Source organism: Pelobates fuscus, chromosome 9, assembly GCF_036172605.1.
Source record: "Pelobates fuscus isolate aPelFus1 chromosome 9, aPelFus1.pri, whole genome shotgun sequence".
Taxonomy (NCBI): Eukaryota; Metazoa; Chordata; class Amphibia; order Anura; family Pelobatidae; genus Pelobates; species Pelobates fuscus.
This window is the reverse complement of record NC_086325.1, coordinates 133,404,546-133,692,903: the sequence shown is the minus strand read 5'-3', so window position 1 is coordinate 133,692,903 and position 288,358 is coordinate 133,404,546. Positions and strand designations below refer to the sequence as shown.

At 42.3% G+C, this 288,358-nt stretch overlaps 2 protein-coding genes across 4 annotated transcripts; both read left to right on the top strand.

The window, feature by feature from the left end:
- Nucleotides 1-67,107: 67,107 nt before the first annotated feature.
- On the top strand, nucleotides 67,108-190,448 carry FIBCD1 (fibrinogen C domain containing 1). Of its 2 annotated transcripts, none has more exons than XM_063432446.1 (8): nucleotides 67,108-67,184; nucleotides 70,604-70,678; nucleotides 141,821-142,288; nucleotides 143,045-143,204; nucleotides 144,584-144,720; nucleotides 178,765-178,861; nucleotides 185,293-185,472; nucleotides 187,760-190,448. In XM_063432446.1, the coding sequence occupies exons 2-8, from the start codon at nucleotides 70,607-70,609 to the stop codon at nucleotides 188,017-188,019; spliced, it is 1,374 nt and encodes a 457-aa protein (XP_063288516.1). In that variant the 5' UTR covers nucleotides 67,108-67,184; nucleotides 70,604-70,606; the 3' UTR covers nucleotides 188,020-190,448. The 2 variants fall into 2 exon arrangements, with proteins under 2 accessions (XP_063288516.1, XP_063288517.1); XM_063432447.1 differs by lacking the exon at nucleotides 67,108-67,184 and adding an exon at nucleotides 67,810-67,858.
- A 36,170-nt stretch (nucleotides 190,449-226,618) lies between these two features.
- Nucleotides 226,619-274,176, top strand: QRFP (pyroglutamylated RFamide peptide). Of its 2 annotated transcripts, none has more exons than XM_063432448.1 (2): nucleotides 226,619-226,665; nucleotides 273,633-274,176. In XM_063432448.1, the coding sequence occupies exon 2, from the start codon at nucleotides 273,633-273,635 to the stop codon at nucleotides 274,047-274,049; it is 417 nt and encodes a 138-aa protein (XP_063288518.1). In that variant the 5' UTR covers nucleotides 226,619-226,665; the 3' UTR covers nucleotides 274,050-274,176. The 2 variants fall into 2 exon arrangements, with proteins under 2 accessions (XP_063288518.1, XP_063288519.1); XM_063432449.1 differs by lacking the exon at nucleotides 226,619-226,665 and adding an exon at nucleotides 272,363-272,426.
- Nucleotides 274,177-288,358: the final 14,182 nt, after the last annotated feature.

Here is a 288,358-nt window from a genome sequence, read left to right as displayed (position 1 = left end):
GCTCAGGTTCTACTTGCCCAGCACAAAAGTTGGTGCCACTTGGAAGGGCTGTGAAGGCCTTTGCAGTTGATGGAGACGCATTGTAAAGTGGTGAGCATTGTGTGTGGTATTTGTGGAGTCAGTGGCGTACACATGACCCATGGGGCCCCGGTGCGAAAATTGATCCATGCCCCCCCTCACCCCCCCTCGCGCTTACTCTGCACGGGCCGGGGCAGCAACACATGGCGGCGGGCACCTGGTCGCAGGGGTTGCAGGGCTGCGACCGCGGTATGTACGCCAGTGCATGCAGATGCACACACACTTAAAGGACCACTACAGACACCCAGATCACATCAGCTCAATGAAGTGGTCTGGGTGTCAGGTCCCTCTAGTTTTAACCCTGCAGCTGAAAGCATAGCAGTTTCAGAGAAACTGTTATGTTGCACTGAGGGTTAATCCAGCCTCTAGTGGCTGTCTCACTGACAGCCGCTAGAGGCGCTTTCGCCATTTTAAGACACTGAACGTCCATAGGAAAGCATTGAGTAATGCTTTCCTATGGGCGGTTTGAATGCGTGCGCGGCTCTTGCCGTGCATGCGCATTCGGAGCTTAGAGGCGGAGGGATCCCCAGCGCCATGGGAGTCCGGCGCTGGAGAAAGGTAAGTGCTGAAGACACACACACACACACTCTCACGAACAAATGCATACACACTAGCTAACAGACACACACATTTACTGACAGAGACACACTCAGTGGCAGACATACATACACACTCACTTACAAAACATACACTCTCACTGACAAACACACACTCACTAACAGACATCAAACAGACTCACTAACACACACACACAAACACACTCAGTAACAGACACACACAGTAACACACTCACTGACACTCACTAGCAGACACACACACTCTAACACAAACACCAACACTAGCAGACACACACACTCTAACACTCACTCACACACTCACTCACACACAAACACACACACACACACACACTCACACACACTAACACACACACACTAACACACACACACTAACACTCACACACACTAACACTCACACACACTAACACTCACTCACACACACTCACACACACTTACACACACTTACACTCACACTCGCTCACACACACTAACACTCACACACTTACACATGTTTTTTTTTTTTTTAATCCCCCCAGCCTCCCTACCTTTTGGAGTGCTGAGGGGATTCCCTGGGGTCCAGTGGTGCTGCTGGGCTCCTAGGCGGCCGGTCAGGCTGGCTGGTGCGCGAGGGAGCACTCTCCCCTGAGTGCTTCCTCTTCAGCTCCCTCGTGCGCCGCGTAGGGATGCCGGCGCCGGAAGATGACGTCATCTTCCGGCTCCGGTATCAGTGCAGTGCGCGAGGGAGCTGAAGAGGAAGCACTCAGGGTGGAGTGCTCCCTCGCGCACCAGCCAGCCTGACCGGCCGCCGGGTGTAAGCAGGGCCAGCCTCGGGGGTCCCTGAGGTGGCCGGCTCCTGGGGCCCCCAGGAGAAGAGGCTGGCCCAGTGGGTACATACAGGGTCGCAGGGGCGGCCGGGCCCCCTGGTGGTACCCTGGTATGTACGCCACTGTGTGGAGTCGAGCTGAGTTGAGTATGGGTGGTGGCTGTGGTGCGGTCGAGTGTTGGGAGCGGCTGTTGGTAGGGAGAGAGAGAAAGCCGTGAAAGAGGGAGGATGGGGGCGAAAAGTGAGAAAAGAGAGGAGAAAGAAAGGGAAAGGGGATGGGGAGAGGCGTTGGAAGTATGGGAAGGGGTTTACCTGGTCTTATGCTGCCTTTGCCAGGTGTAGTGGGGGCAGAGGTTACCCGATGTTAGGGGTAAGGTGGGTTAAGGTCCAATCCAGAGGCAGAAATGTTACGACTGGGTTGGTGATGGGGAATTAGGGTAGTTTACAGAAAGTATTTACAATGGGTAGTGAAGGTAGTTGTGTCACTGTGATCACATCTTAATGGTGTGAGTGCAAATTGAAGTGCTGTCATGTTACGACATATTGGGGGTAAAGTTTCAGGAGGGGTTTGTGACTGCTTTTGTGCATTATATGTCAGTCCGTATTTATGGACAATGGGTGTAATGTGAAATAGTAAGCGTAAGCCTGGTGTTATGAACTAGTCAGTGGCAGTGCAGTGAATCCTGATTTCCTTTTGGTTCAGGGGTCCCTTGGAGATCTATGAGTGAGTGCAGTTGTTGTTGTCTACTCGGGGTGCTATTGTGAGCTATCCCTGTGCCATTGTGGAGCGGGTGGGTGCGGGCCTCCCCAGAGTGTCATATGTTAAATGCTTTGCATGTGCCCTGGTGGGGGTGTGTATTGGGAGAGCTGGTATTGTGGACCTGTAGTGGATCTGACTGCCTAGACTGGGTCAAGTGAGTGTAAGTTTTAGCTCTGTCAGCTTTTTTTCTTATGGCGGCCTGTTCGACCCAAGGTGCACAACAAAACCTTATGATAACGTACTAATACAAAACAATATTACAAACAATATTTCAATGGCTTGTGGCTCAATTAATTTCAGTACCCATGTCGGGAATTTCGACCCAAAGTGCACAACAAAATCACAACCTAGAATGTTAACACAAGAAATAATACAAATAATATGAACACCAGTATTTTGTAGAGCTATTCCTGGGGTGACAGGGGATTTGAAATTGTCGGTTATAGTCTAGGAGAGGCATTGGTACCCTTTCCTCTATGCCACGGGGGTTGGAAGTTGGGCTGGTGGGTTATGGGCCCAGCTTATCGGATTTGGGTCGAGGGCCTCATAGAGGATGCCTCTCCATTCAGAGGCCGTAAGGCCTATTCCATGTGGGATAATGATAGGGACATTTTCAACCAAAGAGGTATATACATGTGCCAGAGGTGTTGGTAAGGGGCAGTGGAATTTTGCTTTGGTGCGGTCTGTATTAGACCCTGATCCCTGATGGTGTTGAGGGAGTAATGGGGTTGCCTATTGGCATGCTATACTTGTCATTACCCTGGTTGTCCTATATTCAGGGGTAGGGCAGGGGAGGGGGGTAATCTCCCTTGGTGGTGACAAATGCGGGGGCACCCTGGGGTCTTTATAGTGTTGAAATGCCTAGTGCCTTGGAAGATAGGGCAAACCTGTCTGGGTGGGAGACCCTTGGGTAGGATTAGAAATGCGGTAACCCCTTGAGTGTCAAAACCTGATTATGGGTCTATGTGGGAACAGCTGTTCCGTAGGTAAGTTAGTGCCCCTGCTCCAAGCCTTTCCAGGTGGCGACTAGAGGGAAGTCTGTATGTGCAGTGATGGGTCTTTTGCATTGCTGGTGGTAAGGTGATAAAGGTGCTTCAGAGGTGGCAGACTGTCGCCTCGGTTCGGATGGAGGTGGATATGTGAGAGAGAGGCCTAGGTGGGAGGCAAAGTCCGCCATGTCCGCCGGGTGGTGCAAGGTGTAGGCTTGGTTATCCTTTCGGCTTGAACGGGTGGTCCTGCATGTAACGCCAGCCATGGTTTGTAAGTGTGGTGGTGAGAGGTTTAAGTTCTCTGCATTTCCAGAGTGCCAATGGAGCCAAGTCCTGGTAAAGTGTAATTGGTGATCCTTTACAGAGGGAGGATTGTCTCTGGTCAACTTCATCAATTCTTCTTTAGTGGAAAAGTGCAGCATTTTAACGATGACATCTCTGGAGTTGGAGGGAGAGGGTGTTGGGGGACGCAGGGCTCTATGGGCTCTTTAAATTTTTAGCTCTTGTGCAGAGGACTCTGCTAAGAGAGACTGAAAAATTTCCCAAATGGTAGGGAGAAGCGTGTCTGCGCAGACAGTTTTGGGCATGCCCCTTATGCGTATGTTGTTTCTTCATTACTGATTGTCTAGGTCCTCCATTCCCTCTTCCAGTTGCAGGATTTTATCCTGTAAAATGGAAATATCTTGAGAATGGGCCTAGTTTAGTGTAGTTAGGCCATCTATGTGGTGTTCGGCCTGGTGCATTCTAGCGGTGAGCGATTTTATATCTGTTTTTAGGCCAGAGATTTGTTTGTCCAATTTTGACGCCGTGTAGGTTTTTATTTCCTCCGTGGCCTGTCTCAACATCCTTTATAGGTCTCTTTTGGTGAGGGGGGCATTTTGTCCCTCCACCATGTTGCCTTCCACAGAGTCAGTACCTGAGTTGGTTAGACCATGGGATAATGATGTCCAGCTTGAATCTCGTGAGGTTCGGAACATCAAAGCCACCGATGGCGTCTGCTCCTTGTTTTGGTGCCCCCTATAATTGTGGAGGTAAGTACGGGTTGCCAGTGTCGTCGCCAGGCAATATGTCGTTTTGATGGCTAATTTAGGTGAAGTCTGACTCCATTGAAGGTCAGGCTCCGCCCCCCATAATGAAATATTTTAAGAAAACCCGATTGAATTTTAAGAGCTGTGAACATTTAAAAAAAAAAACTAAAGTTTTACTTCATGTAAAATACGCTAAACGTTAGATATTGTACAGTTTTAGCAGCTTTTTGTCCTTGAATCCCTAGATTTCTTAAACATCTTCCATAAGTCACCTTTCACTTTCAGGTAGGTATTGGTTTCTTTTTAAATTCTTTATTTTTATTGTGCTTAGAATAACAAAACACGCTTATATTGCCACAACAGCAAGTACAAGCCGATGGAATAAAACAGGATTATCAGTAATGGCAATCATTATCAGCACATTTTTTTTTAAAAAACAAGAGAAGTCAGGCTAGGTAGAACAATCAAAGGATAAGGACACAATTCTATCATGTTAGGTATAGAGAGAAGCCAGAGTGCTGTGGAATAGAATTGCAGATAGATTCAACAGATAAGTAGTTACCATCCGGTAGTTATAGTTAACTGTGGCGGGTTAACTAGGGCATAATTACAAAATTAGCCAGGGTAAATCAGGGGTGGTGGCAACCTTGCCAGGGTTTGGGTTTGGCTACCTGCCATTGAAGACAAACATGCTAAATATAAATGAGATATAGTGTCACTAGAGGCCCAGAGTATCACAGTCAATCGCATAACATGGAGTACCGCATTTCGAGTACTGGCATTGTAGCTGCAGAGACTTGATACTGTCACGGAGCTGTTCAGCCGATGCCAGTGGATGGAGGAACAGGGACACATTTATGTGAGAGTCCACCAATTCGTGCCGGGGCGCCCTCCCAACTGTGAGCGTCGATGAGTGCCAGCTTTGTGTTTCCGTGGGTCCAGCTGTACACAGCCTGGGTAACAGGGTCTAGGGACCGTCTTCCTGCATGTGGTAGGCCTTGAAGGACGAGCATTGCGTAGTGGGGGGGTCGGTGCTTCCCAGAAGGGTAGATTGCGTCAGCACCCATCCGGAGTTGTGGTGGCTTGAAGTGGAGGTGAATGCTAGGTAGGGAGCGGGCACTTTGTCGCCGCTTGTAAGGACGGTTTCTCAGTTGGCGCCTCTTTGGGGAGCTGCCGATAGTAACCTCTCGGACCAGGTTCTGGTTGTTTCTTGTGCCGGATCGTAACGGCACCCTCCTGCTTGCTGTTTTGTTCCTGTGCGTCTTGTGCCGCCGCCATGTTGGGGCCTGCATTGTTCCCGCTGCTGTGGAATTGTGCTGCAGGGTAGGTATCCGCTTGTGAGGTGAGTAGGCAGATGGTTGTGTCTGGGCTTGTTTATGTAGTCTTTCCTCAAGCTTACTCCAGAATTCGCTGAAAATTTTGTCCAGCCTGGCCTCCCAGTCCTGCTTGCCCCCTGAGGCGTCGGGATCACATGTGACGTCTACCATTTTACGGGAGTCCCCGGGAGCCTCTGTAGCTGATTCAGTATCCCGCCAGTGAGTTTGTGCAGCCTAAGAAGTGGACCGGGATATCCCCCACCGGTCCAGAGGGGGGGCACGGGGCAAGTGGCACACCGCAGCGTCGCGCCAAGCAGGTGATCGGCCGTTTCACCCGTCCCGCAGCAACGGTAGGCCGCAGTGGGAACTCCGTGGGAAATTCAAGTTGGCAAGTCGCGTAAAGTCTCATGAGTTTTTCCCCAGAGTGCCAGACATGGTATGGAGCTGTGGAAGTCGTTTGTGGCGAACTGGCTTGCAGTAAAATAGTCGGAGTATGTGAGTCAAGCTGGGAGCTCACTCCATGTGCGGCCAGCAGCCATGATGCCCAAGCCCCGCCCCCCAGGTATTGGTTTCTTAATATAACTGTATTTAAAATACAGTTTTACATTTTACAAGGCCATCTAAAAATCCTCTATGTTAAGCCCATCACTACGTCACAGTACCCCAATATCAGTGGGTCCTACACTAATTTTAATTAACATGCCAACTCTCCTCAATCAATCAGATATTGCTTTAACCTATATGTTTTGCTAGTTAAATAGCCAGCTGATGTATAGGTGCTACAGCTATTAAAGAAAATTAATGTAAATAAAGCTCCGGGGCCTGACGGTATCCACCCACGAGTACTTAAGGAGCTAAGTGGGGAAATTAGTGAACCTCTGTATTTAATTTTTCAAGATTCTTTTGTTTCAGGTATTGTACCGGAGGATTGGGGGAAGGCAGATGTTGTTCCTATATTTAAAAAGGGTTCAAAATCCTTGCCTGGAAATTATAGACCTGTAAACTTAACTTCTGTGACTGGGAAATTATTTGAACGGCTATTAAGGGATAATATTCAGGAATTCATTGGGAAGAACTGTGTTATTAGCAATAATCAGCACGGTTTTATGAAACATAGGTCATGTCAAACTAACCTAATTGCATTCTACGAAGAAGTAAGTAGAAATATAGATCAGGGTGTTTCAGTGGATGTGATCTACTTGCATTTTGCCAAGGCATTTGATACGGTCACAATAGGTTAGTCTTCAAACTCAAAGAAATTGGTCTAGATGAATATTCTTGTTCTTGGGTAGAACATTGGCTTAAGGATAGAGTACAGCGAGTTGTCATAAATGGTACATTTTCAAGCTGGACAAAAGTGGTAAGTGGTGTCCCTCAGGGTTCTGTTTTGGGACCGCTTCTATTTAACATATTTATAAATGATCTTGAAATGGGCATTGAAAGCCATGTATCAGTGTTTGCAGATGACACAAAACTTTGTAAAGTAATAAAATGTGAGCAGTATATTGCCTTGCTGCAGAGGGATTTGGATAGATTGGGGGACTGGGCACTAAAATGGCAGATGAAATTTGACGTAGAAAAATGCAAAGTTATGCACTTCGGGGTTAAGAATGCACAAGTAATTTACACCCTAAATGGTAGTGAACTAGGGATAACCACACACGAGAAGGATTTGGAAATTGTTATAAACAACAAATTAGGTAGCAATATGCAAGAAAGGTTAAAAAATGTAAATCTCTTCAGTTTGGAAAAACGGCGTCTGAGAGGGGATATGATAACATTATACAAATATATTCGGGGCCAGTACAAACCATTATCTGGAAATCTATTCATAAACAGGGCTATACATAGGACACGAGGTCACACATTTAGGCTTGAAGAAAGGAGATTTCATCTAAGGCAAAGAAAAGGTTTTTTTTACAGTAAGAGCAATAAGGATATGGAATTCTTTGCCCGAAGAGGTGGTTTTGTCAGAGTCTATACAGATGTTTAAACTGCAATTGGATAAATACTTACAAAAACATAACATACAGGGATATAATTTCTAATTAGTGGGGTAATAGCTGCTTGATCCAAGGAGACATCTGACTGCTATTTTGGGGTCAAGAAGGAATTTTTTCCTAGTTTGTTGCAAAATTGGAAGCGCTTCAGACTGGGTTTTTTGCCTTCTTTTGCATCAACAGCAAAAGCATATGTGAGGAAGGCTGAACTTGATGGACGCAAGTCTCTTTTCAACTATGTAACTATGTAACTATATGCTAATTTGTACCTTGATACTTTAACCTCCAACATGGCCGCCAGCAATGGACAGAGCCACTGCACATTACACATGCAGCTACCATTCCCCCAAATGACACGCACAATATGCCATAAGTGGCATAATTGTATCTTTAACATCAACGCAATATTTATGCCATCAACAACAAAAAATCTATACCCTTGCTAGCAATTTGGGCAGCATTATTCATGATATATTCGCAACCTGTCATGTTTTTTCCTATAGGTGCGTTCTAATCTTTTTTGTTGTTGTTTTTGTACGATGCAAAATATAAGAAATAAATCTACATCTGAAAGCAATAGTGGCAATTCTTTTATTCAACAATGTGTGCCATATTGACCACAAAGTGTGTCACACTGATTACACTCATTCTGGAGCTGTCTTATTTGTTTTATATCATGTGCTTCATTTTATGAAAAAATCCTGTGCTTCCAAATTGTACTTGTATGATTAAAAATTGTACGCCAAAGATGTAGCTAGGATATTATATGCATACTGATACCTCAATGTTACATAGTCTATATGTGAGCAGAAGCATACATTATTAGATATTAAATTAATATTTTATCACTATATCCAACCTTTGCCATTCCACATGCCATGGAATATATCTCCCACGATGCTTAGCTTAACAGGACGAGTAGGGGCCCATACCTCTTGTTAAAGTAAATTTTATGTTAAAGTATGTCAGTGATGACATGTTTTACAGGACTGTGGGAATGAGGGTATATTATTTATTTATAAAGCTCCATGTGTTGAAGCACTTCACAGTTACAGTGCATATGGAATATAAAGGTTATAACAAGCTAATAAGAACACTTTATTGGCAAATTAAATGTCAGAATCACTAGTGTAAATGTACAATTCTTCTGGTGTTATAAACGAATAGATGTTTGTTTGATGCTGCGATGTAGGTCATGCTTTTTGTTCATTTTCTTTTTTTTTCATGCTCCACAATGTCTGTCCAGTAGCAAGCCAGACACAAACATTTCAAATGAGCATTCATTAGCATTATGACTTATAATTTGGATGGACGTGTCTGGGAAAAACCTCCGCTGCTCCTGCATACTGGAAGTAGGCCTTGAAACCAAAATAAAGTCATATCTTGCTTTTTAAATAGATCCATATTGCTCTATTTACCCGATTACTGTACTAAATTGCTGTCTCATTGGAGGCCTACAGGCAGTGGTGTATTTTGGATTTGTGCTGCCCTAGGCGTAAAAAAAACTCGGGCACCGCCTAATTTTCATTTACCCCACCCCTTCCTGTTGAGGCCAAACGTCTGCCTGTTAAAGACTAACACACACTTTGACTGACAGACACACACACTCCCTGACAGGCACACACTCACAGATACACTGACATACACACACTCACTGATTTGACACAATTTGACAGACACACACTCACTCACAGACACACACACACTCACTGACAGATACACTCACACTTTATGACAAACATGTATGGCGATAGGGAAATCTTGGAGGGTTGGACATCAAAGTACAAGAAGCATCGCAATGAGAGTGCAATCCTACATGAGTGCGTGCAGTGTGGGAGATAGCAACTAAGCAACAAGGTGGGAAAGTAGCAGAATTAGAAGGTGAGAGTTGAGTGTGACCCTTTAAGAAAGAGCAAGAGTCAGATTTTTTAAAATAAACTCTGGTAATTTCAATATTTCTTTACTGAAGTGCTGAAAGAGAACACTCCAGAGTCTGTTATGGATATCTGGTAAATAACCCATTCTCTACCAGTTTGAGTCTCTCACACAGAACCCATGTGTTCTCATAGGTATGGATTGTGTTCTTTGTATTGTACAACTTTTGTATTAAAGGGACACTATAGTCAACGAGGCCACTTCAGCTCATTGAAGTGGTCTGGGTACAGAGTCCCTATTGCACTTAGTCCTACAATGTTAAACATTATAGTACCAGAGAAAATGCAATGTTTACATTGTGGCACTAAGTCTGTCTCCGGTGGCTGTCTACCAGATAGCTACTGGAGGCACTTCCTGGATGTTACCGGACTTTTGGTTCGGTAACTGCAGCTGGACGTCCTCACCCCCTGCATGAGGAAATCCAGCGTCAGCTATTTCCCCATAGAAAAGCATTAATTAATGCTTTCCTATGGTGAGGCCTAATGCACGCACGTCACTCGGCGAACATGTGCATTAGTGCGCCGGCGTCAAGTGACGTCGGAGGAGGCGGAGCCGTGACCCAGTGCTGAGGGATATTGGTGCTGGGATCAGGTAAGTAAATAAATGTTTTAGAGCAAAAAAAAACGACAATCCATCTTTTTTAACCCTTTATTCACTGTTGCAGGGGGGAGCGGGAGTGGAGGAGCAAGGGAGGGAAGGCAGGGGGAGCTATAGTGCCAGGAATACAGCTTTGTATTCCTGGCACTATAGTATCCATTTAATGTTTTATTGTATTATTCCATTGTGAGAATGGTTAGCAGTGAAAGAATCATTCGAGAGTACAAATTAAAGGCAAGTGCTAGCTTAGTGAACAAGGCTATTTTATTTCAGCTCACTTGCAGCATGATTCTATTAGCGTGAATCAATGAAACCCTTACAGGAGCTAGAGGCATCCTAAAAACAACAGGGGTTCACCGCTGATTGCTTATCAGCAGCATTTTTTTTGTTATTTTGTATTCCTATGGGAGACAGTTGCAAATAGCTTCAAGTTGTATTTTTTTTTGCTCTCTTTTATAACATCAGCAGAACGGGTAAGAGTATTTTACTGTGTTAATATGAATGTAGCATAACATACTGGTACCAGCTCAATTTCTCATCATTGCACTTCCCAGTATTTCTACACATAGATATGAAATCTATTACAAATAAGTTAATGCTCTATTCGAATAGCAATATAGATACGTAGTTATCATTGGCTGTAATCAGAACATTATTATTCAAGTAACAGAGAAAACGTATTGTGTTGTTTATTCATTGATTATGTTTTAATATAAATTTTAAATATTGTTTTTGTTTTTTTCAATAAATAATATTTAATAGATTACAATTTGTCATGGGTTCATACAATTGTATCTACTTCTGCTATCTTAGCTCCACCACCTTGTACAACACTCCCAAAAGGAAGTGGTGAGATATTAACAGTGTACAACTGTATGTTTCTGTAAACCAGCGTTTCCCAATTGGTGTTCCGCTGAACACTAATTGGGGTTCCGCCCAAAAAATTTGAAAATACAATGGCCGCGGGCGGTGAGGGAGCAGTAAGCAGTGATCTCCCTGCTCAGCTACCTCGCACGCACAGCAGTGATGCTTGAGCCGGAATATGACGTCACTCCAGCATCACTAAGAGGCGCTAGAGGGAGCAGAGCCGGGAGATCAGAGCTCCCTCGCCGCCCGCCTCCACTGCTCACCTGTCTACCAGACCTCCCGACTGCCCGTCCGCCAAGGTGCAGCCAGCCCCAGTGGACCTCTGTGGTCCAGTGGGGCTGGCTGCACCTTGGCGGATGGGCAGCCCCACTAGACCCCCACTAGACCCCTGGGCCTCCATGCCAGCACCCCTAAAGGTAGGGGGGCTGGGTGGAGTAAAATGTAAAAAAAAAATTGTATGTGTGTCTGTTAGGGAGTTTGTATGTGTTTGTGTGTTTGTCAGTGAGAGTGAATGTGTGCTTGTCAGTGAGAGTGAATGCGTGCTTGTCAGTGAGTGTGTGAGTGTATGTGTTTGTCAGTGAGAATGTATATGTTCTTGTCAATGAGAGTGTATATGTGTTTGTATGTGTGTCTGTAAAAGAGTATGTATGTCTGCCAAAGAGTGTGTGTGTTTGTCAGTGAGAGTGTATGTCAAAGAGTGTGTGTGTGTGTTGTCAGTTAGAGTGTGTGTCTGTCAAAGAGTGTTTGTATATGTGCCAGTATGTATCAGTGTGTTTGTATGTGCCTGTGTGTGTAAATCTGAGTGTGTAAGTGTGTATCTGTGGGTGCAAGTGTGTGTATGTCACTGTGTGTATCTGAGTGTGTGTGTGTATTTGTGAGTCAAGATGTGTGTGTATCTGTGTGTAAAGGTATGTATCAGTGTGTATCTGTGTGCCAGTGTGTGTGTATATCTGTGTGTCAGATACATATACACACTAACACAGAGATACACACTCACACTGGAACATACAAACACAGATATACACACCTTGGCACACAGATAGATACATACATACACACACAGATACACACTGTGTGTCAAGGTGTGTGTGTCTGTGTGCCACTATCTGCCAGTGTGTGTATCTCTGTGTCAGATTCATACACATTGGCACATACAAACACAGATACACACACCTTGATATACAGACAAATACAAACACAGATACACATACTTTGAAACATAGATACACTCACCTTGACACACAGATACATACACACACAGATACACACTGTGTGCCAAGGTGTGTATCTGTCAGTGTGTATCTGTGTGCCATTATCTGCCAGTGTGTGTATCTGTGTGCCAGATTCATACACACTGGCACATACAAACACAGACACACACACACCTTGATACACAGACACATAAAAAACACAGATACATACACATACAGACACATACAAACACAGATACACACACTTTGACACACAGATACACATATGTGTGCCAGTGTGTGTGTGTGTGTGTATCTGTGTGTCAGATATACGACTGGCACATACAAGCACAGATATACACACCTTGACACACACTGGCACATAAAAAACAACAACAAAAAAACGGTGCAATTGTAATTTTTTTTCATGAAGGGGGGGGAGGGTTCCACAATGTTGATACACTATGTCAAAAGGTTCCACAGGAAAAATTAATTGGGAACCCGTGCTGTAAACCATTGCAATGTCTAATCATTCACATCTGTCCAGGCAACTTTTGGCATGAGGGGCAGGTACAAATTAATTACCTGTTTTTGCAGACAAAATTTACAGTTTTCAGTGTGATTGGAGCATGCAAAATATATAGATATGGGGGATGGGGGAGGCTGGCTGCCAAACTGATTGGTCGCATGCAGAGTGAGCTCTGACTGAGAATCGCTGAAAATACTCAAATTTCAGAGCAAAAAAAAAAACAACAATCCATGAGCTGGAGACAAGCAGTTCTGCTTCAACCCAAAGCTTTACCGATGCCTGACAAGCAGCTTGAGCCTGAAATGCTACTGGGGGTGAGAGTGTAGGGGAAGCGTCCGTTCTCCCCACGAACTATCATGCTGGAACAAGCTGACAAAGTATGTGATCCTCCCCCCCCCCGGCCACATCACCCCAGCTACACTTACCGGTCGCTGGTGGACCTGTTGCCAGACACAAGCACGCACATGCTGGGGCATAAATCCTGCCCTCTCAGCCAACCCAAGATGGTTAACGCCGGGCCCTTCACCACACCACAAGAGCTGACCCTAACAAAGCTTGACATTATCTTTGAAGTGTTCTGGCGAAAGCTCGAGGAGAGGCAACAAAGGGAAAACTTGCTGCATCACTCACCTCCTGCAGCTCAGCACGGCGGAACGGTATAGCCCCTTCCTGAAATAAACAGGATCTAGTCTATATGCTACACCAGGGGTAGTCAACTTTTTAGCAGCACTGTGCTGATATAGGATTGTGATGTCCCGTAGCGTGCCGGTCCAATTTTTTTAAATTGAGGTGTGTATGCTGCCGTATTCTGCTTGTGTTATTTATACTGTAATTGCTTTGTATCGTTGTATTTGTGCGTATATTAGCTATTATATGGCATATGTGTCACGATAGGGACCCCTTCTCACAGAGTGTAACCCAGAACAGAACGTATACCGGACCTTAGAATGGCCGGACTAACGTTTAGAGTAGTCAAAAAGGATAGCCAGAGATCAAGGGAGTATGGAAGATGGATAAACGATATAACCTAGCCAAAGTACGGGGAGCCAGAGAGTAGAATAGTCAAAAAGGAAAGCCAAAAGTCAATAACCAGGGAACAATCACTTAAGAAGCTTAACAGCACTAGAGGAACCAACAAGAACCACACTAGGGCGCCTTACAACTGTCAGGGACGCCCTTTTATAGTGTGGGGTATATTACTTTAAAACCACGCCCCCAAAAGGTCCGGGGGCATGGCCGCGTGCGAATTACGTCGGCATTTACTTGCCGGCTACGGCGAGCATGCGCCGTATTATAAAAACGAGCGGTGTGAGCGTCCGGTGTCAGAAGGGCTGTGCTGCTCACCGGAAGAGGATGCCTTGCTGCGCACGTCCGAGGAGGAAAGGTAAGGTATCGTTACAGTACCCCCCCCTCTAGAACCCCCCTTAGGGCAGGCAGAACGCCTCCTTTCAAATAAACGAACCAGGCGAGGGGCGTGAACATCAGATGCGTCCACCCATGAACGCTCTTCGGGGCTGTAACCTTTCCAATCCAATAGTTATTGAAGTTTCCCTCTAGAAACACGGGAATCTAAAATGGACTTCACCTCGTATTCGTTTTGGTCCTCAACAACAGCAGGAAGAGGTGTCGAGGGTCTTCGAGTAAAACGATTACATATTAAAGGTTTGAGAAGGGAAACATGAAATGAGTTAGGAATCTTCATGGTAGATGGCAAAAGCAGTCTATAACATACAGGGCTGATGCGTTTAATGACCTGGAATGGTCCTATAAAACGTGGTGCAAACTTCATGGACGGGACCCTAAGTTTTATGTTACGAGTACTCAGCCATACTCTATCTCCGACCACGAATGTGGGGGCAGCCCTTCGATGACTATCCGCATTAATTTTTTGAATATGTTTAACCCCTAACCAAGTCTTCTTCATATTCCGGACAGTGCTGTCAACACTTGGCACTCCCGTAGAAGAAAAAGTACTCGGAAGAGTAGTAGGGTTAAAACCGTAATTGATAAAAAAGGGGCTGTGTTGAGTAGATGTGTGCACCTGATGGTTGTGGGCAAATTCTGCCCATGGTAGCAACTCAACCCAATCATCTTGAGGAACTGAAGTAAAACAGCGGATATACTGTTCTAGACATTGATTCATCCTTTCCGTAACCCCATTTGATTGGGGATGGTAGGAAGATGAAAGATTAAGGTTGATACCTAATTGTTTACAAAATGCTTTCCAGAACCGTGAAACAAATTGCAGGCCCCTGTCGGAAACAATATCTTGGGGTATGCCATGTAAACGGACAACCTCCCTCATAAACACAGAAGCCAGTTCGGAAGAAGAAGGTAATTTGATAAGTGGGACCAGATGGGCCATTTTAGAGAATCTGTCTATAATAGTCAATATGACGCTGTGATTCTTAGAACGAGGCAGGTCCACTACAAAATCCAGGGCAATACTCGACCAGGGTGTATCTGGAATAGGCAATGGCATGAGAAGACCAAAAGGATGGCCTTTGGGAGATTTAGTCGAGGAACAGATACTACATGCAAGAACGAATTCACGAACATCCTTCTTGTATGAAGACCACCAGAATTGTTCCTCAAGCAACGATTCAGTTTTATGTTTTCCTGGATGCCTATCAGGGTACCTGAAGTCTCTACCTCGGAGGAGGTTAGACTTTCTAACGGCCGTCCTCTCAGGGGGGCTGATTCACCCAATCCTCACAGCTCTCATAGCCGTTCACACGCCGGTCGCGATAACCCCGCTTCCTTTTATGACGCGGCGCTCAGGAGCCGACGTCATGACGGCAATCACATCCCGACCTGTCAATCTAGTTCTGAACAACGAATCAGGGCTCGGCAAGGGCGGAGTCATCAATTAAAGAACCAAGGTATAAAAGAGGGATGTGTGTAATGGTTCATTGCCCTGTCGTGGTTCTAGCTTGTCTGGTCACTCAGTGCTCTTATTACTATTGTCTATTTGGTTCTGACTCGGCTTGTACTTTCGTTCCTGCTTATCTCTCGTGTCCTTTGACCTCGGCTCGTCTCTCGCTTACCTGTTCTCTCGTTCCCTCGACCTCGGCTTGTCTCTGACCATTCTTTGCTTTCTCCTTACGTTAGTCCGGCCATTCTAAGGTCCGGTATACGTACCTATCTCCTGTTTGTATTCTGCGTGTTGGATCCCTGTCCCGATCCTAACAATGCCCTGCCAATTTGGAATCATGCACAAGGGATAGGATTCTATTTCGATAGGCTAAGGGCACGTACAATTTTCCTTGGGGAACAGTCAATGAAGTCCGATTCTGGAATTTAGAAAGTTCTTCCATCAAACCCAAAGAGATTTTAGCATCTACCATGGCTACTATGTGATCAGTAGGGATTATGGAGGATAATAAGTCTTTGGGGGGTGATAAATGTTCATATTGGCGGGATAGGGCTTCAGCTTTAGTATTTTTTGACCCCGGTCTACATGTTACAAGGTAATTGAAACGGGTTAGAAATAGGGACCATCGGATTTGCCTGTCAGACATTTTTTTTTGCTTCTCCGAAATAATAAAGGTTCTTATGGTCAGTAAGAATGGTAATAGGGACGGGTAACCCTTCAAGCAAGTGACGCCATTCTTTAAGAGCAGAAATAATAGCCAACAATTCCCTATCCCCTATATCATATCTTTTTTCCGTTTCAGTTAACTTTTTCGAAAAAAATCCACAGGGGTGTAGAGGTTGATCATCCGAAGATCTTTGAGATAGTACAGCTCCTATACCTGTTTCTGATGCATCTACCTCAAGTAGAAAAGGACGGGAAGGATTAGGATGTCTTAACACTGGGGCTGAAGAAAAAGCCTAGTTTAACCTCTCAAAAGCTCTTTTAGCCTCCATATGATTCCTTCCTTTTTTAGTCATGGCAGTAATAGGGGCGGTTATAGAGGAAAACCCCTTAATAAATTTCCGGTAATAATTAGCAAACCCCAGGAAGCGTTGGATGGCTTTAAGTCCAACGGGCAAGGGCCATTTCTGAATGGCTTCTAGCTTTTTTGGTTCCATTTGAAAACCAGTTTCTGATATGATGTAACCTAGGAAATGCACTTCATCTTTGTGAAACAAGCATTTCTCCAGCTTACAGTAGAGTCCATTTTTTAATAATTTAGAAAGAACTAACCTGACGTGTTTATACTGTTCTTTCATGTTTTTAGAGTAGATCAATATATCATCCAAATAGACTATTACAAACATCTGTAAATAATCTCTTAAAACATCATTAATGAAGTCTTGGAAGACTGCAGGGGCGTTACATAACCCGAAGGGCATAACCCGGTACTCGTAGTGACCATAGCGAGTATTAAATGCAGTCTTCCATTCATGCCCTTTCTTAATCCTGATTAAATTATATTCTCCCCACAAGTCCAATTTAGAAAAGACAGTTGCTCCTTTCAACCTGTCGAAGAGTTCAGTAACTAATGGTATAGGATAAGCATTCCGTATAGTGCCTCTAGGGGGCATAGTGCCGGGTAACAAGTCGATGGCGCAATCGTATGCACGGTGAGGAGGTAATTTTTCGGCCTCTCGTGGTTCAAAGACAGCTTTAAGATCTGAATATTGTTCTATTGAATATGGATATCTGGGTGGTCAAAGGTTCCATAGTAGGTATATTAATCAGACCTACTGGTTTGATTAGGGTAATACACTTTCTGATACAAGAATCTCCCCATTTTAGAATTTCTTTTCTTTTCCAGTCTATTGAAGGATTATGCTGGGAGAGCCAAGGGAAACCAATAATAACAGGAAAGATAGGAGAAGTTATTTGTTGCAGGGTAATAACCTACGGACAATACCAGTGGAATTGTTTCCTGAGTGATCAGAGGTACCGACAGTGGTCTACCATCTATGGCCTCAACGGCCAAGGGTGCGGATCTACTTTGAAATGGGAGAGCATGTTTTTGACCGAATTCGTGATCCACAAAATTCTCGGCTGCCCCAGAATCTATTAAAGCAATGGTTGATACCTTTTTTCTTTCCCATTCTATAGTTACAGGTAGAAGAAGCCTAAGATCTTTCTTTTCATTGAAGGAGGACATACACATAACACCCAAGGCCTGTCCTCCTTGAGGGCTTAGGTGCAGGAGTTTTCCGGCCGGTTAGGACATGTAAAGCGGCAATGTCCTTTCTTGCCACAATACAAGCATAACCCCTCCCTTCTACGGTATTGTCTCTCTGTCTCAGACAATCGTGTAACTCCCAATTGCATTGGCTCTGGAGGAGTAACCGTTGTTGTCTCAGACGAGTGATAAGACAAGGCTAGGCGTTCCGGCACCCTTCTAGGTCTCTCCCTAGTGTTTTGCCTATGCCGGAGTCATTCGTCAATGTGAGCCAGATAAGTGATTAATTCCTCCAGAGTATTAGGTAAATCTCTGGTTGCTACTTCATCTAAGAGTTTGTCAGATAATCCATTCATGAATACATCTACAAACGCTTGTTCGTTCCATCTAACCTCAGCAGCAAGAGTACGGAATTCCAGAGCATAGTCAACTAGGGAACGTGGGCCTTGTCTCAAATGTAACAAAGCTTTGGCAGCGTTAGTCCTTCTCCCTGTGGGGTCAAAGGTTCTCCTAAAAGCTGCGACAAATTCAGTATAGTTAAAAACTATCGGGTTGTCGTTCTCCCACAAGGAATTAGCCCAGACTAATGCTCGCTATACTAATAGGGTGATTATATAACCAATTTTAGCCCTGTCAGTAGGATATGCTCTTGGATGGAGTTCAAAATAAATGCTGACTTGGTTCAAGAAACCTCGACATCCCTTAGGATCACCCCCATATCAAAGAGGGGACGTAGCCGGATGGAGATGAGCAGTAAGGGGTTTGTAAGGTTTTTACGGCTAGAGCGATCTGGTCCATACGATGATCCAGTTCCTCAAACCGATGTTCAGGTACTGGCCCAAGAGGGTTAACACCTGCAGAGTCCATGGCCCTAGTGTAATGTCTCGATAGTGACCCCTTCTCAGAGAGTGTAACCCAGAACAGAACGTATACCGGACCTTAGAATGGCCGGACTAACATTTAGAGTAGTCAAAAAGGATAGCCAGAGATTAAGGGAGTACGGAAGACGGATAAACGATATAACCTAGCCAAAGTACGGGGAACCAGAGAGTATAATAGTCAAAAAGGAAAGCCAAAAGTCAATAACCAGGGAACAATCACTTAAGAAGCTTAACAGCACTAGAGGAACCAACAAGAACCACACTAGGGCGCCTTACAACTGTCAGGGACACCCTTTTAAAGTGTGGGGTTTATTGCTTTAAAACCATGCCCCCAAAAGGTCTGGGGCGTGGCCGCGTGCAAATTACGTAGGAATTTACTTGCCGGCTACGGCGCATGTTATAAAAAAATGAGCGCTTTGAGCGGCCGGCGTCAGAAAGGCTGTGCCGCTCATCGGAAGAGGATGCCTTGCTGTGCGGGTCAGTGGAGGAAAGGTAAGGTATCGTTACAATATGTTCATGAGTAGTTTGTGTTATCGTGTATGATACATATGAATGTGGGCTGTGTATGGGGGATGCTTGTGGAATTGTGTGTGTGGATGGATATGTCACATTGTGTGTTTGGGAGTGTGTGTATGTGTGGGGGCTCTTTGGGGTATTGCATGTGAGAGGCTGCACGTGGGGTTGTGTGCATGTATGTGGATTGTTAACGCGTTACGTTTGTGCGGATTGTATTTACTTTTGTTTGTGGGCTGTTCGTATTATTTGTATGAGGGGAGGGTTTTTGTGCATTTCTGTGTAAATCTAGCAGTGTGGGTGGCTTCCCTGGGTTCCAGTGGGGACCAGGCTGGCCAGGGACAGGTAAAGGACAGGAGCTGCAATAGCAGCTGCAGGCTGCTCTACTATAGTGTGGGAGGAAGTGATCTGAGATCACAAGTGCTGGGAGGAAGTGATCTGAGATCACAATGCATAAATTGAGGATTGTCCTTCACTACCTTTTCGAAATAGCAGATATCTGAAGATTCACTGGGACTCGTGATAGGCCAGAGCCTGTTCACTGTAGCAGCCTTGAGTGCCGTGCAAAGACACCTTGAGTGCCGTGTATGGCACTAGTGCCGTAGGTTGCCTACCCCTGTGCTACACAGAGAGATGGTGGTGGTCAAAGTCGGTTAGTAGCGGCGGGACATGGTACCCAAGAAGGTTCTGTCCATCCTGTATACCCCATGCCAGGTCTGGAAAGGGACTGTCTGCAGTGGCCCACATGCGGCATAGGTTGAATCTGTGATCTTACCTGACTGCTGCTCCCAATGCACCGGTCGACAACTCTAGCTCCTCTCTTAAACGCTCCCCAGCCTTGCCGCACAGAGGACTCGGCTGATCCGGGCACCTGTGGAGCCTAATTGTCTTTAAATTATGTTTACTGGTAATATTCCTGCATGTAGAGTATCTGTCTATGCCATCCTGAGAGAGAAAGGAAGTATGTGACAGGCTTAGTAAATCGTGATCAGTAGCTGTTCTATCAAGATTTTGCTACATGCTACAGGGAGTGCAGAATTATTAGGCAAATGAGTATTTTGACCACATCATCCTCTTTATGCATGTTGTCTTACTCCAAGCTGTATAGGCTCGAAAGCCTACTACCAATTAAGCATATTAGGTGATGTGCATCTCTGTAATGAGAAGGGGTGTGGTCTAATGACATCAACACCCTATATCAGGTGTGCATAATTATTAGGCAACTTCCTTTCCTTTGGCAAAATGGTTCAAAAGAAGGACTTGACAGGCTCAGAAAAGTCAAAAATAGTGAGATATCTTGCAGAGGGATGCAGCACACTTAAAATTGCAAAGCTTCTGAAGCGTGATCATCGAACAATCAAGCGTTTCATTCAAAATAGTCAACAGGGTCGCAAGAACCGTGTGGAGAAACCAAGGCGCAAAATAACTGCCCATGAACTGAGAAAAGTCAAGCGTGCAGCTTCCAAGATGCCACTTGCCACCACTTTGGCCATATTTCAGAGCTGCAACATCACTGAAGTGCCCAAAAGCACAAGGTGTGCAATACTCAGAGACATGGCCAAGGTAAGAAAGGCTGAAAGACGACCACCACTGAACAAGACACACAAGCTGAAACGTCAAGACTGGGCCAAGAAATATCTCAAGACTGATTTTTCTAAGGTTTTATGGACTGATGAAATGAGAGTGAGTCTTGATGGGCCAGATGGATGGGCCCGTGGCTGGATTGGTAAAGGGCAGAGAGCTTCAGTCCGACTCAGACGCCAGCAAGGTGGAGGTGGAGTACTGGTTTGGACTGGTATCATCAAAGATGAGCTTGTGGGGCCTTTTCGGGTTGAGGATGGAGTCAAGCTCAACTCCCAGTCCTACTGCTAGTTTCTGGAAGACACCTTCTTCAAGCAGTGGTACAGGAAGAAGTCTGCATCCTTCAAGAAAAACATGATTTTCATGCAGGACAATGCTCCATCACACGCGTCCAAGTACTCCACAGCGTGGCTGGCAAGAAAGGGTATAAAAGAAGAAAATCTAATGACATGGCCTCCTTGTTCACCTGATCTGAACCCCATTGAGAACCTGTGGTCCATCATCAAATGTGAGATTTACAAGGAGGGAAAACAGTACACCTCTCTGAACAGTGTCTGGGAGGCTGTGGTTGCTGCTGCACGCAATGTTGATGGTGAACAGATCAAAACACTGACAGAATCCATGGATGGCAGGCTTTTGAGTGTCCTTGCAAAGAAAGGTGGCTATATTGGTCACTGATTTGTTTTTGTTATGTTTTTGAATGTCAGAAATGTATATTTGTGAATGTTGAGATGTTATATTGGTTTCACTGGTAAAAATAAATAATTGAAATGGGTATATATTTTTTTTTTGTTAAGTTGCCTAATAATTATGCACAGTAATAGTCACCTGCAAACACAGATATCCCCCTAAAATAGCTATAACTAAAAACAAACTAAAAACTACTTCCAAAAATATTCAGCTTTGATATTAATGAGTTTTTTGGGTTCATTGAGAACATGGTTGTTGTTCAATAATAAAATGAATCCTCAAAAATACAACTTGCCTAATAATTCTGCACTCCCTGTATACTCTCAACCTCTATAACTCTAGCTGGTGTACTGTTTTACTCAACTTACATCTCCCTACAGGTCTACGCTTCACCTAACGATACCTAAGTGTTTTCCTCCTCATGAGTATGCAATTGCATCACTAACACTATGTTTTTTATAATTTTTTTTTTTTTTTTTTAAATATAACAGCTTATATAAGTTATGTTCTTTATAACGGGTAGCATGAGACACGAGTCTAACTAATAAGCTATTACAGCCTGAATCCTAGCATATCTGCATGTCCTGATAAGCTCACTTTTGACAAGCTAAACACGGTCTAACGTTTAGACATGCATGACCAGCCTGAATGTTACTAACCCCACATTTCTGCAATGGCATCACTAATGTTACCTAAAACTACTCCCATCTTGTTTTACCTTACCTTAACAAAAAAACAGTGCAAAGTATCTCCTTGCCATGACCATGTGCTAGTACTACTATGTATGATTATATGTGTCTGTTGATGCTGTTGTGGCAACACAAACTTTCTTGTAACTGCATATTTTACCTGTGTATGGAACACAAAGTTGAGGTAATGTCATATTTGTCAGGAGTAATCGATAAGTTTTGAGGCTTACGTTAGACGTTGATGTATATAGAAAAGCAAATGGACCCATGTAATCAAGAAAGTAAATTTGCTTATTTGTAACAACTTAGGACTGCAAACTGAGCAAGCTATTAAAGAGATTTAGAGTTCTTTGTTGTCAGTTCTGAGTCCAACCTTGAAATCTGTCCTATTCTACAAGAATTAAGTAGGGAAGAGAAATCCAGAGTCCGAATCCTGGTTCGTCAACAGTAAGTCTAATCTATAGACTTGTAAAGGAGAAAGCATGGTTGATCTTGCCAGTATCTGATGGCACTACCATTAGTGCTACCTTGCAGGCGCTCTGCCTAGGTGTTCTCTTTAACTCCAACCTCTCCTTTTTCCCTCAAGTCCAGTCACTTGCCAAACCCTGCTGCTTTTATCTCAAAAACATAGCTCGCACCAGTCCCTATCTAACGCCAGATGCGGCCAGGGTGCTGGTCCATGCCGCTACCATGTCTCGTCATGACTAATGCAATCCGCTATTCAGAGATCATACGCATTTCCAGCTGGTCCCGTTAAAATCTATAATAAATGCGGCTGCAAGGTGATGTTCCTTCTGCCCATGCATTCCATTCCCCAAACCCCCTGTGAGTCCTTACACTGGCTTCCTGTAAAATATAAGTGCTCGTAGAATATAAGTGCTAGTGCTTGCTTACAAATCTCTACTTAATGCTGCTCCCACCTACCTATCTAACCTCTCGGATACACAAGTATGTCCCATCCAGGACCCTACACTCTGCCGAAGATCTGCGTCTATTACTTGTTCATACTTGGATCTCTGACACCCACCTTCAAGACTTCTCTAGGGCTGCATCATTCCTATGGGACTTCCTTCCCTGCTCCATTAGACTGTCACCCAGTCTCAGTTTCTTCAAAAGATCATCAAAAAAATCACTTTTTTAAGAAAAGCATATCATTAAACTTTTAATAGTTCTCCCTCCCCACACCTTGGTAACCCACCTTGCTTCCTGTATTACAGCTGTGTCATCCAAAAAAAGCTAACCCTTCTTTATACACTATTCTAGCAGCTTAATTTTTCCCGTACACGAAATACAACCTTTGCTTACCTCTTGTGCCACTTTACCTCATTCCCTCTAGAATGTAAGCTCGTTTGAGCAGGGTCCTCGGCATCCTCTGTTCCTGTATGTCCAGCTCGTTTTGTTATAAATGCATGTCTGTTAGTCCCCCTTTTGTACAGCGCTACGGAATATGTTGGCACTTATTAAGTAACAAAAATAATAATAATAACCAAATAATGGCCAATAAGGCATTCTTCATTAAAAACAAAAAGCCAACAAAAAGGGTTGCAGTAACCATTTAAAGTAACTGTTGGATAAAAGCAAACTATCAACGTGGTACAATGACACTCAATAATTGAGCAATGAACAACTGACTAACCCAGTTTTTATAGGACGTACAATGTTTTATATATATAAATAATTAACTCTTTCAGGAGAGAATTTTCTAATCAAAGGTTTCAAAGCTGATTGACCCTTTCAGGAGTGTATATTCTGACAGTGTGAGCTGTGCTCCTACGTGTAATAGAGCAGTAAATGGCTTTTTCATTCACTCGAGTAAAGTGGATGACAACCATTTACACAACAGAATAGAAGCCGCTGTAACTCCCATTCTTATGGTTATAGTGATTTTGTTTTCTTTCAAGTGAATGAGAAGGCACACACGTAAACTTTATTATTCTCAGTGGATTAGAGTGCAGGTTTGAGATGACTTGCACCTTTGCTTGCTTAGTCATTTCCAAAAGAAAGGTAAGGGGGTACAAAGTTCTGCTGTGTGATCTCATCCACTTTCTAAGCGACTTTGAAGATACCGGAGGAAGCTTAAAGCTTGGGGATGCGACATAAAAAAAAAAATTTTTTGATTTAATCATGTTTTTTTTTCTTTTGCATTTTTTATTGCTTTACATTTATAATGCATTTTATAAATAGTGTTGTAAATCCTTAAGGGAAACAGTTATAAGGAAATCTTAAATGTCACAAGTTGTAGCAAAACCAATTAAAGGTGATCTTTACGGGGTCTGGTATATACGTCGCAATGCAAATATCATCATATCCAGCTGTCAACCAAGGGAGTGTTTGAGAAACAGTGATTGCCGGATGAAGTGGATTTCACGAACGATACTAGTTGGGGGTGTAAGCAAAAGAACATCAGCAAATCAACAGGGGTAAAACATTCTCTGGAATAGTACAATGTGCTCAGAATGTGTTTGTACGAATATTTGAATTTGTATCTTCTATAGCAAAAAGGAAAACACATCATGAAAAGTACAATGGATGCTGGGTGGCTAAATAAAATGTTATGGAAATGTACAAATAATTAAGCTGGCATTTTCATTATGAAAGAGAGAATGCAAGCAAAAGGAAGCATGTTACATTAACAATGGCTTTTAACAAAACGTTGAAAATCTCTTACAAATTGTTTTACCTTTTTCGAGTAATGCTCTGTTTTATGTTAGCAGTACCATTTTATTTTTGCAATATAAAACTTACTAAAATATAAGACCCACATATATTTTAACTAGAAATATAGAAGAAACAATAAAACAACTAATACCGTAGTTATGGTACACTCCAGCTTATATGTATAGGGGATGTAGTATATGTATAAAGAGGATGTAGCATGTTTGTGTATAGGGGATGTAGTATGTGTGTGTACAGGGGATGTAGTATGTGTGTGTATAGTGGATGTAGCATGTTTGTGTATAGGGGATGTAGTATGTGTGTGTATAGGGGATGTAGTATGTGTGTGTATAGGGGATGTAGTATGTGTGTGTATAGGGGATGTAGTATGTGTGTGTATAGGGGATGTAGTATGTGTGTGTATAGAGGATGTAGTATGTGTGTGTATAGGGGATGTAGTATGTGTGTGTATAGGGGATGTAGTATGTGTGTGTATAGGGGATGTAGTATGTGTGTGTATAGGGGATGTAGTATGTGTGTGTATAGGGGATGTAGTATGTGTGTGTATAGAGGATGTAGTATGTGTGTGTATAGGGGATGTAGTATGTGTGTGTATAGGGGATGTAGTATGTGTGTGTATAGGGGATGTAGTATGTGTGTGTATAGGGGATGTAGTATGTGTGTGTATAGGGGATGTAGTATGTGTGTGTATAGGGGATGTAGTATGTGTGTGTATAGAGGATGTAGTCTGTGTGTGTGTAGGAGATTTAATATGCGTGTGAAGGGCATGTAGTATTTGTGGTCGAGGCAATATTGCCATAATGGTTAGATAACATACTTAGTAATACAAATCATAGTTAATAACACCAGTCGGTTGTGGTGTGCCTGTAATAAAGAGGGCCCATCTTAGAGGGTGATGTGAATAAAGGGAGTGATGGGAGTGGTAACTCGCCAGACCAATCCCGGTAAAGTGGTAGAGGATTGGATGCCCTTATAAACACAGAATTAGAACAGTCAATTACACCATACGCAGAGACACTAGAAATAGAAAAACACACGTAGCTGAGTCACACATAACCACAATGCAATGACAACCAGCTATTAGTATAGTAAGTGACAAACTGTAATAATTTAACATGTGTAAGAAATATGCACCCATGACATAAGCGGATTGTGAAATGTGAAAACATAATGCACTCTGAACATACAACATGCAAAACAAACCATGATTTTTTTTTTTCTTTCAATGGGACATGAAAGGTTGTGCCCTTTTCCCTTTTTTTATATACACACTTCATGTATCAAAATAGAAAACAAACTATGGGGGGATTAACAATTACAAACCATTTGGGAATATATCACACACACAGAACTAAAGTGTTCACAAGTTCCCGGCAACATGACTTATCAAACTCCCTAGAGGTTTGACCAATAAACAGACTGGTGATGGCAAACCTACCAGCTGGCTGAGCACCGAGAGTGCTAGATCCCATACCAGCCGAGCTCCATGCGAGTGGTAGACCCCATACCAGCCGGCTGAGCACCATGTGAGCGCCAGACACCAAACCAGCTGACTGAGCACCATGAAAGCGGCAGACACCAAACCAGCTGGCTGAGCACTATGAGAGTGGCAATCACTATACCAGCTGGCTGAGCACTATGAGAGTGGCAGACACCATACCAGCTGGCTGAGCACTATGAGAGTGGCAGACACCAGATGAGCTGGCTGAGCCCCAAGAGAGTAGCAGACACCAGACCAGCTGGCTGAGCACCATAAGAGTGGCAGACACCAGACCAGCTGGCTGAGCACCATAAGAGTGGCAGACACCAGACCAGCTGGCTGAGCACCAAGAGAGTGGCAGACACCAGACCAGCTGGCTGAGCCCCAAGAGAGTGGCAGAAACCAGACCAGCTGGCTGAGCACTATAAGAGTGGCAGACACCAGACCAGCTGGCTGAGCACCATGAGAGTGTCAGACATAATGCCAGCTGGCTGAGCACCATGAGAGTGGCAGACACCATACCAGCTGGCTGAGCACCATGAGAGAGGCATACACCAGACCAGTAGGCCGAGTACCATGAGAGAGGTAGACCACATACCAGCTGGTTGAGCATCACGTGAGTAGTAGACATCCTAGCAGGGGTGCCAGAGATCAGCCATGGCAGGTAGTGGATTCAGAGAGCTGCAGGTGACAATAGCCGACGTGCCAGCGGTGTGCCATGCTCAGTCCCAGCTTGGTGGGTACTTACCGCCGGCGTAAGGGGAGTCTCAGCAGCTGGCGCAGTCAGGGTGCTGGTGTAACCCGGTGAGCCGGAAGGGACCCAAGCCCCTGGTCCAGACAGCGAGCAGAGAAGCACCTTGCAGGCAAACTCACTGTGTAGCGATCAGACCTCCGTGAAGTGATGGTACAGGTAAACCACGTGGTGAAGTTTAGCGGTCGGGAAACGTGAAGAAAAACGGGCAACAAGCAAGGAGACTGGACCACGAGGATACAGGTTCAACTTGCCAGACCAACCACAACTACAGGTCCAGCCTTAAATATGTGTATAAGGGATGTAGTATATGTGTATAGAGGATGTAGTATATTTGTATACAGGACCCAGGATATACTTGAAAATGAGAGAAATCTCAATGTATCTTTCCTGGTAAAATATTTTATAAATAAATATTTTATAAATAAATATATGTGTAAAGGGGATGTAGTATATGTGTATAGGATATGTAGTATATGTGTATAGGAGATGTAGTATACTTGTATAGACGATGTAGTATATGTGTATAGGGGATCTTATATATTTGTATAGAGGATGTAGTATATGTGTAAAGGGGATGTAGCCTGTTTGTGTTTAGGGGATGTAGCATGTGTGGGGATAAGGGATGTAGTATGTGTGTATAGGGAATCTAGTATGTGTGTGTATAGAGAATGTAGTTTGTGTGTAGGAGATTTAAGATGTGTATGTGAAGGGGATGTAGTAAATGTGTATAGGGGATATAGTGTATATATGTATAAAGGGAATGTAGTATGTGTGTGTATAGAGGTTGTAGCATGTTTGTGCATAGGGGTTGTAGCATGCGTGGGGATAAGGGTTGTAGTATGTGTATATAGGTGATCAAGTATGTGTGTGTGTATAGATGATGTAGTGTGTGTGTGTGTGTGTGTGTGTGTGTATGTAGGGGATTTAATATGTGTGTGTGAAGGAGATGTAGTATGTGTGAATAGGGGATGTAGTATATGTGTAAAGGGGTTGCAGTATGTGTGTGTGTATAGTGGATGTAGTATTTGTTGTATAGGTACTCTGCTATGTGTGCATGGGGGATAAAGTGTGTGTTTATAGGGGATGTGGTGTGTTTAGGGAATGTAGTGTATGTGCATATTGAGGTGGATGTAATATATTTGGATTTTGCCAAGGCATTTGATACAGTTCCACACAAAAGACTAGTGTTCAAACTCAAGGAAATTGGTCTAGATGAAAATGCTTTTTCTTGGGTAGAACATTGGCTTAAAAACAGAATACAAAGAGTTGTCGTTAATGGTAAATTTTCAAGCTGGACAGAGGTGGCAAGTGGTGTCCCTCAGGGGTCTTTTCTGGGACCCCTTCTATTTAACATGTTTGTAAATGATCTTGAAGACAGCATTGAAAGTCATGTTTCAGTTTTTGCAAATGACACAAAACTTTGTAAAATAATACAATGTGAGCAAGATATTACTTTGCTGCAGAGGGATTTAGATAGACTGGAGGACTGGGCACTCAAATGGCAGATGAAATTTCATGTTGAAAAATGCAAAGTTATGCACTTCAGCGTAAAGAATACACAAGCAACGTATACCCTTAATGGAAGTGAATTAGGGATAACAACACACGAAAAGGACTTGGGAATTGTTATAGACAACAAACTATGCAACAATGTGCAATGTCAATCAGCAGTGGCCAAGGCCAGTAAGGTATTATCATGCATGAAAAAGGGCATTCATTCTCGGGACGAGAATATCATTTTGCCTCTTTATAAATCACTGGTAAGACCACATATTGAACATGCTGTGCAATTTTGGGCACCTGTTCTAAAGAAGGATATTATGGCACTAGAAAAAGTGCAGAGGTGGGCTACAAAATTAATAAAAGGAATGGAACATATCAGCTATGACGAAAGGTTAACAAATTTTAACCTATTAAGTTTAGAAAAACATCGCCTGAGAGGGGATATGATAACATTATACAAATATATTCGGGGCCAATACAAACCATTGTGTGGAAATCTATTCACAAACCGGACTTTACATAGGACACGAGGCCATGCGTTTAGACTGGAAGAAAGAAGATTTCGTCTAAGGCAAAGGAAAGATCAGGATGTGGAATGCGCCTGAAGAAGTGGTTTTCTCAGAGTCCATACAGATGTTCATACAGCTACTAGATGCATACTTGCAAAGACAGAATATTCAAGGATATAATCTTTCAATGTAGGGTAATAACTGCTTGATCCAAGGATAAATCTGACTGACATTCTGGGGTCAAGAAGGAGTTTGTTTCCTAGCTTGTTGCAAAATTGTGCTTCAAAATGTTTTTTTTTTTGCCTTCTTTTGGATAAACAGCAAAAAACAAATGTGAGGAAGGCTGAACTTGATGGACGCAAGTCTCTTTTCAGCTATGTAACTATGTGATAACTATGTAATATGTGTAGGGGATGTGGTGTGTGTTTATAGGGAATCCAGTAATTGTAGGTGATATAGTGTGTGTAAAGGAGGAAATTATTGTAGGGGGATGTAACAGTTGCTGTAGTGTGTGTGGGAATTTCTGTAATTTTTTTTAAGGACCACTATAGTGCCAGGAAAACAAACTTGTTTTCCTGGCACTCTATAGTCCTTAGGTCCCCCCCCCCCCCCCCCCCCACCTCATGGCTCCCCTCCCACTGGCCTGAAGGAGTTAAAACCCCTTCAGCCACTTACCTTACTCCAGCGCCGGGCTCCCTCGGCGCTGGTGACCTCTCCTCCCGCTCCGACGTCAGCTCCCGAGTCGAGCCGAATGTGCATGCACGGCCAGAGCCGTACTCGCATTCAAACAGCCCATAGGAAATCATTACTCAATGCGTTCCTATGGACGTTCTGCGTGCTCAATGCGATTTTCGTATTGAGTGTCGTGGAAGCACCTCTAGCATCTGTCAGGAAGACAGCCACTAGAGGCTGGATTAACCCTGCAGTGTAAACATAACAGTTTCTCTGAAACTTATATGTTTACAGCTGCAGGGTTAAAACGTGGGGGACCTGGCACCCAGACCACTTCATTGAGCTGAAGTGATCTGGGTGACTGTAGTGGTCCTTTAAAGTTAAAACCACCATCTAGTCCCCCTGGGCCCCTCATGCCTCCATAAATATAGACAAAATCTTAATGTATTCAAGCCTGAAGCTGTAACGCTGCATGATGTTTGCCTAAAAAAAACAAGCAGTCTGCTGACATCATCAGAAGTGATAGTGTAAAGGATTCTTTTATACAAACCAATAAGTTTGAATGACAATCTGTTCCTGTCCAAATTAGAAATAATAAAGTTGCGTGCACGCAGAAGTAAATTCACACTGAGACACGAGGTTCAGGTTAAATGAAAGAACTTCAGAAAATTTAATGGCAAGAGCATGAGAAGAGGGTGCGCAGACCATTATAAAGGCATTATTACATCACTGGAGAATTCAAGATAACATAGAATTATAAATCAGTAATTGGTTAAGTGTTAAGTGGTTCATTCAAATGCCCTCCCTACTGGGTGTGCCATCTTATGTCATTACTGTCGTCATGAAGTTCTCCTCCAGATTCCAGCACCATCTTGTTAGCACGAGGAGTTCACTCGATGGGAGGGGGGCTTTAGCAGCCATTTTGAGTAGTTGGCACGTTAGTCTCAAGGTTAGTTTTCAAGGCTTTTAGTAACTTCACATTTTATTAAGACTAGCTGCTACAATGTTTCATTCAATATGAACCTAACAGTTCCGCTGACACACAATTTCTATGAACAAAGCATTCTTGTAAGACTTGAACTATGAGGCCTAAGAAAGAAATATAAGGGTATAGATTTAAGGGGGCCTAATAATTCTACAACAATAGCTTGATCCAATCACAATGCTTTCTCATAGGATTGGCTGAGACTGACAAAGAGGCAGATCAGGGGCAGAGCCAGCATGATTCAAACACAGCCCTGGCCAATCAGCATCTCCTCATAGAGATGAATTGAATCAATGAATCTCTATGAGGAAAGTTCAGTGTCTGCATGCAGAGGGTGGAGACACTGAATGTTTGGATGCATTTTAGGCAGCCATGACCCAGGAAGGATCTCTAACAGCCATCTGAGGAGTGGCCAGTGAAGTTATCACTAGGCTGTAATGCAAACACTGCATTTTCTCTGAAAAGACAGTGTTTAGAGCAAAAAGCCTGAAGGTAATGATTCTACTCACCAGAACAAATTCAATAAGCTGAAGTTGTTCTGGTGACTATAGTGTCCCTTTAAGTTTAATTCTGCCCTCCTTGTTTCTACAAACTAATTAATTATGGAGAAAGGTGCAGTCTCTTTGCATTGACATTAGCCAGCTCAGAACTGTTCTGGTTGGCTAATGATGCTGCCGAATGTGGAGTTATGCTAACGGGTTAATCTCTGTATGTGTAGCATTTAAAAGCAGAACACTACAGACTTCACGCACCATGACAACTTCAATTTTCTGTGAAGTACCCTTTAAGAAGCAGGAGTATAAATATTGAGGAGTTTTGAACTGCATTTAGCACATCTATCTATGTGGTCAGATAACAACTTGCTCCATGGCAGAGGTTCTGAATGGTATACACTGCCACAGTCTTGGCAACAAGACAAACAGAAGATGACAAAACACATTAACCCCTTAAAACCGGAGGGCGTACTATTACGCCCTATTCTAAGCGGCTCCACGTGACAGGGCGTAATAGTACGCCCTCCGTTTTTTTTTTTTTCTTACCCGGTTGCCGGCGATCCCACGCCGGCGATCGTGTTTGGGGGGACTTCTAGGGAGTCCCCCCGCAGCAGATCCTGCCTCCTGCGCCCCCCCCCCCCCCCGGTCCTTGCGAGGACCTCACAATCACATGGCCCGGTTAGCTGCCTGCTGCATTGCCAACCGGGGGACTGCCTGTAATGACAGTTAGCCCCCCTGCTGGCTGGAAATAAAATAAAATAAAATTAAATCAGTGTAAAAAATATATATATATACTTAGATCATATATATTATATATATATATGATCTAAGTATATATATATACACATATACACACACACACATCCACTGTCTAGGTGTATTTTACTATTAATATAATTATATATATATATATATATATATTAATATCAAATTACACGTAGACTGATACTGATTAAATATATATATAATTATTGTTATATATATATATATATTTATATATAATATAAAAAATATGTAAATACGTTAAAAAATAAAATTAAAAAAATAATTAAAAATAAATAGGGGGCGGGGCCGGACCGCCATGCTGGCAGGTTGCACTACTGAACGGCTCCTGCTAATCTTCTCAGTTTTTCATTAAAATACGAATTAAACAACTACTAAAATGAGTGAAAATGGCGGACCTGCATGAGAGGATACCCTGGTTCCGGGGAGAGGCTTGCTGCACAGCTTAAGTCCCTCGGTGGGACGCTCTCTGTTTCCCGCGATGGGGAGCGCTCGGGCGGTGAGCGGGGTGGACGGCCGCCGCCCTGCTATCCTGCCCACCAGCGGTCTGACCGAGGAATGAGGCTAGGGGGGTCCGGCCCTGTTCCCCCCCCCCATGGGCCGGTGGGGGTGATCCCGGCCCCCACCCCTGACCCACTGGCGTGCAAATGCACCAACATGCCGGGCGACGACAGCACAGTTTCAACACTCAGAGGCCGCTCCAAAATGGCAGAGATGGCATAGTGAGCAACCGGAGCCACAGGGAAGACGGAAGCGCCCACCTTACACAAACAGACAACCGACATGGGCCACGAGGATGCCGTCAAACACCAAATAAGACTCACCCCGGGCCCAAACACAAGGTGTACGAGCAGCCGGAACCACACTGACTCAAGGATGGCGGCAGAGTACACAATTGGTGGGAACCGGAGCCAATGACCTAACAGTCCAAACCACCTCACAGACAAAGCCCTGTAAGCCGAGCAACATGAGGAGGCCGAAATACTTGGACCGACAGCCCGCAGCCACGAGGCCCAACCCGACAACCACCAAGGCTGCATGATCCTGGCTCCCACCAGAGACAAGCACAGGACTAAAACTCGCAAACATACCAAGGGGGGACTATCACCAAGCCATTTACCTGGACTGAGACTCACATGGCAGTACCCTGACTCCCGCCCATATGATGCCAATATACCTCACAGACAGGTCCCACAGCAAGAAACTACTGACCATTATCTGGCAGCTGGGGGGTTAACCTGGGGTGGAAAATCTTAAGCATGATTAAAGCTTTTGTGTATCGTTAACTTAGCTTGCTAGAATTAGTCCTCTAAGCATAGTGTGGCAGGGCAGTTAGTGTGCTAAGCAAACACTACGAATGTTCTTTTAATGCATATTGAGCTAAGATGCTGGTGTAGCTGAGTGGCATTATCTGTACGTTTAAACTCAGAGTTTTCATTTTATGTTTCCCACAGTTAACTTGCTAGCACTGTACTTATTTAGCGGGCACACTTTTCATAAACAGATTACGCTAGTAAACTCGACAGTAATGCGGAATCGATATAACTCACCGCTCTGTTCATGCATTTCTATAAAAAAAAATTGTGCACTGCTTAAATGCCATAAATGTACAATTAATGTCTACACTTGCGAATGCTGTTGTGGCAGAGTAAGCTGCTTTGTTTATTCATGCACTCAAATAATAAAGAATAAAAAAAAAAAAAAAAAAATGTAATAAATAAATAAAAAATATATAGATGTGTGTTATTTCATTCTAACTGTATTGTGATATTAATATATATATTTATATCAAAATACACGTAGAACGAAATAATATAAATATCTATATACATAAATATTTCTATATACATAAGTATTTATCACTATATATATACCTGTATATAAATAAAAATATTTTAAAAAAATTATATTATATACACATATATATATATACACATACGTATATATATATATTTGTGTACGGGATTATGGAAGGGGCGCACATTAAACTGTGTGTAATTTTAATATATGAGAGTCGGTTGAGGTGTGCCGAAACCGACGTGAGGTTAGGCCTGCAAAAGAGGGCCCACCCAGGTATAATGATATATGAAGAGGGTGTGGTGGGAGGGAATTTCCGAAATCGTCGCAGACAGGTGAGTAAGGGGATTTGCTGGGTTTAAATAGCCATAAAATCCCTCCCACAACTTCAGGCATACGCCTTCTATTTGTGTACGGGATTATGGAAGGGGCGCACATTAAACTGTGTGTAATTTTAATATATGAGAGTCGGTTGAGGTGTGCCGAAACCGACGTGAGGTTAGGCCTGCAAAAGAGGGCCAAAAAGTGTGTGACATTTATTAAACATAACAAACCATTTAGACATATTATAGAAAGCGAGCCTGATTTCTTTCTGGATTTGGAATGTACCGGTTGTATGCCGAGGACTTCCAGCGACCCATCTTCTCTACAAGATGAGTTGGAACTGGACGACTTGAGGCTGCTGTGGCGGCCCTAACACGGAATGAATGTCCTGAGAAGGAATTCGGATTGAGGCCAAGACTAACAAACAAGGAGCGAATGCATGGCATGAATTGTTTGAGGGATGTGGCAAAAATAGTACGAGCAACCATTATAATCGGAAGGCATTTATAATCTTGAACCACATACAATACTTACACATATCGTAAGCTTCGTAGAGTACGTCTGCTCAGCATTAGTAGACAAATCTTACCTGTGTAGACTCTAACTCCAAGCATGATCGATACCTTTTTTGACCTGCAGAGGAAATCCGGACTGCGTGTTCTTTTATGTCAACTGTAACGTTTAAGCAAGGACCGACTTCGGAAGTGGCTAGGGCGGAGGATACTGCAGGGGACTTGAGACGACAGGGTTAGCGTGTATCAAAGACAGTACGTTACCTGGACCTAGTTCTTGTAGCATGCTGTGAGGAGGAAAGAAGCGTAATATGTTTAAATTATACAAACTCAGATGCCCATTGAAATTCTCGTGTAGTGGAGCTGCTTAGCGAATGGGTACGAATAGGCGAAGATAAGGACTATCCTGTAAGAGTTGAGGCCGTGCCATAAGCCCTGTGTTTGAGAGAGGCCCTACCCATGATTTGGGCCATGTGGACTTGTACTAACTACGCGCAGCAGGGTGTTAACCTCTGTGGACAAGCGCTAACCTGACCACACACGTGTGATTACCTGCATTAAAACATGGCGAAAAAGGACTGTAACAGGCACCTGATGAAACTAACTGTGGTGAAGTGAACCGAAGAATAGAATGCAAAGCCGTGACTCACCGTAGGGAAATGTTTGCCCGAGAGAGGAACCTGAAAAGAAGCTTTGACTAAATTTGAAGACGATATGTGTTTGTATAGTAAGTACCCTATAGCAGTCACTTGGCAGGCATGAGATCGTAAAGATTGTACAATAGGATGCATAAGGTGTCACAACTTGAATCGAAACATCCAGCATGACCGAAAGTAACTCCTGACGGACTTCTTAAACTTACATGAAGTGAAACGTGAACAACGAAAATGCGTGACGAATGAATTGACTGCGCATGGAGGACCCTGTGAATGTCGAGCGTGCAGACAAGTCCCTAATTAGTAGATTAAGGATTCGAAAGGTGTTTGTTTGGCCAAAAATGGAGGCGGAGTGATGCCTCGGTGTTTGATATGAAACAAGTGGGGAATCTGTTCACCCGGTCCAATCAGATTGCTAAAGCCAATCCTGCAATGCTTGTATGAGTGACGCCGACATGAAAATTGAGTGATAGTATGAGTCGATAAACGGTAATTTAGGACTCAATGTACTAAAGTGCCCCCAAAATGATGCGAAGCAATAAAAATATATCCGTAATACGTGAGTCCGGAAGCAGTCACTGTACGTAACGTCAGCGCCTGGAGGACCCGACGAAGGTCCAATACGAGGCCAAACCTGTACAACGCGCAATGTGGAAGGCAAGGCGAGGCCCAACATACTTAGTTGACTGAATATATGTAAGAAATGCCTGAAACAAGTTGCAGGAGGAACCGCTGGCCCTGGTGTCTACTAGCTAGGTCTGGGCACGCAGTGTACGTGGTACCTAAGGATCACCAGTGAGGGACAGGTTGGGGTAATACATATACATATATACATATGTATCCTCGTACTGCTAGAACTAAGCATCTAGCACACCCGTCGCCCATAAGAGATAACGTATTGAAAGCACCGGATTAGCCGAGTACGATAGTTCTGAAATACTGTTTGTATCGCTGTAGGAGTATGTAACGCACAATCAAAACTAAAGCGGGAAATAAAGCGCCAGGATACCTGATGTGGTTATAGGATCTAAAACATAGTGATTATGCGTGATGGGTCTGGAGTGTGCCGCCCCCCCCCAGCTTACTAGGAGCGCGAGCATGTGAGCTGGCCGACTAGCTAGTGCCGCAATGCGGCGAAACGATTACACTAGGTTGGTGACGGGTGAGGCCCTGCTAGTTGCCAAGCGGCTTGAGAGGCTCTATCTATGCGTTGGCGTGAGGGGGTAGCGTGGCCACTGAATGAGGTGGCGGGGTGTCGGCCTGTCGGTGACAGTTAACATAAGATAGAATGGGAGTGACAGGTGAGGCCCTCTCTATGCCACAATGCGAGGCGACTAGCTATGATTTGGCCCGAGGGGCGTAGTACCTCCAAGTATGAGGATGGGTGTTGGCCTCGCGGGACCACTAACCTATGGCGAAGAAGCCGGGGAGAATAACAACTAGTGGACACCTAGGAACCTAACAGCCAGCAGTTGCTAACTAAGATGGAAGGGTAGGTAGTGAGAGAGGACATACTACAGAACGAAACGTGGGTAGCAAAGAGTTAGGATCGTATGGTTCGACCGAAACTGGAGTGCCCAGAGAGCATGTGGGGTCCGGATGGTCGGGACGTACGAACTAGAATGCATGTATGATCGTATGAATGGCCCTCGGGGCTCGTGGTGCCAGACCGTGGCCTTGATTCGAAATGCAATACGAATAAACGTGTATATCTGTTGTTATATGCTTAATATATATATATATATGCAGATCTTGTTCGTAGTATAGTTAAATGCGTACATGCCTTAGCAGAGGCTCGCTCACCAGAACTGCAATATGAAAGTAGATGCATTTGTCCAGTAACGTATGTGCTTGTCTGCGTAGGAGTACGCCGGGTTCTACACGTAACGCAAATTGCCGCACTGACTGAGGATGAATTAGGGCTGGTACAGACAAGGTTTCGTTTGCTGTGTGCATACATCGCTTCAAAGACCCTCACAATGATGAGCAGGTTAAAGAAAGTCAGAGCGGCGATCCCTCACGTCTACATATGCACCGCGCTCCTAAACGGATGCCGGCATGGCATCCCGTAATGCCGCCAGCTTGTGAATCAAGCCCTCTGTGGGGTTTACGCTTATCGCAAGGAGGATCCAACTCCGCCGAGGGAAGCAGTTACTCCGTGTACCGAAATCCACCATGGATCTGCAACTGTGTACCGACAATGGGCAGACAATGGGAGAGGGGGGGTGTGGGGAGAAGAGGGAGGAAACCTTCCTACCTGGTATACAGACGGTGTAATGTAGGTAAGACACTGCATACAAAGACTATCCGTATGCAGCGTGTTAGTGGCTCTGGCTGCACTGTGCAGGTAGCACAGAATGAGTCTAATAGTAATCTGAGACTGGAGAGTATATAATCAAACAGGTGTGCGGATCCATGTCATTTATGCAGACATGACTTAATATCGGAATACAGCAAGCAAAGGGGGGCACATATAACCCCTCCATGCCTCGAGCATGAATGCTACTCACTGCTCCGTATTATAAGACAAGTGACTGACCCGTACGTCAGAAAGTCACATTAATTTGCAGAACACGCGATCCATTCTGTTACACAGGATAGCCTGTAACCTGCTCATATGATCAGTCATTTAATGACGTCCGAAATGTCTTTATACATAGCTGAGCGGTGGACTGCAAAGGGTAATACATAACAGACAGTGAAAATAATGTGATCAAGCAGTTTTGGAGATATAATAAACTGAAAGTTGAATGATTATCAATGTCTCAGAACATGTAGACAGCAATATTTTCTCCTGTTATATTACATGATATTTTCAGGTTACTGAGCTAGAGAATTCTGGGAAATGTAGTGCAACAAGAACTGGAAAGCCAGACTTGGTATTCTATGCCCTATGTATGAGCGGGAAGATTAGCTTGTAACATGGTTCCCCGTGTAAGAGTTAACCCACGCTTTCCAGAAACTGGGTTCAAAAACCCCCACCACTCCCCTTGCCATGCAAACACACACACGCTGCCAGACCTCGAAAAAGTACACAATACAGATTCTAAAAATATATCAAATTGCTACTTTGTAAAACATTCGGTTTAGATTAAATAAAGACGTCTGGAGCAACATATATTGAGTTATAACGAACCACACACATCTCTCCCACCAGCCCCCAGCTTACACTAACTGTTGAACCCCCAGAGTCAGCGTATGCAGCATATCGGAGTCATGTCCACTGAGATTTGGAAATCGTGTTATATATGTTGCAGTATTAGAGAGAGAGCGGGCGTACGAAGGTGGAGGATCGGAACATGCAAAACGAAGAGCCAGGGACTCACTGGGGATCTCAAACACAGCCCACAGGGTCCTGAAGGCTTTGAGCGGATTTGAAACCTCTCACTGCCCGAGATGCCACAAATGCAGGTTAGGAGCTCCGCTCAGACAGGACCCAGTGACAGAATAAAGATCTAACAGACAGGTGCGGAGCGCCAGCCGGGCAGGCGAGCGAACGTATGCGTACAACGAAAAAATATTCGAAGGGACTTACAGTTTGGATGAACCGACGAATGGTTTGATGCGTACGCGTATGAAAATACTCACGAACTGGCGGGCAGTGTACGAGCGTCGCGGTAGATTGACGTCAGAGCAATTTCCGAAATCGTCGCAGACAGGTGAGTAAGGGGATTTGCTGGGTTTAAATAGCCATAAAATCCCTCCCACAACTTCAGGCATACGCCTTCTATATATATATATATATATATACGTATATTAATTCTACATATATATTTATGTAATATTTTTACATAATTAGGTATCTTAATTAATTACAATTAGCGGGACCTGCCTGACAACCCATACCGAAAGTATAGGGAATTTAATTTGCTAGCACTATATTTAACCCTATAACTTTCCAAGACACCATAAAACCTGTACATGGGGGGTACTGTTTTACTCGGGAGACTTCGCTGAACACAAATATTAGTGTTTCAAAACAGAAAAATGTATTACAACGATGATATCGACAGTAAAAGTGATGGTTTTTGCATTTTTCACGCACAAACAGCACTTACACGGATGATATTATTGCTGTGATACTTTTTACTGTTTTGAAACACAAATATTTGTGTTCAGCGTCAAATATAAGGCTTGTGTTTCATTTTTTTTCACATTAAAATTCACCAGATTGGTTACGTTGCCTTTGAGACCCTATGGTAGCCCAAGAATGAAAATTACTCCTATGATGGCATACCATTTGCAATAGTAGACAACCCAAGGTATTGCAAATGGGGTATGTCCAGTCTTTTTTAGTAGCCACTTAGTCACAAACACTGGCCAAAATTGGCGTTTTTTTAAATTTTCACTCACAAACAAATACTAACGCTAACTTTGGCCAGTGTTTGACACCAAATGGCTACTAAAAAAAGACTGGATATACCCCATTTGCAATACCTTGGGTTGTCTACTATTGCAAATGGTATGCCATTATGGGTGTAAATTTAATTCCTGGGCTACTATACAGTCTCAAAGGCAATGTAACCAATCTGGCGAATTTCGATTTAGAATGTAACACGCTATATTTGACCCAGTAACTTCCCAAAATGACCATAAAACCTGTACATAGGGGGTACTGTTTTACACGTGAGACTTTGCTGAATACAAATATGTGTATTTTATTGCAGTAAAAGCAAACAGTATTATGACATTGACAGTTAAAATGTCATGGAGAACTAAAAAAATAAAATTTCTTATTTTCTCCCATTTTTTTCATATGAAATTATGTTTCATAGCTAAATATTTGATATATTTGATATCTGAAATGAAAGCCCTGTTTCCCCTGAATAAAATGATATATATATAATAAGGGGGGGGGGGGTGCATTTAATATGAAAGAGGTGAATTACGGTTGGACAGACATGTAGCGCAAATGCCAAGTTTTGTTTATGTTTTGTTTTGTTCACAACGTGTACATTTGGCTCAGTCCTTAAAGGGTTAAAAAGTATTTTGGATTAAACACATTGTATGGGTTTAGGGCTGCCCTGGTATCATTTTTTTTGCGCAGGTGTGGGCAATGCATCCAATGTGCATCTTTTTCTGTGTGACAAGGCCTTCTATGTCAAAGCTTCCATCGATGTGGAAGGGAGAGTCACGAGGTGTTGTGACGCGCATCACTAGAGTGATCCGACGAATATCAGGTGTGCACGACAGTGAGACAACACACTGAATATGCATTAGTTTTGGGCAGCAGTTCATAAAAAGCACATTATGAAACTGGAATGTATCCAAAACACAGGCAACAAAATTAATGAGGAAATGAAAGATTTTACTTAAGAGGAAATGCTAGCCAAATTAGATTTGTTTAGATAAGAAAAGAGGCGCCAACAATTATTATAGACAAATATTTGTCAAGGTCGTAGCAAAGACAGCATAGCGGCCCATTTTCAATTCAGGAGGTGTCCAGATGACACAATGTGGTAGATTTTAATATTGCAGATCAGCAGCGGTTGATGGATTTGTGAATGACCAAACTGACTCGTCCTTTTTTCCCTCCTAATTTCATAAATTTTTCATTTGCTGGTCTTGGGTATTTTGCATGACAGTAGAATGTGGCAGATGCTGCTTTTACTGTAAGGCATAAAAGCTAGATTTTGGGAAGATAGTGCCTTTTAATGAGCTTGCTGAATTCCATTAGAATGCAAGCTCCTTGGATTACTTAAAGGGACACTCCCCCAATTAAAAATAAACAACTGTTTAGTAGATACACCCCCAATAAAAACATGCAATGCATTTTTGCATTGGTGATTACATATTACAACAACTTACAAAAGTTGCAGATCTCTTGTAAGTCACAAGCCCTACCACTCTAACCCAACCCAGACTTTCTGCAGCTGTCCAATCACAGACTTTCTAACGCAGCTCCATGAGAAGTCTTTGCAAGGCAGGTGCTCTAATCAATTTCCTGCCTCTGGAGTTTAGCTCCACTTAGCTAAACAACCAGGAAGTGGCAGGACCAGTAGTCTTATTGACAGCTGGTGGGTGTAACAAGATACATTTATAAAAGTGCCAATTTCTATTGATATCTGTATTTTTTGTAAAATGCAAAAATAGGACATACTTTCACACATAACCGATTTCAGCAAGCTAAAGTGTTTTAGGAGATCTTGAGTGTCCCTTTAAGCCTTTTCATTAGGCATGCAATACAAATGTCGGTCACTTACTGTGCCAACACCAAGTTCTAGTGGTTCTGCCCTGGCTAATATCCGTCTCCTAAATTGATCCAACCAAGTACGATCCAGCCACTCATGAACATTCTGCAGAAACACCAGCCACATTAAATCTGGCAACATTGTTAACTAAAAGCTCTGTGTATCAGTAGTGTCTCTCATGTAATTCTTTCTTTGTGCACTACTAGATACAATCAATGTTTGTGTCAATTATGTGAGCTCCTGTTTTGTCCTTGTAGTTAATATATCCTGCCCAATTGATATTGCCTGTTCATCCCTGGTATACTGTGTGCCTTTAAATAAAGATTAAATAAAAGTCTATGAATAATAATGGAGTAGATATAGCCCACTGGAAGAAGGGATGAACACAATAGGCCATTTTGACTTGGCTGCTTGATATTTATAACATAATATGAGCTGTCGTAGTTTAGTAGTACAGGAAGGAAACGTTTCTCCAAACAGTGTATTATGAAAAAAAAATTTATTGATGATATATATATACTGTATGTGTATACCATTTATTATAACAGTACAGCGGTCCCGTGATATAACACAGGAGCATAACAAGATCACAGGTCAATAACAGGAAGAATAGGAACTGTGAATGTGAGATGCAGTTATACAATATAACCAATTAACAAGAGAATGGAAAATCACGAACATGAGCAAAAGTTTAAAAACAGAAAAAGGGGGGCGGGGCCAACTGCCGAGCGGGTCAGACGCCATTTCTGACAGCTCTGTTACCTACTCCAATAACTCGCCTAAATCCTGACAATCAAGCTTGATCCCACCACCTCAAATATATACCCCGATCCGGGAAACTGCCCTGCATCGATAGATGCCCTTCTTTCAGAAAACAAAGACGCTAAAGCAGAAGCGCAGGCCCGGGGCCTACTCCGCGCACATACTGCCTAACCTGGCGACGCTTTACGGTGGTGCCTATCAGGACCTCCTAAGCATCCCAACCGCCGGAGCCTCACCCAACTTGGGAGACCCCATGCCCGCCATGGGGAGACGTTCCCAGAAAACTGGTACCCAGTCGGAAGGAAGGGACATCGGGGCCATGCTCCAGAGGCCAGCTAGGCCCAAACAGGCCTTAGAGGAACACCAGCCTCCTCATACCCACACGGCTCACGCTGAACGAGCAGAGAGAAGCGACCTATGTACAGCCCCACCGGTACCCCCAGAGGGTTCGCCACCAGCGACCAAACATGACCTACAAATACTCCTGCATGACTTCCACAAAATCCTGTCAAAGGAACTAGCGGGACTCAAAGCGGACCTACAAAACACAAAGGACAGGGTGCAGGCTACGGAGACTGACATGGCCGAAGTCACCACCAACTTAACAAAGGTACAAGACTCGGTACACCAGCTTCAAAAGTCCCACCACAACATGGCCTTACACCTGAATGCCCTTGAGAACAGCCATAGACGCAACAACATTAAAGTACGAGGCGTCCCCACAGGGGTCACCGCAGAAGAGCTACCGCACTACACAAGGCGGCTACTGGCTACTATTCTACCTCCAGCGGCGGCTAGAAAAATGGTGATCGACGGCATATACCGGGTCGCAGGCCCCCCAAGAGTCGCCCCACAAACAGCTCGGGATGTTATACTACGCTTTGCATCCTCCTCTGACAAGGGACAAATCATGACGGCGCTGCGGGGTAAGACCCCGCTAAAATTCGAAGACTCTAGCCTCACCTTTTATCAGGACTTGACTAGGGCCACCCTACAGTGGCGCCGCTCACTCCATCCTGTGACCCAACGACTACGTACCGCCAATATCACCTACAGGTGGGGAGCACCGGGCTCACTGCTCACTACTCACAATGGGACTACCCACACACTTACCTCGCTAGCAGAGGCCCCGTCCTTCTTGGAAACGCTGGGACTGACTATTGTAGACGCACAGGCATCGGAGGGCCCGGGGGACCCAGAAGACAGTACCCCCTTGGACTCGAGCACCGGCCAGACAGGCCACCTGCCTACCTAAACACAGCAAGCAGACTCAACACCAAGGACCCACATAGAGACTATAAGTATCCGGTCCATGCAGATAAAGACTACGTGAATGTTAATTGTTATGTGCATAAGTTAAGAAACCCTAAACACCAACGTTCCCAACCTGAGTGATAGGGCTTTACACCAGTATTCCTTCGACAAACGGGGACCCCCCCTAAGGGCACCCGGACCAACCTCAGATGACACCACGAGATAATAACCTTCCCTCCCCCCCCCCCCGCTGCTCCCTTGGTTAGGGGCATAACTAGCAAGACAGTACCTAAATGCCAAAGCGTGGCACGCAGAGACAGGAGTGGAGCCAGTAGAACCGTAACTATACTCCTGACCCTACCGCTCCACAACCGTAGACGGCAACGGCAAAACTCCTGCCCAGAAATCTTACAAGGTACTGGTCATTAAGGGCAGAGGTCCGAGCTAACTCAGACTCTAACACACTCTCTAAAATTTTCTTAGCTCCAAACCCGACCTCAGACCTCGAAATCTAAGATCAAATTCACCTCATGAGCTCCGACATGCCATAATATACGTGAAAAACACACACCTCAGCCTAGACATGTCCTATCAACTGCTGTAGATATAAACTGAAAAGTGCTGTATGACTGTTAACTGTTACCTATGTCTAACAAATGTAAACCTGTTCATAACCTATTCCAGCTGTTGTGGCAGAATAGGAAAATTCTGTTCCATTATCGCACGAATAAATAAAGAATTTAAAATAAAAACAGAAAAAGAAAGACAATGTAGGAACTAGTGATGTACCGAACTGTTCGCTGGCGAATAGTTCCCGGCGAACATAGCGTGTTCGCGTTCGCCACGGCGGGCGAACACATGCGCGGTTCGATCCGCCCCCTATTCGTCATCATTGACTAAACTTTGACCCTGTGCCTCACAGTCAGCAGACACATTCCAGCCAATCAGCAGCAGACCCTCCCTTCCAGACCCTCCCACCTCCTGTACAGCATCCATTTTAGATTAATTCTGAAGCTGCTTTCTTAGATAGAGGAGGGAAAGTGTAGCTGCTGCTCATTTGATAGGGAAATGTATAGCTAAGCTAGTGTATTCAGTGTCCACTACAGTCCTGAAGGACTCATCTGATCTCTGCTGTGAGGACAGCACCCCTTTTTAGGGCTAGAACATAGTTACATAGTTACATAGCTGAAAAGAGACTTGCGTCCATCAAGTTCAGCCTTCCTCACATATGTTTTTTGCTGTTGATCCAAAAGAAGGCATAAAAAAAAAAAACCCCAGTTTGAAGCACTTCCAATTTTGCAACAAGCTAGGAAAAAAATTCCTTCTTGACACCAGAATGGCAGTCAGATATCCTTGGATCAAGCAGTTATTACCCTACATTGAAAGATTATATCCTTGAATATTCTGTTTTTGCAAGTATGCATCTAGTAGCTGTTTGAACATCTGTATGGACTCTGATAAAACCACTTCTTCAGGCAGAGAATTCCACATCCTGATTGTTCTTACAGTAAAAAAAACCTTTCCTTTGCCTTAGACGAAATCTTCTTTCTTCTAGTCTAAACGCATGACCTCGTGTCCTATGTAAAGTCCGGTTTGTGAATAGATTTCCACACAATGGTTTGTATTGGCCCCGAATATATTTGTATAATGTTATCATATCCCCTCTCAGGCAACGTTTTTCTAAACTAAATAGGTTTAAATTTGTTAACCTTTCTTCATAGCTGATATGTTCCATTCCTTTTATTAATTTTGTAGCCCGCCTCTGCACTTTTTCTAGTGCCATAATATCCTTCTTTAGAACAGGTGCCCAAAATTGCACAGCATATTCAATGTGTGGTCTTACCAGTGATTTATAAAGAGGCAAAATTATATTCTCGTCCCGAGAATGAATGCCCTTTTTTATGCATGACAATACCCTACTGGCCTTGGCCACTGCTGATTGACATTGCACATTGTTGCATAGTTTGTTGTCTATAACAATTCCCAAGTCCTTTTCGTGTGTTGTTATCCCTAATTCGCTTCCATTAAGGGTATACGTTGCTTGTGTATTCTTTACGCCGAAGTGCATAACTTTGCATTTTTCAACATTAAATTTCATCTGCCATTTGAGTGCCCAGTCCTCCAGTCTATCTAAATCCCTCTGCAGCAAAGTAATATCTTGCTCACATTGTATTATTTTACAAAGTTTTGTGTCATCTGCAAACACTGAAACATGACTTTCAATGCTGTCAAGATCATTTATAAACATGCTAAATAGAAGGGGTCCCAGAACAGACCCCTGAGGGACACCACTTGCCACCTCTGTCCAGCTTGAAAATTTACCATTAACGACAACTCTTTGTACTCTGTTTTTAAGCCAATGTTCTACCCAAGAACAAGCATTTTCATCTAGACCGATTTCCTTGAGTTTGAACACTAATCTTCTGTGTGGAACTGTATCAAATGCCTTGGCAAAGTCCAAATAGATCACATCCACTGCAACACCCTGATCTATACTTCTACTTACTTCTTCTGATCTATACTTCTACTTACTTCTTCGTAGAATGCAATCAAGTTAGTTTGACACGACCTGTGCTTCATAAAAACATCAGTCTGCTTCTTTTTTGTGTGTAATCTAATTGCAGTTGCCTGCCTGCCTGCCTGCCTGCCTGCCAGCTTCTGTGTCAGGCTCACAGTGAATACTGTGGCCACTTGCCCAGTGCCACCACTCATACCTGGTGTCACAATAGCTTGCATTTAAAAACAAAAAAATAGTTTTCACTGTAATAGATTAATTAGCAGTTAGTTGTCTGCAAGCGTCTGTGTGTCAGGCCAACAGCGTGTACTCTGCCAGTGCACCGTGCCACTCGTATCTGGTGGCACAATAGTGTGCATTTAAAAACCCCAAAAAGTTTTTTTCACTGTAATAGATTAAATAGCAGTTAGTTGTCTGCAAGCGTCTGTGTGTCAGGCTCACAGTGGATACTGTGCCCACTTGCCCAGTGCCACCATTCATATCTGGTGTCACAATAGCTTGCATTAAAAAATTTATTTTTTCACTGTAATAGATTAATTAGCAGTTAGTTGTCTGCAAGCGTCTGTGTGTCAGGCCAACAGCGTGTACTCTGCCAGTGCACAGTGCCACTCATATCTGGTGGCACAATAGCATGCATTTAATAACCCAATTTTTTTTTCTCACTGTAATAGATTGAATAGCAGTTAGTTGTCTGCAAGCGTCTGTGTGTCAGGCTCACAGTGGATACTGTGCCCACTTGCCCAGTGCCACCACGTATATCTGGTGTCACAATAGCATGCATTTAAAAACAAAAAACTTTTTTCAATGTTATAGATTAATTAGCAGTTAGTTGTCTGCAAGCGTCTGTGTGACAGGCCAACAGCGTGTACTCTGCCAACCTCTGCAAGTGCACAGTGCCACTCCTAGTTGGTATCACAATAGCGTGCATTTAAAACCCAAAAACTTTTTTCACTGTTATAGATTGAATAGCAGTTAGTTGTCTTCAAGCGGGTGTGTCAGGCCTACAGCGTGTACTCTGCCAACCTCTGCAAGTGCACATTGCCACTCATATCTGGTGTCACAATAGCGTGCATTTAAAACCAAAAAACGTTTTTCACTGTTATAGATTGAATAGCAGTTAGTTGTCTTCAAGCGGGTGTGTCAGGCCTACAGCGTGTACTCTGCCAACCTCTGCAAGTGCACATTGCCACTCATATCTGGTCTCACAGTAGCTTGCATGCATAGTACCACTAATCCAAAAAAAAAAGGCCGGCAGAGACAGGCCACCCCGCAGGGGCTGTCGTGGCCGTGGTGCTGTGATTCCCTTTTGCCCTAGAATAATGCCCAATTTTCAGAGGCCACGTAGTCTGAACTTGAAAGGTTCTGAGGACATAGTTGACTGGCTAACACAGGACACCCAATCTTCTACAGCTTCCGCTCGGAACCTTGACGCACTATCCTCCTCCAGCTTAGCTTCGGGCACCTCTCAAGATACCACTCACCCGCCTGCCGCCACCACCAACACCAGCACCACAGTCGCTTCACTTTATCTGTCAGAGGAGTTATTTACACATCCGTTTAAAGAAATGAGTGATGCGCAACCATTATTGCCAGAGGATGTAGATAACAGGGATATGTCTCAGTCAGGCAGCATTACACACATGGACGTACGGTGTGATGATGATGATGTTGTACCCGCTGCTGCTTCCTTTGCTGAGTTGTCAGATACAAGTGAAGCGGTTGATGATGATGATGCGTCCATGGATGTCACGTGGGTGCCCGCTCGGCAAGAAGAAGAACAGGGCGAAAGTTCAGATGGGAAGACAGAGAGGAGGAGGAGGAGACGAGTTGGAAGCAGGGGGAGGTCGTCGCAAGGAGCTAGTGGCACAGTCAGACAGCATGCATCGGCACCCGGGGTCAGCCCGACAGCACGCCAATCAACGCATGCTGTGTCCACCACCAGAATGCCGTCATTGCAGAGCTCAGCAGTGTGGCATTTTTTTTGTGTGTCTGCCTCTGACAACAGCGATGCCATTTGCAAACTGTGCCAAAAGAAACTGAGTCGTGGGAAGTCCAACACCCACCTAGGTACAACTGCTTTGCGTAGGCACATGATCGCACATCACAAACGCCTATGGGATCAACACATGAGTACAAGCAGCACACAAACTCAAAGCCGCCATCCTCTCCCCCGGTCCAGCATCTTCAGCCACGTCAACCACTGCTGTCCTCCTTGCCCCCTCTCAACCATCCGCCACTCCGTCTCTCGCCTTGAGCAGTTCCCGCTCATCTGCCCACAGTCAGGTGTCTGTCAAGGACATGTTTGAGCGTAAGAAGCCAATGTCAGAAAGTCACCCCCTTGCCCAGCGTCTGACAGCTGGCTTGTCTGAACTATTAGCCCGCCAGCTTTTACCATACAAGCTGGTGGAGTCTGAGGCATTCAAAAAATTTGTGGCTATTGGGATACCGCAGTGGAAGGTACCTGGACGAAATTTCTTTGCACAAAAGGCAATCCCCAACCTGTACTCGATTGTGCAAAAGGAAGTAATGGCATGTCTGGCACACAGTGTTGGGCCAAGGGTCCATCTGACCACTGATACCTGGTCTGCAAAGCATGGTCAGGGCAGGTATATCACCTACACTGGGCATTGGGTAAACCTGCTGACGGCTGCCAAGCATGGAATGCGTGGCTCTGCAGAGGAGTTGGTGACACCGCCACGACTTGCAGGCAGGCCTGCTGCCACCTCCTCTACTCCTCCTACTCCATCCTCTTCCATAACCTCCTCGGCTGAGTCCTCTTCTGCTGCTGCTTCTTGCTCCACATCAACGGCACCCCCCCAGCTCTCCAGGTACTATTCCACATCCCGGATACGGCAGTGTCACGCCGTCTTGGGTTTGACTTGCTTGAAAGCAGAGAGTCACACTGGACAAGCACTCCTGTCCACCCTGAACGCACAGGTGGGAAAGTGGCTGACTCCGCAGCAACTGGATATCGGCAAAGTGGTTTTTGTTGGGGGTATTGAAGTTGGGCAAGTTGACACATGTGCCGTGCATGGCACATGTGTGTAATCTGATCGTACAACGCTTTGTGCATAAGTACACAGGCTTACAGGACGTCCTGAAGCAGGCCAGCAAGGTGTGTGGCCATTTCAGGTGTTCCTACACGGCCATGGCTCACTTTGCAGATATCCAGCAGCGAAACATGCCAGTGAGGCGCTTTTTTTGCGACAGCCCGACACGTTGGAATTCAACACTCCTAATGTTCGACCGCCTGCTCCAACAAGAAAAAGCCGTTAATGAATATTTGTATGACCAGGGTGCTAGGACAGCCTCTGGGGAGCGAGTAATTTTTTTGCCACATTACTGGACGCTCATGCGCAATGCCTGTAGGCTCATGCGTCCTTTTGAGGAGGTAACAAACCTAGTCAGTCGCACCAAAGGCACCATCAGCGACATCATACCATTTGTTTTCTTCCTGGAGCGTGCCCTGCGAAAAGTGCTGGATCAGGCCGTAGATGAGCGTGAAGAGGAAGAGGAAGAGTTGTGGTCACCATCACCACCAGAAACAGCCTTATCAGCATCGCTTGCTGGACTTGCGGCAAAGCTGGAAGAGGTTTGTGAGGAAGAGGAGTCAGAGGAGGAATGTGGCTTTGAGGAGGAGGAGGAAGACCAACCACAACAGGCATTACAGGGTGCTCGTTGTCACCTATCTTGTACCCGTGCTGTTGAACGTGGCTGGGGGGAAGAACATACCTTCATTGAGATCACTGAGGAAGAGGAACGGGAAATGAGTAGCTTCCAACCTTGTGCAAATGGGGTCTTTCATGCTGTCGTGCCTGTTGAGGGACCCTCGTATAAAAAGGCTGAAGGAGAACGACATGTACTGGGTGTCCACGCTACTAGACCCCCGGTGTAAGCAGAAAGTGGCTGAAATGTTACCAAATTACAACAAGTCGGAAAGGATGCAGCATTTGCAAAATAAATTAAAAAGTATGCTTTACACAGCGTATAAGGGTGATGTCACAGCACAACGGGAATCTAACAGGGGAGGAGGTGAAAGTAATCCGCCTCCTCCCACGACCACGCCGGCAAGGACAGGACGCTTTACAGACGTGTTGTTGATGGAGGACATGCAGAGCTTTTTAAGTCCTACGCATCGCCACAGCCCTTCGGGATCCACCCTCAGAGAACGACTCGACCAACAGGTAGCAGACTACCTCGCCTTCACTGCAGATATCGACACTCTGAGGAGCGATGAACCCCTTCACTACTGGGTGTGCAGGCTTGACCTGTGGCCTGTGGCCAATTTGCGATAGAACTTCTGGCAATACAACTTCTCGCCTGTCCCGCTTCAAATGTCCTGTCAGAAAGGACCTTCAGTGCAGCAGGAGGTATTGTCACTGAGAAGAGAAGTCGCCTAGGTCAAAAAAGTCTAGATTACCTCACCTTTATTAAGATGAATGAGGGATGGATCCCGAAGGGACTGACAGTGGGCGATACATTCGACTAAAAAAGGCCTGATGAGATGAGCTGCCTTGGGCTAAAAATGGTGACCCTATGTAGGGGGAACAGTCCCTATTCTGCTCTGTGTCAATGTGTATCAGGGTCTCTGAGGACAGGTGTCAATCCGTATCTGCCAAGTGACCCTATGTAGGGGGAACAGTCCCTATTCTGCTCTGTGTCAGTGTGTATCAGGGTCTCTGAGGACAGGTGTCAATCCATATCTGCCAAGTGACCCTATGTAGGAGGAACAGTCCCTATTCTGCTCTGTGTCAGTGTGTATCAGGGTCCCTGAGGACAGGTGTCAATCCATATCTGCCAAGTGACCCTATGCAGGAGGAACAGTCCCTATTCTGCTCTGTGTCAGTGTGTATCAGGGATCCTTAGGATAGGTGTCAATCCATATCTGCCAAGTGACCCTATGTGGGGGGAACAGTCCCTATTCTGCTCTGTGTCAGTGTGTATCAGGGGCTCTGAGGACAGGTGTCAATCCATATCTGCCAAGTGACCCTATGTAGGGGGAACAGTCCCTATTCTGCTCTGTGTCAGTGTGTATCAGGGTCTCTGAGGACAGGTGTCAATCCATATGTCAAGGTGTCAATATGTCATATGTCAGGTGTCAATCCATATCCATTGTGATTTAGGAATGTTAGATGATTTATGCCCTTTATGGATTAAAACCAGACTCTGCATCAACTGTGTAATTTTCCATGGGAGTTTTGCCATGGATCCCCCTCCGGCATGCCACAGTCCAGGTGTTAGTCCCCTTAAAACAACTTTTCCATCACTATTGTGGCCAGAAAGAGTCCCTGTGGGTTTTAAAATTTGCCTGCCCATTGAAGTCTATGGCGGTTCGCCCGGTTCGCCGGTTCGCGAACGTTTGCGGAAGTTCGCGTTCGCCGTTCGCGAACCGAAAATGTTATGTTCGCGACATCACTAGTAGGAACACAAGGAGACAGAAATGCATAGAACACCCACCAAGGTGAAATTAGTCAATATGCTGATGGGCGATGGGTAGATCTCAAGCCAAGGGAACCAAACATTTAAGAAGATTAATGTTACATTTCTGACAAACATTTTTACCGCGTCTTGGTATGCGAGAGAGGATCCACAGTCTTGTCATAATACGAACCTACAGTTCTAACTTGTTGACTACATAGCAAAAGGAGGAACAGTATATTCTCTGATAAAATTGGTTAAAACGTGCTACCATCTCCATATTCAGGGCTCTCTATTTTTGTTTTTCAGATATATGTTCCTTTACAGGCTTCATAGTGTCTCTTTTACATGAAATAAGACAATTGGATTCCCAAGCTCCACCTCCAAAATAAATGAAGACGAAGAAGATGAAATATGGGATTTCCATCCACTTGCCTGGTTTCAAAATGCCTGTGAGATTAAATATGGGCTATGTGTGAATGCCCTTCCAATGAAATCTGAAAACAACGTGGACGAGGGATCTACTGATTGTCCCAAGATGTATTAAAGTAGCAAGTAGGACTTATCTAATAAATACTAAATTGTGATTGCATTGACAATAATCCATTCTGTAAAATTGACTGACATAGGTTGGTCTTATGACGTAAAGTCTTATAGATGTCAAAAACTATTCTTAAATGAAGATTAAGGAACAGCACACACACACAAAAATTGTTTAAAATTTTACAAGGCCACTTAAAATATCTATCAGAGCAAACAAATGTGGGGATTTGGTCACACCATATGGTTGTGTTGTGTTAGGCCTACCACTATGTCACTGCACCCCAATATCGGTGGGTCCTACAGTAATTTTAACATGGGAGATAAACATGCTAACTGCAATACATTCAGGGAAGAGATCTCTCATCTCTCTTTATCCACTACGAACTTTTCCCCTAACCAAACTCCCTCAGCTGTCCTACGCTCATTTGCACCCGCTACAGCAGAAGAGGTTTCTGCTCTGCTCCGTTCCTCCCACCCCACCACCTGTTCCTTCGATCCTATTCTCATCCACACATTTTCTCCTCCTCTTGCTCTGCCTCTCACTAAAATTTTCAATCTCTCCTTCTCCTCTGGCACATTTCCTCTACCCTTCAAACATGCAACCATAACCCAGATTCTGAAAAAGCCCAAACTTTACCCTAATTCCCCGTCGAACTACTCCCATATTGCGCTACTGCTGTTTGTCTCAAAGATCCTTGAGAGAGGTGTATGCAAGATTGACGGACTTCCTAGAATCCAACTCTCTGCTTGACCTGCTTCAATCTGGATTCTGCGCTCGTCACTCTGTTGAAACAGCGTTGACCAAAGTATACATTGATCTTATCACTGCTAAAGCCCATGGCCACTACTCTATCCTAATTCTCCTCGAACCTTCTGCTGCTTTTGATACAGCTTCTTCTCATCTACGTAATCTTGGTCTACGAGATACCGCTCTCTCCTGGTGCTCTTCCTACCTCTCCCAGCGCTTATTCAGTGTTTTTTTCTCTGGCTCTGCCTCTTCTCCCCAATCCCTCTCTGTTGGTGTTCCCCAAGGGTCTGTCCTTGGTCCCCTATTGTTCTCAATCCCTTAGTAAACTCATCAGCTCCTTCGGCTTCCAGTATCATTTCTATGTGGATGACACGCAAATTTATCTGTCCTCCCCTGATTTCTCACCACCCCTCTTGGTGTATCTGACTGCCTCTCTGCTATTTCCAAATGGATGACTGCTCATTTCCTTAAACTGAACCTGTCCAAAACAGAACTTCTGGTCTTCCCTCCCTCAAGCGTTGCTACTACCTTGTCTGTGTCCCTCAAAGTCAATAGCACTACTACCCGCTCTACGGTTCGCTGCCTAGGTGTTCTCTTTGACTCCATCTCAAAAACATTGCGCGCATACGACCCTATTTAACCTTTGATATAGCAAAGGTGCTTGTCCATGCTGCTGTCCTCTCTTGCCTTGATTACTGTACTCCATTTCTCAGTGGTCTTACGTGTTCCCAACTTGCCCTGCTACAGTTACTATAATGAATGTGGGGGCGAGGCTCATCTTCCTGTCCACCCGCACCTCCCATGCCTCCCCCTTTGTCAGTCCCTCCATTGGCTTCCCATAAGATATAGTGCTCAATTTAAGATCCTGACACTTGCTTACAAATATCTACACAATGCTGCTCTGACCTACTTATCCTCACTATTACACAAATATGTCCCGGTCTAGGCCCCTATGCTCTGCCGGAGACCTACGCCTAACCTTTTGTTCGTACCTTGCTCACCTTAAAGACTTCTCTAGGGCTGCTTCGTTCCTATGGAACGCCCATCCCCTCTCTGTTAACTCTCACCCAATCTCCACTCCTTGAAAAAATCTTTGAAAACTTACTTTTTTAGGAAAGCATATTAATTAAACTTTGAACAGCTTTCCCTCCCCGCACTCTGATTCCTCTCCTGCAACTGTCATCAAAACAAAACACTAAGCCCTCAGTTAATACTATCCTAGCAACCTACTTTTCTACCCTTACCTTTTGTGTCACTATACCCCACTCCCTCTAGCATGTAAGCTCATTGACCAGGGCCCTCAATCCCTCTGTTCCTGTGCGTTCAACTTGTCTGGTTACAAATGCGTGTCTGTTAGTTCACCCATTGTACAGCGCTACGGAATTTGTTGGCGCTTTAAAAATAATAATAATACTTACTGCTTAAAAAGTTTCCAGAGACTCTCCTCAAATGTATGCTTTCTTATGGTCAATTCAAAAGTGGCACTAGGTTTGAAGAGGTGGGGTGCTCAACCCTTTAAATGAATCTGGTCTGGATTCCCTAAACGGAATTGGGGGTCACATCCAAAACATGCATTTCTAGGCAGTGGTGCTGCTGTAAATAAACGAAATTTATTTTAAAAACGGTTTTCAATTTTTTATAAAGAGTTTTAGATGTTACAAAGCCACCTATTTTAGAATGGGTGTCTTATAAAATTATTCCTAAACCATAAATTAAGAATATTTTCCATACGATAGGTGAATTATGCGTCTCACTGTGTCTGAACCTTTATGGCTACTTTAGACTCTAAGAAAACTTGCGGATTGGCCAGGCCGCCAGGCCTATTTGGCTTAGACTGAAGAGATTTTGGTCATCTCTATTTTTTGTGTGTACATAAGATAAACATGACGCCTTTAGAAAAAACATCATGATTCCTCTTGCAAGCCATAAAGTTAAGGTCTGGGAAAGGTATAGATATTTTGGGCGTAATATTCAGCATCGACCCTGACAATTTGTTTCTTTCAACCAGTGATGTTTCCATTTAACCGGGATTTGTTTCAATTTAGATAAAAGTGAAACTCGTTTTGCTAGCTGCATGAGATGAAAATGTAACATTGTGTGTTTTGTGATAAATTTGAATGTAAAAGAGGATTTTCCCTCCTTTTCAAGTCAGGACGGAACGTGCTTTTATTTCCTGCCATCTGGTTCCTCAAATGGTAGCTACTGAAAGATTTGTGTCTTTGGTCAATTTCTGTGTGTAATTATATATCATAAGAGTGCTACTGATCACGCCACTAAAAATGATGAACAGACTAAACACTTTTTTTTTCTTTTGATGTGTAAAACCCAACACATAAAAATATCTGTTTGTTGTAGGATCATGATTATTTGTATATTTATTTAACAGTTCTTACTGTGCACTCTTCTCCAGAGAGTTTAAAAACATTTAGTAATTCATTTTTGGTGTTCTCACAGACAAAGTGGCAAATGATTAGATACAAAAGAAGTAGAAAACATTAACAACACATGGACATTAATCTTACATTTGTAGCATTTTTATATGAAGCTCTATGCAAGTTGCCCTATGAGCTTACAATCTATACTAGGATAATGTGTATTGAGACACAAGGTACCACGCAAGATAATAAAGTTGCTCAAGAAAGTGCCACTTCAGATTTGTAAATTGCTAAATTTGTGAGATAGCTAGCAGGTACAATGGTGGTGATACAACAGAGAAGCTATGTCAGCGTTACTTAAGTTACTACAGTGGGAATTGTCAAGAATTCAAAGTGACCACAATAAATAACCCTGTTTGTACATTGCTGTTTTGGAAACCAAAAAGTGTTTTGGGTTAGGGTAGTTACTGATGAATTATCTGACGCTAGATCCTTAAAAGAGTCTGTATGATGGTTTAGCTCAACATGGTAGGCAGCTCAAACACCTGATCTGGAGTCTCTCCTCTTTCCGGATAAACGTAAAGGGCTGGAACAGGAAGGGAGGTGTAGCGCCTTACAGTATTTCTCGGTGGTGTATGTAACACAGAATCAGAAAATGAAGAAGTATACAGTGTAGTAATCACGATAAAATGGAAGAAGAAGTAGGGAATAGATTTTAGAAGCATCTAGAGAGCTCCAATTTTATGAGAGTGAGCAGTGCAATCCCTGCTTATGGATTCTAGAGTAAGTTTCCTCGGTCTCAATCGGCAGTCCAGAAATATAAAACATACAGATAGACAAATCTAATGTAGTATATCTTGATAAAAGATGGATAAAATCAAGTAAAACGGAAATACACTCACGTGGTACGGAGCCTATATATTGGCTTTCAGAATATAGCATGGAGTAGTATGATCCCCACTCTGGGATGCTGGTGAGTGGATGTCCTCTACATGTATGGGGTATGCAATAAAACAGAAATACAAAATATAGTGCACACTGTGGTATTTTATTAGTGCATTAGCCCAAGAATAAATACATCCAAGTGGGTGGTGGTGTATTTATAACAATAAAGACAAAGTACTCATCCCCTCGCGTGCTCATTCTGAACGCTGAGAATTGGTCTGTTACCACGGCCATAACCAGTTACTGCCTCAAAAATATACGCTCCTCCAGTTGCTAGGGCAACCAGCTGGAACGCAAGCCACCGAGGCGGTCTCCAACTTTGGAGGCACCTTCCTGGCCTCGAGGTGGTCACGCACCAATTCTCAGCTTTCAGAATGTGCACAAAGGGGGTGAGAACTTTGTTGTTATTGTTTTGAAGGTATATACACACCATATTTGTTCTGTTAAGCTATGTCCTGATTAAAGTTTTGTGTCATGACTCAAACGTGAAAGTTTTGCTTTTCGAGCTAAATAAAATGTTGCGGTCACCGGCCCGCCGAGCCTCACGGTCGTGCCCGACCGGCACGACCGCTCCGATTACACGAGCTTACCTGCTCGTCGGCGAGCCGGGAACCGCGCGTGTAGTTCTTCCGGGCATCACGCCCAAATCCAATATGGCGCCGACCACGTGGTCGCGTCTATGGATAGCCCCGCCCCCGAGAATTATACTAACGTGTGCGTGACGTCACGACGTCAACGCACACGCACGTTCTGGGGTCAGAGGTCGCCCTCTGACCAATCATAGCTTAGAGAGGGGTATTTAAACCCCTAATTCACCCTAGTACTTTGCCATGTCGTGGTTTCAGTTTCCTGGTTTCCTGAAAGTGCTAGTTTCGTGTTTCTGATTTCCTGGTATCCTGATCCTTGGCGTTTCCCTGGTTATTCTGATCTCTGGTTTCCCTGACTTGGCTTGTCTTATCGGTATTGAGTATTTTCTGGCTTCCTTGACCTCGGCTTTCCCTTTGACCATTCTATGTCTCTAGCGTATTAGTCCGGCCATTCTAAGGTCCGGTTTACGCTCTGTCCTGTTATTTTTCCTTTTCTGACTTATGTATATGTTTACATAGATTCTGCGTGCTGGACCACATTACTAGTCGTGACATTACGACATGGCCATGGATCCTGCAGAACTATGAAAACATATGATCGCCTGTGAGAATAGGGTGGAGGATATGGACCACAGGTTAGACCAATTTGCTCAGGCATTTCAGACCTTGCTCCAGAGGACTGCCTATTTAGTGGTCCCTCCTGTACCACCTGTGGTTCCGCCACCTGTAGTGGTTCCCGTACCACATAAACCACCGTCCATAACTTTGTCACCGCCCCCTCGTTATGGAGGTGATTCTAAGGAATTTAGAGGTTTTTTAAACCAAATAGAATACCACTTTGAGGCCTCCCCAGGTTCATTCCCAACAGATAGATCTAAAATAGGCTATCTGATGAACCAATTAACTGGAAAAGCCTTGACTTGGGCTAACCCCTTATGGGAAAGTGGTGACGCAATAGCCCGTGATTACAGTACCTTTCTTACGGCCTTTAAGGCTACATTTGAACCTAAAGGCAGGGAGAAGAACGCTGCCAAAGCCCTTATGAGAATCAGGCAAGGCAGTCGTTCTGTAGCCGATTATGCAATAGAGTTCAGGACATTAGCGTCTGAGGTTGATTGGACCAATAGCGGTCTGGTGGCTGCTTTCTCTGAAGGTTTAGCTGAGAATATACAAGATGAAACTGCAGCTAGAGACCTTCCGGTTAGTCTTAATGAGTTTATTGCCTACATGATAAACATTGATAACCGGCTCAGAGAGAGAGTGAAAAACAAACAACGTAACAGACGTTCTAATTTGTCCATAGCTCCTCGTTTCTCTAACCCAGTGGTGAGTAGCCAAACGCCTCTTCCAGAACCTGAACCCATGCAATTGGGTAGTGCTAAACTCACTGAGGCAGAGAGACAACACAGACGTAACGAGGGGTTATGTATGTATTGTGGCAAGAAGGGACATCTAAGATCGTCTTGCCCACCTAAGGCACGTACGGGGACCGACCTTAGGTGTGATGTATATGTCCCCTAAATTGACTAAGAACCGTTTCCTGGCCAAAGTAAACTTATTTTTCGAGAACACTACTGTTCAGTGTGAGGCTATGATTGACTCTGGGGCAGCGGAGAATTTCCTAGACAAAGAGTTCTCTGCTAAACATCTCCTGCCCTTAAGACATAAAGAGAAACCTATAGCAGTCGAGGCCATTGATGGAAGGCCTCTTACCCAGCCTTTCATCACACACGAAACTCTGCCAATCACTGTTTCAGTGGGTATTCTCCACTCTGAAGAAATTACCTTTCAAATCATATCTTCACCTACAGTTCCGATAATACTCGGTTTCCCTTGGCTCCTGAAACACAATCCACGTTTGGATTGGATTGAAGGAGAGATTGTGAGTTGGGGTGAGAGATGCAAAGGTGTTTGCTTTAAGCAAATCCCACAACCTATTGGCACCATTAATGTTCCTGTTACACCTCCCTTGACCACACAAATTCCACAGCAGTATATGGATTTGAAAGAGGTATTTAACAAGGTCCAGTCAGAAGGGTTACCTCCTCATAGACCTTATGACTGTACTATAAACTTATTACCAGGGACTATGCCTCCCAAGGGAGGAGTCTATGCCTTGTCCCCCCAGGAAAATCTTTGTTTGGAGGAATATATTAAGGATGCTCTCAGAAAGGGTCATATCCGTAGGTCCTCCTCACCAGCCGGGGCTGGATTCTTCTTTGTCTCTAAAAAAGAAGGAGACCTACGCCCTTGTATTGATTATAGGGGTTTGAATAGGATTACCATAAAAAATGCCTACCCTATTCCCCTTATATCAGAGCTATTCGACAGATTAAAGGGAGCTCGAGTCTTTACCAAGCTCGATCTCCGAAGTGCCTACAATCTAGTCAGAATTAAGGACGGTCACGAATGGAAGACCGCATTTAACACCAGAATGGGACATTACGAATACCTGGTTATGCCGTTTGGATTATGTAACGCTCCAGCGGTATTCCAGGATTTTATCAATGATGTCCTAAGAGAGTACCTTCACATGTTCGTTCTAGTGTATTTGGACGACATTCTCATCTATTCCCCAGACCTAGAGACACATCACGAACATGTGAGAATTGTACTGAAAACCCTGTTACAGAACGGCCTTTACTGTAAACTGGAGAAATGCCAGTTTGACCAAACGGAGATACAATTCCTTGGATACGTTATATCTCCGTCTGGTTTCCAGATGGATCCTCGTAAACTGGAGGCAGTCTTACAGTGGCCATTACCCAAGGGCCTTAAAGCTACTCAACGCTTTATAGGTTTTGCGAATTACTACCGCAAATTCATAAGGGGATTTTCCTCCGTGATTTCCCCTATAACCAATTTAACAAAAAAAGGAGCAAATTGTATATCTTGGCCCAAAGAAGCAAGAGAGGCATTTGAACGATTAAAATCTTTATTTTCCTCAGCACCTGTCCTGACCCATCCTGATCCATCCAAACCATTTATCCTAGAGGTGGATGCATCAGAGACAGGAGTTGGAGCCATTCTGTCTCAAAGAGAGAGTCCTGATACGCCTTTACATCCCTGTGGATTTTACTCTCGCAAACTCACACCTGCAGAGAGGAATTACGACATAGGGAATAGGGAACTTTTGGCCATTGTACTTGCCCTTAAGGAATGGAGGCATCTCTTGGAAGGTTCCAAAGAGCCACTTTTGATCTTTACTGATCATAAGAATTTGGCTTATATTGGGGACGCTAAGAGACTGTCCTCTCGTCAGGCTAGGTGGTCATTGTTCCTCTCCCAATTCAATTTCGTAATTACATACAGACCTGGTACTAAAAACACCAAGGCAGATGCACTTTCTCGGCAGTTTGAGACAGATGAAGTTCCGGAACAGGTGATATATCCTATTGTACCTCCTGAATGCCTCATTGCCACTACAGTTTCCGAAGTGTCTTCTCCACTCTTCTGTGCCATAATAGCAGATCAAACTCAGGCACCTGTGGGAAAACCTCCGGACAAACTGTATGTGTCACCTCAGTTTCAAAAGAAGGTACTAGATTTGTTCCATGACAGCCTCACAGCGGGCCATCCTGGAGTCCATAAAACTCTCTCTGCCATCTCCAGGAGATTTTGGTGGCCTGCTCTTAGAAACGATGTCAAAGATTATGTTGGGGCATGTCAAATATGTGCTGTTTCTAAAGTTCCTCCCAGGTCACCTCCTGGACTATTACAACCACTGCCCATACCTAGTGCTCCATGGACCCACTTGGCCATGGATTTCATTGTGGATCTACCCAGTTCAAACGGGTTTAATACAGTCATTATGGTCATTGATAGATTCACGAAGATGGCACATTTCGTCCCACTTAAAAAATTACCATCTGCTCAAGATCTAGTTCAAATATTCTTGAGAGAGATCTTTCGGTTGCACGGTGTACCCAAAAGCATAGTATCTGACAGAGGTACCCAGTTTGTTTCTAGGTTTTGGCGTTCCTTTTGCAAACAATTGGGCGTCGAACTCTCCTTTTCGTCAGCATATCACCCTCAAACAAATGGAGCAGCAGAGAGGGCGAATCAGTCTTTAGAAGCCTATTTACGTTGCTTTATAAATGCCAATCAATCTAACTGGTACGAGCTTTTACCCATGGCTGAGTTCGCCAGAAACAACGCCACTCATGAATCTTCTAATCACAGTCCATTCTTTGTTAATCAGGGTTATCACCCCACTGTTTTTCCTTCTGCATTCTCAGACACAGAAATCCCCGCTTTGAACACCCGTTTAGATTCGATTCATGATACTTGGGATTCCGTCCATTCAGCTCTGCAAAAAGCCTCATTACGAGCGAAGGTCCAAGCTGACAAGAAACGGGGCGCTAATCCTGTCTATATTCCAGGTGACAGGGTGTGGCTCTCCACAAGACATATCAAGCTTAAGGTCCCGTCCATGAAATTTGCCCCTCTGTACATTGGTCCCTTTCGAGTTACCCAACGTATTAATCCAGTGACCTATGCTTTGGCACTACCGGCTCATATGAGAATAGCGAATACTTTCCATGTGTCTCTGCTCAAGCCCCTTACTTGCAATCGCTACACAAGGGTATCCACTCCTCCTCCGCCCTTGGTAGTGGGTGATCAAGAGGAATACGAAGTCCATTCTATCATGGACTCCAAATTATCCAGAGGTGTCTTGTCCTATCTCGTTGACTGGAAGGGTTATGGTCCCGAGGAACGTTGTTGGGTTCCTGCTGACCGGGTCCATGCGCCCCGTCTTATCCGGTCATTTCACAACCGCTTTCCTCTTAAGCCGGGTCCTTCCCGCTCGGTGCGCGGTCTTCGAGTGGGGGGTACTGTTGCGGTCACCGGCCCGCCGAGCCTCACGGTCGTGCCCGACCGGCACGACCGCTCCGACTACACGAGCTTACCTGCTCGTCGGTGAGCCGGGAACCGCGCGTGTAGTTCTTCCGGGCATCACACCCGAATCCAATATGGCGCCGACCACGTGGTCTCGTCTATGGATAGCCCCGCCCCCGAGAATTATACTAACGTGTGCGTGACGTCACGACGTCAACGCACACGCACATTCTGGGGTCAGAGGTCGCCCTCTGACCAATCATAGCTTAGAGAGGGGTATTTAAACCCCTAATTCACCCTAGTACTTTGCCATGTCGTGGTTTCAGTTTCCTGGTTTCCTGAAAGTGCTAGTTTCGTGTTTCTGATTTCCTGGTATCCTGATCCTTGGCTTTTCCCTGGTTATTCTGATCTCTGGTTTCCCTGACTTGGCTTGTCTTATCGGTATTGAGTATTTTCTGGCTTCCTTGACCTCGGCTTTCCCTTTGACCATTCTCTGTCTCTAGCGTATTAGTCCGGCCATTCTAAGGTCCGGTTTACGCTCTGTCCTGTTATTTTTCCTTTTCTGACTTATGTATATGTTTACATAGATTCTGCGTGCTGGACCACATTACTAGTCGTGACATAAAAGTGAAGTTTTATTATAATTCTTCAAGAAGTCCCAGAAGTGCTATGTTTATTTGCGACTTTAAATATATATGTGGAAAGTTAACATAGATGAACTGAAATGTTGACCATTGTTTTTGGATTTATATATGAATAAAGATGGTTTAATTTTTTTTTAAGTCCTTGAGTGCTAGCATAAATTTGGACTAGAATGTGAAGTGTTGCTGAGCGCTGGGGCAGGACTTTTCATGTAATGAAGTTGGAGTGCAGGACTGCCACAAGGGTGTATATATATTTGTATGTGTGTGTATATATATATATATGAAACCAAGAGCTGGATCTTGTATGTTGCGCATATATATATATAAACAGGCTATGCTAATCAAAGAATTAGTATTTTGTCATGGATGTACAGAGCTGCGTTTATTGCTATTTTTTGATGCCAAGGACTGTCTTTGCAACAGAACCATGTGTAAGTTGCATCAGGTATGCGACAGCAGCATGGTGGGAGTTGGATCTGTCACACTAGAGCTTTGAATGGTTTCCCTGCAAACGATGCTCCAACAGTCGGAGGTCTCGTGATTCAGCGTTTCAATCCTCAATTTGCAGCAGCATGCACTAACAGCCGCTGCATGGGTCAGAGCCTAGGTGCATAGAATGCTTGTAGAGGGTGTTTCCGCCAGCATGCCCGCTGCCACACTGGCTGCATTTAACTCATGTGTCCCCTGGTTGGAAATAAAGCATGGGGCTCCCCTGGATAGAGTATTTCTAAATGGTCCTAATCGACATCCTAGCCCCATCTGGCATTAAAAACAATTAACTCCTTCAGGATCAAGAGCACCGGAGAACTGTCATAATAACAAAGGATTAAATTGTCTGGCCTGGCGGAAGGGGTTAAGATACTCGCTGCCTGAAATCCTATAAGACGTTTTTATTATCTGTTATCTGTTAATAGCCCAGTTTAAAAGTAGTGCATTTAAAGGCTGGATTTTTTATTTATTATTATTATTTTGCCGCAGACTGTGCGAGTAGACACACTGTGCCCAGTCCATCTGTTCATATTCACTCCTGCTTAACCCGTTTCTTGATTAACATCAAGGTGATCTATAGTTACGCTTCTTGGCTTCACACTTAAATAAAGAAATTGGCAACTGCAAATTTTATTGCAGAACAAGCTACGTCCCTGGAGATAAAATAAAAGTGCTGTAAACACACTACGATGTAGATTTTTTTTTTTTTTTTGCGTTTTCTAGACCTGATTATTCTTTTTTTAGGATTTTATTTCTTCCTGTTTATTTTCACTTAACAATTGTGATGCGCTGATAAGTTGTCAAATAAAGCTGCAACATTTATGCCAAAATACCCAATTGTAAAAAAAAAAAATGAATCCCGAATTTACTAGAGTTTTTATTTATTTTTATTTTTTATTTAATGCGCGTGATAACAGGCAGGCCTGCGATACCACGACAGTAATGGCAGACAATGCATAAACAGAGATAATAAACATTAGCATGGCAGCATAAACAATGGCTTTTTTTTTTTTTTTTTTTTTTAGTAACACGTTGAAGATGGTGATTAACGTCAGGCAGGAAACCATATGTTAAAGTAAAGCGTTTAAATAAAGGCTTAAGACATCAGGAAGGTCTGTGCTGTGTTTTGGATAGTAGAGTAGGCTAAATCTATGCTGGTCTGTTCAGGCATAGTAACAGTATTATGCTGTATAGAGTAGGCATAGACATTGAAGTAATGCTACCCTGTCAATTGTTGCGTATAGTTTGCTAGATCTAGTTTCAGGCAGACATTACAAGAGGATAGGTATAAACGTGCTTGTCAATTCTAGTGAGCTTAAGAGTGTTAGTACCACTGGTGTTAGGAAATATATGTATATACTACAGATGGCCCTTCCTAGCAGTGTGGAGGCTACAGAGTGTTAGTAGAGTACATGGCTAAAGAGATCAAGTGGTCTGTGCTTGGGTTTATTCAGCCGATGCCTGTAGATGGCATTCAGCTGCCCTGATGTGCGGCATTCTACTGGGCTGAGGAGGGGAATGACTGTGACCACACGTTGCTTCTTCAGGGTGTACCTCCCTGCCGTACCCCATCATGGAGCCTCCGTTCCTTCTCGCTTCTCGTTGCAAGCTGCTCTTGGCTGGCACTCTCCGGCGGCGGGCTACACTCCCGGACAAATAGCCCCTTGTAAATCGCCGCGTTGGCGCGTGTCGACAGGGCCGGGATGTCATTTTTTAACGAGGCACCATCGGCTTCGGTCTCCAGTTCTTCCTCATCACTGCTGGAGTTGCCATCAAGGTAGACCGTGGGGATGCATCCTGGTCTCGGGTTCTCGGACCTCCAGGCGAGCTAGTCGCTGCACTGGCGTAGAGATTCCCCCAGAATTGGGCACATATGCTGTCGAACCTCTGTAGGTACAGGTCCACTCAGTTTATCAGTTGCGGGTGTGCAGGGTTCCAGGCATTGAGCGTAACGGTGGCCATTTTTGAGTAGGCCTTAAGCTTCAGGCGCGTACTGCATAGGGATGGACCGGGTAATCAGTCCAATAAGCACGACAGTGGTGACCGGTCCAAAGGCGGGGGGGGTGGAGGGGAGCAGGCCCAGATGAGACCCAAGACAGGTTCCGACAGAGGACCGGCCGCCTCTTTTTTCCACATTGTTTTGTTTGTGGCTTATAACTGCAGTGGTTTGTAAAATATGAAAATGCTGCAGCTTTAAATACACCTCGAAATACATCAGCAAGGCTTCCCTCCAACTTAGTTGGAGAAGAAATTGTTTGGCAAGTACATTTTGTCCAAAGTGTCACCTTCTCTGTGAAGCTCTGTCGTAGAGTTCTGAATAGAGGTTTATGGGATATGCTCAACGTTCCAATTAAAAACTGTAGGAGGGCTGTGATTGGCTCATATGTTCCCGCCACTTCCTAGCAGGAAGAAGCTTCACGGCACAAAGATGAAAATTTGCAGGAAGTTGCAAATATGAGGACATTTAAAACAAATGCATGGCACTTTGATTGATTTTTACAGTGTACTTATTAATTTCATGTTTTTTTAACCCCTTAAGGACCAAACTTCAGGAATAAAAGGGAATCATGACATGTCACACATGTCATGTGTCCTTAAGGGGTTAAAAAGCATTATAAAATGGAGGCCACCTCCAGCACAAACTGACCCTGTCACGTCCGTAAGGCGGTTGTCTGATTACCATATTGCTTTGTCGTTTTTCAAAGTGAGTCCTCACGTTTAACCATAGCAAGTATTAGAGATCATTTAACACGAGCACCGGTGGATTCCCTGATAACAATCTCTGTCATCACAGGAGACTGTCAAAACGTGAACGTTGAGAAGAACCGGCTTTGAGAAGCTACGTGTTAATGGAGACTGACATTGCAAACTCAGGATTAACAGGGCATATCCCGACCAGTCAAATCTACGATACGATCACATGGGAGACCTAAACGCAACATAGTTTTAATGGAAATCTGATTACGCTTACTACTAAGGAATATCCGCTGCAGCAATACTGTTTAAACCTTTTAATAATGCAGACCGTGTAGTGGTACCTACTGGTTTATTTACTAAACTGTGAATTGTGGTGATGGCATATAAAAGCGTTTGTACTGCATAGAAATAATTCCAAAATAAAGATTTAACTACTTTTAAATGTTGTAATTTGTAAGTAAGAATTTAAAGTGAATATTAAATTTAAGATCAAAATAACTGAACTGGAAAAATTTTGTTATTTTTTTAGTTTGCCTACTTGATTTTTTATTTTTTAATGCACTTTGAATTCTCACTTTACTGAATAACCCTACAAACTGCTTAGTGAATCCCCCCCATAATTCCTACATAAAAAAATGACTTCGCATTTAAAGGGGAAGTGCGTTGACTCTCATTTAAAGGAACACTCACGGCCTTGCTCATTGACTGAGAGCAATCTGCTTACACTTTTAGCCAATAAGCTAAGCCCTGCACTGCAGGTCCTGCTTGGGAACTTCTAGTTCAACAGCACTTGCAGTGGAGCGTGGCAGAGGTGCCAGGAGTACTTTGCAAAAAGTCAAACTGTTAAAAAATGGTTTGACTACTTACATTGTGGAGAGCACCAGGACATAGTGTTCCGTTACAAAGACAAAAATTATACAACAGAGCTACAGCTTTTGCAACTAATGTATCCCATATTGTTCAACCATCAATTTGACATCATGGGATTTGAGCATCATGGGATATGTTGTTGAAAACAGTTGCAGTGCTAAAGGTTAGCGGTCAGTCCTTAGGCCACCATGTTATCTCTTTAACTAGGATTTCAGGTAATTAATTATCTTGCAAACTTTAGGCAAAAATTAGCCAAACCGGAAAAAAACAAAAACATCTGTATCTGAGATTATTTACAATTTGGCTATTACGGCCTAAAAATACACGTTTCTCTGATCAATTTCCCTCTCTCTGTTAATGAAATAACTGCGATTGTGATGGGTTATTACATTATTGTGTGGCTTCTGATCTACTGTATTAACATTCAAGGTTACAGCAAAGTTGCTTTCTTTTAAGGCCTGCTACCAAACTAAAAATAGATGTTCTACGCACCATTATTTCAACAATATTGCCACACAATGTATGAAAAGATTGCAAATGAATACATCAAGAAAAATGGCGGCGGAAAAAAAGCACTTCATTCTTACCCTTTGGCAACTCATTGCTCACCCCAGAAGCATTAAGTCTCACTTTTATGTTTATTTTCTTTACTAAGCGTATACTTTACCTTTAATAGTACAACCATTTCCAGTCATAAAAACTAGCATTGCAACAAAGACTCCACTGCCCAATAGAGAGGGTTCTTCTAAGAATCCAGGGGCAACAAACAGGAGTCAGGGATTCCATTTTAAAATAGGACAGTGGGGTGCTATGAAAACAGATGACTTCTCTAATATCATTGTAATTGACAATTCTATGAGACCTTTTTTCGCTCTCTCCCTCTCTCTCTCTCAAGCTACTTACTCATCCCAGCACTGCCCCCTACCAATTCTTTGCTGCCTTTTCCAAAAGACATCTTTTCAGAAAAAGCAGAACCCTGACTGGGACAGGCTGAGATGGAGTGATGGAGACATCTCTCTGCATGTCTCTATCTTCACAGTCTATTTAAGAAGGTAGGTGGCTTCATGTCTCTGTTACTCCTGAATAATTATGACTCTCTCTCTCTCCCTCTGCATCCCTCCTGCTCTCTCCCTGTCACTCCACCGCTGGTGTCTGTGTGGAATAAAATGCAGACCTTTTTTTTTTTTGCTTTCCCTTCTCTTTGCATATGCAGCATAGTTGTGCTTAGGGGGGAGCAAGGCTGTATATGAGTTTCTGTAGCACAGCAGATCTGTGGGGGCTGCAGAGCTGGAAGGGAGCTCTGAATTCTGCTCATTAGACTTGTAGAGAAAAGCAGATTAAAGATTTGTGAATTAACAGCTGAGGTTGCTTTAGGCAGATTAAATAGGAGCAAAAAAAAAAAAAAAGACAGAAGTTGGGGCAGGAGGATATAGGTGTGTTAATATTACCACGGAACAAAAAAATATTGAGAATAAAAGAAGCAGGTTGGACAGCAGGCTTTAGATGTAGGACAGAGAGGGGAAGATTTAAAGGATGGAGAACAGGGGTCTGTCAGGGTGGAGGAATGGACATGGATATTGAACATAACTGACCAGGGCTGTCCCATCTGATAACACACAATTTTTTGAATTTTTTTTTTATTATATATTTTTTTTCTAATTAATTTCAATTGCAAATCCCAGAGTTAGAGTCACAGGAGCTCTCCACAGGAGCATGAGAGAGTCAGGTGAGTCCCAGAGACTGAGAATTAAAGTCTGTCTCCTATCCATCCAGCATCTGTGTATTGGAAGCTAATCATTCATTTAGTATCTGTGTACCATCATCTGTCAATTCATAACTTAGTATCAATCTGTCATCTATCTATGGCTGGCTATACATCCATCTATGTTTCATATCCTACAGCTATCTAGCTATCAATCTCTCTTTTCTACCCTCTCCCTATAGCTAGATATCAATGGATCGATTAATTACCTTTCACCCACCTATAGCTAATTGGCTATAACTTAAATGCCAACTGTCTATCTACAGCTAGCTATCTATTTAACACACCTTTCATCTGTCAGTAACTGGTTACCTGTCAGTTTAAATGTATATCTGTAATGTATCCACACAGTGTGTAGCTATCTATCTATCTATCTATCCATCTATCTATCTGTAGCTAGGTATCTAGAAGTATCTCTCTAAACACTTACCTGTCAATGTATCCACATATCTGTCATTCTGTATCATCTACCTATCTATCTATCTATCTATCATATTCTAATCTATTTATCTATCTATCATATTCTAATCTATCTAGCATAATCTAATCTATCTATCTATCATATTCTAATCTATCCATCTCTATCTTCTTAATTTAGATCATCATGCATGGTCTCAGCATGCAGTCCCCACATATACAGAATATCTATTACTGACTGCCAGGATGGCTTAACATGTGTATTGGATTTTTGTATGTCCTGTCTGTTAGATTTGTGCTGTTTGTTAGGCAGGCAACTCACAAATACTATGTTACTGTGATGTACAGTATGTGCTACCTCAGTGTATTGAAAATATGGTGTCTGTGATTAGTGAAGATATATGGCATCCTGTAAAATTCCATATTGACTGCATGTTTTGATTACTGTGGTATATGTTGCGTTGAAGTCATTTATATTGATCTGGTGATATATATTGCTTTGTATTGCTGGGTGCATCTGATTAAGTAGAAACAGGCAGTATGTGTGGGACAATATTTAATACATGGGTGATAATAAAAAGGTGATGGATTTTGAAATGGAATGGAATTAGAACATATATATATATATATATATATATATATAATAGACAAACACACATATATATTTACACACACACACACACACACACAAAGTTGCGTTAGGCACACGCGCACACATATATATTTCTTTACACACACACACACGTATATATATATTTACACACACATATGTGTGTGTATAAAGATATTTTTTTTGTATTTCATCAATATTTCATCACTGCGTGAAGATATCGGCAATAATCATTAAATATTACAGAAACATTCTGCGTTATTATGTGTTATTAGAAGTGAGCCGGGTGATTAGAACCACATTTGGCAAGCCGTTCGGGTTTGGGATAGATGTAGTTGGAGGCGCTTGGAATTTTGAGGGGAGGGCAGCTTTAACCCCCTATAGGCAGAAAGTGCTGATTTACAGTAATTATGGTTTATACAGTATCACAGGGTTCCATATATACAGACAGTGCATTGTATTTAATCATAAAGGGATATGGTACGTGTTTGTATTTAGAATGCTTGTTTATGCTTCTGTAGTCATGGTATAAAATAAGTCATTAGTGAGGATGCTTATGGCTTGCAAATATGATATGCTATTTATTTGCAGCGTGTAAATGCTCCATAAACTAGCACTAATGTATTCATACACTGGATTCTGGATAAAATAGGCGGTTTATTTTATTTATTTTTTTGTTTGGTTTTCTACAAAGGAAATGCGTGCGTGTGTGTATATATATATATATATATATATATATATATATATATATATATTTCTACAAAAATACCGCCACTCCAAGGTTTTCATTCAGGTACGATCTTTATTTGACGAATTCCAGCAAGTCTGAAATATTCGTCAAATAAAGAACTTACCTGAATAAAAACCCTTGGAGTGCCGGTATTATTGTGAATATTTATGAATTTGTGACGGGGCACCGAGTATTTTTATTTTTTTCTCTGTTGGAGTGCAAAAGTTTGGACTTGTGTGTGTGTGTGTATATATATATATATTTGCGATATATATATATTTGCAAGAAGATCTATGAAGAAAGAGTGAAGCAGAGATTTAGCAGGAATCTAAGAGTTCTATATGAAATATTTTAATAACTTCGGTACTAAATGCAACATTCTTTGTAGGCGCTATGGCTCCTCGGCTGCTCGAATCTATAAACTGTAAGGATAATTGTTAGACAGAATATTAAACCTGGATGGATGGATAAATAGAGGAACAGAGGGATACGTGGATGGAAGGAGAGAGGGATGGATGGATGGAGAGAGGGATGGATGGAGAGAGGGATGGATGGATGGAGAGATGGATGGATGGATGGAGAGATGGATGGATGGAGCGATGGATGGATGGACGGAGAGAGGGATGGAAGGATGGATGGATGGAGAAAGGGATGGATGGATGGAGAGAGGGATGGATGGATGGATGGAGAGAGAGAGAGAGGGATGGATGGATGGACGGAGAGAGGGATGGATGGATGGATGGAGAAAGGGAGGGATGGATGAATGGATAAATAGGACATCATTATGATAATACTAACTGATGACATATAACCTGTGTGGCTGCTATGGTTTATATTATTTTCCTACATTATCTTCAACATAATTGTCTTTCAATAAACACTGTATTTCTGAACGCTCAGTATGGTGATCAGTATGGTGATATATTTTTTTTTTATCCTGTTGTGTTGGCAGAACATGGGAAGTGATCGTTGGAAGAACATTGGAGGAACTCCACAGATGGAAGATACCGTGCAGGAAAAGTCCCAGGTAAGAAGCTGGGCATCAGATCTCAGAGCCAGTCTTCTTCAGGGTCCAAGACATTCATTAACCTAAATGTTTGGAATTTTAGTCACCTTGATTAACCCCTTAACGACACATGACATGTGTGACATGTCATGATTCCCTTTTATTCCAGAAGTTTGGTCCTTAAGGGGTTAAAGTAGCAGTAGTCCGTTACTATGGTCTTGGTCCAACGGTGTTCATCTTCTGTCCTTCAGATCAACAGAAAAGCATTGTGTTTTATTAGTTTGTATGTTTGTTTTTTATATCAATACAGTAGCACATTTCTCACTGGCACACAAAGTGACTCTCCAGGTCTGCGAATGCAGATCATAGATCAGTAGTGATGAACTGATAGCACATGTGTCCGTGGTGGATCTGAGAGGCTTCCGAAAGGCAATTCACTGTCTGAATACAATGTGGCCATAAATCATTGAGGCTTGGTAACTGTTGCATCTTAATGCATTATGGTACCACCAGGTAAACTGCCATAGTTAGAGCTGATATCAGCAACATCTAGCTGCAGATAGGTAGAAAGGATAATGCTGGAGAAAGAACTTTATTTATTGGGCATTCGTTGATTGATTACTTGCTTCTACAGAAGATTGGACACTTGGGCTGAAAAATCGTTGCCATCGCGATGATAAAGAATTGTTGGGAAATAAATAATCTTGGTTATTTTATTGTTTTTTTTACTTATTTGCAAAAAAACAACGTGACATGTTTTGGATTTTAGCTCTACCTGTCGTGTATCATTCTGAACCCTTCTAATAATAGCTATGTAAGTGACCTGCTTCCTCCCATTTGTAATAAAAAAGACTTTTGACTTAAATTTCAACCCTTGCCACTCTTGTCTACGCGCTGCCACTCCGCCTCCCTGGCTGAGATCTTCAAGATTGATGACATCAGCGAAGCATTGGAAGTCTAGTGCGCATGCACGGTAGATTGCCATTCTGTCCAATCACGTGATTTCTATGAAAAAATTATTTGATTGAAAACTGAGTCTGACTTAGTTCTCACAGGGGAGTGTCTCTAGTGGTTGTCAGGAAGACAGCCCCTATAGGTGTGTTCTAAGAAAAACAACAATCAGAGTTTTTTACTAAAGTGAGAATTGAAGGTGAAGCCAAAGTGAATTTCACATTTAAGGCCAAAGTAGCCAATCTGAAATCATGACTGACTGGGAGAACTTGTGCAGTTAGACTATTTTGTCCTTACATTTTTTTAACATTGCAGGGTAAAAAGCCATGGCCACTTCACCCAGACCATTTCATTAAGATGAAGTTGTCTGTGTGCCTTTAGTAATCCTTTAAATTTTCCTAACCAAACTATTGGAGAGCCAGGATTAGCTTTGAAATCTCAGCCATACCTTGGTTGAGAAAGATGTGGCAAAAGCATCCAGGGATTAATAGTGTCTTAATAATGTATTAAAGAAAAGTAGGTGTAAATCATCCCTGGAGTGTTCTTTTAATTATTTAATTACGTGTTAATTAGAGAAGTACTATACGCTTGCAACAGTATAGGCCTAGATCCTAGAACAGATTTAAAGCAGATCTATCACATGTGAGAATATTTTACAAAAGTGTCATTTATCAGAAATTCTTAGTGAATTCAAAGTTAACTTCAAATTCTAGGCCAAATTTTCCAAATTGGAAAACATCTCAAAGTCAGCTATGCTTTTAGTTTGGCTATCTTGGTCTAAAATTTGACCAAATTCAAAGTGAATTTCAGATTTTAACCGAATTCTTCCAGTTTGTCTTTTTTGGCCTGAAGTTTGAAATTCACATTGAACACATTGAATTCACTTGAGGGAATAACTCTGTAAATGTCCAACCAATCACACTCTAGTGAATAACATTGTGTGTTTGTTTTGTTTTAGAAAAACTAATAGCAGGTGAAATGCGTGGTCTGTGTTTAATACCTAATATTCATTAGTTGCACTCATTTTAATGCACATAATGCATGCTTTTTTAATAAAAAAATAATACTAACATAGCTCACTGGTTAATTAATATGAGATGTTTGGTAATATTTTGTTGTAAAAGTAAGAGTGCTATAGAAAATGTAATGGGATAAATCCAATCTATTTCCTTTATATTTGATAAAGAGCAGTGTGCGGGGTGGGGTATTATAAAATAAAATAGAGCACAAGATACATTGATACATAAATTCTATAATGTAAAAAACAAAAGCCCATAAAGCGCATCTAAATATTTGTTTTAAATTCCATGAACCCTATTTAAATGTACAGGTTCGTGGAAGAATGCATACTCTTCGAAGGGATATTGATCTGATCTGTATTCAACTTCAGAAAGAAGCGTATTTTATAATGCAAACAAAAAATCACAGGGACTAAATAGCAAATATGTGGTTGCTTATTTTGTAAAATGTCTGCAATATTCACAACAGAAAGTCCATCTTATCTCAAGATTGCTGTGCCTCTATATATTGTTGTACTATATAATGTTACTGTAATCACCTGAGTAATAATCAGACTTAGTATAAGTCTGTAATTGTAGATACAATATTTAAAGGGGTTCTCTAACCTACACCCCGCAACCTTTTTTCTTGTATCGCTGTCAGCCTATCACTGCAGTCCTTGTTGGACAGAATTGCTGTTGATAATAAGGTTATGGAAAATCATCCTTATCAAGTCACCACCTGACGATGGGGCGGTCTCTCTGCTGGGAGATCCCTGATTCTTACCCCCAAACATAAACTCTGCACATAGAGACGTTCGGAGATTCTAAATTATTAGATTCTATATTATTATTTTTATTTTTTTTAAAGCCTTTAAGATCTGATACTGCTTTGTGGTTTTTGGATCTATATATAAGCCTAAAGGCTCTGTTGACAGATTCCCCCATTAACATTTTATAAATGTTTATAGGAAAAATACAGATTTTCCTTTGAAATCATAGCGAGAATCAGGATTTCTATTGCTGAGTGAAACATTTTCTGATGTTTGCAAAAGCAGCAGATCTGACGTATATTCATAGCTTAGTGTCTTTTTTATGAGCATTTTTCTCTCTATTTTGTTGTGTTTCATTTCTGCAAATGTTGAAGAATACTTCTACACATTTTGAATTGGAAAAGGCAAATTATACACCTGACATATATCAGACACACAGAAAGCCATATGTTGTTAGAGATAACATATTGTGTCTTCAGAGAGATTCCTGTGATAAATGATCAAAGAGTGAACAATGAGGGAGAGGTAGTTGCACACAATGATTCTCAATCTAACTACCTGAGTACCTGGTGCTTATAAGGGGGGAGAGATTTCAACGTTCACTGAGAAAGAACTGATCAACTGAGTGAGGCATGGTGTTGTCTGGTTATATTCAATCTATGGAGATCATATTTGTAAATACTGTATTTACTGAAATCTAATGCTTACCTTTATTGGCAAAATAAAGTCTCAAAAATATAAATGTTATTCGGTTCAATGGCGTATTAGATTTGAGTACGATCGGCGCATTAGATACGACGGGCATTCAACGCAAATTTACCAGGGCAAAGTTCACAAAATTTGCATTAGCATTGCTGTGACAGGAATGCGAGACTTGGTTTCTGTGTACAGTAAAGCTGTACCTCGCATCTTTGTCGCAATGCGAATGCGAATTTCATTCTGGCGAATTCCCCACGGGCAAATTCTGTCCAGGTCAGAGGGCGGTTCTACCTTATCGACCTATATGTTGTATAGTAGTATCTTCTTGTACAAGTGCGCATTACATTTGCCAGCAAAAAAAATTTTCAGCTTCCAGGTTTCAGAATTTTAATGCGCATTACATGCAATGGCGCATTAGATTCAAGTAAATATGTAAGTTGATCAGAAGACACCAACTTTTTTTCTAGAAATCATAACAAATGAGAGATACACATAAATACGCGTATTCTGTAAAAAACTGAGAATTGCGTAAAATTGATGAAAAATTCTTAAATTCCAATATTTTTCTATTGTGGTTATTCTGATTTGTGATTTCCTTAATAGTTTCTCTAAATTTACAATTAGTGAATACACCCCAAAAGTGTCACTATAGCCAGAGGGGTTAGCAAGTTTGGAGTTAATGTAAGAGCCATTACTAAGGCAGTCCAGAAGTTATGTTATATGTCATCCTCAAGTTTAGTGTTCCAGTTCTGATCCAGAGAGTTAAAACTTGCCTGATAAAGGTGAAATCGCCACCCTGTATGTGGATAGGAACCTCTGCTTCCGTGGCCTTTGGAATATAATGGAAATACATTCAAGTCTGTGATGATGTTTAAAGGGACTCTCCAGTGCCAGGAAAACATATCCCTCCCACCCCTCATCCCATGAGCGCCGATGTCCCTTGGCGCTGGGTCAGGCTCCGCCCATGCTCCTCCCTCACCAACGTCAGCCGGCGGGGAGACCTAATACGAATGCACTGCAATTATTCAATGCTTTCCTATGAGGATTGCAGCGATGCTGGAGGTCCTCATGCAGAGCATGAGGACGTCCAGCCTCGTTTAAAACACTTTTTGTGTACTAAGAACATAGACAGTCACTAGAGGAGGACTTAACCCTTGCAGGGTTAAGGGTGATGGGAGTTGGCACCCAGACCACTCCAATGGGCAGAAGTGATCTGGGTGCCTGGAGTGTCCCTTTAACTGCATACAGATGCCAGTGAGCTAGAACTGTATAATTGGTTTCTAAAAGGAAAATACAAAACTGTATTCTTAACACTAAAGTGTTTTCCTCTTTATTTAGATGCAGGATCCCCTAAATTTAAATAAAACCTGCACTAAAGGGTATTACCTTTTTTTCTCACATCAAGATCGAGTCCCTGCAGCCACTCAACGAGCCCCCGTGACGTCACTCCAACGCTTCTCGTAGCATGCGCGGCCATTGCTCAATCGTCCAATGAAATTTAGGTTATTTGTGAGAGCTGAGTTTGACTCTGTTCTCAAAGCAGAAGCGCCTCTAGTGGCTGTCAAATGGTAAAGTTTTACATTTTCAGGATTAAAACTAAAGAACCATCTGTACCCAACCCAGACCACTTCACTGTAAATTGTCTGGACTTCAACAGGGCAAATTTCACACCAAAATAATCAAGAGTGCTGAGGACGGACAACAGCTCAATTAGCCTGCCCTTCGGTGGATCCCCGCTCAGTTCTCAAGCTGGTTTTAGCTCATCTTGTGCCATTACAAAGAAAACCAGACCATGCATCTTAGACTGATTCCACCCAAAAGGGCAGAAACAGATCCAAAATACAGGCCGGCTCTCTCTGCACGAGAGACACAGCAACCCCAGACGATCGTTTTAGCCTTGTTAGGCATCATCAGTGAGGCATAGCTGATATCGCTCTAGGCACCGTGAGCAAGGGGTCCACGTCTGGATTACCCTTTAAGCTTAAGGAGAGCAAAAAAACAAGTCGCAAGAGAAGGGATAATCCAGACGTGGACCCCTTGCTCACGGTGCCTAAGGAGATATCAGCTATGCCTCACTGATGATGCCTAACAAGGCTGAAACGATCGTCTGGGGTTGCTGTGTCTCTCGTGCAGAGGGAACTTGCTGGCATTTCGGATCTGGACTGCCCGTATGGGTGGGACCAGTCTGATATGTTTCAGAGAAGTTCTCTCTGTAATGGCACGAGATGAGCAAAAAACAGCTTGAGAACTGAGCGGGGACTGACCGAAGGGCAGGCTATTTCAGCTGCTGCCCGTTCTCAGTATTCTCTTGCGACCCATTTTTACTCTCCACAAGTTTAAAGGGATAATCCAGACGTGGACCCCTTGCTCACGGTGCCTAGGGAGATATCAGCTATACCTCACTGATGATGTCTAACAAGGCTGAAACGATCGTCTGGGGTTGCTGTGTCTCTCGTGCAGAGGGAACTTGCTGGCATTTTGGATCTGGACTGCCCGTATGGGTGGGACCAGTCTTATGTGTTTCAGAGAAGTTCTCTCTGTAATGGCACAAGATGAGCAAAAAACAGCTTGAGAACTGAGCGGGGACCGACCGAAGGGCAGGCTATTTCAGCTGCTGCCCGTTCTCAGTATTCTCTTGCGACCCATTTTTACTCTCCACAAGTTTAAAGGGATAATCCAGACGTGGACCCCTTGCTCACGGTGCCTAGGGAGATATCAGCTATGCCTCACTGATGATGCCTAACAAGGCTGAAACGATTGTCTGGGGTTTCTGTGTCTCTCGTGCAGAGGGAACTTGCTGGCATTTCGGATCTGGACTGCCCGTATGGGTGGGACCAGTCTGATATGTTTTAGAGAAGTTCTCTCTGTAATGGCACAAGATGAGCAAAAAAACAGCTTGAGAACGGAGCGGGGACCGACCGAAGGGCAGGCTATTTCAGCTACTGCCCGTTCTCAGTATTCTCTTGCGACCCATTTTTACTCTCCACAAGTTTAAAGGGATAATCCAGACGTGGACCCCTTGCTCACGGTGCCTAGGGAGATATCAGCTATGCCTCACTGATGATGCCTAACAAGGCTGAAACGATCATCTGGGGTTGCTGTGTCTCTCGTGCAGAGGGAACTTGCTGGCATTTCGGATCTGGACTGCCCGTATGGGTGGGACCAGTCTGATATGTTTCAGAGAAGTTCTCTCTGTAATGGCACAAGATGAGCAAAAAACAGCTTGAGAACTGAGCGGGGACCGACCGAAGGGCAGGCTATTTCAGCTGCTGCCTGTTCTCCGTATTCTCTTGCGACCCATTTTTACTCTCCAGTTTAGTGAGTTAACTTAATGGTGATTATAGTGGTTTATTTGCAGAACTGCACTGGAGAATTTTCCAAATCACCTATTTTTTTTTTTATTGTTTTCAATTTTCTACAATTTGGAGTTTAGTGTACAAACCTCTGTGAACATTCATATATCTTCTCCCCTTCCTCCTAATTGAGATTTGTTTCCTTGACCTGTTTCCATTTTGTGAAATACATTACTTTGTCTCAGAGATATTTTTTTACGCACTATCAATTTATGCGTTAAACAAAGTATTTTAAATCCGTAATGAAGTGACACTTGGGATGCAAGATCATCACGCAGTTATAACAGCAAGTGTACAGTTATATTCTCGTCAAATGTATGATTGTAATTTATGCATTTATCATTTAATGTAAATGCATTTATTATGCATTTACTTTAGACACAAATTAAAAATGAATGCCACATATATCAGATTTTTTTGGACTGTAGTTTTCTCTCTCTTTTTTTTTTTTTTTTGCATCTCTAAGTTGTGGCACCAAACATATCCTGTCAATGACCAATCACAGATGCTGATTATGATGTCATGTTGTGTGATGACATCAGATGATCCTTCTGGCCTCATTATTCGCGCAGTGATAATACTACAGTGCTGTTATTTAAGCCTATTTTTTTTAAAAAATACATTTTGCTTTTGTAACAAGAGCCTATATTAGGAAGGATTGATGGTAAAGAAAGACATAGTGAAAAAAGCTTTTTACACACGATATCGCACACTCTTGCATAGTGTAACTTAGTAAATGTTAAAGTCATGCTAATAATGGTGACATCTCACACTCTTGCATAGTGTAACTTAGTAAATTTTACAGTCACGCTAATAATAGGAATCTAACAGACCTCCCTCGGTAAAAAAATAAATAAATTAAAATTCTAACCACATTTTTCTGTTTGAATGTCAAACATATGCTAAAATATTAGCTGACAAATGCAAATAACAGAGACATGTTGTTTAAATTCACCCAGAGACAGATTCGCCCTATAGTATCTATTGCTGCGACAACTGATACAAAAAGCAAAACAATCCATTATCTATCAGAAGCATCCGCTGTCAATAACCAATGCTAATGCTGGTACCGTGGTCTAACCGGGGCATTCATGCATACTAGATCCAAAATGATAGGGAGGTCTGTCAAACTGAATTTATTATTTTATTGATTTTTTTTTCACCCCTATTAAAGAGATATAGCTTCCTTGTCCGTGAACAAACAATACAAACACAACAAAATTGAGAGGTATAAATATATAGTAAAAGAAAAAAGAGAACTATTGGTACCACAAATAGCAGAAATCAATGGATTAGATTATCTTAGCAGACGTTTGCTTTTCAATGAGAATTTAGCCAATTAATGTCAATTTGTGATGATCAAGAGATGGCATACATGATCAGTATTTTTTTTTGTAAGTATCAAGGAAGAATTAGTGACTTTATGTTTGTCAGTTAATTTTCCAAAAATGTCACATCGGACATTCTACTGGATTACATATCAAAGTGCAAAAGCAATTAAAAAAAGTTAAGATAGAATGCACGCCAGGGACTGACTGGTACACAATAGACCTGTGTGTTTGACAAGTGTGTTGTGAAAGTAATTTGAAGGGCAATTAAGAGATGCATTTCAGGAATGGGTTTAGAATAACAATACAATTAATATCATTGTTTTAGGAAGGACAGATCCTAACATACTAACTTAATTGCTTCTTATAAAGAGGGGCGTAAACTTTAGATCAGAGTGTTTTGGTAGATGTGATTCCTTTACATTTTACTCAAGCATTTGATATGGTTTGCTCTAAAGGCTGTAAGAGATTGCCTTGAGGAACATTCTTACAAATTTGCTTAAAGGTGGAGTATGTAGCATTTTTGTTTGAAAATTCTTAGATTGGGCAAAAGTGGTGGATATAGTATGCTCTGGAGATTTGGTTGTGTTTATTAAGGATCTTGCAGGGTTTGTTGATAGCCATTTGTCACCGTTTGACACAAAAGTAAGTATTTGGCAGAGGGGTAGTTGACAAATTGGTGCATGGGGATTGGAATGTCAGATAAGACTCAACTTAGACAAAGACCTTTTGGGGAATAAAATTAAACTTTCAACTTGTTTGATGAGTGTTTATTTTTGTAAACACATTAAATGATAAACATTTGAAAGAACTGTACACACAAAAAATACCTGTGCATAATACCATTATTGAGATCAACAGCTTTGAAGATGTTATTGCCATAAGTAAATTTGTATCTATCGAAATCAAAGACAATCCATATACTTGATATGCTATGACAGTCTGCTATTGGAAAATATTTTAAAAATTAGATTAAAAAGGCAATCGGGGCTGTAGAATTAATAAAAGGTTTTGTATTATGATTACAGTTTTGAAGGGAGGCTAGTAAAGTAGTTGTTTGCACTGGAACAAGGGATATGATAACATTCTAAATACATTTAGAGAGAGCAAATACAAAAGACAGGATAAGAGCTAAAAAATCAATTACGGTAATGTAAACAGTGAAATACATTGCAAACACTGAATGTAAGGAATATCCACAACACCTTACTGACAAGAAGAAAAACAATGCAAAACACAAAAAACAGGTTGCGCTGAATACTGTGTACATTAAGTCCAATAAAACAATGATTTCAAAAATTCTGGCTTGGAATCGTCTAGGCTTTAGTTGGTGAGGAGTATATGTAACAAAACAGAAAATAAATAATAATAGTGCTGATAGTCAAAAACTTAGTGTAGGACACACAACAAGAATATGTGGGATCGCACTCACATTTGTTAGAGCTAGACCAGCTCTGAGTTAAACTGTGTACAGAGGTATAATACCCAGTAGTGGATATATAGCTCTTTAGGGTTAAGACTCACAGCATCCAGATGAATATAAAAAAGTAAAACATAAAAAGCAAACAAAAGTGCCTACTGAGAGAATAACGAAAACAGGTAAAAAATATAAATGGTAATTTACTCACATTTAATAGAGCAGTAACACCGCTCAAGAGATTGATATAATGTTGAGTAGAGTTTCCTGAATGAAATCCTTGCCATGGATTGGATGTAGAGTAGAGTTTTAAATGTGTCATAACAAAATACAAAATAATAAAAAGCATAAAAAGTACAATAAATGGTCTTGCACTATAAAAAAGGTGTAAGCCAAATAAACTGTAATGCTTAAAAACAATATTAAAAGACACACAGTGCATTTTGCCAAACAAAGGGCTTCTCCAAGTGTATCTCTTAATGCACATAGTATTCAGCACAACATATAGAGAGAGGGCTAATACAAAGAGCTGACAAGTGGTTTGTTCATTGATGGGACAGTACAAAGAACAGAACGCCATCCTTTGAAATTAGAGAAACTTAGATTTCGTCTATTTCATCTACAGCAGGGGAAATAGGTCTATACAGTAAGCATAATACATATATGGAATTCACTGTCCAAAAAGTGTCCTATTAGACTCAATGAACACATTTAAAAATTGCTAGATTTGTTTAGTTCTCTCAAGTACGTTATCCTAAGATACCGTGCATCCTAAGATAGGTTGTATTTCTTTATTTACATTTTTTGTTGGTGTATGTTGTCATTATTCTAAATAGGGTTTACTTGGAGATGGCTTTGGAGTTATGTGACCTCATCTTAGCAGCCTCGTTCACATGAAGTGTTTCTTGGAGAAAAATTTGCTTTACGTAGATATAGAATGAAGGTTTTTCATTTTGCAGATGGAATGTAGATGACGAGATTGTATCCAGGTGTAAAACATACTCCTTGGATAGTGGGAGGGTTAAATCTAATCTTCTTAAGAAACATATTGCAATGAATTTCTCGTGTTCTGATTTTGAGAAGTACACTTGTGTATTGAGTCTGGGTAATTGCTAATTTAGATTTTGCAATAAGAGTCTGCTACTGTAATATTTCTTGTTTATTTGAAGAGAGAAATATTTTAGCTTAGTCTGTATATTACCCATTCTCTGCTCTATTCTAGAAAAATATAAAAAGATCAATAAAACATGAGTGATGAAGAAGATAGACACTTGATTGCCAAGGCAAAGTTTTCATTTGCGACTGCGGAAAATAGATGGTTAGCTTTATAGAGGAAAAACGAGATCACGTGCCAATTATACAGCAGGTGTTGTCAGTGGGATGGAGTTATGATAGTAAAATCCCCAAATTCTGCTTTTTTAAAGTATGGGATAAATAAGTGGTCGGATATCATGAACTATGACAATGTTCATTGAAGACATGTTTTAGTCAATATCGGATGTATAACGCATGTCTCACACTAATCTGCTGTAGACAACTTTTGGCAGACCTCAACACTATGTAGAGGACATATAACATTCAAATCCCAGCATTACAAGTCATACTCAGCATTACTTTATATGCCACTGCAACGGCTTGTGTTTTATTGCTTTATTATTCCTGTATGCGGGAGGATCATACAAGCTATTTTGTAACTTACTGTCTGGCCCAGGATAACTGATACAAATAATGCAGACTGTTTTCTTGTTTGTTTGTTATTGTATCATGTAGGACCAGAGTTTACACTGAATATTTAATCGTAACTGCTTTTTATTCATAACTTAAAAAGTAATCCTGTGCGATTATTTTTAGATATGATAAATACAGTGAGATGCTTTAGTGCGTAGAATCAATAATGATTGTGTATAATGAGAAGACCCTCCCCCATACTCTTGAATAAAAGGTTGGAGGTGCTGTTTTTAAGGGGGCTCATTGAATTTCTAGCTGGAAGGAAAGCATGAACAGGTGGAGTAAGAAGCTATTTGCAGGATAAACGATGAAAGAGGGCAAGAAGAGGAAGGGTGAGGGTATCCTGTAGAGGTTATGGTCCACTGTGGTGGTGTGTAGACCACGGTGAGAAGTTTGAATGATCTGTTTATCGATTTAAAAAGTATTTTACCAGGAAGACTACATTGAGGTGTCTCTTGTTTTCAAGCATGTTGTGAAAAGTGTAGACAATACATTATTGTTACAAGGTTATTTAACATTTAACATAAATAGATCATAAACTACGAAAACCATTAGCATTTGTTGCATGTTTAGCTTGACTGGAGATTGATAAAGGGATGCTTCCAGTGTGTGTGTGTGCGTTTGTGAAACATCTGATAATTCTTCTAGGAGGATATTCAATAACAGTTGAACTTTGTATGTTAAGGCTGCTTGAATGGTAACTGAAGAATACAGTGCTAAAACTGGACCCGGTTATATTAAGATCTCATTTTTAGATTTATTAAAGTGATACTATAGTCACCAAAACAACTTTAGCTTAATGAAGCACTTTTGGTGTGTATATCATGCTTGTGCAGTCTCACTGCTCAATCTCTCTGCCATTTAGGTGTTAAATCACTTGTGTTTCTGTTTATGCAGTCCTAGGCACACCTCCCATGGCTGTGACTGACACAGCCTGCACAAAATATTTTTTAATTTTCAAGCAGATGTTAACTTACTTTGGACGCTTTTACCTTATGCTCTGTAATTTGAACTTTATTTACAGACAGGGTGGTTCTTGGAAGGTCTAGCAAGCTATTAACAGAGCAGGAAATTATACATTCTAAATTAAACAGACTGTGCAATAAAGAAAGTGTAAACATTAGATCTAATTTAACAGGAAGTGTTTAGTAACACTGCGCAAGTCACATGCGGGGGGTGTGACTAGGGCTGCATAAACAAAGTGATTTAAAGCCTAAGCGGTAAAGAATTGAGCAGTAAGAGTATAGAGGTGTGATTTATACACCAACACTGCTTAATTAAGCTAAAGTTGTTTTGAGGACTATAGTGTCCTTTTAAATGTCAAGTTATCTACAATGCTTGGTGGATGGCCCATTGTAGTGTCTAAAGGTTTGCCCATGATGTAGTCATACTTTTCCTGTGAATATTCAAGCTGGGCTGCGCTTTATAATTTATAGTGGTGACAAAATGTTGCATGGTAACATATAATTTATAATCCAAGTAGAAACAATGTTCTGATGGTTTTAAGGTCCTTTTGAATCCAAGAAATATATGGAGTGTATCATCCACAATGTCCTTCACACCATTTTAATGGTTGATTATATGTGAGATTTGAGTGAGAATATACCGTAAAAATATCACTCGTACAATCTTTATTTGCTGTTGATGGTTTATGGTGAGGGTGGTGGTTAACTACAATACGTGGTCTGTTTGCTTGCTCTCACTGTGAGTTGACCATGATCATACTATGATGATTATTAATTCTGATTTATCAGCATTGATTTTAAGGAGGGATTCCTTACCTCATTTTGTGCCTGTACTTAAGTAATGCTTGGTATGGGTATGATATGTCTCCAATGTAGAGCTGATTTTATCAGGTGAATGAGGTCTCTATCTCTGAAGATCCGTGAGAGGGGCTTAATATTTAAGTTAACGCATTACAGATAAAAGAGATGATCCCTGCTGCTCCCTAAATGTTACCTTAGTGGCTAGGGCAGATTTGTAACCCATGTTCATTGCTTGGTTGCAGTCGACCATGAATGAGGTGATCCAGTTTAGTGCTAACCCTTAGCCATCCTACTTCTTCTACATGTCTGACTCACATCCCATGGTCGTGGAATGGTGGAATGGTCATGGCCATTCCAGGGTGTTGAAAGCTGCGCAGAGTCCTTATAGAATGAAGGAAATAGCCTTACTTTCAACTTGGCGATGCAATACGTTGCCCTTTTCTTTAACCAGTATCATGGTTTGGCCTCATTCCACATTGTAGAGTGTTGTAGTTAGCTAGCCTCTATGAGTTCTTAGAGCTGATTAGAGATAAAGTTTATTTTACCTTGGCCAAAGAGAGGAAGTGAATGATGGTTCTAAAATTGATAGAATCCTCTATATATCTTTATTTGTTTGTTAAGCCGGGTCCTGATCACAGCCCTACTTAAGCAGTATCTTGAACCCTGCCGGGTTAATGGACACTGATGATGGAAGTTAGAGAGACATATCAGCTACACAGTTTCTGAAGATGAAAAGACCAGGATCGAGTTTTCATGGGGAACGATTCATATTAATAAACAGACTGGGTAAGAAGCTGTGAGCTGTGTGCACTTAGAACACTGTAGTTATATCTTTGAGAAGTGCAAGAGCATGTGGAATCTTAAGCATCTAGATCAGTGTATGTTTACAGGAAACAGTGCAGAAAAAGTGAAGCTACAGATGGGAGGACTGTACAAAACAAGCTGACAAGGGAGATGGTTTTGGCTGCAGGTAGATTATTGCTATACTATCAGAGGGTCAGGAACGTGCCTTTGTAAGGAGCTGCATGCAATAAAATGAGTACAGTTGTAGTAAGTGCTATGCAAGAACAGAGTGAGCAAGGAAAACTGATCAGTGCATTTACGGGAGAAGGAATGCATAATGTGGCAGGATGAAGAGCTGTGTAGGAAGAACGGTTCAGCAATAACAGGAGGTTTGCAAGAAAATCTTGGTTGAAGCGCATTGGGAAAAGCACAACAACAGGCGTCTAAGAAACCTGTCTAAGTATGCAGAGAGAGGTGCAAAAAGAGCATGATGATGAGCCGTAAACAGAGAGATCTGTGTAGTTCTAGCAGATGCAATGCAAGAATGGGTGAAACATGGAATTCTAAGCAGAGAGATTATAGTTAAAACTGTTACATCAAGAATAGGTGGTCCAGGAACCGATTAAAGGGAGATAACCCTAGTTACAGCTGTTATGGAGAGAATAAGCAAGGGAAGAAACCAGAGCAGGATTAACCATTGGGCGACATTAGGCAGCGGTCTATTGCCTAGAGGTTAGACAGGGGCCCCAGAATCATTCATTTGCTTGGCCCCATTCACTTTGTGAAGTATGAAAGGGGACCCCAAATCGGTAACCTGCCGAGGGCTCAGTGGAATCTTAATCCGTCTCTGGAAGGAGCTATGTACATCAGCGTGCCTATTGCAGTATCGGTGAGGCAATGATCTTGGAGATCTTTGTAAGTTACCGGGGAGGAGGGTATAAGACCATACTCGGAGTGCAATGTGTGAGTCACTCAGCACATACCCACACCACTTTGAGTTGCAGGCATCTTGATTAGCCTGTCACTTTTAAGAGCTCAGAGCATCAGAATAATAGCGTGGTAATCTTCGCTGTGTGTTTAAACCTTTCACTGGTTCAGACACCTGAATTCTCTCAAGCAATTAGAACTGACAGTCAGTCAGATGGTGAAATGGTTAACGGAATGACATCAACCGTCAAAACGTCGCATAGATTAACTTGTGCTATTTGGCACACATCAATTGAACTCTCCCTTTTACCATTTCTATTAACTCTTAGAGTATTGATAGCAAGTAACAGAGTTGTGGTGGGAAAAAAAGTATGGATGAAAACCCCTTCCACTTGAAGTAAGTGGATAGTTAATGCATTGCTTAACACAAATACACACCAGTCAAACCATAAGACTTGCTTTTCCCACAGAAATCTCACTTTAACAGTGCTCTCACTACATCAAGAATGTGGTACCTTGTTGAGCTCATTTGCATATGCCTACCCAGAATCCCCTGCAGTAGTGAGAGCACTGTGAATTTCTGTGAAAAAAGCAAGCCTTATGGCTTGACTGGTGTGTGTATTTGTGTTTAGCAATGCGTTAAATATATATATATATACCGTATATACTCGAGTATAAGCCGACCCGAATATAAGCCGAAGCCCCTAATTTTACCCCAAAAAGCTGGGAAAACGTATTGACTCGAGTATAAGACTAGGCTGGGAAATGCAGCAGCTACTGGTAAATTTCTAAATAAAACTAGATCCTAAAAAAATTATATTAATTGAATATTTATTTACAGTGTGTGTATATAATGAATGCAGTGTCTGTGTATCAGTGCAGTGTGTGTGTGTATGAGTGCAGTGTGTGTGTGTATGAATGCAGTGTGTGTGTGTGTATGACTGCAGTGTGTGTGTGTGTGTGTGTGTGTGTGTGTGAGTGCAGTGTGTGTGTATGAGTGCAGTGTGTGTATATGAATGCAGTGTCTGTAAATGAATGCAGTGTGAGTGTGTGTGATGCAGTGTGTGGTTGTGTATGTGTTGCAGAGCCTTGGTGGGGAGTGGGCATTTTATTATTATTATTTTTTGATTATTATTTTAATAATTGTTTTTGGTTATATTATTTTTTATTTTATTATTATTATTTTTAATATTATTTTATTATTATTTATATTTATTTTCGTCCCCCCTCCCTGCTGGATACATGGGGGGGGGGGGCTCTCACTCCCTGGTGGTCCAGTGGCATTGGCAGTTCAGTGGAGGGGGGGCTGGCAGAGAGCGTTTACTTACCTCTCCTGCAGCTCCTGTCAGCTCCCTTCTCCTCCGCGCCGGTCCGGTCAGCTCCCTCTGCAAGTCCCAGTGTAAGTCTTGCGGCCGCGCTATGACCCCGCGGCTCTCGCAAGACTTGCACTGGGAGCTGACCGGCGCGGAGGAGGAGGGAGCTGACAGAAGCTGCAGGAAAGGTAAGTAAACGCATCCTGCCAGCCCCCCTCCTACAGAGCCCCATTGTCTGTATTATGGCAATGTAAATTGCCATAATACAGACATTGACTCGAGTATAAGTCGAGTTGTGTTTTTTCAGCACAAAAAATGTGCAGAAAAAGTCGACTTATACTCAAGTATATACGGTATATATATCCCTAAGCAATCCCTAAGTGTCCCTTTAAATATAAGCATGGCTGATGATTGGGTGGCATGTTACAGATGGTTAAATAATATTTTTTTATACATAAATATCCATGAGCTGTCAGTGTAAGTCTGTATCGTGCCCATAATTGTTGTCAAAATCACTGTATCCAGTGATCAAAAGCTTCAAATTATATGATATTTGAGTTTATAGCAAAAATTTCCTACAGGGTTATATACTAAAGTTTAAAAAAAAATGGAAATTCAAGGTGAATTCAAAGTATATTTCAAATGCAAGGTCAAAGTATTCAAACTGAAAACAAACCTGAGATTTTTTTTTTCTTTTCTAATGTGGCTATTTTGGCCTCAAATTTGATATTTGCTTTGAATTCCCAAAAATGCTCACATTAGTGAATAATCCTGATATATTGCAATTTTGGAATACATATAGACCTGTTTTCTAAATGCAAAGCAGAGCAGACATTACTTCATTCTGAGGTTTATTGGGGCAGGGATGAATGGGCCTAGAGGATGTGTGCCAGTGATGGTGGCTTGCTTCAAAAGTGATACCCAAAACTGGTAACTGGTACAGAGCACTTTGCAGGAAAGGGGTGTGGCAGCCTGGCTTGGGCATATGCTGAGCCTACTGGAGATTGCACTGGTCCACCTCACTCAGGGGTCTGAGTACACGCGGATCAGTGTAATAGCTGAGTTTACTGTGAGCAAGTGAATATAATAATCCACTTGTTCTGCAATTGCAGAGAACAAACCCGAAAACTGCCGTGAATCTGAGGTATGACACAGAAACAGGAATGAACCTGGGTAAAGTGTCAACCCAATGCGATAATTTAACATCCTGCAAATACCATCAGCCATCTGCTATCAACAGTGCTGTTAAACTGACTTATAGTTTTACACCAAAGGGTATAAATCTGAGGTTTTCATGAGAAAATCCAAAAAGTCTTGCATGTGACTGACACTGAGTGACAATGAATTATATATGTACCAAGTACGATACGCTATTGTAGCAGAAGAATATAAATAGTGCTAACATTAATACATATTTGAAACCCCTACTTTTATCTTAAGATACAATCGGATTGCCTAAGAAAATAAAACCCACTTCTTTTTTTTTTTGCCAATTTCACAGATGCTTTTCTATGCTTTTTTTTTTTTTTTTACATTTTTGTATGCATATTAGATCTATATATTACTAACACATTCTATTGTTTAACATATTAGTATGTATAATAGATCTATATATTACTAATAAATATGTATTAAATAACCAGTTTCTTACAATTATTGTGCCTTTAATACATTTTTCATTCTCTTGCTTTTTTGTTTAAACTGCTCTATTCATTTTATCGTTACATGTTTAAGAGCAGATATTTGCTTGGCCCTATTAACCAAAGAATAAAGGAGGGTAGGCAAACTTGTAACCTCCTCTGTTTCCATAGCACTGACTTCAAGTCCTTTCTACTTGACCATAGGCTTGTAAAACGTTCTGAGTGCTTACCTTTTATATATTGTTTTAACACGATTGTCATTTCTATTGTGTGCATCCATTTACATTAAAAGTAATAATGTTAAGTAGCCATTTAGTCATTTTACCTCCTTTGTATCTTTATTTTTGAAAACCTTACAATAATGCGTTCTTTCAAACTTGATTAAAGGGCAAAAGCTAAAATAGATTATCGGTCAATATAAATTGTGAGCCTGGTGCACCGCTCACCTCTTCGCCCTTATGTGTTTACAGGAGCATGCATTCAGTAACGTAATAAATGGACAACGAAAACCCATTTCATGCTAAAAGACTTAAATTGCTCTCTATTTTGTGCATTATTGTTCTCAAAACGTGTACGTTTGAAGGAAGTGAATTATTATTAATATCGGTAATTGTGGTTTTGAAATGCCTGGTGTCCGTTAGTAAGAAAAAATAGCCATATTTCAGAGCTTAACTGCTAAAATGTGTTCTGTACAAAATCTAGTAAATTATTAGCTACTGACTATTGTTTTGGATCCCCAAAAGAAATAAATTTTTGTGTACCTTTTCAAGATTACCAAAAATATATATTGGTGCTAATATGTCATTTTCTGGAATTGGGAGAGTATAAAAGAGACAGCTTTGTAGGATTCCTATTTTAAGCTTAAAAAAGCCTGAAGAATACATATAAATCCTTTATATATTGTATTGTGTTCTGTCATTTTCCAAGGCACATCTATTGTTATGCTAGTAATGGGGAAACATTTGCATCTCTTTTCCAAAGTAATTTAAACTCTAATCTGTTTTATTCTGCATCTCCGATAGAACTTCTATTGCTACAACGTAGAAATAACACTTTTGTTTGCATACCATTACCCAGAATCCCGTGCAAATTAGCTCTTTACCATTTGGTTCATAACTCGGGAAAAACAACCTGCATATTAAAAATTGTTGTTTGTTTGTTTTTTTTTCACTCTCTCTACAGCTTTTATGGTCAATCAAGTCTGGATTTGAGGTCTTGACTATTAATAAAAGCTGGCTTTAAGTTAAGAGTTTTAGCTGTAAATTCAGAATTTGTGCTTCTTTCTTTCAGCCCAACGTAGTCATTTAATATTGGTTCCTTTTATTATATCATATCACCGTCTTGTACAATTGTCTATTGTGGTTGAAGGCTCGTGTGCACTTGCGTCAGGTGTGAGCATTAGAAAAATGTAATCGAAAATAAAAATAGTGAATGTGATAGATCAGATCCGTACTCCGGTAAATCTGTTAGACCTCATTTGCAAAAAAAGCTTATGTGCTATTCATACGTTAAAATTCATAAAAAAAAAAAAAAAAAAAAATAGATTGCTTTTTTCAACTAAATAGACACCAATCTGAACTACAATTCCCATGATGCTTTGGCTATTTTAGGACTGGCAAAGCATCATGGGAGCTGCAATTTTACATTAGCTATTGGCCACCTGTAGTTTATATTATTTTATTTTTTTATGCGTTTGTGAGAAAAAAAAAGTTAATGTTAAATTTACCAAAAGGAAATGTGTAATACTTGTGGTTTGCAAAACTGGTCAGTCGTTAAATCCTTCCTTTAAATTCTTCCCTTGGAGTATATCATAAATAAAAAGCAATGAGACATCTATGGGTTTTTATACACCTTGGTACATTACAAACTGTGATATTTTATCTCTGCGGCATTAAAATGAGTTTTATACGATGAGGATAGGGTTATTGAACAATGAATCCGATTATTTGCTGTAAAATCACTGAGAATGAAGGTCGTGGAATCATTTTACCTGCTTTCTGCCGTATAACGTTCGCTGCTCAGATCCCGAGAGCTACTCACGTCTTCCGCCAGTGATGCCCAGAGCAAATCCTGTGGTCTGTGTCTGTGGAAGAACCACGGACTAGCTGAAACCTTTGCAATGGATCATCAGATGACCATCCCCTACAGACTGAAAAAGATTTTGGGGTTAAGATCCAGAGAAACAGGGTAGATAGGGGAAGCTGAACATTTGATGAGGAGACTGTAAATAGAAGAGTGGGGGAGTAAACACATGGAGAGGCTGGAAACATGGATCGGAAAGAAAGAACGCATAAGGTGGAGAGGCTGAAAACAGAATGGGGAGGTTGAAAACATGGAGAAGAAAGGGTGAAAACATGGAGAAAAGAGACTAAAAGCGAGGACCGAAATAACTTGAAAACATGAGCATAGGCTGAACACATCCAGGGTTATTGAATGAATTCTGAGTACATTCAAAGTGAATTTCAAGTTTAAGGTTAAAATAGCTGAACTGAAAAATCATCCAGATTAGCTATGCTTTCAGTTTGGCTACTCTGGCCTTACATTTGAAATTTTCTTTGAATTCACTTTGAACCGTTGAGGCTGAAACAGAGCAGAAAATCTTCAAACAGGAAGCACAGAGGTTGAAGATTTGGAGCGACAAGACTGAGAACATGGAGCTAAGAGGTTGAGAACGTGGAGAAAAAAGGGCTGAAAATGTGGATTGGAGACACTAAAAAGGTGGAGCAGAGAGACGTAATCTTGAAGCAGAGAAACTGAAAACATCAAGCTAAAGTCACAAAGCAGAGAGACGGAAAATATATTGTAAGTTCGTTTGGGCAGGGCCTTCTTCACCTAATGTTTCCGTATGTCAGACATGTTTACATTAATTAATTTATTTTATTAATATAATTAAATACATTTACTGCTAATTGTAATTATAACTGTAACATGAAGAGCTCAAAGAATCAAGACATAGAGAGGAGGGTCTGAATACATTTAGGGTAAAAACTGAAGACATAGAGCAGAGTATGGCTGACCCTGGGCGTGTGCACGTAGGTGGGGGTCAGTGTGTGTGTCAAATCACTAAGTGAGTGTGTGTCTGTCAGTGAGTGTGCCTGCCAGTGAGTGTTTTTCAAATCATTGAGTGTGTGTCTGTCATTGAGTGTGTGTGTCAGTGTGTCTGTGAGGCTATCCCAGGCATCTACTACCAAATCAGTGAGAGTGTGTGTCTGTCATTGAGAGTGTGTGTCAGTGTGTTTGCTAGGCTATTCCAGGCATCTGCTACCAAATCAGTGTGTTTCTCAGTAAGAGTGTGTGTCTGTCATTGAGAGTGTGTGTCAGTGTGTCTTTTAGGCAATTCCAGGCATCTGCTATCAAATCTGTAAGTGTGTGTTTCTCAGAAAGAGTTTGTGTCTGTCAGTGAGACTGTTTAATTACAAAAAGGGTGGGACGTATAGATGGAGAGGTGGAGTTATGCCATGGAAGCATGCATGCCTAGACTGAACATTTGCAAAAGGAGAGGAGTTGCTAATATGACCACACCCACCCGGGGCACCAAAATCAAAATGTCTGCACCCAGGTGTCTGTGACCCTAGAGCAGAGAGTCTGAAAACATCTATCTGTTCTAAACTGTGTAGACTAATAAAATCATTACTCATAGATGGGTAAACATTGTGTTGTATGTTTTTGTTATGAGGGTTTGTGCAGTAGTCTAGCCTTCCTCTCAAGTAACACAGAATTCTAGATTTTGACAGCAGAATTCTGTTATGCCCACAGTGAGATCTCTCTCGGTCAGTGTTGTAGTTAGAAGGACTGATTATGCCCCCCCTATACGCTGTGTGTCTAGCACTGTGATTCTTTAGGACATGTGCCTGTGTGCAGGTGATCTGTGACTGGTGATTCAGATGGAGCCTCGGGCTGTAGTGTAGCCATTGGGCTTAGTTTAATTTTAAAGCTAAGCTATGCTGGGGATGGATTAGTTCTGGCTGCAGGGGGATGAGTGTGTAGGCGTGATGCTTTTAGAAGTCAGGTGGTCCCTTTATAACCCCAAAACCCATAAAATAGACCCTGCTGGAGCCAGGCCTGCAGTTCCTGTGATGAGACAGGATCCCAGGTCTGCAAAGAGCCCATCTGTAGAAATGTAAAAATCTACTTTAAAATTTTGCTATCGTCATATTCACACTATAATGTTGTTGCATGAAAAATTCAGAGGAAGCATTATAGTGCTGATTACAAAGACATGCGTCATAACAGTGTCATTACACCGCTGTGTCCGGTGATATAATGACACAAGGTAGAGAAATGTACCCTTTGATGTAGGTTTAGGGCAGTTAGAATTAATACTAGATTTAGGATTTAGAGGTACACATCTTTATGTAGATCTACACTGTAACTCCAGTTACTCTCAGCCAGTCTTGCATAAAAGTCTGATAAAAACTAATGCAGTAAAAACCTGATTGTGATACCACTAGCTGATAATAAATGAAACACAAAAAATAAATAAAATAAATGCAAGTACTGAACCAGTTAAAATCACAAATATGCAGGTACTAAACTTGGTACAGTTGGGATCATTATATAGTGAAGTCCACTCAATAAATATAAAATCAAGTCCAATTTTAAATCCTTTTCCAGCGCAATCACAAATATGGGTATTAGGTCGTAAAATGCTGATATTCTGTAGCAGACCGTGCTTAGTGCTACAAAGAAAAGATAAATTGTAGCAAAAAAATAAAAGCACTATTTGCTGGATATTCTAGTACCTTGCAGAGGAAATTAATAAAAAGGATACACAAACACTCAGAGCGAAGAAATTCACTTAAAACCATTAAATAGGTAGTGAAAAGCAACACCAAGTAAAATCTTGTATTACATATCTGCAAAATAGAAAAAAAAAAAAGCATAGTGTGCTCCGTAAAGACAGTGGTATTTTTATTATAAGGAAGATTAAAAACACTGACATTTCGCCAAAATCCTAGTTGAAACTTTTCTTCCCTCTGTGCCAGTTACATGTAGAAAGTGGATGAATGCAGAATCCCATATTCGGGGGCAGTGTGCATTCCAGCACTTGGTCCTGTTGCGTTTCACCATTGCAACTTTGATCTGAATACCAGTGGTATGAACACCCCGTATGAACGTTTAGCAGTCAGTCATTCATGATACAATGAACTCCACCTTACGTGTTTCAGGACTCTCAGGCCACATCATCAGAGGCTGGAGTTCTTTAGTTCCTGCCATGTAAATCTGGTTATGCAAATGTAACTTATTAAACCTATTTTCATAATAGCTTAATGTGTGTCCCAATCGATCCCTGATTCCGTAACTGTGTTAGAATATATTAATTAATTATTTCTTATTGTGGGCATCAGCTACCAAACTGTAATATTTTCAAACGTAGCATCTAAATCTTGACTTCCATAATTTGAAATCATACCTACGTGTTCTATTTATTATGGCGGTATATGTGTAGCTATGTTTTGGTGGAACTGCATTATCCTTAATTTTCTTTCTTTTTACGTTAAGTTGTGATTGGTCCTTTTTGACGTGGCTTTGTTTCACGTCAACCACTCCAGACCCACTCTTCACTTTTGTTGCTATCTCCATAGCAACAACCTCAAGTTCATCAGTACCCCAATTCAAAAAAAAAAAAAAAAAAAGGCTAAAACATGCTCCAAAATTATGCTTGTTTCCTACAAAAATTAATTAAGTGGGATTATTGGATTTGCATACATATGAAGTTTTCCCGTGTCCCGAGGTTGTTAATTACAGTTCATTTCCGTTCCTATCTTCTGAGACCATTTAAGACTTGTTTTCTTTCTTTTTTTTTTTATATAAATTCATGAAGAGAAGAGGGTTTTGCCTTTGAGTTCTAGCCCTGCTACGTTTATGAACAGGTCAGAGAACCTTCATGAATGTGGCGCCGATAAAAGTCTCTTCCCGAGCTCATTTTTAATGCAGCTGCATCAACACTCATCAATTTTTTATGCGTGCACCCCTGCTGTGCTTCCTTCGAAGGAGCAAGACTGGCAACAATGGGATATCACCAGGACACATGTCCGCTGGTGATCCATGAAAGAATTTTGAGTGATGACAATAAAAGTGGATAGAGCAGGACTACCCCTTTATCTTTCCACAATGTCATCAAAAGGTGAATAAGCCATCCGCAACATTGACATTACAGACACAAGCAATTTTTATCCTCACCCCCAGCGTTCCTGCTCATTGCTGAAGTCGTCTGCATCTATTATATAAATACACAAAATTGTATTAATGGCTTCCTTGCTTGCCTCAGCCACTTTAATATATTCTGTTTCCTTGTGCCCCTTTGACATATCATTACAGGATTAACACACTACTCTACTACTGTTAACTGCGATTAGTATTAAACAAAAGCACTTAGCTATGGAACACCTGCAATACCCATAACCCCCTCTTTTCATTTGTTTTAAGGCTACCTTTTTACTGCCACAAAAAAACAATTTTTTTTCAGTCATATCATTGTCTTCCTTGGATTTATTTTCATGTATCTTTGTTAATCTAGTTTGTAAAATTGGCATTATGTTATAGTTACATGTGTGTAGTGGTGCAGTGTTACAGATGCATGCTGGGACTGAGAATCCAGGCAGCCATTTTAATCTCCCAGGCCAAAACATCCCTCATTAGATATCCTATGTGTTAGCATTTTGATATTTGTATGTATGAAGATGGCGCCTTGATGGAGGGCTTAGCATATTTTTTGCCCTAAAAATGTTACTGCTAGTGTATAACTTTTATTTTTTTTTCTACAGTACATTATATTAGAGCTTCACTGGGCTCTAAAAATATCAAGTTGACTCCCATGAGGCTTATTCGCCAGACAGTGAACTGCAGTGAATTGAAAACTGAATTTGAACAATTTAGGCTGAAACAGCTGAGTTGGAAAAATTCTTTAATTTAGCTATATTCCCAATTTGGCTATTTTACCCCTAAGCTGCTTCTAAATTCAACAAATATTTGTCAACCCTTGCCTTGGGTATAATAAAAATTATTGGGGCTGGTAAAAGTCTAGTGGATGCAAATACATTTTAATTTCCATTTTTTTTTTTATCACTCTGCTGTGTTAGAGGTTTTAAAAAAAAAAAAATTAAAAATCATTTCATACGAAGTCATTTTGTATACTGAGATTCTGATGCAAAAATATCAAATCACTAAAAAGGATCAAGCTATTACATCGTACATATTATATCTCTGTTCTAGAACCACAAATCCCACAACGTTTGCTAGCCTTATGCTAGTGGCACTTTTTCGGGAACTCTAAATCAGACATGCCCACAGACGGATTCAGAGGCTTGTCAATGAGGGAAGGGCTTGCTAAGGCTGCGGTTCATAGGAAGCCCCCATTATACCCCCATTGATACGTGCATTAAAAATGCATGCATGTATTATTTGGGGTATATCTACTAAACTGTGATTTTTGTTTTATGAAGTGGTCTTTTTTTGTAAATCTTTATTTATGATGTGCACAGAAACAAACAGAAAACAGGGAAACTTGCATGCCACGACAGCAAAAGCAAGTGCATAATAGAACAATTGCATAACATTCATAAATACCGTATATTTAGTTTAGTGTAATATAAGGTTGCATGAATTTCGAGAGTACAGCACAATGTTATAATACAATATAATAATCAGGCCAGGTAAGCGTTAGAGTTTCTATGAAGTCGTCTTTTAAAGGGGAACTCATATTTTTTTTATTTTCCCAGTACAGTGTATGCAAAGTTTTAAAATGAAAAATTACTAGTTGAATTTACTGTTTTCATGGAACTGGGCTCTTCTACCTTGACTCCCGGTTACTCACTGTTATAAGCTCTGTCTTTTCTTCCTGCCAATCATCACAGAATATGCATAGAGATAGTTTATCCTCTTCTAATAGAATGGGCACCCTGGCTATTCCAGGACTCAACTGGATTGTGACGTAATTTACTAAATCTTTAAAGGGACACCATAGTCAACAAAATCACTTTAGTCTAATGAAGCAGTTTTGATGTATAGATCATGCCTCGGATGTCTTACCGCTCAAATCACTGCCATTTAGAAGTTAAACTTTTTTTCTGCCTATGCAGCCTTAGCCACACCTCCCATGTGTGTGATTTACACAGCCTGCATAAAAAAAGTTTTATTTTTAGTCAGATGTGAACTTAGTTTACACCTCCCATGTGTCTGATTTACACAGCCTGCATAAAAAAATAGTTTTATTTTTAATCAGATGTAAACTTAGTTTAGATGTTTTTTTAATAACCTGCTCTGTAAATTAAACAACTTTAATCACACACAGGAGGTTCCTGCAAAGTTTAGCAAGCTATTAACAGTGCCGGAGATAAGAAAAACATTCGGAATTAAACAGAATTTGCAATAAAACAAGTGTAAACATTAGATCTAATTTTACAGGAAGTGTTTAGGATGGCTGTGAATTTTATTTGCAGGAAGGTGTGACAAGGGTTGTATAAACAAAGTGATTTTACTCCTAATGGAAAGAGAATTGAGCAGTGAGACTGCAGGTGCATTATCTATACATCAAAACTGCTTTATTAAGCTAAAGTTGTTTTGATTACTATAGTGTCCCTTTAATAATACAGTTAAAACAAAAAGGAAAATTGCATTTAAAAAAAAGATTAACATAAGTTTTGGGTGATTTTTAATATTTTATTAAATTGTGTAATTCCAATAGAAGGTATAGTTCCTTTTTAAAAACATTTTATAATTAATGGAAATCTTAACTCTTAATTTCTGAATTTCACATGCTCCCTACCTTGTGGCAATGAAAGGGTTAGAATAATTGTTCTGTATTTGACGTGCTGCATGACATAAATAGATCCATTTTTTTTACCTGTTTGATGCCTTGGGCAGGAGCAGGCAATTGTTCTCCACTTCGATCTTGATGACGTTTCTGCTATGACTGATGTTTTTCTTGCTTGCCTTGACACTCTAATGCTATCTACACATCTTCCCCATTGTCTCATCCCGGTCTCCCACTGAATACGCAGTTGTCTTGCTGTAGTTTATTCTAGTCAAGACATTCAAAGCTGTTAATATGATGTTGTCTCTGAGCTATTGGCGGCTAGGTGTTTAAGGCGGTGTATTATCTATTTATAAGAGCGCTGGAGGCTCCAGGATTTAAGAGGCCCTAAAAAATCAGATCAAAATGTATTTTTGATAACACAAAGACATGAGCTAGCATTGCACAATCTAATAAACATTAGGCATGTAAACGGTTTACCTTTGTTTAATTTATGTTTCTTTATATTTAAAGGGACACTATAGTCACCAAAACAACTGTAGCTTAAAGGGACACTCCAGGCACCCAGACCACTTCTGCTCATTGGAGTGGTCTGGGTGCCAACTCCCACTACCCTTAACCCTGCAAGTGTAATTATTGCAGTTTTTCATAAACTGCAATAATTACATTGCAGGGTTAACTCCACCTCTAGTGGCTGTCTACTAGACAGCCACTAGAGGTCACTTCCTAGTTTCTAGCACAGGAAACCTGTGCTAGAGCATCGCTGGACGTCCTCACGCTGTGTGAGGACCTCCAGCGTCGCTCAAAACCCCATAGGAAAGCATTGAAATGATTTTTCAATGCTTTCCTATGGGGAGACGTAATGCGCATGCGCGGCATTTCCGCGCATGCGCATTAGGTCTCCTCGGCCAGTGGGTGAGATCAGTCTCGCCACCGGCCGACGCAATCACAAGGAGGAGCATCGCGGAGGCGGAGAAAGCGTCAAGGGACATCACCGCTGCCTCAGGTAAGTCACTGAAAGGGTTCTCACCCCTTCAGTAACCGGGGATTGGTGGGTGGGAGGGAGAAGGACCCTCCAGTGCCAGAAAAACGGATCGTTTTTCTGGCACTGGAGTTTCCCTTTAATAAAGCAGTTTTGGTGCATAGACTATGCCCCTGCATTTAACAGTTAAATCACTTTGTCTATGCTGCCGTAGTTACACCTGTCTAACGTGCACAGCCTTCCTAAACACTTCCTGTAAAGTAAGATATCATGACTATACTTCCTTTATTGTTTGCCTTGTAGGAGCTGCCTGTAGGTGAATAAAGCTAAATTTATAGAGTAGAGATAAAAACTTCTAAAGTAAATTAACATCTTCCTGACCAATGACGTACCAGGTACGTCCGCCAAAAAATGGTCGGTAACGACCGCGGACCTGGTACGTCATTTACTAAATCGGCACTTACCTGATTGCTGGCGATCCCCAGCCAGTGATTGCAATCCTGAGGTCTGAATGTCCAATCCAACCCTCCTGGGCCCTGTGATCGCGGGGCCCTCGCGATCACATGGCCGGAACAGCCAGCTTGTGCAGTGGCTGCAGGGGGCCTGCCTGAGCTCTCAGGTAGGACCCGAGTGCCTGAAAAAAAGTTTTACAAAGTTAAAATATAGTTAAATGAAAGTTTATAAAGCATATAAAGATATATGATCTAAGTACTTTTACATGCACATAAACACACATATATCATTATTAAAAGTGTTTAATATTAATGTTTTATATATATATATATTAATAATAAAATACACTTAGAATGATGCTAATTATAATATAAATTTACAAAAATAATTTTATATATATACATAATTATTTGATTGTATTAATTATAAGTTGAGGGACCTGCCTGACAACCCAGGCAGACAGTCCAGAGAATTTAATTGGCAAGCCCTATATTTAACCCCGTAACTTTCCAAAACACCATAAAACCTGTACACCGGTGGGTATTGTTATACTCGGGAGTCTTCACTGAACACAAATATGAGTGTTTAAAACAGTAAAACTGATCCCGATGATGAGAAAGTGGTTTTTAAAAAACAAAACAAAAAAAAAAAACAATATGAACGCTAACTTTGGCAAGTGTTTGTGGCTAAGTGGCTACTATAAAAGACTGAATATACCCTATTTGGATTACCCTGGGCTGTCTACTTTTTCAAATGGTATGTCACGGTGGGGTTAATTTTCATTTCTGGGCTGCCATACCGTCTCAAAATCAACATAGCCAATCTGGCAAATAGCAATTTACAAAAACAGAAATTGGCAAATCTTATGTTTGTACCCTGTCACTTTCTAAATTACCAGAAACCCTGTACTTGAGGGGTACTGTTGTACTTGTGAGACATTACTCTACACAAATATGAGTGTTTTAGAGCAGTAACATGTATTATTATGCTAATTTTGGCCAGAGTTTGTAACTAAGTGGCTACTAAAAATGACTGGACATACCCCATTTTGAATACAATGGGTTATCTACGTTTACAAATGGTATGCCATGATGGGGTTAATTTTCATTCCTGGGCTGCTATACGGTCTCAAAGACAACATAGGCCCAGCAAACCAATCTGGCAAATTTCAATGTGCAAACATGGAAAAAGGGAAAGCCCTACATTTGATCTCTGTAAGTTTGCAAAAACCCATAAAAACTGTACATTGGGGGCACTGTTGTACTCAGGAGATGTCACTGAACACATATTGGGGTGTTTTTATGTCAGTAACACATAACAGGAACTGAGAATCCATGCCTAAAGTACAATGTGAGAGAAAAATAACAACAACAAAAAATGACTACCCAATAGTGATGTCCCGAACGGTTCCCTGGCGAATAGTTCCTGGCGAACATAGCATGTTCGCGTTCGCCACGGACAGCGAACATATGCGATGTTCGGTCCGCCCCCTATTCGTCATCATTGAGTAAACTTTGACCCTGTACCTCACAGTCAGCAGACACATTCCAGCCAAACAGCAGCAGACCCTCCCTCCCAGACCCTCCCACCTCCTAGACAGCATACAATTTAGATTAATTCTGAAGCTGCATTCTTTTTTTTTTGTATTATTATTTATTTTATTTTTTTGTGTTTGTGTTTATTAGACATTATCCTCCGTAGCCAGTAACCTGTGTTTATTATACATTATCCCCCATAGCCAGTAACCTGTGTTTATAATACATTATCCATCCCATAGCCAGTAACCTGTGTTTATTATACATTATCCCCCCATAGCCAGTAACCTGTGTTTATTATACATTATCCTCCCATAGCCAGTAACCTGTGTTTATTATACATTATCCCTCCCATAGCCAGTGACCTGTGTTTATTATACATTATCCCTCCATAGCCAGTAACCTGTGTTTATTATACATTATCCCCCCATAGCCAGTAACCTGTGTTTATTATACATTATCCCTCCATAGCCAGTAACCTGTGTTTATTATACATTGTCCCTCCATAGCCAGTAACCTGTGTTTATTATACATTATCCCCCCATAGCCAGTAACCTGTGTTTATTATACATTATCCCCCATAGCCAGTAACCTGTGTTAATTATACATTATCCCCCCATAGCCAGTGACCTGTGTTTATTATACATTATCCCCCCATAACCAGTAACCTGTGTTTATTATACATTATCCCCCCATAGCCAGTAACCTGTGTTTATTATACATTATCCCCCCATAGCCAGTAACCTGTGTTTATTATACATTATCCCTCCCATAGCCAGTAACCTGTGTTTATTATACATTATCCCCCATAGCCAGTAACCTGTGTTTATTATACATTATCCCTCCCATAGCCAGTGACCTGTGTTTATTATACATTATCCCCCCATAGCCAGTAAACTGTGTTTATTATACATTATCCTCCCATAGCCAGTAACCTGTGCTTATTATACATTACCCCCCCATAGCCAGTAACCTGTGTTTATTATACATTATCCTCCCATAGCCAGTAACCTGTGTTTATTATACATTATCCTCCCATAGCCAGTAACCTGTGTTTATTATACATTATCCTCCCATAGCCAGTAACCTGCCCTTTATGGATTAAAACCAGACTCTGCATCAACTATGTAATTTTCCATGGGAGTTTTGCCATGGATCCCCCTCCGGCATGCCACAGTCGAGGTGTTAGTCCCCCTGAAACAATTTTTCCATCACTATTGTGGCCAGAAAGAGTCCCTGTGGGTTTTAAAATTCGCCTGCCTATTGAAGTCTATGGCGGTTTACCCGGTTCGCCCGTTCGCGAACATTTGCGGAAGTTCGCGTTCGCCAACGGAAAATGTTATGTTCGCGACATCACTACTACCCAAAAGATTGACAAAGACTGGTGGTAGAATTAGTGCATGGAAAGTGTTAAAATACCACCATTTGAAATACCCTAGGGTGTCTACTTGATGGGTTTGATGGGGGTAAATGACATTGGCCGGCTTCAAAAATGTCCCAAATAGGACATGGGTGCATGATGACCAGTTGGAAAACTGGAATGCGCACCCTCCAAATAAGGTCTTTTAGCCCCCAGAGAACCCGACACACCTATACATGGGTGGTATCACTGTACTCATGAGATGTTGCTGAATTTGGGTGTTCTTTGGCAGTAACCCCTAAAGTTCTCAGTACATGTATTCTTAAATGTGTGTCCAAAAAATCACCAATTTTTTTTTACATTTGGCATAGATTGGTGGTAATATGGTTGCATGAAAAGAGTCAAAATACCCCAAGTTTAATACCTTAGGTTGTCTTCTTTTAAAAAATATATACATGTGAAGGGTTATTCAGGGATTCCTGACAGATATCAGTGTAACAATGTAAAATGCCCTCATTTTGAAAAAAAAAAATGGTTTGGAAATAGCAAAGTGCTACTTGTACTTATTGCCCTATAACTTGCAAAAAAAAAAAAAGTTATAGGGCAAGAACATGTTAACATTGGGTATTTCTAAACTCAGGAAAAAAATTAGAAACTATTTAGCATGGGTGTTTTTTGGAGGATGTAGATGCGTAACAGATTTTGGGGGTTAAAGTTAGAAAAAGTGTTTTTTTTCTTTCATTCTTTTCGTCATATTTTATAATTTTCTTATAGTAAATTATATGATATGAAGAAAATAATGGTATCTTTAGAAAGCCCATTTAATGGCAAGAAAAACAGTATATAATATGTGTAGGTACAGTAAATGAGCAAGAGGAAAATTACAGCTAAACATAAACACTGCAGTTCCAAACAGTAAGAAAATGTTAAAGTGGTCTGGTCACTAAGGGGTTAAAATACCGGCTGTATGAGTCACAGACAGGGGAGGTGTGGCTAGCGCTCCAGAAACAAAAGTGATTTAACTCCTAAATGGCAGAGAATTGAGCAGTGAGACTGCAGGGGCATGATCTATAGACCAAAACTGCTCTATTAAGCTGAAGTTGTTTAGGTGACTATAGTCTCACTTTAACCCCTTAAGGACACATGACATGTGTGACATGTCATGATTCCCTTTTATTCCAGAAGTTTGGTCCTTAAGGGGTTTAACACTAGATATTAACTGTCAGTAAGTACTCAGTGCTGACGTTGCACATAAATCTTGTTATATTATGGTAGACCTACCTGGTGGTATGTAAAGCATGTTAATGTTGAGCGTATTATAGGACAAATTGGGATGAACAACGCTCTGCGGTGGAAAGGTTGCTGCACAATGCTACACAGGCGGGATGGAGGCTGTATATTGCTATGCAATGGGAAAGGAAGGTGCAGAATGCTATGCAGGTTGGTAGGTAGGTGCAGAATGATCTGCAGGTTGGAAGGAAGGTGCAGAATGCTCTGGAGGTTGGTAGGAAGGTGCAGAATGCTCGGCAGGTTGCTAGTAAGGGGCATAATGCTATGCAGGTTGGTAGAAAGGTGCACAATGCTCTGTAGGTTGGTAGGAAGGTGCACAATGCTCTGCAGGTTGGTAGGAAGGTGCACAGTGCTTTGCAGGTTAGTAGGGAGGACAGAATGAACTGCAGGTTGGTAAGAAGGTACATAATGCTCTGCAGGTTGGTAGGAAGGGGCACAATGCTATGCATGTTGGTAGGAAGGGGCACAATGCTATGCATGTTGGTAGGAAGGTGCATAGTGTTCTACAGGTTGGTATGAAGGTGCACAGTGCTAGGCAGATTGGTAGGGAGGTGCACAATGCTCTCCAGATTGGTAGGAAAGTATATGATGCTCTGCAGTTTGGTAGGTAGATGCACAATGTTATGCAGGTTGGTAGGAAGGTGCATACTGCTCTGCAGATTGGTAGGGAGGTGCACAATGCTCTGCAGGTTGGTAGGAAGGTACATAATGCTCTGCAGGTTGGTAGGTAGGTGCACAATGTTATGCAGGTTGATAGGAAGGTGCACCATGCTTTTTCAGGTTGGTAGGAAGGGGCACAATGCTATACAGGTTGGTAGGAAGGGGCACGGTGCGAAGTAGATTGGTAGGAAGGTGACAATGCTCAGCAGATTGGTAGGACGGTACATAATGCTCTGCAGATTGGTATGTAGGTGCACAGTGTTATGCAGGTTGGTAGGAAGGTGCACAAAGTTATGCAGGTTGGTAGGAAGGTGCACAATGCTACGCAAGTTTGTAGGAAGGGGCACATTGTTATGCAGGTTGGTAGGATCATGCACAATGTTACGCAGGTTGGTAGGAAAGTACAAAGTGTTATGCAGGTTGGTATAGGTAGGTGCATAATGTAAATCTGGGGAACAGAATGTTACACAATGCACTGAATTTAGCAAGAGGGCTGTACAATATTCTACAGGTAGAGAGGAAGCTGCACATGGCTCTGCAGGAGGAAAGAGGCTGTGCAAAGTTCTACATGGGCCTAGGTTCCTGTGTCACATTTGGCAGGAAGGAACGGCATCAGTGCACAAGGATCTGCGGAGAGGAAGAAAGTAGCCGAAGGTTGTAAGGAGAGAATTAGGCAGCGACAGCGCAAGGCTCCTGGAGGGTTAAAAGAAATGCTGCATGTGACTACTCGTAGTATGGGGGCAAAAGTGTCTGTGACTGAGGTGGTAACGATAGTACATACTGCCCATCGTTACCTCCCAAAACAAAAAACTACAGCTTTCTAAAAGCAGGGGATTGTACAAGACTACAGCAAGTTTATTGACAAATAATTTAACATCAGAATAATTAAACATCCAGCACTGGTATAAAATGCAGTGTAGAAAGTACAATACAATAACAAACATATTACAAAATCAAACTACCAATACAATTAATAATATACAATAATAACACTTTTAATTTGCACAGTAGCCATTCCACCTTAATAGTCTCTCTCTACCCCCAAACTATACAATTTTCTCATTTCTGGTTCACTAACCAACAACTACTTGATTGGCTACTGCTTGCCCCCCAATTATGCCAGTTACAATGGTACTGTCCCAGTTTTAAACTTTGGTCCCACTATACTATTTGCGGCATAGAGAAACATACTATTATAAACCATAGACGCCTATTCATAAAATAGTGCTCCATTCTGCTATAAAAATAGTGCATGATAGACATATTTTTGCCTACAATTCTTAGTGCCATTAATGTTTGTGCTATACAGGGGGTTCCAAGCTTGGTACCTGAGGGCCTCTATTTTTGGCAGAGCTTTAGACTTTTCCACAATTAGCATGTAATTAATCAATTAATATTGTGTATTACTAAGCCAGTGGTAGTCAAGTCAAATATCAGTCCTGAAGCTTTCAGTGGACTGCAGTTCCCATTAACCCTTGCCACCCACGTGCTGTGTATTCGGCGGGTAATTTATAGTACGCCAACCAACACCTGGTGATCCGGTATATTACTAACTCTGCATTTTGCAGGCTTCAAGAACCGCCATGTTTGGGTTTAGATTTTTTTATTGAATAAACAGTAAAAAGAGTTTATTTCTATGTATTATTTACTATAGATATTGGCAAAATAAGCAAATAGGGAAACAAATACGAGGTCATTCTGGGGTACCAGAATATATAAGAGGTAATATTTTACCCTAAAATTGTTTGCAAAGCATTGCATTGCATACAAACAATAATGTATGTCAGTGAAATTGTACGTAACGTGTGTTTTGCTGCATTAGCACATTGTGTGTGGGGATGGGGGGGGGGGGGCTACTCTACTTTTGTAAGCATTTTGCTACTGGGAAAAGGGTGTAGTGTGCCTATTGATAAATAGTGCCCCATTTTACTATAATAATAATGCATTATAGACATATTTGTGGCTACATATTCTTAGTGACATTAAAGATTGTATGTGCTACACAGTGGCTGCCAAACTTGGTACTTGAGGGCCTCAATCTTTGGCAGAGCTTTAGACGTTTCCATAATTTGTGTGTAAGTAATCAATTATTATTGTGCATTACTAGACTAGGGTTAATCAAGTAAAATATCTGTCTTGAAGCTGTCAATGGACTTCAGTTCCCATGAACCCTTGCCAGCCATGTACTGGTGATCCGGTTTTTGAGAACCTCTGCATTGTGCAAGTGTGCAAGCTTCAACAGCTGAAATGTTTGATTGCATGGTTCATAAGAATATCCACAGGGCAAGTCACAATAGAAGTGACACTTGCCTGCTAGAGAGCTCTGATTGGCTGGCCTATAAACCAACCAGACCGCTCTAAAAATAATTCAACGTGTAAGGAAGCCTATATAAAGGCTTTTCCTTGGAAGCACATTCTGTGTGTAGCGCTTGCAGGGGCAAAAAATGTATTTAGTTTTGTTGGGTGGTGGAGTTGTTTTTTTTTTTTTGCGAATAAAGTAGGGGGGGGGGGGTTATTTTCAATAGTTGTGTTGTTGTATTATGGATTTAAATTTGCCCATTTTTGGCACTGAAGAAAAGTGGAGCTGCAGTATCTCACCAAAGTGAGTACACCCCACCCATTTTGTGACAACACTGAATAAATTACACTCTGCTACAATGTAAAGTAGTAAGTGTACAGCCTGTATAACTGTGTAAATTTGCTGTCCCCTCAAAATACCTCAACACACAGCCATTATTGTCTAAACCATTGGCAACAAAAGTGAGTACACCCCTAAGTGGAAATGTCCAAATGGGACCCAAAGAGTCAATATTTTGTGTGGCCACCATTATTTTCCAGCACTGCCTTAACCCTCATGGGCATGGAGTTCACCAGAGCTTCAGAGGTTGCCACTGGAGTCCTTTTCCACTCCTCCATGATGACATCATGGAGCTGGTGAATGTTAGCGACCTTGTGCTCCCCCACCTTCCGTTTGAGGATGCCCCACAGATACTCAATAGGGCTTAGGTCTGGAGACATGCTTGGCCAGTCCATCACCTTTACCTTCAGCTTCTTTAGCAAGGCAGTGGTTGTCTTGGAGGTGTTTGGGGTCGTTATCATGTTGGAAAACTGCCCTACAGCCCAGTCTCCAAAGGGAGGGGATCATGCTCTGCTTCAGAGTGTTGCAGTACTTGTTGGCATTCATGGTTCCCTCAATGAACTGTAGCTCCTCAATGCCGGCAGCACTCATGCAGGCCCAGACCATGACATTCCCACCACCATGCTTGACTGTAGGCAAGACACACTTGTCTTTGTACTCCTCACCTGGTTGATGCAATACATGCTTGACACCATCTGAACCAAATAAGTTTATCTTGGCCTCATCGGACCACAGGATATGGTTCCAGTAATCCATGTCCTTAGCCTGCTTGTCTTCAGCATACTGTTTGCATGCTTTCTTGTGCATCATCTTTAGAAGAGCCCCCATCCAGCAGCAGTGGGTTACCCCCAGTTCTATTATGACGTCCTCACCCATCGCCAATGCATCAAAGCTGTGGTGGGGACATTAGGTCCCCCACATCCCTCTTGACCCTTTTATGTAGGGTAAAAACTCACCTATTTCCAGCTAAATGCGGTACTGCCCCGATCAGCCTCCTTGGCTGACATCAGAATTGATGATCTCAACCAATCCTTGGATTGTCAATTATGATGATCTCAGCCAAGGAGGCGGGGCGGAGCCAAACCCAGCACTGGCCAATCAGCATCTCCTCATAGAGAGGAGTGGATCTCTATGCAGAAAGTTTGGTGTCTCCATGCAAAGTGTGGAGACGCTGAACGTCAAGAAGCACCTCTAAAGGGCACCTGAGCAACTGCCACTGTAGGTGTTACTAGGCAGCAATGTAAACACTGCCTTTTCTCAGAAAAGGCAGTGTTTACATGAAAATGCCTGCAGGGGCATACTATAGACACCGGAACAACTACATTAAGCTGTAGCTGTCTGGTGACTATAGTGTCCCTTTAATGTGCTGGAGATCCGATCAAACTGATCTGAATTTTGGCCAGATTTAGCTCTAGGAAATGAGTTTTTCCATTCCTGACAGAATTCTTTCATTTTCACCTGATAAATCCTTCCAGACAAATACTGAGTTTAGTGAATAACCTTGCAAGTTGCATTTCAGAGAGCGGCTGGCGAGTGGCACTGTTTGGAGCACCGACACCCTCAAACATCGGCTGTTTGAGATTCACCCTGTGCATACAGCAGGTAAACACAGACTGTGACCTCTCTATAACAAAGCTGGGAGACAATACTGATTCTAAAAGGTGACGGTGAAATAATTAATGGGTTTCGTTCATCTTAGGGGTTTTGTATGAAAAAAAAAAAAGACAGGGTGGTGGGAGAACTGGTCGAGAGACAGCAGCAAAATGAAGCTGAAAGTCATCTTGAGGCTGTATAGTCACATTATCTGTGCGGGGCACACAGCCTGCTGTCTGACTGCCATGCCTCCCGCTCATAATGTCAGCTTCCTTGTCAAATCTCGACTTTCATTATTTCTTCACTCAGGAGCTTGAAGCTTTTCCTGTTGCTTGCCTGATCGGCCAAGCCTGCCTTAATAACAGCTTTGCCCAGCATGTGATGTTTAATAGCCTCTGGGAGTGGTCTGGCGACAGTGGCAGGATGCGACGCTGTGCGCACTTAACCCTAGCATTGTAGGACCATCGCTGAAGTGCTAAAACAATACGATTTCACAACCTCCAATGTGACTCATGCCCTCCTGACTCATGTAGTCCGTCCTTTTAACTCCGTCCTAGACACCGTGGCCCATACAGAGTGACATTTACTTGGCATTTTTATTTCATAAACCATACTGAGGAATTTACAAGTGTTTTTCTATGATATCCTCTTTATTATTCTCTTCAAAGTGTATGCAGTGTTACGGAGTGCATTTTTTATTTTAAACCTTTCATTCTTCTGCTCTTCGATACAATTCTCTTTGAAGGTGAAGGAGCATTCCACGCATACTGCAGTGTCTATAAATATTTCACATTACAGAGTTAGTGTTATAAAAAGTAGAAATTACTATTCTCTCTATTTACCTTGTTGTAATGTTAATGCAAAAGCAACAATATGAATATAAAACACCAACATGTTGAAATAGCTCAGTGGATAGAGTTGAGCTCCAGTATTTTAGAGTCACTAAAGCATACCCCCAAACATTTTCAATAGACAAAGAGGGACACTTGAATTTTGGGGGGGGGGGGGGGGGGGGGGGGAGAGGCATGGAGCCAGGAGCGGAGACTCTTCTAAATTATTGGTAAATTACTAATCTCAATTGGTACAACTAAAATGTAATTTAGACCAAGAACATTGTGTCTTATTATTTACTGATTTCTGGTTTATAGACACATTACTGGTAGTATTATTGCTGTGGAGCTCTGTTATACACTCAGATACACCAACAATATGGAGTTCTTGGAGAAGAGGTACTTTACAATAAGAAAGAGGGACAGATGAATTTGGGCCCAAAATAGGGACTGACCCTCCTAAATTGGGAAACTTGGGAGGTAAGGCTAAGTAAATTTAAAGTGAATATCCAATTTAAAGCCAAAACTGCATAACTGGATACATTTTATAAGTTATGCTTTCATTTTGGCATACTATCTCTTTGAATTTGCATTTCTCTTTAAATTCATTTTGAATTCTCTCTCTAAATTACCCTAATTGTTTTGATTCCTGGAATAACCAGCTCAAATTGTCACTTTTCTTAGTTAGGCAAAATCAGTACTGCTAGATAATAGTAATAGCTAGGTAATAACATGTCATATAGATCCTAGGATGTTCTTGAAAACTAATGGAAACGAATTAAGTTATGTTCTAAAGTAAGAACTCAAAGTGAATTTCATATTTAAAGGGATACTGTAGTGCCAGGCAGGGCCGTTTGAAGTAATTTGGGGGCCCCAAGCAAAATGGACATGGAGCCCTCCCCCAACCCCCAACTGCACGCAAAGCCTACAGGAACCACAGTATAGCCATACAGTTTAAGTTCACCCACACTTTCTATAAATAAAAAAGGTTTACAGTGCAAATACTGCTGTTGCATATACTGTGTGTAAAATTTGAACATTTTCAACAATTGAGCATTTGCAAAAAACACCACTGTACCATAAAATCAAATATACATTACAAAAGTGCACAATAACTAAATCCAACATACTTTAACCCCTTAAGGACCAAACTTCTGGAATAAAAGGGAATCATGACGTGTCACACATGTCATGTGTCCTTAAGGGGTTAAACACACACACACTCACATTAACATTTTTCAGTTCTCACAAACATGTGCAAATTATCTAAAACTGCCGGCCGGGTACCGCACAGGAGATTCAGTTTCCTGTTCACGGCAGGACTGAAAGGAAGTGAGCACTCAGTGTGCACTTCCTGTCAGTCTGGCAGGGAACAGGAAACAGAATCTCCTGTACCGCGCGGTACCCGGCCGGACTGACAGCCAGGAGGAAGAGGAGCTTGGCCCCACTACAGGGAAGGGGAGGTAACAAGAGAGGAGTGCTTCAGCTGCCTGAAGCTCTCTATAGAGCGCTCAGGCGGCTGCAGCCTTATAGGAAGCACCAGCTCTGCTTGGGGCCCCGGGCCAGTTATTTTGACCTTAAGTTTAAAATTCACATTGAATCACTTTGTATTCTCACTTTATTGAATAACTCTGTTATTGAATAAATCTGTAAATGTACCATTCCTAAATAAATAAGTTGGTATTATTTTATTGTATAAAATATATATACATAAAAAACATTTGCAAATAGTTTTTTATAAAAGTTATGGCATACAAGTTAATAGCATCGCAAATCACGGAGTAAATTTGAGATTTTTATTTCTCTTTAAGTGCACCCATACATATTTTATATATATATATTTTTTTATAAAAGACAGAAATGGCTTTCTTTTAATATCCCATATATATCCCTAACAGAATGTTCAGTATGAATAAAAAGTAGAAAGAAATAGGAAAAAACATGAAAAAATTATGTTTCCTCAATTTTTGTAGTACTTGTAATAATTTTTACACATCAGGTGCTGCAAAAGAAAAAATAACTCAAAACGGATTCACGTCTCAGTCCTGATTGTTAAAAGAACATTCCAGTGTAAAAAAATAAAATAAAATTACTGTTTAGTAGATATACACTCAGTGAATACATGCAGTTCTTTATGTATGTTGTCATTGGGGTACATCTAAAAAGTTACAGTTTATATGACTACAACCGTGGCAGGCCCTCCCATTTTTCATGGAAGAGACATTCAGTCTCTTCACAGAGAAATCACCAATCAGAGGCTATTTTCATTAAGAAGCCTCTGTTCATGCACCTGGCCAGGAGGAGCCGAACGATGATGGTCTGAGGTCTGTAAGCAGAAATAGAGAAGAGGACAAGAAGTAGAGGGCGCATGCCACTTCTGCTAACTCGGAGGAGCTAACTGAAGGAGGCGCAAATCGCCCCAAGTTTCTGACAACCATAGAGGTGTTTCACAGTTTAATTAATTAAAAGTGCAGGTTTCTCGCAGAATTTCGGCACATTTATAGAATGGAATTAAAATAGGATTCTTACCCATAAACCACTTCAAAGGGTGTGGAGTGGTCCAATACATGCCTCATATTGTCTTGGATCTGAATAAATGTCTTGGATCTGAATAAATGTCTGGTACTTAAAACTAACTCAATATCTGCCTATCCCTAATTCTACATTAACCCTACCCCAACTCTATATTTACGCTAACTCTAAATGTACACCTACCCTATTCTTACCCCTAACCTTCACCCTATACTATCCCTAACCCAACATTAACATCCATCATTAAGCCTTACCTAACACTAACCATACCCTAATGCTAATCCTAATGCCAAGGAATTACTTCTGCTGACATCAGTACTAACATGAGCAGTGGGATTTCCCAGCTCACACAGAACAAATCAATCTGTGAGTGCTCTGTACTGAGTGATTGCAGTTTAAGAGGGAGATCTCCCTCTCATGCTGCAGCTTTTGCTTTTCCTGATAATCACTATGTGATTAGTTCCAGTGTTAATTTTGGCAGAAAATTTCAATTTAGTTTTAGTCATAGTCTTTTAACTAAAGAGACATTTTAATTTTAGTCATAAATTAGTCATCTGAATTGTTTTTGTTTTAGTCGACTAAATCTCTCAAATCTGAGTAAATTGTTAGTCGACACAATTAACACTGATTGGTTCTAGGCAGCTGGTACAGCTCATCGCAGATCACTGATGACAGGAGGTCTTGCAGGAAGGCCCTATAAGGGTCCCTATAAGCCCTAGAGGTCTCCCTGCAGGTAAACTTAGAATCATATGATCGTTCAGCCACAATGATTTAATGGATTTAAAGGGCTTCATGCAGCATTCACTTTGAGCTACAAATGTCTATTCTGTCAGTCGGAGGCCACTAAATATAGCCCCAGCTGACTGAGAAGATCACCAGGTATCAGAAGTTAAAGCCCACTATTTTTAGGATGGTATGAAAAGTCCCAACGTTGTTAAGAGGTTAAATGGAGCCCCCAGTGGTTTTTTTCTGCTACTTTTGTTTTGCATTTTATAGATAATAGATAAAACATGTACGCATTTAAAAATTTGCTTGAGTCTGAATTTTTCAAGAGAACTGGTTCTCCTCCTCAGATTGTCACTCAAACATAGAAATGTACATGAAACAGATTGCTTATGGCAGTAAAAAGTGATAGATATTACATGCTCCATAGCACTAGGAATGCTTGCCTTCTGATGAGGAGCTTTACATGACCATATACAGGGCGGGCCAAAATCCAGAATAAGAATTGACAGATAAATAACTGATTTAGTAGTGGTTCAGTTTTTTTTGTAGTTGTAGGTTTGTATTATAACTGAGTCTTGGGAGATTCATCATGGGTAATTTCATGAAGGAACAACGAACTAGACAGAGAAAACAATTAATTTCTTCCGCAACTCATAATGTCTGCCAAACCTCATTTTACAATTGTAAATGGCTTTGTCAATAAGCAGAAGTGTTGTTTCTGGGGTAAAGAAAATCCACAGATAATTCATTAGCGCCAATTGCACCATGCAAAATGCACTGTCTGGTGCGGGATGACCTCGCAGAGAGTTAATGAGCAGAAATGTGCGTGCTAGAGCCCCAAATATTAACTAATGTTCTGAACAATGCAATCGAAAGAGGTGGCCTTGCGAGGTGGCAAATTGAGTTCATTTTAAAAGATGTCATCTTCCATACAGTTTGTGATAACACTTTCTTTTTGATTTACCTGAATATGTAATGGGGGCACCTTCTCTGCCATTAAAAGAACCCTACCTCCTGCCTGGTATCTTCTGTTTGATATTTGGAATAGAGGCTGCTGGATTCTGGGATCGCTGTATTCAGTCTGATGGAAACTGATTTGTGCATGGCCCCACCTCCTCAGACTGAAGGGTGATCTGTGAATGGCCCCACACCCTCAGACTGAACATAGTGATCTGTGCATGGCCCCGCCCTCTTAGATTGAACAGAGATCTGTGCACGGCCCTGCCCCCTCATACTGAACACAGTGATCTGTGTATGGCCCCGCCAGGGCCGCCACCAGAAATTTTGGGGCCCCTAACTCAGCTCAGGGTCTGGGCCCCCTGGGGCCCGCCTCCAATCCCGCCCACAGGGTCCGCCTCCAAATCCCGCCCACAGGAATACACACAGACACAAAAACACACACTGATACAAAAGGACACAGACACACACACACACAAAAATACATACTAACAGACACACATACTGAAACAGAAATACACGCATATAGGCATACGTACTGACACACACATACTGAGACATACACACATATACAGACACACAGGCATACATAGTGACAGATAGACACATACTAACATACATACATACAGACACACATGCATGAGGACTTACACACACATACACCAACATCACATACATACACACAGACATACATTAATTCATACTGGCATACATACATATAGACATACTGACATACACACACAGACAGTCACAGACATTCTGACATACACACAGACATTCTGACATACATACAGACATACTAACATACACACAGACATTCTGACATACACACAGACATACTGACATACGTACAGACATACTGACATACAGACAGACATACTGACATACAGACATTCTTACATACATACTGACATACGTACAGACATACTGACATACAGACATTCTTACATACATACTGACATACGTACAGACATACTGACATACACACAGACTTACTGACATACATACAGACATTCTGACATACACACAGACATTCTGACATACACACAGACATTCTGACATACACACATACATTCTGACATACACACAGACATTCTGACATACACACAGACATTCTGACATACACACAGACATTCTAACATACACACAGACATTCTAACATACACACAGACATTCTAACATACACACAGACATTCTAACATACATACAGACATTCTGACATACGCACAGACATTCTAACATACACACAGACATACTGACATACGTACAGACATACTGACATACAGACATTCTTACATACATACTGACATACGTACAGACATACTGACATACGTACAGACATACTGACATACACACAGACTTACTGACATACATACAGACATTCTGACATACACACAGACATTCTGACATACACACAGACATTCTGACATACACACAGACATTCTGACATACACACAGACATTCTAACATACACACAGACATTCTAACATACACACAGACATTCTAACATACATACAGACATTCTAACATACATACAGACATTCTGACATACACACAGACATTCTAACATACACACAGACATTCTAACATACATACAGACATTCTAACATACACACAGACATTCTAACATACACACAGACATTCTAACATACACACAGACATTCTAACATACACACAGACATTCTAACATACACACAGACATTCTAACATACATACAGACATTCTAACATACATACAGACATTCTAACATACATACAGACATTCTAACATACATACAGACATTCTGACATACACACAGACATACATACACAAATACAGCTAATTTTTCTTACCTTTATTTGCAGGTGGAAGGCTGTGGCTGATGGGAGTCGGCGTGGCTCCTGCAGGCTGCGGCCTGTCTTTCTTGCCTCCCGCGCGGTGCTGAGGGGAGGGGAGGGGAGGGAGCTGGGAGGAAGTGACGGCCACTTCCTCCCAGCAGTACTTTGCGGTTGGGATTTTTTTAAAGGGGCCCGGTCGCGCTATTGCACGGCCGCAGCGCTGACCGGGCCCCTGAAGATACAGGGCCCATGGGGTGGCCCTAAGTGAGTGGGCCACCCGATGGGCCCCATCAGCATGCGCTACACGTGGGGCCCGGGCGGCCGGGCCCCCCAGGGCCGCCGGGCCCGTGACAACCGTTATGGTTGTCACCCCCTGATGGCGGCCCTGGGCCCCGCCCCCTCATACTGAACACAGTGCTCTGTACATGGCTCCGCCCCCTTATACCGAACACAGCAATCTGTGCATGGCCCCGCCCCCTCAGACTGAACACAGTGATCTCCAGAGGACTGGGACCAGTTCATAAATGACAGGTACACAAATCCACACACCCTGCTAGAAAAGATGTCTACACATACTGTATGCACAAACACACAGAAACACACACACACACACACAAAGTTGTCAACCAGCTAGGAGCAGGGAGGAGTGAGAGAGCACTGTAAGAAGCCCTTTCCAACAGCATAGCTTGTGTCAATGAGCTTGTGTGTGTGTGTCAGTGAGCTTGTCTGTAGTGAACTTGTGTGTGTCAGAGAGCTTGTTTTTGTATGAGTGAGTTTGTAGTTAGCTTGTGTGTGTTTTTGTGAGTGAACTTGTCTGTAGTTAGCTTGTATGTATTTACCAAAGAGCTTATTATTATTATTATTATTATTATTATTATTTTATTATTTATATAGCGCCAACAAATTCCGTAGCGCTGTACAATGGGTGGACTAACAGACACATAATTGAGATCAGACCACTGGACGTACAGGAACAGAGGGGGTTGAGGGCCCTGCTCAGTGAGCTTACATGCTAGAGGGAGTGGGGTATAGTGACACAAACGGGTTAAAGTAGGGGAATTAAATAGTTTGTTAGAGAAGGGTTTATTGAGTGCTTGGTAGGTCATTTTTGACAGTTGCAGGGAAGGAGTCAAGGGGTGGGGGATGAGAAGCCTGCTGACAGTTTAATTGATACGCTTTAACGAAGAAGTGAGTTTTCAAAGATTTTTTGAAGGAGTGGAGGCTGGGTGAAAGTCTGATTGAGGAGGGAAGTGAGTTCCACAGAATAGGTGCAGCCCTAGAGAAGTCTTGAAGGCGAGCGTCAGAAGTGGGGATCCGGGCAGAGGATAGGCGTAGGTCTTGGGATGAGCGCAGGGGTCTCGACGGGCCATACTTGTGTATGAGGGAGGATAGGTATGTTGGAGCAGCATTATGTAGGGATTTGTAAGCAAGTGCCAGAATTTTGAATTGGGCCCTATATCTAACTGGAAGCCAATGCAGGGACTGACAGAGCGTGGAGGCGTGGGAGGTGCGACCGGACAGGAAAATAAGCCTCGCAGCCGCGTTCATTACAGATTGCAGCGGTGCAAGCTGGGAACATGTAAGACCGGTCAGAAGGGGATTGCAGTAGTCGAGGCGAGAGAGAACAACAGCATGAACCAATATCTTAGCCGCGTCCGGCGTTAGATATGGGCGGATGCGCGCTATGTTCTTGAGTTGGAAGCGACAGGATTTGACTATCGATTGGACATGGGGAGTAAAAGAGAGGTCAGAATCGAAAAGAACCCCTAGGCAGCGAGCCTGCGAGGTAGAGGTGATAGTAGCGCCGTTGACTTGGATGGAGACAACAGGAGTAGCAGCACTTGAGGGAGGAAAAACTAGAAGTTCTGTTTTGGACAGGTTGAGTTTAAGGAAGTGAGCAGCCATCCAGTTGGAAATAGCAGAGAGGCAGTCAGAAACACGAGTCAAGGTGGGCGGAGAGAGATCAGGGGAGGACAGGTAGATTTGCGTGTCATCTGCATATAAATGATATTGGAAACCAAAGGAGCTGATGAGTTTACCAAGGGAGGCAGTATAGATAGAGAACAGTAGGGGGCCGAGGACAGATCCTTGGGGGACGCCGACAGAGAGGGGTTGGTGAGTAGAGGCGGAACCAGAGAAAGAAACACTGAAAGAGCGCTGGGAGAGGTAGGAGGAGCACCAGGAGAGAGCAGTATCCCGTAGACCAAAGTTACGAAGAATGTGAAGAAGCTGTTGATGATCAACAGTGTCAAATGCGGCAGAAAGATCAAGGAGGATTAGGATAGAGTATTGGCCGTGAGATTTAGCGGCAATTAAGTCGTTGGATACTTTGGTCACAGCAGTTTCGACAGAGTGACCAGCGCGGAATCCAGACTGAAGGGGGTCAAGCAGAGAGTTGGATTCGAGAAAGTCTGTCAATCTGGCGTACACAACTCTCTCGAGGATCTTGGAGGCAAATGGGAGTAGCGAGATAGGGCGGTAGTTGGATGGGGAGTTGGGATCAAGGTTGGGCTTTTTCAGAATCGGGGTTACGGTTGCATGTTTGAAGGGTGAGGGAAATGTGCCAGAGGAAAGGGAGAGATTGAAAATGCTAGCGAGAGGAAGAGCAAGAGAGGGAGACAAAGTGCGGATGAGATGCGAGGGAATAGGATCGAGAGAGCAGGTGGTGGGGCGGGAGGACAGGAGCAGTGCAGAAACCTCTTGTGCTGTAGCAGGTGCAAATGTGCATAGGATGGCAGGGGGAGTGGGGTTGGGTGATATAATGATAGGGGAAGGAGAGAGATTAGAGATCTCTTTCCTGATTGTAGAGATCTTCTCAGTGAAATGAGATGCAAAGTTTGTGGCGGACAAGGTGGTGGAAGGAGGGGTAGTCACAGGGCGAAGAAGAGCATCAAAAGTGTGAAACAGGTGTTTGGGTTGATGGGACAGTGTGCTTATGAGGGTTTTGAAGTAGTTTACTTTTGCAGAGGAAAGAGCCATGCTGTAGGAGCGCAGCATAAATTTATAGTGGACAAAGTCAGATGCAGAGTGAGACTTTCTCCAGCAGCGTTCAGCAGTTCTGGAACATTTTTGGAGGTAACGGGTCAGCTTAGTGTGCCAGGGTTGTAGTTGGGGGCGCTTGCTGCGTTTAACTGTAGGAGGTGCCATGATGTCAAGTTGAGAGGAGAGAGTGGAGTTGTAGAGTGAGGTTGCAGAGTTAGGGCAGTTGAGATTTGAGATGGGTAAAAGGAGTGTTTGGAGTGTGGTGGAGAAGTGCTGGAGATCGAGGGAGTTGAGGTTTCTGCGAGGTTGGAGAGTTGATGGTGTTGAAATTTTGGTATGAGGTATGCAGATGTTAAATGTTAGCAGATGGTGGTCAGACAAAGGAAATGGATCAGTGGAGAGATCAGAGGTGGTACAGAGATTGGTGAAGATGAGGTCAAGAGTGTTTCCTGCAGTGTGAGTTGCGGAGGAGGAAATCTGTGTGAGTCCAAAGGAGGAGGTTACAGAGAGCAGACGGGAGGCATCAGGGCAGTTGAGCTTGTTGATAGGGATATTGAAGTCCCCAAGTATGAGAGAGGGAGTGCTAGAGGAAAGAAAATGGGGTAACCAGGAGGAAAAGTGTTCAATAAATAGTTTAGGGTAACCGGGGGGGCCATAGATGATGGCAATTCTTAAAGGAGTGGGCTTAAAAAGGCGTACAGTGTGAACTTCAAAGGAAGTAAAGGATAGGGCAGGGGCAGGGAGGATAGGTTGAAAGGTGCATTGAGGGGAGAGAAGGATGCCTACACCACCTCCTTTACAGTCGAGTCTAGGAGTATGGGAGAACTGTAGACCACCGAAACATAAAGAAGCAGGAGTAGCGGTATCGGATGGGGACAGCCAGGTCTCAGTGAGTGCCAATATTGTGAGCGAGTTAGAGATGATGAGGTCATGTATAGCTGTAGATTTGATGTTAGTACAAATGGAGCGAGCGTTCCAGAGTGCACACTGAATTTTGGTAGAGTTGGATAAACTGCAGGGTATTTGGAGGAGGTTTGCATGGTTTCTATTTATTTTGGTGTGAGCAGATGAGGTGTGGGGCCCTGGGTTGGGAGAGACGTCACCAGCTGCCAGAAGTAGGAGGAGAGATAGTGACAGGAGGTGTGAATGGGTTTTATATGGGCGGCGACTAGGGTGAGACTGGGTTAGAGCAGGAGAGAGAGAATAGAGAAATGAGTGCAGGGCTTGAGATGAGAGAAGGGGGGAGTGTAGCAAAGAGGGATTGATGTAAATATGAGTGTGTTGAGGGAGGTGGGTGGAATGAGATATTTTGATTCTGAGGGAGATAAGAGAGAAGGAGAGGAGGAGAGTATAGAGCATTGCTCTGATGGGTAGGTAATTAGAGGAAAGGAGAATGAGCCGAAGTAAGGAGGACGACTGAGTGTTAGGGGTTAAGAAGGTGGATTGTGCTCATTACTGGTAGTGTTTGCAGCTGCTATTTGGAGTTATCTAAAGTTGTGTGAGGGATTCTATCTATAAATGTAGTAAGAAACATGGGGTGGGGTGGTGTTGGGGAGGGGTGGGTGGGACCCTGAGCACTGTTCAGGTTTGTTAGAAGTGGTCTTTTAAAACTCTGACTGTGGAAGACAGGGATGATAGGGTCAAAACAGGACTGCAATAAAATCTATGGAATGGAGATGCACAGAAGAGGTGAGGATTGGTCAAGCAAGACATTTGGGTGGGTATCAATAAAATAAGGGGGGGGGGAGAGCAAAAATAACAGAGAAAGTCTTTAGAGATAAGCAGAATGTTAAATAACATTTAAGTTAACAAACCAGTGATGAGCAGGGCAGGGAGCAACTAGCCTTAGCATGCAGGACAAGATAAACTGCAGAATATATGCATGTATGTGTGAGCAAACACACACATCTATATATATATATATATATATATATACATACAAATACACACATGTATATATACACACACACACACATACATATATTAAAGAACAAGCGCACCCAGTTAAGATACAATGACAAAGAAATGGTGGTATCTGTAGTGAACTTGTATGTATTTACCAAATAGCTTGTCTGTAGTTAGCTTGTATGTATTTACCAAAGAGCTTGTCTGTAGTGAGCTTGTGTGTGATCGAGAATGGTTTAAATGAAGAGAATGGTTTAGATCATGGGTAGTCAACCTGGTCCCTACGGCCCACTATTGGGCGGTTTGGGATTTCAGGTGGGCGGTGGTGGGTTCTGCAGAAAATGTCTGGTGGGCCTCGATCGCCATGGACCAAGGCCGGCAGGGGAGATCCTTTCATCTCCCCTGCTGGCCCATGCAGAGACAGCCTTGCTGATGAGGAAAGATCTCCCTCTCTTGGTCTAGCGAGGAAATCAAAGATCTCCTTCACTGGGCCGCTGGCACTTAGTTCCAGCAGAGGGAGGAAAGGGCCTGGGAGGCTCTGTGATCTTCCCATGAGCAGGTTGGACGGAGCGCTGCCACGCGTTACCATGTCAACGCTCCAATTCAGCGCTGTGCTCTTAGGAGGACAGGAGAGTCACCCTGCAGCCGAAGGAGCTGCAGACTAATGTGAACATGCCACCACTGAACCACCAGGGCTTGCAGCGTTATGTCTCCCGCTCCCCTCTGGTAAAAGCTAAGAAAAAGGGAGAGGGAGACATTAAGATAGATTTTCACATCTCACCCACCTACATACAGCATAGACCCGATGCACAGTACACCCCTCACACACACTGCCCCCTCACACACACACACACACTGCCTCCTCACACAAGCACAGACTGCCCTCTCACACACACTGCACCCCTCACACACACTGCACCTCAGACACACACTGCCCCCTCACACACACACACACGGCCACCCTCACACAACTACAGCATCGTTCAAACTCACACAGCACCTCTCACACATACACACACTGCACCTCTCTCACACACACACACACTGCACCTCTCTCTCACACACACACACACACACAGCACCTCACAGACACACATAGAAAAACAATAGAATAGAAAAGATAAAAAAATAAAATAGATAAATTTAAGTACATATGTTTTTTGTTTTCTTTAAAAAAAAAAAAAAAAAAAAAGGTAGAAAAAATTGCCCCTGCGCTATAAAATGAGTTAATGTGGCACTGGTGGGCGGTAAGGAAATTTTACCATCAACAAAGATTCAAAAGTGGGCGGTATGTATTAAAAGGTTGACTACCCCTGGTTTAGATGAAGTTGTTATGATGCCCGTAGCGCCCCATTAATGTTTGAGGCTCTAGTGCTTGAATTTCTGCACGGATATTCTGCTTGAGCAGCTCAAGTGTATGCGGTTTGTAAAAAATGTTCAATCATATACCAATAGCTCATATATAATTAGAATAAAATTCTACTATTTTTACTCATTGTTCCTTTGTAAAAAAATTACCTGATGAATTTCCCCAAGACTCAACAAAATTGAATACCGTTCCTACCCGGAATTTTTGCCCACACTGTGCTTATACGAGGTCTGTCTGGAAAGTATCCAGCCATGTAATATGAAAAATAGAGATGTTTTGCAAGACAAATTGAAGAAGATACAGGAAACAAGAAACATTGTACATAGGACAATGACGCTTCAGTCCCCTTCAAAGTAGGCATCTTGGGACCTCACACAGTTCTCTCAGCATCTCTTCACTGTTCAAAACACTCTGCAAAATCCTTTGTTGGAATCGTCTTCAGTTTCTAGTTCTCGAACTGTCAGTCGCTGATCTTTTTTGATTGCAGCCTGTATACATTCAACATTCTCAGGTGTCCTGCTTGTTGCAGGCCTTCCAGAAGTTGGATTACTTTCAGTAGATCCTAGACCATCTTTGAAGCGTTTGTGCCACACTTTTATTTGCACTGCACTCATTGCATTGTCCACGCAAGCTTTCTGAATCATCCAAATAATTTCTAGAGTAATGTTCCAGTACACATGCTCACTTAAAGGACCACTCTAGGCACCCAGACCACTTCAGCTTAATGAAGTGGTCTGGGTGCCAGGTCCTTCTAGGGTTAACCCATTTTTTCATAAACATAGCAGTTTCAGAGAAACTGCTATGTTTGTGAATGGGTTAAGCCTTCCCCTATTTCCTCTAGTGGCTGTCTCACTGACAGCCGCTAGAGGCGCTTGCGTGATTCTCACTGTGAAAATCACAGTGAGAGCCCGCAAGCGTCCATTGTAAATGCTTTCCTATGTGACCGGCTGAATGCGCGCGCAGCTCTTGCCGCGCGTGCGCATTCAGCCGACGGGGAGGAGAAGAGGAGGATCGGAGGAGGAGAGCTCTCCGCCCACCGCTGGAAAAAGGTAAGTTTTAAACACTTTCCCCTTTCCAGAGCCGGGCGGGAGGGGGTCCCTGAGGGTGGGGGCACCCTCAGGGCACTCTAGTGCCAGGAAAACGAGTATGTTTTCCTGGCACTAGAGTGGTCCTTTAATGCCATCTAGCACCCCCCACTGACTAGTATTGTGAAGTTTTCATTGTTCATGCATGCACATTCCAGTCCACTCTCCTTGGCTGCTTGGTTACATCAAAGTCACGCAAACCGTTTTCGTTATTAACAATGGCTGTACTTTTTCTGGACAGACCTCGCATGTGTATATTTTACGCACTGATGCTGAAGTCTGCATGATCTTGGAGGGTTGCCCTGATTAGGGAAGGGTCCCTAAGCAAGGTCAATCACAACAGACAGGGGGCATCCTGGAGCCAACACCGATGGATCAATCTAGAGCAAGCATGTCAAACTCGTGGCCCACAATGGACATCTTTGCGGCCCAACAAGCCGCGAGTACATGCTTGGTGTTAAAGCAGAGTAGGCACCTGCTTACCCCACATTGCAGATGCCTACTCTGGTAAAATTTACCCGGCCGGGGAGGAGGGCCAGCAAGGGAGCTCAGTGTTAGTGCTTCTCACTGCTCTCTTGCGCGTGCAGTCTCTAGTGAAGCCAGGCGCAGGAATATGACGTCATGTTCTGGTACTCGGCATCACTAAACGGTGCGTGCGAGGGAGCAGTTAGGAGCAGTTTGATTGGAGTGGAGAGGGGGTGAGGGGAGGGTTGGTCTAAAAGAAAAATTATAAATATAGTTGCTACCCAGAACAGGTGTGAGTTTTTAAGAAAGAGTCAAAACAGAAATTATGTGGGTGCGCTTAATTTAAAATGTATATGTAATTGATTAAATTAATAAATGAATAACATATTGTAAACTAAGTGCACGTTTTTGTATGTTGACGACTCTGTTGAGATCTCCACAATTGTGTCTGTGTTACATTTCAGAATTCTTTCCTACCCATTAGCGTCCCCCAGATTTCATCACGGGGGCTATTTAATAAACAACTCAATTTTTACTTTTATGCCACTGTTTGGCATGTAGCGTTATTTATTTTGCACAAGAGCTCAGGCGCTAGCATGGATGCAAATCCAGCAAAATACGCACTGTGTGACATAGGATTCACGGTCAAAGTGCATGTGTCTGTGTCTTTTCTACTTAAACCGCAGAGATCGGAGTTCTGTACAACAGTGATTTTCACAAGGTCACTAGCTCTCCCTGTGTGCACTGCTGCATTCGCTACAAAATGGGATCATTTCCCTGTGTATCAGTCCATGATAATTTGCCATATTATGCCGCTTGCTGTCACTCACAAAACAGCAGCAATATACCAGCGGTCTCGCAAGCAACACATTAGCATTCCAGCTGCCTGATTATTCATTGCTCATTGAAGAATCAGAACAGGCTGCGATGCTTTATAAAACATGTATATAAGTTGATTGACGTGTGTGCCAGTACATAATTATCTCTCTATATATTAATTAATAACACATTAAATCTATTTAGTTGTGTGTTACAAGTTAGTGTTCTTTAGGATTTCATTTAGACGGCAACATTTTTTAAATGTAAGTTACTTAACAAGTTTGGATGATGGCTGAGCAATGTGGGAGTCACAGTCCATTACATCAGGTGTATAAACCTGCTTCTCTGTGCATTTTTTTCTTCTCACAATAGAGATGTGAGCTGCCTTGTATTGCCTCTTTGGAGCTGGATAGGATTACTTACCAGCGGTAAAAAGAAATTACTCAAGCACACTAAATCCCTATCTTTTCATTATAGTAATTAAATTGCTGCACTTTAAAGTAAATGCATTAAAACAGCAGCAAGAGAATGGTGGGGGAACGCACAGTGTGCAGAGGGTGTTGGATGAGAATTGCATATTGTAGCACCGAAAACAATCCATTTTCTAACATGTTAACATATAATGAGTCTCCTGCAGTCTCGGAGGCTCCACCATCAGAAGGTATTGGAATACCCATGGGCCCTGTTCTCGAAATCTTAGATTACGATACTATGTTAGGAAGCCATAACTAGGGGCAGCAAAATTGCAACTCTACAAAATTCTGTGTTAGGTGATTAGTAAATTTGCAAAAGACCTTGCTGAGGTCAGCTGAGCAGAGGTTCTCCAATGGATTCATCCTGAAATTGGCAGGTTCGACTGGCCAACTGGTTTCAAGAGTTCGATTTCCAAGTACAGTAGAGATACAGCTGAGCGTTAGCAATTTTGGTGATAAGATAATTGTGAAACCAAATGCACTTGGCAGTTTATTTGATTTTACCCTAGGGAGTGCTGGATTTGCCAATACATTTTAGAGAAACACACACTTGGAACTGTTCAGTTCATAAGTGTAATCTCATTTATTTTCAGATCATCAGTAACCAGCAAAGATGTTTCAGGTATCGAACCCCTTGCTTGGTGAAAATGGCCAGTGACCATAGGGGCACCGAGGTTACTTGGCACACAGGACTACACTGTATTTTGCACTTATGTGTACCTCTTGATCCTCCTTGCATGTCTTTCCTCTTATTTCCTTGCGTGTCTACTAATCCCCTTAGTGTATCATTCTGTTAGTGTTAGCAATACAGCAGAAGGTCCCTGACACCTATCCTTGTGGCCCTACTCCATCCCCCTTAAATAGATTTTTTTTCACTTACAGTGAGGGGAAAAAATAATTTGATCCCCTGCTGATTTTGAACATTTGTCCACTGGCAAAGAAATTATCAGTCTATAATTTTAATGGTATAATTTTTTAAAAATCCAGAAAAACGCATGTCAAAAAAGTTATAAATTGGGGCAGAGCTTGACAGGGAGACTGACCAGATGCAATTTCTGGTGGCTCCCTATATTTCAACTAAATCTAATCAATATCCCGACTGAACATCGGGGCCAGGTAGAGATGATCCCCGGTCTGGAGCAGTTCCTGAGTGGGGCCTGCACCAATAGATTGGCAGACACACTGCAGCACCGGCCCGCCAACGCCACACCAGCAATGGGGTGCCGATCCCAGAGACTCCAAGCGGGCACTTCGACCGACAAGCTATTGGAACCTTGCTCCAGCGGCAAGCCCCAACCAAGATGGCGGCCACAGATGGCTCAACAGTTCCAACAGCCTGTTACTTACCTCCTCACCAACAAGGTCCTCACAGGCAGACACTCAGCAGCTGACCACAGCAGAAAATGAAGGTACAGAACTTGCCACTAAGCAAGGTTGACAACACTTGCAAACTATGCTGCAGGAAATCCAAAGCTTGCTGACTACAGACTTGCCTGCTCTCAAAACAAGTATGCAACAGGTATCAGAAAAGATGAAGGCCACAAAAGGGGATTTAAGAGAAATACAGGATGAGATGTCCACAATGAAGAACTCCATACTCCAACTACAAACTACTCAACAAGCCCTGTCCCTGAAACTCTCACAAGAAGACAGACATTGCCGCAACAATGTGAAGATCAGAGGCATACCATCGAAGATCACAAAGGAGGAATTGCCAACCTAAATACAGCGGCTCCTGGCCTCAATATTACCACCTGCCACAGCGAAAAAAATCATACTCGCTGGGATTTATCGCTTCCTTATACCGGCACAAGCTGCCGAAACTACCGCTGGAGATGTCATTCTTCGCTGTTCGTTATCCCAACATAACGGACACATCATGACCGCGGTAAGGGGTAAAACACCACTTTTATTTGAGGACTCACAATTGACTTTCTACCAGGACCTGACTAAATCCATCCTACAATGGAGAAAGTCCCTAAATGTGGTCACCAGTCGCCTTTGTTCGGCAAGGGTGACCTATAGATGGGGGATGCCAAGAGCCCTTTTCTTAACTCACAACGGGACAACCCACAAACTAATCACTGGTGCTGAAGCACATCCAGTCTTGTCAACACTGGCATCGCGGATGTGTCTGACCAACACGCCACCTCACCATGGGACCCAGCCACTGTAGTACCATTCGTGCCAAGGACGGAGCGGAAGAACCCATCAGCCACTTGACCAACGCTAGTGATAAACTCACCTCCTTACATTGGCTGGTAGCCACTCTGAAACCCCTGGAAACACTTTGTTTCATTTTGTGTTTTTTTTTTTTTAAAAGGACAGGAACAATGTGAAATGCTTATGTATTCTGTTTCGAGAAAGCCTTTTAGACCACTGTTATATGGCCAAACTCAAAGATAGGATGTGTACTCCCACATGTGTATTCAGAATCCCATCAATGAGTACTCATTCCCCCCTCCCCCAACGCCCCCTTGGTTAGGGGTACCGCCCTTCTAGAGTAGGCTATAAAGCTCCTCCATACGACGCACCTTCTATTGAAGGGCAAATTGTTCATGCAAACTATTCTTGCTAGCTCTTCTCTCAGGGCATCACTCATTTAATTTGTATCTCTTCCAAATAACTCTTGATTGTAACTTGTTAACTATTAGTAATCCAGTATAAATGCCCCAACATTTTTAAACCTAACTCAGACCACACTTATACTGTACCGTACACACCAAGAATAAGAGACAGTACTTACCCAAGTGTCTCCACCATTTTCCGCCATGTCCTCTAGGAAAATGTTTGTGATAAATATATAATTAAAAAGTACAGAAACTCAGCAACACTGTATGTAAACTCCTGTACAATGTATTACAATGCATCAATGTGTTTAATGTACATGTTTTCTACGCAATGCACTCAAAAATAAAGAATTGTAAAAAAATTAAAAAAAGTTCTAAATTGATTTGCATGTCAATGAGCGAAATAAGTATTTGATCCTCTATCAATTAGCAAGATTTCTGGCTCCCAGGTGTCTTTTATACAGGTAACGAGCTGAGATTAGGAGCACTCTCTTAAAGGGAGTGCTCCTAATCTCAGCTTGTTACCTGTATAAAATACACCTGTCCACAGAAGCAATCAATCAGATTCCAAACTCTCCACCATGGCCAAGACCAAAGAGCTGTCCAAGTATGTCAGGGACAAGGTTGTAGACATACACAAGTCTGGAATGGGCTACAAGACCATCACCAAGCAGCTTGGTGTGAAGGTGACAACAGTTGGTGCGATTATCCGCAAATGGAAGAAACACAAAATAACTGTCCGTCTCCCTCGGTCTGATGCTCCATGCAAGATCTCATCTTGTGGAGATCCATTGATCATAAGAACAGTGAGGAATCAGCCCAGAACTACACGGGAGTATCTTGTTAATGATCTCAAGACAGCTGGGGCCATAGTCACTAAGAAAACAATTGGTAACACACTACGCCGTGAAGTACTGAAAGCCTGCATTGCCCGCAAGGTCCCTCTGCTCAAGAAAGCACATGTACAGGCCCGTCTGATGTTTGTCAGTGAACATCTGAATGTTTCAGAGGAGAACTAGGTGAAAGTGTTGTGGTCAGATGAGACCAAAATCAAGCTCTTTGGCATCAACTCAACTCGCCATGTTTGGAGAAGGAGGAGGAATGTTGCCTATGACCCCAAGAACACCATCCCCACCGTCAAACATGGAGGTGGAAACATTATGCTTTGGGGGTGTTTTTTGCACTGCATCAAAGGATGGACAGGGCCATGTACCATCAAATCTTGAGTGAGAACCTCCTTCCCTCTGCCAGAGCATTGAAAATGGGTCGTGGATGGGTATTCCAGCATGACAATGACCCGAAACACACAGTCAAGGCAACAAAGGAGTGGATCAAGAAGAAGCACATTAAGGTTCTGGATTAGCCTAGCCAGTCTCCAGACCTTAATCCCATAGAAAATCTGTGGAGGGAGCTGGAGGTTCGAGTTGCCAAACGACAGCCTCGAAACCTTAATGACTTACAGAGGATCTGCAAAGAGGAGTGGGACAAAATCCCTCCTGAGATGTGTGCAAACCTGGATGGACAACTACAAGAAACGTCTGACCTCTGTGATTGCCAACAAGGGCTTTGCCACCAAGTACTAAGTCGAAGGGGTCAAATAATTATTTCACTCATTGACATGCAAATCAATTATAACTTTTTTGACATGCATTTTTCTGGATTTTTTTGTTGTTGTTATTCTGTCTCTCACTGTTAAAATACACCTACCTATAAAATTATAGACTGATCATTTCTTTGTCAGTGGGCAAACGTTTAAAATCAGCAGGGGATCAAATACTTTTCCCCCTCACTGTAGCTGCTCTCAGCACCGATCTCCATCGTAGCAGGGTCAGGCTCCTCCTCCGCTAAAGTAAGCTGATGGAGTGAACATTCAATGCTTTCCAATGGAATTTTACAACATGCTGGATGTCCTCATGCATGTCCATGTGAAACTGTAGAAAGCGCCTCTAGTGGCTGCCTGGAAGACAACCACTAAAGGCAATATTAACCCTGCAATGTAAACATTGACATCTCTCTAAAACTGCCATATATATGGAAAAGAAGTCCCGACTTTTCCTTTTGTAAGTAATGAAAACTAAAGCACTCAAGAAAAAAAAGAAGAAATTCAGACACCAGAAGCTATAGAAACAGATTAAGTTTATTTTTAGTGAAAGAGTCGCGTTAGGATTTTACTTTGCAAAATAAAAAACAGAGTTATTTTAAGCAAAGCGGTCGGAGTGCGCAGTTATTCCACATCAACCGTTAAAGAAGAACTCTGTCAGGTATAATACCAGAGAAGACGGACTGAGTAAATGACGCATAGACAGGGTATCAGTTTAGATCACACAGCACAAATCAATTTAGATCAACTGCAATATCAATTTCTCCTACCTACCCCGGCTTTTCTACAGATATCAAGCCTGATCCCTTACACTGAACTGCGCTGAAATAAATGCTAAAGGGTTAATTCGCTAAATCGTGCAAAATGTAGAGCAAAATAGTCAGGGTTTTCCCTACTTGGCTATCCTGGCCTAAGACAGTTCGCTGCAGTTTGCTGTTTAGTAATGAAACCCCTTAGGATATATTCCTGCAGAGATCAGTGAAAGGGGTCAGTTTTTATGCTCGGTGAACATGTGCTGTAGGGTGAATTGAGATTACAAGCTATGCTTAAAGATTTCTGCAGAGGCCCTAATGCTTTAGCATGACCTACACTGTAATAAAGAATCACAAACTCCTTTCTGCAGTTCTCCGTCCATCGATCTCATATTCTTCTTTTGCACTCGATCGCTAGTTATTTCTAAAAAAAATTCTGCTACTGATTTGACTTTTCCTGTCTCCTTCCTCAATCTATTTTACTCCTCCTCACGTCTCATTATTTCTCAAGAATCATTTTTCTTATTCTCTCTCTCTCTCCATCCCACAGCACTGTAGCATAATAATCTCCCGAAAAACATAGTCTCTCAGATAGACCTAGACTCTAGAGAGTTTAGTTACTAAACAGTGAGCTGTAATACAAAAGACACAGGAAAGTGTGCAGCGCATAGAGGTAATAAGAAACACTTTTAGGTGTATATCACATAATTTAATACATGCAGTGTTGTATACAGTGAATTAATGTGAAATAGGTGGAGCAATAAAATATATATATATACCCCTATATAGGATATTATAAAACTCCATAAAGAAATAATCACAATATTGCCCTATGAGACTCTTCTTTTGTCTCACTTTTTTAGGAATATCTGTGCTGATATCTCCATTTTGGGGTATATATATATATTCTTTATTACAGTGTAGGTCATGCTAAAGCATTAGGGTGTATTTTGAGTGGGATTTATGTGATTGACCCCGCTAGTGTGTACTAGCAGCAGTCACTTAGCGCCTTGCTTATTGCATCTTGTTCAACTATTTTAGTGAGAAGTAATAAATAGAAAACACAATGCTAAATTCAGACTCGCTATAGGTGACTTATGGATTTATTCTCCAAATCAGCTACTTCTTATTCAGACATTGTTTATCACTTACCTTATTATTTCTACCATGCCCCCATATTTCTTATCCCCACCCCACAAAATAGTGCCATGGGAAAGAAAGGGGTACATACCCCTCTATATAACATTAAAGCGGATCTGTCACCGCCCACTGGTGACATCACCATTCTGGGAAGGCATAGGTAAGATGTACTTACCTGAACCTGTCCTTTGTGGGCACCACCATCATATTCCTGTCGCTCCTCTTCAGCCCCCGGCACTTCAGCTGCCAGGAGCCCACATCAGCACTACAAGTGTTCAGCATTGATGTCTATGTAGGATGCCGCGAGATCCTTCATGGAAAGAGCTAACTCCCTGCTGCTGTCACTGGTGACGGCTGGGAGAGATTAGCAGTAGCTCCACCTAATCAAGCTTCTTCAGGCGTGAGAAAAATAATGAGACGAAGTAGACCATACGGTATATCTTTTGACTGGGTTGGAATTTCAGTTCAAAATGAAAAACAGTCCATCTGAGTATTTCAGAAAGTTTTTTTTTCTATTCTTTATTTTTCTCGTGAGGCATGCATTTTTAAAAAGGTAAGCAGTACTTTGAGGTGTTAGAGTATACATTATAGGAAGATTGCGCACTGTATTGTGTTGCTTGCGAGAGTGCCGGTGAGTGGGGGTGTTTTTGTTTTTGTGGTGGAAGTCTGACGGGGTGACTTGTGAGTGGGGTGGCCACAGGGTTGCACATCGTGAGCGCGGTACGGGTGGTAGGTGAACCCGTGGCCTGGGTATTTCATAAAGCTTGTATCGCTATGAAATACTCATTTTGGAGTGGGTTGGCAGTGACACTTTAAATGGACCACTAAAGTCACCCATGCAACTTCATTTCAATGAAAAAACTGCAGAAACGTCAATGTTTACCTTGGAGGGTTTAACGCACTATCACTGACAGCCACTGGAGGCACTTCTGATACACTGACTGAGTAAATCTCTGTCACATGATGGTGAAGTCCCTACAGGAAAGCAATGATTCAATGCTTTCCTATGAGGAAGCTTGCACATGCGCGTGATGCTCGCAGCACATGTGCATCAGATCCCCAGTGCTCCTCCATGAGCAACATTGGATTGGAGCACACTGGAGGAGACCACGCCTGATCTATGATGTTGCGGTAAATGTGGTGGTAAGCAGGGTCGAAGGAGCCTCGGCATTGGAACAATCTAAGTTTCTAGTGCTTTAGTGTTCCTTCAACCTGTTTAGTAGATGCAGTCCAATAAAGCTTCTGGCCCGCAAATCATACATAAATCTTTTTAATTATATCTCTTATTGATCTATTGCAGTAATTACAATAAAAAAAAAATACAATACAAAAAAGGTTATATTTTTCCTATCATTCAACATCTTTAACATGTATCTGTGAGAAATCAATGTGTATGTTTTCCCCTCAATGAATCATTCACAAATGGATTAGAAGCATCTTTTGACAATTCTCATAATAATAATCTTCTTCTTACACTTGGTCAGATTACATTTTTGCTGTATTTTAAACGAATTCATTTAAATTAAAGAAAGAAATTAATTAAGAAACTCTAATCATCTTGTCTGTATCTTCATGTTTAGGTAAAGAGCAAGGCTGTTGGAGAAGTCTGATGTAGATAAATAAGAGTATTATTTCCGATGTGAATAGCCGAGTTCATTCTAATTTAGCAACTCCCATGATGCTTTGCCAGCCTTAGAATATCTGACTACCCCTGCTTTAGCTGGTGAAATAGGATATTTAACTTGATACAGTTACTATGTATAATTTATATGGGATACTGTCCCTTTTAACAGCAAATGTATATACTCAGATGAATCCCATTTAAAGGCAGTGAATCATGAAGATGATTCGTCTACCATAACTGAAATCATGGCTCATTTATGCTCTGCCAGAAAATTCTCATTTAATGACTGTTGTGTAAATTCATTATGCCATGGTAGAAAATTATGCCCATGGCCTGCCCTAATCTCAGCTGCGTCTGTAGGGCTGGCAAAGAACCAGAGCCAGAATTACTTTTTTTGTGCAAAGGCTCATAAAGTAACTTACTGTGTGCTACTAGTCACGGTTTGTACGTCAGGTTACTAAACTGCTCCCAATACGCTCAGACCAGATCAGGGTTTGTAAACGAATCCCTGCATTTGCTAGACCAATGCTTTTGCAAAGAAATCAATAGATTGCTTGGGAAGCGAGAGAGCGCGAGAGGCAGGACTGAGAGGCAAGCAGCCACGGAGATGTACAAGAAATTAGAAAGACTTCTTGATAGGTAGGAGGTAGATAGCTAGCTACTGCTTGGCCTGAGATCAAACTGCTTTACTGAGTTTTAAAGCAGGTAGTGATACATGCAGAAGAGGGTCAACCGAGGCATTGCTGCAAATCTTTCAGGTTGATGACCCTAGAGAGCGTACCAGAGGATGTTTTTACACGGAATATGTATACAGAGAGCTGTATGTGTATATTACTATGTCATGTCAAACTGGGAACAGTAAAAAAAAATGTGACAAGCAGACACTTTCCCTTCCAGACCAGACCCCTCCATGAGCAAGTGACACACAAAACTATCAAAAGATGACAGCTAAAGAGTTTGCACAGCAGTAGGCAGGGGGAAAAAGATCTAATAATGACACATGTCTTATAAGGACAGATATTCTGCACTGTGCAAAGGCCCCTCTGTGGGTAAATGACACCCACCCCTCAAGCTGTGTAGCCCCTTCTCACCCACTTTGATGACAGCCTTAGTTAAACAAGTCCTTCCTACGTTGCTGACAGCTGCTTAGCTAGAGAGAAACCTGCACCGTCGCCGTTTTTTCTCTATGACAAATTGATGCCCCCTCTCATTTTCTGACAGCACTACTCTTATAGAGACAGCTCACCTCTCCGTGTGTGATAGTCCCGCTGTGTCGAAGAGACACCTCATCTCTCGTTGGATGACAACCATGTATTCTCTCTGTATTTAGTCTCCAACAGCCATCGCCATGGCATAATTTGCACCGTCTAACTAGTGTAGATAAATTGTCTGTTGCTCGGCCTTTTCTTTATATTATGGAGTTAATTTTACCAGTGTTGGAGAGAGAGAGAAAAAATAAAAATAGAGAAAATTAGATATTATGAAAAGAAATAAAAGAATGATTCAGTAAGTTCCCTTTTTTCGGGGCTTCTAAAATATGACTTTCATGAAGATTTTGCAATAATGCCTTATAAGTTGATGTAATTTGCAAATCACTCCAGGGTACAATCTTTCAGACTCCTAGTTCTCTTCCCTCATGAAAGCAGAATATTGAATTATCGTAAGTTACTTTTCATTGTGCTGAACATTCGACTTGTTTCCTGTCTGATTCTCATTATCCGTTAACTGCTGGAAAAAAAAGGTCCAGGTTGTATACATCTCTACTACAAAGTAAAACATGGATCAGCAGGGAGAGTTAATGAGTTAATTCCTTTGGGGTTTATTTACTAAACTGGGAATTGCAGAGCATTGACAAGGTAATTGCATATTATGGAATAATCAATGTAAGGGATATAGAAGTGATCCTGAATTGTCAATCCCCCTATTAACCAACAAATCTTATAACTATATGGAACTTAAGCATACTAGACTTTCCAATGTAATAGAAAATGGGCAATCTTTATTTCAAAGCTACATCCTATTTTATTTATTTTTTTAAATACTTTCTTTATCTCGAGAAAAAGAAATAAGAAAACAATGAGTCATATAATAGCCAATTCATATTTTCAGATTTAAGATATAATTTCACAGCCGAGTTTTAACTCCAAACAACAGTATTGTGAGATGATCTTTTTCATGATAAAGGCTACTCAGCCGAAATACTGGGTTTGGGGATTATGTCTTAAATCTGTAAGTAAGGGTTTTATATTATGTGACTCAATAGTTTTGTCTTTCTATTTCTTAAAACAAAGATTATAAAAAAAAAAAAAGAAGAAAAAAAACGAAATAGATTTGGTGATTCTTCATTGTAACATGAATAAATAAAAAAATAAAAAAAGTGGATGGATTAGCCATATTAGTCTAGTAAACAAGATGCCAGAATAGCTATGCCACAATACCTTTTAATTGGACTAATATAAAGCTTTTGCGAGAAACAATACTGATCAATATGACAGATTATAACAACTGATGTTGTTAGAGAATGGGAAGGGGGGTTGAGTGGAGTGTTTGTAAATAGCAGAAGATTTGCCTGAGATTGAAAGGTGCAGAGTGATTGAGAATGGCCAGAACAAGAAAATTAACAGAGGGGAGACAATAAGCACATAAAACAGCAGAGTTTGGCATAAAAATTAACAGCTACATGATTGTGGAGGCATACCCTGGCACTGTTCCCTGGTAATGGGGAAAACCATTGTACAACGGTCTGCCCTCTTACCTGGTTCTGCTGGTATTGAAGGTCCTCCAAAGCATGTTTATGACATACAGCTTCTTCAAAGAAGATCCTGTTAGTGTCTCCCACCTCCCCCTCCTCGTATCAGAGACCCCCAGGGACTGAAAAGAGTCTGGTATACCTCCCATCTGTCCCTATTTAAGAGTTACAGTCCCTACTTTGGGCATAAATCTCTCTGTCTCTCTTTTCTTTCTAATCAGTGGCAGATCTGGGTGGTGGTGGCAGGGGGGGCGCAACGGAAATCGTGTGTGCTTGGAAATCGATCTGCTGATGTCCGTGTTGACGTTAGCAGAGGGAATCCCTTAAAGATAGGATGAGGGGATGATAGTGGTAGGTCGGATTAGTGGCAGGATTAGGACTTGGATTATAGATAGAATAATAAATTGGATTATGGGTTGGATTAGTGGTTAGATTGAGAGTTGGATTATGAATTGGATCAAGGGTTGGATTAGGGACAAGATTAAAGATGTAGGAGTAGGAGATTTTATATCCACTTGTTTTATTATATATACTTTTTATTTCAAATAAAGTTATAGTTTTTTTACTACTTTATTTGCTGTTCCTGATATATCTGAATCCTGACATATATCCTCTGGTGGGGATTATACCACCATATGCTGTACATACTAGAGCAAGATATTTGCTCTGAAATCTGTAAGTAGGATACTTTTCCTTTATTCACATATTGTTTGATAGACATACTATACTATTGGATCCTATTTTCTATTTTTTCCATATATTACTGTGGAGGATTAGACACCGTACTACACCATCACTTGATATCCTGAGACGGGGATTGTACCGTGTAGGCGCTATACGGCAGAGCTCTGAGTAGCTCTGCAAAGTGTGAGTGAGTCTTTTATAAGTTTTTACAAACTCTTACTTTGTTTGACATACTGCACTATTATTGTTCTGTACTTTTTCTATTGAAGGTTCCATACATTCCTAATTATAGGATCATTTGTATGTATATATTTCAATTATTATTTGCACTGTTTGGGCGCGGCTTACCACCTTTATCTCGTTTGTTTTATTAAAGATATAGTCACTAAGGCAACTGTAGCTTAATGGAGCAGTTTTGGTGTATAGATCGTGCATACGCAGTCTCACTACTCAATTGTCTGCCTTTCAGGAGTTAATTTACTGTGTTTATGCAGCTCGAGTCACACCTCCCTGCCTGTGACTTACATAGCCTTCCTAAACACTTCCTCATCAGTCATCTAATGTTTACACTTTATTGCAAATTCTGTTCAATTTAGAATTTCTTATCTAATGCCCTGTTGATAGCCTGCTAGACCGTGCAGGAGCCTCCTGTATATGATTAACCCCTTAAGGACCAAGCTTCTGGAATAAAAGGGAATCATGACATGTCACACATGTCATGTGTCCTTAAGGGGTTAAAGTTAAATTTAGAGAGTGGGATATAAAAACCTCTAAAATATGTTACTGTTTGAAAGTGAAACCATTTTTTTCATGCAGGGTGTGGGAGTCACAGCCAGGGGAGGTGTGACCAGGGCTGTATAAACAGAAACAAAAGTGAATTCACTTATAAATGGCAGATAATGGAGCAATGAAATTGCAGGGGCATGATCTATACACCAAAACTACTTAATTAAGCTAAAGTTGCTTTGGTGACTATAGTGTCCCTTTAAGGGTAGAATTAGGTGCAGGATTATGGGAAAAAGTATACATGGGGTGAATCATTGTACTTGAAAACAGTAGCAGAGTCAAATGTTATTAAAATCATAGCCATGTTGGGCACTTTAACAATCAGGGCTGTTTAGTGAGTCTAGTTTGAATTTGTTTTCTTAAGTTGCACTTAAAAAAAGGTAATTTTACTCACCTTTTTTCCAGTTTTACTCACCTGTTTTCCGTACCAGTCTTGCTGTGGCTGGTCCCGCCTCATTCCATTCCATGGCTGAGATCATCAAATTTGATGATCTCAGCCAACCCAAGCATTTTTGTTTAAAACACTGTACATACTTGCACTTGTGTTCAAAATAAAATCTGTCCTAAACATTTTGCACAGAGTTCCAGACTGCCTAAATCATGTGTGCCGGCGGTTTAATTTGCCCCGATGCACATGATTTAGGTAGTTGAAACTATGTTCAGGTGTGCCTTATGTCACGTCTGTGCAAAATATTTAGGGCAGATTTAATTAATTAATTTATTTTACGATATTGTCTTTCCCATATAGCCCTTTCGCCAAAATGACTCCAACAGTGTACTCAAGTGTGTGTCTTGGTCCCCATTGTCAGAGCAAATGCAATGGTATCCGATAGCTTGGCTGTAGATGTTACCTTGTTTTGTGTGGCTGGGATAAAAGCTGGAATTGTGGATGTAGCTGTACCTATCTGAATGTAGAATGCCATTGGTGGCAGTCACGGCACAGTCCAGAAAGCTCACACTGTCCTTTGAGAAATTAATTTTGAGGTTTATAACTGGGTGGAATATATTAAATGATTTATGGAGTCTAGAATGCTTTCTTCTCCTTCTGGCCATATTATAAAATGTCATCTATGTAGCAGTAATATTTATATAGTTTGTGCTAGTGAGTGGCTAAGAACCTGTGTTTTAGGTTTGCTATAAAAAGATAATATTGTAGTATTGTGGTGACATTTTTATACCCATCGCCGTCCAAGACATTTGCAAATAGCGGTTGTTACTAAAACTGAAATAGTTGTCTTCGAGTATAATTTCTATAATCTTGGTGATAATTTGACATTTTGCTTATCACATTTACGCATAGCTATTGTGGTTCAATAGACATCAATACCATCTTTATGTTGGATGTTACCATATAAATTCCATATCCATGGTTACCAATAAAGTATTTGCAGATAGTTTTGTGATCTGTAATTTTCTTGAATAAGTCTGTGGTGTCCTGTATATAGCTCTCGGGGCTTAATTATATTTTGTATTAGTCTAGATCTTTGCTCTGTAAGTGTTCTTATAAAGTGTTGTCAGGACTCCCTGGCTTGCTAATTTTGGACAGCATATCGAAAGTTCCCATGTGAGATTTGGAAGGCACAAGATTTCCGAATTGACTGGCCCACCCCACACAAACTGCCCCCCCCCCCCCCCCACACACACACAGACTGAGCCCCACATACACACACAGACTGAGTCCCCCCCCACACACACAGACTGAGTCCCCCCCCACACACACAGACTGAGCCCCACATACACACACAGACTGAGTCCCCCCCCACACACACAGACTGAGTCCCCCCCCACACACACAGACTGAGCCCCACATACACACACAGACTGAGTCCCCCCCCACACACACAGACTTGACCCACCCCAAACAAACTGACAACAACACACACAGACTGACCCCCCCCCCCCCCCCGCACCCCCAACCCCCACCACCACCACCCACCCACACACACAATAAACAACAGCCACCAAAAGGCACGCAGAGGGTTAAACATGAAGGGGTCATGTTTATAATAGGCAAGCCCTATAGTATATTATATGATGTGATATATAAATGATATCATATATTTATAATATGATGTACTAGGTAAGCCTATTTTGCTATTATTATTGTATTATTACATTTGCTTATTGCTATTATAATTACTAAGTGCTTACCTACCTACTTTTAATCACAATCACTCTTTTGATTAGAAAGTGACCAGTATGTTTGACTTTAAATCACAGGCATATTATATAAAGAATGGGGATTGGGGAACAAATATAAGGAAAAAAATATATTGCAGGCAGCATGATTATAAGACATAGGTGGTTGAAAGGAAAATATTGGGGTTCAGTCACTAGAGCAGGAATTGTGGTGAATAGACAACGGAATTTCACATTTTAGGAAAAACTGATAAGGTTTGTGAAATTGTTCGGTTTTTAAAATTGTGATAAAACTTCATTTTTTTTGTGGAGACACATTCCTTGATTATTGACCTCAACTGATGGGGAAGTGGAGCTATGTCCTCATGTGATAGATTCCCTGTGGTTGCCAGCACAACAACATGTGGGAGCAGGGCCGGATTAAGAGCACACTGGGCCTGGTGCTGACAATTATGATGGGCCTAATTACGGAATTTTATTAACCAAAAACACTAAATCAGTCATACCTCCCAAGCGTCATGTATCTGATGGAGATGTGCTGGAGGGAAACTCATAGGATGCAGCTATAAGAAAACACATACTCTATGCTAATCTCTCTCTAATTTATGCTTTCATCTTTCAAGTAAATCCATAGCCAAGAATGGGCCAGGGTGGTTGTTTTAACATAATAGGGTCAGAAATACATGATTGTGTTCCTGACCCTATAGTGCTCCTTTAAGCAAGAGTATGTGAAGAGAAGTTAGGGTTGCCACCTTTCTTGAAAAAAAAATACCAGCCTTAATCATTTGTATAATCACAAGGAGTGACATCAGAGAAAATTCTGTAAAATCACCAACAAACTACACAGTTTGATTCTGCTGTAGAGATGGATTGCTCCCAGTGTCTCAGTCTCGCAAGTCACCCAGTGTATCACAGTGTCAGTGTCCCCATGTCACCCAGTCTCCCAGTGTCCCCATGTCTCAGTGTGTCCCCATGTCACTAGGATACTGGGGACACAGTGAGACATGGGGACACTGAGAGACGCAGGGGCACTGAGAGACATGGGGACACTGGGAGACATGGGGACACTGGGAGACATGGGGACACTGATACATTTAGGGAAACTGGGAGAAATGGGGATACTGAGACACTAGGGACACAGAGACATGGGAACACAGACACTGGGAGACTAGGGGACACTGGGAGACTAGGGGACACTGGGAGACTAGGGGACACTGGGAGACTAGGGGACACTGGGAGACTAGGGGACACTGGCTGGGAGACAGACACTTGGGGATACTGGGAGACATGGGGGCAGTATTGGACATAGACATGGGGACACTGGGACATATAGGGACACTGGGAGACATGGGGACATAGGCACACTGAGACACTAGGAACAGAGACATGGGAACACAGACACTGGGAGACTAGGGGACACTGGCTGGGAGACAGACACTTGGGGACACTGGGAGACATGAGGACAGTTGTGGACATAGACATGGGGACACTGGGACATATAGGGACACTGGGACATATGGGGACACTAGGCACACAGAGACATGGGGACACCGAGACACTAGCGACACTGGATGGGGGACATGGGGACACTGGGAGAAATGGGGACATAGTGTCTCTGTGTCCCAATGTCTCAGTGTCTCCCAATGTCCCTATGTCTCACAGCATCCCCATGTGTCTCAGCATCCCCATGTGTCCCAGTGTCCCCTAGTGTCTCAGTGCCCCCATGTTTTCCAGTGTCCCCAAGTGTCTCAGTGTTTCCAGGTCTCCCAGTGTCTGTGTCCCCATGTGTCCTAGTGTCTCAGTGTGTCCTAGTGTCTGTGTCCCCATGTGTCCCCTAGTGTCTGTGTCCCCTAGTGTCTCAGTGTCCCCATATGTCCCCTAGTGTCTCAGTGTCCACATGTGTCCCCTAGTGTCTCAGTGTCCCCATGTGTCCCTGCTGCCTTTCCCCTCATCCCTCACTTACCTGAGCTGTAGAGCTGCTGTCTGGACAGCTGTGTTGCTGCTCCCCCACGGATCAGTGAGTAGTAGAGAGAGGCAGGGATATGCTGTAATTTCCTATCCCTGCCTCTCTCCACACACAGTGACCCCTACTGGCCGGTGCTGGTATTGCAGAGTAATCTCCATTTATTCTGAGAAAAATACCTGAATTTGTATTGCCGATATGACTGCAACACTGGCATGGCCAGGCAGCCTCAAATACTGGCTGTGCCAGTAAAATACCAGTCAGGTGGCAAACCTAAGAGTAGTGTGTGTAAAAAAAAAAAAAAAAAAAAAATTTTTTTTTTTTTTTTTTTTTTTTAATGGGCCTATTCCATGGGCCTGGGCCTGGAGCTGCAGCTCCATCAGCCCCTATGTTAATCCGGCCCTGTGTGGGAGTAGACAGAAATAAACTTTATTTTGAGACATTTTATTTTGAGTTTGCCAGGCCAAAGAGTTCCACAGGAACACAGGTTGCACAAGTATACTTTCATTAAATTTATTACCGCAGCAACCTGCTAAACCCCTGGTGTCATACAGTTCCTGTAGACTAAGATATGAATACAACAGAAAACAAGCGCTCGCTACACAGTGCAAAAAAGGAATGGGCAGCAGAGAATCTGTGAGACTTCCCAAAAATCTCACCAAGAGAACAAATATAGGTAGACAGAGTGATAAACCGCGCCCTATAAAGTGAATATACAGTGCTGATAGTGCAAACAGAGGTATATATACTTATATATCTGATGATATCTGTGACTCCAAAGTATCTTGAAAAAAACAGAAAAAATATACACAAATAGTGCAATATGTAGCAGTAATATTTAATGTTAGGTAAAGTGTGTAAAGTGCACACTCACAATTAATTGAGCTACGAAAGCTCTGCTGATAATCGCCTGGACGGTACACTCCCCGTCTGTGGATATATATGGATCTGCAGTTCTTATCCTCCAGTATATACGGGGAGACACAATAGAAAACCTTATGGTGTAGTATGCACAAGCATAAATAAACAGAATAAAAAGATGGTATCCTACTTACAATATCCAGAGCATGACTTGCTCTGGTATGGAGAGTGTTGTTGGTATTATCCCCACCCAGGATATGCAGGATACACCAGGAACGTAGATGACAGGAGAAAAAAAAAAAAAAAATATATATATATATATATATATAAAATAATAAAAAGAGAATATATCTTTAAAACTATAGGTACTTTATTATATATATAGTAAAAGCAGTATTGGCAATAACAGTAGCAGTAACAATACTTAATAACACTACTTAACGCATTTCACCCTGTTGGGCTTCTTCAGAAGTATCATCCAGAGTATCATACCAGAGAAAGTCATGCTCTGGATATTGTAAGTAGAATACCATCTTTTTATTCTGTTTATTTATGCTTGTGCATACTACACCATAAGGTTTTCTATTGTGTCTCCCCGTATATACTGGAGGATAGGAACTGCAGATCCATATATATCCACAGACGGGGATTGTACCGTCCAGGCGATTATCAGCAGAGCTCTCCGTAGCTCAATTAATTGTGAGTGTGCACTTTACACACTTTACCTAACATTAAATATTGCAGCTACATATTGCACTATTTGTGTATATTTTTTCTGTTTTTTTCAAGATACTTTGGAGTCACAGATGTCATCAGATATATAAGTATATATACCTCTGTTTGCACTATCAGCACTGTATATTCACTTTATCACTCTGTCTACCTATATTAGTTCCTGTAGACTGCCTGCATTGCCACCCTGAGCTCATGGCCTTGTTGGCCTTGTAGGTATTCCGTACTAATTGAAGAGCTCAGAGTGTTCATGTTAAAGGACCTCTCCACACCCATAGAGCTATTCGGCTCATTGAAGTGCTTTATGGGTGAGGGGTATCCAATTAAAAAGGCACTTTATTACTCATTCAGAATTTAGTGAACAAATCCCTATGGTATGATTTGTCAAACATAGAAATAGGACAACATAGACCTGGAAGAATTCATGAAATCAGCTTTCAGTTTTCACTTTGGCTCTTTTGACCACAATGTGAAATTCATTTGGATTTCCTGATTTAAAAAAAATAATAAAAATGAATGACCTTGCCAATTGTTTGTAATGGTCTAATTGTAAATATAGATGTATTTTTCTCTTGCTCCTTGAAATATTAATAATATATGGCTTCTAAGGTCCCTCCGTTCCTTAATGGTAACTTTTGTGGTGATACTTATTCTCTTACAGAGAAAAAGTTGCGGTTACATCCTTTGCACCGTGTTGCTGTCGGTAGCTGTCCTATTGGCTGTCACGGTCACTGCAGCTGTTCTCTTTATGAATCACTACCACGCTCCGTCTACTGAACCACCTCCAGTTATTACCACCAACATGGAAGACCCCAATGCTTTGGTGACCATTGAAAGGGCTGATAGTTCCCACATCAGTATCTTCATCGACCCAAACTGCCCAGATCCATACCCTAGATTGGAGGGATTGCAATCTTCACTGTTGTCTGCCATGGCTGATCACGACTCAGAGCAAAAAGTAGCCGGAGGGAAAGAGCGAGCTCTGTTGTCTGGGTTAGCCGATCAAGTGGCACAGATGGTGTCACAGATGTCTCGGCAACGAGCAGACTGGGAGATCCTGAGAAAAGGGCAGAGCGGACTGGGAGCAGAGCTTGGGGCTCTGCAGAGCGAGCAAGGAAGACTCATACAGGTATGGCATGGTTGGTATTTTGGCAAAATATGGTTAAAGAACTATTAGCCTGAAAAAACACAGCGGGTATGTTAAAGGAACGCTCTAAGCCCATAAACACATAACCATTCAAAAGGTTATTACTTAATCAGGAAGACCAATCAACTTTGAGATTTTACGTACTTAAAATGCTGAAGATGCTCTTACCTCCAGAAAAGAGGGGTTGATCTCCATACAATGCAAATGACAAAGGAGCATATAGTCCTCAGCAGACATTATTTCGGATCAGAGCTAGCAACGTTTTGGCTCAAGAGTTAGCTTGAGAAAGGCAGAATCACAAGTTAGACTCCTGTTGACAACCACAAACAGGTAGAAAGCAGATGTAGTCCATAATGTAAAAAAAAAACAATTTTTTTTTAAATAGTCTGAAAATTAAACAAGTTAAATTTTACAGAAACCTAATGTGAGAGGTCAGTGGACCATCAAAGTACATGCACATTGCCCTTGTTTGAAGAGACATACAATACAGAAATAGTACATGGAAAAAGTGTGACATGTACATCTCTCGGTTTCTACTGCCATAGGATAATTTTAATTACTGTAATCAAAGTGTTTAATCATTTCTGGTGCTATCTATAATTATTCATTACTGAATATTGGACCTCAGCCTTCCCCAAAATTCAAACATAAACTATGATTAGTGGTTTTGTATAGACGCTGTTGATTATATGGTGTTCTGTAATAAATGGCTTTCTTAAACTGTCCATGTGTCTGCAGCTCCTCTCCGAGAGTCAGAGTCATGTGGCACAGTTGGTCAGCTCAGTCAGTGATGTTCTGGAGACTGTACAGAGAGAGATAGGATCATCACGACCTCGTCTAAAGGCAGATCTCCAACGGGCTCCGTCTAGAAACTCTAGGCCCCGAGGCTGTGCCAATGGTAAGAATCTTTCTGTCGCATATCCACCACCAACTAATATAAACTAAACATATGTAACTCGTGAAGGTCAGCTGAGAATGTCACAGTATGTATATGCCTTGTCTCTAATAAATCTAATTCATGGCTCCCCGAGGACTCCTGGATCTACACGACATGCAATTATGCATCATATTGACATATGCCTTTTCCCTCCAGCCTTCACCACCTCGGATTTTAATGAAATTGCCGTACAGCCAGTTTTACCTGCAATGCAAATAATATTATTTTATGGATCTTATCCACTAAACTTGGAATTGTAGCGAGCTGAAAACCAAATGACGAGTTTTACGGAAAGATAGCTGATGTGGAAAAACTCTACAACTTATCTGTTACAATTTGGAGTTTAGTGAATAAATCTCTAGTAGTATTATAGGGAATAGAAGACATTTTAATTATCAAATGGAGTGTTTAACTTGCTTAATATAATGAACTTATCATAAAGTACAAGATTTTAATTAGTGCACATTTATTACATCTATTCAAGAGCTTGGGAAGATTTCCTCTATACATTTGTCTTTAGAATATTTTCCTAGTGTATAGATTTTACAATACATCTTTCCCTCACCTGTCAATCAGTTCTTGGCATACATACCTATGATGATGGTAGAGACCAGCGGTGGGCAAAAGGTCGATCCCCAGATGTTGTAGAACTGCAACTCCAACCATCCTTTGCCGTTCTAAATTCTGGAAAAGCATTAGGGCAGTTGAAATCATACAATATCTAGTGATCTACCTTCTGACCAGCGCTGGAATAGACTGGATGTTGAGTGATAGTAGTAGGAGAACCATGTCCTGTGGTCTCTGTGATTATTTCCCTGGACTTCAAACACCTCATGCTTTTCCAGAGGAACAAATGAAAAAAATTGTGTTGTAGTCATGGGAGATGAACATCTTGCTTTGGAATGGACAATGTGCCCCCAAAGCAAGCCCAATCAGGAGTTAGGCAGTAGGTTTGAAAAAATGGCTGTGTTTAGGGAGGATTCCGTTTTCTCGTGGGATCCTCCATAAATCTAGATGCACTAATTTTGCACAAGTACAAGAGTACAATGCTGACATGATCTCCTGGCAGATGAAGAGCTAAAGGGGACTGGCAGATGAAGAGCTAAGCTGGCAGATGAAGAGCGTGGGACAGGTTCGGGCAAATATAACTCACCTTCCCCTGCACCCTGTGGCAACCGGACAACAGGCAGCAAAGTGACTGTCACTTTTTTTGCTGTAAAGTAAACATTTGCTGTGTTTAATTGAAGCATGTACCATGTCTTTCCATGCTAAAAGTAAAGACTAAATTCAACGAGGTAGAGAATTTTAAGGTGTGTATAACTGTCCTTCCGTCTTTCCAGGTTCCAGACCTCGAGATTGTTATGACATTTATATGAGCGGTCAGCAAGAGGATGGTGTCTACTCCATATTCCCAATACACTATCCCTCTGGCTTTCAAGTCTTCTGTGACATGACCACTGAGGGAGGCGGGTGGACGGTGAGTGAAGAGGCCTCCGAGCCATTACTATACAGCATCTTGTGCATTAATTGTTTGTGGCAGCAGATAGCAAGGTCATATTGTGAGCAACCGTTTTTCTACTAGTCATTATCTTCTTTGATAATCACTGGAATAAGTGTGGAAAGTTTTTCTGGAGTATGATTAGTGGTTTATATCTGAAAAGGAATGTTTCTAAGTGAAATGCTCACATTATGTCTAAGTATCATTGAAAGGATTACCATAGCAATTGTATGTCATATTTATAGTAAATACATCCCTTCCCCCGGCTATAGATAAACCCTTAGAAGGCCAAACACAGGAGCACAATAATTAAATGAAAAATAATCGTTATTATTAATCATTAACAATCACACTCAGTATTCCTTTAAAACAACATAGACAAACAATAGTTTCATAGAAACAAGACATACCATGCAATGCATAAAGTGCAATCATAAAGCTGCTAACAAGATACTTCTTAACAATAGGGCTAAAAAGATTAGTGATCTTGCCAAGACATATCTAACCTTAATGCTAAGTGAGATTTACATACCCAGCCAGCTACACGCTGCCACACACAAATGCTACATATACATACACTGTTATACAGACACACAAAATCACACTGCTACATACACAAACACACTGCTAGCCATACAAACTGCTACACAAACAAAACTACACACAATCACACCATTACATGCACAAACACACTGCTACCCATACATACTGCTATACACATACTACTGCGTACACAGTCACAATAATGTATTTTTGATTTACTATTTACCATCAGGAGGTTGGTTTTCCCAGGAGTCCAGCGATTTTTGACTTGAACATTGGACTGGGTTTTTGGCTGGGGTATTATGGCAGTGTGTTTGTCTGTCAGTATGTATTAGAGCAGTGTATGTGTCTGGTAGTGTGTATCAAGGCAGTGTGTGTGTCTGGCAGTGTATATTGATGTCTATGCATTTGTATCCAATAAATTTGTACATGCGTGTGTCTTAATGTCTTTGTCTAGGAGTGTGTTTGAGACATACAGTATATGCGGAGCTCCACAAGACCACACACAAATACAATCTGTTCTTGCATATACACAATACAACACAAAGCCCACATACACACACATACAACCTCTCAAAGCAACCACAACACCTATACATAATGTAAACAGAATATGGTAATATACAAACATGCTGATTTAAAAAAAATAATGGGAATGGCACTCCAAAGGACTTTCAATTCTTATTTTGGCACTCCGTTGCTAAAAGGTTGCCTACCACTGCTGTACATCCTAGGACATCACTGTGCAATGCTCCTTAGATCTTAGAAACATTAAGAGACATAGGGGGTGAGCAATTTGCAAACAGCTCTTCAAACTCCACATTCCTAAACTTGCCTTTTCCCTGTCCTTAAAGTTAATCATTGGTCCCGAAAGGGTTAACAAAGTAACTGTGTGTGTATCTGTAAGAGAAAACGGTGTATATTTGCCCCTCCACATCAGTTAAATCCACGTTAGCTAATCCAGCCAGCCTGATCAAAATATAAAGTATTGCTTCTTCAATTATGTGAATATTGCAGAAAATGATATATTGATAGAAAGCAATAATATGACCCAAAAAAATAAACAGATCAATGTGCATCAACAGAAATGATCTAGAAAGAAAAAAAAATCCCCTGGCCTCCAATTACTACTACCAATAGATGTGAATTTCTCTCGTGCAACTTGTATAGTGATTGAGTTGAAAAGATCTATCTCGTTTTTTTTTTTTTTTACTCATGCTGGTTTGAAATTCTGCGTACTATCACAGAAAGAAGCTGTAAAACAATGTATTATGCTTCAAGACACACGTCAGAGAAACAGGATGGCAGGATGTCATGAGCAACTTGTGAATAGCAAAATAGTCTAGATAAACATAAACAGTTTAGAAAGTTCTGCACTATTCGCTCTGGCTTGCTTATTCTTACTTAACATTCAAACCCATCATCTAAAATATTCCGTTGCGGAATCACCCGTTGCTTCTGAGGCATTAATGGTCCAAATCAGAGCTAACCTCTTGCTCTGAATATTGTGAATCCACTTACACGTGCTTAAGAGAATTGTATCCTTGCCATATATCTTGGATATGCAAGTTTAAAAGCAGTTTAATTGTGAAATACATACCGCACTCTTAAGAGTTACTAAAACACTTTTTTACTTCTAATTTACTTTTATTTTTTTATTTTATAGTTTATAATGCATTATTAGGCACTCGTAATTTGGCCCACTCACCCTTTTTTAATCCGAAAACCTGTAAATTAAGTCAAAAGTTACCTTGAATCCAGCTGAAATGCTGTACATACAGAAGGCAAGGTAGCAACACAGTTTACCACAATGTGGTAAAAACAACAACTTATCTTAATATGTAATAGTACAGATTCCTCTGAAAATATCCCAGGCAGCATCCCCCAAATGCAGCAAACCAAAACAGAATATAAAGAGGATACAGCTGTAAATCTACAAAAAAAGAATACTAATATAGTGCATATAGAATACATACTGTATGTGTACTGTATTACACTATATTAGTATTTTTTTTTTGTAGATTTACAGCTGTATCCTTTTTATATTCTGTTTTGGTTTATACATACAGAAGCCCTGCTCCTTGACCACTTTTAAACATAAAAGTGGTCATGAAGGCTGGAGTAGCCCTTTAAAGAGTTAATCTCTTCAGGACTGCTTTTCAAGAGTGTCCACCAGTGTCTAAAGTCCCTGCATGCTCGAGGGGCCCATGTACAGCTGCAGTTTTCGGGTAAACTCAGCAGGAACCCAACATCAACCATATTCCTAAGTTCCTTATCCTCAAACAGATTTCCTGCCTTGAGAATATTTATTCAAACATGAAAATACAGAATTTAGAGACTCAGAGCTATCAAAAGAATATGAGTTCTAGATACCAAGTTAGGGGATGCTTACATTTCATCACTGCTCACTCGCAGCTCGATCTTCACTCCACTGAAGAGACTCACAAATGATGCTTTACTCTGGTTCCTCAAACCGGTGGTAAAACAGCTCTCATTTGTATGCAAGCAGTGCTGTGCCTGGATCAAGGGGCGATCATCAATGTATCTCATGAAAATCGCAAGCTAAGAATGATATCTGCACACATGCTCTTATCTGTTACCTCTATCTAATTCCCTGCAGTTTGTTTTTTAATGTCTTGGAAATTATGTTCTAGCAGAACCGAGCTTTGCTGATTTCCACTGGCCCCATGATGTGTATCGATCAAAGAACCGATGAAAGGAGGACCAGGAGAGTTCAGCTTATCTAAGCCTCTGCACAGATATCAGTATCTCTGGCCAGAGAGAGCAAGTAACCATGGCAGATTTTGTGATTAGAATTATTTTTATTTATTTTTTAAAAGAAAATATGGGATTAGAGAATTTAGCAATACCTCACTACCAGGGAGATACGGAGTCTTAACTTTTTTTTTTTTTGTAACATTTTAAAAAAAGCATCCTTATCTGCAAATATTGATGAATGTTACCATATTTATATTTAAAGGAAAACTGTCTGGGGTTTTTTTTTTTGTTCCTTTTTTTACTGTAAAGAAAAAGTCCAACTTTTATCTAATTTGCTAGGTATTTACTAAAACAAAAATATTAGACCAAAAAAGTGCAGATATCATTCATGCTGAATCAAAAACACAGCTTAAACGTGTACTAAGGAAGATATGGCTTGTGAGTAATAGCATGTAAAAAGAACATGTGTAAATTAGAGGGGCAAAGGTTTAAAATATCAGGAAGTATTACTTTACTGAGAGGGTAGTGGATGCATGGAATAGCCTTCCAGCTGAAGTGGTAGAGGTTAACACAGTAAAGGAGTTTAAGCATGCGTGGGATAGGCATAAGGCTATCCTAACTATAAGATAAGGCCAGGGACTAATGAAAGTATTTAGAAAGTTGGGCAGACTAGATGGGTCGAATGGTTCTTATCTGCCATCACATTCTATGTTTCTATGTTACATACTTGTTAGATTTGCACACGTCTCATACAATTTTTCATTCTTGTGCTGTTATAAAGTAATGGGTGGCTTGTAACCCCATGAATCATAAATGTAATGATACAATAAATAAAGAAGGCACAAGAATGAGTTATGATTTTCAAAGAAATTGGCAATCAAAAAAATTCTATTTTATGGGTACATTTGCAGAATTGTGACACCGACAGATTTTTAAACAAGTCATAAAATACTATACGAACAAAATAAAAAAAAAAAGGCATTTTAATCAAACAGTTTTTCTGGAATTATTTGTTTACAATTTGTGATGGCAAAGCCAATTTAATATTATGGACTTTTTGTCTTGAGAGCACATAAGATATTATATACCAGAGGTGCCTAAAATGTAGATCCCTAGATTAATAAAACTACAGCTTCCATGATGCTTTGTCATGCTAAAGGCATGCAAAGCACCATGGGAGTTGTAGTTCAGCAACATCTAGGGATCTACCTTTTGAGAAAAAACCTCTGGTATTCACCATCTTAAGTCTTGTTCTCTCAAGACAAAAGGTTCATAATATTAAATTGGCTCTGCCGTCACATATAGTCTATACACCACCGTATAGCATTTTAAAAATGATCTCTACTGCTGGAGACATTTATCAGACTGAAAAGTGTTTATTTTTTATTATCATTTTTTGGTCTCTAATCTACTCTAATTTATTTAATAGTTTTAAAAATGGACAAAAAAAAGTGTTGACTTTTACATAGTTACTTAGTAATCTTGGTTGAAGAAAAGACTCAAGTCCTTTAAAGTTCAACCTTTAAACAAATCTTTTCAGCTAAATTCCACCGTTTTTCCATTTTTCAGTTATCCATTTAAAGAAAAGACCACCAAATTAGAGTGGCGGAATAAAGAAGAAATTGCAGAAAAAGTGACGTAAAGATTGATAAAATGATGGATAGGGTGCGAAAGAAGCAACAGATGAAACATTTTTACAGACTTAATAAATTGCACCAAAAATGGCTAAATAACAACAAAAAGGCAGAAAACGGTCTGAAATTATTTGATAAACATGGCTGTTGTGTTTTTTTAATCTGCTCAGCGTTTTTAAGGTTGACGTTTTTCTTTTTAAATTAACAAGTCAAAGATTTTCAGGTAAACTTACTCATTTTGCACACGCATCAGAGAGTTTAAAAAAAAAAAAAAAAAAACATTTCCTGAGCAGTGAAAAACAACGGTTTTGAAATTTGATATGTAGTTGCAAGATGAGGCTGCATCAGTACTGCAAAACTTGATCATCTTCAGTTTGATCTGTTTAAATGATAGTTTTAAAAGTGAAAATGCAGGTGACACTGCCAGTGTAAGGTCAGAATGACCTAAACTAAGTAGAGAGTTCCATAGCTTTAATATTCATCTAATCATACCTCCCAAGTGTCCCTATTTAGGAGGGACAGTCCCTTTTTGGGGGTGACAATATCCTCTGTCCCTCTTTTCTATCCCAAAGTCCCCCTTTTCTAGGAACTCTATGTTGTTGGTGTGTTTGAGTTAATAACAGAGCTCCACAGCAATAATACTTACAGGAATAATACTCACAGTGTCTTTAACCCCTTAAGGACACATGACATGTCTGACACGTCATAATTCCCTTTTATTCCAGAAGTTTGGTCCTTAAGGGGTTAAAGTAAACCTGTCATCGTTTTTGTTTCACTTACCATAAATTGGCTACAAATACATTCACAATACATTATCACAGAGATACAGGAGGTATGCAATAGAAAGTTTCAAGATATACCCACCTTACCTCCGATCCAGCCCACCATTTCTTAAGCTACGTGGGTGTTACCTTAACACCCACCTCAAACATATCTACCATCCCTCCATTCACTCTTCCCCTGCTCCGTCCAAACTTTTATTTAATTTGCCTGGCAAGCCTCCTCTGTGATGCTGACACTGACGGTCACTCACTTGCTGTTCTCCCCAGCCAACACTGGCAGCATTGGCTAGTAAGTGCATGCACTGTGTTTGCTATGTGTGGAGAACAGAAGGACCACCTGTGGGAGATCTTTTCTGCTTTCACTTGTCAATCAATTCTTTACATAGAGTCCAATTCCCAAGAATTGAATGACAGGTGAGACTAAGACCTATATTTAAAGGAACAATCCACACACCCCTAAAGCACTTTAGCCTATTGAAAAGCTCTATATTTTTTAAACAGTGTGTCCTCTTTTTTCCTTTTGCTAAAAGTACAGATTTCAATAGAAATTGGCACTTTTATAAATTAACCTGGTTAAATCCACCCTGGCTTTCAAGCAGACAACAGGTCCTGTTACTTCCTGGTTTGATTGGCTCAGTGGAGCTAAACTCAAGAGGCAGTCATTTCCCAGAGCACCCTACAAAGACTTCTCATTGAGCTGCATTGGGAAGCCTGTGATTGGATAGCCACGGAAAGTCTGGGCGGGTTAGAATGGGAGGATTTGCAAAGGCTGCAGACAAGAGAACTGTAGGTTTTTCAAGCTGTTTTAGATACACCAACCAATTAAACAATGCATAATTACAATCATGAATGTTTTCATTTTGGGTTATATTTACTAAACAGTGACGATTATTTATTTTGTATTTTAGCAAACGGGTGTTCCTTTAAACAGGTTTTTCTCCAAATGTATACATAGCATTGTATGTCATTTAAAAAGAGCATAAGTTGTTATAGACAACAGTAAATGTGTTTAGAAGGCTGTGTAAATAAGACACATTGTTCCTGCTCTAAATAAGTTAAATACATTGCATAATCAATTCTTATTATACATATATATTTATTCATTTATAAAGTATTTTACCTGGAAAGATACATTGAGATCTCTCTTGTTTTCAAGTATGTCCTGGGTCCACAAAACATTGCATTGATAACCTACAATTCTCTTGTCTGCAGCCTTTGCAAATCCTCCCATTCTAACCCGCCCAGACTTTCTGTGGCTGTCCAATCACAGGCTTCCCAATGCAGCTCAATGACAATAGGGTACAATAAAATACAAAAACAATATTAATACATAACATATACAAAATTTAACATAGAACAGGTAGGAAATATTATAAATATATAATAAACCATGACAGGTGCATTCTGTTTTGAGGTATGTAGAGAGGGATCTCTTAAAGGACTTTAGGCTTGGGGAAGATTTGAAAGTGTGCGGGAGGTTGTTCCGTAATTGTGGTGCTCTGTAAGAAAAGGAGGAACGGGCCGCTTTCTTTTTGTATTGAGGTAGACTAAATAAAGTGCTGACTGGATCAGAGGTTATAGGAGGTGGGAACAGCCAGGGAGAGCATTCTGCTCAGGTAGAAAAGCTCTTAAACACAAGGCTGGAAGATGAAGGGTGCGTCTGGATTCCAGCGACAACCAGTTTAGTTCTTTTAGCATGTCACAATGGTGGGTCCTGTAATTACATTGTAGCACAAATCGGCAGAACGCTTTATACAATTTATTTAGTTTATTAAGGTGGATTTGCGTTGCAGATGCATATACTACATCCCTATAATCAATGATTGGCATCAGCATTTGCTGTACAATCTTTTCCTTTACTGTAGGGCAAGCATGTCAAACTCAAAGTCAGGCACGGGCCACATAAACGAGGTTTAATTTTATGTGGGCCGCAAAAACAAAAATACCTTCAATTTTCATAGAAACTTAGGCTTATAAAAAATCCCCCAGACCTCCCTCTACTAAACCGTAGCACCCCCCTCTACCACCCTGTGCCAAATCTGATACTCCCACTGACAGACACACACACACACTCACTGACAGACACACAGACACACACATACTCACTGACAGACACACACATACAGACAGACACACACAGGCACACTGACACACACACATGCAGACACACTCACTGACTGACAGACACACACACACACACATACTTACTGACAGACAGACACATACTTACTGACAGACACACTTTACTTTATTGCTCCCTACCTTTTGGAGCCGACGTGGGGCATCTCCCTGGGGTCCTTACTGCTCCCTCGCGCAGTTTAGTGATGCCGGGTGCCAAAATATGACGTCATATTCTGGCACCCAACTTCACTATAGACGGCGCGTGCGAGGGAGCAGTGAGGAGCAGGAACACTGAGCTCCCCTGCTGGCCCTCCTCCCCGGCTGGGTAAGTGTTAGAGTAGGCACCTGCAATGTGGGGAAAGCAGGTGCCTACTCTGCTATAACACCAGCATATACTCGCGGCTCGCCAGGCCGCAAAGATGGTCCTTGTGGGCCAAGATAGATTGGGCTCTAACAACATACGGAATGTCTGTGTGTACAGAAAAATAATATAGCAGAGAAATTGCTATTTAAAATATATACAATATACAAGGAAGGATCATATGTCTGTTTCATCTTTAATAATTTATCTATAAATGGAATGTGGTTTAGTTTTATGATTATTTACTGTGCATTGCTTTTAAAAAATTTAAACTGCTGGTGACTAAGGCATTCCATTAATAGGCAGGAAAGTAGAAGTTTTATGGTATGTTGTTTTAAGTGAATCACCGTGAATAATTCTAATTCCCTTCTGTATTGCCTGCCTGATAGCATTGTCATTGAAGGGTTGATATCCCTTTGCCTACCCTGAGACAATGCAGAATTTCTGTCCATTTGGGGATCTGAGCAACTCACTGAGTGTAAGAAAAGCGTGTAAATATTTAATTGGTTTGGTCCAAAGTAGCCGAAGGGGGGATTCATATTTAATGACGGAAATATAAACAAGTCTGACCCTATGACTCGCTCATCCACAAATTCTCTGCCTGTGTGTAATGTGTTCAAGAGTATCCCCTCTTCAGTTCAATACAGACCCCTTACTCCCCGGCATCTTGTTACCAAAACTAATGCCCTCTGTCAAGTACATTGCCCCATTTCTAGTAGTTTTTCCCTTTTTAAATTATTTCCTGTCCCTCCAAAGCATGAAGTATGTGTGTGTGAATGTAGGGGTGCATTTGTTTGTAGTTAATGCAGTTGTGTATTTGTAAGTACTGTTGCCATTTGATGGTAGTGGTATATTTGTGTGTAGTTTGCGTTTGAATGCAGGGGTGTGTTTGCATGTAGTGTGGGCATTTCCATCCAGGGGTGTGTATGTATGTAAGTAGTGTTATTGTTTGAATGCAGGGTTGTATTTGTGTGTATTGCTGGCATTGAATGCAGAGGTTTATTTATGCATAGTGTTGGTGTTTGAATCCTGGGATGTATGCACATATATACATACACTGCCACACACATACACAGTTACTAACACAGATATACACACACATACTGGCACAGATATGCATTGACACATATACAACCATACTGATACTGGCACAGACACACACAGATATACACACACACATAATGACATCGATATACACTGAGGCACACACATGGATACACACTTACAAAAATACACAGACACATACAGACACACTGATGCACATTGCACAGTCAGATATACAGATACACACCCATACAAGTAAGAATTTTGACATTTTTAGGATGGCTTCCCTGGGTTCCATTGGGATCTGGCTTCAGGAGGTGCTGGCTGAGCATGATGGTAGTTTATGGCTGACTCTCCAGACTCTCCTCTCTTCTTTCTGCCTCGCCCTCGCTCTCCCTCGCTTTGAAAACTGAGTGGAAGTGACCTGTACTCACTTCCTCCAAGCACCAGGGCCGAATTGCTTGTCTGACATGGATCAGACATACCCATGGCACCCCTAGCATGCAAGGCCCCAGTGCGGCTGCCCAATCGCACTCACAATATTTGGAACCCCAGGTGTTCAGCCGCTGCTTTAACCCCTTAAGGACACATGACGTGTGTGACATGCCATGATTCCCTTTTATTCCAGAAGTTTGGTCCTTAAGGGGTTAAACATACACACTCTGGCTTAGTGAAATGATCGTTGTAATGAAGTAGCTATTGGTTTGAAAAAGACTCAGGGCTATTCACTAAACTGAGAATTGTCTGGCATTCACCATGAAATTTCAAATTTTGTGCCAAAATAACCACGATGGAAACATAGCTTATCAGCCTTCCTTCATATCTAGTAACCATGGGAGTCTGGGGACAAGTAGAGAGGAGGATAATTGCAAATGCAAGGACGTGCCCATGTTCTGGTTTTTACATTTGTAAGAATAAAAACATGACTTTTTTTTCCCCTAGTATCTAAGCTCAAAAGTGTGCGGAAAGAGGATACAGGTACATTTACATATTCAAAAGTGTAAATCGTGATAGTGGCAACTAAAACATTTACCTATTTTATAATGGTAACATTTCTGTAATAAAACATTTTTGGCGACTAGTAACAATAGTGAATTGTATTAGCAGCAGTTACGTAGTGGCATTTAGAATTAATGAAAAACATGTATCAGAATTTCTTGAATTATCATGTATTTATGTGTATCACATTTTTTATATATATATATATATATATATATCACATAGAAAAGAAAGTGATTGGTAATAATAAACAGTTCTATGCACTGCACAGTTATTTTTTTTATTTTACTCTACTACATTTTTCTTTGTTTTCTCACCTACCCTTGATCTTGTCTGTCTACTTTCCTGCAGTCTGTTAGCAAGCTATACCATCCCTAGTTATACACTTTACAGATATATCAGTTATGTCACTTATTTCACCACTTAACCTCTTCCACTTCATAACATTCATGCCCTATTTTCACACCGGTCTGCCCAGTTGCCTCTCCTCTGCCCTCGCATTACCTCTGGCTTTGTCTCTCTATTACACGACACAAACGCGCCCTACTTCTGCTTTACAAGGTCGGAGCAGATTAATCGAGGCTTTTCTTGTGCAGTCTCTGTTGTACGGACACCTGCGTGATTGAATATCCCCCATGTCAGCTTCTCTCCAACGTGCAGGCAGTGCAATCTTCAGGGATAGAAACATCAATGTAAAACATGTTTAAAGTCCATAAACCTTTTAACCCATTCACCTACTGCACGTTGGAGATTCTATATCAAAAAGTCCCTCGGTGCTGGAGCGAGGTAAGAAACAGCGTTTGATAAATCAAAGGAATGACTCTAGCTGACACATAGTGAGATTATTTTCTTTGATAAATGCTGGGCCGGTTTTGCTTCTGGAAATCTTTGATACATAATTCCCAGTGCACTTTTTACAGATAGCTATGGTACCACAACTCACTGTGGAATGGTCGGAATCCACTGAATGTTAAAAGCCTCACTTAATAGACTAGCCAGAAAAAAAAACGCTCCAACACCTCGCCCATCTATTATGTGAATAATCATTCTGCACTCGAAATTTATCTTCTTGAAACTACTTAATCTCTATTAGCAGTTCAGCTACTTAGTCCATGGTGGATATTTATAAAAAAATAAATTAAAAAAAAAAGTGCTGCAAACCTGGAAATTGTGACAAAGTGCAGCAGGTACCATGGAATGTTCTGTTTATCATCTGGTTTCCAAGGCGATTGCTCCATTTTCAAGGAGTGAAGTAGGATTTGTTTTATTCTAAGCACTGTCTTAAACTCTTTTGTTTAGAAAACACTAGACTAGGATCTTAGAGAAGCTACATTCTAATGCAGTCTAAGGAATGGTGGCAGGAAGATGATAGATTAATTGTGACCCTACACACGTCATTTTCATGCAAACATCAGAAACTCGCTGCTTTAGCATTGGATTTCAGTACTCCTCATAATATAAGCAGCCCTCTGTTACACTGTATCTACACTCCACCAAACCAAAACCAGGTACCTGGAGGTTTCGAAACGTGTCATTTAAAAACTATATTTTATGATCTGTGCATGTTGTTGGTGCATGTTTCACAATTTTGCTTCAAAGACACTAATTCCCAAACACAGCTACATTTAAACAATAGTGATTATGTTGTTTGGGCTTTGAAAGTTGTAGTGAGATAATGATTGGTTGTTTGGGTTAAGGTGGTCCTTGCTGTAGTGAGATAATAATTGGTTGTTTGTGTTAATGTGATCCTTGCTGTAGTGAGATGATGATTGGTTGTTTGGGTTAAGGTGATCATTGCTGTAGTGAGATAATGATTTGTTGTTTGGGTTAAGGTGGCCCTTGCTGTAGTGAGATAATGATTGGTTGTTTGGGTTAAGGTGATCCTTGCTGTAGTGAGATAATGATTGGTTGTTTGGGTTAAGGTGATCCTTGCTGTAGTGTGATAATAATTGGTTGTTTGGGTTAAGGTTGTCCTTGCTGTAGTAAGATAATGATTGGTTGTTTGGGTTAAGGTGGCCCTTGCTGTAGTGAGATAATGATTGGTTGTTTGGGTTAAGGTGGCCCTTGCTGTAGTGAGATAATGATTGGTTGTTTGTGTTAAGGTGGCCCTTGCTGTAGTGAGATAATGATTGGTTGTTTGGGTTAAGGTGATCCTTGCTGTAGTGAGATAATGATTGGTTGTTTGGGTTAAGGTGGCCCTTGCTGTAGTGAGATGGTTGGTTGTTTGTGTTAAGGTGATCATTGCTGTAGTGAGATAATGATTGGTTGTCTGGGTTAAGGTGTCCCTTGCTGTAGTGAGATAATGATTGGTTGTTTGGGTTAAAGTGGTTTGTTCTGTAGTGAGATGATGATTGGTTGTTTGTGTTATGGTGATCCTTGCTGTAGTGAGATAATGATTAGTTGTTTTGGGTAAGGTGGTCCTTGCTGTAGTGAGATAATGATTGGTTCTTTGGGTTAAGGTGATCATTGCTGTAGTGAGATAATGAGTGGTTGTTTGGGTTAAGGTGATCATTGCTGTAGTGAGATAATGATTGGTTGTTTGGGTTAAGGTGTCCCTTGCTGTAGTGAGATAATGATTGGTTGTTTGGGTTAAGGTGGTTCTTGCTGTAGTGAGATGATGATTGGTTGTTTGTGTTAAGGTGATCCTTGCTGTAGTGAGATAATGATTGGTTCTTTGGGTTAAGGTGATCATTGCTGTAGTGACATAATGATTGGTTCTTTGGGTTAAGGTGATCATTGCTGTAGTGAGATAATGATTGGTTGTTTGGGTTAAGGTGATCATTGCTGTAGTGAGATAATGATAGGTTGTTTGGGTTAAGATGGTTTGTTCTGTAGTGAGATGATGATTGGTTGTTTGTGTTAAGGTGATCCTTGCTGTAGTGAGATAATTATTGGTTATTTGTGTTATGGTGGTCCTTGCTGTAGTGAGATAATGATTGGTTATTTGTGTTATGGTGGTCCTTGCTGTCGTGAGATAATGATTGGTTGTTTGGGTTAAGGTGATTATTGCTGTAGTGAGATAATGATTGGTTGTTTGGGTTAAGGTGGCCCTTGCTGTAGTGAGATGGTTGGTTGTTTGAGTTAAGGTGATCCTTGCTGTAGTGACATAATGATTAGTTGTTTGGGTTAAGGTGGCCCTTGCTGTAGTGAGATAATGATTGGTTGTTTGGGTTAAGGTGATCATTGCTGTAGTGAGATAATGATTGGTTGTTTGGGTTAAGGTGGCCCTTGCTGTAGTGAGATGGTTGGTTGTTTGGGTTAAGGTGATCCTTGCTGTAGTGAGATGGTTGTTTGTTTGTGTTGAGGTGATCCTTGCTGTAGTGACATAATGATTACATGTTTGGGTTAAGGTGGTCCTTGCTGTAGTGAGATAATGATTGGTTATTTGTGTTATGGTGGTCCTTGCTGTAGTGAGATAATGATTGGTTGTTTGGGTTACGGTGATCATTGCTGTAGTGAGATAATGATTGGTTGTTTGGGTTAAGGTGGCCCTTGCTGTTGTGAGATGATGATTGGTTGTTTGGGTTAAGGTGATCCTTGCTGTAGTGCGATAATGATTGGTTATTTGGGTTAAGGTGGCCCTTGCTCTAGTGAGATGATGATTGGTTGTTTGGGTTAAGGTGGTCCATTGCTGTAGTGAGATAATGATCTGTTATTTGTGTTAAGGTGATCCTTGCTGTTGTGAGATAATTATTGGTTGTTTTGTGTTATGGTGGTCCTTGCTATAGTGAGATAAATGACTGGTTGTTTGGGTTAAGGTGGTCCTTGCTGTAATGGGATAATGATTGGTTGTTTTGTGTTATGGTGGTCCTTACTATAGTTGTCACGATACCTTACCTGACCTCCTCGGACCCACGCAGCACAGCGTCCTCCTTCACTGAGCGGCACGGCACTTCTGACGCCGGCCGCTCACTCAGCTCGGAATTTCTAGGATCGGCGCATGCGCGCCACTGCCGTCGGCTTGAAGCCGACAAGGTCCTGACGCGGCCACGCCCCCGGACCTTTTGGGGGCGTGGTTTTAAGGCTACACACACCACACTATAAAAGGGCTGCCCTGACAGCAGTAAGACGCCCTAGTGTGGTTCTTGCTGGTTCCCCTAGAGCTACTTTCTGTGATATTTGTATTCTACCCTGGTATTTGACTTTTGGCTTCTCTATTCGACTACTCTACTCTCTGGTTCCCTGTACTTTGGCTTGCTTATCGTTATCCCGTCTTCTGTTATCCCTTGACCTCTGGCTATCCCATTTGACTACTCTAACGTGAGTCCGGCCATTCTAAGGTCCGGTATACGTTCTATAGTTAGGTTACACTCTGCGAGAAGGGGTCACTGTCGTGACATTACACTAGGGCCATGGACCCTGCAGGTGTTAACCCTCTTGGGCTTGGTACTGACAATAGGTTTGAGGAACTGGACCATCGTATGGACCAGATCGCTCTCGCCGTACAGACGTTAATTAACCGTACTGCTTATCTCCAGCCGGAGGAGCAGACTCCTAGTCAGAGACCCCAGGAACATCCCATGGAAGTGCTACCTACAGGCACTTCCAATCAGGCTACAGCGCCTCTCCGGTATGGGGGTGATCCTAAGGGATGCAGGGGGTTCTTGAACCAGATAAGCATCTATTTTGAACTCCATCCTAGAGCGTACCCTACCGATAGGGCTAAGATTGGGTATGTTATCACCCTGTTAGTAGATAGGGCCTTAACCTGGGCTAATCCCTTGTGGGAAAATGACAACCCAATTGTCTTTAATTATATAAACTTTGTTGCAGCTTTCAGGAGAACTTTTGATCCCCCAGGCAGAAAGACTAACGCTGCCAAATCCTTGTTACGTTTAAAACAAGGTACCCGTTCTCTAGTAGACTATGCTTTGGAATTCCGTACATTAGCTGCAGAAGTCAGATGGAAAGAACAAGCTTTCGTGGATGTGTTCCTGAATGGAGTGTCTGACAGAATCTTAGATGAAGTGGCCACAAGAGATTTACCAGACACTCTAGAGGAATTGATAACATATTTGGCTCATATTGACGACTTAGGTATAGGCAGAATACCAGAGAGAGACCTAGGAGGGTGCCGGAACGTCTTGCTCTGACTTATCCCTCGTCAGAAACCCCAACAGTTACCCCTCCAGAACCCATGCAATTAGGGGCTACAAGATTGTCTGAGACAGAGAGACAATACCGTAGGAGGGAAGGTTTATGTTTATATTGTGGCAGGAAGGGACATACACGAGTGAATTGTCCTAGCCGGCCGGAAAACTCTCGCACCTAAGTCCGCAGGGGGGACAGGCCTTGGGTGTTATGTGTATGTCCTCCTTCAATGATAAAAAAAGATCTCCGGCTTCTTCTACCTATTACTCTAGAATGGGAGGGAAAGAAAGTATCCACCCTTGCTTTAATTGATTCTGGGGCTGCCGAGAATTTTGTGATCACTTGTTCGGGCAGAAAAAAAGATCTGCACCCTTGGCCGTTGAGGCCATAGATGGTAGACCACTGTCGATACCTCTTATTACCCAGGAAACCATTCCCCTAGTATTATCTACAGGTCTCATTCATAGGGAGGTTATCACCCTGCAACAGATAACATCCCCTATTTTTCCTGTAATACTTGGGTTTCCTTGGTTAGCCCAGCATAATCCTTCGATTGACTGGGAGAAGAGGGAGATTCTTAAATGGAGAGAATCTTGTCACAGTAAATGCATTACTCCGATCAAACCAGTGGGTTTGATCAATATACCTACTATGGAACCATTGACCACCCAAATACCCAACCAATATATTGATCTTAAAGCTGTCTTTGAACCTAAAGAGGCAGAAAGATTACCTCCTCATCGTCCCTATGATTGTTCTATTGAATTGTTGCCCGGCACTATGCCTTCACGAGGTACAGTTTATCCCCTGTCGATAGCCGAGAATAAAGTATTGGAGGAATACATTGCTGAGAACTTAAAGAAGGGGTTTATCACTAAATCTTCATCGGCTGCGGGCGCTGGGTTTTTCTTTGTATCTAAGAAAGAGGGGGATTTAAGACCCTGTATTGATTACAGAGGGTTAAATAAGATTACTATACGTAATGCTTATCCTATTCCCTTAGTGACTGAACTATTTGACAGGTTGAAGGGAGCTACTGTCTTTTCTAAACTGGATTTGCGGGGAGCATATAATTTAATCAGAATAAAAGAGGGGCATGAATGGAAGACTGCTTTTAATACTCGTTATGGTCATTATGAGTATCGAGTTATGCCCTTCGGGTTATGCAACGCCCCAGCAGTCTTCATTAACCAGGACTTCATTAACGATGTGTTACGAGACTTTTTACAAATGTTTGTAATAGTATACTTAGATGATATCCTGATTTACTCTAAAAACATGAACGAACACTATGAACATGTCAGATTGGTTCTTTCAAAGTTATTAGAGAATGGTCTCTATTGTAAATTGGAGAAATGCTTGTTCCACAAGCAAGAAGTGCATTTCCTGGGATACATCATTTCTAGTACGGGTTTCCAAATGGAGCCGAAAAAGTTAGAGGCCATTCAGCAATGGCCCTTACCAGTTGGACTTAAAGCAATCCAACGCTTCTTGGGGTTTGCCAATTACTATAGGAAATTCATTAAAGGATTTTCTTCTATAACAGCCCCTATTACTGCTATGACTAAGAAGGGAAGGAATCACAGGGAATGGTGCCCAGAAGCTAAGAGAGCTTTGATTCATTAAAAGAAGCCTTTTCTTCAGCGCCAGTATTATGGCATCCTGGTCCTTCCCGTCCTTTTATACTGGAGGTAGATGCATCCGAGTCAGGGATAGGAGAGATACTATCTCAAAGACCTTCGGATGATCAACCATTGCACCCATGTGGGTTTTTCTCTAAGAAATTAACAGAAACTGAGAAAAGATACGATATAGGGGAGAGAGAGTTGTTGGCAATTATTTCTGCCCTTAAAGAATGGCGATACTTGCTTGAAGGGTCACCCATCCCTGTTACCATTTTTACAGACCATAAAAACCTCTCTTACTTCAGTGAAGCCAAGAAAATGTCTGACAGACAAGTACGTTGGTCTCTATATCTCAATCGTTTCAATTATATTGTTACATATAGGCCGGGGTCAAAAAATATTAAGGCTGATGCCCTATCCCGCCAATATGAACCTTTTACATCCTCCAACGAAGTTATGTCCTCTTTAATCCCTAAGAATCGTATTGTCGCCACTGTCTATGCTAGAGTCTCATCGGGATTAATAGAGGAACTCTCTACGTTCCAAGATCGCACTACCTTGACTGTTCCACAAGGAAAACTATATGTGCCATTGGCCTATCGGGACAGAGTATTATCCCTCATGCATGATTCCAAAATGGCAGGGCATCAAGGGATACATAAAACCACATCATTGTTGGTGGAACGGTTCTGGTGGCCTTCCTACAAGAAGGATGTTCGTGAGTTTGTCCTTGCTTGTGGTATTTGTTCCGCTACTAAATCCCCTAAGGGTCGTCCTTTAGGTCTCCTCATGCCCTTGCCTATTCCGGAGACTCCGTGGTCGAGTATTGCCATGGATTTTGTAGTAGACCTACCTCCTTCTAAGAACCACACTGTCATATTAACGATAATTGACAGATTCTCCAAGATGTCTCATTTGGTCCCTCTTTATAAATTACCTACCTCTTCTGAACTGGCTTCTATATTTATAAGGGAGGTTGTCCGCTTACATGGGGTACCCCATGATATTGTCTCTGATAGGGGACCTCAATTTATTTCTCGTTTCTGGAAAGCGTTTTGTGGACAGTTGGGTATCAACCTTAACCTTTCCTCTTCTTATCATCCCCAATCAAATGGTGTTACGGAAAGGATGAACCAATGCCTGGAACAATACATCCGCTGTTTCACTTCGGTTCATCAAGATGACCGGGCGGAGTTGTTACCATGGGCAGAATTTGCTCACAACCATCATGTCCATGAATTCACTTTACACAGCCCCTTTTTTTTTATCAATTATGGGTTTAACCCTACTACTCTACCAAGTTCCGTCCCTTCTACGGGAGTGCCAAGTGTGGATGACACTGTCCGGAATATGAGGGAGACTTGGCTAGGGGTTAAACAAATCTTGACTCAAAGGGCTAGTGTGTACAAAGCTAATGCGGACAGGCATCAGAGACCTGCCCCCACGTTCATGGTCGGGGATAAAGTGTGGTTAAGTACCCGTAACATTAAACTTAAGGTCCCGTCTATGAAATTTGCTCCCAGATTCATTGGCCCGTTTCAGGTTCTCAAACGTATCAACCCTGTTTGTTACAGTCTTCGTTTACCCTCTAATATGAAAATACCAAATTCGTTTCATGTCTCACTTCTCAAGCCATTAATCTGTAATCGGTTTACTCGTAGTACCCCTCCTCCTCTTCCTGAAGTTGTGGAGGGACAAAACGAATATGAAGTGAGGTCTCTTTTGGATTCTCGTTTTTCTAGGGGTAAACTTCAATACCTTTTAGACTGGAAGGGTTATGGTCCTGAGGATCGTTCGTGGGTGGACGCTTCTGATGTTCACGCCCCTCGCCTGGTTCGTTTGTTTGAAAGGAGGCATTCTGACCGCCCTGGGGGCGGTCCTTGTGGGGGGGGTACTGTCACGATACCTTACCTGACCTCCTCAGACCCACGCAGCACAGCGTCCTCCTTCACTGAGCGGCACGGCACTTCTGACGCCGGCCGCTCACTCAGCTCGGAATTTCTAGGTTTGGCGCATGCGCGCCACTGCCGTTGGCTTGAAGCCGACAAGGTCCTGACGCGGCCACGCCCCCGGACCTTTTGGGGGCGTGGTTTTAAGGCTACACACACCACACTATAAAAGGGCTGCCCTGACAGCAGTAAGACGCCCTAGTGTGGTTCTTGCTGGTTCCCCTAGTGCTACTTTCTGTGATATTTGTATTCTACCCTGGTATTTGACTTTTGGCTTCTCTATTCGACTACTCTACTCTCTGGTTCCCTGTACTTTGGCTTGCTTATCGTTATCCCGTCTTCTGTTATCCCTTGACCTCTGGCTATCCCATTTGACTACTCTAACGTGAGTCCGGCCATTCTAAGGTCCGGTATACGTTCTATAGTTAGGTTACACTCTGCGAGAAGGGGTCACTGTCGTGACAATAGTGAGATAAATTATTGGTTGTTTGGGTTAAGGTGGTCCTTGCTGTAGTGAGATAATGATTGGTTGTTTGGGTTAAGGTGGTCCTTGCTGTAATGGGATAATGATTGGTTGTTTGGGTTAAGGTGGTCCTTGCTGTAATGGGATAATGATTGGTTGTTTGGGTTAAGGTGGTCCTTGCTGTAATGGGATAATGCTTGGTTGTTTTGGTTAAGGTGGTCCTTGCTGTAATGGGATAATGATTTTTTTTTTGGGTTAAGGTGGTCCTTGCTGTAATAAGATATGGATATTTTGTTTGGGTTAAGGTAGCATTGCTGTAGTGATATAGAGTAGTTTTTAAGACTCTGTAGCATTTCTAGGTAGATAGATTTGGGTAAACCATTTTACAATAGTTTTCCTTATTACCTGGGTCTACATGGGGCATTGGGTCCCACTGGCCCAACAAATTTTAGGCAGTCCAAAAAAAGATTTGCAGTTGTTTAGGATAACTGTTGTTTCTCTGAGAGGAGGGAGGTAAGCTAAAATAATATGGTAAAACAAGTAGATAAACAGATTTCAGCCATTGTGTATGTCAAAACATTTGTAATTATTATTTATTTTTTTAAATCGGTGTCTAATTTTAGTGCTTCAATAGATGTCAGTACTGCAGAGCCTCTCCACCCTGATTGAGGGCTATATAGAGGAGCTTTCTTTCTAGCAACTAGGCATGACAAAAAAAGTTGGACAGATTTGAAATATCTCCTGTTTCAGCAGGTTTTGTATATGCCTAGTGTCCTTTAAGAAGGAATTTCAGGGAATACATAGTGTGTATATTGGATGATCTATGTGTGTCAGGAATGTTGCACGAATACGGTGCTATGTGTGCCTATAGCGCATCTAGTGTGTGTATAGACTATACTTAGTCTGTACATGGGATCTAATGTGTTTTAGGAATGTTGTGTGTAGGTGATGCATTGTGTGTTTATAAGGGATGTCACAGGCTTGCCTACAGAGATAAGGGGTGGAATCAAATCATGGAGGAGGAGTCTGCACCCCACTTCAACAGCCGCCAATGATTCAGAAACGTACTCTGTGAGTTGAATCACACAACACCAGGGGTCAAGTCCTGGGGAATAAAGTGTGGGAACTCACTCGAGTTCCACCCCCACCCCACCACCAAAAAAAACAAAAAACTTGTGTGCATATATAAACACGTACACACACACTCAGGTGCACACATACACTTACAGACACACACGTACACTCACAGACACACAAAGACACACACAAACACACACAGACACACACACACAAATTCACAGATAGACACACACACTCACAGACACACACATACACCCAGACACATACACACACACACTCCCAGACACATACACTCCCAGACACATACACACACACACACAAATACACATACATACACACACTCCCAGACACATACACACACACATACATACACTCACAGACACACACACTCCCAGACACATACACACACACATACATACACTCACAGACACACACACTCCCAGACACATACACACACTCCCAGACACATACACATACATTCACTCCCAGACACACTCACTCACAGACACACACACATACATACACTCACAGACACACACACTCACTCCCAGACACACACACACACATACACTCACAGACACACACACTCACTCCCAGACACACACTCCCAGACACACACACACTCCCAGACACACACATACACACACACACTCCCAGACACACACATACACACACACACACACACTCCCAGACACACACATAAACACACACACACACTCACAGACACACACATAAACACACACACACTCACAGACACACACATAAACACACACTCACAGACACACACACACTCACAGACACACACACTCCCAGACACATACACACACTCACAGACACACACTCCCAGACACATACACACACTCCCAGACACACACTCCCAGACACATACACACACTCCCAGACACACACTCCCAGACACATACACACACTCCCAGACACACACATATACACACACACACTCCCAGACACATACATACACTCCCAGACACACACATATACACACACACACTCCCAGACACATACATACACTCCCAGACACACACACACACACTCCCAGACACATACACACACACACACTCCCAGACACACACACTCCCAGACACACACACTCCCAGACACATACACACACACACATACACTCCCAGACACACACACTCCCAGACACATAACACACACATACATACACTCACAGACACACACACATACATCCACTCACAGACACACACACACATACACTCACAGACACACACACTCCCACATACACACACACATACATCCACTCACAGACACACACACACATACACTCACAGACACACACACTCCCACATACACACACTCACAGACACACACACTCCCAGACACACACACTCCCAGACACACACACTCCCAGACACATACACACATACACTCCCAGACACACACATATACACAAGAATTATTGCATATTTTTTTTAAAATTAAAAATGTCCACCCAGCCTCCCTACCTGGAGAGCTGGCGTGGACCTGTCCCTGGGGTCCAGTGGGGCTTCAGTGCGGCCGGCTCTTGTCTTGCTGTCAGACGCGGCGAGGGAGCTGTGTTCTCTCTGCTCCCTCTCGCCGCGCGGGCTGTCTACTGATGCCGGGAGCCGGAAATGACGTCATATTCCGGCTCCCAGCATCAGCAAACGGCGCGCAGCGAGAGGGAGCAGAGAGAACACAGCTCCCTCGCTGCGTCTGACAGCAAGACAAGAGCCGGCCGGGGGGGTCCTTCAGGTGGCCATTAGGCCACCTCTTGGGCCCCCCATGACAGGGGAAACACAGGGGCATTTGGGGGCGCCATTTTTTGCCGCCCCCTGAGTGCCTGCAGGACCACAAACGGGAACGGTGTTCATGCTCTAAAAAAAGTGCAGGAACGCCGTTCCCACGCATTCCTGCAGGACTCGAGCCCTGCACAACACGTCCTATAGTCTATCATACTTCTACACCTCCAGAATATGCTTCCTGTTTTGTGGAATGTCAGTATGGGATAAGTTATTTGGAAACAGACTATGGATACTTCCAACTGGGGATTTATTAACTTCTTACCTATGTCTAAACACCACTTGGAGCTTGAAAAAAGTCCTTCTTCAAAGCAGAGCAACTAAATAGCAAACCCAGAATTTGTTAACTTCCCCCCCCAAAAATATTGTATCTTCCATGTTTTAGAGTAGAGCTGTGTATGAAGAGGAAATATTTATTTTGTTAAAAATGTATAATTTTAGGTTGTCTTGTGCAAACTGGGATCTACCACCTGCTCCCAATCAGAACCTGTAGAAGCTTAATAATCAAGAGGAATTCAACAACAATAATACCCAAGCGTCATATTGTTTATTTAACATGAGCAGTTTGGAGAGAACGACGACGTGTCTGTAACAGACTGATATTAGACCTTCATTCATAAATAACTAAGCAGCAATCAAAACACTGCGCTCCTTGAAAACAAAAAACACTATTCATTTTAAACGGAAAAAAAAAACCCAACAACATTCAAACGTTGTGACAACTGCTTTATAAGGAAGTGGCAATTAAAAATAAATTGGAAAGTATCCTCTGTAATTGCAACTCGAAAACCACAGACACTTCTCACTTCTAAGAGAAACCAAGATAAGTAGAAAAGATTTGTAAATAGCACAGTAAAAACAAACAAAAAAAACAGATCTATATGGCTTTCTGTTCTGGCATGAGATTACAACTCCAATTAAGGTGGCGCAGCGTTGGCTAAGTGTAATGGGAGATGTAGTCACACCAAAGCTGAAAGGTCATTAGATGTAGTGCTCTTCTGAAGGTACGCACTACCTATTCCATTTATCTTTTGCCATTTTTTTACAATTTATATATATATATATATATATATATATATGTATATATATATTAGTTGTTTGGGTTAAGGTGGTCCTTGCTGTAGTGAGATAATGATTGGTTGTTTGGGTTAAGGTGATCCTTGCTGTAGTGACATAATGATTATATGTTTGGGTTAAGGTGGTCCTTGCTGTAGTGAGATAATGATTGGTTGTTTGGGTTAAGGTGATCATTGCTGTAGTGAGATAATAATTGGTTATTTGGGTTAAGGTTGTCCTTGCTGTAGTGAGATAATGATTGGTTGTTTGGGTTAAGGTGGTCCTTGCTGTATTATATATTTTTTGTTTTGTAAATCTTATTTTGATTGTAGTAGAGCAAGAAGGAAAGATGAGATACAGTTGAAGGCACGCAGGCCTCAATAAAGATGCATATGTTGTGAAAGAATTTATTTTGATTCCAAGGTTCAAGCTTATAGGTGTCATATTAGATATCCTATATTAAAATTGGCTAACTTGGACTCAGGAAAAGCTTAAAACGACACTTAAGACCATATATGTCTAGTTCCGGGAGCAGATAGCCCCCACCTTAGCTGTCTCTCCTAAATCAGTCTGTTCTTCCTCTTTCTCAGAACTTATGTTATATGTACATGACGTCCATCCCTAGGTCTTATCTGTACTCCTTTTTCATCCCTGTATGCTCCCTTCAATATAACAAAGATCACATTGGATCTATAACAATGTAAATAAGACACACAGATGCATCATGTACAGGTTCATAGGCAATTCTAATATTTGCATTTTAACTTAAGGGTTTTCAAAAACCACAGTGTAACTAGCGGAATGGTTTGCAAGCTACTATTTATCCCCTATATTGGCTGTCCGTATCTCCCCCCTGTTATTTTGTGTATTTTGCCTCGGTTATTTTGTGTGGTTCTTCTTTAGCCGTTCTTGAGACTTTATACGAATGGAATCCATTTGTCTCCCGAACAAGGACCACCCCTATGCCCCATTAGAACATTAACACCAACACCAATCACTTAAGTGCGAAACCGCAAGGACATCGGTACTTAATCGTCGAGTGCCTGGAACTATTTTTGGATAGACACTCGCGCGAACACTGGTAAACTGTCGACCACTGCCAGTTCCTGTTCCCGACCACCTACACGAACGACGTACGGGAGATATAAACTACCGAACAGGGGGAGCATTTGTACCTTGAAAGCGAGAGATTCCCTTGCATGGTTTTCACATGGGAGCCCCATGAACAGAGAACGGCTGAGACACATATTTCCCTGGAACTATTTTGGGCTAGCGTCTCGTGTCTGGCCAGTCAAAACTTCCACATGATTGCATTCCTGTTCTACCGAACCCATGTGAGTGATTCTTGGATAAGTTGGTCACTCAGATCGGGGCTATCAGGGATTTGTTGGGTGCCCAGGTATGGTTGGAGAACAAGATATTTTGTGCCTTATATTTTGAGATTATTATAAATTAGAGGAGTTTACTCAGGCAATTATCTCTCAGGCACAAGAATAATTGCCTGCATTTTCTGTATGTGAAACCCCTTGCATGGGATTGGGCATAAAGGCCGTGTATGTGTCAAACTTCAGTTATACCCCAGAGCTGAGTGTCGTCGTTGGGATGAGGAGGAAGATTCTTGGATTGCTTTAATTGTTCCAGAGTGTATTTTCATGTGATCAGCGGATGAGAGTCCCCTGCTAGGACTAGGGCTCTGCTACAGTAACAATATATATTATGTTATTGTGATATGGGGAGCATTCTCCAAAAGTCACCTCTGTCTGTACCTTCCTGCATTACTATAGGTAATCCAGTACTATGTGTATAATTCAATCCTTGCCTGTCACTTATTGTATAGGTAAAGCCTGTTAGAGAGGCAGCGTAGAGAGGAATAGTGTATAGGAGGACAGAGAAAGAATAAGCAAGGAGAGTTCCCGTACAGAGAGACCGAGCCTCCCGCGGGACCCCGTGTCCTGTAAAATTAATATATTTTATGTTAAGGATCAGAACCAGTGGACGCAACTTAAAAACTTTCAACTTGGAGACATTAAGTAAAATTGTAGATTATGCTAGCTTTAGTGTACCTATAATCTTAATTTTATTAATGACAGGAGGCGAGTATTTGCTTAAGTCTCTCTTTACTAGAACTCCACAGCAGCACAGAAAAAACAACCAATCAGAAAAAAGTTAGGTACTATAAAACTCCCCTCCCCATGCATCATTTCCTCTTTCAAGCTGCGACAAAACAGAATAAAAGGCAGAGAACATCATGGGGAAGAAACGAAGTCCTAGATACGATGAATATAACGATGTCCACCATCCGAGAGTAACCGTCAAGCTAGATAGTGTTGATGGACTGTAAACTGAAACGAGAGAAAAACAGAATCGAACAGGTTGATTATCCAATGAAATGTACTCAGAATAAACATGTAGGTACCCAATGTAGCAACCCAAATTAACCTTAATATGTAGATATCCCAACCCTACCTATGAAAAGAAACACAGACATAAGGAACAAGCGACAGGTATCAGAGACAACAAACAGAGTTGCATACATACCTGATAATCTAAACTATAACATTAAACAAGGGAGGGACAGGAATGGGTGGGAAATACTCGCCTCCTGTCATTAATAAAATTAAGATTATAGGTACACTAAAGCTAGCATAATCTACAATTTTATATCATGACAGGAGGCTTCGTATTTGCTGTTTCAACGCTCAATTCACCAATCCAACACTGTTTGTGTCGCTGGTATCTATTGCAGGGAATATCAGAGTAATCCTAATTGGACATTCCAAGTTCGATAATTGACAGTAGACGGATAAAAGAAAATGCCAGCCGACGAAGCATCTCAATTACGGAAAAAAGTACCATCCGCTGGTAAATCCATTGTATGTGGTTGCGACTTGTTCCCTAGCAGCCGGTCCATGAGCTGGCAAGCTGACCTATCAGCCACCTTCCTGTAGTTTTAATATCAAAGGTCAAGTTCGGACTTGGGGACGCGAGAAGAAACTGTCACCGTCTCAACTCATGATCCGTAAGGCGGTTCCTCCGATCGTGCCAGGGATATTCGGCGATGCGGTCTTGCAGGTAGATCTCCAATTTCAAGGAATGCGCCCAAGTCCACTACCAAAATCGTATTAGAAACCGAGGAGGAACTTTCGTTCTTTCCTGTCCTACCCGGTGATATGACTCATCCGAGAATAATTTCATAATGCAGGCAAGAGCGTGGCCAAACTAGCCGTATTCTAAGTGATTCCAAGATTCCCAATGGACTGTGTAAACCTCGGACGCAGTAGAGAAAGACTCCAAAGGACGTCCATTCAGGGTTCCGAACTGAACTTGTGTGGAAGGACGGTGGTCGACTATTCTGGGAATAGTGAATCCTGGAAACCTTAAAGGAAAGGGAAATGCCAAGCGGAACACAGATTTCCATCCAGCAATGCCCTCGTCAAAGAGTGAAAGATGTCTGTAGGAGTCGGGGCACACCAGGTACCTCCGTAAGGTCTCGTAGATCTCCTCGACGGTAGTTGAAAAAGGAGGTTAGCGCGAATCCAAAAAAAGACGGCTCCCGTGAGGGATTAATAGAGTATAGATGAAGGGTCCTCCATCTCCGAACCATGTTCACCAGGTATGCGCTCCGATGAGACGGGGCAGTCACGCCATCTTATCCCAAGATCGTAAAGACCGGGGAAGTCAAGACAACCGTGGATTCCTGATTTACCATGTGACCATACGTACTGTTCTACCTTCAGACCGGGTAATAGGCCTTCCTTAATCTTGTTACCCAAGCAAGGCAGTGCCTGTTTGCTCCATGAAGGTCTCCGTATCTCCTGACATCTTGACATGGGAGAAACTGTCTGCGCAGTTTGCTCGTAATGGTCTGGATATCCAAAACATAAAGCAAACTCTGTATTATATGGTGCAAAATACGCCAAAAACCTGCACTCTCAAAATACCGGAGGACCATCCGTTAGCGTACCATCTCCAGGAGTGTGTGTAATACCTCTGTTATACCTCTGAGTATTTCTCGCGTGTTTTACAGCGGTCCGGATCCAGTAGATCCACCACAGGAGATAGAATAGAGGGATCTAGTCTAAACATGTAATTTCTGCATGACCAGGCAGTCCTCTGGAACGAAGTCAGTAGCGTGGATGTCAGCTCTAATTGAATGCAGGAGGGACGCCCCTCTATGTAGTCATCAATGTCTTGCACAGGCACAAGCCTGTGTGATGAACAAAAGGCCGGTACTGTAGAGCGTCGGGTGTATAAGAGAGCCGCGCTCTCTACTACTGTGATCGCATACCGTGAGAGCGTCCGGCTGCTAGCCTGAGCGGGCCGCACCCGTTAGTAACCAACAGCAGAGCCTACATCCGAGACCGGTTCTCTCTATGAGAATGGGTCCACCCAATTTGTCCTCTGTATCCAGCCCAGTATCTGGTTGAGGGCGAGTGAGGGGCTGCGCCCTCTAATAACAAATCAGTATCCGGTTCCGTATGAGAGGGTTCACCCTCTGTTCCTGAAAATAAATATACTCAGATCGAGGTGATGGAGGGCCGCACCCTCCCGTGGTGCAAACTAGAGTCCCTAGAAGTCAGGGAGACCAAACTGTAGGGTGCACCAATTATAAGTGTCAGCATAAGGCTGAGGGCAATCTGGGAAAACAAGGGATGGAAGACTATCAACCGACTATCCGGATCCCGTGCGCGCGCGCGCGCGGGGTCCTGGTAGACCGTTGGTAGTCAGAGGAAAGCTGGAGACGTTCTCCGCAATCCACGAGTGCCCGGGAGGTCGGAGGAGGCCAAGTCAGGCCTCACGACGACCCGAGCGAATAGGAAAAGGAAGTCATGAAAAAACAAAAAAGCAACAATAAACCTAGATAAGAGAAAATACACCCATCCTATCTCGGATAGAATGTAAACGGCAGGCCGGAAGGTAAGAAAAGTAAATCCCACTGGACAGGGCCAGGAGCTAACCTAACGCAGGAAAAAACTAACGACCCTATAAGGACTCTGGGAGGCAGATACAGAGTAGCTGGTAAAGACAAGGAAAAAAACACCGCTTTCTCCTGTAGGAGTCTGAGTACCGGTCCCTGCCTGTGCGAAGTTCTCCTTGGAGATGTGCCGTCGCCGGTTTGGAGTAAACCGTGGATGTGTCCGGGGTCTTCATAAGAAACTTTGCCCTTCAGGCATGAGGTTTAGGGCCTTCACCCTTCCCACCATATTCAGATGGCCGTATACTGGTGTCCTCTTGAACACTATGGCAATGGTTTTTGCCTGGACACCTGCCTATCTCCATGTCACTGGTGCGTCCTGGGTTTCCTCAGTGATATTACCTCAGTCCTGCGGCCAAAAGGGGTTCGGTACCCATAGCGTAGGCCCGTCAGTAGGGCCTAGGCCCAGCAGGCCAAACGAATGGACACAGAAAGGATAGCCAAGCAAATAGTCACAGACATAGCCGGCCATTCAAGTAGGCACCGACATAGCAGGCTATTCGATGGGGCACAGACATAGCAGGCCGTTCTCATGGGCACAGGCATAGCAGGCCGTTCTCATGGGCACAGGCATAGCAGGCCGTTCTTATGGACACAGGCATAGCAGGCCGTTCTTATGGACACAGGCATAGCAGGCCATTCTTATGGGCACGGACATAGCAGGCCATTCTTATGGGCACAGACATAGCAGGCCATTCTTATGGGCACAGACATAGCAGGCCATTCTTATGGGCACAGACATAGCAGGCCAATCTTATGGGCACAGACATAGCAGGCCAATCTTATGGGCACGGACATAGCAGGCCAATCTTATGGGCACAGACATAGCAGGCCAATCTTATGGGCACAGACACAGCGGGCCGTTCTTATGGGCACAGACACAGCGGGCCGTTCTTATGGGCACAGACATAGCGGGCCGTTCTTATGGGCACAGACAAAGCAGTCCGTTCTTATGGGCACAGACAAAGCAGGCCGTTCTTATGGGCACAGACAAAGCAGGCCGTTCTTATGGGCACAGACAAAGCAGGCCAATCAATGGGGCACAGACATAGCAGGCCAATCAATGGGTTGTGTATTACCATAATATTAGTATTAACATGAATTTATATAGCGCCTTCCAATTCCGTAGCGCTTTACAGTGGGTATTGAATGAGTAACGGGGACCTCTGAGTTCGGGTAGAGGTTCCCAAAAATTGTAGATCCTCAGGGCATTTCGTGACCTAGGACCCTTAGACAATCAACCCTTTTAGACAGCGTAATGCTGTGTGAGTAACTTGAACCGGGACTGGCAGTCCCTATGTGCCCAGCAGTCCAATAGTAGTATTCCAGCTGAATTGGATAGAAGCGGAAGTATTCCAGTGACCATCATGTCCATAAATGTAAGGTACACTGAGCGCTACTGTCCATGAACTGTGGATAGGTATGCACATGCACACACGGATCTATTTGAATTATCTTAGCATATTATAGATTACCATCCTCATACCACGTGAAGGGTATTGTAATCACGGACACCCCAAGGAGTAGGGTTAAACAATAGCCAACACAATGACTCTCCCCAAGAACCTGATAAAATGTATGTTATCAGCGTAGACTCGTCTTCCATATCAGTTTGAGTCAGAGCCAGGTCTGTATCTTATATATACACGCCATGGGCAGAGAACTCATACCAGAGTAGTCCCCTCTGCGACCTCATAGCTGGGCCAGAAAAAATATACACTGAGAAGGACATGAATCCAAGAGCTAACTGGGAATGTACACACCCTGTACCGAGCCTGTATAACTGCGTTCGTATACACCTGTTACTTGCAGAAATCTGCGATATACCCTGACAGAACGCACGGTAGTCAGCGATACGCACTGTCCGCAAAATTATCAGCGATCTGAGATACACACTGTCAGCAAAACTCACATGTCAGTAGTAAAACTCACAGCAGTCTGTGATACACGCTGTCAGGAAAACTAAAACTCGAAGTACACTGTCAGAACAACTAAATCTGTGATCTACACTGTCAGAAAGCGCACAACGATCTGTGGTATATACTGTCAGTAAAACCTGCAGTAATCTGTGATACACACTGCAGTAATCTGTGATACACACCAATCTGTGGTATATACTGTCAGCATGATACACACTATCAGTAAGATTCACAGTAATCCAAAGAACCTATCAAGTGAGGCAAAGGATAGGAGCAGAAGAACAATAGATGAATAGTGTAAATAAATACTTCTAAAACCTATAATATATAAACACATAACCAGCTAGAACCATGGTACTTGGACATGGCCAAAACCAGTTGCCATAAAAGTATAAAAATGTGCTTACCCCTTATCTAAGTGGCGAACTGGCTCTGCATGCTGAGAGCCAGAATCCCAGCGTGGAAAAAAAAACCATGCGGTCCACCTACCGTGGGTGGAAGTAGGGGCCGCGAGCAAGTGCTGGTCGGGTGCACGTGGCTCCTGAAGGAGCCGGCCGTTGTGAGGCAGCCATGTGCGCGAGCAGGTCCGGCCGCCGGGTACTCGCGACCGATCGCGAGCAACCCCGCGCGGTGACAGGCTCACACCGGAGCTCGGGGAGTCAGAGGAGACAGCCAAACGGCTAGTCTCCTGACACCCTGAGCTAAAGCGCCCGCTGCCCGCGGAGGGCGTAGGAAAGAGGGGGGGAGGGGGGGGGGAACAAAAAAGGGGGGAGCGACCCTGGCAGCATCCCCAGAAACCCCGAGAAAAACCCCCACCAAAGGAAATCAGCCCCAAAGAAAACAGGGCCAACTAAACCAAAACAATAAGTTATTAAAGCATATTAAATAGAAACGAAACACAACATGATAACTAAGTAAAATGCATAAGCCATAAAACTGATAACTACATATAATAAAAATAATATATAAAATAAATATATAGCCTATAAACTAAATAAGAGCAAATAATATATGTGTACATAATATGACAACAAAAGAAGGTATATAATATATAAAATAAACAAATAAAGTAACTATAAGCAGAAATATAAATCCTAATAAATCACAATAAATCCCAAAGCCACCCACTATAAGCAGGAGGCAGTGGTACTCTGACCTGTACTGTCTGCAGAGCAGCAAAGAAAGAGGAAATGATGCATGGGGAGGGGAGTTTTATAGTACCTAACTTTTTTCTGATTGGTTGTTTTTTCTGTGCTGCTGTGGAGTTCTAGTAAAGAGAGACTTAAGCAAATACGAAGCCTCCTGTCATGTTATAAAATTGACATTCTGGGGCAAACGGCTACATGTAGTACCAATAGGTAATGCATTCCATTGGTTTCCATTGTCATTGCTTGACTGCAGCGTTTCCCACGTATGAATGGGCAATCAGTAAGTGTAAGTTGGAAATAAAATACCAAAAAAGTGAGAGGCGCTTAATATGTTCTATTAAAGTACAAATTATTTGATTAGCTACATGCACTATAAAACACTGCAGGTGTCCACAAAAGCAAAACAATCTTAAAATCCCAATAAAGTGATGCACTCAAAATACATAGAAACTGCAAATGTTCACATGTGCACATTTAGAACACAGATATAGTGCAAATGGTTTTCTAACTAAACATTAAATTCTCTTATTTTCTCTTATTGGTAAAACACATTTGCCCCTTCTGCATTGCTCTATTTTTAATCTAAGTGTAACAGAAACTCTGCCTTACTTACTCACCACCTACTCCTGTGTTCTTCTTGCCAATAACATGCCAGTAGAGAAAATAGACTTTTATTTCCTGATCATAGGGTGTACTCATTGCAGCCTTAACCAATTAACCATATGTGCTTGTTTGATCAATCAGTTGCTGGCATTCTGTGCCGTGTGTTCCATGGGCAGTTAAGTGCTGTCAGAGAAGCCCCACCCCCGAGCTTCCTGCACTGGCCATCCTTGTTGGGTGAAATGATGTACATGCAGTCAACATAAGTTAGAGCCAAGTTTTATACTCAAAGCAGCCACGGGCCACCAAACAGAACAGAATCAAAGATTGTGTTGGTAGGACATATAGACTGTAAGCTCGTTTGAGCAGGGTTCTCTTCAACCTATCGTTCCTGTAAGTGTTCTTGTAATTGTCCTATTTATAGTTAAATACCCCCTCTCATAATATTGTAAAGCGCTATGGAATCTGTTGGCGCTATATAAATGGCGATAATAATAATAATAATGAGTGCAACTAAATGGGATTAGCATTTGTCACCCAGGACTTAAATAAAAAATAGCATTGGAAAAATGCTTTCACTACTGAAAAAAAAGCATGAAGTCACCCAGTACGATATAGATTTTCCCATGTGGTGCGCATATACATGCAGGGTATATGACAAAAAAGTAGCACAGATGTGGTACAAGATAATAGGGGAGAAGGGAACCCAGAACATGATTTTATTAGAACTTTGCAGATTAATTGCCCTACAATGAGCCAGTTTCAAAGGATCCAACACGCTATATGAATAGTCATTGCTCAGTCACATGACAGGAATACCCTTCTGTTCCAATAGGAACTAAAACCATTCTGAAAACACTTTGTAGGATGCTAGATATGTACCCAACTTGGCAGTTAGCCAGCATGCTTGTACATGTTCAAATCACTGCAGAAAGACTCTCAAAATGCAAGGAATAGAAAGCAATGGTGGAACCGCAAGTTTGTCGTTGGCAGACAATGGTGGGGATTAGGACTGTTGTGCTGAATCTAGGACAACTGTAAAGTGCGAAAAAGACATTTCACTTATCTGGGGGTAGGGGGATGTCAACTTGAATTTACATACATTTTTAAACAAACATGAAGTGTAAATGGTAACGGGTACAGAAGAAAAAGTGGGGTAGGAGTGTAAGGCAGATGCATTTTTAGGAGGAGATGATGATTGGCCAGGACGGCATTTGACTCCCTGCCCTGCCTCCATGGCTGAGATCAGAGCTGACGATCTCAGCCAATCCAATGCTTTCCTAGGAGAAAACATTGTGATTGTCTGAGATCGTCAATTCTGACTATGTCAGCGATGGAGGCGGATCGGGGCAGAAGCCAGCACCAATGAACTTGTGCAGCGCTGTAAGTAAGGTACATTTTCTAGTTATTTAATGGGGTAAGGGGGGATCAGCATGGTTTTTAACACTATAGTGTTACTTTTATCAAGGAAATGGATTTGGGACATTTGGAAGGCATGAAAGATGCATGCCGTTTTATACTTTTCAGGTAACAGTTGTATTGCAATTTTTGCTTACATCAGAGAACCAAAAGTTATAATAAATCTTTGGGGGAAGATCTAGAAAAGTGGTGCAAAACCATTACTGCTGTTAACACTGGGTTCCATGGTGACATACCCACTTTTTAGAACTGATTACAGGTTTTGCTCTGGATGTCACATTGAAAAGAATTATAACCTAATGCTACATTTAGTTAGTTAAAAAGTGTCGTATTTAGCACAGTAAGCAAAACACGTCTTTAATCTCAGCGGTCCAATATTTCTTTACACCATCACTACATTATGCTTAGTAAGAGGCAGACTAATGGACAAACATTTTAAAAATGATAAAAATTGCACCTATGCTTACATATCTCATTGATTTGTCAGAAACAAGTGTATTTAGAAATTGGCCAATTACAAGATGTTATAATGTGGAATTAATTTATGTTCCGTAAGGGAAGCATAAACTGGTTACTAAACTGCGCTAGGTGCCGTGGGTTCTGCATCTTAATGTTGCACAATCCTGCTGCAAACTGCACACAGAGGATAGATCAGAATTTATTTGTTTACACAATGATAGTTTCATTTCTGTTTCAGGTGTTTCAGCGGAGAGAGGATGGCTCTGTGAATTTTTTTCGGGGATGGGAGCAATACAGGGACGGCTTTGGAAAGTTAACAGGAGAACACTGGCTAGGTAAGTGACCGAGATCTGAAACACAAAAGAACATGGTGAATGGTGCGATGAGTACCGTAAATTATAAAAGCTGTGTACGTAAAATGGAGAGATGTACTAACCAGTTGCAATAAAAACTAAATTGGAATTGTAAACTGCATGCAGACAAGAATTGCGGTATTTCATCATATCATCCTATTTTTTATATTTGTATTTTAACAGGCAAAAAATAAAATAACTAACAGGGCTATTTACTAATGCGAGAATTCAAAGTGAATTTCAAATTTAAGACCACAGTAGATGAAATGAAAGTATAGCTTAGAGTATTTTTCCAGTTCAGCTATTTTGACCCTAAATTTGAAATTTACTTTGAATTCACCTTGAATTCTTACGTTAGTGAATAATCCTGGAACTGCTCCCTTGTAGTAAATATATTTGTACAATGAAATGCAATAACTACTCCATTAGATTGAAGGAACACTCCAAGTACCTTGGCGCCTACCAAGAGTAGAGTTTTTATACATTTAACTTGATGCTCATCCGTATTATAAGTTATGGTTGCAAGTATGTGTAAGGCATCACCAAATAAATCTTTAGTTTTGGTAAAGAGATATAGGTATTGTAGCAGAGCTACCTGTACCTCCGCCAAAGGACTGCTTCCTAGCTGGAACAGGGGACAAACTGCAGCACTTCTGCTCACTGTCGCCATGGCTTGCCTGGGGCCCTGGAACCAATCCTTCCTGGAGCCGAATGGGGAAATAGCTCTAGTCCTTACAAGGACTTTCCCCATTGAATCCCCTGAAAGCTGGTACAGCAGACACAGGAGTAAATCTTATTTTCCTCCAATAACAGGGCAACACACAGTTTTGGAGTGTAAGCTGGAATCGATTTTAATGGTGCCACAATTGGCAAGTCCCCAAGCAAGGTGTACTCCCACATGGACCTTGTTGGAGACAGGGACACAAACTTCCAAACCAATAACAACACATTTACAATGTAAGGCACTCCCACACAAGGCAAACAATCCCTTACCTCTGCTTGGGAGATAATTGGGTTAATGCAGTATCTGATCCAATTATCTCCAGGCAGAAAAACACATTTCTAAAAAAGTCCCCAAAGTACCCCAAAACACATAATATCCCCACAAATACAATTACACCCTGATTTGGGTGACCAACATATCCAAAAATCATCCAGAGGAGTTCCGGGGTTCACAAATTCCATCAAAGTCATTTATTTGACCGACCACAAGCATGGCCCCATGCCCAAAACCGTTCCAGAGAATCAGGGCTTCTGGTCGGTCTAGTTCGGTAGTTTGAAAACGAACAAACTACCGAACAGAGTCAATAGTCTTACCCTGGAGCTTGTTCCCTTCATCCAGACAAATGATACCACCGAATAGTGCTCTTCTAACTTGTATAAAAGGCGAACGCAGGCGATGATGGAAGTCCAGCGTTGTTCGGGAGTTTCTGTAGCCGATTTTAGTTCCAGGAGATTCATGCCCAAACACCGCTGCCTGCATTCATGCGAACAAGATGGCCGCCACCTCGTGGTTGCTTATAGGAAGTGTGGCCACCCAGACGAACAATTAGAACACTGCGGTGAGAAACGTTCCAAGTTGTTAATACGTGTTAACAAGCTCCAGGGTGGTCTCTGTTTGTGCGGTTGTTCGGTAAACAAACCATATAATCCCATATAAAAAATGCACGAACAGACACTTTTACATTATTTTCCACAGGGTCCATAGTCTGTGGGTAGGAGGCTGGCAAGCAGGCTCCTCCAGGAGCTCCTGGCAAATTCGGGTAAAAAGGGGAGTTTGCGCGTTATTTTCCCCCTCCCGGTGAGACTATCCAGATCCCAGACCTCCAATTGGTCTGGGTCTGTGATAGTCTGGTGGCCTTTCCCAATAGGCATAGTTGTCCAGACAGCCTTCTGCCACCAGTGCCCATTTGTAGCTCCAGTGTCCTGCGGGGAAACAACCTAGATGCACTCCACCCTGGTTGGATAAAGTTGTCACTGGGGACGGCGGATGCAGTTTCCCTCATCCGTGCCTGTTGGGCAGAGGCCAGCTGCGCTATGCCCCATAGCCAGTGGTTCAGCTTGGTTGGTTGGTGGGTGGGTCGTCAGGCCCCAGAACAAAGGGGTAGGTAGGGCACAGGCCAACAGCGCTCTGTCCTGATGCCAGCTCTGCTGCTGGAAGGAGGTCAATAGAGGCCGTAGTTCCCTATCCTGCACCTGGACCATGGTTGGGATTGGGCATTTGGAGATCAGGGTAGGCTGCCCAGGATCCCTGTAGGGCTGGTGCTGAGACCTCAGTCCCATCTCCACCATCCATGCTAGGGGGCTTGTCCCTGGATGACAGCCCCAGCTGCTGGGGAGTGGGACCGACCGTCTCCACTCCCTTATACACAAACTGCCGCTGGGGGTAGAGACCGACCGTCTCCTCTCCCAATAATACACTCTGCCACTGGGAAGGAAGGACGGCACACTCCACACCCTGTACTGCACACGGCCGCTGGGGAGTTAGACCGATTGTCTCCACTCCCTGTAGGATACACTGCCGCTGGGGAGTGAGACCGGTTGTCTCCACTCCCTGTAACACACTCTGCCGCTGGGGAGGAAAGACGACACACTCCGCTCCCTTTACTGCACACTGCCGCTGGGGAGTGAGACCGATTGTCTCCACTCCCTGTAGGATCCACTGCCGCTGGGGAGTGAGACCGATTGTCTCCACTCCCTGTAGGATCCACTGCCGCTGGGGAATGAGATCAGTTGTCTCCACTCCCTGTAACACACTCTGCCGCTGGGGAGGAAGGACAACACACTCCGCTCCCTGTACTGCACACTGCTGCTGGGGAGAGAGGATGCTGCGCTCTCCTCCTGGGAAGTTTATGAGCTCCATCACTTCAGAGACTGGCGGCGTTATCCGGCTAATTAGGCGAGAATAGTCCTGCTCGAGCTCCCACTCCAGGTTAGCCAGAAAAGTCAGTACCAGTTGGCCCGCTATCTCCGTAAGGCCCAAGCTGTCTTCCCGCTCATCTTGTATGCACCAGAAGCGGGAACTGTCTGGGTCTCCTAATGCCATACCATCTTCAAAAACCTCCCACAAAAGACCAGGGCCATTATAGTCCTCTCCCTCGATGCATTGGAGATTGACCTGCCCTGGGTAGATAAAGAATGCATGCCACTGCAAGGCCAGGTATGATTCATCCAACCATACTTCAGTCATGACAAGCCTCTCCAGTTCTCTAACCCATTCCTCTGAGGTCTGGTCTGCTAGGAATGGCATCCGCAGCTCCAGCTACTTGGCGTTGGTTGGTGGTCGGGAGTTCCTCGCTCCGGAAGAGTCGAATTTCATTGAGGTCCTCCTTCCAGAGGTCCACTCTGTCTCTCTTTTCTCCGGGATAGGGTACTCCATACTGCGCAGCACATCCTGAAGTCACTGCTGGAGTCTGGCGTCGAAGAGGGATAATGCCCGACAGTACGTGCCTTCCATCTCTGAAGTAGTGCTGCTTTTCCCAAGGCTAGGAAGCCATCCCATTGCTGCCACCAAATTCCAGCTAGGAAGTGTTCCTTGGGGGAGGTGCCCAGTCGGGGTGCCAGGTGATCCGTCGTAGGGATATTCACCAGTGTGTGTACTGTTAAAGATGCAAAGGGATTTTCCAATTTTAGGCAAAATCAGTCAGCCGTGTTTCCAATTCGGCCATTTTGGCCTACCATTTGACAATCACTTTGAATTTAAGTTGAATTACCATCAATTCACATTTGGCAAAAGTCTCTGAAAACAGACTATGAGGATTATACAGAGTTCTAGAATTTCCTGACTGTTGAGAATTTTGGAAGTGTAGGAGAAGATGCTTGGTATACTGCTTGTAAGATTGTAATGTAATATCAGTATAATAGTTATTTCTAAAAAGCATTTGCTTAACAGCAATGCATAATTCAGCGGTATCCTTCCTTTAACTATGCCATATCATGCACAGTGGCCTTGCTGTGTTAAATAGTTAACCCCACTCTGGGGTAATGAAAATTTCACCTAAGGTAAAGGGTGAGTGAGGCTGCTCTGCTGGTTGCTGATCTGCGGGTTCAGTGATATGTTTGCCAATCATAGAGCACCCTGCGACAGAATCTTAATTGAAATCAGCCGACAGTAGGACAGAGTCTGCAGGATCACAGGATTGCCATGATTTGCATTCTGCATTCTGCTGATCTTATTTAAATGATGAAAGAAGTGTCCGAACCTGTGAGTTCTTCCCAGAGGACAGTAAAATGGAAGAGTTCTGCTATCAGTTACAAAGAAGTAATATATTAGTGCGGTAGATCCGTTTTAAGGCTTGCCGCAGGGAGATAATTTGTATCTTGTCAATGCAGAGGGCACCTGTGTTTATCAGACCTCAGTAACTGGTAACACCCGGCGGTTTGTTTGTTCATTGGTGGATTGGTGCAATGTGGATTGTAGTTGGATATAAACTTAAATATATGCCTTTTGGTGTACCTGAGAATGTGTTACTTTCATAGAAGTTTTATAGCTCTCTGCTGGGTCTTTGTGGAATAAATTATCAGTCATCAACAATTACCAATCACTCCCAGCTCCGGCACATTGAATCTCCTCCCGCTAGGTGCTTTGTACCTCTTTCCTTTACTCTGTGAAATGGAGAGGTTCACGTGGGTGCCCCTGAGCAGAGTTTCCCATGATATCAATGTTATTTTTAAAAACAATTTCATTAATATTTTTATTGATCATCCAAAAGGTTACACAACATTGTGAATACTTCAATTGTTTACATTTTTCAGATAATTTCCTTAGTGGTTGCAACGGTAGTTTACATACATTACTATACATAACGGCTCTGTGACTGGTACATAATAAAACAGTGAGTCACATAGCATATCTTCGTATGTAAGGAGGAGTTTGTTTGTGAAAAATTTAAATTTACAAAATCATGTGGGTTTGTCCAGTTATCTTTCCCACCTAGGTTGTGTTTGTATTAGCTCATCATATAGGGGGCCCAGTATCAATTTGTATAGACACATTTTAAAGAGGGTATAGGTCAAAACATTGGACTACAAACCCCAGGGCACATGTTTTGTGTCTCAGGCAGAAAGTCGATGGACATTCAGCTGTTGATTGTCTACAGCTCCCATCATTCAATTCCTTTGAGCTTATAGTGTACATCAATCAATAGAAAAAGTAAGGTGATAGTGCACACTTTATTATTTTTACCTTTTTGCTTAAATAATCACAAGTAGGTCTCTTTAGTTCACAAATAGACCCTATATGGTAGAGATCTAAAAGATACCATTGTGTAAATTGTACGCACAATGATGCAATAGAACAGTAAATTGGAAAAAAAAAATCACAATTTACAGAGCCATTTTAATGTGTGGCTCTAAACAATAGATGTATTTAATCCACATACAGGGATCTCTGGATACTGTGATGACTTCTCTGGAGCAAGAAGATGATGTTGCTATCAAGTAAAATCTGAAACAAAAAAAAAATAAAGTGTAAAATAGACCAAATTACAATATATCCTTTAAAAGGATATAACAAAGCACGATGCGTTTCAACCCTATGAGATCTTCCTCAGGTGCATCATAACATACAATGGTTCCTAGCTGTATATAAACCCCCAAAATAGGAACAATACAAAACAGGTGAAACAAGTATTACATCACTTCCATGTCCAAATATGATTCGGACCGGATGTAAACCGCCACCCCTAAGATGGCGATATTTCTGTTTTTTTATGTCCAAACAGTATCTATATGCCACCTTCCAGGTACATGTTCATGCTCTGAGTACGCAGACAATTTCTTTAAATGATAATGGTTGTGAAATATTTATATTGTGGACTATACCCACTATATATGATGTTTTTTTGTTGTTTTTTTTTTTTTTAAGCATCCACAGTTTAAGAGGAACCTTGAGAATGTCATATATATAGAGTATATGGGTGTCAGTATGTATGTTTGTCATTATACTGGTGCACTAAAACTACTGACTTGACAACAGCTAACTAGATCAGTCAATTCAAGAAACGCAACATTTATTATGGAATTTATTATGGCATTAGTGACCGATATAATGACTGTTGTGGTAAAAAGTTGTGGTTACATTTATTAAAACCGGGAACATGAAGAATTCACATTCCCAGTGATGCCCCCTTCTCAGAGAAAAGCCTTGAAGGTATGACTACCAGCTGTCAGACAAGAGGACAGAGCTCTTTAATCAGAAACTTTCAGTCTAGATCAGGCTGCCTGGTATAATGAAAATCCAAATCCTTAACCCAACCATAAAAGGTAAAAATAAACTCGAAAGAAAAATAACAAAGGGAAATGAATGGGCACCAGGTCTCCCTGTTCTGTAAAGGGCATTTATCCAGAATTTAGTTTGTGTGAAGGACATTTGCCAATGTTTAAGTTAATTCATTCTGTTCTTAATACCCCAGGCCTGCAGCGGATTCACTTCATAACCATGCAAGCTCATTATCAGCTCCGCATTGAGCTGGAGGACTTCGATAACGCCACAGCCTATGCTCAGTATAACACTTTTGGTGTTGGATTGTTTTCTGTGAATCCAGAAGAAGATGGCTACCCTCTCACCGTATCAGATTACACAGGAACCGCAGGTAAGTTCATAAACAGGGCTAGTCACCAAACCTGGTGTGGTCAGGACTCGCAAATGTCAGGCCAAAATGGAGACATTTCTCAATTTTGATCTGAATTTTAAATAAATTTGTCAGTTCTCCACATTTCTGGGCTTAATGAATAGTGTCTGTTTGGAGTCTCAGATAGGAACATTTCTACAGCAATTGTACAGCTAGAATTTACACTGTTATGGGTCATAGGGGTCAGTAATCGAAACAAAAAGCCATGTGGTTTTCCCTTTCCATGCTTTGTAAAACACTTTTGTGACTAAATACAGCAATGTTCGTAATTCATCATTATATTTGAAGGCCCAAACCCTGCCCAACACCAAGTCTTTATTCTCTTTCAACATTTGTATGTTATTCATATTTAATTAATTCTAACCTGTAGTCACATGACACATTGAAGAGTACGTATGTCCTTGTTACCATAGCATCAGATAAAGCTTGTTAAAATATAAATTGAAAGGTTGGCATATTGCTTAGAAATAACTTTCAATTATTTTTTGGTCTTGGTAAGCCAATCTGTAATTCTTTAGCTTTTGTGAATCTGGATTTCTCTGATGCTGTACGAGCTTTTAGTCATGAAAATGTTGTTCCATCAAAAATCAGATCTACTGAAGTGTGCACACTTAAACAATGAGGTGAAATATGCTCGACACTTATGTGAAGGATCCCCTTAACCCTCACAACCACATATAACTATATACAAGAAGATAGAAGTGGGGCTTCAGAGTACCTGGTTATAACATGAATGCACTTGGTTACAATCTTAAACAGAGATCTGTAAATAATATAACACAAATATAGTGCAGATGGTCTGTACAATTTCAATATAAATAAGGAAGTGATAATTCACAACTCACGGGTTTTAGAGCCAATTGGTCACCTGGCTCTAGTATATAATGCTTCAGGATCTTTTAAGGGAGATCCACTACCCCCTTGTACCTCCTTCTGGTCTCCTCCACCTTCAGATTCTTAGGCACTTCCGGGTCATGTGATCAATATACGAACGGAACGTGCGCTCCACCTGACGGAATGTGTGTTCAACCGAGGTCACTTCCGGGTTCACAGATGCCGGCAAATTCACAATTAAAGCGATATATAAGATGGAAAGAACGCCATACAAACTACACAGCCAACTGAGGAAGCCAGTAAATGGTGAAACGCGTTTTGGACATTTTGGACATTGGGCTTATTTTGGATTTTATACTATACTAGTATTTTTGATCAAATTGATCATTTTTATTTTTTCATCTTCAATAAAAGTGTATCCTTTTTCTACTGGAGTTTCCTGTCCATTCTTACCTAAGAAACTGAAGGTGGAGGAGACCAGAGGGAGGTACAAGGGGGTAGTGGATCTCCCTTAAAATATCCTGAAGCATTATATACTAGAGCCAGGTGACCAATTGGCTCTAAAACCCGTGAGTTGTGAATTATCACTTCCTTATTTATATGGAAATTGAACAGACCATCTGCACTATATTTGTGTTATATATTATTTACAGATCTCTGTTTAAGATTGTAACCAAGTGCATTCATGTTATAACCAGGTACTCTGAAGCTCCACTTATATCTTCTTGTATATAAAAATCAGTTCTACCTCTTGGTAACGTTTTTTTATGTTACAATAGCATATACTAAACGTACAACAGAAGTATACTATTTATCAGCCAACAAAATTAGAGAGCAGAGTAAGTGATGAGAACCGCACTCAGTCCCAACGGCCAAGGGTGCTCCAGAGCAGGGCCAGCAATCCCAGTACAATAATCCAAGAAGAAAAAACTCACAGGCACTCCAACTTCAAGCCGCAGGCAGATTTATTATGACAGAATGCAACGCAACGTTTCGACCGGAAAGGTCTTTTTCAAGACCTTTCCGGTCTCAACGTTGCGTTGCATTCTGTCATAATAAATCTGCCTGCGGCTTGAAGTTGGAGTGCCTGTGAGTTTTTTCTTCTAACAAAATTAGAGAGACATATTTGGTTTTTGAAATGTACTGATCCACTCATCCCTAACGATGGTATCATAGCACTTCTCTATTATTGCCTAAGTTTTAATGGCAACCGTGTTTGACCACACAGTAGTCCACATTGCCCCGATACCCTAATGGGCTCATCAGTGCTCAAGCCTGATTGTCTTTAAAATTAGTCTTGGTAGCGAAGGTCATAAATTAACTTCATTATCACTTATCTAAAGGCATATTGTCAGCACAAGTATGTTAAACCGTTGTAGATGGTCATGTAATAAATGCAACTCCTGTCTGGCAGGTGATTCTCTTGGAAAACACAGTGGTATGAAGTTCACAACAAAAGACATGGACAACGACCATTCAGAGAATAACTGTGCCAGCTTCTACCATGGGGCATGGTGGTATCGCAACTGCCACACGTCCAATCTGAATGGACAATACCTGCGCGGCCACCACGCCTCCTATGCTGATGGTATTGAGTGGTCCTCTTGGACAGGTTGGCAGTACTCCCTCAAATTTACAGAGATGAAGGTACGTCCCCTTCGAGAAGAGAAGTGATCTCTTCCACATCTCTCTCTCTCAATCAGGAGTATCGAGGGAAATTGCTGAAATCCATACATTTAATATGGTAGCCAGGGTCAGAAACTATTGGTTGCTGTTAGCCATGCAATTCAAGGCTTTCCGGACCATACAAGTTACTTTTTCCATACCCTACTATTGTATTTAAAAATTATTGGACCTGTTACCTTAAAGCATCACTGGATACAGGAACATGGTTTAACATCAAGAATGGAAAAGATTGATACACCATTTGGTCAAGAGAAGACAATTACAAGATTGCCATATCTTCATTTTATCTTTGATCTGCCAGTGGCAGAAACTGAGCTGGTCAATATCTAAAATGATTTGTAGAATCAAATAAGATACCCTGGACTATACTGAAGACAAACTATATATTTAATGTCGTAGGTCCAAAGCATAAATATGGTGTCATTAGTCACCTGTTTTCAGGCCAGCAGCATAGTGCCTTGCTGTGTGTCGCTGGAACCTTTTCTAATGTGACAAGTGATTGAGACTTAGCTTGGGCTTGGACTTTAATATTTTCTCTACACTCCATAGATTCACATTGGTGTTTACAATGCAGTATTTGTTTTATCGTTCTTTTGCACACACTGCACCCACCCTCCCTGGTTTGGTTTGCATTTGAAAGTTGATGGTGAAAAATATGTTCCGTAAAATTCTTAGCATTGTCAGCAGTTTATTTGACATTGGTCTATTATACAGCACTTATTTACGGGGAGAAAATCTTCAGCACCAGACCCAGGCCAGCCTAGTCAGACTTAGAACATGTTCTTTGTAGACTGATCGAAGGAGCAGGTAACTCTGCAACATCACTGACAAGGCAACTATGGGCAAAGAATAGTTGCAACATCACCCCAGGCAACTATGGGCAAAGAAGAAATGAAAAACAAATTGGAAATAGAACCGTGGCTGGCCAGTAGAGACGTGACTTAATTTCCTGGATCCTAAATTTGGATTTGTAGATGGCTTTTATGTTTTATAGATTATTTGTTTATTTTTTTGGACACAAGATTACATATTGTGGTTTGATGTGAAGACCAAATTCTATATAATATTTTGTAGCAAATGGAGCAACTCTGAGATCCTACTATGGAGAATAAGATTAGAGAAGGAAAGTCTGCTTTAGGAAATAGTTGGGTACTGCAGAGCATAAATCCAGTTACGGCCTATGGGGCAAGTCGTGACATGTTTATGGGAGCATTGACTTTGTCAGAAAGTTGTATGTAATATAATGTCATCGAGGAGACGTTTCGATAGAAAAAAGCAAACATTTGTAACAAGCAATTGTTAAATTCCTAAGGTTCTCTTTAGAGCTCATTCTCGGAAAAGGGTAATATTTTACGTATTTATAATTTACAATGTCATATATTTTGCAGCAAGTGAAGTTTACTAGATGGAATTGAACACAAGACATCATACCTTTTCCTACAAGTTTAACTTAGTAATTCTTGATGGCCATTTCGCACAGAAACATATAATCTGCACACTCCCAAGTACCAAAGAAAGTATACATTACACTACCATGCTGGCACTAAGCATCCTACCACTTATCAGGATGTTTATAAATCTTACAAGCTCTTAAATGAAAACTACAACCAAATTTCTCCAATAGTAACGTTAAGTTTGTAATGTATATAAAAAAATTCCATATTTTTTTCTGTTTGATTATGCATGTATCCTTCAGTCATTGAGACAGTGTAAGTTTTTGCGGTCTATACTTCCTGTGTTTTATAGCTGCCCCCTTCTCAGGAAGTGAACTAAAGGATTAAGAGAGATAGAACATTGCTTCCCACAGCTTTGTGTAAAACAGAATTGTGATACTTTTGAGAATATTAAAAATCATAAATATAAATACATTTATTTTTTTATTTTACCATTGTTATACTGCTACTCTCACTTTGTATCTGTCATTTTTTCATCTTCTTTAGGGATGGTCATTTTTTTTGTCATCGGTCATATACATCTCTTATACAGGCAGTAGGTCACTTGAAACTTTATGCTTGATCCACCTCATTCTGGAGTATTAAAATCTCATTAATTGCAAGTTTTTGGAGACAAAACAGTAGAGATATTCTACAAAAAATGTGTAAAAAAAATAATAAAAAATAAAATAAAAAAAGATATGTACGTTTTGGGGAAAGTGATAACTTTTTTTTAAGTATCCCTGGACAATCTTTATTTAGCATAATAATTATATAATATAAAATGATTTAACTAGATAAAGTAGAGTTGGTTTACACTAGTTTTCAAGCATGTCCCAGAGTATTATTATGTTCTTATTACCCAATTCAATTATGGAAAATTTTTAGTAACCTCGGAAGAGTGAAAAGATGAGTGTAATTAATAAAATTCTTTATCAAAACCTTGCAATATATGTTTTTTTTTTTTAAGTCTTGCAAAATGCACCCCGTTTTAAAGTTATTGCTAAAGTAAACTTCTTTATGTTATGGTCCTCCTTAGTGAGTTAGCGAATTAAGGCTTCAATTTAATATTGTGGATACACATTTCAAATGATTTAATATTTTTGGTTAAACTTTTAAAATAATATTTTTTCTAAATATTAAAAATATATATATAAATATTTCCAAAAATATTACAAATTTTATTTTTTTCATAATATTAATTTGTTTTAAAAGTTTATACAAAAATATGAGATAATTTAAAAAGTTTATCCAACAATATTAAACTGAGGCCTTGATGTAACGATTGCAGAGGTGTATTTTAGGCTCAGTTTTGTAAATTGGTTTTAATAAACAGATGTTTCTTAGTTATAAAAATAACTCTGTTAGTGAATATGTAACTTGGTTCCCCTTTATAAACCTTTCCTTTGTCAAACATTAAAGGGACATGCATCACTTGATAACTTTTTTCTTAAACCCGGAAGCAAACACTTTAACTCAAATATACAAACCAAAATGAAGCAAGAGAAACTTTAAAAAGTATGTATTTATAAACTTATTATAAACTTTGGCAGATTGCATTTTTGGGCACACCACCCAGGTAAGGGAGTTTTTCTTCCGCCCCCCCCTCCTCCTTCTTACAGACCCATTTCAGTTTCAGACCACTAGTGACGAAAACAGGGCATCATTGTACAGCAGCATGAGAGAAAAACATGACACTGGAGCCTGCTCTGCATGAATCATACTGATCAGACTCAGTCTCTTCTCCACCTGTCCGGATATTGCAAGGTGAGAGATCTTCCAACTGCACATGTGCACTTTTCCAGCATTCCTAGGGATAGGACACTAATTGGTTAGATCCACATCCGCTCTCCCTGGAGCAGATGTGGAAAGCATAAGAAAAAAGAAGCAGGTAAATATGAAAAAAAGTATATGTACCTCCTTTTTAGCATGCAGCATATGGCAACGGTCTCATTCAAAGCTAAAGCTTTGTCTCAAAGTGATGCATGTCCGTTTAACAGTTGACTAGGTCCAGACTAGAAAGCAGGAACAATTCAAACTTTGAAGCAGCCAGGAAGCAGTTCTCAAAAGATAAAATCATCTTTACGTTTACATAACAATAATTTTAAAACGGGGAGAAATTTGGGGGTAAAAAAGACAGAACACAAAATCAAATTTTGCTAAAGATTTTTTTGCAATGTGAAAACCAAAAATGACAAAGACACTTAAAAAAAATAGGTGAATATTGTGTGTATTCTATATTTATCTCTCTCTCCCTCTCGCTCTCTGTCTCTGTCTCTCTCTCTCTCTCTCTCTATATATATATATATATATATATATATATATGTACACAAAAGGCCTATTTCTCTCAAATATTATTCACAAATCTGTCTAAATCTGTGTTAGTGAGCACTTCTCCTTTGCCGAGATAATCCATCCACCTCACAGGTGTGGCATATAAAGATGCTGATTAGACAGCTTGATTTTTGCAACTGTGTGCCTTAGGCTTGCCACAATAAAGGCCACTCTAAAATGTGCAGTTTTATCACACAGCACAATGTCACAAGTTTTGAGGGAGCGTGCAATTGGCACGCTGACTGCAGGAATGTCCACCAAAGCGGTTGCCCGTGAATTGAATGTTAATTTCTCTACCATAAGCCGTCTCCAAAGGCGTTTCATAGAATTTGGCAGTACATCCAACTGGCCTCACAACCACAGACCACGTGTAACCACACCAGCCCAGGACCTCCACATCCAGCATCTTCACCTCCAAGATCATCTGAGACCAGCAACCCGGACAGCTGCTGCAACAATTGGTTTGCATAACCAAAGAATTTCTGCACGAACTGCCAGAGACCGTCTCAGGGAAGTTCATCTGCATGCTCGTCGTCCTCATCAGGGTCTCGACCTGACTGCAGATCGGCATCGTAACCGGCTTGAGTGGGCAAATGCTCACATTCGATGGCTCTGGCACTTTGGAGAGGTGTTCTCTTCACAGATGAATCCCGGTTTTCACTGTACAGGGCAAATGGCAGACAGCATGTTTGGCGTTGTGTGGATGAGCAGTTTGCTGATGTCAACGTTGTGGATCGAGTGGCCCTTGGTGGCAGTGGAGTTGTGGTATGGGCAGGCATATGTTATGGACAACGAAGACAGGTGCATTTTATTGATGTCATTTTGAATGTATAGAGATACTGTGATGAGATCCTGAGGCCCATTGTTGTGCCATTCATCCACGACCATCACCTCATGTTGCAGCAAAGATCTGTACACAATTCCTGGAAGCTGAAAACATCCCACTTCTTGCATGGCCAGCATATTGACCGGACATGTCACCCATTGAGCATGTTTGGGATGCTCTGGATCGGCGTATACAAGAGCGTGTTCCAGGTCCTGCCAACATACAGCAACTTCACACAGCCATTGAAGAGGAGTGGACCAACATTCCACAGGCCACAATCAACAACCTGATCAACTCTATGCAAAGGAGATGTGTTGCACTGCATGAGACAAATGGTGGTCACACCAGATACTGACTGGTTTTCGGACCCCCTCTAGATCCCCCAATTACAGTAAAACTGCATATTTTAGAGTGGCCTTTTATTGTGGCCAGCCTAAGGCACACCTGTGCAATAATCATGCTGTCTAATCAGCATCTTGATATGCCACACCTATGAGGTAGATGGATTATCTCGGCAAAGGAGAAGTGCTCACTAACACAGATGTAGACAGATTTGTGAGCAATATTTGAGAGAAATAGGCCTTTTGTATACATAGAAAAAGTCTTAGATCTTTGAGTTCAGCTCATGAAAAATGGGGGCAAAAACAAAAGTGTTGCGTTTATAATTTTGTTCAGTATATATATAGAGAGAGAGACACACACACGTATGTGTATACACACACACACACACGTATGTAGGTATAAATATAAAACAAAGATATAATAAAAGGCACAACCAAAAAAGGCTCCCATGTAGCATTTCTGATTATGGCTTTCTGATTGGATTTAAATTAGGAAAAATAATTTACATTTCAGTTGTGGTTTTCTATTTCAGTGGTTACTAACTAAAACAAAATAATAACCTTTTGCATAGTAAAAGGGGTTATTATCGTCAGCTCATACATATATATCTACTTGTGTCCCAGTGGGACACATCTTTTAGTCTTTCCAGGATATAAATATACTGGTAGGGGGTCCCCAACCTTTGTAGCCACACACAGTCAGACTCTCTGTAATGAGCGTGATTCGTGATGGGAACTTGTACCTTCATTAATGTCTTTCCGCTATTCTGTCTGAGTTACTTGGGCTATAGCAGACGATGTAAACAAATGTTTTGTAAATGAAACTAGTTGAGGCAAATATAACCTAGCATTTAATGGAGCGTGATAATGTGTAGTTTGTAAAACCCAGAAAGTGGGCTCAGATGAGAATAAGTGAATGTACTTCAAATTAAAACTCTAACGCTGCAGAGGAAGACTAATTCCCCCCCCCCTCTCCCCTCCACCTTCTGACAAGTAAAATGATTTGCTTTTAAAGTCTTGGTTAAATGAGCGTGAATTCTTCTAATTTATCCACTGCTGAGGAATAACTCAGCATGAGCACCTGAGACGGTGTCATCTGTAGCTACAGAGGAAAAAACAGGTGGAGATGCAGAGGGCACGGAGGAATTGAGGTGGAGAGACTGAGATAGGCAAGAGAGACATTGAGCGAGAAGAGTTTGGAGCGATACACGGGGAGAATTATCGGTTGCAAAGGAAAGGCGAGAGGAAAGAGGGAAGACAAAAATACACAGATGGGAGGAGAGAGACAGATGGGAGAGAAACACAGTTACAGAACGAGAGAAGTACTAGGAGGGGGACTACAGATGGAGAATATGTAAAAAGATACTAAGACAAAAGGAAAGAGTATATAACGTGAATGGAGGAGAAAAGGAAAGAACACTTTGTGATATAACTTTAAAAAAAGTGTGAGAGAAAAACCTTGATATGCCAGGGATAATGGACGTTAACGCAAACCTATTCAAATAAAGGACATCAAACTGTATGTTTAGCTGATGACTGAACAAAAGGTTGTCGGTGACCCAAACAGGCATGGCAACGAAATTAATTTGATTCAGTAGAAAAATATTTTTGTAGCTTGGTTTATTGTAATTTTAAAGTGAAAATGGTCAAATAAAAAAAAAATTAAAAAAACACAATAAAAATGTTTTTTTGGGCAACTTTTCGAGATGTCTGTGATAGTCAGTGGATTGTAGTTCTGTGATCTTTGGAAATGCAGTTCAGAAACATTGGAGGTCCCAAGGTTAGTTTTCGCCTCACTATGCTGTTTCCAAAACTACAGGTATGTTTTAAAATATGCAACAATCACACTTTTGTTGACTATGTAAAATAACCTATAAGGATTTCAGCTCTACCCTACGCTATCCTGTAACAAGTCATGTTGTGGCTTGACTGCAGTGTACATGGAATAATTGGGGTAAAATGTTGGCAAGTATGGATTAAGTTGTTATGCATAGATATTTCTGTATGTAAATATGTATATATTAGTAAGAAAGTTATTTTTGTGTGAAATTAAAGATCCTGTGCTAACTATAAACCAGAGGTTTCTTGGTCTCTGTGTGTACCGTATGTGTAAGTACACAGTAGATCAGCAGATAGCAAAGGGGTTGGAAGGTATTTGTAGAAATCCAGGAGTAATTAATTAGGCAAATATGTCAAGTGTCCTGGATCCAGTGGGACAGTCATCATTTGAGACCCCTGTTTACAGTTAGATTGTTTTGCTCTAAAATCTGAAATGAACTTTGAATTCTCAATAAACACATTTTTTTAGTAATCCCGATAGACAGATGAAGATCTTGATATAAAACAAAGCGAAAAAAATACAGCAAAAAAAAAAAAGAAAAATTAATTCATTATAAAAACATTCATTAAAAGTGAAAATGGTATACAATTATCTATATTTTGGCCTGATCATCTTTTATATTGCATTGTTAATTATATAGTGTGTATCCATATATGAATGTATAGATAGCATACACCAAGACAGAATAAAATATAAATACTCCCACGATTTAGGCCACTTTCCAAGCACTGCTGTGTTCTAAATGATATTTTGGTTTACACGAACGCTCTCCATTAATCTCTCTTCGTTAATAGATAAACAATGTGTCACGGGGATCGTGTGTGCACAAAAAGGAGGGGGATTATTGTTGGGTCGCATACGGTTCTCTTTTTTGTTTTGTGTGTGGTTTTTTTCAAGACAGAGTTTACAGCACCGCGTCTGCCCCCGCTGGTAAGCATTCAGCTAATGAGGGCGAAACTGGCGCGGGTGAAACTCTGCGTTACAGATTGAGTGGTGGGGCAGCACCCAGCATCCATATGGATAGGGTAAGGCTGCCAACATTTACAATCCTCTTCTGGGAAACTTAAGAACCTGGCATGCACGTGGCTGAGAATCTTTACAGAGTTAAGGTGGCTGAGACATGGTGTTGCTCTTATCTATCTTTTTGTTTTTGGCCAAAGAACAGCAGCATATTGATAGAAACTGTACTGAATCCATTATCTAATGAAACAGGAGAACATTTGTACAAATACATTTGCACCTTTGAGGTTGTTTGTTTCTTGCATGATTAATTTGGGGTTAACCATTTGAGGTATTCTGGCTGCCACCACTACTACAGGAAGTCTGCCTTGCCACAAATTATACTTTGTTCACCTAACCAAAATGAAACAAGGGGGCAGGCTGAAATTATCTGTAAAAATGTGTGAAACATGCACGGTTTGTCTCCTTTTCCTGAAATGAATTGGGGTAGGGTCTGCTGGTTTAGTAAGGAAGCAGAGATGCATGAGATGGGTGGTCCAGACCTGTACAGTAAGCTCTCTTGTGAAAATAAATAAAGCCATGAATGGAGTACTATTTCTTTCAGGCACTTGATAGAGAGAACAATATTTTGTATTACATACCCATAATTTAATGTACACCAAAGGCTGTTGTTCATCATACAAACTATCATACAATGCTAAGATATTGCACTAATTAGTGCCGAAAAAAGTATCCCTACCAAAAGACACCCTGCACTTTTTGTTCTCTGGTGGATTCATAATAGGTTTCGGTAATATTTGGAAATGATTAATTGTTAGAAGAAGTAGGTACTAGATAAGCAAGCCAGGTCAATATCCACATTTAATCCCTTGATAGAGAGATGTATATTAGTAACTTGCCCCCTATCAAGTCTATGTTAGGATGCCCAAGGCAATAGTAAAAATTACTCTTATAAAACTGCAGATTTGATGATGGTAAGTCGATTTAACCCCTTAAGGACCAAACTTCTGGAATAAAAGGGAATCATGACATGTCACACATGTCACGTGTCCTTAAGGGGTTAAACTCATTGAAGCAATAATTTGGAAATCTGTTTGATTGTGACAGCCGGTATCTCTGCACATTTTGTTTAAAGCCAGGCTTCTAAATATATTACAGAATGCTTGTTTTTGGGGAGCCGCTCGATCCCCAAAATCAAGGGAAATCAGACTGCATCCAAATTAGAAAATTAGATCATACCACACTTGTGGCGAAAGTAACCACTGGTACTTGGAGGGGCCTGCTTGCCAGCCTCTTGCCCCAGGACTATGGCCAATGTATTAGACCTTGGTTCAGGACTGTGGAAAGGCTTTGTTCGTGCCTTTTCCCTGTTATGGTTCAGTATATGGGTCTTACCGAGACGGATTGTACTTATTCTGTTCAGTTGGACCACCCGTAAGTGGAGTGTGCAGCTCATTTCCCCTATTAACACCTCTAAACCGCAATTTAATTGGGGATCAGCTGGGTGGTCGTTGTTCGTATGGGCCATCTTTAGCAGCGAACACATACAGCGGTGTTTGGTCGTCGAGTGCATGGAACTATAATTGGACACTCGACGGCGCGAACACCGATGGGACTTCCATCTCTTCATACTTTCAGCTGGATTCACTTGAGAAGAGCGGCGTTCGGTGCAAACACACTCCCGAACAAGAGACACAGACTAAGTGCCTATATGAACAGTTTCATCCGTATATATTTTGTATTGTGAACTCCCGAAAGAGACTGACCGCACAGCCTGATTTCATGTAACTCTTTTGGGCAGGAGCCTCATGTGCAGTTGGTCAAATTATGACCTCCATGGAAATCCTGAACCCCTGAACCTATCTGGGTGATTTTTGGATATGTTCGGTCCCCTAGATGCTGTTCTTACATGGGTTGGCCATAATACATTTCAGGGTACAGAGTTCGGGTACAAAGTTATCTGCTAAGCAACTAAAAGGACAAATTTAAGTAAAAAGGGCTTTATTTTTGCTCGTTTAGCTGTTTAGTAGATAGCTCCCTAGTATGGTGTCCTTATGTGGGATTACCATATTTAAGGATGCCAAATTAGGGGGTTATCTATTAAAAAGTGCCCAAATTTGGTATCCTTTGGAATAATGGAAATGATAGCATCTGAATTTTGGAATCCGTACAAAATTATTTTTTCTAATCGAGAAATTTTACAGAAACCGAAATTCTAAAAATAATACATTGGAATTAAACTAGTTTGGCCGTGGGGGGTGGGGCTTTACGTCCATGATTACTGGATGTGCTTCGAGAGAGCTCCTCAACAAATCCCAAATAAAGGGGAATTAATCAACTCTCAGACATCTTAAAGCATGCTATCAGAGGCGTAACTAGAAACCACAGGGCCCCGGTGCGCAAATTGCCCTGGGGGCCCCCCTCCTCATACATCTTCCCTATCCCTCCCCCACCCCAGCCCCTCAATTTGTATAATATAACACATACAGATATATACACAGACACACAGAATGACACATGCAGATACACAGAATGACACTTCAACAGATACAAACACAGACACACACTGACACACATGCGGATACAGAGATACACATACAGAGAGATACACATATAGACAAATGCAGATACATATACAAACAGTGACACACAAACAGATATATAAGTGCACACACGGATACACATGCAGACAGATACACATGTGCATTAAAACAGATACACGTACACACATATGCAGATACACATACAGACAAACAGATATACATACAGACACACATGCGGATACAGAGACACACTTAATGACAAACATACACAGAATGATACGCATACAGATACTTAGGGGCACACACTGACACACATACAGACAAACAGATACAAATACAGACACAGATATACATACAGACAAATATGCAGACAAACAGATACACAGACGCACAGAACACACAGACGCACATACAGACAGATACACATATAGACATGCATGCAGATACACAGACACATTTATTTACAAACATTCAGATACACCGAATGACAAGCATACAGATATACACTGTGACATACATACAGGTATAGGGGCACAGTGGAGGAGCTGGAAGCAAAATTCCTGGCTGCTCCAGGGATATTTGGCCTGGGAGGCACAGTGGACGGGAGAGGCAGCAGATCTCCCGACCTGAAGTACTACGAATCTCGACTTCTTATATCTCTTGCCCCACCCCACCCCCCCGGACCAGTGGGGGTGATCCTGGTCCACACTCTTGGGGCCGTGATAGTATACCAAACCGCATGGAGAATCTAGGCAAGCAGCTTAAAATGGTGGATGCCATGTGTAGCTCGGACCCATCACCCCCTCTAAGCTTGACCTACTCTTTGCAAAGTTCTGGAGGAGTATTGCTGAACACCAGTGTAGAAGCGAATCAAAAGCACAGCAAGCTTACTTACTTCGGCAGCTTCCACTGTTCTCCGGGCGAATGAGGGTAGATCCAGGCCGTCAGATCCAACAACGGCGGAGACACCCAGGCCATCTTGAGAGAGCAGGGGACAGACGCAACCTACCATCAGGCCTGCACAAATGATCCTACCAAACTCCCCACCGAAAGCCTGAGGTGCCGAAGGGGTCTCCAGGTCTATTACACGGCCCTACACCAGGCTTAAGCTTGTTGTCCCCTCGATCCATGCCGGAGTTACTGCGTTTGGCAACTGCCACATTGCAGCGGGACTGTGCTCTACCCCAGAGTGGAATCAGGTGATCTGAGTCAGTGACTCTTACTAGCATTCCCAACTGCTGCCTCTGCAATGCATAGTCCCATTTTCATCATTATTTGTTTTTCCCTTCTCTCTTGAAGCTTGATTTATTGGTTCTGGGAATGTTTATATGCACTAGCCTGGCGTCCCATACCTGACCGAGGGCCTCATGGGTGACCTAGTAATGTTCATCAGTTAGTTTAGTCTGACTACTCTCCGGTTACCGATCACGTCTAGACTGAGATCCTTGTCATTTTGTTTTAAACTCTCTCTATCCAAGTCTAGGCAGCCTGATAATCCCGTAAGCAACTCATCCTATTAGACACATCAACCTAGCGTAGAGAACACATGTTTAATTGAATAGCCTGACTTTATTTTCATAAGATTGTGCTGTTACTTTGACTACAATGCCAATATTCTAATAAGTTTATTTAAAAAAATTCTGACCTTACTGTCATTGTATTGCAAACTTGAATGTATTGATAAGCACAGCAAAAATAAAAAAAATTTATAAAAATAACTTGTTTGGCCTTTTACTGTCTACAAGGAAATCTTTCGGAATGAATAAGGAATGGGACGTTCGTTTTTGATTTGAGTGAAAATGCTTAGCATTATTGATTTAGACTTCTTGAATATACTAAACGAATACTGTGGTATTTAATCTTGTTCTATGCACTTTGTTTCACTTTGTAACAGTTCTACTCAGGTTATAGGTTTCTATTACGTTTCTAGTTTTATATGGAGTTTTAATTTTTCCCTGGTTTTTATGTCAAATTGGTTAACACTTTCCACTGAGTTTCTGGATGTGCCCTCTCCTCCGCCCAATACCTCCTTTTTTTTTTTCTATGTATATTTGGAATCCAAACCAGATTCCTTTGGGTTGAGCAACCTGCCCCTCCACTCTGGATGCCCCTTTGTTTTAAATATGTTTATTGGTATCATGTCTTGAGTTCTCTTATCGGACAGATATTTATGAAAGCAAACAGTCGCCTGCGCAGAGGCTTAGGTATCGGTTCAAAAAGGTCAATGCAGAATATCACCTGCGCAGAGGCGAATTAGTCAGTACATATAAACATATATAAACTTTGCAGGAATGCATTTGCACGTATTTCAGCACTGACTGCGCATAAACATATATAAACTTTGCATGATAGCATTTGTACATATTTCAGCACAGGCTGCGTATAATGTACGGAAGTATTATGTTACGCTAGCTGCTCGTGAGCATGAAGCTTCATCGTTATGTATCTTATAACCGCGCTTTGCGGGCTTAGACATATATATGCCTTAATAAAACTTTAAAGAAAACCAATAGTGCAAAAAACTGTATGCATGGTATGCAAGCTCAGAGTAAGGTATCGGTTCAAAAGGGTCAGTGCAGAATATCACCTGCGCTGAGGCGGGTTAGGCAGTACATATAAACATATATAAACTTTGCAGGAATGCATTTGTACATATTTCAGCACAGACTGCGCATAATGAACAGAGGTATTATGTTACACTAGGTGCTCGTGAGCGTGAAGCTGCATGGTTATGTAGCTCATCACCGCGCTTTGCGGGCTTACACACGTATGCCTTAATATTAATGTAAAGAAAACCAATAGCGCAAAAAAGAAAAGAAAAAAAAACCCTGTATTTAATCTCTAGTCTTATACGTGGTTACGTGAACATGCAGGCGAGTAAAGTAAGTGTATAGTTACTCTACAAAAATAGTTTTTGCTTCGGGTAAAACTTAAAAAGGTTGAAGGTTGAACGGGTTAAACATGCATTTGGTGTGCCAACTGTTCCCATCCGAGTCCCCCAGGTATCCCCAGTTTCGGCAGGCCCCCCTCCTCCGCCCCCCAAGGCTTGCGTCCGTGCCCGCGGTAAGCTCCACCGCGCTGTGGGCACTCAGAGACCGCTGCTGTCTGGTGTCCCCCCCCTCCTGTAGAGTCCGCCATGGCCCCGGCCTCCTGCACCTCCCCCGCTCCGGCAGGGCCTCGACTTGCCTCACCCGATTCCGGTCTCGTACATGGCAACGGCCCGCGGCCCCCCGGCCACCGGTCCACCGAGGGGCCTGCGCGCCCCAGCGCCACAGGGCTCACAGACTTGGGGGCATTTGCTCCGGACCACCACCAAATCCGAAGGTCATGGCAGGCTCCATGCCGACCAGTTCGCCGCCCAGATGGGCCAAGTCACGGGGTCCGCCATTTCAGGGGCCAGGGTGTCTCAGCGGGCTGCTGTCACATTTGCGCGGGGCGCCCCTCATGGCTGTGTGGACATGTGGGGCTCTGTCGGCCATTTTAGCTCCATGCGGTAAGGAGTTCCGCACCGGGTAAGCCTCCCCATCCAGCCTCTGAAGCTCAGACTCTTGGGCCGGGATCACCCCCCCGGCCAGGAAGGGGGGGAAGCGGGGCCGGACCCGGATTCCCACTTGCCCCTTGCATGTTGTGGTCCCCTGCTGCGTGTCTCAGGTCTCCGGGGCTCACTGCGCTCCGTTGTTGCTGCCCGCTCGATGAGTGCCGCGGTACTTCGTGCCTGGGTGTATCTCTCCCCGACTGCCTGTCTTTTCGTCGGTGTTTAGCAGGTTTTTATGTCGGTTTGTGGGCATTTTATGCAGCTTATAGCCGGAGCCGGTGAGAACGGCTGCCGCTCGGCTCGGCGACCCGGCCCCGCCCCCCCTGGATGCCCCTTTGGAGATAACCATTTTAGGAGAGTCTCTGGGAGCAGCAAGTATTGCGTTAACATGTTAATCTCCAAGTTAAAATTTGTGTAATACCCAGTGATATTGGAGTACTGTGCCGTGGTGGTGGGCTTAAGACAGTATGGCCATATGGTATAATTGAGTCCCTGTGTCTGTATGGATAAAAAACAAACAAGTGATAAAAAAGGCGCTAACAGTAATATAAACAGAAAAAAGATCAAATCTGAAATTTGTTTGCACTTTCAATTTTAAGCGTTGTTCGCACTTAAAATTTTAAGCGCGCCTATTTTTCTGTGTCTGTATGTTAATATAGGTGATTTTAAGTAGATTTAAAACTGCATTGTTTTGTGTGTTCCCTTATTCTTTATTTTTTTAATACTCACTGCATGGCTAGTGTAACGGACCGTTTCAGCAGACAAGGGGTTAAAATCGTTTAGGCAATAATCCCCTTTTCAAAGACAGGCACAGCTACTGTAGAATCACCAAAACTCACGAATTGGATATAAGTGAATGCACCAAACTCCTGAACTGCATACCAGGGAATAAGGTAGCACTCCAAACTCCCGAACTGGAACCTCACGAATAGCTGCTAGCAGACGAACAGGAAAAGCTCCCAAGCGGCTTACACTCCTGGCAATCAGTCTATATCAGCATACAGTGAATCCCCCCCAAGAACGAGACAAGGCTCCGTGTTGAGGGTCAAGCAGTGGTCTGTTTATTGAGGGCTACCTGCCCCTGTATTTATGCAGGTCTCCCACCTGGTGGACACTCCCCTAGGGGACCAGATGGAAGACTGTAACAACGGACAGACAAGTACCAATTACAGACATACAGCAGTAAAACATCCCCACAATGCATCATGGCTTCCTCCCCTCTGCCCTGGAGATAATTTAGAAGTAATTCAATTATCTCCCAGGACAAAGGCAAATCGCCATTACACACGTGGGGACACAAAGACAGACTATCACTTTAAAATATATAATGGGACAAATGGTACAGTAAATATATACATGTAACATATCCCCAGATAGCTCAGGTCTGAGTGCACATTATTAGGTGAATGGCATTCAGACCACACGAATACAGTTTAATTGCCATGGAGCCAAAGTCTTTAATTACACTAATATGCTCCATGGCATAGCTATCTGGGTTAAAACATTCCCCCAACATAAAATACAGATTTTACATACATTCGTTAAATCAGTACGAATTAGAACCAGGGGCTGGAGGCTCAGCGGTGCTTAGCTGACACAGTGTCTGGGTTTGGCGTAGGAAAGCCGGGCAGAAAAGCGCTGGCTGCCCGGGGAGCTCCAGAACACCGCCATCGTGTGGCGGCTAGGTGTAACCGCGACCACCCATTAACAATCAATTAAGCTGCGGTTAACCGCAGCTACTGCTGCGGTTAACCGCAGCTACTGGGTGGTCAATTGCCGGCACACGCTCGTTAAGCCGTGGTTAACCGCGGCTTCAGGGAGGTAGATGGAGGGCACACGCCAGCTTCTGGGTGGCCAATTGACGGCGCCGGCCGGCTTCCCACGGCTCTGGGGAGGCTGATAGACGGCTGTTTTGTTCAGTAGATAGAATCTACCGAACGGCTGTGCAGAAAGGAAGAAATTAATCTTTCTGCACAGTAAAATTAACCCTTTAACTGCCGGTCCATAATCCATAGGCAGCAGGCGGGCAACAAGGCTCCTCCAATGCAATGTGGCGAAATTGGTCTCTTCACAGCTAGCTATCCTGATTCTGCCTCAATTTAGGGTTGCTGAGAGGATGGCAGTTATTAATAGATACTACATACCACTACATAAGTCCTATTATGTTTGGGATGAAACACGTCAGGTATGGCAGCTTTTTAACCTCTTGATATGATAATGAAGAAGCTTGACGGAGCCAGTTTCACCTCTACTACATGGACTGATTTAATTTTTAAGCATCTGTAAGAAACTATCTCCTGCCATGGATGTGTAAGCAACTATATCTATCCTGTATGGCCATTTACTATCCAAAACTTGTAAAGATAATTTGATGATCCATTGCAAGAAAGGAATGACGAAGGCAAATGAGTTAACAAATAATAAACGAGAAATAAAAAAAAGGAAGATTTTCGTTTTCAATGTTTTTGTGCAAGCAAGTTTTAAAATCATAAAACAGACAGACAGGACAGATGGTGAGGACATGGTGAACTGAACACTTTCTGGCTCTTCCACGAAAGAAAGGCTTTATACGAGCATTGCTGGGAATCCTGGATATAGAAAACACGCTTTCTTTATTTTTATCACCATTTGTACTTTTCATTGAAAATTTAAAAATGTGTATATATAGATATACAGCATATAGAATGTGGGCCAAAATTCAGAGTAGAGTTTGAAGATTAAATATCTATTTTATGAAGGAACCAATGATATTACATACAATGAATGCTTAACGTATGGAGATTTGTTGACTAGTTGTGGAAGATGGCATCTTTTGAAAGGTCCAATCCTCACCTCAAAAGCACTTCAGCAAGCTTTATGGGTGAGAAGTATACTACCGTATATACTCGAGTATAAGCCGACCCGAATATAAGCCGAGGCCCCTAATTTTACCCCAAAAAACTGGGAAAACTTACTGACTCGAGTATAAGACTAGGGTGAGAAATGCAGCAGCTACTGGTAAATTTCGAAATAAAATTAGATCCTAAAAAAAAATATATTAATTTAATATTTATTTACAGTGTGTGTATAATGAATGCAGTGTGTGTATAATGAATGCAGTGTGTGTATAATGAATGCAGTGTGTGTATAATGAATGCAGTGTGTGTGTATGAATGCAGCGTGAGTGTATGAATGCAGCGTGTGTGTATGAATGCAGCGTGTGTGTATGAGTGCAGCGTGTGTGTGTGTTGCAGAGCCTTGGTGGGGGATGGGCAATTTTTTTTATTATTATTTTAATATTTTTTATTATTATTTATTATTTTTATTTATTTAATTTAATTTTTTATTATTTTTGTATTATTATTTAATTTTTCTTTTTTATTATTACTAATTGTTTTTTTTTCGTCCCCCCTCCCTGCTTGATACATGGCAGGGAGGGGGGCTCTCCTTCCCTGGTGGTCCAGCATTGGCAGTTCATTGGGGGGCTGTGGGAGCTGTAAGAGAGTTTACTTACCTCTCCTGCAGCTCCTGTCAGCTCTCTCCTCCTCTGCGCCGTCCGTGCAGCTCCCTCTGTCAGCTCCCAGTGTAAGTCTCGCGAGAGCCGCGGCTCTCGCGAGACTTACACTGGGAGCTGACCGAGGTGCTGAACGGACGGCGCGGAGGAGGAGGAAGCTGACAGGAGCTGCAGGAGAGGTAAGTAAACTCTCTTACAGCCCCCACAGCCCCTGTCTGTATTATGGCAATGCAAATTGCCATAATACAGACTATTGACTCGAGTATAAGCCGAGTTGGGGGTTTTTAGCACAAAAAATGTGCTAAAAAACTCGGCTTATACTCGATTATATACGGTAATTTAACCACAGTTTCTAAAAGTGCTAATTTGCAGCCTCCTTCCGTTAGGTCCCCTGAGATAACGGAAGTGGCAGGCACACTCTACTTGAGCGTGCTTGCCTCCTCCCACATGGACCTCAGACCAGTTCCTCCCGACGTACGTGTCCATGGGCACCAATTGAGATGTTTCTCAATGAGAAGCCTCTTGTTATTTCCCAGTGAAGAGACTGAAGGTCTCTTCCAGGAAAAAAAGGGGAGGACATGCTACGGTTGGAGTTCATAAAATCTGCAACTTTTGCTAATTATTTTAAGATATGCCCCCAATGAACACATGCATTAATAATTAATGCCTGTATACATTTGGGGAAGGGCCGGCCCAAAAGGATTAAATGCTGGACCCCCCCCCAACTAAACCACGCACACATCCATTATGCAGTGTGTGTAGTGAATGCATTATGAGCGTGCGCATAGTGGATGCAGTGTCTGTGCATTGTCGTGTCTGTGTGTAGTGGATGCAGAGTTTGTGTAGTGCACAAAGTACATACAAGAATGTCCAATGGACTCAAGGTCCAACGGACACAAAAGGATCCCTAATGGATGTAAATAAAAATAAATGTACAATTTTATTAGAAAAAGGAGGACATACAATTGCAACTAATAACCATTAAAAAGCCAAACAAGTGGCTCCGCAGATGAATAGAGGGAGAGTGTATGTGCTAGTACTAAGCAGGGCCGCCATCAGGGCATGACAACCGCAACGGTTGTCATGGGCCCGGCGGTCCTGGGGGGCCCGGACTGCTCAGGTCGTCTGGGCCCCACATTCAGTGGGTACATACCAGGTCGCAGGGGGCCCTGCGACCCCGTTATGTACCCACTGGGCCAGCCTCTTCTCCTGGGGGGCCCAGCAGCCGGTCACCTCAGGGCCCCCCAGAGGCTGGCCCTGCTGACAACCGGCGGGCGCGCGAGGGAGCACTCTCCTCTGAGTGCTTCCTCTTCAGCTCCCTAGCGCACCATACTGATGCCGGAGCCGGAAGATGACGTCATCTTCCGGCTCCGGCATCAGTACGCGGCGCGCGAGGGAGCTGAAGAGGAAGCACTCAGCCAGGGAGAGTGCTCCCTCGCGCGCCCGCCGGGTGTCAGGGAGGAAATTTGAGTGAGTGGGGGTGGGGGAGAGGGAGGGAGGACATTTTAGTGAGTGGGGGTGGGGGAGGGAGAGGGAGGAAATTTTAATGAGTGGGGGGGAGAGGGAGGGAGGAAATTTGAGGGAGTGGGGGGAGAGGGAGGGATGAAATTTGGGGGCGGAGAGGAAGGGAGGAAATTTGAAGGGGGGAGCGGAAGGAAATTTGGGGGGGAGAGGAAGGGAGAAAATTTGAAGGGGGGAGAGGAAGGAAATTTGGGGGGGGAGAGGAAGGGAGGAAATTTGAAGGGGGGAGAGGAAGGAAATTTGAGGGAGTGGGGGGGGAGAGGGAGGGAGGAAATTTGGGGGGGAGAGGAAGGGAGGAAGGAAATTTGGGGGGGGAGGAAGGGAGGAAATTTGAAGTGGAGAGAAAGGAAATTTGGGGGGGAGAGGAAGGAAATTTGTGGGGGGGAGAGGAAGGAAATTTGATGGAGGGGGGAGAGGAAGGAAATTTGAGGGAGGGGAGGGAGAGGTAGGAATTTGAGGGGGGAGAGGAAGGGAGGAAATTTGAGGGAGGGGGAGAGGAAGGGAGGAAATTTGAGGGAGGGGAGAGGAAGGGAGGAAATTTGAGGGAGGGGGAGAGGAAGGGAGGACATTTGAGGGGGGGAGAGGAAGGGAGGAAATTTGAGGGGGGGAGGAAGGAAATTTGAGGGAGGAGGGAGAGGAAGGGAGGAAATTTGAGGGGGGAGAGGAAGGAAATTTGAGGGAGGGGGGAGAGGAAGGAAATTTGAGGGGGGAGGGAGAAAGGAAATTTGAGGGGGGGGGGAGGAAGGAAATTGGAGGGGGAGAGGAAGGAAATGAGAGGGAGGGGGAGAAGAGGGAAATTGGAGAGGGGGGGAGAAGAAGGAAATTGACGGGGGTAGGGGGAGAGATTGACATCCATCACACACACACAATGCACCCCTTGCACACAGAAAAACACACAATGCATTACACACAGACACACATACACAACCAATGCATCCCTTACACACAGCAACACACAATGCACCCCTTCCACACACTCAGTGCCTCCCTTACAGACACACACACTGCATCCCATACATACACAAACTCACCTTGCAGCCCTTACACATACAAACACAGATTCACACAATGCATTCCTTACACACATCAGGACATCCCCCCTCCCCCCCCGTCCCCCCCCCCCCCCCCACACACACACACACACACACCCCTGTGAACAAACTCATTGGTGGAACATGAAGGTGGACCCTGGGACCCAGACCTTGAGCTGTGTAAAGGGCCCTCAAAAAATGGAGCTGCTTCCCGTTCTCCCAGAACATTGATTTTTGTGACCACAGTTACAAACCGCCTCCAGAGAGCCTGTTCTACACCAGACCAGTGGAGCCAGATGGCAGCTGAAGCCCATCATCATCCTCATCTGGTTGTAAGTAGGCAATCTACTATATTATTCGTGGCACTAATCTCTAATTTACCTCACATTAAAGGGACACTATAGTCCCCAGAACCACTGCAGCTTAATGTAGTGGTTCTGGTGTCTATAGCCTGTCCCTGCAGGCCTTTTATTGTAAACACAGCGGCACTGCAGCACTGTGTTAGTTAACATGGCAGATCATATGGGTGGGGCACTGTGATGTCACATGGGAGCGGCAAACTTTACTTTTGCCTAGGGCGGCAAAAATCCTTGCACCGGCCCTGCAGACACTGCATCCCTGTGGGCGGACTCGGGGGGCGGGGGAGGAAGACTCTGGTGCAGGCGCCGGGGGGCCCAGACCTTGAGCTGTGTTAGGGGCCCCAAAATTTCTGATGGCAGCCCTGGTACTAAGTGGGGGTAGCCTGGAGTGTAGCACTATAGCAATGCCAGAGAAGAACACAGTGGCACCCTCTATGTCAGCATATTAATCATTGGATAGGAGTTATTGTAAGACACGAGGAGACACTTTTGCTTGTATAACCAGTCTTGGGTAGTCTGCTTTGAAGTATAAATCAAGGTAGAAACAATGTATCTTCGAATATAAACTGTTACCTTGCATCAATGAAGACAAGAAAAAATAGACTGGATTTGTTCAGATAGTATTTCTGTGGATTGCCCTCAAAAAGAGGGGAGACATGCATCAGCCTTCTTGTGTCTATCTGTAGTAAAAACAACTTCATGGTCACGGACTAAAAAAATTAAACAAAAAGTAGGCTTGATGCAAAATAATGGAAGGAAAACCTCTGTTCCCATTCCCACTGAGTCTCTAAATTATACCCCTAATAAGTCAACCAAACCTCCCACACTCCAGTTCTTATGCTAACAGCTTAAGAATCCACCTTATAAATCTGCTACTGAATCACCATTGTGCTAAATACTGTGCTGTGATTATAAAAATAAAGAAAAGAAAGTAAGCCAATGCGCGTTTCAGTGCTACTAGAGCACCTTCGTCCGGGGCATTCAAATGAGTCGCCCTGCTGGGTCGCATTATATCAGGGAAGCCGATCATGAGGTCAATTCATCCAATACAAAACTTATACTTTGTCACGTCACTAGATCCAGCCCTTTAATCTACCTCCCCTCGTGGTGTCACCAGTCCCTTTTTCATAGCGCACTGGCGTGAGAGTGGAAGTAGGAGGGAACTCATCCGAAAGAGTAGAATCTCAAGGAGCCGTTGTCATGGCAAGGGTGCATCATTTATTATTACACTATGGAATATTGCTTTTTAATATAACTTGTATTGGATCCCTGGTAGAGGACAAATGGCAGAGAGAAATTGTTCTTTTGATTAAAAGGGGCTTCTGCAAGGTGTAAAAATGATTGCCCATTTGATATATCAAAGGCCCTGCAAGGTGAGACATTTTACACTTGAGCCGCCTGTATGTCTAGTTTCAATGTAAACTAACTGACTTTGACCATATGGCCTGAAACTCTCAATTTCTGGTTCAATCCTTTTATATGGTAATTGTATTAGTTTCATGTAGAATTTTGTGTTCCAGTATCATATCCAAGAGAAACATTCATATTTACCACACAGATTAATAATTAAGCATCATTTTGTTATATTTGGAATGTGTCAAGCACCATCTTCTAATCAAGCCCAAACATGAGCAGCCTGACTTGACCATAGGGGAAGGAACTGTGATGTCCGTCCTATTGGATCGTAGGTGGGGCATGCAACATGTCTGTGGAATTGGAAAATAATAAATTTGTAGATGCAATTATTATTTCTGTAATTTGGATTGGTCTGGAACACTTATTTCTATAGGTACGCCTTAACTCCACCCCTGGGCAAGACTTGATAATCCACAGGGTATATATCCAATGATTTGGAAGGGTGTTGGTGTACTTGCTTGGGGCCAAGATCTAATTTTAAGGTAGTCACCATCATCCTTCCTTGCCAGAGACCCCCTGGGCAAAAGGTTTACTTTGAAAACCTAAGCGAGTAATTAGGACTTCTGTTATTTTATCCATTTTGTTTTTATCTGTTGTTGGTGTAAATAATTTGTTTATCATTTATTTCTGTATGCACTGTGACTATTTTTGTCATAATAAACATTAATTTATTAAGTTCTGCCTTTGTCTGGTTAAGAATCATGTTACCTAAAGAGACTAATTAGTATTTTTCAATTACATAGCTATTGTGCTAAGGTATGTTTGGTAGGTTTTTATTATTGATTTAACTGGGGGACCAAGCCACCCCATTTATAAATTGTCTTGGTGGTGGCAGCTTTAAAATAGTAATAGTTATATTATTATGTTTAAGTGTGGGTGGTGATGACGGAGATTTTGTCATTATTTCCTGTTTAGTGCAGACAAATAGTCATGCGTTCATGACAGCCGTCACTTATTTAGCGTGCATGCCCATCTTCTGATCGTCCCACCTGTCTAAGGTGAGTGGGAGGAGAAATGTGGGCTTCTAAATTCATTAGTGTGCAACACCTATAACTTCAACATATTATGGATGATTGTTTACTGCGTGCTGGTAGTTTACGGGATATAAATGGCTTGGAGATGAAATACTAATTATTTTGATGGATGCTCAAAGCATCCATAATAACCATTAATTGCATTTGGGGACAGTAACGTGCTGCCCATAAGAGAAAAAAATGTCACATAATAAGTGGCATGCTAAAAGTAATTTAATAAACACCATACTCTACAAGGTGTTTGTAACAACCACACTTCAAGATACATATTGCTCAGGAACACTATCATGTTTCCAAGGATTTATGAGAGTATGGTGTCACCTAATAGTTGTTTGCTTGTAAATGTATAAATTGCTACTAACAAAATTAATGGTGTGTAGCATGTTGTGAACATTATAATTCTTTGCTTATGCATGCATTATATTATACTACCAGACTTAAAAACCATAACATTTGGGGACCAAATTTTGCTCGCTTATATGATATATATTTTCACATAAATTATAATGTTCTTGGTAAAAAACAAATCATAGTGTTTAAATGCAACCCTAACTGTGTTAAATGTCCCTACCGTTTCCACTGAGTATATATAAAGTAAGCCACACAAGAAGAGGCAACAGGGCTACACTAGTCAGCACTGGTGCCTCCTAATCGGTTACATAGGAACTTAAGGGCATCACCCAAAGTAAATTGAACAGAAACTACTAAATGGAGTCAGGATAATCCTCACAAATAGGAGGGTCCCTCCTCCATAAACGAGAACCTGTAAACGAATTAAATATCCATAAATATGGTATAAGCCTTAGGTATAGAAGAAAAATAAAGCGGGATGGGAAGACCGCCCACTTAAAGTGTGCGGACTCCCACTCCACCAAAAGAAGTACCTTTAAAAGTAAACATTTGTATAAGTGGTATAAACCTTTTTTTAAAGCCGAATATTAGGATATTAAAATATAAAGAGCCTAACTAGAACAGTAGGTTCTATGTGAAAAACCAAAACCCAAACAAATGTGACATTGTGAATAAACAGAGTTATAATACACCTTTAAAATTCTGGGTAGAGTAGTCTCAAAGGCCACTTCAAGTAGTAAGAGGATTTTAATAGCTATTATAAGCAATCTCAAATTTGAGTAATTGAATAGTTCAGTAGATCGATACCTCCAGAGTATCAAGGTACAAATAATTAGTGGCTGTAGTGTGTAGAGGTTGTAAAAAAAATTGAACCAAAACTAAGGAATAAACTAAATATGGTCAGACAGACAAATCAACAAAAACAAGTGGCATACACTGTATCACGTTTGAATTGTTACCTAACTTCCAGTAAAACGGAGTCTGTTAGCCACCACACACTAATGGATACATAGTTGCCCTAATTAGATAGCGTTGCTAAGTGGACTTTATACACAGTTTACAAATTATAGGTATTCTTGTCCATTCCTTAATTAGACCATATTAATCAAAGGGTTTACTATGGCGTGGACACGATGTACCCGGCTCCAAACAAAGTAGAGGAGGGGATAGTTGAAAAAAATAAAATAAACTGGGCTTGTCTAAAACGGTGCATTTAGGGGCAGTACCGCCAAAACGGGCTGAAGTGTTAGAATCGTTACACACAAGTGACTATCCAGCTTGTTGTATATTGTAGCTGTTACGTAACCATCAAATGCTTCAAAGTACTAACTGCCAAATCGTTAAATTACCGAAGTTATAGGAATTTATTAAATACCAATATCCGGTCACACAGTCGCTGGATGTCACTAACCCATTGGTGATTCCAAAAACCCCTATCTCCTGATGCTACTGTAAGGCAGCCTGCTAGGTCGATACCAAAGCCCCTATCTCCTGTAGCTGCTTCAAGGCAGCCTGCCTAGTAAACCCCACTTCCACGTCAAATAAAACAACCTCTTGCAGATTAACTCTCCCAGAACCTAAAATCAAATGTAGAACATCGGCACCAAAAGCTCTCGACACGCGTTTCGGCGTAAGGATACGCCTTTGTCAAGAGCTAAGTGTCAAGTGTTCCCATGAGTGTTTAAATGAGGACATAGAGCCCTCACTCCTACCTCCATCATCCAATCTGATCGTACCAGACGTTAATAAAGGTTTATACCACTTATACAAATTTTTACTTTTAAATGTACTTCTTTTGGTGGAGTGGGAGTCCGCACACTTTCAGTGGGCGGTCTTCCCATCTCGCTTTATTTTTCGTCTATACCTAGGGCTTATACCATATTTATGGATACCTAATTTAGAGGTTCTCGTTTATGGAGGAGGGACCCATATTTGTGAGGAGTTATCCTGACTACATTTAGTAGTTTTTATATATATATATATATACATATATATATATATATAAAGTAATCTGTACATTAAATATCACACAAAAAGATGTGTTTGTAAATCATATACTGTCCCTAAAGTTACATTATTTTCAGATAAACACACAGAGTACCGATAAAGGGGGTGAAGGTGAATCCCTTGTTCAATCCTTTTGGTGCCAGGTTGTCCAGTGTCAGCATCGGGACAGGGATCCAACACGCAGAGTACAAACAGTAGCCAGATACGTATACCGGACCTTAGAATGGCCGGACTAACGTAAGTAGTACAGTAGAGAATAGTCAAAGACAAGCCGAGGTCGAGGGTAACAGAAGACAGGTAAGCGATAGACAAGCCGAATCAAGGGTAACAGAGATAAGCAGAATAGAGCAAACAAGCCGGGTCAAAACCAAAAGGGATAACTAGAAAACACGAGCACTGAGTGACTAGAACAAGCTAGAACCACGACAGGGCAATGAGCTAATGAAAGAAGCACTGTTAAATGCCCTGTTCAGATAAGTAGACACACCTCCGTCGAGTCCTGATTTGTCCTGAACCAATTGAGTGACAGGTCGTTCCGGGTTGACGTCCTGACGTCGACCTCCGGGCGTCATGCTATAAAAGGGAGTCACTCCCTCGCGGCCGGCTTGCATGACCGGATGGACCACGAGGAAGAGGGAAATCAGGCCGTCCGGATGGATGAACGACTAAGTCTCTACCTCTCTTGGAGGTAGAGACCTCAGGTACCCTGACAGTACCCCCCCTCTCAGATACGCCCACCGGGCGGAAGTAACCAGGACGAGAAGGGAAGCGAGAGTGAAATGCCCTGCGGAGACGGGGAGCATGAACATCCTCCTGAGGTACCCAACTTCTCTCCTCAGGACCATATCCTCTCCAATCGACCAGATATTGTACTTTCCCCCGGGAGATTCGAGAATCGACAATGGAATTGACCTCATACTCCTCCTGACCCTCCACCTGAACAGAGCGAGGAGGGGCGATCGTGGAGGAGAATCTGTTACAAACTAGTGGTTTCAGCAACGAAACATGGAACGAGTTAGGTATGCGTAAGGTAGTAGGCAAAGCTAGACGATACGCAACTGGGTTAATTTGAGCCAACACCCTATAAGGTCCAATATACCGAGGAGCGAACTTCATGGAAGGCACTTTTAACCGAATGTTTCTAGTACTTAGCCATACTCTATCGCCTGGAACAAACACCGGTGCTGCCCTTCTACGTTTGTCAGCGTGTTTCTTCACCAGCATAGAATTGTGCAGAAGAATTTGTCGAGTCTGGTCCCACAACTTCCTCAAATTGGCAACATGGAAATCAACCGACGGTACCCCTTGGGAAGAAGACTCCGAAGGAAGAATGGAAGGATGAAAGCCATAATTCATGAAGAAGGGGCTAGAATGCGTAGAATCACAAACGAGATTGTTGTGTGCAAACTCCGCCCAAGGAATCAAACCGACCCAATCGTCCTGGTGTTCAGAAACGAAACAACGTAGATATTGTTCAACCTTTTGGTTGGTGCGTTCAGCAGCTCCATTGGACTGAGGATGGTAGGCAGAAGAAAAATTAAATTTGATGCCTAGTTGAGAGCAGAAGGATTTCCAAAAACGGGAAACAAATTGGGAACCTCTGTCCGATACAATTTGGGAAGGTATCCCATGTAAACGGAAGATCTCCCTAGCGAATATCTCTGCTAATTCGGGCAAAGATGGGAGTTTAGGTAAGGGAATGAAGTGAGCCATCTTAGTAAATCTGTCCACCACAGTGAGGATAACAGTCTGCTTTTTAGAGATAGGCAAATCAACAATGAAGTCCATAGCCAAACAGGACCATGGCTTTTCAGGAACCTCTAGAGGGTGCAGAAATCCGCATGGGAGCGAATGAGGTAGTTTAGTCTTGGTACAAACCTCACACGCCCCGATGAATTCTTTAATATCTTTACGTAAATCAGGCCACCAGAAGTCTTTAGAGATCAAAGCATACGTCTTGCAAATGCCAGGATGCCCAGCCACCTTGCTGTTATGGAAACAGCGTAACACTTCTAGTTGGAGAGTGGCGGGAACGAAGTGTCGATCCCCAGGAGTCTGTTTGGGCGCAAGATGCTGTAATTTCATGATCTCAGTAAGCAACGGAGAGTGAATCCTGAGATTCGTGTTAGCGATGATGTTACCCTTAGGAACTATCGAGGAAAGGACTGGCTCAGTTATAGTGAACGGTTCATATTGGCGAGACAAAGCATCGGCTTTAGAGTTCTTAGAACCAGGTCTGTAAGTAAGTACATAATTAAAGTGAGTAAGGAACAAGGACCAACGAGCTTGTCTGGCGGACAGGCGCTTAGCCTCCCCAATATAAGACAAGTTCTTATGATCCGTTAAAATAGTAACAGGGTGTAATGTCCCTTCTAGTAAATGTCTCCATTCCTTTAAAGCCTTAATGACCGCTAACAGTTCCCTATCACCGATGTCATATCTGCTTTCAGGCCCAGATAATTTCTTAGAGAAGAACCCACAAGGGTGTAACGGTTTGTCCACCCCTAACCTTTGAGACAGAACAGCACCAACTCCCGTCTCAGAGGCATCGACCTCGAGTAAGAACGGCAGAGTCGTATCAGGGTGGACTAGAATGGGAGCAGAGGCAAAAAGTTCTTTGAGAGTCTTGAACGCAACAAGAGCCTCCGTAGACCAAGTCTTAGTATCAGCCCCTTGTTTGGTCATATTGGTAATAGGCGAGATGATAGAAGAGTATCCCTTAATGAAGCGCCTATAATAGTTGGAAAAACCAATAAACCGCTGAATAGCCTTGAGTCCTTTAGGCAACGGCCAATCTAAAATAGACTGGAGTTTGTCAGGGTCCATTTTAAAGCCTTCCCCAGAAATCACGTAACCAAGAAAGTCTATCTGCGACTGGTCAAAGCTGCATTTCTCCAATTTACAGTAAAGACCATGTTGCAGAAGTTTGTGTAGTACCTTTCTGACTTGTCTATGGTGAGTCTCAATCTCCCTAGAGTGTATCAGTATGTCGTCCAGGTAGACAACAACACAATCATGTTGAAACTCCCTAAGTACCTCATTAATCAAATCCTGAAATACTGCAGGAGCATTGCAAAGTCCAAATGGCATAACTGTGTATTCATAATGGCCATACCGAGTATTGAACGCCGTCATCCACTCGTGTCCATGCTGGATCCTCACCAAATTATATGCCCCTCTGAGATCTAATTTGGTGAAGATTTTGGAGCCCTTAAGACGATCAAACAACTCGGTAATCAATGGGATAGGATAGGCATTTCTGATAGTTATTTTATTCAAACCTCGGTAATCAATACAAGGCCTCAGCGTGCCATCCTTCTTTTTAACGAAGAAAAACCCAGCCCCGGCAGGAGAAGAAGACCTCCTAATGAATCCTTTCTCTAAATTCTCACGGATATATTCCTCTAGAACAGAGTTCTCCTGAACAGATAAAGGATATACATTACCCCTCGGGGGCATAGTACCAGGTAGAAGCTTAATTTTACAATCAAATGGCCTGTGTGGAGGTAATGAATCGGCATTCTTCTTGTCGAATACTGCCTTTAAGTCTTGGTACAGGGGCGGTATCTGTCTCTCAGTGGACTGAGTAGAACTACCTGGTGTATTAATATTGGCCAATGGAGAAACCCTGCGTAAACACTTCTCCTGACAGCTCAGGCCCCACGAGAGTATCTCCCCTAATTCCCAATCGATAATAGGGTTATGTCTCTTCAACCATGGATACCCCAGAACTATGGGAACAGAAGGGGACGAAATGAGCATGAGAGATAAATTCTCCACGTGTAGGATACCAAGATATAAGTTAATGGGTATGGTCTCACGAAAGATAACGGGGTCCAGTAATGGTCTACCATCTATGGCCTCAACGGCCAAGGGTGTCTCCCTTAACTGGGATGGGATATTGTGGCTAGTAGCAAAGGCTTGGTCGATAAAATTCTCAGCAGCTCCGGAATCTATCAAGGCCATAGCCTTTACCACTTCTTTCTCCCAGGTTAAGGAAACTGGTAGCAGAAGCCTGTGATCTTTGTAATTAGGAGTAGAGGACAAAATAGAAACACCCAAGGCCTGTCCTCTAGAGAAACTTAGGTGCGAGCGTTTCCCGGGCGGTTAGGACAGTTCGAGAGTAAATGACCTCTGGCTCCACAGTACATACATAACCCCTCCTTTCTCCTGTACTGTCTCTCCTCCTCAGAGAGGCGGGTATAGCCCACCTGCATAGGTTCAGGGAGCAATGAGACCGTGGAGTCAGGACTTGGAAATGCGGGAGCTAACCTAAAGGAAGGTCTCCGGTTCCTCTCTCGAGTGTTCTGTCTCTCTCTTAAACGTTCATCTATACGAGAAATGAACGAAATTAAATCCTCTAAATTCTCAGGAAGTTCTCAAGTAGCAACCTCATCAAGGATTACATCTGATAGCCCATTCAAAAATACGTCCATATACGCCTGCTCATTCCACTTGACCTCTGACGCCAGAGACCTGAACTCTAGTGCATAATCCACAAGTGTTCGGTTCTCCTGTCTCAGGCATAACAGTAATCTGGCTGCATTAACCTTTCTACCTGGAGGGTCAAAAGTTCTTCGAAAAGCAGCTACAAATGCGTTATAGTTATATACTAACGGGTTATCGTTCTCCCACAGTGGATTGGCCCATCTCAGAGCCTTCTCAATGAGTAAGGTGATAATAAATCCCACCTTTGCCCTATCCGTAGGATAGGAGCGAGGTTGCAATTCAAAGTGGATACTAATTTGGTTTAAAAAACCACGACACTTCTCAGGAGCACCACCATAACGTACTGGTGGGGTAATGCGAGAAGAAGCACCTACAGTGGCTACTTCTAGGCCTGAACCCACAGGAGAGATAGGAGTAGTACGTAACTCTTCTGGTGGATTATTGGCACGAGATAATAACGCCTGTAGTGCTAGCGCCATCTGATCCATTCTGTGATCCATGGCCTCAAACCTAGGATCAGGAGAACCAAGCTGACTGTTTGTACTTGCAGGATCCATTGGCCCTGTCGTAATGTCAGGATCGGGACAGGGATCCAACACGCAGAGTACAAACAGTAGCCAGATACGTATACCGGACCTTAGAATGGCCGGACTAACGTAAGTAGTACAGTAGAGAATAGTCAAAGACAAGCCGAGGTCGAGGGTAACAGAAGACAGGTAAGCGATAGACAAGCCGAATCAAGGGTAACAGAGATAAGCAGAATAGAGCAAACAAGCCGGGTCAAAACCAAAAGGGATAACTAGAAAACACGAGCACTGAGTGACTAGAACAAGCTAGAACCACGACAGGGCAATGAGCTAATGAAAGAAGCACTGTTAAATGCCCTGTTCAGATAAGTAGACACACCTCCGTCGAGTCCTGATTGGTCCTGAACCAATTGAGTGACAGGTCGTTCCGGGTTGACGTCCTGACGTCGACCTCCGGGCGTCATGCTATAAAAGGGAGTCACTCCCTCGCGGCCGGCTTGCATGACCGGATGGACCGCGAGGAAGAGGGAAATCAGGCCGTCCGGATGGATGAACGACTAAGTCTCTACCTCTCTCGGAGGTAGAGACCTCAGGTACCCTGACATCCAGTTTGTGGATCCAAAAACACTCTCTCTTTTTGAGGGTTGAATCCAAATCACCTCCCCTCTTACCCAAGATGACCCTCTCTACACCTGTAAACCTCATACCTTTAGGGGAGTCTTTATGGTATGCCTAACGTGTCACCAGAGTATCTTTCAAAGTGGTTACAGAATGGATATGTTCCATTATTCCCTTTTTTAGTTGGGGATATTGATTTTTCCACATATTTTAGGCCACACTCACAAGTTAGGAGATACACCACTCCAGCTGAACTGCTATTAAAAAAAATGCTTAATTGGGCCCGGCAACCTCGAAGGAGTGTCACAACCCAGAAACCCGACCACCCCAATAAACCCTACTCACGACTATAACACGCACAATAAACCCAACACAAAACCGAGCAAGACAACCCACGGCCTGAAACACCACGAAAGGATGCTACAATAGGGCACCCTACCCCCTTCCCTTCTTCTTTCTGTACCCCACCCCAACCATTAGACCACAGAACAACCATGCTGAATAAACGAAGAAACAATGAAAACAAGAACAACTAACAGAAAAGCTAAGAACAAATGATGTAACCAAATGCATTGATGAATAGTATAACATAACAAGCTCATGTTTACACTGTAACAACTAAATTACAAATGTTTATCCACCGTTTTTCATTCTGTACCCTACCCCCAATAAAAAAATCATCAAAATAAAGAATGTATAAAAAAAAAATGCTTAATTGGAACCCTAAGTGTGTCCGTAGTCTAATCTGAGATGGTTTTTGACTCTCTTCAAATGTAGCGGCACGCTACACAGGGACCACATTGATATGTGCCCACCACTGAGAGCCAACTCCTCTTGCTACTAGGAGCTGAGAAATGGCTTGGCACTAGAGTCTCCTTGAGATTATTTCCTCTTTTGGCTGTTTCTGACGCCACATTGAAATTAAAGTGTAGGTACACTAAAAACTGAAACGGGGGTGTTAGTTAATGAAGACCAGGAAAAGGGAGGAATTTTAAATAACTATTACTCCTTCGTATATATTAAGGAAGAACCCATGGCAATAGATGTGCAAATGATTGCTACTAAAAACTTGCAGAATAAATGTAATTGGTTAACTCAAGACAAGGTACTGCAGCAACTAAAGAAAGTTAATATAAACAAAGCTCCAGGGCCTGACGGTATCCATCCATGAGTACTTAAGGAACTAAGTGTAGAAATAAGTGAACCTCTGTTTTTAATCTTTCAAGATTCTTTTCTTTCAGGAAGTGTTCCGGAGGATTGGAGGAAGGCAGATGTGGTTCCTATATTCAAAAAGGGTTCAAAATCCTTGCCTGGAAATTATAAACCTGTGAGCTTAACTTCTGTGGTTGGGAAAATATTTGAAAGGATATTAAGGGATAATATTCAAGAATTCCTTGAGAAGAACATGGTTATCAGCAAAAATCAGCACAGTTTTATGAAGCACAGGTCATGTCAAACTAACTTGATTGCGTTCTACGAAGAAGTAAGAAGTATAGATCAGAGTATTGCAGTGGATGTGATCTATTTGGATTTTGCCAAGGCATTTCATACAGTTCCACACAATAGATTAGTGTTCAAACTCAAGGAAATCGGTCTAGAAGAAAATGCTTGTTCTTGGGTAGAACATTGGCTTAAAAACAGAATACAAAGAGTTGTCGTTAATGGTAAATTTTCAAGCTGGACAGAGGTGGCAAGTGGTGTCCCTCAGGGGTCTGTTCTGGGACCCCTTCTATTTAACATGTTTATAAATGATCTTGAAGACAGTATTGAAAGTCATGTTTTAGTGTTTGCAGATGACACAAAATTCTGTAAAATAATACAATGTGAGCAAGATATTACTTTGCTGCAGAGGGATTTAGATAGACTGGAGGATTGGGCACTCAAATGGCAGATGAAATTTCATGTTGAAAAATGCAAAGTTATGCACTTTGGCATAAAGAATACACAAGCAACGTATACCCTTAATGGAAGCGAATTAGGGATAACAACACACGAAAAGGACTTAGGAATTGTTATAGACAACAAACTATGCAACAATGTGCAATGTCAATCAGCAGTGGCCAAGGCCAGTAAGGTATTGTCATGCATGAAAAAGGGCATTCATTCTCGGGACGAGAATATAATTTTGCCTCTTTATAAATCACTTGTAAGACCACATATTGAATATGCTGTGCAATTTTGGGCACCTGTTCTAAAGAAGGATATTATGGCACTAGAAAAAGTGCAGAGGCGGGCTACAAAGTTAATAAAAAAGGAATGGAACATATCAGTTATGAAGAAAGGTTGACAAATTTAAACCTATTTAGTTTAGAAAAACGTCGCCTGAGAGGGGATATGATAACATTATACAAATATATTCGGGGCCAACACAAACCATTGTGTGGAAATCTATTCACAAACAGGACTTTACATAGGACACAAGGTCATGCGTTTAGACTGGAAGAAAGAAGATTTCGTCTAAGGCAAAGGAAAGGTTTTTTTACTGTAAGAACAATAAGGATGTGGAATACTCTGACTGAAGAAGTGGTTTTATCAGAGTCCATACAGATGTTCAAACAACTACTAGATGCATACTTGCAAAAACAGAATATTCAAGGATATAATCTTTCAATGTAGGGTAATAACTGCTTGATCCAAGGATAAATCTGACTGCCATTCTGGGGTCAAGAAGGAATTTTTTTCCTAGCTTGTTGCAAAATTGGAAGTGCTTCAAACTGGGTTTTTGGCCTTCTTTTGGATCAACAGCAAAAAACAAATGTGAGGAAGGCTGAACTTGATGGACGCAAGTCTCTTTTCAGCTATGTAACTATGTAACATTGGACAGATGTGGATCTTGAGTCAGGAGGGGCCAGAATCGATCCATCACTCTTTTTGTGACTTCCCAACCTGAGTCGAGGTTTGCTAAGCATCTTATCTGCTTCGGGGTTTCTCTGTTGGTATTTCCTCCCAGGAGTGTTTCTCTTTCACAAGATAGTGCTTTCTTTGATAGGCCCTTTTTAAACATCTGTTGGGGTATTCCCTTTCCTTGAATCTTTGCCTTGAGTTGAATTTAATTTTCTTCAAAGTCATCAGTAGTGGAACAATTGCATCTTAGCCTTAAATACGGATCAACCGGAATACCACTCTTCAGAGATGTTGGATTGTAACTCTCCCATCTAAGCATTGTATTGGTGGAGGTGGGTTTCCGAAAGAGAGTGGTGTTAACCCCTTAAGGACACATGACAGAAATATTCAGTCATGATTCCCTCTTATTTCTGAAGTTTTTTCCTTAAGGGGTTAATCTCAAATGTGTCCATTATGGTGAGGGTACAGTCCAGGAAGTTAAGAGAGGGGGTCCCTATTTCCATAGTTAATTTTAAATCCAAATTATTTACATTTAGATGTTCAACAAAACGCGTGAAAAGTTCCCTGGGGCCCATCCAGACAATGAGGACGTCATCAATATATCTCTTCCAGAGAAAAATACAGTCCAGATAGAGCTTTGGAGCTTCTGATAAGACTATGTACTTTTCCCACCACCCCAGGTGCAGGTTGGTCCAAGACGGGGCACAAGATGTCCCCATCGCATTTCCCTGCACCTGGCGGTAGAATTGATCATGGAATTGAAAGAAATTATGAGTGAGAATGAAGTACAGAAGGGTCAGAATAAAGTAAATATGCTGAAGTATGCTTCACCAAATGTGGGATAGAGGAATATAGGGCCTCCACATCCAGGCTGCAGAGAATAGCGTTTCAGGGTACCCCAAGCTTAGATAGGTTTGTGTAGTGGATATAGTGTGTGTAGTGAGGATGAATAGGGGCTGTGAGTTGTGAGCAGTTTTTTGAATGTATAATTGGGTTTAATCCACCCTCCCTGCCTCTTACCTGTGGTCAGGGAGGAAGGACATTAGATTCTTTGGTGGTCTGGTGGCATATCATGCTTGTTCTGTGAAAAGGTGGCCAGAAGTCTAATCTTCCCCTCCAGCAACATGTCCTCTCCTCTTGCGAGCTGTGTGAGCATTGCCGTGGGTTGCCATTGCAACACTCCGCACGGCACATATTGCATTGCATGTTGGAGCATTGCCATGGCATTTATTTGCCCATTTGGGCAGTGGAGAGTTCCTTTAAATGAGCTCCATTTGCCGCCTCGCGAAACTCTAGTTTGTTCGATTGCATTGTTCATAACATTGATGATCTATAGCTCGAATTTCTACCCGATAACTTCCTGCAAGTTCACCTGTACCAGACGGTGTATTTGGCGCTGATGAATTATCCGTGAATTTTCTATACCCCACAAACGACAGTTTTGCTTATTGACAAAGCCATTTTAATGAAAATGAGCTTTGTCAGATGAGTTGATGAATAAACTAATTGTTTTTGCTGGCTAATTCATTATTCATTTGTGAAATTACCCATGCTGAACCTCCCAAGTCTCAGTTATAATATGTACCTGCAGCAAAAAATATAACTAATATCAAATACATTATTTATCTGTCAAATCCTACTCTGAATTTTGGCATATTCTGTAAAATCCAAGGAAACTGCCAACTGAATAGATGTTGTTAATGTTATTTACTTTATCATTCTCAGAAAGAATTGACCCTGAGACCTTAAGATATTCTATAGTTTTGTCAATTGAATGAGGTATTGAATGTTGTATTTTTATTTTAGAAGGAACTCTAAGCACAATAACCAATACAATTCCTTGCAATGGAGATGGTGCTAAAATGGCTGTGGGCTCTATTTAAAATTTTATGTCAAACTTGTTTTGGAACAGCACCCATAGCTTCCCCCCTCTAAACTGATAACTACAGTTTCACATTATCAACGGATATCCCATCCAACCTCAAAAGCAACGATAGGGTGAAGGGTTTGGTTCCACCAATTCTTTTCTTGAATGCACAATATAAAGTATTAAAATGTGTGTGTATATTTGTTGGGGAAGTGGCTTCAACAGATTCCAGGTGGGACATCGGAGATTGCTGTCCAGAAGAGTTCAGTTCTAGAGACAGCTAAGATATTGCACAGAGACCTCAGACTCCCAGGCCTCTGGTATAGGACTCGAGAATGAGACAATTGCTGCAAACGCTTGTGCCTCCTAGCAAACCAGGAAGTCTTTCAAACAGTCATGATGTTCACTTCCTGCAGCACTGCTGAGCGTATCACATTAGTGCTTTATGGACACAACAAGGGTTCATGGAAGGTTCAGAAAGCAAAGTCATGATATTATGTACAGCAGTATTTTTGGAGCAATCAGGGCAACACTGCAGAGGGGGCAGACAAAATGGATGTTATCGAAAAATTAATTATTTTTATTAAACACAATTTTCTCTCTTTTTTTAAAAAAGCTATAGAAAATTAGACTCTAAGCTCTTTAAAACACTATGGAATATGGTGGTACTTTTTATACAATAAATAATAAAAAATGTAGAAAAAACAAAGCATAGCTAATTGTAACCTAACCTGCACATCACAACTAATGTGTTGTGAGCCTGGAGTTGTGTCTCTTTAATTTCTAGTAGTAAAAGTAGTCCCACAGATTTTAATACATGCTGACTGTATGTCTCTGTAAACACACACACGCAGCTGAACTAACTATGTACATTCTGCTGCTCAGAGGGACAGAACATTACACACACTTGGATTCATGAAATCCTTACGGATTTCGTAATTCAAGTCCTGAGCAGCAATTTTTCCACTAAAGGCTTCTGGGTATTGAAGGGTAAGTGCTCCAGGTCTGTACTTGTCGAGGATACCTGCTGAGTGCTTCTCCTCTGGGATCCGCTTCACTGCCTACGCTTCAAATCTGTTTTAATCCTCAGCCTTTCAAAATTACCTGAACTTCTGTGTTAAGCGAGTTCAGAAGAGACGCCACATTCCAATTGTTACGATAGAAACCTCGTGCCTGAGCGACTGCTAATGTGTCATTCAACTCACTACCACCATTGAAAGCGTTAATGGTTATTCAGCAACTCTTGCAGGTTTTTACTATCTCACAGAATGCTCTGGTGACACCAACCACGTCTCTGTACTGGTGACACAAGGACATCATTAAAAGCTGCACTAATAGAGGATTGATTGGAAGACGTCTTTAAAATGCCTCAGTTCATGAGGATGTTTTGTGCCAATTCTGTAGTGTTAATTTGCTGATGTTCGATCCCTGCTGACGCATGAGGGCTATGAGCTGAGATTACTTAGAAATAAATAAATAAAAAAGTCTTCCCTAGAGTTGTAGAAAATAAAAACATTGGCCTATAAGATTCTATTTCTCTGAAATAAATATTAGTTTCTTGGTTAGCGGAAACATATATGTGCGTAGTTAAACTTCGACAAGTAAACTACACTCCCAGTCAGAGATATAAAGCATTTATTCCAAATTCCCCTAATGCCATGAGGAAATTAATCCAGGCATAATTTTCTTATAGGATGTAAAATGTCAGACCATCACGGCATCAAAGCCAATCTGCAACTGCTTGCAAGTAAATAATATCTTCCCTGATGCAATTTTTAGAAACCGTTTGGAGATTTTATGTGACCTAAATATTCTTTTTAATTTTGGTTAATCACTAAATTCTGGACTGGTAGGGGTACCTTGAGGACTGGTTTGGGAACAAGGACTAATTTAGAAAATGTAAATAAATTAGTTGAGGCCTCCATAATACTGGCAATAGAAGTGATAGAACAATAAATATCTTGTTTGATGAATAACACATGCCTGTTCCTACAAGATGGAACCCAGTAACAGTAACCTTGCCACTGGTTCTTGGAGGGGCCTGCTGGCCAGCCTCCTGCCTCAGGACTATGGGCCCTGCAATATACCTTGCCCAATGCACTTTAAAAGGCTCTGTTCATGTGAGCTATGTACTTTTGTACTCCAGACAGAGAGACCGACCGTTAGCCCTGATTCCTTGGCATTGTGGAGACTCTCCATCTCTCTCCCAATCAGCTGCAATGGTGGAGGAAGTTAGACAATTCAAAAGCACAGTGCTATACTATGCATTGGTTTTACTGGCTAGATTGTTTGTCCTTCCCTTCTTATTTAAGGCGATGTTACCCTGGACAACAAAGCTTTGTTCTTAGACTTTTTAATTCCATAATATATAAAGTGGGGGTAACCCTATTTGAGTCCTGGATGGACCTGCTCTCCTGCCTCATCCCCGGGTCACTAAGGTTTTGCCACCCTTGGCGTACCTGTCCAAATCTCTTTCTTCTTTCCGCTCTATCCCCCCACACTTTATTCTTTAGCTCTCTATATTGCTCTAACTTTTTATTCTTTACTCTTTGGTTCCAAGACCGAACTCTGAAGTCCACTGAGCTTTTCTTCTTTTATGGTTTTGCCAAATGGACCCAGTTCAGTCTCTCTTGGTTGTTGGTCACTACTTGTATATGTTTTCTCTTTTAATTCTCTTCTTGTTGATGGTCGCATGTGATATTAGTTCTGGAGTTTTGTGTTAATGCAGCTCATACTATCTTACAATTGACTCCAGACTCTTTACGTTACCATTGATTGCCGTCATAGTGAACTGCTGTGAACTGCTTGCCATCTTGTTGTTTATCAATATTGTCTTAATAAACTCTGATTTAAAATATTTTCAGTAAGGGTCTCCAAGTGAATCGCATTAACATATTTTGGATTCTTGTTGAAAAAAAAAAAAAGGTTAAGAACCACTGAGTTAAAGAGTTAAATATTAAATTGAGGCTAAATACTATTACACATTATGTTGAAGAAACTAGTAAACAGACCATTATCTATACAAATCTTTCATTCAGGATCCATTGTACAATTATATTGTAGCAATTTAGAGATGGACGTTTCTTCGTGAACTGCGGGGATTGTAACCATCCGTGGCGTCAATGGAATCCTAGACTATGGAATGTACCCTTCTTACTCCAGCCATTATGTTCCTCTGAGTGACAGCTCAATTAGTCAATGCTCTTATTTAAAAGGTAGGAAATGGGCAGCCTAGGCAGTATCAAGCCGATGGTCGGGACATATACCTGCAAACCAAGTCTTCTCCGTGTCCTCTGAATTTAAAGGTAAGTCAGGAGTTGCGCCTAGTTGTGTAATGAGCTCTAAACACTGAATTGTAGTGAATTTCAAAATTTAGACTAAAATAGCGGATAGCTACGAATTTAACGAAGTAGGATAATTTTTCGAAACCATCACCTTTAAATGTTAATTTGGCGGTTTAGTTTTCTATTCACTATTTCACTACAATTCAGCATTTATTAAATAAGCCTCTAGGTAGCAGGACGCTTCCATTCCTTAAATATTATAATTTAGAATATTTCACATAGAGATCTATAGATGTAGCTCTTCATAGACTCCTAAAATTAGGTTGGCTTTTGTTCACCCTTGTTATACATTAATAATTCATTTTAATACTTTAAAATACATGCTAAGTCATTCCTAAATAAAGAGAGGTAAATGCATCACTCAAATTATATTGAGTTGACAAGTTTAAAATGTTCAAACCTCAAGGTTTCTGGTTTATCTCCCAAAAGGGCACAACCATTTCTCATTCTTTTAGGACATTGCTCCTCAACCCTCCCCTCGAGACACACCTAACAGTATTTAGGGATTACCCGGGTGTGTCTAAGGTGTTTAGAAAACTTATTAAAACCCCTTTTCTTTCCCCCTAAACTATAGAATCACATGAGAAAAGTTTCTCTTTTTTTTTCTTTTCAATTAAAAAGTTAACTTAACTACACAGGAAAAAAAAAAGATATAATGAAGTAATTGTACTGTTAGTATAAGTTTTTTGTTTTGTTTGTACTCTTTTTGTACATTTGTTGTATGCATAACCATATACAATTTGTCTTGTATGTATTCAATATAAAAGTACCGCATATATTGATGTAGAAACATAAAACCTTAAATAAAAAATGTTTTAAAAGAAAAAGAATAAAAACCTTTAGAGTCTAAGGTGTTTTGTTTTTTTAAACACCTTAGACACACCTGGGCAGTCCCTAAATCCTGGACTGCAAGGTGTGCCTTGAGGAGAGGGTTGAGAAGCACTGATTTAGGACATACTTGAAGACAAGAGAAAATCTCAGTGTATCTAAGGCGAAACTTTTTTGCTGATTATTATTATTAAGTCCTCACTCTCCAATCCCATATCCCTTTAATCCCATCATACAATCACGAACAGCAAATAACACTGTCCTTGGATACGCTGTCAGAAATAAAGATACAGAGAGAGTGTGATGCTCCTATCAGATGTTACAGTTAACCCCTTTAAGGACCACTCCAGATACCCATATATGTTAGATGCACTGTGTAGGATGGTTACAGTTAGTTACACTGGTTGGATTTCTTCTTGTTTATTAATGTTCTTTAAAGGGACAATGTAGGCATCCTGACAACTTTAGTTTAATGAAGAGGTTTTAGTGTATACATAATGACCCTGTAGTCTCACTGTTAAATTCTATATAATTTAGGATTTAAATCACTTTTGTTTCTGTTTATGCAGCCATAGGCACACCTCCCCTGGCTGTAACTCACACAACCTGCATGAAAAAAGGTGTAATTGCCAGTCATATGTTAACTTGCTTTAGAGGTTTTTATCCCTTGCTCTGTAAATTCAACTTTAATAAAACACACAAGACTCCTGCAGTGGCTAGAAGGCTATTATCAAAGCAGGAGATATGAAATTCTAAATTAAATCTCTCTTTACAGGAAGTGTTTAGGAAAGCTGTGTGAATCACATGCAGGTAGGTGTGACTAGGGCTGTATAAAGAAACTGATTTAACTCTTAAATGACAGAGAATTGAGCAGTGAGACGGCAGTGACATGATCTATACACCCAAAAGACTCCATTAGTTGCTTTGGTGCCTATGGTGTCCCTTTAATTAGTAGTGATAATTAGTATTGCTCCATAGGCTCACACTTTCTATTGTCCCTTCCAACCTGCAATGTTTCCCTTTTCTTGCTCCAAAAATACTGCTGTCTTGATTTGAGTTTAGGGGAGATATTATTAAGTTATTAGTGTCACACAGCACAAAGACCGAATCAGTGCTGTACCCATAAACTCTGCCTATGGTATAAACATGCTGTATAAAGTTAGTAAGTTAAACCACGTTCTGGTTTTATCAGAGCTCACTGCCTAAGCCTATGCCGGAACTCTAAATCTGAGCGTCTTTATTTTGTATCATTTTCAATTTATTGTTGTTGTATATTGAACGCATTGTCTATATTGTGCCTTAAAAAATAACCGTTCAGCTGGAGCATAACAGACCCATTAAAATGTAACACGATTTTAAGACAATCATAAATAGTCGATCAGAAACACTATTAGTCAGACAGACAACATCAGCAGATGAACATCTAAAAGACTGGGAACGATCACTTTCGGAATATTTACACAATTGAATAAAACACTGAAAATCCCATATAACGTGTTAATCTTTTGCTCACATGAACCTCTATTTTATTTTACATTTGTATTAAAAATGTATCAAACATTACAAATCAAGATGAGAAAAAGAAACATGGTTTCCCTTCTCCTATTCTCTGTATGTGTTCTATGACAATTGCCAGGTGCAAAGGACAGAACTCATAACAATGACTGACAGGGATCTAAAATGGAGGCGGCCAGTTGCAGGATTACGAGTTGGGAATTTCTACATTTAATTTTATTTATTTTTTGTACCTCAAAATACATTTGTCAAACATGAAGGATGAGAAAACATAATCTTAAAAATCTTTTGAAGAGACAGTTTCCCTTTAAAGGGACACTATAGTCACCTGAACAACTTTAGCTTAATGAAGCAGTTTTGGTGTATAGAACATGCCCCTGCAGCCTCACTGCTCAATCCTCTGCCATTTAGGAGTTAAATCCCTTTGTTTATGAACCCTAGTCACACCTCCCTGCATGTGACTTGCACAGCCTTCCATAAACACTTCCTGTAAAGAGAGCCCTATTTAGGCTTTCTTTATTACAAGCTCTGTTTAATTAAGATTTTCTTATCCCCTGCTATGTTAATAGCTTGCTAGACCCTGCAAGAGCCTCCTGTATGTGATTAAAGTTCAATTTAGAGATTGAGATACAATTATTTAAGGTAAATTACATCTGTTTGAAAGTGAAACCAGTTTTTTTTTTCATGCAGGCTCTGTCAATCATAGCCAGGGGAGGTGTGGCTAGGGCTGCATAAACAGAAACAAAGTGATTTAGCTCCTAAATGACAGTGAATTGAGCAGTGAAATTGCAGGGGAATGATCTATACACTAAAACTGCTTTATTTAGCTAAAGTAATTTAGGTGACTATAGTGTTCCTTTAACCTGTTATGGATCAATGTCAGTCTATGGCATCCTAATAATCTGTTCTTTAACCCCTTAAGGACCAAACTTCTGGAATAAAAGGGAATCATGACATGTCACACATGTCATGTGTCCTTAAGGGGTTAAAGATTATATTACTAGTTAGAATGAACCACACAATTAGTAACTGTGGGGCTGCAAAAATCTGCCAAATATAAACAAACAGGTTATTCCACGCAGACTTAAGGTAATTAGTAAGACGATTGTGATGATGCCAATATGACATAATTGGGTCCCTATGGGATGAATAGTTTCTATATCTATTTATTTTACATCTGTCAACTTTCAGAGAGCAATAATGAAAAAAGAATAATATTCTGCCCTACAGGGGATGTTAAAGAGTTGCATTTAAAATATTAAGTGTCATCTAAGCAACTGGGAAAATGCACTGCAATTAAAAAGGGCTCGGCTACGCTTAGGCTGAGAGCAGGCATCTCAAACTCTGATGCCCCCTGCCCCAGATGTTTCAAAACTACAGCTCCCATGAGTCTCTGGCTATCTGTTTTATTTAAAGAATTCTGGTAGTTGTAGGCCTACAACATCAGGTGGTTGAGGGTTCGATATCCACGGCTTAGAGGTACCTTCGTTCAGGAAGCATTGGACGTAACTCACATTTTTTCTGCATGACCTGCTAAGAGTGCAGGAGATTCCATTCAAAACATCTCCAATGTCTGCTAGGGTTAGGTACATTATTACATTACACAGCAAGTCTGAAATTAAAGCATAAATGAAAAAGTTAGGATTTAAAAAGCAAAACAAAAACAAAAAAGAAACCCACAAGTCTAAGTTTGAAGATTATAGTAATAAGAGTATAGTAGATCACAGAAGATTATAGTAACAAGAACCGGGAACCTGACTTGCCTTTATTACATAGAATGTCTTTGTGATTACAGAGGTGGCAAACTAGTTCTCAGCTCAAAAAAAAAAAGATATTCTTTTTTCCATAAATGTCAATATCTCTTTAACTATAATATGTTTGGCTCCACACATTGAGTGTATTGATCACATTCCACTGCACAGAGATCAATAGGATGAGCCATTCTCAGAAGTACCAATTATTGGTGTTTATCAGAGCTTCCAATTTGGAACACGGAAAACCAAGACTTTGACCAATATTGTGCTGGGCTTCGAAGATAAGCATGGCAGACAAAGCTGCATTGAGAGGTTAATTCAAGGAAGATCAGAAAAATATATTTTTAACACATTTATAAAACCAAAGCATATGTAACTGAAGGTACTAAAAATGTGTAACTAACTAACGAACATATGGTGGGGTTACTTAATTAAATAGTTTCCATGCCAATTTTTTTTTCTTTTTAACATTTAACGACTGGTAATCTGTGACTGCTGACAATTATAGAAGGCTATTCACTAAAGTGAGAATTTAAAAGTGAATTTTAATAATTTAAGACCAGTATAGCCGATTTGTAAAAATTCTCTAATTCAACTATCCGTTCAGCTACTTTGGCCTTAAATTTGAAATTCACTTTGAATTCACTCTGAATTCTAATTTTAGTGAATAACCCTGCATAACTTTCAGAAGCCACAGATTACTAGTCATTAAATGTTGTTGTTTTTGGCATGGAAACTGTTTAAGTATATAAACATAATAAAATATTATATAATTTCAAGCACCTAGTTCCCCATTCTAGTCCGTACAATTTAACACTTGCCGCTAACTGAGTCAAAATTACACTTGCTACTTTTACATCCATTATTATTGTGGTGGAACTTACACTTATTCGTATATTTTCCCCAGATTCCTTTTGTGTTTTGGTCACCCTCTGCCCATTATTGGTGCAAGGAATGTCTGTGCCTCTTCCCCTCACCCTTTTTCCTGTCCTATTGTTTCCCCAGCAGGGCGTTGTCCCAGGGACACTGCCAGACCAGTTTAAACTAGCTGCTTTGTCCCTTCTTAATCTCCCATCAGCCCTTGCTTTTGTCCGACCCCACCCTTCCTTGTACTATAGTAATCTATGCACCATTGTATGTAAATGAGGCTGTTGGTGGCTTAAAATATGTGTGCTATGTCTAGTAAAGTCAGTTGACTCCCAAAACTGTGTGTCGTCCAGTTACTGGGGGAATGGGCTATATCCCCTAAACAGCGCTTCCTTTCCAGCTTCAGAGAATCCCAGCAGAGATTTTGGATCTTAGTATTGCAGCTCCGCTACAATTATTATGATTATTCTTTGCCATAGGCGTGCGCATGGGGTGTGACGGGTGTGCCTGAGCACACCTTAATCCCCGCGGCCCACGCTATGTGCCTCCATCGGCCGGGGAGGGAGATTAAAAATCTCCCTCACCGGCCCACAGGCAGGGAAGGAGGCAGGAGAGGACCCAGGGAGCTACAGCCAGCAGCTTCGCTGGGTTCCTCTCGCGAGGTCGGAGTGTTGCTGCAGCAACGCTCAGATACTGCGAGAATGAACTCTAGCCCCGCAGGCCACCACCACCACTGGACCACCAGGGATGGCAGAAGCACGGCCCCTCGAAGATCATCCCAGCAGGAAGGACTGATATGTTTTATTATTTTGTAATTTATATGTTCAATTACTTTTAAAATAAACTGATCAATTGGATCGTTACTACAGTCCAGAGTCTGCTGTTTTCTACCTCCAAAAGAAGGTGAACCCCCCCTAAGTGGGTTAAGGCCATCCAAACCAGAGCCAGGTATACCATATTGGCTCTAAACAAGAGATTTTTTTTTCTGTCTCCATATATTCAACATGAGAATTAAAGGAAGAGGCTAAAAGAAGGAAGGTGTCTCCTGATGTACACCTCTGTATGGCTCTTCACTTGTGAGTTGATCCCTATACTTTTTTTATTACAAGATCATAGATCTGATATACTCCACCATTGGATTATTTTTTTCTCTCCCCCCTACCTTTTTGATTTTCTCTACATATGCCGAGTCCCATTCTGTGATACCCCTATAATAAGGGATGAGTATATACATTTTTAAACTCCAGTTTAGGGATTTTTTCTGGTGGTTGGCATTCTTACTAACCTTCTCTTAAAACTCCCAAGAAAAAAAAAATTGTCTGCTTTGGCAATTCGGACCAATGGCATTCAGATCAGCACTTCAGCCCTTCGGCAATTCAGAGCCTAATCCTAACCCCTAACCTTAACCACTTGTTTTGCCACTTTTCAGAAATCCGAAGCACTTCGGAACTTTGGAAATTCGGCAATTCGAACTTCGGACATTCGTAAGCATACGAATTTCATGAAATTTGCCCGAATGTACATTTGTACAAAACAAATTGCACATGTCTATTGGTCATGAAACCTAGATGTATTTTTTTTTTTTTTTTTTTTTTAACAACACATGAAATGATCACTAAACTGGGAAAAATAGTTAGATTTAATAATTTCAGAATTGCTTTGAGTTAAATTTTGCAACTGACTTTCAGTTCCCCACATATCACGGTTTAATCACATATCACTGTTTAGTAAATATGCCAGAGCGGCAGTCAAAAGCCTTTTTAATGTTAAAATGTTGATATGTCTTTCACCTGAAATGGCTAATAAAACTGAACACTATGTACCAACAAAATATTTAATATATAAGAACACATTTTGGGGGGGAGGGGGCTTATCACCGGAGCCGACTGCACGCATCTTTCCGCGGCTTTGAGCCATAATCTACTAATTTACAATAATCTGGGGTACCCTGCAGCAATCCGACCCACATTCGACACCCCACCTACTCTGAGTTGGTTGAACAACAGCCCCGATGCCTTTTGTGTACTCAAAAACGTGTAAGAAGGCTCGACTCATATCTGGGGCCTACCTGCTGTACTCAGCCACACGGACCGCCGAGAGGATTAGAGGCTGAACTGGCTGAAATATACAATACCTCGTGGCCATCCGACCATCTCCCAAATGCACACGGGTGTCATTTCCAGTCACATGTTAACTTGCTTTAGAAGTTTTTATCCCCTGCTCTGTAAACTAAACTTTTTGATCAAACACACAAGACTCCTGCAGAGGCTAGAACGCTGTTATCAGAGCAGTAAATATGAAATTAAATTAAATTTCTCTTTACAGGAAGTGTTTAGGAAAGCTGTGTAAATCACATGCAGGGAAGTGTGACTAGGGCTGTATAAAGAAACTGATTTAACTCTTAAATGACAAAATTGAGCAGTGAGACGGCAGTGACATGATCTATACACCCAAAAGACTCCATTTGTTGTTTTGGTGCCTATAGTGTCCCTTTAATTAGTGGTGATAATTAGTATTGCTCCATAGGCTCACACTTTCTATTGTCCCTTCCAACCTGCAGTGTTTCCCTTTTCTTGCTCCAAAAATACTGCTGTCTTGGTTTGAGTTTTTGGGAGATGTTATTAAGTTATTAGTGTCACAGAGCACAAAGACTGAGATCAGTGCTGTACCCATACGAGGCCAGTTAATGTTGAATGTTTATAATAGTTTATGCTCTAGTTATGTCATACCACAATGTAATGTGTGAAACTGTTAAACCTGTAAACTTTCCTCAATAAAACAAAGATAAAAAAAAAAAAGAACATTTCATTGGTTACGCCGTTTTATTAATGTTGGTGTTTAAAGATAAACAAGGGGGGCAGAGTCTAACCACTGAAGCGATCGGCCGCATGGCCGCAGAGCTCCGGGACAAAAACGGAAAAAGCAACCGCTAAAAAGGGGGTACACCACCCTAAACACACATCGGAGGGAACACCTACCTCACCCGAACCCCATGGGTCGCAAAACCAAAAAACAAAAGCCCGACAAGCCCCGGCCGGGCATGAACATCGGGGAACTGTGGAAGCTGGCCCTGGGCGCACCAGGCCCAATATGGCGTCACTACACGGCGGCTGTTCAGACTTCGACGACGGGACATCGGACGAAGCGGAGGGGGAGTACTTACCGGTACCACAGAAGCAATTGCCGGCACGACAGGTACCCCCGCCGCCCGCAGCGGCCTCCACGCCGGTCACAATGGAAGCAATCAGCAAGCTAATGGTGGACCACCACCAAAAAACTTCAGCAGAAGTGGCCACAATCCGTGACGACCTGCGCGGTCTGTCAAGCAGACTAGGAGTTGTGGAAGGTACTTCCAACACCCCGGCAGACCAAATCAAAGAACTGCAGCGGGCGGTCACAGAGCTTAAACAGCACAATCTCCTCACGGAACGCAAGCTCGACGCCCAGGAAGATAAGCGGCGCCAGAATAATTTAAAAATCAGGGGAGTAGCAGAAAGCATTACAGAAGCTGAACTACCACACTTCACCAGGCGGCTCCTAACAGCACTTCTGACCCCCAAAACGGCCAAAGCGACCCAACTAACTAGCGTATTTTGCATACCAAAACCAGTCAAGGCACCGACTACAGCCCCTGGAGATCCCTGGTGATCCAATTCCTAAACCGCAGGGACAACCCCTGGTGATCCAATTCCTAAACCGCAGGGACAAAGCTGCAGTACTAGCAGCCACCAGAGGTCAGCCAACCTACCACTTCGAGGAGATGGAGCTCTCCTTCTATGCGGACCTCTCTGGAGGAACACTAGTGTGGAGGAGGTTGCTGAGACCATTCACCTCCCTACTACGCACACATCAACTGCGGTACCAATGGGGCCCAGCCAACAAACAGCTCGTCGCCAAAGGGAACGCAACACATGTGATACACGACCTACAAGAAGCTGCAGCAGCACTAAGAGGCCTAGATCTCCCCTCGGACTCCCTCGGACAAGAGGCACCTACACGCTCTCGAGGCCTAGATCTCCCCTCGGACTCCCTCGGACAAGAGGCACCTACACGCTCTCGAGGCCTAGACCCCGTACATGCAGCGGAATTCAACCCCAGACAGAGAGCCACGGAGGCCTATGCAGCGGCCACAACTTGAATATCTTACCGCACAGGACTCACCAACGCTGGGCATGGGCTGAACTGCCCGCCACGTTGCCCCAAAAGTATTTCAGACCTGGACTGGAACGAACTCTCGCTAAAGTGAAATACCTGGTCTCCAACATCTCACACAGGCCAAATGCGGACTATGCCTCCATTCCAGCACGGTCCCTAATTGACAACGTTGGGTATACCGCAATGCGTTCTTCTCATTTGCAGCCTATACACACTATAGGACTAAACCAGATTCTAATTACTGTTTTTATCTCTATAATTTTCATTTATGTTTGGTTAACCACTGGCAGTCTACCCCTAATTGAATGTATTTAAATTCATTTCAGCCTACCCTAGCGACGCTAGACCACCATGGTAATCATTGGTGTGCAAATATTACATGCAAACGGTCTATGCTATTATTATAGGCGAATATTAGGAGCCAACGGTCTATGCAATTACCATATGCAAATATTTTATGCAAACATTCTATGCACTCGTTATATGCAAATATTATGTGCACACGGTCTATGCAATTATTATATGCAAATATGTTATGCAACCGTCCTATGCAACCGATATATGCAACTATTTTATGCAAACATTCTATGCAATCGTTATATGCAAATAATATATGCAAACGTTATATACAATCATTATATGCAACTGTTATACGCAAACGTTCTATGCAATTGTTCTACACAAATGTTGTCTGCAATTGTGATAAGCGAATGATCTATGTAAATGCTAGGTATTCATAAGCAGGCCTGTCCGTATAGCAGGTAACTGAACAACCAATATTTACACCTCAACAAGTATAGCTGGGATAAGTTAAATGAGCAAACACATAGCACCTACACAAGCAACTAACATGATGACTCACCTAGCATGTAACTCAGCATATAGACCTAACTACACTAGTACAGCTTCTCTAGCATGGTCAAGCATAACTTGTTTTTAATTTCTTCATTTACTTTTACTATGGCAATGCAAACGTTTAGTTACGCTGGATAACAACATAAAAAATGTGCGAATCTCTATGTCACTGTCTAAAATGTACAAATCTTGCAATACGCCGTTGTGGCGTCTGATGAAACCATGTACCCACCCGCACAACAAAAATAAAGAATTGAAAAAAGAAAAAAAAAGATAATTAACAATATAGAAAATTAAGACTTTTTAAGAGTAACTAAACTAAACTGAGAACTGTACATATAGAGGAGAGTGGCCGGTAGAGTGTCCCAAAGGACAGAACAGGGGGTAACCCTAAGTGATGAGGAGGAGAACAAGAAAAGAGCGGAGTCTGTCCTGTAGTGTATACGTATATACACCGTATACCGTTAAATAAACAGTTAAAAAATAATAGCTTTATTAGGTGAAAAACACAACATAAACTGAACTATATACAAGGGGGGAAGGGGGAGATAGGAGACAGAGATATGAGGTGCAAAGCACCTAAGTATATATAATGCCACTACCTAACTGTGGTACTAGGAAAAGGATGCTGACACCGGGGTATTCCAGTGGTGAAAGAGCCACCGAAAACGTGTCAGATCGCGTAATCCTGAGGTAAGAGCACAACAGGGCTGGATTACTCAGTACACCAATGACTATTCAAATCACTGTAAATGGTGACGGAAACCGCCTGTAAAAATATTGTGCTCGCTACTACAGTGAGAACACAGCGGGGCTGGATTAACCAGTACACCACTGGCTCTTAAATATCTGCAAATGGTAACAGAGTCCACCTGTAGGAATATTGTGCTCAAGTCTACAGTAAGAGTATAACGGGGCTGGATAATTCGGTACACCACTGCCTATTTGAATTGTTGCAAATGGTGACGAAGTGCACCTATAAAGGTATTATGCTTAGGTCAAGGCTACAATGCCGAGATATGTTGCTAATAGGATCAGTACGTAATCAGTCACTGTCCAAAATGCAAACAGATTCCCGTGTGAAGGTTAGCCGTGCTAGTGGAGAGATATCCCCATAGTAAGAGCATAAAGGGGGTAGGTTGTTTAAGTACACTGCTGCCTATTTCAATTGTTGCAAATAGTAACAGAATCCACCTGTAAAAGTCTAATGCTTAACGCAAGGCTAAAATGACGAGATATGTTGCTAATGGGATCAGTGCGTGGTCCCTGTCCGAGATGCAAACAAGTTCCCGTGTAATAGTTAGCCGTGCTAGTGGAGAGATATCCCCAAGGTGGATAAGTAAAATAAAATAACACAAAAGTGTCAATGCCTAGGTTGTGTCAGGCAAGTAATATGTAACTGGGTTCCTCCCAAAGTAAAAGTAGGTATGTGTAATACACTATGGACTGTACCCTCCAAATGTGCCCGATGGGCTATAGAGTAGAGACTTTCAGAAACGTGGGTTCCGTATCAAGAGGTACTTATTTACCAGCTAGTCTTATCGAGCCGGATATAGAGTAAAGAGGAATGGTGCCTTCGTGGGTACCGGGTATAGGAAAGAGATATATGAGGAGCCTAAGACAGGGTACAGTACTAAGTGCAGGTGTGCCAATAACCCATACGGGTTATATGTGCAGTAATCGTCTGGGGGGGGGAGTCCCAAAGGGGAATCAGTGTGGGTGTTAGGTAGTAGTGGCCCAGCTGTAAGGTCCAGTAGGCCGGGTGAAGGTCTCACCCGAAGTCGGTCTTAAGTCGGTTATCGTTGACAGAATTGGATATGGTCTCCCAGCTGTCTAGCCCGACGCGCGTTTTGCCTGTGTATACCAGGCTCGTCAGGGGAAAAGACTTCCCGGGTTGATAGGTCTTAAATAGCCCGCTCAAAACCCTCATTGGTTCCAAAGGGCATGAGGGGGAGGGGTCAGGATACGGTGGCCGAAAAGGCTCAAAATAATGTGCTAGAACGCATTCCTAATATCGGAATGAGGTTCCAATACGTTAGTGTATAATCAGGATGGTAGCTCCACTCCAAGGATGAAAAAATGGAGGAGATAAGAAAAGATTGGGTGACTGTGTCTGCCCAAATAGATTACCCATGCTGGGGAAGATAATGTCAATATTAAAAAGTTGCATTCATAAGGATAACAATTAAGACATAATTGGTAGTGCTCGGCATAGGGGTAACCGAGCATAAGGGTGTCATAACTTGAGGACTTTGAACAATATTTGATCAATAAATAGAGAGGGAGAAGGGGAGAGTGATAAAATACCACTAATAGGATACGTGGTAAGATTCTGCTCACAAGTTATTAAGTAAGCTATATTGAACTATATATCCATTGGGCATATTGGACATAGTTGCTATTTTGAGGAAAGCACACCTTAATCGGTGTGTTCATACAGGTCTAAGAGAGTGAGAAAATTCGATTTCTACATGGACATCATTTGTACTTGCAGGATACCGGTGTGAGAGTTGCCACACCGGAAAGTTCAACACCAAGTCAGTTGCCTCATAAAGCATAGTCGGATGCTAGAATAGGGTGATCTCCTAGTGGATAAATGGGGTATAGTTGAATTCCTCATTCAGACCCAAAGGGGATAGGGTCTTGAACGAGAAGATCCATTGGGATTCTTTACGTAGCAGAACCTTGTTAAAATCACCTTTCCTCGGATTTGGGAGTAATTTCTCAATGGCTTGGAAAGTTAGGTTCTCCGGATTGCCTCCATCAAAGTTTTGGATGTGTCTCGCTACAGGGGTGGGTGTGATCGTGTTCCTAACTGAAGTTACATGTTGTAGAATTCTCCGTTTGAACTGTTGGAACGTTTTGCCGATATACTGTGTCCCGCAGCTACAGGTAATAAGGTAAATTATTCTTGTGGTGCTGCAGTTCACCAGTGCGTTGGTCTCAACGGAGATATGGGTTTGTGTTGATGTAACATGTTTAGATGGTAGAATGTACTGGCAGGCTTTACAATGTCCGCACCTAGAAGTCCCTTTTGTCCCTGTTAGCCAATTCGTGGCGAGTGGGGGAGTTGCCAGATGGCTGCGGACAAGTTGATCTTGAAGATTACTGGGCCTATGAGCTGTCAGTGGAGGGTATTCCGGTAGTACTTTAGAAAGTACTGGATTGTGTAGAAGTATAGGCCAGTTGGTTTTGAGAATTTTTGACATGGGTGACCAACCTTGGTCGAATGTGGCAATGCAGCCTTTTGATCTTGTTTTGACCTATGGTATACAAGTGTGGATTTCCTGTCCATTAGACAAACCCGATGGAAAGCTGGTACAGCTAGTACAGCTTCTCTAGCATGGTCAAGCATAACTTGTTTTTAATTTCTTCATTTACTTTTACTATGGCAATGCAAACGTTTAGTTACGCTGGATAACAACATAAAAAATGTGCGAATCTCTAGGTCACTGACTAAAATGTACAAATCTTGCAATACGCCGTTGTGGCGTCTGATGAAACCATGTACCCACCCGCACAACAAAAATAAAGAATTGAAAAAAGAAAAAAAAAGATAATTAACAATATAGAAAATTAAGACTTTTTAAGAGTAACTAAACTAGACTGAGAACTGTAGGGAATTGACAAGGCAATTCAGCTGATATTGGGCCCAAAAATATCCTGGTCAATTCCCTCGATTTCCCTGAAAATGTTTTTTAAAATGTTTGGTTTATTCACTAAACAGCTGTGGTCATTTAAATCTGATATTTGTAGTTGCTATTTTTGCTTTTGATGTTAATTCTCAATTATTATCATTAAAATTGAAATTCCCAAAGCAAATCCCTAATCTATTTGTAGAATATTTGTAATTCAAACAGATTGCCCCAATTTTCATGACTTGGCTGGCAGTGGAATCCACGTGTGGCGTCTCTAGCCTCTGGCGATGAGGGATTTAATTAATCTGTTAATGTAAATGTGATATTAACCGTGCAGCCTGCACCTTAGTGAGGATACATTAACTCCCTGTTCCTATATCTAAAATCAATTCACTAATGAAGTGAACCCTGCAGCTCCAGGTCAAGTTATTGAACCCATTCTGTTAGAATCACTTACGCGGCGACTGTGTGTTTGTCGGGAAGTCTGGTCAGGATTCTGGTCAGTCACTAAGGTGAGGAGTTAATAAATTAAGGATTATATGAAAGACAGTTTCACAGGATTTATCACAGATTTTTCTATGATCAGCAAAAAGCTTTATGCAAACGCTGCGTCCGTAAAGAAGAGGGCTGTTTATAACGAGTGTCTTACCCTTCAAAAAGAGGGAATTAGGATAAACGTAGCTCCAGTTAGATTCATTATAAGTCTGAATGAAGGATGACGTAAAGCTTCTGCATGAAGTGAAAGGTACCATTTGGAAATGTTTCAGTAATTTAAGGCGAGGAGGTTTTTTTCCCACAAAATTCCATATTGTAGTGAATTGAACAACCAAAATGAAAAAACTTAGGAAAAAATTGCTGATCTGGAAAAATCTGCTAATGCAACTACAGAATAAGTGCTCATGCCATTGTACAGAACACTGGTGAGACCTCACTTGGAGTATTGTACGCAGTACTGGAGACTGTATCTTCAGAAGGATATTGATACCTTAGAGAGAGTTCAGAGAAGGGCTAAGGCATAAGGCTATACTAGATATAAGATAAGGCCAGGGACTAATAATAATAATAATAACAAGTATTTAACCCCCTAACCACTGAGCCAAATGTACACATTGTGATCAAAACAAGCAAAAACTTGAATTTGCGCTATATGTCTGTTCAGGTGTAATTTGCCCCTATCATATGTGCACCCACACTTAATAGAGATCATTTTATTCAGGGGAAACAGGGCTTTCATTTAACATCAAATATTTAGGTATGAAACAGGCCCGGACTGGGCATCGGGCACACCGTGACAATATCCGGATAAGAGACCTGCCGGAAACAGTGGTGGCAGGCGCCATCTTGCTCACAATACAGGAACTGTTTCACTCTCTCCTGTCTGATTCCACGGCTCAAGACCGGGAGATAGAAAGGACCCACAGAGCACTTCACCCTATGGCACTCCACTCTGCAGGCCCAAGGGACATTATAGTCTGACTGCTCCACTTTGCCACTAAGACATCAGTTACCAGGGGCCCCATAGATGTAGGAAACGCCCATTGAATAACCACTACCATATCCTCCATCCAGAGCAGCCGCATCGCTTTTCACCCAGCCTACAGTCGAAGCCGGTGTGCTACAGTTCTGTTGATATAAGTTATGTTGTCAGTGCACCCACAGGATGTAACATCAGGTTATCGGACAGTAATATACACAAGCAGAATTACCAACCCTTAACCCCTTAAGGACACATGACATGTGTGACATGTCATGATTCCCTTTTATTCCAGAAGTTTGGTCCTTAAGGGGTTAAACACAGGAATATTTCCGTACACCCCACCTGTCCATACCCTTAATGACATTCAGTAGCCCCCCCCCCTCATCACAGAGATGTCAAGGGAAGGCCACACTCAACTACTATACTACTAACTAACTAACTCATACTGCTCCCGGAGATCAAGGGAACGCATCCTAGATCCTCTCGATACTCACCGTTCCAATTCCATACTCCCACAGGAGACAAATCTACACACCACAAAGCTAACATTTTCACCTATCTCCACTACTAACGAGTTAACGGAGTGAGGGGGACTGGTCAGGGGCCACACCAAGGGCCGCCCCCCAGGTCCCCTCAACCTCCGTCCCTACACACCCTGGCAACTCCGGTATAAGACCAGGAGAACTCCATCGTACTCCATTCCTAGGGGCACTCTCCCAACCCCTATTGTTCTCCAGTTTATCTCTGCCCCCCTCTCTTTCCCCACCCTTCCTCGACTGTTCTAACCAACACACAGCCCTGCCACGCAAACCCCCTCCCCCCGTGTACCCCTTGGGCTCTAACCGGGACGACCAGGTGCTGGAGCCACTCCCATCTAGCCAAGACCGGCCACCATGAGTTCTGAGTTTACTTGCATGTCCATCAACTGTGAAGGCCTCAACAACCCCTCTAAGCGACACCAGTTCATGAGATGGGCTAATCGAACTGGGGCTGACTTAGTGCTCCTACAAGAAATCCACTTTACTCATTCAAAACCCTTCCCACTCCTAAGCCGATACTACTGTGAAGCCACACAGCAAAGTCGCCCAAAAGCAAACAAAATGGGGTGGCCATATTGGTACGCAAAACCTGCCCCCTGCACAAACAAACTGTTAAGGACCCCCAGGGGAGGTTCATTACACTTTCAGGCCAGGCTTGCACCAACAATTACACAATCACTTTAATATACACCCCAAACAGCCCAGAAAACACGTTCTGGGTCCTACTACATGCACACCTGGCCCTATTCCCGGCTCACTATAAGATTATCGGAGGTGACTACAACGCTACAATGTACCCATCAGTGGACAGACACCGCCCACACAACCACCAACTACGCCCAGTGCCCACGGCCAAATCTGATAAACTACTCCAGGCATTTGCCTCGCGGCTACATTTAGTGGACGCATGGCGGTTGCTTACCCGTCTACCCGGGACTATACGTTTTACTCGCACCCTCACAATTCATACTCCCGGATAGACCTCTTTTTTAATTACCACCTCCCTCCTGCCTATGGTAATAGCAGCCTCCATCGGAACCATCTCATGGTCAGACCATGCTGAAGTCACCCTGACCACATTATTCCTAATATCGCACGCCCATGGTAATGGAGATTGAACCCAACTCTGCTCCATTACCCCATCTTAAAGGACTCTATCCACACAGACATAGTCGACTATTTCACTCTCAATGCACCCTCGGTGTCCTCACCAGGAATATGGTGGAATATGGGCAGCTCACAAGGCCGTACTGAGGGGAAAATTGATCAGTCTTGTGTCCATGCACAAAAAAAAAAAAAAAAACTGGCGGAACTCGCAGAATCCCTCACCAATCTCCGGGTTCTTGAAACCCGACATAAACAAAACCCATTCCCAGACTTATTAACCCAACTGACTGATTGCCGCACCAAATTTAAGAGCTCTCCAATGGTCCAAGCAAACATACTCTGAAAAGTCCAATAAAGCAGACACCCTACTGGCAAGGAAACAAGCGTAGAAGCAAACAGAAACGCATTGACAAAATACAGACCCCAGACAGACAAACCCACACTCTTCCCACGACAATTGCAGATATTTTCCAGAACTACTTTGCCACCCTATATGACCACAGTCCCGCCACTAGACAACAACGGGCAAAGACACTGAACTCTATTGAGGAATATCTTCATGCTATACCCCTACCGGTCCTAAAGCCGGAGGCAATTGCCAGGCTGAGTGAACCCACCACTATAGAAGAAATAGCGAAGACCATCAAAACCACTAAACCTAACAAAATCCCGGGACCAGACGGTTTTACAGGGTTATATTACAAAACCTTACCAGCACTACTACTCCCCCACCTTTGCAATCTTTTTAACTCTATGCTCCAGGGGACCCCATTGCCTCCAGACATGCTCCGGGCGAACATCTGCCTCCTCCCTAAACCCAATAAACCCCACACAGACCCGAGCCACCACAGACCAATTTCCCTACTGAACGTTGAGATCAAACTCTTCACAAAACTGCTCGCGGACAGACTAAACCCCTATTTGCCTAAACTTATCCGTCCAGACCAAGTGGGATTTATCCTATCCAGACAGACATACGACAATACGAGATGGACCTTTGACCTGCTCTGGGCAGCGACACACAGACGGATACCTACACTTTTCCTATCCCTCGACGCCGAAAAGGTGTTCGCCTTTTATGACCCTTCCTGTTTGCAATTCTCTGCAAATTTTGATTCCCTCAAGCCTTCCTCAACGCGCTTCAGACCTTGTACTCCACTCCAGAGGCTAAACTCCTCATCTCGAATGCACACCCACCTTCATTTCACATTTTTAATGGTATGAGACAGGGGTGCCCCCACTCGCCGGTCCTGTTCGCACTATCGTTAGAACCCCTCCTCCAGACCTTAAGTCTTGACCCTCACATAGCGGGAGTGCACCTCCAGAAGGAGGAATACAAGTTAGCAGGCTATGCAGACGACCTTCTCCTAACCCTCATGGATGCAATACGCTCACTCCCACCACTATTACACGCGCTAGACGCCTACACAAACGTCTTAGGTTACCGCCTGAACCTGGACAAAACCGAAGCACTACCAGTTTAAATCCCTGAAGAAACTATGTCCTTACTACAAGCTACCTAACCATTCCATCACAACCCAACGCACATTCATTATCTAGGCACTAACCTCCCTGCAGACGTCTCAAACATACAAGCTAAACTACACCCCTCTCCTAAAACAGGTGACAACCGATCTTAAGATCTGGGAGGGCCATTCTATATCTTGGCTAGGGAGAGTGACATCCATAAAAATGAATCTCCTTCTGAGGTTCCTATATTTATTTCAAACACTGCCGGTACAAGTCTCCATCAAGGACTTCAAACAGCTATAGACCCATTCATTTAGGCCAACAAAAGGGCCAGAATAAGGAGGGCCATCCTGTACCTTCTGACCAGAGCGGGAGTTGGCTTACCACACTTTCTACATTATTTTCATGCGAAAAAACTGGCACAGTTCCAAACCATACACGCCACCGTGGGGCTGAAAAGATGGGTAGACCTGGAGCACGATTTGTTTGGCAGGGATTTCCTCTCCTTATACATCTGGCTCCAAACACAGGCCAGACCCCAGATCCTGCAGACAATGGTGTATCCTGGTTTTGTGCTGCCCTAGGCATGACAAAACTCAGGCACCCCCCAGCCCCGCCTTCTAAATACACATACACACTCACTAACAGACACACACTCACTAACAGACACATACAGACACACACAGTCACTAACAGACACACAGTCACTGACACGCATACACTCTCACTAACAAACACGCATACACAGTCACTAACAGACACGCATACACAGTCACTAACAGACACGCATACACAGTCACTAACAGACACGCATACACAGTCACTAACAGACACGCATACACAGTCACTAACAGACACGCATACACAGTCACTAACAGACACGCATACACAGTCACTAACAGACACGCATACACAGTCACTAACAGACACGCATACACAGTCACTAACAGACACTCACAGTCACTAACAGACATGCATACAGTCACACACAGTCACTGATACACTCACTAACAGACACGCATACACACTCACTAACAGACACGCATACACACTCACTAACAGACACGCATACACACTCACTAACAGACACGCATACACACTCACTAACACACACTAATACACACTCACTAACACACTAATACACACACACTAACACACTAATACACACACACTAACACACTAATACACACACTAACACACTAATACACACGCACACTAACACACTAATACACACGCACACTAACACACTAATACACGCACACTAACAGACACACACTAAAACTCTAACAGACACACATACACTAACACTAACAGACACACATACAGTAACACTCACAGACACACACATACTAACACACTAACACACACACACATAGTAACACACTCCCTAACACACTAACAGACACGCACTAACAGACACACACACACACACACACACACTAACAGACACACACACGCACACTAACAGACACACACACGCACACACAAACACACTCACTTTTTTGTAAATTCAATCCCCCCAGCCTCCCTACCTTTGGGAGTGCTGGGGTGGATTCTTGCTTTCCCTGGGGTCCAGTGGGGTGTATTTACCACGAGGCTGACAAGGCATTTGCCTTGAGCGGCACTTTCTGGGGGGCGGCAAAACAAGCCACCCCCCAGTCGCCCTGGCAAATGCGGCGGCACTTGGCGGATGGCGAGGGAGCACTGATCCTCCTGTTCAGCTCCCTCGCACACCATGCAGTGATGCCGGGGCCAGAGTGATGTCATATTCCGGCTCCGGTATCACTGCAGTGCGCTCGAGGGAGCTGATCAGGAGGATCAGTGCTCCCTCGCCGTCCGCCAACTGCCGCCGCATTTGCCAGGGCGACTGGGGGGTGGCTTTTTTTGCCGCCCCCCAGAAAGTGCCGCTCAAGGCAAATGCCTTGTCAGCCTCGTGGTAAATACACCCCTGCCACAGACCACACCAGCACGGACTACCTCCATCACAATATGGAACAAACTCTCCCTAAAACACGCTCTCACAACAAACCCATCACCCCTCACAACAATTCTGAGGAACAGTTTATACCGGGTTTATACCGAGTTTATACCGGGTATGAGCCCGCGAGACCTTGCCCACTTCGAGGACACTAATCTCTGAGTGTACCGGTTCTTCTGCCACCAACTACTAATCCCGCTCACGAAATTACCTCAAACCACACCACCTCACTACATATGACCATTTCCGATATCTCCAAATACAAAATTTCTTAGAGACCACAGAATATAAAAAAGCAAGACAAACCTCCACACAGCCTTCAAACAAACATGCATCCAAAGATCCGTACGGAAAAGCCAGATCTCTATGATCTACTCCCTACTGGTCAAAACAACCCAAACCATGCCATTGTCCTATGTCTTGGCTTGGGAGAGGGACCTGGGCCCCCCTGCAGACCCCTCGGACTGGGCGGCTATGTGGGAGGCAGCAGCAACGGTTACTATCTGTGTTAACCACAAAGAGCAGGCTTATAAGACACTCTTGCGATGGTATCTCACTACCCTAAAATTAAAACAGATGGGAACACACACTGTACACACACTGTACTACCAACTATTGCCATTACTTAATCAGAATCACCATATCGTAACCTGAGCAGCTCTATACTACTTATTGTATGATGTACACATATTGCAACTACCCTCTATGACTTAAATGACCATATCTTCGTTCTGTATCACACCAATTTTCCTCCTTTTCTTTTTTGTACCAAACTGTTTTAACGGTGTCTTCCCACAATCTGCATGCAATATATGCAAAAAAAAAATAAAAACATCTAAATAAAGAATGTTAAAAATATATATCTTGGGTTCGGCTCCTGTTTTTCTGTGCATCCCCAGCAAAGCATGGAGAGCAGTTAGAAGTGTTTATGGTGGGGCGGAGCCTGAATGCAGACCTGATCAGACGCCATAATCCTGAGCTCCTCCGGAGTTACCCTTAACCTGCCTGAGAATAGCGAAATTTACCCCAATCCAGCCTGAAAACCCACAGCAACAGAACCAGCAAGCAAAGCTGAGTCGGCTGATGCCTTTTTTCCAGCCTCAAAAGCAAACTAAGTGGCGCTGCCGAGTTGAGGCCTACCGCCCGCTGGCAGCCACAGACCTCGAGGCCCTCCTGTGGAGTAACTTCACAGACCACCCAGGAGCGGAGTTGCCGACACACGAACCGGGTATGGGCCGCAGATCCCAGAAACCTGCTGCGGGGTCTGATAATAGAGACATAGGGACTATGCTGCAACGGACGGCACCACATAAACCTCCACCGGAGGACAAACAGAGCGAGACCGACATCGGGACGGACAGACAGGAACCAGAGGCAGCACCAGCCCCTCTGACACTGCCGCTCCCACCCGCGGACACCACCGATGACTCCGCGCCAACCACAAAGGGCGACTTGAAAATTCTCCTTGCCAACATCCACAAACTTCTAGAAGCAGACTCTGCTAAGCTCAAAACAGAGCTGCAAGAGGTCAGAGAGAAGGCGGGAACAGTGGAGGACGGCGTGGCAGCGGCACACACCACACTTAATGTTCTGCAGGGCACCGTCCACCAACTGCAACAGAACCACAGAACCCTTATGGGAAGGCTTGCGGTCATGGAAGACCGACAACGCCGCACGCATATAAAAATCAGGGGGATCCCCGCAGCAATAACTGAAGAGGAACTGCCTCACTACATGAGGCGCCTATTAGCTACAATACTACAGCCAACCGCAGCACGCAAGCTGACAGTTGATAGCATATACAGCATTCCTACAACAGCTCACACAAAATCTAACGTGACTCAAGACGTTTTTCTACGCTGCATCACGGTCCAAGAAAAGATACAGATAATGCAAGACTTTGAAAACTCAACACTGTCCTTCTACCAGGACTTATCAAGGGCTACCCTGCTGTGGAGAAAATCCTGTGGACCCGTCACCACCCAACTACACACGGCAGGCCTGCCATACAGGTGGGGGACAGGCAACTCCATTGTGGTCATGAGAGCTGGTACCACACATGTCCTGCACACCATGGACGAAGCCGAACCCTTCCTACAACAACTGGGCTTACCTACCTTACCATCAACTCCGGGGCCAACTGCAAGATCCTGGGACCCAGCCACGGTAACACCCTTTGTCCCACGCACTAGAGAAACGCCACCACCGGACACATAAAGAGCCGAATTGAGGATGCCCGGATAGCGAAGATCCTCCCTCCGATGAAATAACAGGGACCCTGATAAAACCATACGAGACTGGTTCACACCAATTTTCCTTTTTGTGTTTTTCTTTAACCTCTATTCCCTCTCCCTAAAGTTCTGCTTTGTTTTGTTAACACTAACTCCAATGAGACCTACATCTAAACCTGTACCACAGCCTCCAACCTGGCCGCCCGACAGGAATTGAAAGGCATTAACCCCCCGTACAAGAGATTAGCAACCTAAAACCACCCACTCCTTCAAGGGCACACGCCAGACCACTCAGGCCAAATGGTGTCACTCCTCCCCCCCCCCCTCCGCAGCCTCCTTCGAGTAGGGGACTTTCACCTACCCGCATCTGCACTCACCAGGTTACGCCAAACACAAGGCCACAGAGCCACCACCGCCCCAACAACCCGCATTGCTCACCTGGTAGATCCCTTACACGATGCGACTAACACATGGAAACTAACATAACCCACACACCGGCATGGATCAATGACCGCCTGACCTGACACCCATACACTTACACATCCCTCATTGACCATCCATAAACACCCACCATAGGACCACCACACCAGTGACAAATATATGCCTGCTAACAATGCAACCTAAACCCCAGGTCACCTGGTTGCCCTATGTGACTGACAACCCTGATGAACAAAAATAAAAAAAAGAGTGCTCACTGTCCAACACGTATGGCAGATGCAAACTCCACTTCGCACTACATGGAAAACGCTAGCCTTCACCACTCTAAACCTATACCATACCAGATGTAATGCTGTCATGTTCACGCATTTGTTATACTATGTTTGATTAACTAACTGCACCTGTTGTTGTGGCAGCGCAGTCACGAATGTTTACCTTATGCACTAATAAAATAAAGAATTTAAAAAATATATATATATATATATCTTAACAAAATATTAATAAACACTATGAATTACATATACTGCGCCCAAAATATTATACGTACATACACCTCTGCGAGGAATAGTTGGTAAAATACCTCGAAATAATAAAACAGAAAAAAATAATAGTGCAATACAGTATATAACAGTGCAAATATTTGTGCTCGGTAACTGTAAGGAAAACACTCACATACGGTAGAGCTATATAAGAGCTCTACTTTTTTCAGCGTGGACGGTATAATCCCCGTCTAAGGATACAGGATGGTAAAGATGGTATTGGTCCTCCAAATGCGCAATGGGGATAAAAGAGAAAAACGCTCTGATGGTGTAGTAAGTACTATAAAATCAGGGTAATAGGATAAAGTAATGTACTTACAATTTGTAGAGCAAGGACCTGCTCTAGTTTTCACAGCATGGGTGGTACTATCCCCACCTAAGGATATGATGGCACCAGGTAGTTAACAGGACATAAAAAAGTAATAGTATAAAATAATAAAAGATAAAAGTCTAAATGTATTAAAATAGACTATTTATTATAAAATATAGCATATATATATATATATATATATAGGTACAAATGTCCAAAAGAAGGGGGTCCCACTTGACGCGTTTCGCCTCTCCAGAGGCTTTATCAAAAGTGTGGGGTGGTTCCTCAATGTCCTGTATATGTATGGGTGAGTTGATTGCAGAACGCTACCTGGTGAGTCTTTCTTCCGGTTTCGTGATGCGTACCGGAAGTGATGTGGCAGAAGAGGAGGCGATCAGTGAGTGCTGGCCTCGATTTGCGTATCACTGTGGACCGCACGCGTCATAACCGGAAGTGACGCGGCATGTTCAGAGTCTTTGCGGTCACATGTCTTTTGTTTGGAACGCACGCATCAAAACGGCGTGCGTTGCGTTCCAAATGTAAAAAACCTATATCTCCCATATAAAAACATAGGGAGATAATACAAAAGGGCGAAATAAGTATAAATAAGCTAATCTTTGTGTTGGTATAACATGGGGATGATATGCAACATCATATACAAACATGATCTGGGGAGAGTAACAGATACACAATAATCATAACACATATCTAGAATGTCTATTGGTATATGAAGCCATATATATGGGCTATAAATGAGATAGGAATATATACAATAAGATACATCATTGTGTCTGATATATAAATATATAAAACAGGGGGACAAACTAGCAGCAGATATACAGTGCAAATAGATATGGTGGGTATATTGTGGTAAGAGAGGAGGAGATATATTGCACAAAGGAGAGGGGAGGTTTAGCCCTAAGGGTATAAAAAAAGACTTTAAAAATGAATATAAAAATGAATATATGAATATAGCAATGATCATGATAATAATATGGATAAAAGGGGAGTAATTAAAAAAGGGGGAGGGATTAATATATATAGTAAGGGGCTTTTGGTAAAAAGGTAAAAATATATTTAGTAAATTTGTAGAAGTTATAAAAAGTTATATAAATCAAAATCAATATTTAATCCTTTAGGGTGCAGGGTATCTAAATAGTATACCCATTTCATCTCTGTCTTTCCAATCTGTTTAATGATATCGCCGCCTCTCCAGTGTTTATTAACAATTGCAATGCCCGTGAAAGTAAGCAGTTTAGGGTTATTATTATGCATGCAAAAGTGAGAAGAAACAGCGTGGTTGGCAAAGCCCTTTTCTATGTTTCGGCAATGCTCTGCTATTCTAACTTTAAGGGGTCTGATAGTTCTACCGATATATTGAAGCCCGGGTAAGCAAATCGAGGCCAACTTTAAGGGGTCTGATAGTTCTACCGATATATTGAAGCCCGGGCTTCAATATATCGGTAGAACTATCAGACCCCTTAAAGTTAGAATAGCAGAGCATTGCCGAAACATAGAAAAGGGCTTTGCCAACCACGCTGTTTCTTCTCACTTTTGCATGCATAATAATAACCCTAAACTGCTTACTTTCACGGGCATTGCAATTGTTAATAAACACTGGAGAGGCGGCGATATCATTAAACAGATTGGAAAGACAGAGATGAAATGGGTATACTATTTAGATACCCTGCACCCTAAAGGATTAAATATTGATTTTGATTTATATAACTTTTTATAACTTCTACAAATTTACTAAATATATTTTTACCTTTTTACCAAAAGCCCCTTACTATATATATTAATCCCTCCCCCTTTTTTAATTACTCCCCTTTTATCCATATTATTATCATGATCATTGCTATATTCATATATTCATTTTTATATTCATTTTTATAGTCTTTTTTTATACCCTTAGGGCTAAACCTCCCCTCTCCTTTGTGCAATATATCTCCTCCTCTCTTACCACAATATACCCACCATATCTATTTGCACTGTATATCTGCTGCTAGTTTGTCCCCCTGTTTTATATATTTATATATCAGACACAATGATGTATCTTATTGTATATATTCCTATCTCATTTATAGCCCATATATATGGCTTCATATACCAATAGACATTCTAGATATGTGTTATGATTATTGTGTATCTGTTACTCTCCCCAGATCATGTTTGTATATGATGTTGCATATCATCCCCATGTTATACCAACACAAAGATTAGCTTATTTATACTTATTTCGCCCTTTTGTATTATCTCCCTATGTTTTTATATGGGAGATATAGGTTTTTTTACATTTGGAACGCAACGCACGCCGTCTTGATGCGTGCGTTCCAAACAAAAGACATGTGACCGCAAAGACTCTGAACATGCCGCGTCACTTCCGGTTATGACGCGTGCGGTCCACAGTGATAAGCAAATCGAGGCCAGCACTCACTGATCGCCTCCTCTTCTGCCACGTCACTTCCGGTACGCATCACGAAACCGGAAGAAAGACTCACCAGGTAGCGTTCTGCAATCAACTCACCCATACATATACAGGACATTGAGGAACCACCCCACACTTTTGATAAAGCCTCTGGAGAGGCGAAACGCGTCAAGTGGGACCCCCTTCTTTTGGACATTTGTACCTATATATATATATATGCTATATTTTATAATAAATAGTCTATTTTAATACATTTAGACTTTTATCTTTTATTATTTTATACTATTACTTTTTTATGTCCTGTTAACTACCTGGTGCCATCATATCCTTAGGTGGGGATAGTACCACCCATGCTGTGAAAACTAGAGCAGGTCCTTGCTCTACAAATTGTAAGTACATTACTTTATCCTATTACCCTGATTTTATAGTACTTACTACACCATCAGAGCGTTTTTCTCTTTTATCCCCATTGCGCATTTGGAGGACCAATACCATCTTTACCATCCTGTATCCTTAGACGGGGATTATACCGTCCACGCTGAAAAAAGTAGACCTCTTATATAGCTCTACCGTATGTGAGTGTTTTTCTTACAGTTACCGAGCACAAATATTTGCACTGTTATATACTGTATTGCACTATTATTTTTTTCTGTTTTATTATTTCGAGGTATTTTACCAACTATTCCTCGCAGAGGTGTATGTACGTATAATATTTTGGGCGCAGTATACGCCATATTTTATATCTTCTGTTTCACCATAACACAAGGTTTGGGAATCCTTGTATTGTATACAGCAGCCCCTATTGTTATTTTATGTTATAGCGAGCGCCTATATACCCTGTTTTTTCTTCACTATGAATTACATATATATATATATATATATATATATATATATATATATATATATACACACACACACAAATATATGTGCATAGGCGTGCGCACGGGGTGTGCCGGGTGTGCCTGGGCACACCCTAATCCCCGCGGCACGCGCTATGTATTGAGACCGGCAGGGGAGATCTCAGGATCTCCCCTGCCGGCTCATGCAGAGCCGGCGCGATCCGAGCTCCGGCTCTGCTCTCAGCCTCCCCTCACCGGCCCACAGGCATGGAAGGAGGCAGGAGAGGACCCGGGGAGCTATTGCCAGCAGCTCCGCCGGGTTCCTCTCGCGAGATCTGAGCGTTGCCGTGGCAACGCTCAGATCTCGCGTGAGTGAACTCTAGCCCTGCGGGGCTAGAGTTCACTCTCCACTGGACCACCAGGGATGGATGGCGGCAGCAGCAGCAGGATCCCCCCTCCCAGGCATAAGGTAAGAAGGGAGGGGGGATAACTGATCTGCCCCCACCTCCACTGGACCACCAGGGAAAGCAGCAAGGAAAGATCCCCCCTCCCTACATAAAGTAAGAAGGGAGGGGGGATATTAAGTAATGTACCTCCACCCCCACAATCACCCACACACACATATACACAGCACCAACACACATACACAGCACCCACACACATACAGCACCCACACACATACACAGCACACATACACAGCACCCACAGACATACACAGCACCCACAGACATACACAGCACCCACAGACATACACAGCACCCACAGACATACACAGCACCCACACACATACACAGCACCCACACACATACACAGCACCCACACACATACACACACACATACACAGCACCCACACACATACACAGCACACACACACATACACAGCACCCACACACATACACAGCACCCACACACATACACAGCACCCACACACATACACAGCACCCACACACATACACAGCACCCACACACATACACAGCACCCACACACATACACAGCACCCACACACATACACATCACCCACACACATACACATCACCCACACACATACACATCACCCACACAGCACCAACACACATACAGCACCCACACACACAGCACCCTCACAAACACAAAGCACTCTCACACTCACACAGCACACTAACAGTACCCTCACAAACACAAACAGGACCCTAACAAACACACACAGCACACTACCAGTACCCTCACACACAAACATCACCCTCACACACAGTACATTTACAGCACCCTCACAAGTGCACACACACACACAAACAGCACCCTGACACACAGTACATTCACAGCACCCTCACAAGCACGCACACACACACAAACACCCACATAGTACACTACCAGCACCCTCACACACACATCACACTAACAGCACCCTCACACAGCACACACACACACAGCTTTGTGTCTGTGTGTGTATATATGTGTGTATATATATATATATATATATATATATATATACATACATACATATACATATATATATATATATATATATACACGCCGCGTGTGCTTGTGCTTTAGGGTGCACACCCTAATGCAATAGGCTGCGCACGCCTATGTATATATGTGTGTGTGTGTGTTTTCCCGGTCTTTCATTTGCTCTGGTGCTGAATCTCACACCAAAATGTATATAGCCAAGAAGAGAGCACTCTGGAGTCTATGTAATAAAGTCAAACTGTTGCTTTATTTTGCAAAAACAGTTATACAACGTATAGGTCGACGTTTCAGTCTATGTAGACTTTTTTCAAGACAATTGTTACAGTGTAATAGTGGCGGTTAAATACAAAGCAGAGAAGATCTGAAACGTCGACCTATACGTTGTATCACTGTTTTTGCAAAATAAAGCAACAGTTTGACTTTATTACATAGACTCCAGAGTGCTCTCTACTTGGACTATATATACACACACACACACTTTTTTTCTGCCTTACTAAGTTTTTTATTTTATTTTACATCAGCACAGAGTCTGCCTGACAGCCCAGGCAGTCCCCCTGCAGGCATCTCCATAGACGCCTATTGCGGCCATGTGTTTGCTCTGTGAACGCAATCACATGGTCCCCGGGGGCCTGATTCAGCAGGAAAGGACCCGAAGCGAATCGTGGTGTAGGTAAGTATTTTGGCAACTATGGGGCTGAAAGCTGTTACGGCGTTCCATACCGTCGCAACAGCTTTAAAGCCCAATAAAATGGGGATGGCATGGAACGGCGTAATGGTAACCAGGTACATTCAGATTACACTGGTTAAGTATTTAGAAATGTAGGCAGACTATATGGGCCGAATAGTTCTGATCTACCATCACATTCTGTGTTTCTACAGTCACAGTTTGGCTATTTTAGCCTCAGCTTTATTTTTAGAATACACTAATAGAATTCACCACAGTTTGGAGTTGAAAGAATAACTTTAGCAGGTTGTTTACTAAAATGTGGTAGGAATTTCAACCGTAAGGTCAAAATAGCCGAATGTGAAATATTCTCACTTTACTTTAAATTCTCGCTTTACTAAATAACCCCGAAGGAAATCTCTGGATGTGCCTCTGACTGTATCAATACAGCTAACATTATCCATTAGATAAATACGGAGATGTACTTTGTAAGGTATTTGCGCCTTTCTCCTGGTAATTTTATAGCAGCCATGGAATTGCTGTGACCTGCATGAGCACATCGAGAGCATGTATCAAAACAGACCTAACACATGCCTCTAGCAAATACCTGAATTGCAATTTAATGTCATACTTGGGGATTTCCACTGAACTTTGGAAATAAAGCTTTAATACACACACACACGGCAGTCTTCAAAGGGGATCGGGATTTTAAAATATACATATGGTCACTTCCCTTTAAAAATCTGATTAAATCAGTATGTATTCATAAAACCATTAAAGGGAATCTAGAAATAATTTATCAAGCAAATGCCTTTGGGCTCCATGTTATCGACACGCTGCACACAAGATGTTGATCAGCTGCCTTGTAGAGTAGGCTATGATTTCTCAGGGGCTAGGGATGAAGTCCCTCATGGTTCCAAGTCTGAAGGCAATAAACAGAGAAGATTGGAGCACACAACCACCAGGCATGGCCAATGAGACTGTTCTCATCTGGTGCATGTTTCCATACAACAGTGATTTGTTCATTAACATAGGATGACATTATGCATAAACAGCAATTTTGGGGCAATGTTCTGGAAGTGCAGCAAACAGGAAGATTTCATTGATTTCCCTGGAACTTTGGCCCAGACAGGCAAACCTGTCAACTTTCCACCCACCTTGTGTGAAAATTGGCATAACAGATGCCATCAGCTTGTTAGAACAGTGTCAATATCACTCTTAGAACTGCAAATCCCAGGTTAGAATCCAGTTCATTCCACATCACTAGTAAGTGTCCCCAGACAAGACAAAGAACAATATATAACCACCAGCTAACTCAATTCCTTATAGATAATAAGCTTCTTCACCTCTTGTCTCTGCTAATATTCTGTATATCAATTAGTTATTAAATATCCCCTTTCTATAATTATAAAGCTTCAGAATAGGTTGGTGCTATTTAAATTAGAATAATAATTGGCAGGGCTTTATCAAGAAAATCATGGCTGTTTGCACAGTATTCACAATGTTATGTTTTAATCACTCTCACGGACCAGAAAATGTTTTAATCACTCTCACGGACCAGAAAAAAGAAATCAAACGGAAAGTATGTAGACAGCACTATTTATCGTATCAGAATAAAGGATTTACAGTCGTTAGTGGCGGTGTGAGGTCGTGTGTATGAATCGGTACTGTGCGTTCATATTGATGTTGTTGGATAAATTGTTACAACAACGATGTTTGCCTGTGATTGTCAGTCATCGTGGAGCAAATTAGATTATTGAATTACTATGAGTCAAGCTTAATAGATGCAATGTTCCACACCTCGAGGTTATAGCGTTCATTAATGCCATCACTCTATTGTCACACTTGACTATTTATTTTTGTGTTTAACTCTCTGGGTGCCAAAGCACTGCAGGCATGGTGTGTTTCCTTCCTGAACAATTTGTGTTTGTTGCGAAACAGGTAGAGGCAGTTGCGGAACTAAAGTAGAGAGAGCTCTGTTGCAAGAATTGTTTTGAGGCACCCCCTAATGCAAGGATGGAAAAAAAATGTAAATCTCAGTTTGTTGTACAACTACCACAATGCTTTGCCAGCTCGTTAACTACCGTTTGCCCATCATTGCAGGGTTGTATTTAGCACTGATCAGTGTTGTGTGTTTGAATGTAAGCATGCTTTTGTTTGGAGTATCTGTGTATGAATGTAGGGTTATATTTGTGTGTAGTGTTGTGTGTGTTTTATGTACTGTTTCCATTTGAAACAAGTGGTTCACTTGGGTGTAGTATTTGCCTTTAAATTTAGAGGTGGGTCTGTAGTGTTGACATTTGACAGCAGTGGTGTATTACTGTGTAGTGTTGGAGTTTGAATGCTGAGATGTATGCACATATACATTGCCACACACACACACACTGACACGCATACAGATACACATGCATTTACTGACACACACACACACACATATATATATATATATATATACATACACACAGACACACTAATACATATATATTTACACAGACACACACAATGACACTCATACAGATACAAACACTCGCACACATACAGATACACAGGGGCACACATTGACATACGTATACACACACAGACACAAAGATAGATACACAGACACATATATCCACACTAACAGACATGCCATATGTGCACATCTTAAACCACCTTCCTGTTTCCTACCTTTTGGGTGCAGAAGGTTGTCTTCCTGGGGTCCAGTCATCTGGCTGAGGCTGTTAAGAGCCAGAGGCTCTCCCACACCATGCCTTTCCTCTCTGCCTTTTCCTCCCGTGTGCCTTTGTTATCTGGGAGGAAGTGACCGGTTGTCACTTCCTCCCAGTAATGCCGAGATTAGATTATGGGTGCCTGGTCATGCTGTTAAAGGAACGCAGAACACAACGGGCCCTTAATTAACCCCTTAAGGACACATGACATGTGTGACATGTCATGATTCCTTTTTATTCCAGAAGTTTGGTCCTTAAGGGGTTAAAGTACTAGCTGCATCGGCGGTAGTTCCGCTGCTTGGTAGAGGTTTGTTTGAGCAACTCTGTAATATATAGTGTTCATGAGTGTCTCTTGTAGAATTAGGTTTCTGGAAAGCTTAATGATTGGGTTATTTAATGTTAGGAAAGTTTCCATGATTGTTTAAGGCAGGGGTAGGAAATCTTTGGCATTTCAGATGTTGTGGACATCTCCCATGATGCTTTTCCAGCATTATAGCTTTAAGAGTATTATGGAAGATGTAGTCCACAATACCTGGAGTGCCGAAGGTTGCCTACCCCCTGGGTTTAGGGAGTACCTTCAATTTTAATCATTTCTAACTCTCAACATTATCTGCTATGCAGTGCCTGCTTAGTGATAGGAGTTGCAGTCAACACGTTCTCTGGTGTCCAGATGTTTTTCTAGAGGACTGATAATAAGGGTTACCGAACTCCTTAAAGGGATATTATAGGCAAATAGACAACTTCAGATAATTAAAGGCGTCTGGGTGCAATATCCCTTTTGCACTTAGGACTGCAATGTTTTACATTGCAGTTCCTACATTTCAACACTAAGTCTGTCTCCAGTGGCAGTCTCCCAGCCAGCCACTGGAGGTGCTTCCTGGATCGAAACTGACCTTTGATCCAGTAAATGACGCTGGTGGTATAATGCGCGCGGCATTTGCCGCACATGCGCATTAGCTGCCACTCGTTGCAGGACTTCGGGGGGCGGCGCGTCAACCCAGCACTGAAGGACTTCGGTGCTGGGATCAGGTAAGTAAATAAAAGGTTTTTAACACTTTATTTAACATGATGGGGGGTTGGGAGGGGAGGCATGAGGGAAGGGGGAGCGATAGTGCCAGGAATACAGCTTTGTATTCCTGGCACTATAGTATCCCTTTAACATTGCATTTGTAATATTTGCCTCTATGATAACACTGTTCTCTAATGAATACCCTACGAGTACAGTAGATTTGACATGATGACAGCACAGTAATGATGCGTGACATTTCATCCTCAATATGTCAGTGATGTATCATATGAATGTCACCCGATCAATAATGTACATTCACTTACATCCTACTGTATTACTGGAGCTGGTGGAAGTATTAAGAGATTCAGTAAGACCCCTCTCCATTATATATCTTCTCACATGTCAGCAAATCACGTGAGTCCAGTTAATGGCTTTCACAGATGAAATTAGAAGACTCAAAATACATTATGGAAGTGTTCTAAGCGACCGCCATCAATGACAGAACGCTACCAGCAAGCCCCAAGGACAGCAGAAACTAAGTATATATGCTAAGGCAAAAATAACTTTGAATTCAGCCTGAGCTTAGATACAGATTTTAAATCAATTGAAATATCAATGTTTCTTTGAGAGCCTAACTTAGACGTGATTTTCATTTAAAGAGTCAGTGCTACATCTAGCGCTACGTATCACCTGTTCTGCAATTTAAAGACTTGCATTTAATGAAAGCAAGTAATTTGAATGACAGAGAAAGACATAATTGAAAAGTACACAAAATTCTGCTGCCGTTATGTTTTATTTTTCAAATACATTGAAAAACGTTGCATTAAAAGGGCACTCCAGGCTGAAATGACCTACTCTCTTTATTGTATTGTAGAGATAGTGCAAAAATAAATAAATAAATATTAAAAATAACAGGGGCGATGTTAGGGTAAAAAGACACCCAGGGCTTGAACCCAAAAGCTTCATCCCTGGCACAAACTCCAACCCTGCTCCATCCCAAACTCCAAGTCTTAACATGCATCTTGGCACACTCAGAGTTACTTCCAGGCACAAGCCCATACAGGCACAGTAAGAGCCTTAGAAGTCAGCGTTGCAATTGTGATGCTGCAATTTCCAGCCAGTTAGGATGTCTGACTTTAGTAGCCAACCCAGTAAAGCACAGCCCACTGGGAGTCTCAGGTTGCAGCAATCACTGACGTTACAGCTCGACAAGTGATTTTGGAGTGCTGAAACTTCAATGATGAACATCATTTGCTGAGCACATAGCCTCCGAGTCCCAGGCCAGCCCTATGAATTGGGACTGAGGACTAACAATGATAAGAGAAGTATTTTAGACCCAGGGTTTTCAGTGGCCCATTCAGGGATCTAGCCTGGGTCAGTAGTAGTAGTAGTAGATGTGATGTATAGAACCTGCGTCTGCAATCTAACTGATCAGTTCTGTTTCATTTAGACGTTAAACTTTGTTTATACAGCCCGGGGCACACCTCCCTGCATGTGGCTTACACAGCATTTCTAAACACTTCCTGTAAAGAGTCATCTAATGTTTAAACTTCCCTTATTGAAAATTCTGTTTAATTTATAACATCTTATCTCCCGCAATGTTAATAGTCTGTTAGACCCTGCCGCCTATATGTAATTAAAGCTCAATTTACAGTGCAGGAGATAAAAACTTTTAAAATAAGTGACATCTGATCGAAACGGAAACCATTTTGTTTTCATTCAGGCTGTGTCAGTCACAGACAGGGGAGGTGTGGCTAGGGCTGCATAAACAGAAACAAAAGTGAATTAACTCCTAAATGGCAGAGAATTGAACAGTGAAACTTCAGGGGCATGATCTATACACAAACACTGCTTCATTAAGCTGAAGTTGTCTTGGTGACTATAGTGTCCCTTTAAATAATTACATTGTAATACAGGCTGAAAAAAAGATTTGCGTGTTTCACGTTCTGCTAGGTGTATGGAGTCTGGGCTGTTGGACATCTTTAATCCATAGCATTAAGGATTAAAGCATGGTGGGAGGGTCTCTGACAAGCTGATTTCAAAGCTACCTGTGCACAGCTTCTGCTCGGCTCAGATTTGGGAGTTCGGTTATCATATTGTTACTTGTGAAAACTATTACCGAAATAACAACTCCGCTGCTGGTTAGGACTAAGGGACACAAAGTGATCCGGTTAGAGCAGGGATAGGCAACCTTTGGCTCTACAGATGTTTTGGACTACACCTCCCATGATGCTTCGCCAGCATTATGTGTGTAAGAGCATTATGGGGGATGTAGTCCACAACATCTGGAGAGCCGAAGGTTGCCTATCCCTGGGTTAGAGGAATCCGCAACTCAGGAGTTTTATTGAATGGGGAAGGTGGGCATAAGAGACAGAATACTGAAAACCACCTTTTTTCCCCAAAAATATATATTACGTTGGGCATGCAAAAAATTATTAAATAAAGGAAACTCATTCTGCTATAAAATGTGGATTTTTTTCAGACTGACAAACAGTAAAAAAAAACTAAAAGCAACACATTACATAAGATAAATTATACATTTTTACTCCAAATGTTTTCATTTATGGAAGCTGAACTTATACTGAATTGTACTGTCTCATTATAGCAATGTAGGAAATGGCTCACAAAATAGCTAAAACTGAATGTTTGGGATATTTCTGCTTGAAGCTAGGTTCCCTGAACTAATGGGACACCTGGGCAAACCCCTACATTGTCAAATTAGAACCCCAGAAGCTGGAGAGGCGGCCAGTATAGGTCTCTGTACCTTCAGGCACGAGAAAACCTTATTTACTGAGAAATTGATGGACAGAACATCGAGAACTTTAATAGTTTGTTACAGCGTAGGATGCGGTGCTGCAAGGTTCCCATGGACGCACAGCTCTCCTGATATTACAAGATGCATCTTGCTTAGCGAGTTTGATTTTATTTAATGTGTTCTTTCTTTATTACATTTCTAAGAAAATAAACAAAATCAGGACAGTGCTGTGTTGCTGAATGGCACAGTTTATAAGTGTTTAGTGTAACTCCCACGACCCCAGCTCAAGGCACAGTAGTGGGCACTGCTGTGACACCATGTGCATAAATTCTGCATTTTCTTTTTCTACATCAATGGCAGAAACCTAAAGAGGTAATAATTCTTTTTTTCACAATATATATTGTTTCACGCAGTTAATGCTGTGTTGGACAAAAGGGAGAACACAAGTGAAGGCAATAAATCAATGTTCTGAAGGTTAATGTAAGTTTTAGAAAATTATACAAATCTGGCTCAGATCCTTTATAAAACTGTCATGAGCTGTAGGTCTAGACCAGTGGTTTTCATCAAGGATTTAGGCAGTTCCCAATTCTGTTCTAGTGGGGATACTGACAAAGCCTGAGCCAGCACAGTGCTTTGAGGACTGGACTGTGAACCACTAGTATAGACATCAGTTTTGTTTAGTATTATGGACTAGACGGGTACATTGCACAAAAAGATCTGTGATGACGTTATAAAACTCTTTCTGCAACTGCCAGTTTTTGAAATCTGTGACAAGTGCCATTTTAGCACCATCAAAAGGTCCCAAGTTTCTGCTAGCAGTAAAGTCGAGTGTAATGGACTTTTTCGGCTTAAAGGAACACTATAGGGTCGGGAACACAAACATGTATTTCTGACCCTATAGTGCAAAACCCACCATTAAGGTGGCTTGCCGCCCCCACCCCCTCACCTCCCTTAACCCCTTAAGGACACATGACATGTGTGACATGTCATGATTCCCTTTTATTCCAGAAATTTGGGGTTAAAACCTTAAGGGGTTAAAAGCATGAAAAACTCACCGTATTTCCAACATCGTGCGGGTCCGCCAGCACTGGCCTCGCCCCCTTGGTGACATCAGAATAGCAGATTTTTAGTCAATCCAATGTTTTCCCATGGGGAAAGCATTGGTTTGGCTAAAATCTGCCAGGGGGCGGGGCCAAACAGTTTTGGCCAATCAGCACCTCCTCATAGAGATGCATTGAATCAATGTATCTCTACAAGGAAAATGCAGCATGGGGACGCTGGACAGCATTGCTGCCTACTGTGCAGCACTGAGCCAGGAAGCACCTCCAGTGGCCATCTGAGTAGCCACTTGGAGGTGTCCCTTGGAGGGACAATGTAATGTTTGCATGAAAATGCCTGAAGGCAATGATTATACTCACCAGAACAACTACATTAAGCTGTAGTTGTCCTGGTGAGTATAGTGTCCCTTTAAAGGACAACGGTCACCTCGAAAATATTTTCTAATATAATAATCATTTTATCTAGTATTGAAAGGAAATTATTTCATGAAGTATACGTAAAAACAAAAAAACAAAAATGAGAAAAACTCATCCCTACCTTTAGTATATGAGAGGAACTTTCAACAAATATACATGCAGCTTTTGTCGGACAGTGTTCGAAAACCATCAGTTAGTCTCTATGATCTTTCAAGCTTCTGTGCAGGAAGTGAAGCTGGGAAGACTATAGAGACTAACTGTTGGTTTTTAAACACTGTTTGACCAATCAGCAAATCAATATTGAGGAGAGGCTAACAGCCAATCAGCTTGAAGGAAATGAGATGAGGTCTCGTTCTTACGATGCCTTAGATTGAGGTTTTGCACTGCACAATAAAATATTCAGGTGGCATTGAAATAACTTTTCCTAAAGTAAAAATAAACTTTAGCTCTTTTAAAAGAGATTGAAATGGTAGATTATACTAGATTTAGTGTAACTATAATCTTAATTTTATTAATGACAGGAGGCAAATATTTGCTTAAGTCTCTCTTTACTAGAACTCCACAGCAGCACATTAACATAGAGAGAAAAACACCAAAGACCAAAAACATAAGGCATCTATAAAAGGCTCCTCCCAACCAACCATTTCCTCTTTCACGCTGCGACAAAACATAAGGTACAGAAAAAAATGCCAAGAAACTAATCAAAGGAAGAAAAATATAACACAACAATGACTGCAGTCTGTAAGAAGACTTTGAATAACAAATGGAATCTTGCTCTTCATCCAGCCAAACCGTTGATCTTATGAAATGTAGTCGAACCATACACTGAAACGAGACAAACAGAGTCGAAAACACTGATTAGTGAATGAAATGTACTGAGAAAACATAAATCCCCCGGTACAGTACTGAAAGTACCAAAAAACATAAAACCCAGTATATAGTTACTAACAATACAAATATAACACACACCTCCCCTAACTTCCCCAGGCATCACCCTAGATTACCACACCTAGCCCAGCGACTCAACAAACCGAAGAAAATCAACCAAACAATCAAGCAAAACAAAGGGAGGGAAAGAAAAAAACGGGTGGGAAATATTCGCCTCTTGTCATTAATAAAATTAAGATTATAGTTACACTAAAGCTAGTATAATCTACAATTTTATATCATGAAAGGAGGCTTCATATTTGCTGTTTTAACGCTCTGACAGCAAAACCAAAGAAACATGGCCCGACGGTCTAAAGTAACACTGGTGAAAATCTCCTCACGGGACCGGACCGCCGCACTCAAAAAGACCCGAAGAGAAACGCCCACCAAGGGAAAACTCGGAAGCTGCAGCGCCGCTAACCGAATGCACTCCAAAGGTCGCATTCACCCCCGCCAGTGTCAATAACAATCTAATCCATCGAGTCGGGCCAGGGGCGAAGGCCGGACATCAAAAACACATCTGAACGAAACCAGACACAACCAGAGGGCAAAGTCAGCTTGAAAACTGGCGAGGGAAAAGTCACGGTAATCCGTCCATTCCAGCAGAAACGCTAAAACCATACTTACCTCCCAAAGGGAAGAGCATTAAGGCACCGGAGGCCGTGCCAGCCTCATCCCACGCAGAATTCTGCAGACCCGCGGGTCCTGACCGATGGGAAAAAACCTCCAAGTAGAACATGTGCCGCCGAAATAGCTGACAGTCACTTAACCGAACGACACAAACGTCCCAAATTAAAGAGGAGGGACAAGAAATTCAGCATGTTGGTCACAGGGCCTGTAAAGAGCTCGGTATCCCGTTCCAAGCACCAACAACACCCTAAAACCCATGCTGAGAGATAACATCTCCTCGTCCCGGGAGCCCAGGAATCCCAGAAAAAGTCCCTGTCCGATAGCGAAAACGCCTCGACATTCCAGGCACCCCAGAACGAGTCCAAGGGGAGTATACGAGAGGACGGCAAGAGAAGAGGATTCCGACAGGAAAGACCCAGAAGCTCCGTGAACCAGTCTGACTCCGCCATAGCGGAGCCAACAAGATTAAGGACACACGTCGACGTCGAACTAATACCCGGGGAATCATGGTGAACGGAGGAGACGCCGATGATTCCCGCGAAAAACCATACCCGGAGAAACGCGTCCACCACCGAGCATGCTGGGTCCGGGAGCCACCCGAAGGACGTCAGAATCCGATGGTCGTCCCGGAGAGGCGAATAGATCCACCGTGACCGAACCCCTGCGACGCTTGAGTACGAGGAAGGCGGGTCAAAAGAGTTTCCAGTCGCTGGCATCCTACCAAAGTCTGGAGAACCAATCCGCCGGCAGGTTCGACTCCCACGGCAGATATTCCGCTTGTAAGGCGATGTCGCGCTGGGAGCAGGAGCTTGAGATCCCCCATGTCACCACCGCCAGAGTGCGAGACCGAGCGCCCTCCAAGCGCTCGGCACCTCGCACCGCTGAGACCTTATCCATCCGAAGGAGGACGCAGAAGTCCGACCGGTGACTTGCCAGGCTCCAAACCGCCAACAAACCCGCAATCAACTCCAGGCTATTGATGTGGAACTCCGATTCCTAGTCCGACCACGGGCCGCCCCTGGACCCGGTCGCGCACGTGGCGCCCCAATCCCAAAGACTCTCATCCGATTCCAGCACAAAATCCGGGGTTGGTCCGAACATTGTCTTGCCGTTCCAGGCCGGCATGCGTAGAAGCCACCAGCGTAGTCCGGCCTTCACGTCCGGGGACATAGAAATCATCTGGTCTGAAGAGGGTCCCCTGCGGAGAAAAAAGGCTTCAGCCGTTGCATGGCCCTGTAGAGTAGTGGGCCCGGGTAGACAGCCTGTATCGAGGCTGAGAGGAGGCCCACCACGCGAGCAAGCAGTCGAAGGGAAATCCGGTCTTTGGTGTAATAACCGTCTCATCCCCTCCCGAATGGTCGGCATCGTTGCCAACAGCCTGCGGGGAACGCATTCCTTCGCATCGACCTCGACACCCAAGAACTCCACCGCCTGGGAAGGGTCCAAAGCTGATTCCTTCAGATAGACTACGAATCCCAGGTGCTCCAATAAGGAGATTGCGGAACGCGTCAGATATCTGAACCTGTAGGGATCTTCGCAGAAGGCCAGCAAGTGTCCCAAAAATATTAGGAACCGGACACCCTCTGACCAGAATCGGGCGACCACAGACTGCAGAAACTTGGGGAAGCACCAAGGGGCCAAGCTAAGGCCGAACGGGAGGTCTGTGAAGCCATTCCAGGTGAAGCGGAGGAAACCGCGACAGCTCATGTCCACCGGAACGGAGAGGTAAGTATCCTGCAGGTCCAGTCTCGCGAACCAGTCTCCTGGCCGGAGAAGGTCCCGAAGGAGTTGAATGCCCACAAACTTGAAGAGGTTGTAGACAACGAAGGCGTTCAATTCCCGCAAAATTAATCCTTGTGCGGAACACCCTCAACTTCATCTTCACTAGACCGGAAAAACCCCTGAATCCGGGGCTCGCTGGACGGCATCTATGGCGAGCAGGGTCCGAACCTCCGAATCTACCAAAGGCCGTTGATCTCTTGCGATGAAGGGAACTCTTGGAGGCCCAACCGGCGTCGGTGGGGAGTGGAAGTCCATGACGGAACCCCGCACCGTCTGAATGACCCACGCCTCTGAAGACACCTCCTGCCACCTGTCTCTGCAGTGAAACAAACTGCCTGTATGCAATAGAGGGAACTGAAAGTGGTAGGAGCTGTACACGCCCGTAGGAGAACTCGCCCGTCCTCTGGCACGGTATCCACGACCTCTATCCGCCCTTCGAGTGTAGGGAAGTCTGGGCTGGTACGATAGAAAAAGGGATGGGACAGGATCTGTGTGGGCCCGAAGACCAGCCGGGACAATAGTGAGTGAAACACCTTCATCATAGAGGACTGTGCTTGATCCAGGGAAGCAAATAAATCGACGAGTTCCTGTAGCTCCATAATGAAAGGTTCCCCGAACAGTAGGTCTTTTGGCCGAGGGACCAAATTCTTTGGACCCTAGCTCCGATAGCTTGTTGTCCATATGGAACAGCGCTGTTTTCCTGCGTGCAGTGCAGAGAGTCACATTAGCATCGCCCAGAAGGCAGATGGGGCGTAGCGCCCAATCCCGCGTGACGGCCGGGTCCAGGCCCGTACCGTCCGTGTAGGCCACGACCGTCAGGGCCAACATCCTGCACAAAGGGGCCCGGCCTATCCAAGCGTGTATCTCGCGCTGAGCGAAGGCTATGCTCGACCGTTTTCTTGGGGTCTCGACCCGTACGATGCAAGTACGAGGCTACCAGGGGGTCAAAATCCGGGGCCCCCTGCCACCTTAACGGGCAGGACGGCCAGGGGCATTTCGCCCATAGGTTCTTGCAGGCCTCCATTTCCAAGGGTCTACGGACCCAGCAGCGCACGAATTGCGCTAAGTGGTCAGGCCGCGACCATTTTGAGTACTTGGGGTGCCGGATAGAGCGAGGGTCAGACAGAGGTTCACCTGTAGCATCCAGAAAGGTGTCGTCTCCCGGCACCACCGCGGGGCCTCTGTTCCCGGCACGTCTTCATCCTCCTAGCGCCAACCTGGGCAAACACCACGGTCCTCGTCCCAACCATCTTCTTCCACTGAAGGGGATTGGTCCGCCTGCCACTCATCCAGTACGGCCATGGTAGGGGGGAAGGAGGCCTCCTCCCCTGCGCCCGATAGGTGGTGGCGCCTGGCCGGTGAGGTTGATCACCTCGAACCATGTCGCTTCGCCGGAGCCTTGTCCCCCCTGGGAGCGTGGTTCAGGGCCTTCACCCTTCCAATAGCGCATTTGCGCACTTGCCTGCTCTCTTACGCGAGAGTCTGACTCAGCCGAGTCGTCTGCCAAGCAGGGGGGTCCACTCGCACCCCTGTCCGTTCGAGATTGAGGGAGGGCCCTCGCCAGGGCTTCCTCCATAGAGGCAGGCACCGCCGCAGTAATCAATGCCTGCAAACTCTGCTCCTGTGCAGAGGCCTCCATCACGTCCATGATGATTGTAGGTGATACCTGAGGAGATAGATAACAGGTACCCCTAGCAGGCAGTAGGGGCCGCACCCCTATAAATGGCAGAGGCAAGTATTAACGCATGCAGGCACAATAACAGGGGTCCAGGAATGGAGCCGCCAGGCCAGGAGCATGCGTAACATGGCACAGACAACGCAGGCCAAATCATGGGGCACAGACAAAGCAGGCCAATCATAAAGGCACAGACAAGGCTGGCCAGTATACGGGCACGGGTAGAACCGGCTCCGTGACAAATGGAGGCAGGAAAGGAAATCCCAATAGGTGACATGCAGGTAAATCCGGATGTAGGGTGTACAGGGTAGAGATGTACCAGGTCCCCAGGTCAGGCCCAGACCAGTGTGGGAATAATGTCACCAAGCAGGGTCCCATGTAGGAAAACATGCAGATGTAATGTATAAACCAATCCTCAATTAGTCCAGGCAGCATGCATAGATAAAGCAGTAAGGGCACAGAATCCATGCACAGAGAGTAACTGCAGACCGCAGTGTACTAAGCAACATGCAATGCACTGCTACATGTAGTGAGACAGGGAAAACATGCACATAGGAAAAAGATATATATGTACCTAGGGGGGCAGAACATTGAAAATGTGGAACATAAAAAATAGAAGTGTAAATCTCAAATTTATAGAAGGCGGCCTGCAGGAAAACAAACGAAAGTATATAATTGTAAAAAGGCAATGAAGCATAGCAACAAACCCATAAGGATATAGATGTTACAGAAGTGAGACACGGAAATGTATCATGGATTTTAATAAGGAACATAAAAAACAAAGGGCCCTGCGCCCTTAAAAGAAGGGTGCACACGCGGCAAGCACATCAGAAAGCCACGCACCCCAGGACCCGGCCACGTGGTCACGGAGGAGAGGGTGCACGGAAGCCGCAACCCGCGGCAACAGTGAAGCTCCCAGTACCCTCCCCACGCCGCCCGAGCCTAGCCAGAATGTGAGCGAGGAGTGGGAGGGACAGGGAAGCAGGTAGAGGATTCCCGCCCAGTGGACGAAGCCGGCAGGCGGGAACCAATACACGGCGTACGAGGGATCGCCGGAGTCTTACTCCGTGGTCCCGACTAAGAAAGAAAAGAAATTCACTTGAATAGTAGTAGAGTCAAAAGGATATATATAATAAATACACAGCCACCCAGAAAAACCAGGAGGCAGTGGTACTGACCTGTACTGTCTGCGGAGCAGCAAAGAAAGAGGAAATGGTTGGTTGGGAGGAGCCTTTTATAGATGCCTTATGTTTTTGTCTTTGGTGTTTTTCTCTCTATGTTAATGTGCTGCTGTGGAGTTCTAGTAAAGAGAGCTTAAGCAAATATGAAGCCTCCTGTCATGATATAAAATTCTATCTATACACTGTGCTAGCAGTTTTACTAGAAAATGTATAGATTTGGAGAAAACGCTATTTAAAAATACATCTGACGGGGGGCGGAGCAAGCAGCGCAAGGAGAAGGGCGCCATTCCCAGCAGCTCCGGTAAAACGGAGCCAAAAAAGCCGAAAATTATAAAAGCTAAAGCCCATCTTCCGACAAAAGCAACGGGAACTTACCCCTGACACCCGGCGGACCCCGCAGATGCCTTTTGTACAGAGATCGGGTACAAAACGCCGCATCAAAGGAGCAGGGGCCTACCGCACACGCGACCAGGCTCTAACCAGGGAGCTGACATCGTGGCTCGGAGCAAGCCCATACAGCACTGAGGCGGACTTCTACACCCCAGAAGAAATGGGACGGAAATCCCACAAATCAGCCCCAGGTACATCCATACCGCACAAGGATATAGGCAGCATGTTACAAACTCCCTCACTGATGAGGAGCCGAAATGCCACGGCAGTCTCACCCGAGCGGTCTGAGGATGGAGACTCCACACACAGCACGGCCACAGTAGCCATTAACAGCATATGCACACAAACAACTGAAGACTCAATTCCAGCAACCAAGGGGGACATCCAGACAATGCTGACCGGACTCCAAAGAAACTTTCAGCAAATGTGGCAGGCGGATGTGAAAGGGCTGGCAGCAGAGGTGCAAACGGTCTCGGCCCACACCCAAGCCGCGGAACAAGAGGTGAGAGACCTGCGCCAAGACCTCACCTCCCTAAAAGACACAGTCACCCAGATACAAACCGCGCAAGCTAACATCAACAGGCAAGTCAATGTCCTAGACGACAGGGGCAGGAGAAAGAATATCAAAATAAGAGGGGTATCAGAAGCGGTGCCACTGGAGGAACTGCCCCACTTTGTAAGGCGTCTGACGGCCTCACTCCTTCCCAATAGGCAGGCGAAACAATTTACTTTCGACGGCGTATATCGCATTGCAAAACCACAACAAGCACCACAGGCGGCCCCACGCGACATTATACTGAGATGCCAATCACTAACGGACAAAATAGCCCTAATGTCGGCCATAAAAGGGAACTCACCACACGAATTTGAAAAACACCGACTTACCTTCTTTCAGGATCTGAGCAGAGACACTCTACTCTGGCGCAAGAGCATGCACCACATCACATCCACGCTGCAAACAGCGGGCATCCCATACAGATGGGCAACCGCAAGAATGCTGTGGGTGACTAAAGACGAACTTCATTACAAGCTTACTGACCCGGGAGAAGGCACAGCCCTCCTGACGACACTGGGACTGTCAGACAACGACACGGCCCCACCCGCCGAGCATCCGGGACCCACGACCTGAAGCCTGCAGTGACCACAAGCCATGAATCACGTTTATATTTTGTTTGTTCACGTTTCTTTTGGACTGTTGCACCAAATTACACATAACACTCCCAACTCAAACCAAATCTAACGAACCAGACGAGGCCAGAGGGCCATGTAGGGAAGCCGCACGCAGATAACAGAATCCTACCCTCCCCACTCCCCCATTAATGCCCTGGGGTTACAGGGCATAGTGAAACATGGAGCACTCTCAGGCACCACTAGACGGGTACACGGGTGCAGAAATACCCCCATCGACAGCCAAGCTCCTAATCCAGACATACCTACACATAGACGAACCACAGAACCCAGCCCTCACGCTACCGCAAAATTTAAACACAACCTAACGCCACGCATAGGGTTAGGGAACCCACAAGCACACACTTTGTGCCAGGCTTAAACCATAGCCCAAGGACCCTAAGTGGTAGCATCAACCTTTCACATTACCCACACCAAGGGCACAGCCCTCACTCTCGATAAAACCACCTAGCCCATTACACTAAAAAGTGCAGAGCTCACCTCAGCCCAACTCACAGACAGTACATAATGTTATCATATCCTATGCAAATGCGGTTGTGGCATTCTCACAAATGTCTGTATTGTTGCCATTGCACCAAAAATAAAGAATTATAAAAAAAAAAATACATCTGACACTCAATGTTGAGGTATTGAGAGACAGGGAGAGCAGAAGAAACCTCCCACAGGAGGTCCCTCTGCTTTCCATCCAAAGCAACCACAGGCCGGCACTGCTAGTGCTGGCTATGAAGTGTTGGAACAGAGTGAAGTCACTCCATTCAGACGCCCACATGCTGGCAACAAAGTCAATGTGTTGGTGTTATGAAGGAGGATTGGCAATCAATGAAGACCAGAGGAAAAGTGAAGACGGACCAGAGGAGGTCGTTACAGAAATGCAACACCCACCTCTCTAAGGAGGTCGTGGCAGGGGAGTAGAGGGCCAGGTAAGCAGTACAGATTCCCTCTAAATATTGCTTGAGTGATTATTATGGGGGAGAGTGGGGGGAACACAAATACAAAAATAATACCTCACCTGTTGATTATGCTTTTTTCTACCTCTTTTGATTGTACAAGGAGGATGTAGGGGGGTGTACATTAAAAGTAAATTGTCATAAAAACATTATTTATTGTGTTCAATGAAACAATGCTATAAATTGCTATTTTTTTTAATCAGGCATACTTACTTTTTTGAGAACATTTCACTTTATATCACCCTAACTTGTGTGCTTCTGTGATTGTTCTATGTGAGGAGAGATTTTTTTATTTATTGTTTTTTGTTTAACTATAATAACCTTTTTTTTTTTTTAAAAGACTAAACATTTGATGACAGTTGTCCTTTAAATTTAAAGCGAAATGCTTTGTAGTCTCGCTAACAATAAAGCTTATATGTCATCCAGACAATAACCTAATGATGCATAAAAAGCACGTATCTCAGTACTGTTTTACAAAACGTATGTTATCACTTGTAGTTCTATAAAAGTAGATGTTATGCTCTGCCTGCTGAAATTCTAGGCAATCCCTGAGCATGTGTGATAAGGTAATCAGATCTCTATCAGGGCTTCTCAAGAGAGGGAAGTATTGTAACTATAAACAGATTGCTGACTTTCTCTACAGAGAGTACAGATCTCGTACGGTCTAGCAGTCATCTCACACAGGGAACGCTAACTAGAGTCTAATTCCTGTATTTGCCTGCTCTTCCATAAATAAGGCTTCTGGAACCACAGAGTAGGCAGTATCAGCTTGTTTGACGCACCTCATCTGAACTGTGTGCGGGGCTAACTGAATTTGTTTTTTGTATCGACTACACTAGGCAGCCATTGGCACTTTTGATGTTATGGACTACATCTTCTGTGATACTTTGCTTGTATTATGGGAGATGTAGTGGACAGCTCAAGGTTATCTTCCCCTGGACTAGACCAACTCTTATCATTCCATCAAATCTACTAGGTCATCTTTAGTGTTATTTGAAACCACTTTTTCACCATTTAGAAGACATTACATATATATGCATATTTCTAGAAACATAAACAAGCAAGACAGTTGAACAACAAGTGTTCCTAAAACCTGTATTGTTATCTAGGACAGGCTTTGGTAAGTTCCTACCTTTAGTACATTGTGCATAATGTAAAATTATCCATTTTTATTTTTAGATGACAGGAATCTATGGACTCTCTATTCTGGTACTGATTGCCCTGGGATCAAGTTTAGCCTTGCAGGAAAGCAGAGAGCAGAAGCACCCATGGGAGAAAATGCGCTTTTGGAGTATGTTCCCAGATGAGGTGGAGAAAGGTGCAGTGTCTCTCCTGGTAGGTGGAGCTTTACGAGACAAGAAATATACAGATCCCGCCTCTTTGTTCAGTGTGGCCAAAGAGCTCCAGGAATTTGGCAAGGAAAAGGCTGGCTTTCGGTTTAGGTTTGGGAGACGAGAAGATGGCAATGCTGTAGGCGATTTTGAGCCACAGCTGGAGGAGAAGAGAAGTGGAACACCCCTGGGCTCCCTGGCAGAAGAGCTCAATGGTTACAACAGGAAGAAAGGAGGCTTCAGTTTCAGATTTGGAAGACGATAAAGAGGTCAAAGTGAATCCCTCTAAATGCACATGGAAATCCAGTCTCTAATGCTAACCATCTATCTCCTGTTCTCTCTCAGCACCCATAGCAAAGTCACTAGCACAACTTCTCGACTGAAGAAAATGTGCCACAAAAGAGATGGCCTTATCTGTGCATGCACACCACATGCCACCAACATTTAAAGGCACCAAACTGATCCAGATCACAGAAATTAAAAGGCAAATAAGACTCAAATTGTCCTTGATGCAAAAGAGGCCTGCATATACCTACACCCGATGAACTGTAAGAAAAAATAAATTGAATAATAAAAATAACTATGTGTACCCAGGAGCATTGGTCTTGTCACCAGTAATGCCATCGAACCTTCATCTATATAGTAACATAAGCTGCAAAGAGACATGTGTCCATCAAGTTCTGCTTATCTCAACTGTTTTTGCTGTTAATCCAAAAGAAGGCAAAAACACAGTTTCAAGCACTTCCAAATTTTAAACAAACTAGGAAAAAAAAGTTCTTCTAGAACCCAGAATGGCAGTCACATTTATCATTGGACCAATAAGCTGTTACCCCACAAAATAAAAAGTATTTCCCTGAATCTAGCATTTTTAGCTTTGTGCAAGAGACTGGCCCAACCCCATCCTTATCAAAAATGTCTATTTAATCATATTTTCAATGCCTATTTTTATTTAAAATGACAGTAAAATAGATTGAAAATAGCCACATAAGAAATTTTAACTCTTCAATATTATTTGTTAAAAAAAAAAAAAAAAAAAGAACTTAAAGTAAAAATACATGTTCGTTCTGTCCCACACAGGTATTTCACATTTCATAACATAGTACAATTAAGGATAATGTGTCTAAAGTTAGGGCAAGAAGTTGAACCCCATAGATCAAACTGTAACATTTATTTTTGAAGTTGCGATTTAGAGTACATTTTAACGGTATATAAAACAGTTTTACCTTCCCTTTAACCCCTTAAGGACACATGACAGGTGTGACATGTCATGATTCCCTTTTATCCCAGAAGTTTGGTCCTTAAGGGGTTAAACAATGTGTCATTACAAAGAAGAGTTTTTTTTTTATGCCCTTTATGACTTCTCTCTAAGATCTTTAGTTAAAAAGGTACACCTACATAGTATTTGTACATATATATATGTATACTAATGGTTATACGATTGATGTAAGATTTCGCCATGCAAATTTAGTTTCCATATCTACAATAGAACTATGTCAGAACATGAAGCCTTTTGTGCGGCTTCAATAACTATTCATCATCAGGCACGAATACATTAAGAAATAACCTTACCTGCCTTATTCCTACAGCCCTTCATCAGGCAGATAGCCGGCAGTAAAAACCAAGCGTTAATTACAGGCGTTTGAAAGCGACATTCATGAGCGAATTGATAAGTACAGACACATTGACTTCTCCCGTCATTGTGACTATAAGAATATTAGCTATAGCCAGCAGCTTAGAAAATCTTACCCTAGCATTGCTTCTTAAAATGCTCTGTGGTTACTTACAGAAAAGAAGTCAAGTGCTGGGAGATGGTTTTCTTTGTGAAACAAGATCATTGTGCAGTTTACAGACACAATAATTTGAGTATAAATTGGTTCACTCAGTTGCCCTTATGACTTGCTTCTACATTATGTTATTATTACCATAGCTGTATGTGAAGATAAGGAGAAGGGGGAAAAAAAAAACATTTCTTTTTATCTCTTCTTTGCAAAGAACAAGTGGAGTTTAATCCACATTACATATAATATAATGGTGTTGTCTGTACAAATAAATGCTTTGATGCAACCGACTGAATGGTTTCTTGAAATGAGAGACAATTTTGGTCTAATGCACACCGATTAACACCAACCGACATTTAGACTAGAAGATGGTGCCATAATCCATTCAAAAGCCTGTATAACTAATAAAGAGTGAAAATTTTGTCTTAAATGTGAAAAAGGAGAATTGTTAGAGAAAGAACATGATTTAGAATTAAATTTGTGTTATTGAGAGGTGCTATTACGTTTTAGAACACCGAGAAAAGAAAAATCGCAGAATAAGGACATTTTTTTAAAATTTGTTTTTGAATAAAATAGTGTCTGGTTGGCATTGGCACAATAAAATAAAAAAAGCCATAAAATTTGGCAGCATTTGTCTCTTGGAAAAATTTCTGCACGTATAACAAACATTACCGCAAGCATAAATAAAACCACAGGGGAAAAAAAAAAAAGGATAAAAACGTATATTGGCCAAATGTTTTCCACGTTTGGATTGCGACACTTGAAAAACCTGGCATCTCTCATCTTCCGTGGGATTTTCCATGAAGCAAAAACGAGCGCAAACGCAAGTGGAAAGTCATTTCAGGATTATTTTTGTGCCCAAAACTTATGGTATGGTTTTGCCTTTTATATTGGTTTAAGCCTTGAATTTGAAGGAAGTTAATGGCGTACGAGAGCTGTCTGTAAAACCAGTAGAAAACCCAAAGTCAAAGTGGTAAAACGTCCACCAGTGGAACTACTGCCGGTGTAGCTGTGACAGGGTCTGCAAGATTGGGGGTCCCATCACGTGTTCCTCAAATTTAGGAATACAGACACCGAATGGCCATCTCTGATCAGGGGCCGGGTCACGCGGTGTGGCCCTTTAACAGCAAAACCAGCTCCCTGTCAGATCAGCAGGAGGAAGTGCATTCAGATCACTTTCTTCCACTTACCATAGCACCATGTTTGGAGGGATAGGAAGAGACAGAGTAACACATACTCCATACAAAAACATGCGCACATTCAAATGTAACAAACACAACTCTGCAAGGAGGGGCAAAAGGTAGATCCCAGCTAGCAGTAGTTTGTGGGAGTTGCACAACAATTGAGAATCTACCTTTTGGCCAAGTTTGAGCCAGAGGGGAGCCCCAGAAAAAGTTATCTTTATTAGTTCCACCACTAAGAACACACCTAATTATCTCTTCAAGAATATATACACTTTGCAGTACTGAGAGTTTCTAATATTTGTGTCCGACTAGTGAACGAAACTACAACAAATGGCATTTTATAAATGATCTATTTTTTTTGCTGATACAAATGATTGCAAAGATAATCTCCTTATTAAGTTGAAATGAACATGGTGTTAAAGGGGTTATTCACTAAATTGAGAATTCAGAGTAGCAGATCTGGAATCACGACTGATTTAGAGAATTTTAAAATGTTGGCTACTTTTGGCTAACATTTATAAATTCACTTTAGTGAATCATTATTACATAGATTGTGCCCATGCAAGCTCATAGAAACACGGTGAACTGAATTCGAAATGAGTCTTGTTGCTTTCAAAAACCGAAATGTCAGAAATAAGACATATCTCTACATATCTATGCTGCCGTGATGGTTTCAATTTATAGCTTCCCTTGCATCTCAGCAAGAGAAAGCAGGTCCAATTATGTGCAAGAGGAGCTTCAGATGCCTTCCAAACAGACTTGTCATATTGATATCATGTTGTCCTGAAGGGCTTTTAATTTCCTGTATCATAGCAAGAGAGAACTGCAGGATCAGAGGGCAGCACATAGATACACGGCTCAGACCCCAGTATCTCAACTCTCATCATAAGACACCATCATCGCCTCTCGCGAACACAGAGCCCCACAGTCACGTTACGGACATTGAGACATATTCAATATAATTAAAGTCTTTTGGAGGAATAAAACAACCTAAGTGCTGTCTTGATTTATAAGAAAAAAACAAGAATGATTTACTGAAACACACTATAGAAAATTGAACAGAGAATAGCTTATTTGGGTTTTAATGTTTTACCATTAAAGGGACCAGCTGACATACCTTAAAGCAGATAGTAAAGATAACAGACAGGAGATGATCAGCCCTTAAGATTATATATACATACGATACAGATGATCTTCATGAATCTACAAGTACAAAAGAAACAGATTATGGTGCAGTACAGTAGATGTTTGTGAAGGGAAAACAAATGGACAAAAGTGCACACTCACACTTTTTAGAGCTGTCTCAGCTCTATTATGAAGGCCTGGATGGCATAATCCCCGTCTATGGAGATAAGTGGAGGGTCTTTGGAGCTTTTTTTCAGGATGGAGTAGGTATATGTGAAAAAAGCAAAACAGGAAATCCAATGGTATAGTATATACAAACAATTGGTATTGATGGAGGGAATGATTCTACTTACGTCACCCAGAGCAATGTCCTGCTCTGGTATGAAGAACTTGAGGTGGAACAATCCCCACCTAGGGATATATGCTGGAACCGGAAGGATGATGGGGGCTGTATGAAGGATGTATTGCACAGGTGATATATAAAATAGTAGGTTTATTATATAAAAAAAAAAGCTGGAAAAAACAGCTCTATAAGTAAAAATAAACATCAAACAAACTATGGATAAAATAAGTCCTCACTTAATGCGTTTCGCCAAAGGCTTTCTTAAAAGTGGACTTGTATCTTATGCCCTGACCACCTCCTGTCTGTTATCTTTACTATCCACTACACAAGGGTGGAGATAACCCCTTGTTGGTGATTTGCTGCTAATTATAGATATCGAGCACTAATACTCACCAGTTTTTCCATACCTTAAAGCGGGGCTGTCATGCCACCCTCCAAAATGAGTATTTTATCAAGATAAAATCTTCATATTCACTGTGTTGGGATTTCATGGAAATCCCAACCCATTCGAAGTAGGGACTTACTTTGTCTCAGTAATTTTCCTCCACTTGATACTTCTTGACACTGGACAGAGCTACCGCCATCAAGCTTTGTATTTCTATGGAAGATCCCACGGTCTTGCACACCTCAATGCATGCGCGAGTGTAAAGAACCGAAGTTGACTCTGTGCAGCTCAAGCACCAGGTGCAGAAGAGGACAGGCAGAGAGAGGTTGTCGGTACCCGAGAAGGACAGGTTCAGGAAAGCCAGGAAGTAGAAGGATTTTATCTCGTGTTTTTTTTTTTTTTTTTAAACACACCTTTCTGCATAAACATAGACTGAACCATTAATCACTTCACGTTGGCAATAGTGTAAACATGATTGCCAGGTTCTGCACCCATGCCCCGCAATCGTCTATATACTATTGGAATCATAGCAAATTAAATCAATTAATTGCAAACAAATATATTAATGCTTTTGCTGATCGCAAAGCTGGGATAGCTTTCAAGTTCCAGGCTCTGCTAATCTCCCACACAGCATGTGTCGGTAGGGAGATCTAGATATCTCCTTGAACGGGCTGTGTTGAACACTGTGCTGAACACTGTGTAGGCTGCCATCTGACTTAGAGCAGCGTGCGGCAAATGCTCCCTCCCAGTCAGAAACCGGGAGGGGCATTCTGAGGGACAAGGAATAAGGATCAGACTCACCCGTACTGCCAAAAGGTAAGCAGGAGGGGGGCTCAACTAAAAATAAAAAAACAAGCAGCAATGTGTGGGGAGGCATAACCAGGTAATACAGCCTCCCCAGATAAATCCATCCCCAACGCACATTCAGACAACCTGTCATACCACCCCCCTCAACACACACAGTCACCCTGTCACATCACCACCCCTCACCTCACACCCCCAGTCACCATGTCACATAACCATCCCAAACACACTCCCCCTGTTACATCACCTCAACATACACACTCAGTTACCATGTCACAGTTACCACCCACACTTTCCCCTCACAGTCAGGGCCGGACTGGGGATACAAAGCAGCCCTGGAAAAAAAAAATCTATGCCAGCCCCATAAGTCATTGCACCATATATTATCGCATGTAATATGTAAGGCTATATCTTGCCACCCCAGATGATTGAGTAATTTTATATATATATATATATATATATATACATATATATATATATATATATATATATATATTGCGGTCCTCTCAGAGTAAAACGTTTAATTATAAAGTAAGCATACTCACATGCAGACACAGACAATCTCACTGACACACACAAGCTCAATGATACACAGCCTCATAGACAAACAATCTCACTGATTTACATAAGCTCATTGACATAAAAACACAAGCTCACTCACTAGCAGGCACACACACAAACACACACACAAGCAAGCTCACTCACTAGCAGGCGCGCGCGCACACACACACACACACACACAGCTTAATGTAGAGGTTCTGATGTCTATAGCCTGTCCCTGCAGGCTTTTCAATGTAAACACTGACTTTTTAGAGAAAAGGCAGTGTTTACATTGCTTCCTAGTGACACCTCTAGCGACAGACATTCAGACGGTCACTAGAGGTGCTTCCTGTGTCAGTGTGGATTGGCTGAGATCATCAAGCTTGATTATCTCAGCCATAGAGGCAGGGCCAGTCGAGGGGAGACCAGCATGACGTTGGGAAAAAAAAGGTGAGTAAAAACACTATTTCTAAAACACACACACACACACACACCATGACAGACACACACACACACACACACACCATGACACAGACCATGACACAGACAGACACACACACACCATGACACAGACAGACCATGACACAGACACACCATGACACAGACAGACACACACACCATAACAGACACACACAATGACACAGGCAGACCGTGGCACAGACAGACACAGACACACACACACCATGACACAGACAGACACACACACACCATGACAGAAACACACCGCATGACAGACACACAGACACCATGACACAGACACACACACAGCATGACTCAGACACACACATACACTCACACTGACAGACTGACGCACATAATTGTTGCTACCTGTGGGCAGACAGCTGGGTGTGCTGGCGGCCGCAGGGGAGCTCTGATGGCTGCCGCAGGGGGAGCTGGCTGTTCTGTCTCTGATCCCTCGCGCAGCTTAATGAGACCGGGGCCGGAATGTGACGTATGTCCTTGTGTGTACGTATTATACACGTATTTTATTACGACATAAACTAGAAAACAATAGGACATACCTTATACTAATAGCATACTGATGTGTACTTCTAAAACACATTAGAATTTATTCACTAAACACTTTATTGCAGTGAAGTAAATATGCTCAACAGCCAAGATGGCCATGTAAGTGAAATTGAGACTTTGACTTGAAAAGCTCTCCTAATCAGAAAGAAAATGGAGTGTCAGTCTTGCAATATTTGCATCTGTGAAGCAACTAGAGGTGGCAGCCTTTCTAAAACTACCTTTTCTAGTTGAAAAAAATAAAAATTAAAAAGGAGGATTTACACAGTGGCAGGGGCAATCCATTTGCTCCAGACCCACTACATTAAGCTGTCGTGGTTCTGGTGCTTAGATTGTTCCTTTAACTCAATATTAATTTTCACATTAGTCCTCTCTTGTCAGGATTCCTTAGAGAATCAACACGCAGATAATAGAAAAAGAGAATGGCCAGACTTAACATTAGACATATAAAGAATGGTCGGGGACAAGCCAAGGTCAAAGGAGCCAGAAGTCACAGAATCGAGGAATACAAGCAAGGTCAAGGGAACCAGAAAATACAGTAGCGAGATACCAAAGGTCAGGAATACAGAAATGAGAATAGTCAGAAAGCAAATGTCAAAATACAAGATGCATTTAAAAGCAAAGCACTATTGGGAACTGGGAGTAGAACCACAACAGGGCAAAGAACTATGGTTGAATCTGCCTTTTATAGGCTAGGACCTTTAAATTTTAAGCCACGCCCCCAAAATGGCCGAGGTTGAACGTTTTGTCAGGCCGTGGCTTAAGTTGCGTCATGATGTCAGCACGCATGCGCCGCAGTGATGTCATTGGCCTCATGACGTTGGCGCACGGGAACCGCGCCATAAGAGGGGGCGGGGCTTAATCGTCCGGAACTGCTGGAGGTAAGCCCAGGAGAGTGGAGAGTTTACCTCTTCTTCTGAAAGGATTCCCCAACCAAGGTAAGCGTGACATCTCTGATCCATCCTCTCAACAGTAGTTCATCTCTTATTCATTGCATTTAGGAATATATAGGGACCCAACATGCAGTGTATAGTAGAATAGATAACGTATACTGGATCTTAGAGTGGCTGGCTAATGTCACAAGGACAGAGAGGAGTCAGGGACAAGCCGAGGTCAATGAAGCCAGAAATCAGGAATAGCGAAATACAAAAGCCGTGTCAAAGGAGAACAGAAGGTAGAATTGTCAAACAAAGTCAAAGTCAGAACCAGGAATACCCAATAGATATAAAGAGCTATTTGGAACAATAATGAACCAAAAAAGGGCAATGACTTATGCCCTTTGAGCCCTTTTTTATAGTGTGCTCTTTAACTTTGTAGCCATGCCCCCACAACATTTGAATTCAAAGTTTTGGTGGGCCGTGACGTCACCAATGCCATGATGTAGGGGCACACGCGCGCCGCGTGAGGTGGAGAGAGAAGAGGGACATAAGGAAAGGTCCCTCTCCACATGCAGGACATCTCCAGGCTGTGGAACAGCCTGTGCCAACACACAAGATTCCCATTCAATTGCATGGTATCATTTACAGACTGTACCAATCTGCTCTATCCCTTTCCTTCCCAAGTAGTTTTTTCTCTTTGCGTTTGTCCCCAAAGTGTTTAATGTTCCCTAATACAAGTGGTATCCTTGTTGGTACATCCTCACTGCCACCTCCAAGGTCTAAGTGCAAGTGGTGGCTTTCATGCCAAGGTTCTCCATATCTGCTGCAGGACATGCTACCATCCCTCATCTTGTCTGTCCGAAACCAATAGTTCCATAGCTAGAGGCCTACAAGTTCTGGACAAAATTTGACCCTTGATCAAATAGTTGTTGGGAAGCAGTTTAAACTTTACAGCCGCACATACACGGCACATTTTTAACTGTCAAGTAGATTACATAGCTGTCAAAGACCGTGTCAATACAGAGATGTCAGGCATTAATAGAAATCAGTTACATGATACAAAAAATAGCTTTCCAGGCCACTTCAGCATTGATGGGTTAAATTCACCTTACCGTTCAATCAATCAGTGAATACCCTTGAGAAGCCCGATGATCTTCTAAAGACTGTTTCGAATCCTGTGCCAGTGATCAAAAAAGACAAGTGCTGACCTCACACGTCTGTCCAGAATGTAAGAGTTAATGTAATTATACCAAACGTCTATCTTCTCGCTATCCTCCACTACCCTCCACCCCCGATAATGCCAAAGATTGTCGGCCTCATCTGAACATCTTAAGAAAGTATAGATTTTGAGGTCTGATTAAGCCGTAACAGAATGCATGCTTTGTAAGCGTCTCATTTTGAGTACCCTCACACCTACCTTGCAAAGTCAATGGCCACAAGATCAATAAGACACACACAATAATGTTGTCTAGTTTGTATCAGTGGGAGTGTGTTTATACTCGTTTATACATCAGCAAACACGCATCTGTCTGCCTGTACAATAACGCAATAACAGAGTACTGCAGTATCTTATATTGCTTTATTTATCGGACACACAGGGTCAGTTCTTAAAGAGTACATTCGCAGAAATTAAAGGTGAAAGTAAAATTTAAGGACAAAATGGTCATACTGAAAGCAGAACTGCCTTGTAAAAAAAATTCAATTTGGCTATTTTGGCATACAAATACACAAACATTTGTTTGTGTCAAATAACCCCAAAAATGGTTTAACACAGAACTGGGGAACAGTGTCAGCAACTTAAAAGCACCAATAGCGCTACAAGGGGATGTTTTATTCTGCTTAAACTGCTAAAGAAACTATAATGTTCCTAGCACTATAGTGTAAAAAACTGTATTCCTAACACAACAGTGACCCTCTGCCTCCCCCCGAACCCCCTTTCCTAGCAACCATAAAAGGATTAAAAACCCTCTTTTTTTTTTACTTACCTGTTTCCAGTGCTAAAGCCTCTAGGAAACAAGCACAGGATGCACTCTTATCCCTACAATATAAACATTGCTGTTTCTATGAAACTGCAATATTTTACATTGCAGGGTTAAAGGGACAGGCACACTTCACCCAGACCACTTTAATGAGATAGTGATCTGGGTGGCTATAGTGTCCCTTTAATGCCAAGATGTAACTAGCAGCTATTAACGGAGATCGTAGCCCTGCAACTAATCTAGGGCAGACCAGGATATACTTTATATACTAGAGTTGAACATTGAGCCTTAGTGTTTGTGACAGTACTAAACACAAAATTGTGAATAGACAACCAGAGTGTCGGGAAGGTATTTAGGATAAAAAATTCTCCAGAATCTCCATTCACTCACCTCTCCTTAATTAACAAGCAGAGGGTAAATTCTCAGCCTGCTAACAAATAGAGAGAGAAGTGTATTTTGTTTATACTGCGGGGGGCAGCAGTCAGACTTATTGAAAATAGGTATTTTATGATTAGGTTATTCTACCTGGGATAGTTAGGATCATTGAATGTTTAGTTAGTGCTCTAAAAGAGATCCTTTTGTTTGTAATATTTTAAAATTTTAAAAATTAAAAAAAAAGTAAAGGAACAATGGAATAACTCGAAGTCAGAAACAAGCCGGGACTGGTACACCATATGGAAACGGGAGTATTCGTGGTCAGTGCGCAGCCAGGTCTCGACACAGGAATCAGAACACAATACAACAGGGTCAATAAACAGTCAACAAACATAGCTTGGACAGTAACAAGAAATATAAAATTATAACACACTTATGGGCTCCGAAAGCACAGAAGGGCAGTGGACCATGGAAAAGCAAGGTCAATGATGCATACACAAAGAGGTGAACAGGAGTACAACCAATCATAGCTGCATCTTTATGTAATCAAGGACTTTTTCTTAGTGGCTGCATAGACGTGGTAGAGCTTTAGTCTGGTTTTGAGCCAGATGGAATTAATGTGGCCATGTCATTTTGGGGTCTATGGTTCCTATTTGACGCAGATGCACCCAGACTGAGAGCAGAGGCCCAGGACTGTGGTTGAACTAACACAGGAGCGTCATTAGAAATATGTTTCTTGACAGACACTTTACTCTGGCAGTTCCAGTAAGCCATTTCTTTTTTTGTTTGGTGTTAGAGTCATTCTACTACTTTGCTTGGAAGAAATTTGTATCAGTTACTATACCCAACAGCCGTGGTGGAACAACAGGGGTGTCAGGATACTAGCTGATCCAGCATGCAGAATTGTATTACACCTAGGACTAAAGGTAACGTCTTACTGGGCCTTAGAATGGCCGGACTTAACGTACCAGAGAATAGTCAGAATACTTGCTGAGGTCGGTGACACAGAATGAGACAACGAGGAGGGAAAGCCAAAAGTCAAGGGTACCAGAATACAGGAAGTCAAAACGAAGCCAAAGTCAATAACCAGAAATTAACGCTCAGGGACACACACTCGGACAACCACTAAGGGAAACCACGACGGGGCAATGAGGAAACGCAAGAAAGGAGTTTAAGTTTCCTTTAAATCCGATTGGCCGTAACCGGCCTCTGACCCCAGAACGTCCTTTGCGTGATGTCATGTGCACATTGAAGTCATTAATACTGCAGGTGGACGTGGGGTCCGCAGCGGCCAGCGGCTTTCAATATGCCGCAGGAGTAAGACACCACAGTACAGGGCTGCCGACCAGCATCTCCACCAATGCCCGGAAGGTAGTTATCCCCAGAGACAGCACAAGGTGAGGATGAACATGTGACAAGGGGTTGCTAAGTCTCCTGTGCACTGGAACCGATGTCCTTGAAGGAACGCCGACTTGCAAGTGCTGCTGATCGCTTCCAATATTGAAAATCGGAATACCCGCCAAACTCAATCTACGCGTTTCACCCATTAGATTGGGCTTTCTCAAGATGGAAACATCAGTTCCAGTGCACAGGACCGGTCTGCAGGAGTCCATTAAGAAGCGGTAACCATATACATTCCGACCAGTGCACTGTATTGCACCTATGTTGTTATAGTGGCACTTAGAGATAAGTTCCACCACTTTATCTTGTAAGAGTTTTATTTACGGTTTTTAAGGGAATAAATTATTGTTACTTTATTACACTATGTCACTATCTCTCTTAATTTAAGGTTGGATACAAAGTGGCATTGGACGAGAGTTATTTCAACCTCTGAACATACAGACTATTGTGTTATCACAGTTATTGCCTAACAACCTGGATATATCCTTCAATATACAAACATTTGAACTTCAACATTGTGGACTTAACCCAAATAATGTTTTTTTTTTCATATTTTCGGTTCATAAGGGAATATCTACCAAGCGCTAATTTTATTTAACTTTTATTACAACGGTATCTCCATAATTCCAGTATAATTCTCTCTATTTTGTAAAGATGCAGGAGTTGAGTTGTGACCCGCAGGTAATTAAAAGTGGTAGAAATAGATCATGAAACGTCTTGCCAAGGAACAAAATAAATATATTTAGGGAGGTGGCCATAGTTTGAAAACAGTCACAGCCTTATTTGTACTTATATTTATTGATTCAGTCATGATAAAGTCCCCTGGAAGTGACAAAACGTGTTTACTTATTATATTCTCCTGATTAAGCTGACCCACTATTTACTACAGTTAATATTACTTTTGCCAACCTCAATCTGTGCTATTGGGTCCGGCTGTCTATTCCTATATTACTAATGGCTTACTTACAATCTTGGCCCCGGGTGAGATAAGCTGTTCAATATTCACCTGCCTCAAAGTGATTGGTTTGTTATACCATTGTCTGCTGCCGGTCTACCCAGCTCCGGTCTTGCTCTGGATATATACATTGCATCTTTACTGGTACTTCTCAAGCTGACTTCCACCTGGATAACTGGGACTTGCCGTCCACCTCTTCACCACTGACTGCTTGCTTCCAACTTCTATCTCGGGAAAGGTGAGCTCACCTATATCTTAGTGTCTCGGAATGGCTGTCTTGATTTACCACTGTCTACGGCTAATTTACCCTGCTCTGGGGTCTCACTGGATATATTTACACTGCACCTTTGGTAAGACTAGTCTATATGCACTGCAACTGCAAGCACTTCACACTAGAGCTGGTTTTAAGCTCTATTCCATCTGAGTAGGCCATTTGGATTTTATTTTACTCTAGCCTTTACACTTTTGGAACATATTGCACTATTGGATCTCTTTTCTTCTATTATGTACCTGGACCTTATTTATCTGGAAGACAATCACCTGGAGATAAAGGCAAACTCTTATAGACTTTCCTATATACCTCATTTTGGACTGTGTTGGCTTGTTTGCTTTTATTTATTACTGATTTTATATTATCTTACTGACCCCGTATTATCTGTTTTACTTCAGTTGTTTTGAGTATCACGTCATCCCCTACCCCCTGGCGCACCCTACAGTTTTGTATTATAGTTTGTCCTTTTGGTTTTTTGGGGGGGCGAGATTTACCCATTTAGGTGGGCTGCCTCCCTGTCCCTTGACTTAGTGCTATTCCATGCTTTGTTTTTGTTATCAATTGTACATATAAGTACAAATAAGTCTGTGACTTTTTAACCCCTTAAGGACTGGACTTTTTTTGCGATGTTGTACATTTGCGACCAGGCATCTTTTTACACTTTTGTGGTGTTTGTGTTTAGCTGTAATTTTCCGCTCTCTCATTTACTGTTCATATACAAATTATATATTGTTTTTTTCAGGACAAAAGGGGCTTTCTTTACATACCATTATTTATATAATCTCATGTAATTTAATTTTTAAAAAATGAAAAAATATGATGAAAAATTGAAAAAAAATACATGTTTTTTGACTTTTATGTGAAAAATCTTTTATTCATCTACAAAAGCGAATGAAAAAAACTGCTAAATAGATTCAAAATTTTGTCCTGAGTTTAAAAATACCCAGTGTTTACATGCTTTTTGCTATTTTTTTGCATGTTATAGGGCTATAAGTACAAGTAGGATATTGCGGTTTCAAAACATATATTTTTAAAATTTATCAATAGTGACATTGTAACACTATTATCTGTCATAAATCGCTGAATAACACCCCACATGTACATATTTTTTTTAAAGTAGACAACCCAGGGTATTCAATATGGGGTATGTCCAGACTTTTTTAGTAGCCACTTAGTCGCAAACACTGGCCAAAGTTAGCGTTCATATTTGTTTGTGTGTGAAAAAAGTAAAAAACTAAATTGAACGCTAATTTTGGCCAGTGTTTGTGACCAAGTGGTTACTAAAAAAGACTGGTCATACCCCATTTGCAATACCTTGGGTTGTCTTCTTTCGCAAATGGTATGCCATCATGGGGGTAATTCTCATTCCTGGGCTACCATACGCTCTCAAAGGCAATGTAACCAACCTGGTCATTTTCAATGTAAAAATATTTGACCCATATATTTGACCCTGTAACTTTCAAAAACACTATAAAACCTGTACATGGGGGGTACTGTTATACTCAGGAGACTTTGCTGAACACAAATATT

What these genes read in the sequence shown, in the direction of transcription:
- FIBCD1 (XM_063432446.1), top strand. Translation starts at nt 70,607, where the DNA reads ATGGGAAGTGATCGTTGGAAGAACATTGGAGGAACTCCACAGATGGAA. An exon ending in CCGTGCAGGAAAAGTCCCAG is followed by an intron (nt 70,679 to 141,820) that starts GTAAGAAGCTGG and finishes ATTCTCTTACAG; the next exon opens with AGAAAAAGTTGCGGTTACAT. An exon ending in CTGAGGGAGGCGGGTGGACG is followed by an intron (nt 144,721 to 178,764) that starts GTGAGTGAAGAG and finishes TTTCTGTTTCAG; the next exon opens with GTGTTTCAGCGGAGAGAGGA.
- QRFP (XM_063432448.1), top strand. Translation starts at nt 273,633, where the DNA reads ATGACAGGAATCTATGGACTCTCTATTCTGGTACTGATTGCCCTGGGA.